This window comes from Pyricularia pennisetigena, chromosome 6 (genome assembly GCF_004337985.1).
Source record: "Pyricularia pennisetigena strain Br36 chromosome 6, whole genome shotgun sequence".
Taxonomy (NCBI): domain Eukaryota; kingdom Fungi; phylum Ascomycota; class Sordariomycetes; order Magnaporthales; family Pyriculariaceae; genus Pyricularia; species Pyricularia pennisetigena.
In genome coordinates, this window is record NC_043744.1 from 2,752,092 (window position 1) to 3,014,149 (window position 262,058).

A 262,058-nucleotide genomic window follows, 5' to 3' on the forward strand; every position below is an offset into this window, starting at 1 on the left:
ATAAAAAATATTCCGCCAAAAACGCAAACGATACAAATTGGTTTAAACAAATATTCGATACGTTTACCTAAAAAGTCCCGTCCAAAACGCCAATATTATATAAATTTATATTTTTACTATTATTGCATTTCCGGGGTTACCGCCCGTTTTATTTATTGTTACAAATTTCGAACGTGGTATACCTGGAATAATATTTTTTTAAAAACTTTAAACCCCCCAACGTTAAAAAATTAACGCGTTATATTAATATTAATAATTTTAACCCACGGATATTCCCCCCAAAAAAAAAATTATTTATTACGCGTATTTGCATTATATTTTATAAATAATGGAGTTCCACGACATATTATAAATATATTATCCGGGTTTGGAATATATTTATTTGATAAAACTATTAAACGGTAAACCCAATAATTTATCGCCGTTACCCAAATATATTATCAATAATATTAATATTTACATTCAATTTTTACCGCGAACAGTAATAATAATTTTTTACATTTATATATATATATATATATATATATATATATATATTAAGGCACAAATAAATTTTAAAAGGATCGTTCGTAATATAATATTATTTTTCGTATATAATAATTTTAATTTTTCGGATAAAATATAGGATTTTGGATATGGAAAACGTAACCGAATGCAAAATTTAATATTATATTTCCTTATATTAACGCCAGGATTTAAACGATATACGTAATCCCAATAGTACGCCACCGTACCCTTCCGCCAAAAATGGTTGCAAACGCCCGCCTTTTTACAATATCCGGACATTTATTACGAAAACGCCAAATATTATATAATGCACCAAATTTGTGGCATTTTATTCCTTAACCGCCTATATACGCCTGGAATAATCCCATAATATTTTACTTTCGCACGAATTACATTAACTTTTTATTTTATTTAAATCCCCGCCATTACCGAAAACGAAGGGGAATACGCAGAAATTATCCAAATCCACGAAATTCTTTTTAAAGGTTTTTTAAACCTGTTATCCGACCATTTCGATTATTTTTCCGTCCTATTCCTCGTTTATAAAAATTAAAAAATAACGTTATATATTCGTGTTATTTAGGAAATTTACGTTAAATTATCCCAATTGCTTAACAAAAAATAATAAATATTACCCGTGGCAGCGTTTGTTTATATCCAATTTAATTTTATTAACCAATCATAGCAATATTACGCTTTTATAATATCCATAAATATAATAGGGTTGGAAAAATACAACCAATTTTAAAAAAATAAAGAAAGGTTTTACCACGTTTTACGGTTTTTACAAAATATATTCCGGTCCCGCATTTTATATATTATAATTGCTATTTAAATCCAAAACGGATTATTGGATAGGGATTAAATTTTGAAAAACGTTTTGGAAAAGGTTTTTACCGATATGTTATATAATATATATATTTCCGTGGTAAACCGTATTTACGATAATACATTCGCTGGTTATATTAACGGTTTAATAAATATTGGATTATGGGATATAAAACCCAAAATTAATATTGTTTTCCGCACGTAACGCCGCTATTTGCAAATAATTAATTTTTTACAAATAATAATAAACGCTTTCCACCAAAAGATTTACAGCGTATTGGAAATTATAATACCGCAATTGGTCCTATTTTTTTACGGTCGCAAAATAAAAAATTATAATTTTAAAATATTATATTTAACCTGTTTATTACAACCAAAAACTATAAGTTAACCGCTGCGCACCGGGATTTTAAAATCAGGGTTAATAAAATATACCACGGCCGGGAATGAATTTAAACCGGTAAACCTAATAATTATGTATATTAATAAAAACTTCGTTTTAAATAATAAAAATAACCGCAATTCCACGCACGATTTGCGAAAAACATTCCTAAATTGTAAAGCGATGGGGCCAATCGTAATTACGGTGCGCAAAACATTGGAAAATATCGCACGTACACGTATTAATAACAAATATTATAAAATATTAATTAACCAAAACATAATCCATTATACGTATTTATTATTCCAAAATAATTGGGGAAACGAAAAAACCGAAATATTACCCAATTTCGATTTCGACGGCCCTAATTTATTATACCTAGTTCTGCAAAAACTATTAAACGATAATTTGGAAATATTTAATTAAAAAGTCGTACGCCCAATAACGTATTATTTTAAACGGATATTGAAAAAATGGGGGAAAATCCAAAAAAGGATATCACCGGATAAACGGTTTAAATATTAGTGGTATAATTAATACCGAAGGAAATTTGCTGGACGGAATATACGAAAAATCCGACGAAAAAGGCGTATAATATTTAAAATAATAAAAAAGAAATCAAGCAAACCAAAACGGGTAAAAACGAAAATTGTTCCATTATAAAAAGGAGTTAATGGACAAATAACGATAGTTTTACCCGCAAATAACGGAGGTAAAACAGCGTCCGCAAAACCAGTAAATATAAATAAATAAATACCAATCGTAAATTTGGCCTAAAATAAAACATAAAATATAATTTCCTCCAAATTCCTCCGTATAAGTAACCCGTTTTTTAATTGATTTTTTTACCCAAATAAAAATACATTTTCCATCCACCGCCAATTATAAATCCAGTAAAACAAATCCTGGTAATAACCGTTATTATAATACCTTATTAATTACGAATAACAAATTCATTAAACCAGATCCTAATAATAACAATTATTCCAAAATTATTTATACAAAACCCCCAATTTCCTAATATTAATCCCCAAAAAAAAGCAAAACAAAAAAACCCAAACCGATTAAAAAAAACGAAAACGTTTGGTAACGTTAAATATTTTTTTAAAAATGGGTTTATTAACGCCACGCTTTTTTTTCCGCACTGGGGTCGCCGTAAACGATCCAAGGATTAAATCGTCCTCCTTTGTATTTTTTTCCGAAATAAGTATATAGGGTTTTTTTAACGAATCGAATGTAAATTTATTATAATTAAACCTAAAATCGATAAATAAAAAAAAACGGAATAACGACCGCTAAAAGGTCGGCGTTATTATTACCAAAAATACCTTTTTTAAACGCTTTATTGGTTTCCCGGCGTTTAATAACCCAGGAACAAAAATCCTTTATTGGGGCCCCGATAACCCGCGCGGTCGCGGTTTCGTCGTAAAATCCATCGCTATTTTTAATTTATTTTATTAATTCAACCACAAGCCCCTAATTTATAATGGTAAAATCGAAATAAAAAAATATATATAATTAATATAATTAGGAAACGTATTACGGCCATTATTTTGCTTTTAATATTAATAATTAATATAAACTGGACCTAACGTTAAAATAAAAATTGACGTTTTTTCGACCAAATCCTGTTCGTTAAACTGTTTAAAAATATTTAATACGAACATTAAAACCAGGCGAAAATAAAATTCGCTTATACGGCGCGTCCTTTTAAAACAGAAAGCATTAAAATGCTGGGGGGTTTTATTATCCAAACGAAATAATTAAAAAGCTAGGAAAATATAATTGTTATTATTTTATACGCCAAAAATTGTTTAACAATTGGAGATTGGATAATTTTGGGGAAACGTATACGCGTAATATATTTAAATAATATTTAATATATATTAGCAACGGCCGGAATAGTAGAAAAAAGGGCATTAACCTTCCGGAATATATGATTCTTTACCCAATCGAAAAAAATATTCCGCATTTCGAAAATACGCCAAGTAATAGGTTTATTTTAACCTAACCGAATTAAACGATTACAAATTTGCAACTATATATTGGCGTTCCATATTAGAGGGATAATAAAACCAATATAACAATTGGGGTGCAAATTAAAACCAGCGTTGGAAATATTAATATTTAGGATATAAATGTTAAAATTAGAACTGGAATCGGTGAAATCGGAAACGGTTCTATCGCGTTCGGTTTAAAACAGGCCTAATCGGATAATTACCATACCGAAACTGGTTTTTTCCAAAATAAAAATAATAAAATTAAAAAAAGTTAGCAAATATATCAAAATTTGTAACAATTGTTATAAAAATGGAAAAATAATAATTATTGTAATATTTATTACAAATTAAAAATATAAAGAATTGTAATAATTGTAACAATAATTGTGGGGAAAAAGGGGATTACAATAATTATCATAATATAACCAATTTACGTTTCAATCCAAATATTGGGGGTCATAACCAGGACGCGTTAACCTTTTTTTTTCCTCCATGCAAATTTCGACCACGCGGGCAATAAACGGCGATTCGTTTAATATGAAATAGACCATTTTAACCCTGCCCGACGGAAATAGCGATTTAGGATTAATGCAAATTTTTGAATAAACCTAATTAAAGGGACCGTCGCCGTTATACTGAATTAAATCGTCCACAATCACCGATTTGAAACGGGTTTTTGTTTATAAATTCTTTTTTAAAATTTTGTCGGACGTTGCGGTATTTGGTTTTAAAATCCATTCCTTTTAACGCCAGCATTTTACCCAGTTCCGCCGAATTAATATCCCGGTTATCATCTTCGGCGTAAATTATTAACCAAAAAAGGTAATTAATTATTAAAAACTGCAATAGGCGGATAAAACCCATATTAAAAAAAACCGAGGTTTGGCGGTTACCAGTTGCGGTATCCGGATTAATAGGAATTCCTAATAAAACGGAACCAATGTCGCCGGTATTTTCGCCCACGAATGCGGTAATAATGTTTTTAAAAATTGTTTCGGTATTCGTTATAACGTATTCGAAACGGTGACCAAATTGGAGTTTTTTAATAATAATATTACAAAGCGGAATATGTTTACGGTAATAATAAATTGTACCGTTGGGCAAAATAAACCCGGTATTTATACCCTTACGTACCGTAAATACGCCCGTATATTTAAAAATTACTAACGATTTTTCGTTTGGTGTGGTAGTAGGAATTATAAAATTTAAAGTTCGAGGGTAAAACAGCCACTATTTCCAACCCATTAATTCGAATTTTTGCAGGGAAATTTTGGTATTTTTATTAATATTAAAAACGACGAAATAACCATTATTTTCCCAAATATAATCGACCGTAAATATATTTTCCTAGGATAAACCTTTAAATCGGGCGAAAAAGATCGCAATTTTATTTTAAACCAGGGTATTAAAACCAATTATATCCCTAATTTTGTTAATAATCGGCGTGGTAATGGCCATACCCCAATTAATGCAAGAAATAAAGCGAAATACGCGGTATATTATCGATTCGCGGTAACGGAAATATTAAATTTCGTTTCCAATTATACGTTAAAAAAGGGTATTAAATGGTAAATATATAATTAAACGCCGGATATTTTTAGTGTTTTTGCCCGTGGAAAAATCGGCCTTCCGACCGTTTTTACGTTAACGGTTTCTAACAAAATTATAATAATTATTATAAAAAACATTTATTAAATATTATTTTTAATATCGGAACTATCGTCGAAATTGTCGACGTCGGGGGGGCGCTGCTAAAAATTGGAATCGATAATTTTATTTATATATTATAGGTTAAACACCTTTTCCGCGTTATAAATTTCGTCCAATCGCTTAATTTTTCGGATTAAAAATGTCGAATAAAATATAATGATAACCGTACCCGCAGATTTGGGATTAGATTTGCGGGCGGCGAATTTAATTAAAATATTGTAAAATTGCGTTTGGGTAAAAGTAATAACCGTTTACGGAGTATCGGTAGCGTATATTTCGGTTAAACCATAATAGTATTTAACGTCGAAAACTGGGAAATTGGTTATTATTATTTTGAATTTTTGCGAAATAAAGCTAGCCGGGACGAAAATCAAAATGGGAAAACATCCGTCGGTATTTGGGATAAATCGGTCGTATTGGCAACGGATATACCATATATAAATCGCCGTGAAATAAATAATAGCTTTTCCTATATTGATTTTACTAGCTAATAACCAATTTTTAAAAGTTAACTGCTCCAATTTTATTAAAATGTGGGCATTTAAACTGAAAACAAATTAATTTAGCAAAAACAAGAATTGTAATAATAATTACAATAATAGGGGTGGGATTAAAATAGTAATTACAAAAATAGGGGCAGGATTGTAATGATAATTATAAAAATAAAGGCAAACTTGTAATAATAATTACAAAAATAGGGGCAAAATTGTAACGACAATCACAATTATTAGGGATAATATATATATAATTTACTAACCAATTAATAGGGTAATTAATGGCGATTAAAAGGAGTATTAAACATATCCCAGTTAAATTAAAAATATTCGCTTTTAATTTTTTTGTACTTAAAACCGATTTTATTATCGGCATTTAGACCGTCGACAGGCAAAATATTTTAAAAAAGCGCAAATTTTTTATAGCAGCCTAAATCGCGTCCGAATTAAAAAAACAACCAATCCAGGGATAATTTTTGGTTAAAATGGAAAATTGCGTATGGTATACCAAGACAACCGTTAGGATTCTTTCGCGGGCGTTTTCGAAAATTTCCTTTTTTGCGCGGTTTATATTAATAAATCGATCGGCGATAATGGATTGGGTTTAAATAAAATTAAGGAAATCGTTTTAATGGTCGTCGCTAAAAAGTTTGGGATAAAATTCGGTAATATTTGTTTTGGCTTTAATAAGGATGGGACGATAAAACCGCCTTTCGTCGTACAAATTGTTAAAAATATTTTTAAATATTAACAAATCCAATAAATGCATTTAAATTTAATTTGCACGTTTTTTTTTAACCGTCCGACCTTAATAGGTTTAAAACGGGACCAGGTATCGATAGCGAATATTACTCTTATGCTATTATAACAGGCGCGGTTAAAATTAAACAAATTGGCGACGTCGATGGTTTGGTCGGTTCGCGAACGGGTAACCAAATAATATTAAAATTGCATTAAATGCAAATTGTTTAAAACGATAATGCTATCGGCGATAACTGTATAATTGGTAATAATAAATAGGGTAAAGGATTATTCGATATTAAATTTAAAAAAATTGCGGCAATTTCCACCAAAATCGTTAAGATTTTTTTTAATTTTAACAACGATTTTTCCCTACCGGCGAAAAACAAAATAAAAAAATAGTAACAAATTTTAAATTAATCGTCGATATAATAACCGCTATATATATATAGACCCGGGTGAGCGGTTTTAAATTTTAAATCGCCGTATTTAAAATTAGGTCCGGTGGTTATTATCCGCAAATAAATTAATATCGTAGCGAAGATTGAAGGAATTATAACCGGTTTAAATTTGTTTGCAAATACTTTTAACCCGGGGAAATTAATATTTTTTTGGCGGATAAAAGGGGGGATAAGGGGTAGGCGACGCCGATTTGCCAAATTATTAAAAATGGGTTTAATACCCCTATCGTTAAATATATCCGGTACGGAGGCCAAAGTTTTTTACCAAACGGGCATTTTATTGCTTTTAATTTGTTTATGGGGGTTATTTGCTTTAAAATAAACTAAAAACCCGAATACGTCGGCGATTAATAATAAATTAACTAATAATTAAAATTATACCCGTTATTATAAAATATATAAAAATAAACGCCAAATTGTAACAATTATTATATTATAACAGTCATTATTTGGTATTACCGCAAAAAATTGTAACAATTATTACAATATAATAAATAGCAGGAAACATTAATATAAAGATTATAATAATTATCGCAATCCAATGAAAAGAAATATTAACCTATTATATTAATATATTATATTAAAACATTTATCGTTTCGTAACCAAATACGATTATTACCTCGTTTATATTCGACGAATTACTATTAAAATGGTATAACAAAATCTGGCCATTAACGCGTGTTTTTACTGCGGCGACGCTAATAACGGATTAAAAACGTTTAAGGGTTTGGGCGATTAGGGTTTTGGTCGTGTTACGGAAAATATTATTTCCGCGACCGAACCAGGCGGGCGAATTGGTATTGTTACTAATTTTAAAATAATTAATATAACCCAAATAGGGTATAATGCGAACCAATTTAGCAATATTCGTATTTTCCACTTTACGTTAAGTTATAATAATTATCACCGATACGGATTGGTTTTTATTTAATTAAAAATCCTTCCATAACGGGACGGGTAAACGATTTAAAAAATCCGTATTTTTGTGCGATAGGAAATAGTATTCGGGTTATACGAAATTTATTAATCCATTATTTGGCGTCGAATTAAATTTGGGCTGCGTTTGTAATACCGAAATGAAATTGGTTTTAACTGGCCGAACGGTGGTGGTTTTATATATATGGGGTGCGGGCGGCCTATTTAATAGCGCGGGGACCGGGTTAATAATAACTTCCGGTTATGGTGCAGGGGGCCGGTTTTTGGGGTTTTTTGGTAACGGGGACAATACGTTAGCAAATAATTTTAAAGATATTAAAGGAATTTGCAATTGGCGGTTATCCAAATCCGGGGCAGGTTCGTTATAATTATCGTTTATATTAATATTATTATCGCCTTTATTGGCGGACGCGGGGGTAAATTAATTATCGTTTTCGCTTATATAAATATCGTCGTTATTTTAGTCGATAAGGGCGGGGGTAAACCCGTTATCGCCGGCGTCCATATCGGCATTATTTCCATTCTTATAGACGGGGGCGGGGGTAAATTTATTATCGCCGGAATTTATGTCGGTATTATTTTAATTATTATTATTATTAAAAATGGGGGGAAAATTTAAAAGGATTCCGGTTGCATCCGAATAATTTTATAATATAAAACGGTTTAACCGTGCAAAATTTAGTTCCAAAATAATTGCAATATCCGCGTCGTAATTTTCCAAATCCTTAAAATATTAGTTTATTTTTTTAATTCGGGTTCCTTTTTATAGTATAATTATCAAGTTAATAGGTAATTTAATATTATTGGGTATATGTCCCAACGTAAATTTAATGGTGGTTTAGGCGGAGGTTTTGCTTTTTTGGCGTTTTTTGGGAGCTATAGTGATAAAAGACCGTAATTGTGACAATTATTACGGTTTTTGGCGAATTAAAGCAATTATTGTAATTATTATTATAATAAAGTTAATTAATCTGGCCCGGGCCTAACCGGGTAGGGGGTATTTTTGCGATACAGGGGCGTTAATTATAATCTACCTTTATTATAATTGGGTTAATGTTTGTTTGGGTGGGTAAAATATAAATAATTGTATTTAATTAAAAATATTTTAATTAAATTCCCTAACGAATATATTTACAATATTTGCTAAAACAATTTTGCGATTATAACAATTATTACGTTTTTTGGCTAAAAATTAAACGCTGGTTTAATCGTTACAATTTTTTATCAATTATTACAAAAAAAATCTGGCGGTCGGGAAAAAGGTTTTTATTATGAAAAAAAAGAAACAACTAATAAAAAAAAATAAAATATTTATAATTGGGTTTACGTATAAAGTGTTTTGCTGATAAAATAAAATTAAAACGGAAACGCTAAAAATCCCGGAATTTAACCGTAATAATTGTTACAATTCGCAATATCGAACCCTTTTATTTTTAATCGAAGCGCCGTTACGCCGTACCAACTTATATATAATCCAAATTTTTAATTTACGTAACAATTGTTATTATCCAGCATTTGGTCGTTTTATTTAGGCCGTTAATTGGGGATCTTAATATTTGACAATTATATATTTTACGTTGTTTAATAATCCTCCGCCCCTGGTTAATCCAATTCGGCCTCGCCTTTTTCGTCGTTCGACCTTTTTACAATCCAGGGTACGTTATTTAATTTAATTAGGATTCATTTTAATCGCTTTTTAGCTTTTGGGTTATAAATTTATAAACGTTCCTATATTAGATATTTTGCAACCGTCAACATTAACCAGCATTTTAACCTATAATTATATTACCGTTTAATTCGTTCGTCGGCGTTTAGTAGGTTATTTTCCCGAATAATTGTTAATTATATTTATCGTTTCCTTAAATACTACCGTGTTTTCATTTAACCGCCTTTTGTTTATTATTTATGCAAATAAAAGGCGTAATTTCGTATCCCATTTTCGTATATTATTGGGAATTAAACAGCGAAATAATCGTTATATTATTCAAATTATGTAATTAACTGTAAATTTGGAATATTTTTCAGCAAATTATTTTCCGTCCATTCCCGGTTATAGGAATAAACGAGTTTTTTGGCGATATTAAAAATCATTGGTTTGGGTAATATTAATTGGGATAATAGGTCGTATAACCGCCGCGGGTTTGGGAAAAAGATAATTATTACAAAATAAGTACCCCATTTATCCAATTATTTAAATATATAACCTCTATGGGAATTTTTCTTAAATATTTTAACTGGCGGTTTTTAGGGGGTAATGCGGGTAAAACTCCAATTTGGTGCACGCAGGCGTTATAACAGTTTTCAAGTTAATTTATCATAGAAAATAAGTTCGTTTCCTATATAAAATCTAATATAATTTGTCGAAAATATTTAACGTTAGCGAAAATTTGCAAATTTGGCATTTCCTTTTTTTATTTTTTCCTATTTATTATTTCCTATTACGTCCAATAAGGCGGAACGCGTAATTCGCATATACCCAAAAAACCGGTTTGTGGTAATTCCGACGCTTTTGCCCGTTTATTATCGTTTAAATTAAATTTAGCGATACGTGAAAAATTAATAAAAAATAACCGCGTTTGTAAATACGTTGAAAAGTTTAAATGGGTAATTTACAAATTTTTAACGTTTTTTCGTAATACCACGGGTTATTTGGTTAATTTGGTTAATAAATTGAATTTATTTTAATTATATTTAACGATAAATTTATGCGTATCGAAATACCAGTAAGGCGCAAAACAATATACGGTTATTTTACGGTTGGGCCCGCGTGCGGTTCGTCCGAATTTTTGCTATAAATTTACGGGGTCGTTTAATATTAACGCGCCGTTTTGCATTACAAATTTTACATTAAATATATCCATATTTATACCTAAAAATAAAATGGAAAATATAATGCAAACTTTAAAATCCGGTTTGGAAAATTTTACGTAAATTTTAATTTTGTCGATTTTAAATCTAAATACATTATACCGGATAATTATATCGGTTGCGTTTTGTTTAATAAATTGCCTAAATACGAGGTTTTTTATTAAAAATTGGCGTATTTGGATAATACGGTTCCTGGCGTCCATATATATAATAATTTTAGGAATACGGGTGGCGGATAATGGTATAATATTCCCTATTAGGAATAGAAAGCGCCGGTAATCGTTAATTAATGTTTTGCGTTCCAAATATTATATTATAATCGTAATTTCGGGTCGGTCGAAAGGCGTTTTAACGAAACGTTTTATCCTTTTATAATATAATTGGTCGAAAACGTAAATTTTAATTCTTACTGTAAAAATTACGGTGCACCCGAGTATAAATACGGTTATTGTTATAATTACCCGGACCAAACGTAATATGGAAAACGATTCCCTAAAATCTTTCCACTGTAAAATTATATAATATTTATGAATGGTAAGGTAAATAAAACGATATATTGGTGGAATATGGGGTTTCGAAAAAGTTTAAAAAATCGGTAATTAATGGTTTATTCCGGGTTTAAAAAAATGTGCGTGTATTTACAAACGGTTTACGGGTTCCAAAAAAGGTTATATTAAATAAAATTAGTTTTGGTAATAAAAACCATATATTTATATTTACGTTTAAAATGGATTAATCGATTAATTTGGGGTTCGCGGCGGGATAACGTTATATATTGCGGAATTCTTTTTCTTTTAATTTGTTGAATGGGATTATTTGGATAATAATAATTCATTGCGAATAACCGAAATAGTTTGTAATACTATATTTTTCCCGTACCCGGTTTTTGCCAGCAAAATAATATTTTTTTATATTATATAAAACCCGGTATATATATTATATTTGGTTATAATATAGGATTCGTATAGGAGTATTGGGGGGTTTGTGGAGGTTTAAAAACCATATAATAGCTAAAAAAACGAAGTTATATTATCAATTTAAATTACCAACAACTTTGGTTTTGGCGTATAATTCCGGGAAAATGTATACGTTAAAAAAGGTATTTGCCCCCGCGTATACGGGATTGGGACCGCGAAAGATTGCGTCGATTTGGTGGGAAAACGAAATATATATAAGCGTGTTTCCGGACATTATATATATGTAATTTAATACGAATATATAAAAATTTGCGGAAATAATGGTTTTTTTAATGGGTGGATATATAGCGTATTATATAATATATACCTTGTACGGATTATAAAATTAATGGTCTTGCGTTATTTATATTAAAATTTATATGTAAAAATTCCTTTCGCTTTTGCGATTTTCGTTATATAAATTTTAACGGATTATAATCGTTATTGGTAAAATGCGAAATGGGTATCGATGGTATTTATTAGTGCACGTATAATATATTAAATGAAATTTATTTTATACGGATTGTCAAATAAATAATTTTGCGATATTTGGATTAGAATTTATATGTAAAAATTCCTTTTGTTTTTGCGATTTTTTATATATAAATTTTAACCGATTATAATCGTAATTGTTAAAATGCGAAATGGGTATCGATGCTATTTTCGGGTTAATAATGGGGATACCGTTATCAACGGATAAAAAACGGGTTATATCCAACTTTTAATTGGCGTACCGGGTGCAAAAAATTTTGGATTTATAAAAAAGGTTTACCAATTCCTATTTTTAACGATGTTTTTTTTCGATATTTTGCGTGGTTGTGGAATAATAAGGGAATATCGGTCGCAAAAAGGCCAAAAATACCGCCATAAACGGCGAAAATCGACAAATTGTCTTTAAACCTAAGCCAAAACGTTTTTTGGATGGGCCCACAGGTACATTGCAAAACCGTAATTGAGCCACGAAATGGAGCGAGGCGAACGGAGTGGATTAATTGTGGAGCTTTGGGCTTTAGGGATGAGCCCTGAGACTAGGTTTGAGGACAATTTGTCGATTTTCGCCGCTTATAACGGTATTTTCGTCAATTCGGCGACCAATAATCCGTTATAAAAAAATAAATACAAATCGTAAAAATAAACGGTTTGTACGTTAAAAATAGCATTTAATACCGTTATTAATAATGATGTAATTATATTTTTATATATAAAATTGGGCGAATTTGTTAGGCCCTGCTTTTAATCCGCTTATAGCGGTATCATTTTTTCGATTTTATTTCGATTTTCGTATTTTTTTGATATTATTTTTATTTATCAATACAATTTCAAATTTTAAATGGGTGGGGGATAATATATATATAAATAATTATATACCAGATTTTGGTATATATACCTGATTATATAAACCGTTAAATACACGGATAGGGAAAATATATATAATTTTATATAAAATTTACAATCGAAACGCTTTTATATTTTTGCCAATGATGGCGATAATAGAACCAAAACTTCAGGGCTTGGACTACGTAGATATGTAAGCGTTTACGTGAGATTCGCTTCGTAAAGTCGGCTTTAATTCTTTTTTATTAAAAGAAATGGTAAAATTATATTGTTTTTATATTTTTTATATTATGTAATAAAATATAAATGGTAAAAAAACGTTAAATAATATCTATATATAATGATATACTATTAATGCTATATTAATGTTTTTTAAAATTCAAAAATAATTGGGCGAATTATCAAGTTTTTTAATAAACTTTTTATTAAATACAAAATATTAATATAATATTTATTTTAGGCGGTAATCCCATCCACCTTCCACCGCCACGCTAATTTGAAAATCGCTTTAAAAATAATATGTTCTATTCGTATTAAACATTTTTGCTTAAAATAATAAATTAAATATAAAAATATATACTAAAAATTAAAAAATACATTAAATATTTAAATATTTATATAATTGGAAGAGATATACCCACGGCCCTGGTTTGTGAACATGGCTAGCGCGGGGCTAGTTAAATTAGCTACCCTGCATTATCTTATAACGGCTAGCACGGGCTAATTTTATTAGTCACCCTGCATCGAATAAATAAACAAATAACAAATAAAACGTATACGCGTTTATACACACAAAGCTTTATATATCACGTCTTTGTTCATAGTTTCAACAACAAAACAAATACCTCATATTTAATCTAGCTTAGTGGTATAATGCACGTACCATAATCTATATCATATATACGTTGAAATGCGTGGGTTCGAATCCCGTTGTGGTCGCAGATTTTCTGTGCATGCATAAGCACAATAGGCCGTTAGGCTTAATGGGCCGTTAGGCTCAATAGGTCGGCAGGTAAGTCACATGAATAAGGCCAAATTATGTGACGTAACCCCGCATTCCGGACATCCGGATCGAAAATCTGCACCTACGGATTCGAACACGTAATTTACAATTTAGCTTTAAATTAATCACTTTTATACCTTTATCGATTTAACGATTTAACGAATCGATTGTGCAACAATATATTATCTCTATTACCCGCTAGCAGACGGTTATCTGCCATTTTAAGGTTCCATTAACCTTATACGTAATCCACCTTTCCCCGCGTTCAAAAATAAGCTTAATCTTAAACGCGGGGAAAGGTGGATCACGTATAAGGCTAATGGAACCTTAAAATGGCAGATAACCGTCTGCTAGCGGGTAATAGAGATAATATATTGTTGCACAATCGATTCGTTGAATTGTTGAATCGATGAAGGTATAAAGGTGATAAATCTAAGGTTAAATTATGAATTACGTGTTCGAATCCGTAGGTGCAGATCTTCGATCCGGATGTCCGGAATGCGGGGTCACGTTACATGATTTGGCCTTATTCATGTGACTGACCTGCCGACCTATTGAGCCTAACGGCCCATTAAGCCTAACGGCCTATTGTGCTTATGCATGCACAGAAAATCTGCGACCACAACGGGATTCGAACCCACGCATTTCAACAACGTATATATAATATAGATTATGGTACGTGCATTATACCATTGAGCTAGATTATTTATAACGTATTTGTTTTGTTGTTAAATCTATGAACAAAGACGTAATATATAAAGCTTTGTGTGTATGAACGCGTATACGTTTTATTTGTTATTTATTTATTTATTCGATGCAGGGTGACTAAAAAATTAGCCCGTGCTAGCCGTTATAAAATAATGCTGGGTAGCTAATATAATTAGCCCTGCGCTAGCCATGTTCACAAATAGGCCAAAATTCGGAAAAATTAAATTTGCAATATTTTATAGCGGATTTTATATCCGAAATTTCGATTTCAGGTTTTACAACGGCTAAAGCTGTTAATCATTGATTTAAAAATAAAAAAATCGGGTAGGAAAACGCTAAAAGAAAGCGCTAAAAAGGAAAATAATGGGCAAAAAAACAGCTTTAAATTACAAAAAAAGGTAATAAAAACTTTAATTCGCATTTTGTTTTGCAAAAAATACTAAATCCTCCTCCAATAAATTAACCGCTGGAACGTTTATAACTTTCATAAGTTTCGAATTATTTACGGGCCGGTTTTTAGGTAATATTAACGAATACGCAGCGTATAACGCCCTGGAATAGGAGGTTAATTCCGCTATTAACGGAATTATAAAATTATGTTCGGATTCGGATTCGGAAACCGATACCGCTAAAACGCTTAAACCACAAATCTTAACAGATAACTTTAAAATTAAAACAAAGCCTGGACGCGGCGAAAAAAAACCCTCAAATTTTAGAAACTAGGTTATTTTATCCTATACGATATAGATAATACGCACCATATTTTTGCATATAACCAATTTTTTACCGATTATAACCCCGGTTTTACAGTCGAAACTAATACCGGAGGTTGCCCTGATAGGCCTATAAATACCGGAATTGTGAAGATACATATCCGTTACGGCCAAAAAATTGACGAATTTAAAAAAAGGACGTTGAATAACGTTTTATATATCCCTTCGTTTAAAATAAATATCGTTAATAGTTTTATACACTACAATATAGGGGGCGTACTATTAAAAATAGTTTATACAATAAAAATCGCAAAACGTAAAAACGTTTAAATACCGTTAAACAATCGTTTTATTTAAAAGTTAAAAAGTGCGATATATTTGTTCGAAATATACTGAAAATTTCAAATTACGCTTATATAATAGGTAAATATAATACCGTATCTACTATGGTTTCACAAAAGGTTACAAAAAGCTACGTAACCCCGTCGGAAATAAAATTAAATAATGTAAACTTTAAAAGGGATTATAAAATTTACACCAATTTGGAACCGGAAAAAAATACGGTAACGGAAAAGCTAAATCACGAACAAAGTAAGGAAATACCCCTAAATTCATTTATAATATAGAAATTTAGCGGTAAAAACCCTGAAAATCCACGTAAAATTGGGCCCCGTAAGCCCGGTACACCGTGAAATAACCCTTTTATATAACCTAATATAAAAGGGATTATTTCCGAAAAAAGGGGTTTCCCACATAAAAGTTTCGTTGTTAAAACCTTTTTAATTAGCGGATTTAAAGCAGGCCCCTATAAATTACCTCCTTTTAAAATTAAAACGAATTACGGACGGCTGGTTAGCTTTTAAAGGAAACGGAATTATAAATAATTATAACGAAATCCAAAGCCAAAAAACCCTATTATAATATAAACGTTTGGGGTATATAAAATTATTATTGCTAAAAAAAACCGCTCAAATTACAAAAGATTTACCTAATTTCGACAAAATTAGGGTAATTACCTGTATTGTTTACGTTAAAACCATTTCTGTTAAGCGTACAAATAAGGTCGCACTTTTTATACCCCCTAATATTTTCGATTTTATAAAAGGTAATACAGTAATTTTAAAACCTAATCTTTATAAACAGGTTACGAAATAAAATAAACTTAATTTTAAACGCGGGGAAAGGTGGATCACGTATAAGATTAATAGAACGTAAAAATGGCAAATAAGCGTTTGCTAACGGGTAATAGAAATAACATATTGTTTTTACACAATCGATCCGTTAAATCGTTAAATCGATAATGGTTTAAAAGTAATAAATTTAAGGCTAAGTTGTAAATTACGTGTTCGAATCCGTAGGTGCAGATCTTCGATCCGGATGTCCGGAATGCGGGGTCACGTCACATAATTTGGCCTTATTCATATAACTAACCTACCGACCTATTGAGCTGAACGGCCCATTAAGCCTAACGGCCTATTGTGCTTATGCATGCACAGAAAATCTGCGACCACAACGGGATTCGAACCCACGCACTTTAACAACGTATATATAATATAGATTATGGTACGTGTATTATACCATTAAGCTAGATTATATATGACGTATTTGTTTTGTTGTTAAAACTATGAACAAAGACGTGATATATAAAGCTTTGTATGTATAATAAACGCGATACGTTTTCTTTGTTATTTGTTTATTTACTCGATGCAGGGTGACTAATAAAATTAGCCCGTGCTAGCCGTTATAAGATAATGCAGGGTAGCTAATATATTAGCCCTGCGCTAGCCATGTTCACACCATTAACCTTAAACGTAATCCATTTTTCCCCGCGGTTAAGATTAAGTTGATTTTATTTCGTAACCCTTTTACAGGTTATAAGCCCGGATCAGCTTATACCAACGAAATTGATATTAATATTTTTAAATCCATCGACTAATTTTCAGCCTTATCTCGGATTAACCGGAGCTTTGAACCATTCGATACTTTTATCTACGTTTTTTCGAACCGTATTATTACCTTAACCGGAATCGCACGCGCCGTCGAGAAACCCCGACCGTTATACTGCACCCTCCCATACCTACTTATATACCTTAACAAACACTCGCCTATATTTTCACCGTTATTCGACCTATCGATACGAAACCTATATTATCCGAAAGCTCCTTTCAGATCCTATCCGATCGAATAATCTTTTTAACCCCAATCCCGACCGTTACCGAAATATAATACCAAAAAGACCTTTTATTTAAAATGGTTACTTTCGACAAAATCCCAATGGTAACCTTAAAGGGCACCGAAAGTTACGTTATCCGGGTTATTCGTACTTAAACGGCCCTAGAAGTGAAGGGATTCGCGTGTACCCTGGAGCAAAAGGAGGCAGTTATTATTAGTTTCGACGTTAATAATAATACGGAGCCCATTAATATCCCCAATAGTATCCAAAATGGTAATAATAATACCCTCAAACGTCTGGATTATAAAAAGAAAAATACGCAGGTTTCAAACATTATAAAATTACTGTGCGATAATGGACCTTTTTTACATGTAAAAAAATGCATTTCTGCGTACGAGACCTGGAATAAATTAAAAGATTTATATTATCCCGAAGGTTTTATTTGGGACTACCTTTTATTAAAGGAGTCTTTTTCGGCCGTACCAGAATTATTCGATGATATCGAGGTTTATTTGAATAAAATAAAAGAACTATATTTAGTTCTGAAATTGAAAGGCTTAATCACCCAAAATAAGGTTATTATAACCTGGGTATTAAATATTTTAAATCCAAATTGGACCTTTTTTGCACACACTGTTATCCAAAACTTACGGTATAATTCAAATAAACATACGGTAGATTTATTATTTGCCAATATTTTAAATAAACTCCGTAGTAAGGATAATACTAATAAACATAATACCGTATCGTGTAATGAATGTTTAACCTTTAACAAGGTTAATAATAAGGTAGACCTTTTACCCATTAATAATTATAATTATGTTTATATTTATAATTACACCCGAAATTATATTTGTAATTATAATTGTAATAATCATTACCCCGTAACGGGAATAAAGCTGATAGATTGAATTTGGGACACTACTGTTTTACAACGGTTACTGTACCTAATTTATTTTATTTTAACTTTAATCTACATATTGTATTGCACTCTACTATAAAGTCCTCCAATTTTATAGTAGACAATGCAACAACCATTTATATATGTTGCAATGTATGATACTTAATAGACGTTAAAAATATAAATACGATTGTTGAATGGGGTAATGTTTCCCACTTAAATATAAATAAAATGGGAACTATAAAGATAAGATTTAACGATATAGGTATAACAGAAACTATGAATAACGTGTACTATGTACCAGAATTTGGGTTCAATATACTCTCTATTGCACAAGTAAGTAACTATATTATAACTTTTATAAACCATGAAGCAATAGTGATACATACAAAACACAGACATAAAATAATAGAAGGTTGTAAAAATAAAGGGTTATATATTCTACCTACCCAAATTGTGGAAAATAATTGTATACTGCATACGGAAAAAAAGTCGAATAATAACGATATTTCTTCCAATGCAATATATAAACTATACGTTAAATATGGGCATATAGGGTTAACACCCCTATTGCAGTTGATAAAGATAAATAAAATAAAAATATCCAAAAACGATATATATAATTATAATAAATATACCTGTGAAATTTGCTTAGCTGTAGAATCAGATCGGAAAATAGACAGGACTTCTGCAAATATTACAAATTATAATATATTAGACAGAATCCATTCCAATCTAGGTGAACCCATAAATCCACCCACGTATAATTATTTTAAATATTATATAACGTTTTTGGATAAGAAATGACGTTATTTACGTGTTGTATTGTTAAAAACAAAGCTGATGCCTTGGAGGCACTCAATATATATAAAAAAACAAATGGATAATAGTACCGTTAATATATATAGTAAAAGAACAATAAAGGAGTTTTTTACCGATAATGGAGGCGAATATATAAGTAACCAATTTAACATTGCGTGACAAAATAACGATATTATACACCATTTTACGCCTGTATATACAAAAGAGCCAAGTGGGTTAATAAAACGTATAAATTTAACCCTATTTAATAAGGATAGGGCTATATTATGTAATAGTAAAGCACCTAATTATTTATGGGGTAAGGCTTTATTGGCCACTGTATACCCATATAATAACACCCCATATACGGCTTTAAATATGCAGACGCCAGCCAATATATTTCACAATATAAGTGAAAATAATATAAATAATAATGCAATTCACGTAAATAACTATATATAGCCTTGGGGATATATTATTTACTATAACGATAACTATGATACGCAAAAGCTCAAACCTCGAAATATAATTGGTATTTAAGTATCTTTTACACCTAATATAAAAATATATTAAATAAGGGACCTATATAAGAGGGAATGTCTCCTGGTCAGAGATATTACCTTTATAACGGATAAATTTCATCCACATATAAATAACGAAAATACGAATATAAATAACATAAACGAGGTCGAATTCTATTTGCCAGATTTCAAGGTAAATTTAGTAAATAATAGAAACTCAAATAAAAATAAAAGTAAGAACTTTGATAAGAATAACATTCATAACATTAATAACGCGAATAACGTTAACAATGTTGATAAAGGCAGCGTCGTTAATAACAATAATCCCAAAACAGCTAACAATTCGTCTATAAAAATAAATATAAATAAACCCCCATAAACTCTGCAGAATATGAAATATATAATGACGTTCTATTTACGATACGTGATATCAATAAGTCGTTGGAATTTAATTTTAACGAAGATAATTACGGAATGATAACGAATTCGTTAATAGAACCAAACACCTATAAACAAACCATGGAAAGCCAAAATTGGGAAAATTGGTTGCAGGCTTGCAAAAACGAGAATAATAGCTTAATAGAATCCAATACATTTACTATAACGAACTTACCTCCAAATAAAATAGCTATAACTGGGCGCTGGATTTTTAAAAAAAAACCGTTCAACAATATAAATAATATTCGTTTTAATACGGATATTAATAACGGTATCGTTATAAAGCCAGATGGGTAATACAGGGATTCCACCAGATTATGGGTGTTAATTACCTGGATACCTTTTCTACAACTTGTAAAACAAAAACCTGGTATATATTTATAATGCTAGCATTATATAAAGGGTGGTACGTCATTCAATATAACGTTAAAAACGCGTTTTTATACGCAAATATCAATACCGGAATATATATAAAGTTATTTACAGGGCTATATATAAATAAAAAGTATATAAATAAAGTGGGTAAATTAAATAAAGCCCTGTATGGTCTAAAACAAGCGCCTAAATTTTGGTATAAATACCTACCAAAACGCTGATAAAACAAGGCTTTACTGTTTTCCCATACGACGAAAGCGTATATATAAACTAAAATAATAATAGCCAATTTTTTGGCATTATTATGGTTTGCCACGTCGACGATATTTTGGCATTTAACGCCGATTTATCGTTATTAGATATTTTTAATAAAGAATAATCCAAGTATATAAAATAAAATGTATGGGACCTGTATCAAATTTTTTGGGTAACAGGATAATTATAAATAAAAACAATAAAACCGCTTTTATTAACCAGGAAGATGATACCAATAAAATATTGAATAAATTCAATATTATAAATAACGAAAAACCTTCTACCATTCCGGGGGTACCAGGTTTAAAATTCGATATAAATAAATATAAAGCAACAAAAGAGGAAATTAAAGATTTCCAATAGAAAGTAGGCTTATTATTATATTTAGCAATAAAAGGCCGCCCAAATATAATATATTGCACGTGCCTAACCGCCAGGTTTATAACTAATCCTGGGGTTAAACATTTCAAAATATTTGAAAATGTTTTTAAATATTTGCTAAAAAATCCCATTTTTGGCCTATAATATAACGTTAATAATATATCCCAATAAAACGTTAGCAATAACGGATCCAATAAAAATAACGTTAACGAAAAGTTAATAAATAATATAAATAATATAAATAATATAAATAATATAAATAATATAAATAATATAAATAATATAAATAATATAAATAATATAAATAATATAAATAATATAAATAATATAAATAATATAAATAATATAAATAATATAAATAATATAAATAATATAAATAATATAAATAATATAAATAATATAAATAATATAAATAATATAAACCTGCAGGATAAAAGCCAAAATAACGATAATATATTATTGATTAAGGGATATACAGATTTTGATCGGGCTGACGACCTAAATTAAAAACCTTCCACTATTGGATATATATTTAACCTGTCCAGCAATTATAACATAAATAACGATAACAATATAATAAGTTGGACTTTTCATCATCAAAAAACGGTAGCTCCATCGTCGATTGAAGCTAAATATATGGTTGTACGGGACGCCGACAAAAAAACCATATACTTAAATAATATACTAAATTATATAAATAATAATTCAAAATTGGGCTTTAACATTAAAACCCCTTTGATTTTAGTGGATAATACGTCTACCATGAAGCTCGCGGAAAACCCGGAATTTCATAAAAGATCTAAACATATCGATATAATATATCATTTTAGCCGCGAAGCTATAAATAATGATTTAGTTGAGTTGAAATATATACCAACTAAATTAAATATAGCTGATTTTTTAACGAAATCAGTACCCGGACCTTTGCATAAGGATTTATTCTCCTATGCACATGTCAATCACGGTGCAGAAGATAATAATAAACATAACTAAAACAAAACGTATCCACTCGCTAATTTGTTTATTATTTTATAACGGCTAGCACGGGCTAATTTTATTAGTCACCCTGCATCGAATAAATAAATAAATAACAAATAAAACGTATACGCGTTTATACACACAAAGCTTTATATATCACGTCTTTGTTCATAGTTTCAACAACAAAACAAATACCTCATATTTAATCTAGCTTAGTGGTATAATGCACGTACCATAATCTATATCATATATACGTTGAAATGCGTGGGTTCGAATCCCGTTGTGGTCGCAGATTTTCTGTGCATGCATAAGCACAATAGGCCGTTGGGTTTAATGGGCCGTGAGGTTCAATAGGTCGGCAGGTCAGTCACATGAATAAGGCCAAATCATGTGACGTGACCCCGCATTCCGGACATCCGGATCGAAGATCTGCACCTACGGATTCGAACACGTAATTCATAACTTAGCCCTAGATTCATCACCTTCATAACCTTCATCGATTTAACGATTCAACGAATCGATTGTGCAACAATATATTATCTCTATTACCCGCTAGCAGACGGTTATCTGCCATTTCAACGTTCCATCAACCTTATACGTGATCCACTTTTCCCCGCGTTCAAGATTAAGCTTATTCTATCTCGTAACCTCCTCACATACCGCACACGATTTTCCGAAAAATTATTTTATATACGTTGTTAAAAAAACACCATTATTTCCATATAAACCCTTTTTGGGTTCGCACTAATTTGCTTATTTGGTGAAATTTTCAACCCGGTACAGGGTAGCTAATTTGTAAGTGCAGGGTGGGTGTTAAACCCCATTAGCTAACATTTGAAATCGCAATTCCTGCAATATATAAAATATAATAAAAAATCCGACAACCCCAACAGCCCCGTTTCAGCACTATTTACATTGGTTTATATACAAATAAAAATGGATTCATTAAATGTTAAATGACGCATATAATTAACAAATTCAGGTATCGATCCTGTAAATTTCGAAAAATTAAAAGCGTGGGATTTTTAATTTATAAATTTTAACTAAATTCGGGTATAACGGAATAATTATTTTCCAAAATGTTAATAATATGGGTTGTTAACAGGGCTTTAAGCATTAACTTAAATACGGCGTGGTGTTAATTGTATTATAAAACCCTGTAATTACAAGGTTTAAATGCATTAAATTCACTAAAATGGTTTATTAATTTTGGGATTAATAAATTTAATTTATTAATGGGGGAAATTTTATTTTATGTCCCTAATTAAGTTTCCGACTTCGAAATGGGGGTCCGTACCCCGCAGAAAGCTCCGGTGCCGCACACGATTTTCCGAAAAATTATTTTGTATGCGTTGTTAAGAAACATTTTTATTTCCATATAAATTATTTTTGGGTTCGCACTAATTTGTTAATTTGGTGAAAGTTCTAACCCGGTATAGGGTAATTGATTCGTAGGTGCAGGGTGGGTGTTAAACCCGGTACAGGTGTGAACATGGCTAGCGCAGGGCTAATTAGATTAGCTACCCTGCATTATTTTATAACGGCTAGCACGGGCTAATTTTATTAGTCACCCTGCATCGAATAAATAAATAAATAACAAATAAAACGTATACGCGTTTATATACACAAAGCTTTATATATTACGTCTTTGTCCATAGTTTCAACAACAAAACAAATACGTTATAAATAATCTAGCTTAGTGGTATAATGCACGTACCATAATCTATATTATATATACGTTGTTGAAGTGCGTAAGTTCGAATCCCGTTATGGTCGCAGATTTTCTGTGCATGCATAAGCACAATAGGCCGTTGGGTTTAATGGGCCGTGAGGTTCAATAGGTCGGCAGGTCAGTCACATGAATAAGGCCAAATCATGTGACGTGACCCCGCATTCCGGACATCCGGATCGAAGATCTGCACCTACGGATTCGAACACGTAATTCATAACTTAGCCCTAGATTCATCACCTTCATAACCTTCATCGATTTAACGATTCAACGAATCGATTGTGCAACAACAATATATTAACTCTATTACCCGCTAGCAGACGGTTATCTGCCATTTCAACGTTCCATCAGCCTTATATGTGATCCACTTTTCCCCGCGTTCAAGATTAAGCTTATTCTATCTCGTAACCTCCTCACAACAGGGTGAAACCCTATTCGTTAATTTTAAATCGCAATTCCTGTAATACGTATAACGGAAAATCCGACAACCCCAATAACCCCATTTCGGCATTATTTATTATAGTTTATATATAATTCAAAGTAAACCTAGTATATGTTAAATAACGCATATAATTAATACCCCCTTTTTTGCTATTATTTACATAAAATCAGAAAAGAAAAATACAGAAAAAAAAATAAAACCCCCAAAAAAAGATCCCCCTTATGTCCCAACCCGATTCGAATTCCGGATATAAACCCCCTGGATGATTAAACCTTTTACACCGATTTTTTAGCCCCGAAATGGACGAACCCCTGAATTGGAAAAAACCCCCAAAATTGTAATAACCCCGGATTCGAACCCCCGATTTCCATAATATTAGCCCACGGAATTAATTATTAAACCAGGTAATTAATTTGGCTATTCGTTGGTAATAATCCAACTTAGGCATATAATATAAAATATTTCGAATGCGTAAATCGCCCAAAATACGAGTTTTTTCAATTTTAATTTAATTTTTAATATAAAGTCGGTATAAGTTGCTTATTAATTAACCTGTACAGGGTAGATTCGGGTAATACGGCCGGTATTGGGTTAATAAATGTCCAATATCTGCAAATAAAGGAAATATAATAGGTAAGTAGCTAACGAACTAATTAAATACTTAAAAATTTAATAGGTAAAAATTAAATTTTTAAGGGTTTAAACCTTATTAATTTTAAAAAAGTTTTGTGAATTGGAAGCGTTAGGGGTTTTACTAGGCTGTTAGCGGGTATGGGTTTGGATTCCAGGTATTTTAAAGTTATTAATCCTTTTATAATTAATTCCCGTACGTAATAAATTTCAATAACGTATATTTAATACGTCAATGGTACGTAAAATTAAATACGTTGATTATAAAGTTTTTATTAATTCCAAATATTGCAGTAAAACCTTTTATAGGTAGTCCAATTTTTATTAATGAGTTTTTAAGCCATTATACTTTACGTAAAGCTTCCGTTAAAGCATCGGTTTCGGTTTTTGGAATATTTAAAACTATAATATTAATTCTTTTGCATTTCCACGTTCTAAAGCCCCCAAATAAGGTATACAAATATCTGTAAATGGATTTTAAGCTCTCCCTAGCCCCGGTAAAATCGCTATTACTAAAACCCAGTATTTTAAAATTAGGTAATGATTCGGATTTAAATATTTTATTTCCGTAATATATAAATAAAAATTTAATACCCGCTAAATAACGTAATAGGTTTTTAATTGCCGTTGAATGGATTATAGTAGTTTTTGTTAAAAAACGTAAAAGCCATTAAGCCGTAAAACCGATATCCGGGCGCGTTAATAGTATTAAATACATAAAAATACCGATAATACGTTGTAATAATTCGATTTTTAACGCATGGGTTAACCCCCGCTATATTTTAATATACCCGGTTATAAGGGAATATATATAAATTTCCAATTAGCTAATCCGAACGTTGTTAATGCTTTTTTTATATATTAATTTTAATGGAGTTAAAATAAATCTTTAAATTTATCCTTTATAAGTTAAACGTTTAAAAAATAGGTTATAAGGCCCCTGTTTTCCATTGCGTTCATTTTATTAAAACGGGCTTTTAAATCCTAAATATATTGCAATTTAGGACCTATTAGCAGGCAGTCGTTTATAAAAGTAACGATAAAACATTTGGATTTAACGTTACAAAAAACAGCGGGATTAAATATTAACGGTTTAAACCCTTTTTTGAAAAATAGGGGCTTGAATTTGTTTTCCTATTTTTTTAAACCTTATTTCAAACCGTATAACGCTTTTTCCAACTATATAACCTGCAATTTCTTCGGATTATAACCTATTTCCATTGAAGTTTTAGCGGTAGTAAGGTTACAAAATTTGGCTTATTCGTTAAAACCGTTTCGAATTTGCAAATATATATTTACGTTGGTAAAGTTATTATTAAAAACGTATCCATAAAATCAATTTGTTTTATTTCCCAATTTTGTGCATTAATTATAATTAAAAATGTACGCCAGGTATTTGGTATATTAGTGTTGGTAAAAGTATCGATATAATTTAGGTTTTCGACCTGTAAAAAACCTTTAATAGTAAACTTAATTTTATATTTTATAGGTTCATTATTTCTTTTCCTTTTTTAATTTAAATACCGGCCGAGTAAAAACGAATTTTCGCTTTGTAACTAATTTAATTTGAAGGATAAAACGGAAAGTTTTTGCAATAACGATTTAGTCAAATTTAAACGTCAAAACAGCTAAATATTTGGCATTTTCAAGGTTATTTAAAGCCTATTAGTAGTTATTTGGTTTACCGTCTTTAATAGGTTATTGCTTTAATTATTTTTAATTTGGAAATAAAAGTAATGCACGTAATTTATGTTTATTAGATTTGGGTTTTGGAAATACGAATTTAATTTTATATTCTATATTTTAAATGCTAAGAACACCGGAATTTCCGTTGTTTTAAATACTGGATTAGGTACCGCTACCGTTATAGGTTTTGGGGGGCGAACGGTAAATTGTACAAGCTTGGCGGGCACTGTATTTTCAGGCGGTCAATACCCTGTAATAGATGGTAAGTGCCCTATTTTTTCAGGGTTTATTAGGGGATAATTATTAGCTGGAACGCTGTTAATTTCGTTTTCAAATTTAAAACTAAAATCCCCTTTTAAATTTGTATTTTCCCTTTTTAAAATTTATAACGTTTCCCCTAGAATAACCAAATTTTTAACGGGTATACCTTCTAAAACCTTTACGGTAAAGGTTTTAAATACGGCCCGTTTAACGGGTGCGTAAACCAACGTTATAAAATATAAACAATGGGTAAAGAATTTCACCGTTCCGGTGCGGGGAACCAATTTATTAAATTTTTGGGGTTTTTCCAACGGTATAATAGCCTGGTATGTAATATTAATAGCCCGAAAATGCCCTAAACTGGGTTTATACGGTAATCTAGGCTGGCATTCGGAATAGAATTCCTCGTAAAATGTTAAATCCTTATTAGTTACCGCTAAACGGTTAATTAAATTAATTACGGTAAGCAATAAATAATGGTAGAAATATTATAATAAACCCGCTGTTATAATAATAAGCCGAAATTTATTCAAAATAATTTTCAGGGACCGTTCCGTTAATCGGTTTTGGCCGTGGTTATAAGGATTCGAAATGCTAAAATTAACATTTTCGTTTATAAACCAATTTTAAAAATTTATATTTATTTCGTACCTTTTATTAAAATGAAAATTTAGGGGGTAACGCCCGAAAATAGTGTTCAAAATTTTAAAAGAACCTTTAATAACCACTAAAACCGTAAATCCGGTTTTATTTTTTAATAAAATCAACCACCGAAAACGTGATTTTCGGTTCAATAATATCAAAAATACGGGCTTTTTATTGTAAAAATTAAATTTGACAATTATTGTATTACTTTTTATAAAATCGAAAATATTAAAGGGTGTAAGGAGTGCGATTTTATTTATACGTTTAATAAAAATGGTTTTAACGTAAATAATATAGGTAATTACCCTGATTTTGTCAAAATTAGGTTAACCTTCTATAATTTTAGCGGTTTTCTTTAATAATAATAACCTTATATACCCCAAACGCCTGTGTTATAATAGGGTTTTTTAAGCTTAAATTTCGTTACAATTACCTGTAATTCCGTTTTTTTTAAAGGTTAACCAATTATCCGTAATTTGTGTCAATTTTAAAAGGAAATAATTTACAGGGGCCTGTTTTAAATCCGATAATAAAGGAGGTTTTAACAACGGATTTTTTATATGGGAAACCCCTTTTTTTTCGGAAATAATCCCTTTTATATTAGGTTGTATAAAAAGGTCGCCTAACGGTGTACCGGGTTTACGGGGCTTAATATTACGTGGATTCTCAGGGTTTTTACCGCTAAACTTTTGCGTTATTATAAGTGAATTTACGGTTATTTCCGTATTTTGCTCGGGATTTAGTTTTTCCGTTACCCTATTTTTCTCCGGTTCCGAATCGGTGTAAATCTTATAATCCCTTTCGGGGTTTATATTATTTAATTTTATTTCCAACGGGGTTGCGTAGTTTTTTATAAGTCTTTGTAAAACTATGTTTAAAACGGTATTATATCTACCTCTTATATAAGCGTAATTCGGAATAACGTTGTTTCGAACAAAAATATCGCACTTTTTAACCTTTAAATAAAACGAATATTTAACGGTATTTAAACGTTTTTACGTTTTGCGATTCTTATCGTATAAGGTGTTTTTTAATAATACGCCCCCTATATTATAATATATAAAACTATTAACGATATTTATTCCAAACAAAAGGATATATAAAACGTTATTTAACGTAATTTTTTTAAATTCATTTATTTTTTAACCGTAACGGACCTGTATTTTTACAATTCCGGTACTTATAAGTTTAATAGGGCCACCTTTTGTACCGATTTTAAATGTAAAACCAGGGGTATAGTCGGTAAAAAATTGCTTATTTGCAAAAATATAATACGGATTACCTATATCGTACAGGATAAGGTAACCTAATTTCCAAAATTTAAAAATCCCTTTTACGCCGCGTCCAAATTTTGTTTTAATTATAGAATTAGCTGTTAAAATATGGGGTTCTAACGTTTTACCGGTATCGGTTTCCAAATCCGAATCCGAACGTAATTTTATAATTCCACTAATAACGGAATTAACCTCCTATTTTAGGGCGTTATACGCTGCGCATTCGTAAATAATATTTGGAATTAAATCTGTAAATAATTCGAAATTTATAAAAATTATAACCGTTCCAACGGTTAATTTGCTGGAGGAGGATTTAATATTTTTTATAAAAACAGAAACCGAATTAAAGTTTCTACTTTTTTTTCGTAGTTTTAAAGTGTTTTCCTGCTTAATATTTTCCTTTTAAACGCCTTTTTTAGCGTTTTTTTTTACCCGATTCTTTATTTTTAATTTTATAATTAACAATTTTAACCGTTGTAAAATTTAAAATTGAAATTTTGGATATAAAATCCGCTATACAATATTGCAAATTCAATTTTTCAGAATTTTGGTTTATATTTTGCAAAACCCGTTAAATATTGCGTTGGCGTTCGGTCCAAATAGGGAATATCCCTTCCAAAATCCGTAAATACTAATCTCGTACGCTTACGAGGCTAATTTACACGTTCATATTCGTTAATTTAGCTATTCGTAAATTAATACGGTAGTTAAATTTAGGTATTAATTTTTTACATTTCGAAAAATTTAAAACGTGGAATTCCCAATATAATAAATTTCGACTAATTTCGGGTGTAACGGAATAGCTATTTTCCAGGGTTTTATTAACCGTTACGGGGTTGGAATACCATGCAATGGATTTTAAAAAATGTTTGGTTAAATTGTTTTTTATAAATAATAATAGGATTAATTGTTCGTATTGCGGTAGGGTATAACCAGTTTTTAAAATTGGAAATAAATTCCGCTGTTTTTATAGCTTAAAATTGTAAAAAAGTTACGAAATAAAATAAATTTAATTTTAAACACGGGGAAAAATGGATTACGTATAAGGCTAATGGAACGCTGAAATGGCAAATAACCGTCTGCTAACGGGTAATAAAAATAATATACTATTATTGCACAATCGATTCGTTAAATCGTTAAATCGATAAAAATATAAAAGTGATAAATTTAAAGCTAAATTGTAAATTACGTGTTCGAATCCGTAGGTGCAAATCTTCGATCCGGATGTCTGGAATGCGGGGTCACGTCACATGATTTGGCCTTATTCATGTGACTGACCTGCCGACCTATTGAACCTCACGGCCCATTAAACCCAACGGCCTATTGTGCTTATGCATGCACAGAAAATCTGCGACCATAACGGGATTCGAACCCACGCATTTTAACAACGTATATATAATATAGATTATGGTATGTGCATTATACCATTAAGCTAGATTATTTATGACGTATTTGTTTTGTTGTTGAAACTGTGAATAAAGACGTGATATATAAAGCTTTGTGTGTATAAACGCGTATACATTTTATTTGTTATTTATGTATTTATTCGATGCAGGGTGACTAATAGAACTAGCCCGTGCTAGCCGTTATAAGAAGATCCAGGGTGGCTAATATAATTAGCCCTGCGCTAGCCATGTTCACAACAAATACGCGCACCCCTCTTCGCATTCCTCCTCCAACTTGTTTCCCTGACCAGCGAAAATATCCTTAAACTCCGTTTTGCAGTCTTCCACACATTTTTCAAACCTTTCCCTCTTCATCCTTCTTTCGGCAGTCCCTAGATCGGTGACCTTTTTTGCCTTTCGATCGGCGATAAATTGCTTTATCCTTTCTTGAATGCTTAGGCCACGGCGATTAAGATTGCCGGCGTTAATTTCATTGTTCGGTATTTCGTGGATGTCGGCAATAGCGCCGCAAACCAAAAGAAAAGGGAGAACGATTTGCAGATGCATTTTCCTTAATCGAAAATTGGATAACAAAATCTTTTGTGCCAAAAAGCATAAATGAAAAGACAATCGAAATGAAAAGAAAACATCTGTTCATATTAAGTATCAAAGTGCACGAAGTAAAGGAATATATATAATAATGGAAAATTTTAGTATATTTACTTTTAATTTCATAGCAAACAGCTTCTGATTCAGATACCAAATAAAGTTTTCGCATTAAATTATCCGTGCTATCAGCTATTATTATTTTTAAGCATTACGCAATTTATAAATTTCTGGCATCAATTTACGGGTATTAATAATTTATGTGTATGTATTATTGTTTCAAATCGGTGCGATTTTTATAAGTTAAATATAAAATGCATCGAAATTTAGATTCAAAATATAGCTTATCCTAATGCGCACTTTTATGAAACAGGAATGTTATTATCCAAAAGCCGCCGCAACTATGGTTTTTGGCCTGCAACAAATCTCGCTTAATTAATTAGATTGCAAAGGTTAAAAAAAGAATGCCTTTTTTGTAATCCTTTTCCAGGCAGGGATACCTAATACCTGGGGTTTCTACAGCTACCCATTATTCCGAAAATTATTAACACAACAATTACATTTAAATTAGTTATACATGTGCGCAAACGATGTAGTCAAGTGTTTCACCATTGGTGAAGGCCGTTGGGGGGTTTTATGGCTTTAAATGGAGTTGATTCTGGGGGCGAAGGTTAGCAGCAACGGCCAAATAATTATTAGGCAGCACGGTGCACAAAATACAGGTTGCTAAAGCACCTGTCCAAGAATAGCGCAAGGATCCCAAAACCCACCAGAACTTTAGGTTTAAAAGCGTAATTGTGTAATTTTATTTCAAATGTTTGCAAATAAGAAAAGAGTTTGAGATTTTAATTCCAAACGGGGTGAGATATCATGGGGCAATATCATAAGGTTGCAATCGAGATTGAAATCATATATTACGATATAAGTGATTGAAAATAAAAACAAATTATTAAAGGTTATAGGGGATTTATAGGCGAGATGCTCTTTCCAAATTTTAAAACTTTTATTCTAAACATTCTACTTGGCATGCAGTTTATAGTTAATAAAGGAGATAAACCCTAAGTCTATTTATTTAATTAAGTTAACATGTATTTCTAAAACAACGAGGCTGAGATTTTCGATGAAATTTGGGGGCCGTCGCGTTATTATTAGATAAATGTAGAGCCAGGCCTCATCCTAGAACGAACGCTCCGCATATGACCCACTTCGAGGCTCAACTGCGGCGTTAGTTATACCTGTGGGTCAGGTCCACCCAACGATCGCGTAGTATCAGTACTCAGACTAGACACCCCTGCTCTGCAATGGGGACCGGACGCTCCATATACCTTTCAGCCACATGGTTTTTCGACCAATTGCATTGGCCGAAAAAATCGCGCTCGTTTTAGTCGGAGGACAACTTGTCGCATTTCGCCATTCATGGCGGTACCATTAATAATATGTTTAATGCGGCAATATCGCCAATAACCATTTTTTAATTTAAGGACAATTTGTCGCATTTCGCCAATGCTGTAATATTGCCAATAACCAATTTTTTAATTTAAGGATAATTTTTCGTATTTCGGCGTTTCTGGCGGATAAATGCACTGTGTTCGCATTGAGCATATATGGGACACGCAAAAAATAAAAGTTTAACCACTGTGTACAATTAAATATGTAATTAAAAAATAAATAAAACCACAAAAATAAAACATGACCTGTATTATAGAGTTTGAATTTTCGTGGTTTTGTAAGCGCAGAAACCAGTATTCTACCTGCTGTTATTAGTTTAATATTTGAATATTAAATGCAATTCGCAATGATTAATTGTATTTAGCTACTATTTTAAATATGGTAGATATTTATAAAACGCTAGTAAATTATGAAATATTACCAATTGCCGATTAAATCGAGGAGAGTGCGAGAAATAACCGTTTAAAGTGAATATTTTATCAATATTTTTATATTACTCAACAAATTATTCAGAATTTCAATAATTGGCCCAATTCTTGGTCAAAAATATCAGAATTTAAGTATACCTGTCTTTTCATATTATTTTATCAAAATATAATTTACCTGTTTTTCACCAATTTATTCAATCAAATAAACCCAAAAATAGAAAGTGAATACAGATTAAGCTTTTTCTTATATAAAAGGTTAATGAAAACGAGCATCGTTAATCAGGTTTTGCAAATAAGTCTATTTATATAATTTCACCGATCCCTGAAGTTTTGGCTTTAATATCATTTAAATAAGTAAGAATGTTAGAATAGCGGGAATCGCGGTTAAATTAATGTTAATTATATGCGTTATTTAGCATATAATGGGTCCACCTTTATATATATATTAGCCACAATAGATAGTGCCGAAGTGGGGCTGTGGGGGTTGTCGGATTATCCGTTATATTGTGTGCGTTGCAGGAGTTGCGATTTAAAGTGTTAACGAGTGGGGTTTACCGGGTTCAACACCCACCCTGCACTTACGAGTCAGCTACCCTGTACCGGGTTGAAATTTTCACCAAATCAGCAAATTAATGCGAACCCAGAAATGGTTTGTATGGAAATAAGGGTGTTTTTTCAACAACGCATACAAAATAATTTTTCGGAAAATCGTGCGCGGTAATCTCGGTGCTTAGACTAAACCCCCCTGCTTCGCAGTGGGGACCGAGCGCTCCATGTACCTTTCAGCCACATGGCTTTTCGACCAATTACATTAACCAAAAAGATCGCGCTCGTTTTAGTCTGAGGACATCCTGTCGCATTTCGCCGTTCATGGCGGTTCCACCAACGATAATTTGTCGCATTTCGCCGTTTATAACGGTATTATTAATAATATACCTAATGTTGCGATATCGCTAATTGTTATTTTATTAATATAAGAATAATTTGTGGTATTCTGCCATGTATAGCGGGTATATATAAAATACTCGCATTATAATGGCAAAAAGAAATGGTGTACCTATAGGATGCAATTAAATATTCGAATAAAAAAATAAATAAAAATTATAAAAATATATAGTATTTTGCGTTAAGCTTATTGGAGTTTATTGATTATTTGAATGCCGGACGCGTCTTTATAGCCACTGTATTTGGAAAGATATTAAAATATTGAGTAAAATTTGTAATTTTTCATTATATATAATTTTTATTTTAAATAATGGTATGTAATATTAATTTTAGCTCAAACTACAGTATTTATAGCGTAGCAGACCTGATATTGCCAAGTGCATGCAGTTATCGATTAGAACAAAAGTTTTGTTAATATTTTTAAATTAACTAACAATTTGTTAAAAAACTAAATAATTTACGCAAATATTGGGAAAAATTGAAAAGAATTTAATTTATGCATTCTTTTATTAGTTTATTAAAGAATTTAAGTTAACCTTTTTTTTATGAATTTCATTTAACTAAATAAAGCAAAAACTACAAAAATAATACAAATTTAGCATTATTTTATATAAGAAAATAAAGAGGGCCGGTATTATAGATCGAATTTTACGTTAACGTTTATTTATATACGTAATCCGCTTTTTCAAGTTTTGGTTTTATTAATGTCAAAATTGGTAAGAATGTGAAAGCATTTCGATTGTGAAATATATAGAAATGTTATGGATTCGTGCCTAAGGCACGTATCACGTAATAAGGTACAAAAGCGGGTTAGGGACAATATATAAAGGCAAGGACACTACCACGACCCGGACATACACCTTTTCCTCCCTTTTTCCCCAACGTTAATAATAATACCAATAAAAATACTTAACGGTTTTAAAACCCTTAATTTACTTTATAATATTTATTAACGCTCGAATTCAAACACAATAATGGCCAATTTAAAACCAGGCCCGGGAGGGGAAATTTACAATTTTTACCAAAACCTGGTCGCGAATATCGCGATATTGGAAAAACGCATCGTTTAAATACAATTATATTTTTTAAACGTAGGCGCGATCGCGTAAAAACAACGCCTTAAAAGGAATTGTTTACGTAACCCCCCATTATACGACGGCGCACCGGTTGCGTTTACAATTTAAAAATAAACTATTTTGTATAAATTAATACGCGACGCGGAATTTATCGGGAACCAGCGCGATTAATTCGAATACGTATAATTTAATTTTACTACGATAATATAAAATATTATCCGTTTTTTTTACGAAATAAAAGGTACGGGAAAAAGGTATAACCACGAAGATTTTATCGAATATTTGGGACGTACGTACGACGACTCTTATAAAAAAACCGAAATTTTCGCCGAATTAAAGGTATTCCGAATACGATACGGCGAATCGTTCGCATATTTTTTTACCAAATTCGAACGCTTTTTTATTGCGGCCGGGGGTTTCGAATAATTAAACGAAATACGGGTTATTTATTTGCGTTTCCGGGTCGTTAACCGGATAAAGGAGGCGTCGGTAAAAAAAGGTATTATTTCCGATTTTTACCACGGATTTATCGTTATATACCGTTATATCGCCCAGGATTTGGAGGTTATCGATTTGGATAAACGTTTCGGCCAAAAACGGAACGCCCCCCTTTGAAATTCCTTATAAACAGGTTTTAAAAATATAATAATAACGGGCGTATTAGCGATAAAAATTGGTAAAAACCGTTACAACGCTGGTAAAAAACGAAAAAAGCGCCGATTGGATGCAAATAAAAAAAGAAATCGGGTTTTATAAATATCCGTTTAAAAATTCGAACGACGTTGTAAAATAAAAATTTATTTCCGTTGCGGGTCCGCCTCCTATTACGCCAAAAATTACCAATTTGTACCGGTTATACGCCCAACGCCAAACGACCCCGAAAAAGGAAAAAATTAATTTAAATTACAATTTTAATTTAAAGGAAGGCCGACGCGACGGGCCCGGACCATCCCATAATACCTTAATAAATATAAACCGGAAAAAATAGTTAAAAAAATACAAATTATAATAAATGGGCGACCATTTTTTATCCCGGTTTTAATTAATTTAACGAAATTTATTATTGCATAAATGGATGTAAAATACGAATATTACGCGGTTATAAATAAAAATTATACCGAAAAATTAGGAATAATAAAAATCCTTTTACTATAAATCCGCCGGTTGGGCACGGTAACGGGACGAATACGAACCGATATAAGAAAAATGGGTAATTACGACGTGGATATCGACGGTTAATCCGCGCTAAAATCCTTTTATATAATCCCGGGATTAACGCAGGATTTATTTTCGGGATTTTTTTAAATAATTTACCGAAAAATAATATTTAACCCAAATTAGGGAAAGTTAAAAATAAGGTCCGTAAAAAGGTTATTCGTACAGAAATTGTCCTTGCGTCCGAAGAACAGGAAACTTACGGTGGTTATAAATAACGTATTCCTGGCCGCGGCCCGAAAAATAAAATAAAATACGAACGAACAAATGGAATTCGTTTTTATTTCGTTACGAAATATAACCCGGGTTTAAATTTTATCGGCGGTAAATAAAAACGACGCAAAACCCCCGACGACGTTACCCGCAAAATTAAAAAATTTCGAAAACCTATTTAACGACGGTAAAGTTTCGGTTTTACCCCCGTATAAAGGCAAATTGGACCATTATATCCAGATTCAAAAGGATAACGACGGTAAATCCCCGCCGTTATTATAGGGCCGGTTATATTATATACCGCGCGATTAACTGCTGGAATTGCGGCGATAAATAACCGATATAATAAATAAAAAATAAATCCGAATAAACGCGTCGTTAACTGCAACCCCGGTTTTAATAGTCCGGAAAACTTTTAGAAAATAGCGTTTATACGTTAATTATAAAATATTAAACATTATTATAATATAGGACCGGTATTTTTTACCACTAATTAAAAAAACACTCCGTTCTTTATCCGGAACAAAATGGTTTATTAAAATAAACGTGCGCGCAATTTTCCATAAATTACGCGTAACCGAAAAGGATAAACATTTTATAATTTTTCGCACAAAATTCGGATTATTTAAATGGTTAATATATTTATTCGGATTAACGGGCGCCCCGGCGACGTTCCAACGATATATTAACGGCGTTTTCGGGAATATATTGAACAATTATATATTAATATATTTGGACGATATTTTAATTTATACGTCCGGTTCCAAAACGGATTATTAACGGAAAATTACCTATATGTTGGGAAAATTAAAAAAAACGGATTTAAATTTGGATTTTGATAAAAACGCGTTCGCAATTATTTCCGTTAAATATTTGGGGTTTATTATATACGCTAATATAAACGTGGAAACCGATTCGGAAAAATTACGCGCGATCCGGGGATAGGAAACCCCGACGAAATTACGAAAATTGCGCGGTTTCCTAGGATTCGCAAATTTTTACCGGGATTTTGTAAACGGGTATTCGGGTTTAACGGCGCTTTTATTTCGATTTATTAAAAAAAAAATACCGTTTAAATGGACGCCGGAAAAAAACGCTATTTTTAAAATATTTAAACAAATGTTTTTATAAACGTTAATATTAACCCAATGGAGCGACGAAACGGAAACGAAAATAAAAACGGATTATTCCGGCGCAATTATCGGGGGGGTATTAATATAAAAAAGGAAAAACGGGTTATAAAAACCGGTAATATTTTATTCCGTTAAATTAACGACGGCCCAACGCAATTATATTATTTATAATAAAAAATTGCTCGCGGTCGTGCATTATTTGCAAATATAAAAGGCGGAATTACATAATATCCGTTCCCTTTTTACCATTTTTACGGATTATAAAACGTTCGAATATTTTACGAAACCGAAAATGGTATCGGAACGGTAAATACGGTAAACCGAAATCCTATTTAAATTAAATTACGTTTTAAAATACCGATTAAGGAAATACGTAATAATCCCCGACACGTTATTAAAACGAAAACAGGACGAAATTAACGAAAAAAGGAAAACGATAATATTACGCCTAATACCCAATATAATTATAATCGGCATTTTGTAAACATTGTTATAAAATATATTACCGGCGGTCCCGGAAAAAATATTTATTTTCCAGCAATTTTATATAACAGGATTTTGGAACAAAATAGTGGAAAAAAACCCGGTATACGTTTATAAACGTAACGCGGTTTAATAAAATATAAAATAATTCCTACCCGAAACCGAAACGATAATATAAATAACGGATTATTTAATAAACGCTTCCGGCACGTTATTATATAAAAACCGTTTTTAATTACCTAATTAGGAACCCTTAACCACGGTAATTTTACAACGAACCCACGAATCCTTAATAATTGGTTATTGCGGTAAAAACAATATATTTCCAATCCTGGTTCGAAATTATTATTAGGACGGTATAACCGAATATATTTGATAATTCGTACGTAATTGCGATATATACCGCAGGATAAAATCATCGAAACGACGCAAAAAAAAACTGTTATAACCCCTACCAATACCGGACAAATTTTGGAAACAAATTTCCATCGATTTTATAACGGATTTCCTAAATAATAATGCGGACGCGCCGCGTTATATAATAATTATAATTAATAAATTTTCCAAATATATCCAATTAAAAGCGATAAATTCGATAAAAACCGAAATTTGCGCCGCAAAATTCGTTTCCATTTAGTGGCGGTTTAAAAATTTCTTTAACGCGATTATATTGGACCGGGGGTCGGATTGGGTGAAAAGTTTGTAATTGGAATTATACCGATAAATAGGAATTTTATAATTATTATCGACGTTTTACCACCCAAAAGCGGACGGGGGTATAAAACGGATTAATTAAAAAATATAATATTATTTAAAGGTTTTCGTGGTATTTAACCAAATAAATTGGCCCGGACATTTACCCGCCGTTTAATTAACGTTAAATAATAGGAATTTATTAACCATGGGAATTAATCCTAAAAAATTATTATTGGGATATAAAATAAACGCGGTCCCGATAATATAGGTAAACGGACGGCCGGTTTCCACGCCCAAAAATCGCGCGAATTTATTTTTGTAATATTTTAAAAACGGTATAAACGTGGCTTACGCCGTTATAATTTATATATAACAACGCCAAAAAAACGCGAATAAAATACGGAAACCAACGGACCGTTTCAAAATAAGGGATAAAATTTTTTTAATTTACGGAACGTTAAAATTAATCGCCCGAAAAAAAATTTAATTTTATAGCGAATAAATATTCGGTTATAACGATTTTTATATTATTAATAATTACGTTAAACGTCCCAAAAAAAATCCACCCCATTTTCTACGTGGAATTAATCGAAAAAACCGCGGACGACCCATTACCGTCCCAAATTCGTACCGATATTAAACCCGGCCCGTTATTAATTTTATTTGATTTGGATAACGAAACCGCGGAAAAATGTATAGTAAAAAAAATCCTGGCCGCGAAAAACGTAATAGGGAAAAAACGCAAACGCAAAATTTTAATAAAATGGAAAAAGTACGACGAACCCACGTGGGAAAATCTGATAACGGTGGAAAATATACGGGTATTGGACGAATTCGAAATAAAATAAAAACCGGGGCAAACAAATAATAACCCAATATCGAAACGACGTTAATAATTAAATATTTAACCGGACCAAAAACCTATTATAATTAATTAAAAAGTCGACAATTCCCCGAAAAAAAGCGACGCGGTAAATTTAAAATAAATATTAATTTAATTAAACGTACGGTAAAAAAAATACGTAAAATTAAAGCTTTTACCGGGGCGAAATGCAATAAAAATAAACCGACGACCATATAAACCGCGCCTATTTTTAGGGCGGCGTAACCGCATCCCATCCACCCAATTTTTAAATTAAATTAACGTATATAAAATAAAACGATAATTTTGCGCGGCGATAAAATATTAACTAAAAACCAAATTATACGCCTCCGATTTACCATCCAAATTTCCCTCCTCCTTTTTTCCTTCCTTTATTTTAACGTCCTTTTTTGTATTTTATTATTTTCCGTGTCGTTTTTAGAAACCGGGAATTCCCATTATTTAACGAATTGGTTAACCTCCCGTAATAAGGCGGTACGACGTCGGGCAGCATTTTCGATTAAAAGAAATTTACGACGGGATTTTTTAAAAAACGAGTTTTTACCCATACCACGACCAAAAATACGAGAAGACGAAGTAAAAATACGGGGGCGCGAAAAACCAAATATATACCGAATCGGGGCACGAATAAAACGAAATACGACGGGGTAACGCGAAAAAAGAATTTCGAAACGTCGACGGGGCGTGGTAATAATAGGGGCGAAAAACGTAAAAAATACGCGGGGCGAAATTAGCGTATAAAAACAGCGGCGGAAGGGGTTTAAACGGCAGTTAAAACAACGAAAACATTATTATTTCGGCGCGCCTTTTGCAAATTTTCCTTATAACGCGACGTATTACGTTTTTAAAAAATTTAAAAATTAATAACGTTATCGAAATAACTATATATTAAAAAAGTTAAACGCATTTCCAAATAAATAAAACCGCGTACGAAAATTTGTACCAATTAACGGTTACAATTACCGCCGCTACGAAAAAAAATATTAAATATAATAATAAAAATAATAGTTTTAGTAAAGGTCGTCGCGGCCCCGGAATTGGCCATTTTATTTTATACGTCCTGGTAAACGTGGACCCAATTAGCATACGCGGTAAAAAAATTTCGAAATAATACGGTATTTTTACCAAAGATTTTTTTGCCATCCACGACGGTATTTTTAATTAAAGGTTAAACGATATAATAACCATTATAGGTTATAGTTTTTAGTTTTCGCAGGCGGCGGCGAAAAACAGGGTTAAAAACGTAAACGGCCTCGCTGTAATAATAATATAATTTTTTAATATCGTAAAATCGCTGGTAATTAATACCGTCGGGGGTAGGGTTATATTTCCAAACCCTATCAATTTTAAACGGTTTTATACAGGAAACGCAAAAAATAAATACATTTTCCGGAACGGTATATTCATTATTATTTAAATTACCCTGGAGCTCCGCGGTACCAATAACGCGACGAAAGCGCTGCGAATATAAATTAGCGATATTACCTAATCGGTATTTAATCGATACAATTTACAAATGGGCGACCGTTATCGTTATACGACGAAGGTAATTAACCACCACGATGGGGAAGCCGGCCACTTTTACCACCGGTATTAATTTGTCCAAACGCCATTTGTAACGCAACTAAAAAAATAAAAGCCCGGAATATAATAACGGCGAATTGGTAACGATAAATAACGATATAAATAATAAATAGGAACGAATAAAAAACGAGGGTAAACGAAATAAAAATAATATAAATAAAAAATAGGGCGAGGGGAAAACGGGAAAAAATCGATAAAATGGTAAAAAAAGGAGGAAACGGGGATAAAAAAGATTCGAATGGAAAAAAAATTGGAAGGTAAAAAAAACTAAAACGATAACGCGGGAAAAATGCAAAGGGTAAAAACCGCAACCACTACGGGAAATAAATTATACCAATAAATAAATAAATTTATACCGCCCAAAATAAAAGGAAAATAAACCGCGATAATTACCCGTAAACGGTAAATACGAAAAAAAAACCGCGATACCACCGTAACCAAAAGCAGGAGGGTAAAACCCAACCACGGTTTTACACCGCCCAAAATAAAAAAAAAATAAACCGCGATAACCGCCCGCAAACGGCAAATACGATAAAAAAACCGCGATACCGCCGCAACCAAAAACAGGAGGGTAAAACCCGACCACGGCCCTATATCGCCCAAAATAAAAGGAAAATAAACCGCGATAACCACCCGCAAACGGCAAATACGATAAAAAAACTACGATATAATTACAACCAAAAACGGGAGGATAAAATTCGATTACGGATTTATACCACCCAAAATTAGGAAAAGGCGAATTACGATAACCGCCCGTAAACGGAACCGGGGATAAAAAACCCGCGATATAACCGCGGCCGAAAATAAAAGGGCAGAACCCAACCACGGGCTTATACCGCCCTGAATAATGGACGGGTAAATTATAATAGGGTACGCACCCGTTGGATTGCTTTTATACTTCCAAATGGGGATTATACCCGATAAAAGACGGGCGAATGCGGGTTATATTATGGATTCGTGTTTAAAGCACGTATTACGTAATAAAATATAAAAGCGGGTCAGGGATAATATATGAAGGGAAGGATATTACCACGACCCGGATGTGAGGAGGTTACGAGATAGAATAAGCTTAATCTTGAACGCGGGGAAAAGTGGATCACGTATAAGGCTGATGGAACGTTGAAATGGCAGATAACCGTCTGCTAGCGGGTAATAGAGATAATATATTGTTGTTGCACAATCGATTCGTTGAATCGTTGAATCGATGAAGGTTATGAAGGTGATGAATCTAAGGCTAAGTTGTGAATTACGTGTTCGAATCCGTAGGTGCAGATCTTCGATCCGGATGTCCGGAATACGGGGTCACGTCACATGATTTGGCCTTATTCATGTGACTGACCTGCCGACCTATTGAGCCTAACGGCCCATTAAGCCTAACGGCCTATTGTGCTTATGTATGCACAGAAAATCTGCGACCACAACGGGATTCGAACCCACGCACTTCAACGCATATATGATATAGATTATGGTACGTGCATTATACCACTAAGCTAGATTAAATATGACGTATTTGTTTTGTTGTTGAAACTATGAACAAAGACGTAATATATAAAGCTTTGTGTGTATGAACGCGTATACGTTTTATTTGTTATTTATTTATTTATTCGATGCAGGGTGACTAATAAAATTAGTCCGTGCTAGCCGTTATAAGATAATGCAGGGTAGCTAATATAATTAGCCCTGCGCTAGCCATGTTCACATACCCCCGTAATTTATTTATTATATAAAATAATAAACAAATTAGCGAGTGGATACGTTTTATTTTATTTATTTTTATTGTTATCCTCTGCACCGTTATTAACATTTGCATAGGATAATAGATCCTTATGCAAAGGTCCGGGTACTGATTTCGTTAAAAAATCAGCTATATTTAATTTAGTTGGTATATATTTCAACTCAACTAAATTATTATTTATAGCTTCGCGGCTAAAATGATATATTATATCGATATGTTTAGATCTTTTATGAAATTCCGGGTTTTCCGCGAGCTTTATGGTAGACGTATTATCCACTAAAATTAAAGGGGTTTTAATGTTAAAACCCAACTTTAAATTATTATTAATATAATTTAGCATATTATTTAAATATATGGCTTCTTTAACGGCGTCCCGTAAAGCCATATACTCAGCTTCAGTCGACGATAAAGCTACCGTTTTCTGAAGTTGAGAAGTCCAACTTATTATATTGTTATCGTTATTTATGTTATAACTGTTGGACAGGCTAAATATATATCCAGTAGTGGAACGTCTTTGATTTAGGTCGTTAGCCCAATCAGAGTCTGTATATCCCTTAATAAATAATATATTATCGTTATTTTTCTGGCTTTTATCCTGCAGGTTTATATTATTTATATTATTTATATTATTTATTAACTTTTCGTTAACGTTATTTTTATTGGATCCGTTATTGTTAACGTTATGTTGGGATATATTATTAACGTTATATTGTAGGCCAAAAGTGGGATTTTTTAGCAAATATTTAAAAACATTTTCAAGAATCTTGAAATGTTCAGCCCCAGGATTAGCCATAAACCTGGCGGCTAGGCACGTGCAATATGTTATATCTGGGCGGCTTTTTATTGCTAAATATAGTAGTGAGCCTACTTTCTGTTGGAAATCTTTGATTTCCTCTTTTGTAGCTTTATGTTTATTTATATCGAATTTTAAACCTGGTACCCCCGGAATGGTAGAAGGTTTTTCGTTATTTATAATATTGAATTTATTCAATATTTTATTGGTATAATCTTCCTGGCTAATAAAAGCGGTTTTATTGTTTTTATTTATAGTTATCCTGTTACCCAAAAAATTGGATACAGGTCCCATACATTCTATTTTTATATATTTGGATAATTCTTTATAAAGAATATCCAATAACGATAAATCAGCATTAAATGCCAAAATATCGTCGACGTGGCAAACCATAATAATGCCAAAAAATTGGCTATTATTATCTTGGTTTATATATACGCCTTCGTCGTATGGGAAAACAGTAAAACCTAACTTTATCAGCGTTTTGGTAAGGTATTTATACCAAAGTCTAGGCGCTTGTTTTAAACCATACAGGGCTTTATTTAATTTACCCACTTTATTTATATACTTTTTATCTGTATATAGCCCTGTAGGTAACTTTATATATATTTCGGTATCGATATCTGCGTGTAAAAACGCGTTCTTAACGTCATATTGAATGACGTACCACCCTTTATGTAATGCTAGCATTATAAGTATATGCCAGGTTTCTGTTCTACAAGTTGTAGAAAAGGTATCCAGGTAATCAACACCCATAATTTGGTGGAATCCCTGTACTACCCATCTGGCTTTATAACGATACCGTTTATTAATATCCGTAATAAAACGAATATTATTTATATTATTCAAGGGTTTTTTCTTAAAAACCCAGCGCCCAGTTATAGCTATTTTATTTGGAGGTAAATCCGTTATAGTAAAGGTATTGGATTCTGTTAAGCTATTATTTTCGTCTTTGCAAGCCTGCAGCCAATTTTCCCAATCTTGGCTTTCCATAGCTTGTTTATAGGTATTCGGTTCTATTAACGAATTTGTTATTAATACGTAATTATCTTCGTTAAAATTAAATTTTAACGATTTATTGATATCACGTATCGTAAATAGAACGTCATTATATATTTTATATTCTGCAGAATTTATTGGGGGTTTATTTCTTATGTTTATTTTTATAGACGAATTGTTAGCTGCTTGGGGATTATTGTTATTGGTAACAACGTTGTTTTTATCAGCATTATTAACGTTATTCGCGTTATTAACGTTATTAATGTTATTTTTATCAACGTTATTATCTTTATTTATATTTGTATTATTTACTGGATTTACCTCGAAATCTGGTAAAGAGAATTCGACCTCGTTTATGTTATTATTATTTATAATGGTATTTTCGTTATTTATATGTGGATAAAATTTATCCGTTATAAAGGTAATATCTCTGACCAGGAGACATTTCCTTTTGTATGGGTCCCATATCTTATATATTTTTATATTAGGTGTAAAACCTACTAAAATACCAATTTTATTTTGAGGTTCAAGCTTCTCTTTATCATGGTTATCGTTATAGTAAATAATACATCCCCAAGGTTGTATATAGTTATTTACGTGAATTGCATTATTATTTATATTATTTTCACTTATATTGTGAAATATATTGGCTGGCGTCTGCATATTTAAAGCCGTATGTGGGGTGTTATTATATAGGTATACAGCGGCTAATAAAGCCTCACCCCATAAATAGTTAGGTGCTTTGCTATTAAATAGCATAGCCCTGACCTTATTAAATAGGGTTAAATTTATACGTTCTATTAACCCATTTGGCTCTTTTGTATATGCAGGCGTAAAATGGTGTATAATACCGTTATTCTGTAACGCAATCTTAAATTGGTTACTTATATATTCGCCTCCATTATCGGTAAANAACTCTTTTATAATTATAATTATTAATGGGTAAAGAATTTACCTCATTATTAACCTTATTGAAGGTCAAAAGTTCATTCAACGATACGGTATAATGTTTATTAATATTATCCTCACCACGACATTCATCTAAAATATTGGCAAATAGTAAATCTACCGTATATTTATCTGAATTATGCCGTAGCTTTTGAATAATATTCTGTGCAAAAGAGGTCCAATTTTGATTTAAAATATTTAATACCCAGGTTATAATAACCTTATCTTGAGTAATTAAACCTTTAAATTTCAAAACTGAATAGAACTCTTTTATTTTATTCAAATAAACCTCGATGTTATTAAACGATTCTGGTACAGCCGAATAAAACTCCTTTAATAAAAGGAAATCCGAAGTATAGCCTTCAGGATTATATATATTTTTTAATTTATTCCAGGCTTCGTACGCAGAAATGCATTCTTTTATATATAAAAGAGGTTTATTATCGCACAGTGATTTTATAAAGGCTAAAGCCAGCGTATCTTTGTTTGTATAATCCAGAGGTTCAAGGGTATTACTACCACTCTGGATACCACTGGGGATACCAGTGGGTTCCATGTTATTATTAGCATCGAGGCTAATAATAACTCCCTCCTTTTGCTCCAAGGTACATGCGAGTCCCTTCACTTCCAAGGCCGCTTGAGCACGAATAGCCCAAATAACGTAATTCTCGGTGCCCTTTAGGCTTACCATTGTATCGAAGGTAGCCATCTTGAATAAAGGGTCTCTTATTTGTATTGTATCTCGGTAACGGTCGGGATTAGGGTCGAAAGGGTTATTCGGTTAAATAGGTCTTGAAAGGAGCTTTCGGATGGTATAGGTCTCGTATCGATAGGACGAATAGCGGTGAAGATATAGGCGAGTGTTTGTTGAGGTATATAGGTAGGTATAGGAAAAGGTCGGGTTCTCTCGACGGCGCGTGCGATTCCGGTTTCGGCAGTTATACCGTTGGATAGAGCGTGAATAGAGCTATCGAATGGTATAAGGCTCGGGTTGATCCGAGATAGGGCTGAAGAATAATCGATGGATTTGATGGTATTGGTATCGGTATCGATCTCGTTGGTATGAGCTAATCCGGGCTCATAACCTGTGAGGAGGTTACGAGATAGAATAAGCTTAATCTTGAACGCGGGGAAAAGTGGATCACGTATAAGGCTGATGGAACGTTGAAATGGCAGATAACCGTCTGCTAGCGGGTAATAGAGATAATATATTGTTGTTGCACAATCGATTCGTTGAATCGTTGAATCGATGAAGGTTATGAAGGTGATGAATCTAAGGCTAAGTTGTGAATTACGTGTTCGAATCCGTAGGTGCAGATCTTCGATCCGGATGTCCGGAATACGGGGTCACGTCACATGATTTGGCCTTATTCATGTGACTGACCTGCCGACCTATTGAGCCTAACGGCCCATTAAGCCTAACGGCCTATTGTGCTTATGTATGCACAGAAAATCTGCGACCACAACGGGATTCGAACCCACGCACTTCAACGCATATATGATATAGATTATGGTACGTGCATTATACCACTAAGCTAGATTAAATATGACGTATTTGTTTTGTTGTTGAAACTATGAACAAAGACGTAATATATAAAGCTTTGTGTGTATGAACGCGTATACGTTTTATTTGTTATTTATTTATTTATTCGATGCAGGGTGACTAATAAAATTAGTCCGTGCTAGCCGTTATAAGATAATGCAGGGTAGCTAATATAATTAGCCCTGCGCTAGCCATGTTCACACCGGACATATACCTTTTCCTCCCTTTTTCCCTAGCGTTAATAATAATACCAACAAGGATATTTAACGGTCTCAAGGCCGTTGGCTTGCCCTATAACAAGAAAATTAAATATACTTTACCTATCCGCATATTTAACGGCTTATATGATCGGATATACGTACCAAAATGTCTTATTATGTTAAATATATATATATATATATAACCCCCCACGTGTAGAAACTACAAAATCTACCTGTAAAACAAAAATAATATAAAATTAATTAAATAAAGCAAAAAAATCTATAAAATACAAATTTAGCATTCTTTTTTATTAGACAGCTTCTAAAGCCGATATAATAAGTTGGATTGCAGTTGGACGTTTGTTTATATACGTAATCAAATCTTTGAAGCTTTGGTTTTATTATCGTTAAAATTGGTAAAAATATAAACGAGTTTCGATTGTAAATTATAAATAAAAAAGTGTATATTTTGCCTATCCGCTTATTTAACTGCTTATATAATATAATATATGCATTAAAATTTACTTTAGCGATATATATGTATATACGACCCTCCAGGTGCAAAAATTATAAAGTTTGGTTAGAAATTAAAAATAATATTAAAAGAAATCGAAAATCAAAAAAGAAAATCGAAAAAACAGTACCGCCATGAACGGATTAAGGGCAGGTGGTATCCAATTCGGCCATTGAAATAGATAAAAAAATAAATTAAATCGCTACTAATAGCGGTATTAAACGATATTTCAACGATATTTTCTTTTTCAATATTTTGCGTGGTTATGGAATAATAAAGGAGTGTCGGTCGAAAAAAGGCCAAAAATACCGCCATAAACGGCGAAAATCGACAAATTGTCCTCAGACCTGAACCAGAACGTTTTTTGGATGGACCCACAGGTACATTGCAAAGCCGCACTTGAGCCACGAAGTGGAGCGAAGTGGATCAATTGTCGAGCTCTGGGCTTCAGGGATAAGCCCTGAGACTATTGCGCGGCAGCGGAACGTTTTGGGGGGCGCGGACCCTGTGAGGAGGTTACGAGATAGAATAAGCTTAATCTCGAACGCGGGCAAAGGTGGATCACGTATAAGGCTAATGGAACGTTGAAATGGCAAATAACCGTTTGCCAACGGGTAATAGAAATAATATATTATTATTACAAAATCGATTCGTTAAATCGTTGAATCGATGAAGGTATAAAGGTGATAAATCTAAGGTTAAATTGTGAATTACGTGTTCGAATCCATAGGTGCAGATCTTCGATCCGGATGTCTGGAATACGGGGTCACGTCACATAATTTGGCCTTATTTATGTGACTAACCTGCCGACCTATTGAGCCTAACGGCCCATTAAGCCTAACGGCCTATTGTGCTTATGTATGCACAGAAAATCTGCGACCATAACGGGATTCGAACCCACGCATTTTAACAACGTATATATAATATAGATTATGGTACGTGCATTATACCATTAAGTTAAATTATGTATAACGTATTTGTTTTATTGTTAAAACTATGAACAGAGACGTGATATATAAAGCTTTGTGTGTATAATAAACGCGTATACGTTTTATTTGTTATTTGTTTATTTCTTCGATGCAGGGTGACTAATAAAATTAGCCCGTGCTAGCCGTTATAAGATAATGCAGGGTAGCTAATATAATTAGCCCTGCGCTAGCCATGTTCACAGACCCCCACTAGTCTCAGGGCTTATCCCTAAAGCCCAAAGCTCTACAATTACTCCACTCTAATCGTTTCGCTCCATTTCGTAGCTCAATTGCGGCTTTGAAATATATTTGTGGGTCTATCCAAAAAACGTTTTGGTTTAAGTTTGAGGACAATTTGTCGATTTCCGCCGTTTATAGCGGTATTTTTGGCCTTTTTGCGACCGATATTCCTTTATTATTCCACAACCACGTAAAATATCGAAAAAAAATATCGTTGAAAATAGGAATTGGTAAGCCTTTTTCATAAATCCAAAATTGTTTGCACCCGGTACGCCAATTAAAAATTAGATATAGCCCGCCTTTTATCCGTTTATAGCGGTATCCCCATTATTAACCCAAAAATACTATCGATACCCATTCCGCATTTTAACAGTAACGATTATAATCCGTTAAAATTTATATGTAAAAAATCGCAAAAACGAAAGGAATTTTTACATATAAATTTTAATCCAAATATTGTAGAATTATTTATTTTACAATCCGTATAAGGTCAATTTTATTTAGTATACTATATATTTATTTAAAAATACCATCGATACCCATTTCGCATTTTACTAATAACCATTATAATCCGTTAAAGTTTATATAAAGAAAATCGCAAAAGCGAAAGGAATTTTATATATAAACTTTATTATGAATAACGCAAAACCACTAGTTTTACAATCCGTATAAAATATATTTTATATAATACGCTTTATATCCACTTATTAAAAAAAGCCATTATTTCCGCAAATTCTTATATATTCGTATTAAATTATACATATATAATATCCGGAAATACGCTTATATATACCTCGTTTTTCCACCAAATCGACGCTATTTTTCGCGGTCCCAATCCCGCACACGCGGCGGCAAATACCTTCTCCGACGTATACATTTTCCGGGAATTATACGCTAAAATTAAAGCTTTTAATAATTTAAACCCATAATATAAATTCGTTTTTTTTACTGCTATATAGTTTTTAAACCTCTATAAACCCCCCAATACTCCTGCACGAATCCCATATTATAACCAAATATAATATGTATACCGGGTTTTCTGTAATATAAAAATGTTATTTTATTAGTAAAAGCCGGGTACGAGAAAATATAATATTGTAAATGTTTTCGGTTATTCGCAATAATATTATTATTATCCAAATAATTTTACTAAACAAACTAAAGTAAAAACAATTACGCAATATATAACGTTATCCCGCCGCGAACCCCAAATTAATTAATTCATCCATTTTAAACGTAAATATAAATATGCGGTTTTTATTATTAAAACTAATTTTATGTAATATAACCCTTTTTAAAACCCGCAAACCGTCTGTAAATATACGCACATTTTTTCAAACCCGGATAAACCATTAATTACCGATTCCTTAAACTTTTTCGAAATTTTATATTCCACTAACGTATCGTTTTATTTATTATTAATAAATTTTGTATAATTTTACGGTGGAAGGATTTCAGGGAATCGTTTTCCATATTACGTTTAATCCGGGCAATTATACCAGCAACCGTATTTATATTCGGGTGCACCGCAATTTTTATAGCAAAAATTAAAATTCACGTTTTCGATCAATTATATTATAAAAAGAATAATACGTTTCCTTAAAACGCCTCTTAATCGACCCAGAATTACGATTATAATATAATATTTGAAACGCAAAATTTCAATTAACGATTACCGGCGCCTTTTATTCCTAATAAGGAATATTATACTATTATCCGCCACCCGTATTTTTAAAACTATTATATATATATATACCAGGAACGGTATAATTCAAATACGCCAATTTTCAATAAAAAGCCTCGTATTTAGGAAATTGATTGAACGAAACGCGACCGATATAATGATCCGGTATAATATATTTACATTTAAAATCGATAAAATTAAAATTTACGCAAAACCTTTCAAACCGGATTTTAAAATTCGCATTATATTTTCCATTTAATTTTTGGGTATAAATATAAATATATTTGATATGGAATGTATAATATAATACGGTACGTTAATATTAAACGACCCCGCAAATTTGTGGTAAAAGTTCGGACGAACCGCACGCGGGCCTAACCGTAAAAAAACCGTATATTTTTTTGCGCTTTATTAATATTTCGATACGTAAAAATCTATTGTTAAATATAAACCAATTAAACCAAAATTATTAACCAAATTAACCAAATAACCCGTAATATTACGAAAAAAACGTTAAAAATTTACAAATTACCCATTTAAATTTTTTAACGTATTTTTAAACGCGGTTATTCCTTATTAATTTCCCACGTATCGCTAAATTTAATTTAGACGATAATAACCGGGCAAAAGCGTCGGAACTACCATTAACCAGGTTTTTTGGTATATTTAAACCACGCGTTCCGCCCCATTGGACGTAATAAAAAATAATAAATAGGAAAAAATTAAAAAAAAGCGTTAAATATGCAAACCTTTGCCAACGCTAAATATTTTCGACGAATTATATTAAATTTTATATAAAAAACGAATCCATTTTTTACAATAAATTAATTTCAAAATTATTGCAACGTTTACGTGCACCAAATTGGAGTTTTACCCGCATTACCCCCTAAAAGACCGCCAATTAAAATACCCAAAACAAATTCCAAAAAAGGTTATATATATTAATAATTGGATAAATAAGGTACCCATTTTGCAATAATTATTTTTTTTCCCAGACCCGCGGCGGTCATACGACCTATTATCCCAGCTAATATTATTTAAACCAATAATTTTTAATATCGCCAAAAAACTCGTCCATTCCTATAAGCGGAAATGGACGAAAAACGATTTGCTGGAAAATGTTCCAAATTTACAATTAATTAAATAATTTAAACAATATAACGATTATTTCGCTGTTAAATTCCCAATAATATACGAAAATAGGATACGAAATTACGCTCTTTATTTGCACAAATCATAAAAACAAATGCGGCGGAATTAAAATACGGTGGCACCTTGGAAAACGATGGATATAATCAATAATTACTCGGGAAAATAACCTAATAAACGCCGACGAACGAATTAAACGGTATTATAATTGCAAGTTAAAATGCTGGTTAACGTAAGCGGTTAAAAAAATATCCAATATGAAACGCCTATAAATTTATAATTTAAAAATTAAAAAACGATCAAAATTAATCCTAATTAAATTAAATAACGTGCCCTGGATTACAAAAAGGTCGAGCGACGAAAAAAGCGACGCCGAATTGGATTAACCAGGGACGGAGGATTATTAAATAGCGTAAAATATATAATTGTTAAATATTAAAATCCCCAATTAACGGTTTAAATAGAACGACCAAACATTGGATAATAACAATTATTACGTAAATTAGAAACCTGGATTATATATAAGCTAATACGGCGTAACGGCGCCCCGATTAAAAATAAAAAAGTTCGATATTGCGAATTGTAACAATTATTACGGTTAAATTCTGGAAGTTTTGGCGTTTCCACTTTAACTTTATTTTATTAGTAAAATACCCCATACGTAAACCGAATTATAAATTTTTCCTTTTTTTTTATTAGCTTTTTTTCTTTTTATTCACAATGAAAACCTTTTTCCCGGCCGCCAAATTCTTTTTAGAACAATTAATAAAACACTGTGACGATTAAACCAACGTTTAATTTTTAATTAATAAACATAATAATTATTATAATCGCAAAACTGCTTTAGCAAATATTGCAAATACATTCGTTAGGAAATTTAATCAAAACACTTTTAATTAGATAAAACTGTTTATACTTTACCCACCCAAACAGGCATTAACCCAATCGTAACGAGGGTAAATTATAATTAGCGTCCTTATATCGGAAAGCTACCCCTTACGCGGTTAGGTCCGGGGCAGATTAATTAACTTTATTGTAATAATAATTACAGTAATTGTTTTAATTCGCCATAAGCCGTAACAATTGTTATAATTACGGTCCTTTATTACTAGAATTTCCAAAAAACGCCAAAAAGGTAAAACCTCCGCCCAAACCACCACCAAATTTACGTTGGAATATATACCTACTAATATTAGATTATTTGCTAACTTAGTAATTATACCATCAGAAAAAGCCCGGATAAACAAAATAAAGCAATATTTTAAAAATTTGGAAAATTACGACGCCGATATTACAACTATTTTGGAATTAAGTTTGATACGGTTAAACCGTTTTATATTCTGAAATTATTCGGATATAACCGGAATCCTTTTAAATTTCCCTTTGATTCCTAATAATAATAATAATAATAATAATAATAATAATAATAATAATAATAATAATAATAATAATAATAATAATAATAATAATAATAATTAAAATAATACCGATATGGATTCCGGCGATGATAAATTGGCCCCCGCCCCCGCCGATTATAATGGCGACGATACCTATATGGGCGAAAACGATAATTAATTTACCCCCGCGTCCGTTAATAAAAGTAATAATAATATTAATATAGACGATAATCATAACGAACCTGCCCCGGATTTGGATAACCGCCAATTGCAAACTTTTTTGGTATTTTTCAAACTATTTACCAACGCATTATCCCCGCAACCAAAAAACCCCAAAAACCGGCCCTTTATATTGTAACCGGAAATTATTATTAACCCGGTACCCGCGCTATTAAATAGGCCGCCCGTACCCCGTATATATAAAGCCACCACCGTTTGGCCAATTAAAACCAATTTCATTACGGTATCGCGGACGTAACCCAAATTTAATTCGACGTTAAATAATAAACCAATAAATTTCGTATAACCCGAATATTATTTCCTATTGTATAAAAACACGGATTTCTTAAATCGTTTACCCGTCCCGTTATGGAAGGATTTTTAATTGGGTAAAAATTAATCCTATCGGCGATAATTATCATAATTTAGCGCAGGGTAAAAAATACGAATATTACTCAAATAGTTCGTATTATACCCCATTTAAATTATATTAACTATTTTAAGATTAATAATAATATTAACCCGCCCGCCTGGTTCGGTCGCGGAAATACTATTTTCAGTAATACGAACGAAACTTTAATCGTTTAAACCTTTAAACGTTTTGAATCTGTTATTGGCGTCGCCGTAGTAAAAACACGCGTTAATAACCAAATTTTGGTATGCCATTTTAACAGTAATTCGTCGAGTATAAATAGAATAATAGTCGTATTTGGTTACGAAACAATAAATATTTTAATATAACACATTAATATAATAGGTTAGTATTTCCTTTTATTGGATTACGATAATTATTATAATTCTTACATTAATATATCCTATTATTTATTATACTGTAATAATTATTACAATTTTTTACGGTAATACCAAATAATTATTGCTATAATATAATAATTATTATAATTTGGCGTTTACCCTTTTATTTATTCTGTAATAACGAGTTTAATTTTAATTTTGAATTAATTTCTTTTTGATCGCCGACGTATTCGGGTTTTGAGTTTATTTTAATGCAAATAAGCCCGGCAAATAAATTAAAAATAACAAAATACCCGTTTGGTTAAAAACCTTGGCCTCCGTACCGTATATAATTAGCGATAAGGGTATTAAACCCATTTTCGATAATTTGGTAAATCGGTGTCGCCTACCTTTTATTTTCCCTTTTATCCGCCAAAGCGATATTAATTTCCCCGGGTTGAAGATATTCGCAAACAAATTTAAACCGGTTATAATTCCCACAATTTTCGATACAATATTAATTTATTTGCGGATAATAACCACCGAATTTAATTTTAAAAACGGCGATTTGAAATTTAAAAACGCTAATTTTGGACCATATAAGTATAGCGTTTACTATATCGACAATTGATTTAAAATTTATTACCATTTTTTTTACTTTATTTTTCGCCGGCAGGGAAAAATCGTCATTAAAAATAAGGAAAATCCTAACGATTTTGGTGGAAATTACCGCAACCCTTTTAAATTTAATATCGAATAACTTTTCACCCTATTTATTGTCGCCAATTATATAATTATCGCCGATAACGTTATCGTTTCAAATAACTTGCATTTAATGCAATTTTAACATTATTTGGTTACCCGTTCGCGAACCGACCAAATTATCGACGTCGTTGATTTGTTTGGTTTTACCCGCGCCTGCTATAATAGGACGATAATAATATCCGTTATCGATATTTGGTCCCGTTTTAAACCCATTAAAATCGGAAGGTTGAAAAAAAAGCGTGTAAATTAAATTTAAATGCATTTATTGGATTTGTTAATATTTAAAAATATTTTTAACAATTTGTACGACGAGGGGCGGTTTGAACGTCCCATCTTTATTAAACCCAAAACAAATATTACCGAATTTTATCCCAAACCTTTTAGCGATGACCAACAAAACGATTTCCTTAGTTTTATATAAACCCAGTCCATTATCGCCGATTGATTTACTAATATAAACCGCGCAAAAAAGGAAATTTTCGAAAACGCCCGCGAAAAAATCCTAACGGTTTTTTTGGTATATTATGCGCAATTTTCCATTTTAACCAAAGAATATCCCTAAATTGGTTATCTTTTTGATTCGGACGCGATTTAGGTTGCTATACAAAATTCGCGTTTTTTTTAAAACATTTTGCTTATCGACGGTTTAAATACCGACAATCAAATCGGTTTTAAATATAAAAAAATTAAAAGCAAATATTTTTGGTTTAACTGGGATATATTTAGTGCTTTTTCTAATCGCTATTACTTACCCCATTAATTGGCTGGTAAATTGTATATATATTATCCCTAATAATTGTAATTGTCGTTACAACTTTACCCCTATTTTTGTAATTATTGTTACAATCCTGCCTTTATTTTTGTGATTATTATTACAATCCTGCCCCTATTTTTGTAATTACTATTATAATCCCACCCTTATTTTTGTAATTATTTTCATAATTTTTGTTTTTGCTAAATTAACTTTTTTTTCGGTTTAAATCCCACATTTTACTGAAATTGGAACAATGAGCTATTAAAAATTGGTTATTAACCAATACAATGGGCATAGGAAAAGCGATTATTTATTTTACGGCGAGTTATATATAATATATCCGCTACCAATATAACCGATTTATCCAAAATACCGACGGATATTTTCCCATTTTAATTTTCGTCCCGGCCAACCTTATTTCGCAAATATTTAGAAAAATAATAATTAATTTCCCAGTTTTCGACGTTAAATGCTATTATAAACTAACCGAGGTATACGTTACCATCACCCCGCGAACGGTTATTATCTTTATTTAGGCGCAATTTTACGATATTTTAACCAAATTCGCCGCCCGCAAATTTAATCCCAAGTTTGCGGGTACGGTAATTATTATATTTTATTCGATATTCCTAATCCGAAAAACTAAGCAATTGGACGAAATTTATAACGCGGAAAAGGTATTTAATTTATAATATATAACAAAATTATCGATTTTAATTTTTAATAGCGCCCCCCTGACGTCGATAATTTCGACAATAATTCCGATACTAAAAATAATATTTAATAAATATTTTTTGTAATAATTATCATAATTTCGTTATATTAATATATTTGTTTAAATTCAATAATTTTGTTCGGAACCGTTAACGCAAAAACGGTCGGAAGGCCGATTTTTCCACGGGCGAAAACACCAAAAATATCCGGCGCTTGGTTATATATTTATTATTTAGTATTTTTTTTCAACGTATAATTGGAAACGAAATTTAATGTTTCCATTACCGCGAATCGATAATTTACCGCGTATTTTGCTTTATGTTTTACATTAATCGGGGTTTAATCATTATTACGCCGATTATTAGCAATAATAGGAATATTATCAACCTTAATGCCCTGGTTTAGGGCAAAATTGCATTTCTTTTCGCCCGACCTAAAGGCCTGTCCTAGGAGAATATATTTACGGTCGATTATATTTGGGAAAATAATGGTCGTTTCGACGTTTTTAATATCGATAAAAATATCAGAATTTCCCTGTAAAAGTTCGAATCGATGGGTTGGAAATAATAATTATTTTACCTTCGAATTTTAAAGTTTATCATTGTTACTATTATACCAAACGAAAAATCGTTAATAAGCTTTAAATATACGGGCGTGCTTACGATAAGCAGGGGTATAAATACTGGGTTTATTTTGCCCAACGGTATAAATATTTATCCCCGTAAACGCATTTCGTTTTATAATACTATTATTAAAAAGCTCCAATTTGGCCACCGTTTCGAAAACGTTATAACGAATACCGAAATAATTTTTAAAGATATTATTACCGCATTCGTGGGCAAAAATACCGACGATATTAGTCCCGTTCCATTAGGGACTCCCATTAATGCGGATACCGCAATTAATAACCATTCAATTTCGGTTTTTTTTAGTATAAATCTTATCCGCTTACTGCAATTTTTGGCAATTAATTATTTTTTTTGGTTAATAATCCACGCCGAAAACAATACCCCGGATATTAATTCGGCGGAACTGGGTAAAATGCTGGCGTTAAAAAAATAGATTTTAAAATTAAATATCGCAACGTCCGATGAAATTTTAAAAAAAGTTTATAGGAAAGAAAAACCCGTTTTGGATGGGTAATTGTGGACGTTTTAATTGAATATAGCGGCGACGGTTTTTTTAAGTGGGTTTATTCGAAAATTTGCACCAATTTTAAAACGTTACCTCCGTCGGGCAGGGTTAAAATAATCCATTTTATATTAAGCGAATCGCTATTCATTACCCGCGTAATCGAAATTTGTATGTAGGAAAAAAAAAGCGTTAACGCGTCCGGGTTATAACCCCTAATCCTTGGATATAAATTTAAATTAGCTATTCGGTAATAATTATTATAATCCTTTTTTTTCCCACAACTATTGTCATAATCATCACAATTTTTTATGATTTTAAATTGTAATAAATATTATAATAACTGTTATTTTTTCATTTTTGTAATAATTGTTATAATTTTTAATATATTTGCTAACTTTTTTTAATTTTATTGCTTTTACTTTGGAAAAAACCAGCTTCGGTATAGTTATTATCCGATTAAACTTATCCCAAACCGAACGCGATAAAACCGTTTCCGATTTTACCGATTCCAGCTCCAGTTTTTGTTAACATGGCTAGCGCAGGGCTAATTATATTAGCTACCCTGCATTATCTTATAACGGCTAGCACGGGCTAATTTTATTAGTCACCCTGCATCGAATAAATAAATAAATAACAAATAAAACGTATACGCGTTTATACACACAAAGCGTTATATATTACGTCTTTGTTCATAGTTTCAACAACAAAACAAATACGTCATATTTAATCTAGCTTAGTGGTATAATGCACGTACCATAATCTATATCATATATACGTTGAAGTGCGTGGGTTCGAATCCCGTTGTGGTCGCAGATTTTCTGTGCATGCATAAGCACAATAGGCCGTTAGGGTCAATGGGCCGTTAGGCTCAATAGGTCGGCAGGTCAGTCACATGAATAAGGCCAAATCATGTGAGGTGACCCCGCATTCCAGATATCCGGATCGAAGATCTGCACCTACGGATTCGAATACGTAATTCACAACTTAGCCTTGGATTCATCACCTTTATATCTTCATCGATTCAACGGTTTAACGAATCGATTGTGCAACAACAATATATTGACTCTATTACCCGCTAGCAGACGGTTATCTGCCATTTTAACGTCCCATCAGCCTGAAATGTGATCCACCTTTCCCCGCGTTCAAGATTAAGCTTATTCTATCTCGTAACCTCACATTTTTTTATTATTCCGGCCGTTGCTAATATATAATAAATAGTATTCAAATATATTACGCGTATACGCTTCCCTAAAATTATCCAATTTCCAATTGTTAAATAATTTTTAACTTATAAAATAATAGTAATGATATTTTTTTGGCTTTTTAACTATTTCGTTTGGATAATAAAACCCCCCCCCCCAGTATTTTAATATTTTCAATTTTAATAGGACGCGTCGTATAAGCGAATTCTATTTTCGCCTGGTTTTAATATTCGTATTAAATATTTCTAAATAGTGTAACGAACAGGATCTGGTCGAAAAAACGTTAGCTTTTATTTTAACGTTAAATCCAATTTATATTAATTACTAATACCAGGAGCAAAATGGTGGCCGTAATAAGTCTATTAATTATATTGGTCGTATACATTTACCTTATTTTGATTTTATTATTATGGATTAGGGGTCTGTGGTTAAATTAATAAAATAAATTAAAAAAACGATAAATTTTACGCCGAAACCGCGACCGCGCGGGTTATCGGGGCCCTAATAAAGGATTCTAACTTTTGGGTTATTAAACGCCGGGAAACCAATAAACCGTTTGAAAAAGGTATTTTTAATAATAATAACGCCGACCTTTTGGCGGTCGATACTCCGTTTTTTCATTTATCGATTTTGGTTTTAATTACGATAAATTTATATTCGATTCGTTAAAAAATCCCTGCATATTAATTTCCGAAAAAGATAAAAAGGAGGACGATTCGGTGCCTGGATCGTTTACCGCGACTACAGTTCGGAAAAGGAGGCGTGGCGCTAATAAACCCATTTTTAAAAGAATATTTAACGCTGATAAACTTTTTCGTTTTTTTTAATCGGTTTGGGTTTTTTTGTTTTGTTCTTTTTCGGGGTTTAAAACTAGGAAATTGGGGGTTTTATATATATAATTTTGTAACAACTATCACTATTAAAATCCGGTTTAATGGATTTATTATTCGTAATTAATAGGGTATTATAATAACGGTTATTACTAAAATCCTTTTTATTGGGTTTTTAATTGGCGGTGGATAGAAAATATAATTTATTTGGGTAAAAGAAAATGGATAGAAAACGGGTTATTTATATGGAAAACTTTGGAGGTAATTATACCTCGTTTTTTGTTAAGCCAAATTTATAATTGATATTTATTTATCTGTATTTACTAGTTTTGCGGACGTTGTTTTACCTCCGTTATTCGCGGGTAAAACTACCGATATTCGTCCATTAGTTCCTTTTTATAATGGAACGATTTTCTTTTTTACCCGTTTTGGTTTACGTAATTTACCTTTTATTAATTTAAATTTTATACGCCTTTTTCGTCGGATTTTTCGTATATTCCATCCGTTAAATTTTTTTCTGTATCAATTATACCATTAATATTTAAACCGTTTATCCGATTATATCTTTTTTTGGATTTGCCCCTGTTTTTTTAATATCCGCCCAAAATAGCACGTTATTAGGGCGTACGATTTTTTAATTAAATATTTCCAATTTACTTCCTATTAACTCTTTTAAACCCAGGTACAATAAATTAGCGCCGTCGAAATCGAAATTGGGTAATATTTCGGCTTTTCCGTCTCCCCAACCATTTTGGAATAACAAATACGTATAATAAATTGTATTTTAATTAGTTAATATTATATAATATTCGCAGTTAATGCGTGTATGGGCGATATTTTCCAATATTTTGCGCACCGTAAATGCGATTAGCTTTATCGCTGCATAATTTAGAAATGTTTTTCGCAAATCGTGCGTAAAACTGCGGTTATTTATAATATTTATAGCGAAATTTTTATCAATATGTTTAATTGTTAGGTTTGCCGGTTTAAATCCATTCCCGGCCGTGGTATATTTTACGAACGTTAATTTTAGAATCCCGGTCCGTAGCGGTTAATTTGTGATTTCTAATCGTAATAATTAAATCAAATATAATACTTTAGGGTTATGGTTTTTTATTTTATAACCGTAGAAAAATAGGACCAATTGCGGTATTATAATTTCCAATACGCCGTAATTATCTTTGGTGGAACGCGTTTATTATTATTTATAAAAAATTAATTATTTGCAAATAACGGCGTTACGTGCGGAAGGCAGTGTTAATTTTGGGTTTTATATCCTATAATCCAATATTTATTAAACCGTCAATATAATTAGCGAATATATTATTGTAAATAAGGTTTATTACGGAAATATATATATTATATAGTATATTGGTAAAAGCTTTTTCTAAAGCGTTTTTAAAAATCTAATCCCTACTCAATAATCCGTTTTAAATTAAAATAATAATTATAATGCATAAAATGCGGGACCGGAATATATTTTATAAAAGCCGTCAAGCGTGGTAAAATTTCTTTTTATTCTTCAGAACTGGTTATATTTGCTTGATTTTATTATATTTATGAATATAATAAGGGCGTAATATTATTATAATTAATTGATAAAATTAAATTCGATATGGAAAAACGCTGGTACGGGTAATATTTATTGTTTTTTATTAGAAGGGTGGGATAATTTAGTATAAATTCCTTAAATAATACGGATACATAACGTTGTTTTTTAATTTTCATAAACGAGGAACAGGACGGAAAAATAGTCGAAATGGTCGGGTAATAGGTTTTAAAAACGTTTGAAAGGGATTTCGTAGATTTGGATAATTCCTGCGTATTGCCCTTCGTTTTCGGTAAAAACGGGGGTTTGGATAAAATAGAAAATTAATATAATTCGTGCGAAGGTAAAAAATTGTGGGATTATTCCAGGCGTATATAAGCGGTTGGGGAATAAAAACCACAAATTTGGTGCATTATATAATATTTGGCGCTTTTATAATAAATATCCGGATATTGTACAAAAGCGGCGTTTGCAACCATTTTTGGCGGAAAAATACCGTGGCGTACCACTGGGATTGCGTATACTGTGTAAATTTTAACGTTGATATAAGGAAATATAATGTTAAAATTTGCATTCGGTTACGTTTTCCATATCCGAAATCCTATACTTTATCAAAAAAATTAAAATTATTATATACGAAGGATAATATTGGGTTACGAAAGATTTTTTTAAATTTATTAATATATTAATATATATATAAATAAATATAAAAGACCATTATTGCTGTTCGCGGTAGAAACTAAGTATAAATATAAATATTCTTAATAACGTATTCGGGTAACGGCGATAAACTGTTAAATTTACCGTTTAATAGTTTAATAAAATAAATATATTCCAAACCCAGATAATATATTGATAATACGCTATAAATTTCCATTATTTATAAAATATGATGCGAATACGCGTAATAAATCATTGCTTTTTTGGGGGAAATATTCGTGGGTTAAAATCGTTAGTATTAATATAACGCGCTAAGTTTTTAACGTTGGGGGGTTTGTGGTTTTTAAAAAGATATTTAATTCCAAATATACCACGTTCGAAATTTGTACCGATAAATAAAACGGGCGGTGGCCCCGGGAATGCAATAATAGTAAAAATATAAATTTGTATAATATTGCGTTTTGGACGGGATTTTTTAAGTAAACGTATCAAATATTTATTTAAACCAATTTATATCGTTTACGTTTTTGGCGAAATAACTTTTAATTCCCGAAAATTGGAAATTTGTGGGTTTGTGTTATGGATTCGTGCCTAAGGCACGTATCACGTGATAAGATACAAGAGCGGGTCAGGGACAATATATAAAGGGAAGGACATTACCATAACCCGGACATACACCTTTTCCTTCCTTTTTCCCCAGCGTTAATAATAATACCAACAAGGATATTTAACGGTCCCAAGGCCGTTGGTTTACCCTATAATATTTACTAACGTTTAAATTTAAATACGATAATAGTTAACCCAAGGCCAGGCCCGGGAGGGGAAATTTACGATTTTTACCAAAACCTGGTCGCGAATATCGCGATATTGGAGGAACGCATCGTTTAAATATAATTACATTTTTTAAACGCAGGCGCGATCGCGCAAAAATAACGCTTTAAAAAGAAATTTTTACGTAACCCCCTATTATACGACAGCGTACCGGTCTAAATTCACAATTTGGAAATAAATTATTTTGTATAAATTAATACGCGACGCGGAATTTGTCGGGAACCAGCGCGATTAATTCGAATACGTATGGTTTAATTTTACTATTATAATATAAGATATCGTCCGTTTTTTTTACGAGGTAAAGGGTACGGGAAAAGGGTATAATTACGAGGATTTTATCGAATATTTGGGACGCACGTACGACGACCTTTATAAAAAAACTTAAACCTTCGCCGAATTAAAGGTATTACGAATACGATACGGCGAATCGTTCGCACATTTCCTTACCAAATTCGAACGTTTTTTTACTGCGGCCGGGGGTTTCGAATAGTTAAACGAAATACGGGCCAATTATTTGCGTTTCCGGGTCGTTAACCGGATAAAGGAGGCGTCGGTAAAAAAGGGTATCGTTTCCGATTTTTATTACGGATTTATCGTTATATACCGCTATATTGCCCAAAATTTGGAAATTATCGATTTGGATAAACGTTTCGGCCAAAAACGGAACGCCTTTTTTCCAAATTCTTTATAAATAAGTTAAAAAAATATAATAATAACGGGCGTATTAACGATAAGGGTTAACCGAAACCGTTATAACGCTGGTAAAAAACGAGGAAAGCGCCGATTGGATGGAAATAAAAAGAAAAATAAAATTTTATAAATATCCGTTTAAAAATTCCAACGACGCCGTAAAATAGGGGTCTACCTCCGTTGCGGGTCCGCTTTTTATTACGTTTAAAATTGCCAGTTCGCACCGGTTATACGTCCAACGTTAAACGACCCCGAAAAAGGAAAAAATTAATTTTGGGCCATAATTTTAATCCAGGGGAAAACCGACGCGACGGGCCCGGACCATTTTATAATACGTTAATAAATATGGATTGGAAAAAGTAATTAAAAAAAATACAAATTATAATGGATGGGCGACCATTTTTTATCCCGGTTTTAATTAATTTAACGAAATTTATTATTGTATAAATAAATTTAGGGTGCGAATATTACGCGGTTATAAGCAAAAATTGTACCGAAAAATTAGAAATAATAAGGGTTTTTTTACCATAAATCCGCCGGTTGGGCACGGTAACGGGACAAATACGAACTAATATACGGGAAATAGGTAATTGCGACGTAAATATTGACGGTTGGTCCGCGCCGGTATTTTTTTATATAATTCCGGAATTAACGCAGGATTTATTTCTGGGATTTTTTTGCATAATTTACCGGAAAATGGTATTTAGCCGAAATTAGGGAGGGTTGAAAATAAGGTCCGTTAAGGGGTTATTCGTGTAAAAGCTGTTCCTGCGTCCGAAAAACGGGAAATTTACGGTGGTTATAGGTAACGTGTTCCTGGCCGCGGCCCGAAAAACAAAAAAAAATACGAACGAATAAATAAAATTCGTTTTTATTTTATTACGAAATATAACCCGGGTTTTAATTTTAACGGCGGTAAATAAAAACGACGTAAAACCCCCGGCGACGTTACCCGTAAAATTAAAAAATTTCGAAGATTTATTTAACGACGGTAAAATTTCGGTTTTACCCCCGTATAAGGGCGAAATAAATTATTATATCCGGATCCAAAAAAATAACGACGGTAAATCCCCGCCGTTATTATAGGGCCGGTTATATTATATACCGCGCGATTAACTGCTGGAATTGCGGCGATAAATAATCGATATAATAAACAAAAAATAAATCCGAATAAACGCGTCGTTAACTGCAGCCCCGGTTTTAATAATCCGGAAAACTTTTGGAAAATGGCGTTTATATATCAATTATAAAATATTAAACGTTATTATAATATAGGACCGGTATTTTTTACCATTAATTAAAAAAATACTCCGCTCCTTATCCGGAATAAAATAGTTTATCAAAGTAAGCGTACGTGCAATTTTCTATAAATTACGCGTGGCCGAAAAGGATAAACATTTTACAGTTTTTCGTATAAAATTCGGATTATTCGAATAATTAATGTATTTATTCGGATTAGCGGGCGCCCCGGCCACGTTCCAGCGATATATTAACGGCGTTTTCGGGAATATATTGGACGATTATATATTAAAATATTTGGACGATATTTTAATTTATATGTCCGGTTTAAAAACGGATTATTGGCGGAAAATCATCTATATTTTGGGAAAATTAAAAAAGCGGGTTTAAATTTGGATTTCGATAAAAACGCGCTCGCGGTTATTTCCGTTAAATATTTGGGGTTTATTATATATACTAATATAAACGTGGAAACCGATCCGGAAAAATCACGCGCGATCCGGGAATGGGAAACCCCGACGAAGTTACGAAAATTGCGCGGTTTCCTAAAATTCGCAAATTTTTCCGGGATTTTATAAACGGGTATTCGGGTTTAACAGCGCTTTTATTTCGATTTATTAAAAAAGGGGTATCGTTTAAATGGATACCGGAAAAAGACGTTACTTTTAAAATATTTAAATAAATATTTTTGCAAACGTTAATATTAGTTTAATGGAGCGACGAAGCGGAAACGAGAATAAAAACGGATTGCTCCGGCGCAATTATCGGGGGGGTATAGGTATAAAAGGGGAAAAACGGGTTATAAAAACCGGTAATATTCCATTCCGTTAAATTAACGACGGTTTAACGTAATTATATTATCCACAATAAGGAATTGCTCGCGGTTATCCATTATTTGCAAATATAGGAAACGGAATTACGCAATATCCGTTTTCCTTTTATTTTTTTTACGGATTATCAAACGTTCGAATATTTTACGGAACCGAGGGTGGTGTCGGAACGGTAAATGCGGTGGGCCGAAATTTTATCCAAATTTAATTACGTTTTAAAATACCGACCAAAGAAATACGCGATAATCCCCGACGCGTTATCGAAACGGGAATAGGACGAAACCAGCGAGGAAAGGAAAACGATAATTTTACGTCCAATACCTAATATAATTATAATTAATATTTTTTAAATATTATTATAAAATATATTACCGGCGATCCCGGAAAAAATATTTATTTTCCAGTAATTTTATATAACAGGATTTTGGAACGAAATAGTGGAAAAAACCCGGTATACGTTTATAAACGTAACGCGGTTTAATAAAATATAAAATAATTCCCACCCGAAACCGAAACGACAGTATAAATAACGGATTATTTAATAAACGTTTCCGGTACGTTATTGTATAAAAACCGTTTTTGGTTAACCAATTGGGAATCCCTAATTACGGCAGTTTTGCAACAAACCCACGAATCCTTAATAATTGGTTATTGCGGTAAAAATAATATATTTACGATCCTGGTTCGAAATTATTATTAAAACGGGATAACCGAATATATCCGACAATTTGTACGCAATTATAATATATACCGCAGGATAAAACCATCGAAACGACGCAAATAAAAATTATTATAATTTTTACCAATACCGGACAAATTTTGGAAATAAATTTCCATCGATTTTATAACGGATTTCCCAGGAAATAATACGGACGCGCCGCGTTATATAATGGTTATAATTAATAAATTTTCCAAATATATTTAATTAAAAGCGATAAATTCGATAAAAACCGAAATTTGCGCCGCGAAATTCGTTTTTATTTGGTAGCGGTTTAAAGGCTTTTTTAACGCAATTATATCGGACCGGGGGTTGGATTAGGTAAAAGGTTTTTAATCGGAATTGTACCGATAAATAGAAATTTTATAATTATTATCGACGTTTTACCATTTAAAAACGGACGGGGGTACGGAACGGATTAATTAGGAAATATAGCATTATTTAAAAATTTTTATAATATTTGACTAAGCAAATTGGCCCGGATATTTACCCGCTGTTGAATTAACGTTAAATAATAGGAATTTATTAACCACGGGAATTAATCCTAATAAATTATTATTAAAATGCGAAATAAACGCGGTCCCGGTAATATAGTGTGAACATGGCTAGCGCAGGGCTCATTATATTAGCTACCCTGCATTATCTTATAACGGCTAGCACGGGCTAATTTTATTAGTCACCCTGCATCGAATAAATAAATAAATAACAAATAAAACGTATACGCGTTTATACACACAAAACTTTATATATCACGTCTTTGTTCATAGTTTCAACAACAAAACAAATACGTCATATTTAATCTAGCTTAATGGTATAATGCACGTACCATAATCTATATCATATATACGTTGAAGTGCGTGGGTTCGAATCCCGTTGTGGTCGCAGATTTTCTGTGCATGCATAAGCACAATAGGCCGTTAGGCTTAATGGGCCGTTAGGCTCAATAGGTCGGCAGGTCAGTCACATGAATAAGGCCAAATCATGTGACGTGACCCCGCATTCCGGACATCCGGATCGAAGATCTGCACCTACGGATTCGAACACGTAATTCATAACTTAGCCTTAGATTCATCACCTTCATAACTTTCATCGATTTAACGATTCAACGAATCGATTGTGCAACAATATATCATCTCTATTACCCGCTAGCAGACGGTTATCTGCCATTTCAACGTTCCATCAGCCTTATACGTGATCCACTTTTCCCCGCGTTCAAGATTAAGCTTATTCTATCTCGTAACCTCCTCACATATAGGTAAACGGACGACCGGGTTCCACGCCCAAAAATCGCGCGAATTTGTTTTTACAATATTTTAAAAACGGTATAAACGTGGCCTACGCCTCTATAATTTATATATAATAACGTTAAAAAAAAACGCGAATAAAATACGGAAACCGGCGGACCGTTTTAAAATAAGGGATAAAATTTTTTTAATTTACGGAACGTTAGAATTAATCGTCCGAATAAAAAGTTTAATTTCGTAACGAATAAATATACGGTTATAATAATTCCTATATTATTAATAATTACGTTAAACGTCCCGAAAAAAATTTACCCCATTTTTTACGTGGAATTAATCGAAAAGGCCGCGGACGACCCATTAGCGTCCCAAATTCGTATTAATATTAAACCCGGCCCGTTATTAATTTTATCCGATTTAAATAACAAAACCGCGGAGGAATGGGTAATGGAAAAAATCCTGGCCGCGAAAAACGCAATGGGGAAAAGACGTAAACGTAAAACTTTAATAAAATGGAAAAAATACGATAAATTTACGTGGGAAAATTTGGTAACGGTGGAAAATATACGGGTATTGGACAAATTCGAAATAAAATAGGGGCCGGCCCAAATAAATAATGGCCCAATATTAAAACGACGTTAATAATTAAATATTTAACCGGATTAAAAACCTGTTATAATTAATTAAAAAATCGACGATTTCCCGGGAAAAAGGCGACGCGGTAAATTTAAAATAAATATTAATTTAACCAAACGTACGGTTAAAAAAATACGTAAAATTAAACCTTTTACCGGGGCGAAATATAATAAAAATAAACCGACGACCATATAACCCGCGTTTATTTTTAAAACGACGTGGCTGTATCCCACCCACCCAATTTTTAAATTAAATTAATATATATAAAACGAGGCGATAATTTTACGCGGCGATAAAATATTAATTAAAAACCGAATTATACGTTTCCGATTTATTATCCAGGTTTCCCTTTTTTTTATTTTTTTCCTTTATTTTAACGTCGTTTTTTTTATTTTATTATTTTCCGCGTCGTCCTTAAAAACCGGGAATTCCCACTATTTAACGAATTAATTAATTTCCCGTAATAATACGGTACGACGTCGGGCAATATTTTCAATTAAAAAAAATTTACGACGGGATTTTCCAGAAAACGGGTTTTTGCCCATACTACGATTAAAAATACGAGGGTACGACGAAATAGGGGTACGGGGACGCGAAAAACCAAATATATACCGAATCGGGGCACGAATAAAACGAAATACGACGGGGTAACGCGAAGGGGGAGTTTCGAAACGTCGACGGGGCGTGGTAATAATAAAAGCGAAAAAACGTGGGGAATACGCGGGGCGAAATTGGCGTATAAGAACGGCGGGGGAAAGGGTTAGGACGGTAATTAAAACAGCGAAAATATTATTATTTCGGCGCGCCTTTTGCAAATTTTTTTATAACGCGACGTATTACGTTTTTAAAAAATTTAAAAATTAATAACGTTATCGAAACAATTGTATATTAAAGGAGTTAAACGCATTTCCAGGTAAATAAAACCGCGTGCGAAAATTTGTACCAATTAACGGTTACGATTACCGCCGTTACGAAAAAAGGTATTAAATATAATAGTAAAAATAATAATTTTGGTAAAGGTTATCGCGGCCCCGGAATTAGTTATTTTATCCTATACGTCCTGGTAAACGCGGACCCAATTGGTATACGCGGTAAAAAAATTTCGAAATAATACGGCATTTTTACCAAAAATGTTTTTATTATCCACGACGGTGTTTTTAATTAAGGGTTGGACGATATAATAATTATTATAAATCGTGGTTTTTAATTTTCGCAAACGGCGGCGGAGGATAAAGTTAAAAGCGTAAACGGTTTCGTTATAATAATAATACGATTTTTTGGTGTCGTAATATCCTTAATAACCAATACCGTCGGGGGTAGGGTTATATTCCCAAATTTTATTGGTTTTGGACGTTTTTACATAAAAAAGGCAAAAAATAAATACATTTTCCGGAACGGTATATTTATCGTTATTTAAATTACCCTGGAATTCCGCGGTACCGACAGCGCGACGAAAACGTTGCGAATATAAATTAACGATATTACCTAATCGGTATTTAATCGATACAATTTACAAATGGGCGACCGTTATTATTATACGACGAAAGTAATTAACTACCACGGTGGGGAAATCGGCCATTTTTATTACCGGTATTAATTTGTCCAAACGTTATTTATAACGCGATTAAAAAAGTAAAAGCCCGGGATATAATAACGACGCGGTAGCGATAAATAACGATATAAATAATAAATAAAAACGAATAAGAAACGAGGACGGACGAAATAAAGGTAATATAAATAAAAAACAAAACGATAAAAAAACGGGAAAAATCGATAAAATGGTAAGGAAAGGAGGGAATAGGGACGAAAAAAATTCGAATGGAGGAAAAATTGGAAGGTAAAAAGGATTAAAACGATAACGCGGGAAAATGCGAAAGGTAAAAACCGCAACTATTACGGGAAAAGAATTATACCAATAAATAAACGAATTTATACCGCCTAAAGTGAAAAAAAGGTAAACCGCGACAAATACCCGCAAACGGTAGGTACGATAAAAAAACCGCGATATTACCGCAACCAAAGGCAGAAGGGTAAACCCCGATTACGGCCCTATACCGCCCAAAGTAAAAGGAAGGTAAACTGCGATAAATACCCGTAAACGGTAAGTACGATAAAAAAACCGCGACATTACCGCAATTAAAAACAGGAGGGTAAAACCCGACCACGGCCTTATACCGCCCAAAATAAAAGGAAAATAATCCGCGATAAATACCCGTAAACGGTAAATACGATAAAAAAACCGCGATATTACCGCAATTAAAAATAAAAGGGTAAAACCCGACCACGGCCTTATACCGTCCAAAATTAGGAAAAAACGAACCACGATAACCGCCCGTAAACGGAACCGGGGATAAAAAGCCCGCGACATAACCGCGGCCGAAAATAAAAAGGTAAAACCCGACCACGGGTTTATACCGCCCGGAATAATAAACGGGTAAATTATATTAGGATACGCGCCCGTTGGATTGCCTTTATACCTCCAAATAAAAATTATACCCGATAAAGGACGGGCGAATGCGGGTTATATTATGGATTCGTACCTAAGGTACGTATTACGTAATAAGATATAAAAGCGGGTCAGGGATAATATATAAAGGGAAGGATATTACCACGACCCGGATATATACCTTTTCCTTCCTTTTTCCCCAGCGTTAGTAATAATACCAATAAGGATATTTAACGGTCCCAAGGCCGTTGGCTTACCCTATAATAGTTTGAACCGGTTAAAAAAGCGTAGATATTATATTAATTATTGCAATTCCTTAAGCAAAAAATCGGTTTCAATAAACGTAGGAGATTTATTATTAAAATGGTATTCGACCCCATTAACGCGTAAACGTTTTCGGATTTAAAGGGTTCGTAATGTTTTTTTAAAAAAAATATTCGCGATGGGGTAAATCGGGTAATTCGTCAGAATTTGACGTTATTAGCCAAACGTGGATAAATTGCGTAAAATTGGTGCGTCGGTAACGATTACGCCAAAATTTGGTAATATCGCGAATAAATTTGGTTTCGGGGTTCATTTCCGTTTTGGATTAGGATTTTTTCGGTAATTGCTTTTAATCGATTAAAAAAGGTTTAAATTCCCATTTATTTTCGAATATAAAATTGGGCGATGGTAATTGGGATAGCGATAAAAACGAAAATAATTACGATATCGATGGAAATAGTAGGGTTAGGTCGGACGTAAAATATTGGGTTGCTGGTTGCGCGGATAGGAATATTTTTTGGGGTGTATTTATTAATATTATTGGAAATATGTATTTTATTATTAGATTCGGGTTTTATTTGGTTTAATAATATATCGAATAAAGGTTAATATGCGTAAATATATAATATAATAGTAAAATCTTTTTATTTTTTTATGTGTCGGGGGGAATAATGGTTAACGATATCCCAATATTGGGTATTTTGTTGATGGTACCGCTATAAACGGCGAAGTGCGATAAAATATCCTTAAACTAGAACGAGCACGATTTTTTCGGCCAATGTAATTGGTCGAAAAACCATGTGGCTAAAAGGTATATGGAGCGTTCGGTCCCCACTGCGAAACAGGGGGGTTTAGTCTGAGCACTGAGACTAGACCCCCACTTCGATATCGGAAAGTATATAAGGGAGACAAAGCAAAATCTCCCCCACAAATAAATCGAATTTATTAATCCCAAAATTAATATCCCATTTTAATGAACAATTTAGTGCATTTAAGCCCTGTAATTATAGGCTTTATAGCGCAACGAGCACCACGCCGCACCTAGGCTAGTGCCTAAACACCTGTTAGTAACCCATGTTATTAATAATTAATAATAGAGCGATACATTACGTGCAATGCCGCATAGGCTAATTGCACGTGACTCACCCGCCCAATTGCGAATATAAGACGGAAGGACGTTTAGAAGCTCTATTAATTATATGCGTTATTTAGCATGTAATGGGTCCACTTTTATTTGTATATAACCCACAATAGGTAGTGCCGAAATGGGGCTATTGGGGCTGTCGGATTTTCTGTTATATTTTGTATGTGTTGCAGAAGTTGCGATTCAAAATTAGCGAGTGGGGTTTCACCCTGTACCGGGTTTAACACCCACCCTGCATTTACGAATCAGCTACCCTATACCGGGTTCAAATTTTCACCAAATTAGCAAATTAATGCGAACCCAAAAATGGTTTATATGGAAATAAGGGTGTTTTTTTAACAACGTATATAAAATAATTTTTCGGAAAATCGTATGCGGTACCGGAACCTTTTGCGGGGTGCGGACCCCCATTTCGATGTCGGAAAATATAAAAGGGAAATAAAGCAAAATTTCCCCCACCAATAAATTAAATCTATTAATCCCAAAATTAGTGAACCATTTTAATAAATTTAATACATTTAAACCCTGTAATTACAGGTTTTTATAACGCAATTAGCACCACGCCGCATTTAGGCTAATACCTAAACCCCTGTTAGCAACTTATATTATTAACAAGTTATGAGCCCGGAAAGGTTTTAATTTGTGCATTCAAATGCATTTTATATCGCTGGAAAACCTGAAATTTAAACTTTATTTTGGTTATTATTGTATTTTTACAACACGTATATTGTCGAAAATATTGCTGTTTTTGTGCGAAATGATTGGTTTTAAGCGCTAATTCAGCACCTAACCCCTTGTATTTACAATGGGGATCGCTAAAACTTAGCGTTCGATTTAGGCCCTTTTAAACACTGCAGCGATCGCTTGCATTGCAAATCCAAAATTTTTGGTGTGGTTTTTGTGGATCGTGCACGCCATTGTAATTGGCTCAAATTTTAATAGGGTTCACGCTAGCGAGTCAGGGCCAAAAACCCCTGTATTCGTTCGCTAATAACCCATTAAATTTTTTCAGTGCGTTTAGTAGGGTTTACAATAGCCCACAAACCCATTAGCGGAATTACGTTAGTGGTTAGTTTACCCGACACGATACCCCGCAGTTTACCCTGCACGATACCCTGCAGTTTACCCTGCACCCATTTAACGAACTGAATTCGTTACGTGCACTTGGATTGGTACAAATACCAGGGCACCCATTAATTGCGGATTTCAGGGATTCCAACCCTGTATTTTAATAGACCTTAACCATTAAAAATAACAATAAACCCTTTCATTGGCAATTACAGGGCTTTACCCGTTAAAAGTGAAAGGGTATAGCAAATCCTGAATTAAATAGGGTATTTACCCTTAAACAATTAAATTAATTAATTATAGCTATAAATTAACGAATTGCAATTATAATTTAGGTTACCCTATAACGGAAAACGACCCTATATCGGGCCTTCCAGGCCCGATTCCAACAAATAGGGGGCCTAAACCCAGCCTAAAAGAAATTTTAACCGCTAAATTACAGGCCCAAAACCTGTAATTAAAACCGTTAATTACGTAAATAAATTAACTTTAAAGGATAATTAAACAATTAATTACCGTATTAACCCTAAAAAGCGGTGATTCCACTAATCTTAATAATAATTCGGAAAATAAACCCGTTACCGCACCCCTTAATCCACCCGGTAACCTAATTTTAGGTGGCGGGATAGGTAAAAAACTATCGAAACGGGTATTTTCCTTCCCCCAAAATTGTAAATTAATAGGGGTTAGCAATTACGATTTGTGGAAACAAGCGTTAATAGTACAATTCAAGGCTTTGAAAGCAGCGGAATTTATTTTTAACCCTGAAATTGGTAATACCCTACCGGAATACGAGTAATTAATCCTATTATTGTGAACATGGCTAGCGCAGGGCTCATGATACTAACTACCCTGCATTATCACATAACGGCTAGCATGGGCTAATTTTATTAGTCAGCCTGCATCGAATAAATAAATAAATAACAAATAAAACGTATACGCGTTTATACACACAAAGCTTTATATATCACGTCTTTGTTCATAGTTTCAACAACAAAACAAATACCTCATATTTAATCTAGCTTAGTGGTATAATGCACGTACCATAATCTATATCATATATACGTTGAAGTGCGTGGGTTCGAATCCCGTTGTGGTCGCAGATTTTCTGTGCATGCATAAGCACAATAGGCCGTTAGACTTAATGGGCCGTTAGGCTCAATAGGTCGGCAGGTTAGTCACATGAATAAGGCCAAATCATATGACGTGACCCCGCATTCCGGACATCCGGATCGAAGATCTGCACCTACGGATTCGAACACGTAATTCACAACTCAAACTTAGATACATCACCTTCATACCTTCATCGATTCAACGATTTAACGAATCGATTGTGCAACAACAATATATTATCTCTATTACCCGCTAGCAGACGGTTATCTGCCATTTCAACGTTCCATCAGCCTTATACGTGATCCACTTTTCCCCGCGTTCAAGATTAAGCTTATTCTATCTCGTAACCTCCTCACATTTATAGGCTGTTGTAAACTTATTCAAACGCATTAAACATTTAATGGGTTATTAACGAACGAATATAGGGGTTTTTGGCCCTCACTCGCTAGCGTGAACCCTATTAAAAATTTAAACCAATTACAGTGGCGTGCACGATCCACACAAACCATACCAAAAAGAATTTTGGATTTGCAATGTAAGCGAGCGTTGCAGTACCTGAAAAAACATTAGTCGAACGCTAATTTTTAGCGATCCCTATTGTAAATACAGGGGGTTAGGTGCGCAATTAGCGCCTAAAACCAGCAATTTCGCACAAAAGCAGCAATATTTTCGTTAATATACCTCCTGTAAAAATGCGATAATAACCAAAACAAAGCCTAAACTTCAGGCTTTCCAGCGATGCAAAATGCATTTTGGTGCACAAACTAAAACCTTTCCGGGCTTATAATTTGTTAATAATATGGGTTATTAACAGGGGTTTAAATATTAACCTAAATGCGGCGTGGTGCTAATTGCGCTATAAAAACCTGTAATTACAGGGTTTAAACATATTAAATTATTTATTACAATGGTTCACTAATTTTGGGATTAATGGTTTAAATTTATTGGTGAGGGAAATGTTATTTTATTTCCCTTATATATTTTCTGATATTGAAATGGGGGTCCGCACCCCTGAAAGCGTTCCGGTACCGCACACGATTTCCCGAAAAATTATTTTATATCCGTTGTTGAAAAAACACCTTCATTTTTATATAAACCATTTTTGGGTTCGCACTGGTTTGTTGATTTGGTGAAAATTTTAACCCAATATAGGGTAGCTAACTCGTAGGTGCAGGGTGGCTGTGAACCCGGTATAGGGTGAACCCCATTCGCTAACCTTTTAAATCGCAATTCTTACAATATAAAATATAACGGAAAATCCGACAACCCCGACAGCCCACTTCGGCATTATCTATTGTGGCTTATATACAAATAAAAGTGGACCCATTATATGCCAAAAAACGCATATAATTAACAATTAGAATAATGTAGGTAAAAAAGAAGTTTGATAGTATTTATATATACTAATATAATGTAATTGCTGTATTAAAATCTTTTTTAATTATACAAATAATTGGGCGAATAATTAATTGCTTTAATAAGTTCTCAATTAAAATAGAAATATTAATAAAATATTTATTCCAAACGGTAATAACATGCACTTTCCACCGACACGTCAATTTAAAAGCCGTATTGATATAGATGTATTTTATCCCTACCAAATACCATTATTCGAAAAAATAAATTAAATATAACAATATATATAAAAAATTAAAAAACCTCTTTAATTTTCTAATATTTATATAAGCGGAAAGGCTTTGCCAACAATTCCTGCCTGAAAAGAATGTAAAAAAATCACATATTGCAACGCAGGTCACTATATATTCTTACGATTTTTATTCATTTTTCTATTCGAATATTAAATTATATATCGTGGTTACACTGCCTTTTTTGCTGTTTTAGTGCGAATATAGTACAAATACCCGCCATAAACGGCGAAAATCGACAAAATGTCTTTAGATTAGGACGAGCGCGATCTTTTCGGCCAATGCAATTGGTCGAATAGCCATACGGCTAAAAGGTACATGGAACGCTCGGTCCCCACTGCGAAGCAGGGGGGTCTAGTCTAAGCACTGAGACTAGCTGCGCGCATGAAAAATGCAGCCGACTGCACTTAACGTGCGGTCGCAGGGCCTTTATAAGGCCTGTTCTTAACAGATACTTTATAGGGGTAAATTATATGATTATAAAAACGGCTTTTGCAAAAACGTAACGGTGTAGAATGCACGCGATTATCGCTTAAAATAAATATTTTATTAATCTTTATTTTAATTAATAATTTATTTAAGAAATTAATAATTCGCCCAACTATATGTCAAAATAAAAAACCTTTAATATAGCAATTATATTAGATTATTACATATGAATATTATTTTTTATTCTTTTTTCAACTTTATCCTGTTAAATAAAATAAAAAATGAAAAAATAATATAATTTTACTAATTTTTTAAATAAAAACATTATAATAACTGAGATTATAAGGCGGAATTTTCGTGGACGTTTGTTTATATACGTTATCCAATCCCTGGAATATTCGTTTTATTATCGTTAAAATTGGTAAAAATATAAAAGCATTTCGATTGTAAATTATATATAAAATTATATATACCTTAGTTATCCGTTAATTCAACGGTATATATAATAAAATATATTATACCAAAATTCGACATACCGTTATTTATACGTATATCACCCCCCACGTGCAAAAATTTTGAAATTTGGTAAAAAAATAAAAATGATATAAAAAAAATCGAAAATTAAAACAAAATCGAAAAAATAATACCGCCATAAGCGGATTAAAAGCAGGGCCTAACAAATTCTCCCAATTGTATATTTAAAAATATAAATTAAATTTTTGTTAATAGCGGTATTAAATGCTATTTTCAACGTATAAACCGTTTATTTTTACGATTATTATTTATTTTTTTATAACGGAGTATTGGTCGCCGAATTGACGAAAATACCGCTATAAACGGCGAAAATCGACAAATTGTCCTCAGACCTGAACCAGAGCGTTTTTTGGATGGACCCACAAATACATTGCAAAGCCGCAATTGAGCTACGAAGTGGAGCGAAGCGAACGAAATGGATCAATTGCGGAGCTCTGGGCTTTAGGGAAGAGCCCTGAGACTACAGCCTCTTTGCCTTCGGCCTTACCTGGAGCTTAGAGGTCGTCGTCTCTTTCTGAACAAGCAAAGGAAAAAGAAGAAGAACTTCTGTCCACAAGAGTGTAGTCAGCTACTATCTAGATAGGTTGTCTCTCAGCTAGTGTTAATGCCGTCGATTGACGAAATAATAAGCAATCGGTTGTCTAACACCAGCCACTGCCGGCATCCTGTTTCGAGACAGCAACACAACACTGCAACATACATACAGACTTAACCTGTACTTTGGATGGTATTACGTGACTTAAGTTACCTACGTCGGTTAAATGATTTTTCCTTTTGCTTACAAAAAGGCACTGTACTTTTACATTGGCTTGACATTTACGGTTTTTTTTTTCCTTCACGGTAAATCTGCATTTGAATATGATGCAGAGATGATATTAGTATCGTCCGCTGGCCGTGAGAGTATGAATTCGTTCGTACTGTCCGATAGGTGTCTGACCAGAACATCTCTAACAAGGGTTTCGGGCACAATGACACGAGAGCTTACGTGTAGAGTGGACCTTGATTCTGGACCTTGTACTCTCAAACGTGTCCGATAGCACTTGAGATCATCAATGTTCCTATTATCCTCCTCCCAAGCACATGTGGAAGTTAATGGAAAGCGCTATTCATGATAAAGCTGCCTGGTGCTACTTGTGAACGGGCGGCCACTTCCCGTTTGATCGGCAGCTTGCCGAAGTTCCATGCCCAGGTGTGTATTTGACGTCTTAATATTTTAGGTAGGTGTCTTCAATATCTTGTAACCTATAGTACAACTGAAGGCAGGAACTCCTTAGCCGATAGCCAGCCTCCTTGCTTCCGCTGATTCGAGAGCGAGGCTGATCGTTCCGTGTTGGGTGGCTGGACTGGGACGCCATTGCTTCCACCCTTCAAGGTGAGAAGCTCTGGTAATTCGAAAGAACAGGCTTCCAATCACAGTCAAAAGTTTTGTGAGAAACTATTATACAGAAACGGCTGTTTAAATATCTGATTTTGCTTGCTGTTTTGAGCATCTCGTACCGATTTTTTATTGTCGCACTAAGCGAGTTACACTTCCAGATATGGAAATTGGATTCGGGGCCGAGTCAGGGCCTAAATGGCCATGCTCGGGCCTTTATCTACGGAGAAAAGGAGACCGGCAAGGCCGGGGGCTTGATCTATGGCGCACGAGGTGCGCATAACCGTTTATAGAAGACGACGAGTTCTTGAAGCATTTTGGTGTACAGCTTATGTTTAGAAAATTAATTCCTTTCAATAGCCGATAGTAAGTAGATTTTGACTGGCTATTTATCCCTTAAGCTTATGGACTGCCACGAATACGCGCAGTTTCTTTTTGCACCTGCCACGTACAACTCGACCCCAAACCTAGCACAGGCGCAGAACATATAATTTGAGAAGGTGCCAGGTCCTCTGCCCTTCATATTATTTTGCTTCCCACTCGAATTCCATAGAGAAACCGCTTTCATCTTCACAGACAGAAAGCGGCAGCTTACTATTGAATCTTAATATTCCTCACTTCAACCAAACCTGCAGTCAATCAACTCACAAATAAAAATGGTGTTTTATATAAGCCGCAAGTCTAAAATCATTATAGTACTCAGTATATCGGCGCTGTACTTCATAGCGGAGCTGCATGGTAAGTGGAGACATATATTAAATGATCCCAACCAAGGTCTAATAATTTGTTTTCTCCACCAAGTTGCGTTCAGAACTCGCTCCCTGGCCCTCATGGCAGATGCATTTCACTATGTAGGAGACAATTACACTATCTCCCTCCAGCGGGCCAGACACTGAAAGATTAGCACAGATCAATGATGTTATCAGTTTTACAATAGGCCTCGTGGCCGTAGTGGTCAGTTTACTTTGCATCCTTGACTTGATCAACACACTTTCTGCCGACTGCGTCTCTGCAGCTCTCAGAACAGAAGGAGACGCCACCAGAGATGCTCTCTTTTGGTTGGCAGAGAGCAACTATACTGGGCTCTTTCTTCAATGGCGTTTTCCTTCTTGCTCTTGGTCTGAGCATCTTTCTTCACTCCATTGAGCGCTTTGTATCCCCTGAACGTAAGTGTACCATATTTGACCACTTATGATATAAACATGGCAATTATTGACGGTAGCCCAGACATGGAGGATCCTTTCCTCGTCCTCATCATGGGATGTGTTGGCCTTGGTCTCAACATAATCAGCATCGTATTCTTGCATGGTAGGATCTCTATATCACACGCACTCCTCTTGTTTCAAGAGACAGTTGTTTGCTGATGACCTATATGTGCAGAGCATCATGAGCATGGCGGCGGGCATACTCACAGTCACTTACACGGCGAGCAACATGAACATGTAGGTACTTCCGAGGGACCTGGCGCATCGGCTTGCAGGCTAGGTCAAGGTTGCATCATCTGACGCAAGATCAAAGCTTGAAAGGTTTCTGTATGCTGACCCTTATCACCGTTAGGCGGATGAGCTGGTTAAGGACAATCCACGGCACCCTCTGCATGCACACGATTCTCATGCCGGACACCGGCATCACCTTCAAGCTCCCCTGGCCAAAGGACACTCTCATGATCTTGGGATGGCCGGAGTGCTGCTTCACGTGGTCGGTGACGCGATTAACAACTTGGGTGTTATTCTCGCTGCTGTAATCATCTGAAAGACAGGGTCAGAAGCCAGGTTTTACGCGGACCCTGCAGTTAGCACATTCATCGCCATCATGATATTCATCACGGCAATCCCCCTCGTGCGGAAGAGTGGTGAGATCCTATTGCAGAGTGTCCCAGCCGGTCTCAGTCCGTCTGACGTAGCACACGATCTTGAGAAGGTCAGTTTTGAGACGATCTATTCACCACCTCCACATCTGGCGCCTTGACCAGACTAAGACGGTCGCATCTGTACATGTGGTGGTCAAGGATGAAACCGTTTCCGACTTTATGACAAAGGCCCGAACGGTAACGGAGTGTCTTCACGCTTACGGAATTCACACTGCTATAATTCAGCCCGAGGTCGCGTTGCATCAGGGACCAGCCCTGCCAGCACCAGTCTACGATGACGACCAGTCTTCAATAGGAGTCTCAACGCTAGTGCCGACGTTGTCTTCTTTTCCTTCTTCTTCTTCTTCTTCTTCTTCTTCTTCTTCTTCTTCTTCTTCTTCTTGTTCTTCCAGTGCTGGCCAAAATGGTACAAGTTGCCAGATGCGATGCAGCAGTCTTTGTGAAGACCTCAGGTGCTGCACTTAGGAGGGCCAAAGTCAAAGGGAAAGTTATTTTAGTGGTATGAGCAAAGTTTCTGACGATTCATTGCTGTAATGAGGTATCATTTGGTGTACAGGAGTTTTGGAGGACTGTATTGGTGCACAAAGGAGTGTATGTTGACTTATAGGGTAGGTATATAAAGCATGGTGATACCCAACATGGAGTGCCACTCTGTAGCCAGCACAGACGAGAGACAGTAACCTAAACGAAGATTTTTACGTCGATTGGTGCTTGAGGTTTTGGTAGTTTCTCTGGCCCAATGAGGGGGCAGAGACTATTCTGGACACCGCCTGCTCTCCAGGTCAGCAGTTTATGGTTTGTCCAACCACCCCAATCTTCCTCAACCCTGGTTTTTCATCTAAGACTTTCCAGAGTTGATCGAAATATTGGATTCGCACGAGGCCGCGAGTAAGTAACTCACAGTCGTTACACATCGTTTTCAAGAAATACTATGAAGACACTTGTTTCTGCAAGTCGGGGTACAATCAGGTGATGTGTATGTGAGTGAGTGCTTGTGAGAGTGTGAACTTTGTGTGGCAAAAAACTGCAGTAGGCTTCAGCTCCTCTTGGCGCAAATAGAGACGTGGTATACACTACCTTTTTTTCAGTATGAGTACCTAGCCTAGGATAAAACGTGGCTTGCGAATCGTGAACACTGTCGCCAATGACGAATCTGATGGTTTTGCCCCTCCCCAGTGAACGATGCCATCGATGCATATGCCGGGCTGGGCAGACGTGCCTTGTGGAAGTCTACCATAACTACTGCTAGTCTAATTCTTTAATATGCTTCTTTTTATCATGGAAAAAAAAGTTTTTTTTTCTTCACAAGAAAATGGCTGCATGGTGAATATTCTTCAAGGTTCTGCACATGTCAACTAGTTATTCACCAGTACAACCTCTAGCCTGTTCATCCGAAGTTTACAATGTCACACCAGAACTCGGCTACTCGCGTCGTAAGAGTCCATTGTGCAGGCGTTACCGACTTTCCGTTGTGCGACACAGAAAAGGCGATTCGGGACCCAGACCTATCAGATCGAGGCTCCTATATCGAATCTAGATGGTTATGTTACAACCTGTGACAGCTTTGCCTGCCAAATCAGGCAAGGCTACGTTAGGAAGCCTGTGGCTGGCTCTCTTGGGCTCCACAAAACGGTTTTTCTTTTTCTTTTTTTCTCTTTCTTTGTTTTGATGCTACTCATCAGCCAAGCAGCCCATCGCGGCCATGGATGACGACAACTTTCCCGGGTAGCGTATTGGAGAAGCGAGAGACAAGAGAAAAAAAAGGGTCCCTTGCTGATCAAATGTCCTTTGACGCGGAGCTTTTTGTCCCACGCTTCTCGACCGAGTGGTTGCGGGATCCATTGTTGCATTAGCGTGGGAAATATGCGGCAGTGTCACAAAGCAGAGTTCGGCGGCGGCCATTTCGCTCCCACGCTTTCACGCCACGTTTTTTTCTGGGGTATGGCTTCGTAGCGTGTGTTGGGGAGATTTGGGGTCTTTTTGTCAGTATCAAACCGAATCTGGTGTTGCTGCCATCTTATTGGAGTTTAAGGTGTCTTGGACGCTGGATTCACATACAAATACAAATACAAATACAAAAAAAAAAAAAAAAAAAAAAAAAAAACTCGGATACTTCTTATCGTCGGGAAGCAACGCTGCCCAATTTTTTCTCGCGTTGCCGCATTATCGAAGATCAAAAAGGGGAACTGGTAACTGAACTGGAGTTTACCTAACGGAGCTGGTGATGTTGCGTTATTATTCTAAATCCGTATCTCACAGGGCTACGATTAAATGGCGTCCCAGTTTAGTCCAGATTCCATTGCATAGATGTCTATATCTGTGAGCCATCCAGGCCATCGATGGATAAACTTCAACGTTTCTACACGTGAATGGTCGTGCCAGCTCATGTGTATTCATTTTTCGCAATCGAATCATCGTGTTCAGCTCTTGGTATATGGAAAATTCGATAACCTTGCCGCCCCCTTGAAATACTGTCGTGCTGGAATAGAGATGTGGATTCATACTTGAGATTGATCGGCAGCTAACAGCTGAACCATGTTTGCAGCTCGATGAATCAGCCAAGTCAGTAAGGTGGATATCCTTATAGGCTGTGATGTAGCACCGACTACAGCTATCTCAAAGCGGTATTGGTATCATTGGGTATTTTTGAGAGGAGCTGAAAATTATCAGTATTGCTCAATTCAACTAGATAGACCTAGTTCAAGATTCCATGCATAAGATCGTAATGGTTTCACAGCTGTTGAACTGCTATCAAATCAGCTGTTGTTTATCTTGGTCATTGCAATTACCCATGGGATATTCAACATAGTCACTCAATATGTGGGCAGTAGATGAAGACCGCAGCTGACAAAAGAGCTCGATCGCCTGCAGTAGCAAAAGCCTCGAGTCGCCTCCCATGATATCTTTCACTGTAAGGCAAGATGGTCAACTCACATAGGTACATGGCTACGTACATACCTGCCTCCCTACAGGAAAGAGGTACCTGATCATTTAGGTAGCCCTACAAGCAGATAGGAAGTAGCAATGGCTGACCAAATGACGTGACGTAGAGTGCTCGCTCGAGCGGGATATATTACCCTGGTAGAGTAGTCTTCACTTACCACCATACCACCATTCGAAAACGCAGGGTTCATCTTGAACGACTAGCAACCGCTGGACTGAGCCACGCCATATTGGATTGTGTATCACGACCACCCGACTCACATCTCTACTCCCATTTTACTTACTTTTTTTCCCCTCGTACGGAGGCAGGTCTCGACCGCCCATCCAGTGTCTGGGTCGTGAGGCAACACCGTCCTTGAGTTGTTCCTTTTTCTGCTACCTTCCTCGTCAACCTCACCTCACCCAAGTCACCTCAGGCAAGGTACCTGGGTAAGGTAGTTTCGCAATCGCCGAACTTGTCCTATGTGCCTGCCTCCACCACGGTGAACATCATACAAAAAAAAAAAAAAAAAAAAAAAAAAAAAAAAAGAAAGAAGCCACCATGGCCAGCAACGAGCAGACCTCAACTACCCCAATCACGGTGGTTCTACCCACTGTCACTCCGTCTACAAACATCTCCAATGCCGCAGACACTGCTCCATCTTCCCGACCATCCTCTCGCCCTTCAACAATTCAACGACTTTATTCCCTAGATAACATCACAACATACGTTAGCCCCACGCATTCTTTGAACATAGCCTGTCCTGTCAGCGAAGCCTCGCACAAAAAGCAAACCTATCCACCATTTCAAGACCACTTCTCAGCCTCGTCACCCAGATCCTCAAAACCAGAAGACCAGAGCAGCCTTGGCTGGCCAGGTTCCAAAATGGCACTGTCTCCTACCCTCCGAAACCACTGTACGGCCGCACTCGCCGAGCTTGTGGGTACCTTTTTGTTCCTATTCTTTGCCTTCTCGGCAGCCGGGGTCGCCAATGCTGTGCCGCCGCAGTTGAGCGATAACATTGTGGTCCCCAATATTCCTGGGCTCCTGTACATCTCGTTTGCCTTTGGAATCTCCCTGATGGTCAACGTCTTTGCCTTTTACCGCATCTCGGGTGGTCAATTCAACCCTGCCGTAAGTCACCAAAACCACCAGATCCCCGCGCTCAGGTGTGTTTTCAGCACTGACGGGATGCTTATCAAGGTCTCGATGGCACTTTGCTTGGTCGGCGCAATCCCGCCGTTGCGTGCCGGGTTCTGCATCTTGGGGCAGATTATTGGCGGTATCATTGCCGCCGCCGCGGTCGACGGTCTCTACCCTACGCTCTTGAACGTCGAGACAACTCTGGGACCTGGCGTCTCGCAAGCCCAAGGTGTATTCATCGAGATGTTCCTCACAACCCAGTTGATCTTGGTCATTCTCCTGTTGGCAGTTGAGAAGCACAGGTTGACATATATAGCTCCACTTGGCATCGGTTTTGCCCTCTTCGTCACGCATCTTGCTGGTGAGTGTTGTTCGGATGAGGATTCATGCCAGTAGTATACTGGTGACGATTGCGACTGGGCCGGGGAGCTGATCGTTTTGACTAGGCGTATACTTCACTGGAGCTTCTCTGAACCCGGCTCGCTCCCTGGGTCCAGCCGTCATCAACCGCAGCTTCCCCTCCTACCACTGGATATACTGGATCGGCCCCATGCTCGGCGCCCTGCTTGCATCGGGATTCTACAGCCTTCTCAATTTCTGCAAGTGGAAGCAGGTCAACCCAGGCCAAGACTGGGATGGCATTGGCGAGAAAGAGGCTCAGAGAGACGATTTCAACGAAGCCAATGATCCCTTGACGAGGGTCGCTTGAGCAACTAGCCGCACTTGGATGGCCTTCCAAAAAACGATGTTGATTTGGATCTGAATTTTGTTGGGGTCCTAGCCCACAAGGACATCTTACTGGATATTGTTTTCTTTTGTCAGACACGACAACCAAGATTGATGACTGATGTCGACAATAATTGCTGCAATGTTTTTGGTACTCGGGCGATGGTTTGCAAAGTCCGCACTAACTTGAGGCAAACAAATGAGACTGGGCCAACTGAAGGTTGTTAATACCGTCACAACACACCGCTGGCGGTTGGGGGTATTGGATGATTCTCAAAGCGGAAAGTTGCATTGCTTTTGGTATCGAGGGACTGGCGCATATTCCTGGTCGGGTTCCTCATGCATTTTACGTCAGCATAGTAAAAGTAGTTACCTTAGTTCTATTATCCTTGCCAGTAAAGATAAGGCTTTGTCTACTGCCGTACTGGGGACGAAGTTGCCTTCGGGATCCAACCTAAAAGGCGTTACGCTGCCGCTTGAGATTGCCCTCTGCCGGTATAGATAGGTAGCACCAGATGCAATATAATATTCTCATGTAATGTTGCAGTTTTTGATCTGCTACACACGCCCAATCGAATATTCTTCAGTTGACCCCGTGAGCCTGCAAGAACTCCTGCCCTTTTTGAGTGGGTTTGCTGACAGGCTTTTTCCAAGGCGGCGCAAAACGGAACGGCCCAGGGATCCCGCAAGCCCGTAAGTTCTGAGCCAAGATCTGCATATGACAGAGGTGACGCTTGATGAATGTTGACAAGTCCCGGGACAAACCACGTCGGCATCCCGGATGAAACCGTACATTGTATAATGACGGACAACACTTGGCAAGAACAGAACCAGCTAATGAGAGCGAGGCGATTTCGAGAAATGGGTGGCGACAGCGAGCAAGTCGTGGCAGACGGGTAGGACATGTCCAATGAACTGTAGTTCTTCTCACAGGGTACCCAGCGTGATTTATTGCTTTGCTGCTACGTAGTCTTTTTTTTTTTTTTTCTTCCTTTGCCTCGTTACACAGGAATTATTGTGATAGGATCTATTGTTTTTCAGGTCATTATTTGCCTCACCGACCGGTATACAGAACGACCCTCGTGATCTGACCGTCCTTGAACCGGTGTGCAAGGCCGCATGAACCGGATGAGTGTATGGTCTGCCTGCAAGTCTTTTGTACACGCTTAGGATCTTGTACATCGACCTGTGCATTCATTGCTCAAGGAGTACAGAGGCGGTTAAGTGAGCGGCTTGACGGTGTGAGCGAGTGAGCGAGTATGGTATGGTGCTGGCTGTTGTAGTAAAGTAATTACTTGGTTGCAGCAAGTACATGTGCCTAGGCCGCCTTCACAATGGGGAGAAAAGAACCTCAAAAAGTCTTGGGCTGATCAGCGTTTGCATTTCGCGGGACTGGGAGTTGAGAGTTGCGTCGCAAGTGGATCTCAGCAGGGGGTTCATGTACATACAGCACATCCCTGCGCACCCACGTTGTCGCTTGCACACCGCATTTTCGTTGTGCGGGTCATTTAGTTGGGTCTTGGGATTTTTTTGGGGGGGTTTTTCCTGCCTGCTGGCTTTGCTAGGTGAAATGCTGGAGGGTCATGTCACCCATCTCCCCCCCGCCCCTCCATCGCCCCGGGCGCATGTCAGGGGGGCCAGAAAATCGGGTTTTCGGCGGTTCCATTATTTTCCCCTCTGGCGCCTCAGTGACGCCCAGTGAGATTGGCGCCAAAGAAGAATCTCCCACCTCTACCCCAGTCAAAATCCAAATCACTGGAGATCTATTGCCCACTTCCCATGCGATTTGATTTCCCCTCGTGCAAATCGGCCCCCATTTCCTCCCTTAGCTGTCAAATCACAAGCAAGGAATAAGAGATCAAATGGGAAAGAAAACATAAACAAAATTCCCGAAGGGCCCCTCACCTCTCCTCTCCTGTTCGTCTTTACCTGAGAGCGTTTCAAAGCCCGGTCCACAATTCACTTTGCTTTGCTTTGGGTACGGGCTTCATTTCTTCCTGTGGAATCGGACCACCGGCAAGAAGACGTTTGAAGATAAGAAGGAAAAAGAAACAGAAGAAAAAGAAAAGAAAAGAAAGACGTTAGCAAGTTGACTTGCAGCAAACAAGTACCAAACCGGTCAGGGCGAGGTGCGGTAACCAACGACAGTACGCAGCACGGCTTCTTTTGAGTTGCGTCGCATGCTCGTGGGTGCAGACTGCTCCGCAGCAGCCAGGTCAGTGTCCCGCTGCGGGCTTTATCATGGATTTTTTTTTCTTTGCTTTTCTTTTTGCTTTTATCTTTTTGATTATTATTATTATTATTAAATTCCGGTGGATTCTCCACGGGCGCGCCGTCTAGTTTGTCTAGCTTTGCCGTGTTTTTCTTTTTCCCCTCGATGTCTGGACCTTGTGCGAAAAGGTTCAATTCCTCGTGTTTCTCGGCCATTTTTGCGGGGCAGGTTAGTGGGTTGAGCACTGTCTGCCCGCCTCATCAGTACTTCAACCTGTCCCAAGTTTTCCCCCGGGATCAGGGACTGATTGAATTGAATTGATCTTAGTTCCGAAAAGCAACATCCTGTTCACCGTCCATCTAGGGAGGACCCTTTCTAAGCAACAGGGACGCGGCTTGTAGCTTCGCCTCATCTGCAGCAACTGACTGCTGCATCGTTCAGACCCTGACAGCAGCAAAACAAGCAAGCGGCTGCGTGGGCCGGCCGTCCTCCACATACCCGGGGCTCACTTACTCACTCGCTCATTCACTCAAAACCGAAATTGACTTCCTGGCTAGCTTTGCAGCTGCGGGCAAAGAACCAACCATAGATACATGCATACAACATACATACATACATACATGTGCTACGCGCCACTGCAGTCTCTCTTGTGGCCATCGTTCCGCGGTTGTACGCACACGACCATGATCCCTCGATTTGACGGAAAATTGAGGAGCAACTTGCTGCGATCATGACGGCTCTCCCTTGAACCGAAGAAGGGGGGCCGCAAAACACCTCGAAAGCATCTTCCTTTCTTGGCCCGAGTTACCTGTCTGTCCGTGTTTTAGGTGCATGCGAAAGCCAGCCATCGAAACAAGAGACAGTCCGTCACTCACAAGGTGACCTTTCACCACAACCACATTCGCCTCTCCGACATAAACTCAAACAATGCTCGGGAAGCTTTTCAACCTGACGGCCGGCAATAATGGCGACGACGCCACAGGTGCACAGGATCAAAACTCAACGTCTCCCTCACAGCTGATTTCATCCCTCGAGTCCGTCCAGGAGGACATACATACCCGCAACTTGCTATTCCCCGACGCCGAGTCTCTGTTCCAGCACCGCAACGATCAGGTCTTCCCGCTCTCGGCTGGCCCGGCTCTTCCGCCGACCTCGGCAGCCGTCAACTCCTTTGACTATGACTGTGACGTCTTTCTTGATGCCCAAGATGTCCGCGTCCTCATCATGCAGGATGCTCTCAGTGCTAAGCCTGCCGCGCTGATCTACGACAGCCGCCCGCGCCCACCAGCCACAAGTCCAGTGTCTGATCGCCCAGAGATGCCTCCTTCTGTGGCTGGGTTCGCCACCGGCCCACCACCAGATGTACGACGCGGCCCCGTTTCCCCGAGGAAGTCCAGCATGAGTCAGGGCTCCCGGCCTGCAAACATGACCCAGGATGGCTCGCAACCGCAGCAACGACAGAGCGCCTTTGATAGGAGGGCGTCGATGCATGGCCGCACTCAGCCGCGTATCGAATCCGATACGCAACGCGCGAATCGCGAGTATGCCGATGAGATCAACGTCTTCTCCAGTTGCATCTTTGGAAACTCGGAGCTGATGGCCTACAAAGGCACATCCACCAAGGTCCACGTGGTTCCGACTGATGGTCGCAGTGAGTCTTCCGGCTCCTTCTTCGGCGATGGGAGGGGATCCCTGGGTAGGGCCAGCATGCGATCTTCCAAGTTGTCGCAATCTTTTTCATCTGAAGCGGTGGGGGATTTCATGCCACAAATGTCCTCGAGTGCGCTGCCTCGCACCCCACAACGGAAGAAGGTTCTCATTACGCGGCTGTTCCCAGTGACCGTACCGAGCGACGAAGCCAGCGACCTTCCAATAACAACGCCGAGCAGTCGATTCTCGGAGGACAGCGCCGGAGGATTCCCTTTTCCACAAGACGGCGAGGACGGCAAGGGGAAAATGAAGAGACTGCAGCCGAAGCAGAAGCGTACGCCCATGTATGCCGTGGCTTTGGTTATAAATCTTCCCCAACCCACTGGTGGGAATGGAAACGGCGTCTCGGTTTCGGCCTCCAGGCAGGGAGTTTTTCGAGGGTCGAGCTCATACAACGAAAACGAATCGTTTCCATCTTCTTTCGGCTCCGCACGTCGCTCTGGCTGGACAATGGTCGGGCCGGCTGCGGGGGTCGACTCTTTCGAATCCGCATACGTCGGCGACATCGAGGACCGCATCGACCCCATAACGCAGCATTGGGATATCATCATGCGGACCCTCACGCACCTCCAATCCGTGGTAGCTACCAAGCTCTCCGGCATGTTAAGACAGCATGATATCGGATCCCCTGATCAAATTCCGTCATCCCTGAACTCGCAACTGTCACGACGACCGTCGGTCTCCCGGCGGAGGAGCGACGATGGGGCGTCCACGAAAGCCCCGAAAATGAACGCAAGGTATCTGACTCTTCATCCAAACTGCTTAATGGATAACCACGAAGTCAGGCGTGAGATCGAGATTGCGCAGGCCCGCATCGTTGCTGGTCTGCGGGCCACGCGAGTCGTCACGGGGCAGAATCGCTGGGGAATCTGGCGCGAGGAGGCAAGATGGGTGGCAAGGTGGGCTGGGGTCAAAGATCAGGGACTCTTTTTCCACAGCCTCCTCACGGGGTATCTTGCCACACATACAGACTGGCTGCAGGCGCTTGGACCGTCTTTCCACCGAAAGCGGCACCAAGAACAGGCGAGGGCTCGCGGCGACGAAGACATGTCCCTTCCGGCTCGCACCGTGATTGTTGCCCGAGACAAGATGGCCGCAAGGAGGCTGGTCTTCCTACTTGCTGCGTTCCTACCTGCCAATCAGCAACTGCCCATCAGCATGCGTGCACATCGACCGAGTACATCGGCCTCTTTTGGTGGCCCCTTTTCGCATTCTCCTCCATCATATGCCGTTCCTATCCTGAAGGAAGAGTCCCTCAGACGCAAGATCAATCGCCGTACAGCACCGAGGCGGTTGTCACATTCGCGAACCGTCAGCCTACAAGCACAACCCGCAAACCGTGGCTCTGGCCTACCTGCTCAACTCGCCCATCTGAGCATGGAACGCGGACATGAAAGGAGATCTTCCGATGCCATCTCAATCCGAACCACTCATCTTCCAATTTCAACCAGTGACAGCCAGAACCGGAAGAGCAGCGCTGCCACAGCCGCGACCATCACACCGGAGGCTACGATCCCTCACTTTGCTACTCTACAGAGACAGGAATCCTTGTCTGGCCGACGACCAGGGAGTGCGAGCAGCACTGCCGCTGATGACCTGAAGCGGACCTTGCAGAGGGGAGATAGCAACCTTAGCACAAATAGCGGAAGCAACAGCCCCGCAGCCAGCGAACCGCGAACTTCCTCGAGCACTTGGGGCGTCCTCACTGGCCTATGGAATGCCAGGCGTCGAGGATCTCGCGGTTCTACTGACACAAGCCCACCCAAGAGGGACTCGATCAACAGCATCCTAAGCGGGCCACCAATGTCGCCCACCAAGCCCACCCTTCGCAGCCATCAGGAGCAGTTACGGAGCCCTGCGCGACTGACGGCGGAACCAAAGATGTCGAGAGCTGCAGGCATCACATCGGCCCCAGACCTGGGACCCCGAGAGCAACGCGCAGAAGAGTCACCGGGACGCCGAAGGACAGAGTCTCCTTCGGCAAGAGAAAGCGGATCCCGCTCGCCACGCCTCTCTCGTCTTACCACGCTGTCAGATGATGGATCGGAGTCTCTACTCCCGCCCAGGAGAAGCGACACTTTCCAGAGAATCCCGGACCCATCGGGTGCCTTCGAGTCGCCGGTAAAAACCTCTATAAACATTAACGACGGGGTGATAGATGTTGATGTCCAATTCCCCGAGTACATCACATCTTTCGAAACTGCTATTAGTTCACCCTCAAGCAGCGGCTATCTCTCAACGCCCGGGGGCAGCGGGTTAGAGCTTTTTGAACAAACGAGCCGCATCGCCGCCGACGGTGATCAGCCATTCAACGTTGCGGGTTGGCTTCAACAATACCACCCGGACTTTATACTGCAGGCCATACCGCCACAAGAGGACTTGATTGAGCAAGTCAAAGCGTCTCTCAGGGCGGAACCTTCGCCGCCAGTCCTGTATGCACCATATCATCTCATGTCAACAGAAGCACAACAGGAACGGTGGCTTGATGTTAGCAGCGTCATTGTTGCAGACACTACAACCTTCTCCATCCAAAGAATTCGATACCGACGTCTTGTCAAACTGAAGCCGTTTCAGGACCTCTCTGGTGGCGCCCTGCTTACCGCATCATCGGTCAACACCCAAAGCCCACCTGTTGCTCTGCTCACCCCGGCCGTCACCCCGTACGAGACCAAGTTGGAGGAAGAGTTCATCGTAGAGCCCATTGTCACTTTGAATGACGTCTTGGTTGAGGCCGTCGAGCGGGTAGTCGGCCATGTCGGCTTGGACTCGACAAGCTCCTCCCGCTCCACAAGCAAACGCCGTGAGCGGAGCAACAGCGACGCAGCAGGCTCGGGCGAGGCCACCTCTGCGGCCCGCCATGTAGCCGTGCCGGTTGGCCGCACCCCCAAGACCTTGCAGGAGGTACCTCGTGCCGAATGCAAGATGGTTATACTCTCAGCACTCGAGGAGGTGATCAAGGAGGTAGTGGAGCGGCGTGACAGGGAACATCGTGAGATGGAAAGCGACGAGCATCGTGAAAAGGAGAGCGAACTCACTGCCGCCGTCAGAGGCTGGTTGGAGAGTGTCGAGATGGGAGAATGACGACCCTACATTCCTACATCGACAATGACCACCATACACCTTAATCACCTGACCCATGCTATTTGGGAGTTTTCAGTTTTTTGTTCGTCTACGTCTCTTTTTTTTCAGCTTACTTTATGATCATTTTACCTGTATTAATAGCATTGCGCTGGCATTTTGTTTTCTTTTCTTTCTTTTTTATTCTTTCCTCTGGACATTGCCCGACTTGTGGTTGGGGCCCTCGAGCATGGGGCCAGCATTCATTCGTTGAAGTACCTTGATACCCCCCGGTTTCTCACAGCTAGCACATCAAAGCTTAAAGACCCTACAGCTAAGAATCTCTTGGCATATTGTACAAATGAACAAGACAGGAGCCAGAACGCCCTGTACAAGATGAACAGATTATCATCAAAACACCTTCATGCGCAAATAGCAATGATGTGACTCACGAAAAAAGTAATGAATAGTTCTACGGAGATCAGCAGTCAGTCCTTGTCGGCACCCAGCCCAATCCATCCCTTTCCATCAGGTCACAAGAAACCGGATGTGATTAGGCAGTCGTCTTGCTGACATTGACCTTGGTCTTGTCTATCTATCTCGTCAGCTTGGCAACTCTCACTTCTGCTGTTGACCAGGTACCGCAAGACCAACAGCACCATGCAAACAGAGACTTACAGAACGCGACATAATCCTTGATATTCTGCGCTTCGGCCTTTGGATTGGGATAATACCAAGCGGCGTTGTCGAGCTTCTTGCCTATGGTATGTCGTCAGTTACATTTCTCCCAAATATCAAAAGGAACCCGCCCCCTCCTCCCTCCTCCCCGATCCCTCATTATACGCTTCATCAGACGGGGTTGGGTTTGCCCGGGAGAAAGGAAACCAACAAAACAAAAAGTCACAAGCGTCCCTTTACATACACCCCATTCCCTCAACCCCCCTCCAAAACTCTAAAACATTGAGAGATAACCTACCTCCGACAGTGATTGAATAATAGCTCGCATCACCCTTCCACGGACAGTGGGTGTGCAGGTCCGTGTCGGTAAAGAACTCGTCCTTCCGGACGGCTTGGGGTGGGAAGTACACGTTGCCCTCGACCTCTTCCCACTCGGTCGTCTCGGCGATCGTTTGCCCGTCCACGGAGGCGGTGGCTTTGCCGGTAGGCATCGTGGGGAAGTCTGGGCTTTGCTCTTCTTCTTTTTTTTTTTTTTTTTCCGAGGATAATGACGAGGGCGATGTATTCTCTTGGATCAATGATGTCACTGTATATTTCTATGTAGGCATGTGACACGAGGCAAATAGATAAACCAAGATGTTGAGTCCGTTTCACTACTCTTCTACTCACCGGAGTCTCCAGCGCCCAGAGACGGTTGGGCACAATATATAATCAACAATACATGACGTGTTGGATTTGTCAGCCAGGTAGGTTTCGTCCCATGCACCAGACCGGTCTTTTTATGTAGACCGATCGATGTTGATTGACTGCGGGGTTGGCTCTAGCATCTGCCGCGGCATGTGGCTTTTGTATGCCCTAAGCAAACGAAACGAGCTTCATATTCGCAAGTCTAGATTTGTCTTAGACCTGCATTGAAATCCATACGTCCCATCGACAGCTCCAGATGCATGCAAACGAATGTAAACTTTCTTATGGGAGGTTGTCAAAGGGATGAGTAATTCTTTTTTAATCTTTGGATTTAAACTTGTTATCATAGAACCCATTGCTCAACTGAACCTCCAGACGCCGGAAACTCGGGTATATAAAACAAGGCGTTTTTCATTTTGACTCCCGAGATGCTTGACATATGAGAAAAGGAAAACCAACGCATCGATGCTAACGCCAACGCTAATGTAGGATATCGTGTGAAGAGTGATGTACAGGAATAGGAGAAAACAAGTGTATGGGATTGGCAAAGTGAAATGTAGAGTGAGGACATGAATGAGAGGCAAAAAAGAAGAAAAAAAAAAAAAAGAAAAAAAGATAGAAGAATCTATTTTTTATCTCTTTCACTTCATACATGTAGCAGTGATGAAATCAAAGACTGATGAGATCCATCTCAGAGAAGTCGGGCGGCGCCCGGCCATAGATGACGCGGACTTTGCTATCAAGCGCTGTGCCCTCGTTACTGATCCAGATGTATTCGCTGAAGGACTGCGTGCGGTAGATCTCGTCGTCAGACACTCCGATCTCGTCCTGCGGGATCCAGACCGCCCGACGGCGCGAACGCAATGCCTCGTGCTTGAACGCCTCGCGGACGAGCACATCACGCTCATCCGGCGTCAGGTCCTCGATTTCGTCATGGAAGCCTCCGTACAGCGCATCTCCTATAGCACGCTGCGCCTCGAGGTCCTTCATGCGACGTTCTTTGCGGTACTGAGCCGCAGTCTTGAGGTTCTTTTCCGCCTTGCCTAATGTGGCATGTTCAATATGTTTGCCGGCCCGGACGGCCCAAGTCCCTGCATGACGTATGCCCGCGACAGGGTTAAGCATGCCCACTTTGGAGCCATGAGCGCTGCCCGTGGCTGAGCGGCGCTTTGCAGACAGCCTTCTCATCTCAATCTCCTCTCTAGTTGCCATGGAAGAGTCTCCACGAAGCATACCGGCCTCGTCAACATCACCGTCTGCCGGATCGTCATTAACAAGACCGAGACGACGATCCTGAGCCCGCTGAAAGGCTTCGTCCCTCAATACCGCCTCATCCTCGAAGGTAATTGGCAGGTACCTAAACAGAGGTGAAAATGACTTGGTGAGTAGGATCTGATAGCCCACGGTGATGACCATTGCCACAATCATAACAATTGCCTGCCTGAAACCAACAAGGTTTCCGAGTTCATCCGTTGACAAGAAAAACAGGCCAATCAGACAGAGCTCCATGACGTAGAGACCGGTGAAGAGCTGGTTGACAGCCCTTGGAAACAGAACGCCGCCGGTATCTGTCTGGAAGCGCGTAACGTAGAACATATTGTAGCGATGAGCAAGCCAAAGCAGGCTGAAGGTGATGATGGCGAAAATCGAGATTAGAGGGGCCACAATGGAGTAAATCAATGCAATGCATGCGAAGTTCGTGTATACGGGGAAGAAAGAGCCCCAGTTGACGTTGGGCAGCTCAGTCTGCCGCTTCCATTTGGCCCTGGCAGTGTTGTCGAGGAGTCTGCCGAGGACATACCAGACTATGAGGGTGCCGATTTGCATGAGTGTTCCCGAGCTCACAGATAGAGCTTGCAGTATCATGTAGGTGAAGAAGTAGTTGGCTGACCTGGGCAAGTTCTTGGCCAAAAGCTCTGGAATGCCCGCAACACTATTAACGGTATCTTTGGCACTGAAAATATCGCTGATTGTAGCCAGGGCACCTGTTGACAAGCTGACGACGAGGAAGAGGAGGAAGAAGAGGAACGCGAAGTAGTAAATCTGCACAGACTCAGACCTCTGAGCACCTGTCTTGGCACCTTGGAGCTTTGCCAGGAAGTTGAAGATGAGGGGCACGACCGCGAGAATGATGGCCAAGATGATGGCCGGCAGCACTCCAGAAACAAGCTGGAGAAAGTTGTAAATCTGTTCGTTGCGCGAAAGAAAGCTCAAGAAAGGGAGATCCTGGACCAACTTGTCGATTTGGGAAACTCCAGAAGAGAAAATAACGGGGAAAGCAAAAAGGATGACCATGCCGACGACGATTGTAAGGACAATGGCAAATCGAAGCCACTCGTACCACCAAGTGATGGCCATGTTTTCCCAGATTACGTCATGCGGCGCGACCTCGACGACACGGGGCGTCATCTGCCTAGGAACATGGTGCGTCACACTCTGGCAGGCCATGTGGGCAGCCACCTGATTGTTGAACTGAATAAAGGCCGAGGTCATAACTGGGTATCTCTCAGGATGCTTCTGGTCGATCTCGATCTCCATGTTGAGACGTGCGAGCTCGCCGCGAGCCCAGTAGATCGTGTCGACCTCCTTGTTGATCAGAGGCAGCCCGGGAAGCCACGAAGGCGTCCATTCAAAGTTGGCAAGACGGTGGGTAGGGCGCTTGGATTCTTGGAGCCACTTTTTCCATTCTGCTCCATCATCACGATCTTTGGAATAGGCGAATTCGGATGCTGATACGGGATACTCGACTGGAGCGATATCCTCCCCACCAACAAGGGGCAATGAGACGAGCAACCTTTGCCAGAAAGTCTTCTTCTGCTTCTGTGAAGATGACGAACCAGTCAGGGGGAACTCATCTTCCTCACGTCCCTGGGGAACGGGAGAGGCATAACCACCTGACGGGGCCTTCCAAAACTTCCACCAAGAGTTGTTCTCATTGACTATCATGCCATCCAAGTTCATCGCTCTCCTTGTCGTGTTACCTCGCGTCTGAGCCGAGTCGGGTCGCGTGCCCCCCGCCATCATGGCATCTTCGTCTTTGGAGCCAGAAGGGGAATGCCCGTGATAGCCTGAATCAGTGTCGAATGAAGTCTTCTTGGTCTCCTCTCTAATATCGCTTGCCATGCGAGGTGTTCTTTGTGGCCGGTCGGATCCTCGCGTTACAGGTCGGGGCTGCACCGGGCTTCCTGGTCCTCTGGGTTCTCCTGATAGGAAGCCAAATCCGCCAGTGTGCTCCAGTTGCCCATCGACGCCCTTCTGAATGGTCTTGGCACCTCCGACAAGAGTGTGGCCAGCTTTGCCGACAACGTTAACGCCGCCCTTGAGACCTTTTCCGATGAGTCCAAGGCCTAGACCCTTTGCTTCCTTAGAGCTTCCATCGGCAAGGTCCTGTTCTGGAGGCACATAACTATTCCGTCGCTGATCTTGTTCGAGCGCGGTATCGATGTGAGGAACATCCTCATGGGTTCCCGCGCTAATACCGCCCTGCTGAGCACGCAACCGAGCTTCGGCATCTTCTTCCTCCTGTCGTTTCTGAATCTCATCTTTCGTAGGACGATGACGACCCTTATCACCCTTTCCTTTCTTTTCGTCGGCAAGCCTCTTCTTCAGATATGTACGCTTAGCCTCGCGAATGAGTTCAGTCTGCGCGGCTTCGAGTTGATCGTGTATTTCGTCGCGCTTTCGAACTTTTTCCAGGAGCTTTGTGAAATCACGCGTGATCCAGATATTCCTAATGCCACCTGGGAACACGTCGAACAAGCCTCTCAATCCCTCCTCTGTAAGCCACTTCTCTGGAATGGAGCTGACCAAGACCGTGTTTGCCGAGGCCCTCAGCCTGTGTTCTGCGCTGGTGAGGTAGTCCTGGCGTACTTTGATGTAGATCCGCAGCTCCAGAAACATTACGTAGCAGACCCAACCAATGACGGCCAGAGCCAAAACGAGATGCGCCCATCGCCTCTGATGATTCTTAGGCTTCAAATTCGGCCATGCCAACGTGTCCAGGCCGCGGGGTACGTCGGGGGCTGTGTCATTTACTTCGCGAATCACCTCATGCCCGAGCCCGTCGACATAGTTGATTGGGACAAGGATCGGGATGACGACAAACGCAATGGGTATGAATATGACCAGGAGCATTCGCAGGTATCGTAGGAAAAAGTAGGCGTCGAGACCACATTTCTTAATGAGCTCACGGTCGCTGATCTTCATGAGCGAAATCGCCAAGGACCAAGGACTCGCTGGCGGCGGGTCAGTCCGCTCTCGCTCGGGGACAAGAAATGTTTTGGGTTTGCTTGTTACAGGTCATCTGTCAGCTATGTTGCGTTTCTTTGCAAAGATTCTGCGGCGCGTAACTTACTATATGCGGGCGAGCTTATTCCTGAAGAGTAGGAATACGGTGATTTGGATTGCGAACACAACTATACCAGTGACCAAGGCAGCGGCGAAGGCCTCAAGGCCAATGCCCTCATCCTTCGAGCCATCTTTGAAGACAGTCGGCTCTCCAGCGGTACCGTTGTTTTCGCTCATTGGGTCGCCAAGTCGAAGTGCAGGTTGGTACGAGTCAACGAATAGCTCCCAGAGTCTTGTACTGTCATAATAATATCGCCATGCAGCTAAGAGAGGTGTAGGCCCGGGCAGGACTTGGAGAAATCAGGCGTAAAGGACGTGAGTGTATTCGTATGGACTGCTAAGGCAGAATTTGTTTGTTAGCATTTCCTGCGTACTTCAGATGGCTAGGTCATCCCAGTGTGTAAGAATCCTATATCAGACCGATATGCACACACCGAGGTTGCAGTTTTTAACAGCCGTTTGTCCGAGATCCCCGATGTCGATCAGGGCTATTCACTGCAGGATAACACCTTTAGATACGGCCGGCTGCTAAGCTGGATGCTAGGTATAAGGTTCTTGAGAGGTCGAAAATAAAATTAAGCCTTCGGCCGGCGTAGCGCGTTAGGATGGTGTAAGAAGAAGGGTCAAAGAGAGGCCAAACAAGTTGGAGGGGGCAAAGAAGCCTTTCTACGATGTTCCCTCCTCCAGGAAGATCTGCATATTAGAGAGTACAAAAAGGCGCCGGCTGCGGACAGGGACAGACAAGGAGGAAATAGTAACATCCACAAGGGGCTCAGACGGGGTCTAGATGAGTGGGCATGGTGCTGGATCTTGAAACAAGAAAAAATGCATTGAGGGCCCTCTCTGGGGGAAGATAAAAGACGCGGCAAATTCTCAAGTCGGATTGGGTTACTCACAACCAATTGGGTGGCCATTATCGTGACGTCGGCGGTTGGCTCCCCTGTCCTACGCGCGTGGCAGCTGTCAATGTGAACCAATCAGTGGCCAAACGGGCCCGAATTTCAGGTGGGGTTCGGACCGGGTAGTGCCGGTATCCCTGCTATCAAAGACTACACAGATTCACCCAAACCCGGGAAAAAGAAAGCATTGAATCACTAGCAGCCAAGCAAGCAGCACATGGGGAATGCAAAATAGGGATTGAATGAGTGACCGACTTTGCCGACATCAGTTGTTGTTGTTGGGGTGGGGGTTCAGGAGGCGAATTTCCCAAGACCATACTGTAATTACTACTCCTAGTATATTGTAGACCATTGAGTCGTGGTTGACGGATCTTCGGCACGTTGATTGTTTTTGCTTGCGTGTGATGATCTACATTGAAACTCTTTTCCCACTGTCGACTCACTATAATCACTGCCTACCAATCGCTGGCGCCTCCAGCACCGCCTAGGTTAGCTACCAACAAAGTGCCCAGATGGGGTACTTTTAGGGTAGTGCCAATAGCAATTGGGCAACCTGGCAAGCTGGTGCACCTACTGTACTGTTTGTTTATGTTGCACGTATCACGCAATCGGTTTAGCACGTCGGAGATTGACGGCCAAGGCGTTTAACCTAAACACAACCCCCGGATTAGTGCCACAAGCTACATCAACAATGGTTTCTGGTATTGTAGTACTGTATCTTGCAATTTGTCTTCTCCATAATCTATTTCAAACTCCTGCTGCAATAAGAGCCATCTGTATTTATGTAAGCAAGTACTTTTTTTTTTTCATTTTTAATACCTCCTTTTCTCATCCCGGTGCTCTGGTTCGATCGATCCACGAACCGTTGTAAGCAAGCTGAACTGCTTGCTCAATGGGTGTGTACCGTCTTGGCATAACGTACTACTTTAGGTCCAGGACTCCCATTCCTTGTTTTGAACCCTCACCAATAGCGTCGAATGTCGCGGGAGATCCTTCCAGAGCCTAGCTTCGGGGTTTCTGCTTAGCGAAGTAGTTTACCCAGGGATTTGACCACAAGTGAAGCCGGGAGCAGCCCAACGATGTCATCGATGGACACGGGTGACCGGTGACTGTTTACCACGCACGTAGACTGTTTTATCTATTTTATTGATTCGTGGAATCCCATGTACGTCCTAGGGTGCCAACGCATTCATTTGTTTGGAACGAATGTGGATAGATTTGAGGATTGCGCTGTCCGGGGCGGGCCTTGTCTAAAGAGACTAGGTTCTCACACGGATTCTCTTACGAAGCTTACCAAGCTTACCTTCCTCACCCACTCCATAATAGCTAGGCGAGCTAACTGTGCATGCATCCGTTCCATCAGCCAAGCAGCATTCCAACATGCAGTGTGTCCCAAATCAAAATACCCCGATAAAGCGGCGGTTTTGTTGGCGGCGAAATGTAATTCCCATCCCAAGGCAAGCCCAACTTTCCCGAGAATTGGTTCGGCCCAGAGAATTGCATTTGCCACACTGCCGCACAAGTCACGCAATATGGCAAATGGAAACAAATAAATGTCCGTACCGTTGCTGGAACAAACTATATGGAGGGAACAAGGATGACCCGCCCCCTCAATCTTGTACCCCACACTTGCAAAAGTCATCAAAGGTTGTTCGCATCAGTACACGTACAGCATCGTCCCCAAACTCAATATCGTATCAAGTGCCGAGATTCCTTGACTTTTTGAGCGTTGCCGTAGACCCCTCCGCGCTGCCGATAATGGAACAACTGGACAAAGTCCAGGCACGTATCGGCCTCCTTGGGGGTGCAAACTGGTTTGACCTAGAAAGCCAAGTAATATTGACCTTACCCATAAAGTTGTCCGGGACGCTGGCAGTGAATACTAAAATTTACTACTATACAACTCCCGAGTTTCTCGCGTCCATTTTTTATTGATTTTCTAATTATATAAGCGTGGCGGATCAGATCCCATCCATGATGGCAGGCCCTTTGGACATGAAAATCATCGTAACCGGGGCGGGCATGGGAGGCCTGGGTTGTGCACTCTCACTGGCAAGGAAGGGATTCAAGCACATCGACGTGTACGAGACTGCCTCGAACCTGGGCTTCGTCGGCGCCGGCATCCAGATGGCCCCAAACATGGTGCGCATCCTGGACAGGCTGGGCTGCTGGAGAGGGAGTGGGATTGAGAAGGAGGCTACCAATGTCAAGGAAACGAGCATCAGACGTAGGTACCTACCAGTGAGGCCTAGACCCCGACATTCGTACCTGTTACGCACGGTACAACACATTGTTGAAAGTCAAGTTGGCTACATGACGGGGCAGTTAAGCTACCACAAAAAAAAAAAAAAAAAAAAAAAAAAAAAAAAAAAAACATCCTACTAACGTGAACCCGCTACAGAGGGCAGCACCAACGAGGAACTTGCCCATGTCAACATGCCAGACATAGCTGAAAAGTACGGCTACCCACACTGCACTGGCCATCGCTCATCGTTGGCAGGCGGCATGTATGAAGCTTGCAAGAAAGAGCCGGCCATCACTTTCCATTTCGGGACGTCCGTCGTAGGCGTGAACAGCTGGGGTCCATCCAAGCCACGTATCACTGTCCGGTCCGCGGGTGCCGATGGCGAAACGAAGGAGGTGGAGGCAGACGTGATCCTCGCGGCGGACGGCATTAAGAGCGTCGTGCGGAGGGAGATGCTCGCTCGGTACGGAGCCGAGCCCGAGGAGGAGGACACCGGTCAGGCCTGCTACCGGATCATGCTGACGCGGGCCGAAATGGAGGCGATCGGCGAGCCGGAGCTCATGGAGCTCATGGATAGCGACCTGGTGGTGCGCTGGATCGGAGAGAAGCGCCACATCATCGCGTACTCAGTCGCGGGCAAATCCATCTACAACCTGTCGACGACGCAGCCGGATGTCAACTTCGCCGCCGGCCCGACCTCGACCTACACGACGCGCGCGTCCAAGGAGGCCATGCTCAAGGTCTTTGAGGACTTTTGCCCGCTCGTCCACAAGATGCTCGACATGGTGCCGAGCGGTGAGGTCTGCGAGTGGAAGCTGCGGCAGCACAAGACGCTGCCGACGTGGTGCGACGGCCCCGTCGCCCTGCTCGGCGATGCCTGCCACCCGACGCTGCCGCACCTGAGCCAGGGCGCTGCCATGGCCATCGAGGACGGCGCGGTGATCGCAGAGGTGCTGAGCCGCCTGCCCCCGGGCGAGGTCAACCCTGTTGAGGTCGGCCGCCGCCTCAAGGTCTACGAGCTGCTGCGGAAGGACCGTACTTCTGAGCTAGTCAATCTCGCGGCCATGTCGGCCCGAGCACTGCACTTGGGCGACGGCAAGGCCAAGGAGGAGCGAGATCGGCAGTTTGCAGAAGCCCGCGCCAAGGGTGGCGCTGCCCCCGTTCCGGACAAGTGGGCTTCGCCCGAGGTGCAAAAGATGATATACTCACATGACTGCGTCCAGCATGCCGCTGAGAACTACGACAGGATACTGGCGACCCTATCTTAATATCTTTTGATTGGTCTGCCGTTAGCATGTGTAGCCCTAGTTTAAGGAGCCACTAGGACTAGCTTTAATTCCTAAGACTACAGTAGTGCAGTAGCAATAAATAGTTTTTAGTCTGGACGTCATCTGGACATTTCAACTTGACACAAATGGCACCATTTCCGGGGGAAGTAATCCGTATGACATACGTTGACACTCCAAATGAACGTAGTTTTGTATATTGTACATAGGATTAAAAACATAAGAGAAGGCCGTGCCTGCCGGTCAAAATCGTTCAGAATCGCCGTAAAAAAAAAACGCCAAGCGCCAAGCTCCAGCTTCCTAGGTAAAGGTAAAAATTCTTCCGCAATGCACAATCTGTATAGGTTTGTGAACGCAACTTGCCATGAGCCCAAGCTGAGAAAATTTGATGCTGTCGAATATCAAAATCTCAGCGGCTAGTATAAACGCTGCACGGCAAGTCTGGTCCAGAGTAAGGAACAGTAGTCATAGATAGATATGTAACGATGGGCGCAGGCCATGTCCAATCGTCCACCTACAGTCGGGAGAAATTGTACCCTATGACATCCGCCCATCTCACTGTTGAGGACGTAACCGGGTCAGTTTGATCCAACCAGTCGTTCACGGCCCCAGGGCTCAAGACAAAAAAGGAGGTAGCCTAGAAGAGCAGACAGTCCAGACAGCAACAGCAGGCCAAACCAGCCAATAGACCCTCCAAGAGGCCGGGCTTCCTTCCCCTATCGTCTTGGTAATGACCATATGGCTGCTGATAGTAGCCACCGGGAGGCGGTGGTCCGTATCCCGGCTGACCGTAAGGCCCTGGTTGGCCGTAGGGTCCTTGTTGAGCATAGTATCCCATCGGCGGCGCTTGTTGGTAGTAGCCGCCCTGCGGAGGCGGGCCTTGCTCGTATGGCTTGAACTGCTGGTAGTTCGGGTCGCCGTAGTGTGCCTGAGGTGGTTGCTGCGGAGGGTAGTTCTGCGGTTGGTTCTGGGGAGGAGGGGCCTGGTATGGTGGAGGCGCCGCATCGCCGGGCTTGCTGACGTCGTTTGTCTTGGGAGGGTCCATTTCGACGGCTTTTTTTTTTTTTTTTTTTTTTGCTTGGAATATCAAGACTGGGGTGGATTTGTCGGGGGCGAGGTGACGACGATGGAGACCGTAACGTAGAGCGAGAAAAATCCGAGGGGAGAAAGGTTGGTATGTACAGCAACGGAAATGTGGAAGTTGGGAGGAAGATAAAACAAAGTCGGCTGTCAGATGGAAGTGTTGCCTCCACAAGCGTACGTGGTAACGGTAACTTCGTTTGGATCAGCTTGCGTGGCTTAGTTCGGGATCGACGGGGCTCGCAGCTGAGTCAAGCAATACGAGCCAATCAAACTCATTATGGCGTTCCACCGGGGGGACGGGTGAACCATGTGAGGATGGCCCGGGGTGGTGGAGCGAGAATTTGGTGGCGAAACGGATTGCTGGAAGCCGACTCTTTGTCGAAGTTGTTTTCCAGATGGTGGAGGCTTGTGTCGACGTCTGATTTCACATGTCAGGCACGTACTTTGTAGAACCAGCTGGAAAAATGAGCTGCGATTGATCCAAAGCTAATATCATCGTATATTTATAGACTAAATGAATTAATATTTCGTAAATGTCAGCATCGTATGATATCACCCAGCCTATCAGTTGGTGTTGGTATCTCCTATGCAAGCTATGGTACCTTACTTTGAGGCGTCACAAGGAAGCTTGCTGCTAGCCTCGAGCCCAAACTCAATTCGTCTCAGATAACGCCAGGCGCTTATTATTTGTTACGAAGTTTTCTCTCTCACTCGGACTCGTTGAAAGCCGCGATTCCAATCAGTACGGTCGACACAGGCAAGCTGCTGACTGTTGTTTCTTCCTTGCTCAGACACTTGTGCTGCATGATTGCAGAAAGGCGACAGGGACTTGTCAGCATAATGTTGCGATACAATTAATTATGCCTCTACCATCTTCTAGCAGCTTTTCTGGTTGCAGTAAATTTAGAACGTTAAGCTGTATCTACAAAGCAGCTAACCTTGCTAACTGTTGCCTAAGGCTTGATCGTTGGTGGGGCTGTCAATAACCGGGTCGTTCCGGGGAATTTATCCCCCCCACTGGTGATCACTCTGCAAGTCAGTGTACAGGAATTCAGGTTGGATGTTGCTACTCATGAAAGAAAGGTAAGGGTAGCATGGAACTGATCCACATCATCGACGCAAAGATCAGCACTCATCCCTCCACGGCACCAACCCAAAGATATACATTAAACCATGGCCGAGTGGCTCACTTTTCGCGCCGAGCAGGCCGCTAGACTTGAGCCGTGGCTCCCTCCAAAGATCCCATCGTCATCTGCAGGAGTAGCAGCGCCAGGGGGGCAGCAACATGACCAACCGCCCCCGGCAAGGGCCCGTCCGTTCGTGACCCTGACGTTTGCGACCTCGCTCGACTCGGCCCTCTCGCTAGCCCCCGGGGTCAGGACCACGCTGTCGGGCCCGCAGTCAAAGGCCATGACGCACTTTCTGCGCAGCCGCCACGACGCCATCCTCGTCGGCGCCGGCACCGCAGTCGCCGACGACCCTGGCCTGAACTGTCGGATCCGGGACGCCGAGTCTCAGCCGCGGCCCATCGTCGTGGACCCTCGCTGCCGCTGGAGCTTCGACGAGCGAAGCAAGGTGCTGCAGCTGGCTAGTCAAGGGAGGGGTCTCGCCCCCTACATCATCACCACCCCGGAGGCTGCTGCTGCCGTCGATGGGAGCAAAAGGGCTGTCCTCGAGGCGCACGGCGGCAAGTATATTTCCTTAAAGTATGGTGGTGCTGGTGGTAATGGGGTCTTGGACTGGAACGATATCCTTGCCGTGCTGCAGGATGAAGGGCTAAACAGTGTCATGATTGAGGGTGGAGGTCATGTCATCAACACTCTTTTGGGCCACAAGGATAAAAAGGACCTTGTGGATTCGGTAGTTGTTACTATTGCTCCAACATGGCTGGGCCAAGGTGGTGTGGTAGTGTCACCGGCCCGGGAGGTTGATGACAGCGGCGGCCCAAAGGCCGCTTTGCGCCTCGCGAATGTAAGTTGGCACCCGCTTGGGGATGATGTGGTGCTCTGCGGTAAGATAGAACCGTAATATGCGACATCAGACTAGTAACAAACCATTACAAAAAGAGGAAAAGAGGAAAAACATATAGAAATCGTAAATGAGTACCTACTGTGAGTTGGGTCCAAGTTGATCAATTATACCTCTGGCCAAAATACCATTCACAATAACCTCCCTGATATCGTAGACAACAAACTTTCCTCGTGAAGATGTGCTATTAAAAATAGGTGACATTGTATTGTTTTTCATAGCTGCTTGGTAAACTAAACCCTGGTGCTAAGCCAGTCGCAAGAGGTGTAGCATAGAGCGTGTATATGTGGATTGAATCCGGATGTATGAAGTTCCTCATTTTAACAGGCATTCAACCGCCTCTTCCAGCCCTAAGCTCCTAGGAGCTGCCGGCGCCACCAGCCGAAGCAGCCGCCTTCTCCGCAGCAATCTTAGCCTCCATCTTCCTCCTGGCTGCCAGGATCATCTCGTCTCTCCTCCTCTGCAACAGCGCCTGCCTCTCATCTCGGCTTGTGCTCCACGCCTTCCCACCCTTGCCGCTCTTGTCCTCCTCCGTCGTCGAGGCGCTTTCAAGCTTGTCATGCAGCTTGTATCTTGTAATCAGGTCAGGTTGGGCGGGCTTATCGGCGGCTCTGGCGGCGGCTGTCGCGGAGGAACCCGTAGTCGATGCGGCCGTGGCGCTTGGCGGCGGCGGCGGCGGTTGGAACGTAACCGGGGGCTAGGTGTCGAGTAATAACGCTTTTGTCAGCTCTCCCTTCTCCCCTGCGGATTGTTCGACCATGCTTTCCTCCTTTTTTACCTCGCCTTATCTCGGACTTACCGTCTCTAGTCTCCCGGCGAGTATCCTGTCCGTGGTAGCGGTCAGGTTCCCTCCCGTCCGCTGCAGGTCCCACAGGATCATCCGCCGGTCGACCTGCGGGAACATCTGCTGTATCCTCTCTACGGCGGCCTCGCGCGTCCTGAGGTCGCCTCCCCGACCAGCGGCTGCCCTCCCGCTTCCGCTGGCGTCCGTTACAGTACCGTCCACGGGTGCCGAAAAGAACAGGTATCGGATGATGAGGCCCGAGACCACTAGCACCAGAACCAGCGACGGCACGTTGATCTCATCGTTCGCCATGGTAGCCGGAACAAAGGAAAGGAAAAGAAAAAAAAGGGAGGTGATCTGCGGAGTCAAAGAGGAAGCCAGGATACTCGGGATGCTGTTTTGTCGCGTGGCTTCTTGACGACTGGGACTACGATTCGTCGTTCGCGGCCCCAAACGGCTGCTATGGAGAAGGGCCGATTTCGACACGTGCTGGCAGAATTAGTCCCGCGGGGACGGCGAGCGAGTGTCAACTCAATTCCACCAAAACAGGCAGCACGATCAACACGGGATTGGGATTTCGAAGTTGATTTCCGCAAATGGACCAACGAATAAATGCAGATGCCACGGTGAGGGTGGTTGGGGTTCAGTGATGATCGTCCTCAGATTGATGAGTGGCGTCGCCCAAACCATAGAGTTGAGATAAGAATGGATGAAATGTGGGGCAACACCTGGAACCTATAGCAGTGAGTCTACTAATTCCTTCCCATCATTTTTTGTTGCAGGCTCATGGGCATCATCACAATATTGTATTCAGGCAGACATTTTATCTGTACCCATCGCACACTTTTTTCCCTGTCTCTCTTGTGAGACGGATATGTACCTCACGTTACAAGGATCTATTTCATCAATGTTCACGATACTTCAAGGCTGCGTCACAACAAAGAGCCAATACGGCCCCGTGCTTCAATTGTGCATTTGTTACTATTAGTCGGCACTTTTTCAACTCCAGCGCATTAGCAAACCGAAGGGGTGCAAGCGACGAAAGCAACCAAAACTAACATGCAGTGATTCTCAAGCAGCGCAGATCGGGAAACAGCTTCCGACCAGTCCGCTAGCAAAAAAACTGCTGAAAGACCTAGCTGGGGCAATGGCTTAGTGGATCATCAGGAAACACGTTCGGTGTCCTGATGCTATCCTCGCAGCCATCGGCATAATCTTTCTTTCTGCTGCCCGAGCGACAAATCTGACCTAGCCGGCGAACCCGACCCTTTATGATCCTAATGTCAGGCCAAGAGGGTTGGTGTCCAAATCGGCGTAATCGAGTGCCAGCTCGCGCTGGTGACCAACATGAAGGGTTAGCTCGATATTCCAACTGCTCACCGAAGTTGCACAAGCCATGGAGATTAAATTTTCATACCCTGTCTTTACGCCATTGTGTCGTATCCCAAACGAGGTAGTAACCGCGTTCGTGGTTTGGGCTGATTACTTGAGGCATCATATGTTCGTCCTTGGTCAACCATACTTGCAACTTCTTGTGCCATCGCCAGTTGCGATTGTTGCTATCATGTAAGGAATCTAGTGTCAGCTGCTTGGTTTTTGGTTACACGATAAGGGGGCCAACTTACAGCTCAAGAGCCGCCAGTTGCTGTTGACGGTCTCCCGGGCACGAGTAGAATATCCACATTAACGTCTCCTCGTTGAAGCCTTGAATCTTATTCTCGATAGGCTGGACATTGTTGACTTTGTAGCACTCTGGCAACCGGAACTTAGGAATCGCGGGCCTCGGCGGCGTGTCATCAAACGCTGAGTAGATTTGTTCTGATATCGGCCTGTTCCGTTGATTAGCAACATTTCATGGATACAAGGATACACAAGCAAACTATGCATATCAGGCAAGAGCAAGACACTTTCATGACTTACTCTGGGCTGCGCAGGGCTTGTTCCAGTCCCATGTTGGTGTAGTCGATACCCGAAACTAAGGCGTTGTAGTCGGGGAATCCATTCATCAAAAACCGAAGACCTTTTATACCCCATTTGTCACTCTCGGGCATTCCTGCCAATGGGTCTTGTACTGGTACAGACGGTACCTGCTCCTCAGCCTTGGCCTTGCCCGAGAGTGCGCTGTTTCCAATCGTCCCTGGATGCCTGCCCTCGCTTTGGTTTGCCAGTCCATCTAACGGCGACTTCTGCGAGGCCAGTCCCTTTTGCCGAGAATCTTCATCTCTTGCATCTAGCAGGTGGGGTTCCAGCCTTGTGTTAGTGAATCTTTGGTTTGTAGACAGCATACATTACGCGAATCTATCGGCGCATTAGTTCACACTGGAGGAGCTTACCAGCTGGGGATCGAGTCTCCGACGCCCTGCTGTTTGCTGAGAGGGCATTCAAGAGACCGTTCGCAGCTCTGCTGGGTTGCTGCGCCGAGGCCGTGCCATTGCCGCTGGGTGGGGCAAATCCCAGGCTGGACATGAGACTTGGGCCGCCACGCTCACGACCAATCTCCCCATTGGGGTTCCTGTTAAGTGGGGGGAAGTCGTCGACCGCATTCTGTTGCGATTGCACCGTCTGACCAATGCTGGCCTGGTTGCCAAAGCGAAATGATCCTTGGTCAGTTGGCAGCCGTGAGGGCGGCGTGTACATGTCTTCTTGTTGATTCTGTTGTTGAGATAGAGGCGTAGGCTGGTTGCGCTGTATAGGAGCCGGGCCGCCCAGATTCCTCGCTCCACCAGTTGACCACATCGATGATTGTGATTGATTCGAAAGTTGCGAGTTACCGGACAGGGAGGGGAATTCACTGTAGTTAAGAAAGTCAATATCAGGTCATACCGAACTGAGCCAGAAGTGATGTTGATCTTTAAGGAGCAGCAACACAAGTTCTTCTAATACCCCTTAGCCACATTCGAGTAAGGCATGTTCGTCAGAGCCTTTGCGCCTGGCTCTAACTGGATCGAAGATGCCATTTCAACAAGCCTCAACTTTGAGGGGATATGCGGCCTCGTATCGTAGCGACGGGCGGGGCGCCTCTCATAAGAGTGAGGCATGATGCCACTGTGCGCAACTGCTGGATATGGGTGCCGATATTGCGAAAGGATGCGCCACCAGTCTTTCCCAGGATATGAGAAAATCGGAAAGAAAATGTAAGGACCAGTACGTACGAAAGGTCAAGTGGTGTCGCCGGTTGCGACCCGCTTAAGCTTTGCGCAAAACTAACGTTGCCGCCCAGTTGCCTGGAAGGGTTTTGCAGGCCACCGCTTGCCATCGGAACGCCTGCAAACGCCCACCCTGATCCGTTGCCAGCTGTGTCAAATGCCACAATCAGTATACTGCTCCCCACCAAAGCGCCCAAAGGATCCAGTGGGGCATTGGCAGCCTTTGAAAGTATCGTTCTCACCCATTGTTCCATTAGGTAACCGATTCGAAGCGGATCGTGCGGATTGTTGCGGTGGCTTTGGTTGGCCACCAAAGCCTGCTGGCATCCCGCGATGATTTGGGGGTACTGCGCCTGGGTGTCATTTTGTTAGCTTCCATGGACATCGCCCAACTTCCAGGAGCGCATATTCTGGGGTGGCACGGAAAGCAAACATCCCGTCGCAAGCAGACTCGAGCAGCAGGCGCCCACTCGCACAAGATATCATGAAGCACACAAGCATTGCAAGCAGGGACAAGCAAGCAAGCAAGCTCGAACCCCAGCAGAGAAGGAGACAAGGCTGTCCCCGACGCTGCAGTTTTGAGCTTGCAAACAGCTTTGCTGACCAGTCCACTGCTGCTCATAAGCTCTATGCGTTTTCATTTGCGGGCCTCTGAAGTTCAGAAGACCCAGGCTTGCACATGTCTTGAGCGAAGGCCAGCGCTATTCGAGATTGCGAATGACGGGTTCGACTACATAAGGCTGCCTCATCGTCGATGTCGATCATTGCCATGAGATGGAAGAAAAATTGGTTGTGACGGCATGCGACTGAAGCCGGGACTGTAGCGACGAGTTGTGCAGATGGTGCTTTGGGAGGGGTTGAGGTCGAGCACCGAAGACTAGGGGGGAGAGCCTCGGGCTCTGCGTACCTGGCCTATTCATCGTGGAGGAGAAAGCTGTCGAGATGGAGATTTTGATGAGACCAATTCGTTCGGTTGGGCGGGGAGGGTGCCGCGTCGGTATTGGTGAAGGTTATACCCGATTGCTCGGTGTGGTCTGCAGTAGTCGAATCTTAGTTGTTAGAGCTGCTGGGGCCTCGGTGGACGCGAAGCGAATTTGGGAACAAGGCGGATTGGCGTTGTTGGTTTCTTCCCTTGATGTCCTGGCCGCAACGCAAGGCTCAGTGCTGTAGTGTGCCGTGGCCTGCCTCGCGCGCCCATGTCGAGTGGTCTGTGCAACAATATATCGAGCTCTCATTGGGCAGACTGTGGGGAGAAATGCAGGGATGATGTCGCAGTGGTCACCTTCCCCCAGTGGCACCCCTTGTTTGCGAGTGAACAACTCCATGACTTCAACAAACCTTGCATACCTCAGCTACTCGGGGGAAAAAAATCCGAGGTGCCTCATTCGTTATGGGGCACATCAAACTTTGAGTCCTGCCAGAACGCTAAAAATTGAAGGTTAGTTGCCAAATATCTCATCTTGTCCCTCTTTGACTGAGGGCCCACGCTGAGCAAATGCAAAATATGCTCCTTCGCTTTAATACCCTTCCAGTACAATGAGCAATATCACAGATGTTGAGCCAAGCAGAAGTCACCATAACGTGACCTTGATGGAAGATTAATCCTGACCACCTGGTCGCTTTGAGGATTTTGGTTGGTTATAGACCTACTCAAGCACGTTGACTTCGTTGACTTTGATATTTATTATTTTTTAAAAAAAACTATTTTTACATGTTTATAACGCCCTCCCAGGTATCGCAGCGTCGGTATCGCCTATATCATCTCGAGATATAGTAATATCCACCGTCTTCTGTACCGATATGGTGCCAGGAGAGCTTCCATCATTTATGTTCTCGGAGCTGCAGTCGCAACGACCGCGGCTACTGTGACTGTGGCTGCGTAAACCAGGACTTGGCATCAACGGTATCACGTCGGAGCTGTTTCTCCGTGGCAGCCGGCCAGGGCCACCTTTGCCTCTTTCTGGATCGTCGAGGCGCAACGCTCTGAATGCCTCCCAGTCTCGGCTGGAAAGCGTCGGGTTGCTGCTCTTGGCTCGGAGGACACTGGCTGTTTTGCCGGTGCTCAAGCTCTCTGCTTTTGAGGCGCCGCGAGTGCTGTTCTGTCTTCGTTTGATGGCTCGGTAGAGCGGACCGAGGGAGGGAATCGATGCGCAGATGATCAGCACGGCACCCTCTGCCATGCCGAGTAGGTTGAGAACCGCGACGGCGTCTGAAGTCGCGATGTTGTGTCAGCATTGGGGTCTACATCTAGTTGTCAGGGAAACGCCAGGGCCACTTACACGTTGGATCTTTCCCCAACATCTCGAACGTCTCGCCAAATTTGGCGAGCTTGTAGACTGAAATGGCGCAAGCAAGCAAGCCGAGCCCCATGGCTATGGAGCAGACTATACGGGCTCTCAGCTGCATGTTCAGCCGCATGATGAAAGGGACTGGGTACACAGCAAAGAAGATGTCAAGAATGGCCGAGTAGGCTGATGTGACATAACCCAGGTCTCCAAGGACGTTGATGCTGGCGCACTCGCCCTCTACATCCGGATCCCAGTTTCTTGCTATTGGGCGGCATTGGACCACCCACCAGATCGAGCTGATCAGCACGCAGATCTGGGAGGAAATGGCAAGGCCCCAGAACAGGATGGACGTCTTTCGACCGTAATCCAAAATTCGCTTCAGGATGGCGATGACGGCAAATTTGGGCAACGAGAAGCACCAGATCAGGATTGGACTGCAGATGATGTTCCACTTGAGCGCTTCCTTGACGTTTTGAGGCGGCCTGATCTCGTGCATTCGGGTGCCGATTCCGTAGTGTATCGAGATACTGAAAAGGACGCAGGTGACAAAGAAAACCACCACACAGGCGATTGTGATCCAGTCATCCAAACCCAGGTCTCCGACGGATCTTTGGGAGCCGTAGTATATTCGGGTGAAAATGCGGAGTGAAACGAGGATAAAGATGGCCGCGAACATGGACCAACAAGCGATGTCAGTAGGAAGGCCCCAGTTCGGAACGTCCCATAAAGTAGGCGCCATCGTGACCGTGATGCCTTACTTGCTGCCGCTAGGGGAGCTTGAGATCGGCACGCGAGCTTATAGTCATATGGGCAGAGCTCGTTGACAACTCAGCTGCAGAACGGCTGAAAAGGTGTAGAGCGGCATGGCAACATGGGTAGGAAGAGGGAGACGCCCGCCGGGGGGTTTTTTTTTTTTTTTTTTACAAGCCTTGCAAGCCCAGCTGGCAAGCCCCATTCGGTACTTTTTTACGGAATCTCGAACGCCGTCCACGTGGTGGTTGTGGAGCGAGGATATCCCTTTTCGAGTAGGTACGGAGTGTGTTGTGATTGCTTCTTGGCCCAAGGGATCTGGCTGACTGGCATGGTGCAGGTAAAAGCAAAAAGTTTTGCTGCCGAATTATGCGGATAGAAGAGGTTAGACTGCAAGGGAGACTAGAGTCTAGGGAATTGCGGTGGGCTCGCCACTGCTACGGAGGACTCCGAACAGGCATCCTTCGTTCGCGTACTCTTCGCTATCCTATCCGTAAGGGGGTTTTTATTTTTGGGCGGATGTGGATGGGATGCCTGTATGCATGCCTCAACCGCCTGCAAGGACAGAGTTGGCTTGGCATTCATGTGGAGAGAAATCGTGGTGCGCATTATAGCTTTGAAGTTAAATGCCGGATGTTTTAAGAGACCAATGGGGCCATGAATGCGGTACCGCACCGTTGGGATCCATCAATCTGATGCCAAAGACCCTCGACTGAGTGGGTGTTCAAGGTCGTCACTTGTCAGTAGTGAGCGAGCTGTCACTACCGTTGTATTGTCATCGGCTAGGGGTGTTCTCTGTTCAGACAGGGTATTGTAACCGATTAGGTAGGTAAAGTCGTTTTGCTAATTAATATCAATCTACTGCTAAAAGGAGAAAGGGGAAAAAAAAATTGTTTGGACTATTCTAGCGGCCATTTTGACGCTTTAGTGAAGCACCCATCTCAGGCAGGCAATCCCAGCGCCAAACGGCGCAATGCTCAAGCTTGACACATGATAAATGGAGTTCAATGGAGCTCAGCCAACTTTGACCTGGTAGTATTGTGATACTACGTACTTTGTAAACGAGAATCTTGAGCAACCGCCCAGACTTATTCGAATCTTACCCTGCCAAGTCTACTCCACCAAACGACGTCTGACGCATGGGGCCAAGGTCACAGTTCTCCACTACGCCCGTTGATCGCAATATGTCAAAGCCTGCCAGTCTTGCCGACGTTGCAGTCAGTACACCAACCGACGGGATGGGATTCACCTTATCGAATCATCGTTAATATCCGGGACCAAATTGTCTGGAACGGAATTTTTATTTTGTGCTAAAGTCTTTTATTCTTTTATCTAAAATTAGTGTCAGTTATCTACCTTGACCTTTGAAGTACTTTATACGTGAAAATCAGAACCGCCAAGTGACGTAGCCAAGTCGAATGTCTCCTTGGCTGACTTGAACGCCAACAAAAACGAAATTTCCCAGTGCCCAAAACAAGAATCCCTGCATCCCTTGCGCCGGAATTCTTCAAACCCCAACCAAGACCGAATAAGTCACACGTCCTCCTATGTGTCGGTCCTTTTCTTAGACATACTCAGCAGTGAGCGCGAACAGTGTGCCGCCACCGCACGTGTTGGAGCCCTTGAAGATGCCCATGTCCTCGCCGCAGTTGCCGAGCTGGTTGTACGGCGCGCCGTCGGGACCCGCCTCCTGGCAGGTGACCGTGTTGGTGGCATCGATGGCACATTGGAGCAGGTCCGATGCGAGGTAGGCGGCGCCGGCTCCCGGGGCCGCGACGGCGAGGCGCGAGTTCATGCCCACCGTCGACACGATGACCTTGCCCCTGGCCGGGGCATCGATGGCGTAAATGCTCAAGCTGCTCGTGTCCGGCATGTCGAGCCCGCCGCCCATGGCCCACAGCGACGGCGCCGCCGTGGACCCGTTGTTGCCGCCCGCGAACGTGATCAGGTACGCTTCGCCACCGTTGGCCGCGCCCAGGTCCTTCCAGGCCTGCAGGACCAGGTAGCTGTCGGCCAGCGGGCCGCTCTGGACCTTGAGGCGGAAGCTCTTGGCGACGCCCGTGGGGGTAGGGGTCGCGCTCGTGCTCTTGGTGGCCGTCGCGAAGGTGGTGTTGGCCGTGAGGATAGACGTCGGGAAGTCTGAGGCGATGGCGCTGGAAAGCGACTGGGTGGCCCTGGTCAGGTCCGACATGGAACCACTGGCGGTGACGGTGGCGACGACTGTCTCGGTATGCTGACTGATGGGAGGCTGCGTAGAGTTGCTGAACGGGGCCGTAGTAGGAATGGGGCCGTCGCTGGAGAACATGGTCGAGCTGGTGAATTCGCTGGACGAGGACCACGTCGAGCTGGCAGCCTCGCTCACGGAGGAGGTGTCCGCGGTGGTCAAGCTGCCCGGGGACCCGGTCGTCGAGGGGTTTCCACCCTCCGGGGCAGTCACCACCACGGTCTGCGTGGCCTGGACGACTGTGCTGACGGTCTGCGTGGCAATGTTGGTAGCCACAACATTCGTCACGGTGTTTTGACCGACTGTGTTGATATTAGTTTGGAACGAGTCCGTCGAGTAGACGGTGAATGTAGTCGTCGACACCGGCCCCGGGAGCGTCATGGTCATGGTGTTGACACCGGCGCAGTTGCAGGCGCTGATGTAACGGGATGTATCCCAGCACGTCGCCGCGTACATGGGATATCCGCCAGGCATCTTGGCATTGTTCATCCACCAGTTCCAGTCCCACTGTCTCTTGCCCCACCGTCTCTTAGCAAGATTGGGCGAGGCATCGGTTGGTGCTGCCTGGACTACCGTAGAAGTCACGGTTGCCACATAGCTCGTCAAGGTGTTGGTCTGCAGCATCCATGGTTAGCAGTGAGCTCCTGGAAGGTGAGCCGTCACTTATATACTCACTACTTCATGAGTTACCTGGGCGGTGACGGGGATAGCCACAGTGCCAATGGCATCGACATCAACAAAGCCCGTAACACCGACGGTGACAAACGCAGTCTCGAGGCTGTTCCTCCGACTGTTAGAATACGTTCCCCATGATGATCTTCGTTATCCAGCTGAGATTGCTACTTACGTGAGATCCCCAGTGACCGTTGTCGTGCCGATGAAGTTCTGGCAGTCTTGCCTGCGGTTTTCAGGGGCAACGGCCCGAAAGCAGCTGTCGTTTCTGCACTGCTGTTGCCTCTTGACGTTTTGGCTTCCCGCAGCCTCGGCGAGGAGGGGAAGCAGCACGAGGGCAGCGAGAGACCTCATTGTTGTGTTATGTCCCCGAGATTCTTGCTAGCGCGTGTTTTGTGGCTATAGTATATCTTCTCCAACAAGTGATTGACAGTCCTCACGAAATGTTATGATCAATTTTCAACGAGAGTGGGTGCAAAGAAAATCTGCAGCAAAAACAAGCGAGTGAATAGAAAGAATGTGAGATCACAACGATAGTGAGGAGTGAGGGATGGACAAGGCCGAGCGCTGGCACAAGAAAAGAAGAGAGGGTGATGGTGACTTTCGGTTGATGAGGATCGACTGGCTACTATATCATAGTCGTCTTATACAGACTCGGCTGTTACCAAAGCCCACCAAGGCAAGGCTTCCGAGGTCACTCTGCCGTCCAAGAGCAATTGTTTCAAAGCCAATCAGCCTAGCCCTCCCTTGTTCCTTCGCCATATCCTTGAAAGCACTATGATTTTATGCACCGCTAAGATCCTAAAAAAGAACGTCTGTTCCATTGCCATTTCCTGGGCAACATGGGACAACCATACGAGAATCGGGGCTAAGAAGTCTAGGCTAACCAGCTGCGTCATACACTCCTTTAAAGACTAGACTTTCGAGATCGGATATGCTGACTTTTTTTTTCGTTTTTCAGGTAGTACCAAAATAATACCCATTGCAGAATCTGTACTGTTTCTTTTCCTCTCAATGGCTCTCATGATTGCTTCTTTGCTGCATTCTTGTTCTTCGGCTGATGTTCAGCGGGAGCCCTGGGCAAGCCTGGATCTGAACTGTGCTCAGACTTCCCAGATGCTCTAGCGGCTCAGCCCGTCTTTCTTCTATGGCAGTACTCGTCCAATCAAGCGCCGTTCCAAGCTGTTCCTGGAGGTTACCACGGAAATTGCTGGGGAACAGGCTAGGGCTCATAGGGCCTCGGGCAGAAAAGCTGGGTCGTCCAATATTTCTGAATCCCTTGCATCACGCCACAGGACTTGGCATCTGGTTTTCTTCCTTGTCATGCACCCAAGAAAAACAAACACCTAAACATCTCTCAGGTGTTGCATGGACATGCGTCGTATCTGATGCCATCCGAACAAAGGACAAGACATCGTAAATGCATGTGCATCAAAACGACAATAGCGAGGCCGAGCTGCTGCATACCCGTTGTTCTGATGCCTTCCCATGCATGAAGCGCAGACGAGAAACACGAAGAATAAGACTCTAAATGCGAATCCAGTCAATGGTTTGGTTTTGGTTTGTACGTGATTCTATGGCCAATTAGAAGCTTGAGCACTTGAATGACTGGAGGGGGGTGCACGAATAGAAGCCCATAGCGTAACCCGAGGTTTGGGGGGTCTTTTTTTCTATATATCATTTCGTCATTGTCAAAGAAACAGAGTAAGGTAGGCACTAAATTACACAAAAATCCTCAATGCTTACATGATAAACAAGATACTGACATACCCCGTGAAAATCTAGACTTTTTTCCTGTCTCGAGGGAGACCAATATTCTCGATCTAATTAAACAATTTACTCCCCGATTTCCAAATTCAGCTTAAATATCGTCGTAAATCGTTGACAGAAATATTAGTTTGAATGGATTTAATCGAAATCTCCCTCATTTGCCAGCACCAGACACAACACCCTTTTCCTTCAGTGTCGACGGCCACCACCACTACGGTGCATGCGATTATGGATGGCGTGTTTTGTCCTGTTCACAGGCTCCTTCTTCTCTACCATGGAGCCGGCAGGATTCATGATCAGGTTGCCCAGTGCAGTGTTTGTGACCTGCCGAAGGACTGCATGTCTCTTGCCGCCCCTGATATTGGGATTCTTGTTGGCGATGACTCCGTCGACGAGCGCGGCGCCTACGGCAGCCGTGGCGATCTGGGCGCCCTTAGTCCCGATCCAGTTACCTGGGGAGTCATAGCTGCGTAGGGCGGCCATGGTGCCCGCCTCTAGAGCGCAGCGGGCTGCCTGTGACCATGGCACATCCGAAAAAGGACTTTCTTTCTTGCTTCTGCTCTTGCTGCGCCCACCGGCTGTGCTCTCATTGTTGCTTCTGCTTCGCCGCCCGCGGTCATCGCCCCCACGATCACTACTGCTTCGATGCCTGCCACGAGGATAGTTTCGCGTTTCGGCGGTGTTGGGTGGGTATTTGGAGCGCTCCCGCCTACCTCCAGAGGATGATGGGTAGGTAGATCGGCTGGCGGGTGGAGGGGCCGAGCTCGACTGCCGGCGGAGCATTGGAGGAGCATCGCGTCGGCTTCCACTTCGGTCTGATTCGTGGCGGTCGTAGTCTCTATGGTAATCAGGCGACCTACGGCGATGCGACATATTAGATGCGGACCTGTCGTGCCGGTGTGACGAGTGATTTCTGCCGCCAGCCGTTGTCGATTGCCGTCGTCTGCTAAAATAGTCGCCTTCGTCGTCCCCACTGCTTCGCCGCCTCGGTGATTCGTCCCATGGTGTCCTCTGCGGTTGTGCAGACTGTGACCTGAAGCCAAGGTCCTCCTCGTCAGAGAGGTAGTACCTATCTCTCGGGTTATAATCGTCGACGTGCTGGCTTCTTCCTCTTTGACTACGTCGGTGCTCCCGTCGATCTGGTGAATGGCGGCGTCCACTGCTCATGGGCTCGCGGCGGCTTGATTCACGTCTCCTCCGATCATAGGGGTTGTGATCGTCATCCTCCTCTCTTGAAGCGTATGCGCTGTCACCATCGTAGTCATAGTAATATCTGCCTCTGTGTGAATAGTGATCACCCGAGGCAGAGTGCCTGCGCCCACTTGACATGGTAGGCTGTCAAGAACCGATGGTCTTGATTCAGGCCAACTGAGACTTGACTACTGCGAGTAATGCTTGTGGGTAACAAAAGGCGCTTGGAAGTGTTCAGCGAGCTATTGTAGCGTGTGCAGGGTATATTATGGGGTAGACTTGGCCAGCAGCTAAGTAAATAAAGTAGACAGGCAAAGTAGCTTGGGTAGCTTGGTAGGTAGCAGGGCTTGGCAAGGCGTAGCTTCTCGGGCAAAAACAAGATCCAAGTCCTGGGCGTTCTATAAATGTAACGGTAGTCACGAAGCTGGTGTGGGTAAGCAAAAAAAAAAAGGAGATGGTGTGTAAGTGACAGGCAAGAAAAGGGAAATGCCGAATATGTATATTAAACTGAAATGCCAAGGACACACAAAGATAGACGATGATGCAAGGCCTCGATGGTCTAGGTGATACAGAATCACAAACAGACTTAGCGCGATTTGTGGGAGACTGTAGTAAAGGCGTCAAGGGTGTGATTATGGCAGTTAGGCGTCGGCCCTCCCTTCTGCCACGCACAGGATCATGTTCCGGTATGTGCATGCCCGTGACCTCCCTCCGATTTCGACCACATACCGGTAACCACCTTAGCCATCAACTCATCGATCGGCGCGTCAAATTCTAGGTGCCTGCCTCAATAAATTTTTGTTGGACGCCCGGGTGGTGAATGAAACGTGGGCTGACGAGGTTGGTCGCCCTCCAGTTCTGCAGTGCCATCTTTGATCCCCTTCTCGGTACCCACCCGAGCCACCCAGCAGAATAGCGTCACTTCATGTCGATCTCTCTTTGTGGGCAGTTGTGCCATTGGTCAGTCTTGCTAAGCATATGGGGCCTTCGCTACACCAAGAAAGAACTGTCCCCACATCACGCAGGGTCCTGGAGCCTTATGATGTCATTCTCTTGGTAAGCTCCTCAACCGGTAATTCTATTGTTCAGGGGAAGCGTCAAACAACATGGATGGTAAAAGGGGGACACGAGATCGGAGGCCAATTCGGACGCGAGGGGAAATATCTGTAGCATCCATGTCCATGATATATTTCATCCCTTCCAAAGGAGGCAAACGGAGGCTAAGTGCTAAAGCGGTGCGACATGCCACCGCTTCTCTTACGTCAACGTCAACATGATCTATCCGCGCGTGCAAACTACGCCAAAATGTCACTCTCTTTGACAAAACTTTGACAAAGGTAGAAATTCTGTAATCAGAGAGGGTTTGGCTCATCGTGGATGCGACTGCTGGACAAGAATCGAAAATAATTTATTACCGTTAGAACTACCGCATACTCCTGTGTCCTTTCCATATGTCTGTCCTATTTACCCCATGTCGTCTTATCATCTTCTTGTCTTTTTCTTGGTACTGACACTGAGAATTAGCGAGTACCCACAGCTCGCCAAGGCATTGAGCTTATCCCTTCAGCAGTTCCTATCGTCCCAAAAGAAAGGATCTCTAGACAAACTGAGACAAACAGCTAGGTACCCGAACCCATAGAGACAAGCCGAACCAAACGCAGACAGGGTCTATTCTAGAATTACAGAAATCGCCACCAGAAAAAGACTCCTCGGCTTTAGCCTAGCGGGGGATAGGAAGCAGGTGAAATCTGAAAAAAAAAAAAAAAAAAAAAAAAAAAGAAAAGAAAAAGTGATCCTATGCATGGTATGGTATTTAGTAATAGGTAATAACAAAGCTATTATCATGGCTTTGTTTTTACATGTTGGGCATAAACTGACGCCAGCTTACTTGTCCGCGATTTCTTACGAATTTCAGGATCCATGCTACCCATGCCGTCACGATGCATACAACAGGGCCTCAGCCTCAGGAGTTTTACTGTCAAGTGACCCCCCTCTAACGCTAGCCAAGAACCCCTCAAACGCCCGTTCCCAAGCCAGCTATTCTAGCCAAAATCCCCCCTCCATCCTCGGTCTAATTACTTCTGTACTAGACTAGACTAGTTTGCTACCACATGCCAATTAAAGTAACCCAAAGGCCCTCGACCCCGTACCATCCGGTTTTGCCCTTCCAATCATTCTTGGCTCTAGTGTGACCAGTTAGATCACAAAACACCAAATAACTCTAATTCCTAATGATGGAAAGATTCCGACGGTTTTCCGGTGATACATTTCATGACTCGGCGCAATACATCAGGCACTACTTATACCGTAAATCAAAAAAGGACGGCAGTCTAATTATTAGCCTATTTCTTCTATCAAAAGTGTTGTATGTACTAGCTTTGAGTTTTTGTCAACAAATCACAATGAGATGAATGATCTGCAACCGCCGACACATCAATCAGCCTGCCCCTTGAAAGCCCAATGATGACCTCCTTATCTGACTGCTCTCTAAAATGAGCCGTAACAGTTCAAGCTTGAAAAAAGATTTTACAAGGGAGGTGCGTTGGGGTCCTCCATGCACTGGTCGACGCGCATGAGGTTCTTGCCGGTGGCCTTTGCCAGCTGGATGAACTGCCTCAGGTAGCTGACGGTGCTGGGGTAGAGGTAGTGCAGCACGACAAGGTTGCCGCCCTTGGCGATGTCGCGCTTGAAGGCGTCGAGCTGCTTCTCGGGCGTCGAAGACTCGGCCCAGAGCCAGTCCTCGACGTCGACGCTCCAGTTGACAATGTAGGCGCTGTCGGACCCGGTGTTGGCCACCAGCCGCTGCCTCATGCGGGCGCCCTCGTTTCCAAAAGGCGGGCGGAAGTACTTTGTGGTGTAGCCGTTGAACTGTTCCTTGACGGCCTGGATGTCCTCGGCGTACTCCCAGTCGATGGCGTCGTTGTTGGGCAGGCCCTCCATCTTGGGGTGCGTGTACGAGTGCAGCGCCAGCTGGTGGCCCTGCGAGACCATGTCGCGGTAGATGTTGGTCAGGTTGGTGCCGGCGTCTTCGAGCGGCGCGCCCACCGTGAAGAAGGTCACCTTGATGCCCTCGTCGCGAATGATGTCCATGACTTGCGGTGCCAGGTTCGGGGCGCCGTCATCGATGGCAAATGCGAACGAGTTGGGTCGCTTGCAGGCAAATACGAGGTTGCCAGTTGCCAGCTTGTTGGGGATCTTGAAGTTGTCGGCGACCTTGTTGACAATTTCAATCTTGGACAGAGTGACGGGCTCGCTCGAGTAGAAGCCCTTGAATGCCACGGCGAGGGCGCGCTTGCGCTCAATGTTGAAGTGCGACATCGGGATGTAGATGTGGCCATTGCTGGCATAACGTGAAGCCTCGATCGAGTCCCAGGTCTCAGGGAAGGGCGCGATAGTCTCGTCGCACTTGGAGTTGTGCTGCTGAAGTGCAATGGTGAACTTGGTGCTGCCGCTGTACTGGATATGGAGGTAGCCGCCGTCGAAACCGCTGAGGTCCTTGCACGTTGTTCCGAGGTTGCTGTAGAAGGCGTAGTCGGCGTCCGTGGATGTGATGGTCAGCTTGTTGGTGCCCCAAACTAGACTCATGGCATCGTCGCCGCCGTGCCAGCCGCCCTGGTTGTTCGTGTTCTTATTAGAAAACGTATCGATCACCATGCTGGCTTGGGTCGGGCCGATAGGGGCAGCGACCGTCGCCGAGGGTACGGTTGGGTAGGTGTGTTTGGGAACGCTGTACTCAACCGCTTGGTTGCCACAGTACAAGGCCATGGGGCCCAAGACGACGGCGCCAGGCAGCTCGGCAAACAGCACCGTGTTGAGCTTGGTGAAGTCGACCTCGGGGAACTTGGCAAAGTCAATGTGGTAAAGCTTCTCGGAGCCGTCAAATGTCCAACCAAGATCGGTGGTGCTCTTGTAGCCCGATGTAGCCTGTTCAGAGCTATCACACGATTTGACAGAGGCAAGCTGGATCGCGAACTTAGATCCAGAAGGCGCCTTGATCCTCAACGAGATGCCGCCATAGATACCCTTGACGTTGACGCAACCCGTTTGGCTGTAGAAGTAAGAGCTTTTGTCCTTGGGATTCAGTGTTACTCTGTTGTTGGTTCCGACCACAATGGAGTTCATGGAGCCCTCGTCACTGGACGGCTTCAGCATGGCGTTGTAGTACAGGAAGGTGAGGCGTGACTGTGACTGCCAGTCGTCAATGACCTGTGTCTTGCATGTGCCAGCTGAAGGCTGGGCCCGCGAGGTTGAGGAGGTCGCCGTTGTGGCTACAGCAGACGTGGGCGCGACAGACTGGGCCGAGGTGACTCGGGTGGGAGCGACTGTGCTGGCCCCAGCGGTGTTTCCACCAGTTGCAGAGGTAGCGGCGCTTGGCGCAGCTGAGGATGATGGTACACTTGAAGGGTTGCACACAAGCTGGATATTGCTCAGCTTCCACCCTGCCTTGGTTTGTGAGAAGACGCTGAAGGCAAAAGTTGAGACAAAGTCGAGCTTCGGCGCTTCAGTACCGACAAAAGAGCTCAGAGGTACGGTGAAGGTCTTCTGCGTGGTACCGATGCCGGTCAAGCCGTAGTAAGCGCTCTTGTAGGTAGCCCCGTCATCGCAAGAAGGTTGCGTCTGGATCTCGATAGTCATGGACGATCCGGCAGCCGGAGCCTGAGCCACGAACGAGATTGCGTTGTATCCATCGGCAGTTGTCTTGCGGCATGAAAACGACTCGTAGAAGTACGAGTCGGCCTTTGGGGTGAAGGACAGGGCCCCGCCGGAAGCCGATATCTTGGCCATGGTGCCATCGTCTGCGGGCAGATAGCGAGTGTAGCTGTTAGTTGTTGGACAACCTCGGATTAAACGAGGTGCTGGTGGTGAACTTGACTTACCGCTGGTGTATGATCCAAGGCTGTTGGTGTTTGTAGAAAACTTGGAGAAGTTATCAATTACTAGATTTGAGCTGCAGACAGCAGCATTGCTGCTACTTGCTCCCAGGCCAATAATGCCCAGGAAATTGGTAAGGCGAGAAGCGTTATTCATGTTGGGCAGTTACGAGCATGTATTAAACAATAATGAGTGTGAGGCCAGTTATGAGAATGGCAAGAGTTGTATATCAAAGAAAGACTTTGAGCAATAACGAGAGACAGTTTCCAAAACGAACAGACGCGGCGAGTGCCGCAAATGAGTGACTTTGGTCGAGGAGATTAGGAGAGAGTGATGGGGGTGCAGTAGCAGCATACCGAAACAACTACAGAGCCTTTCGCTTTATCTTATATGCCCCAGAGGAACCTGCGCTTGAATGATCGCCACTCTACACCATAGCATGCATCTGATCTCGTGTTAGCGCCGAGAATACCAAAATGGCCTAGAAGTATGCCAAGCGAATGTTCTATATCGAGACCTGGATCTCCGTAGGGCAGCCAAGCTGTCGGTGGAGTGATTCCAGCACCTGTCTCCCACGCGATCAGTTTGACCTCTTCACTAGGCTTCTTGGCTTTCTGGGCATCTATAATCTCCCAACAACTCGTACAGGGCGGGGTGTGATGTGGAGGCTTGAACTGGTTCTCAGGGCAAAAACACAACGGATTCTTTAGCGGCTTGGAACAATATCTGTGGTGGGCGGTCAGAACATCCAATCGTTTAGTCAGGGGTGGTTTGTGTGCTAGTTGTGTTTGGTCCTATAATTAGCGGGAAATCCAGCCGCCGTCCTTTGCGCATTCTATTGCGCCAAGCAGGAACTAGTATCCGAGCCCTCATCCGTCAACCGTAACCGTTTTCTACCTCAGCGAGATTAGGAGATACTTTCCAGCCCTTTTGTCAGTGCTGAAATGGGCCAGTGTAGCGCCATTGGAATATTGCGAACTGGCACCCCTTGAATCCTAATCTTGACGTTGTTGCCCTGAGGTGTCTAAGCCCCCTTTTGTTATTCTTTAATTGATACGTGCTGTGTCAAAGAAAGCTCTCTTGTTGCCCGGTAAGGTAGCCCCGAAAGTCTGACACATTCAGAAAGATGCCATCAAAAATCCCCGAGACTGAGCGACAGATACGAGATTCGGCTTCTTCAGGCTTCTTGAACTGTTTGTGCAATGACATCTCGTACCAACTGCGCTATCCGTAGGGAAACCTCGGTAGATCTGGGCACATCATGGCCTCCTTGGTGGTCGTACATTTTCCTGTTATTACAAAAGTAGGCCAGCTGCATACTGGATGGCCATCTCGGGTCCTTGCCGCCATAAATATGGACAGTAGGTATCGTGATGCGCAGATCCTGCGGGAAGGTGGTGAAGTCCAGTCCATAGACATCTGTCGGGCTGGGCATCTTTCTGGGGTCGTGACACAGATCCAATGTGTTGTCCCAGAGACCAACTCCAGGCTTAATCTTATCGGGATTTTTGGCTAGGTTTTGGAGTTCTGCCGCCTTGGCCTTGAGGGCCTTGGCAGTACGATCATTGATATCGTGAGCCCGTTGCGAGACGCGGATACCCAGATCTTCCAGTGAGGCAAAAGGCATGCCACCACAGATGAAGATGACAGACTTGAAAGGAAGGGGGCCGTCAGGAGTCTCGCGGGCGTGGTACAGCAAATAGCTACCAACTAAGGCGCAGCCTTGAGAGAAGCACAAGATGGCATCATATGGACCGTTATCAGCCATGTATTCATCGAGCCAAAGGTGAGCGGCGCGGATGGCTTGTGGGGTAGCCTGAGGCCACCATGTAAAATTTCCCGAGCTGAGCCATAGTGCATCTACTCCTGGTGCAGCACCGCAGAGGAAGGGAGCATCCACAAAGTCGAAGCTGTAAGAGCTGTCAAGCTTACTCCGGAAAGCAACTAAACTTGGTCGATTAGTTGCTGTACTCAAACACAAAATAAAAATTGACAGGTACCCAGGGTCAACGTGTACTGCTTACCTGTTTGACTTTTCAAGATGGCGGCGCTTGTGCCGAAGCCGTGAAGACAGAGGACCCTCATCTTGCACTAAAATGACCGTTGATAGTGATTGATATGAGTTCTGAGCAGCTCGATTTAATCCAGAGCATAGGAATATTCGACTAAACTAGATTTTCGCAACGTGATTTGGGAAAGTATAGGATAGGATAGGATAGGAGCAAAAAGGGTTGAGGAGTTGTGAACACGTTATTTGTAAGAATCAAACAAAGAAGCAAATGACACATATCAAGCCGCCCAAGTCATATAAGTAGGTAATTACTTCTCACCAGATCCAATTCAGTTTTTGATATTTGTCAGGATTGTCGGGAGTCCGACATGGAGAGAGTCCGTACTTGACTTGACATGCATGGCTTGCAGGATGCAACCTACGGATATCACAGCCATGCTAAAAAGTGATGTAATATATTTATTTTCCTATAGAAATCCTAAAGGCAGGAAATCATTGTTAGAGACTTGGTGTCAGATTACATCGGATCAATAGGCGCCTTAGACAGTCGGGATAAGCGCACACGCATCTTGTTCTGATGATGGTAAAATTTTGGTTGGCCGAATCGAACATGGTTGTTGTTTTTGGCTCTTACTGGAATCCAGCCAAGTCAGTTTAGGCAGGTTGACGGGGTCAGGCCCAACGTGACAGGCGACAGCAACGCCCCACCATGATGCAAACCAGGGGTCTCCATACCTGACCACCGCCGCCGCTACCAAAAGCCCCGTCCCGCACCAGGCGCTGGGTTCCAGTGCAACCAGTCAGCACCTTGCTTGAGCCAAAACGAACAAACCACTGAAAGCCCACTCATGCCCGCTTGTTTGTATCCTTACGACGCCAGCATCAATAGCATTGGATGAACGTCATCCCAGGCGCGTGACCAATACCTGTCTCGCTCGCTATTTTGGCCTAGAAAACGTATTACACGATTGGGATTATTTTGAGTACCAGTCACGCCGGATTTCTTTTTGCATTCCATTAGACGCTGCGACGGGACGCTTGCCTCTGTTCACTACATGTTTGCAGCAAACAAGCCAGTGAACATTTAACTCTACCAGCGGACGGAACCCAACCTCCAACTTAGGGGGCACCGATACGGAGATGGGTGACCTTGTTGAGTACCTGTGCCAGAACGAGCCCAGCTTCCGCAAGTGGGTCAAGAACCTAACCTATCTTATACATTCAAACATTTCACAAGATTGCCGTGCAACTAACGTCATCCGGCTTGTCGCAGAGCACGACTTCCCGCTCTTTACTCCGACTTCCTCGGCCAGCGTGCCTCAAACCCCGACGGCTACGCCGCCAACGTTTCGGCATGGCGCCGCGCCCTTGCCACTGTGGCCCGCTCCGGCTTGGTCAACGCTGCCGGCTCTGGCTCCCCGAACATGCTGGTTCTCAGCACCGATGAGAGCCTCGTCCGCGCACTCGAGAGCAGGCAATACGGCCGACCGCTGGCCCTCGGAGTGGTCGTGCAGGAGGCGATGGCTTCAGGCGACCTTGTTCCTCTCAAGGATTTCCTCGGCCGCAAGCAGAGCATATACGATAAGTCATCCTCCTGGGGAGCCTTGCCGCTGAATGTTGTCAGCTGGGGATTCAGGCAGCTAGGGGCCATGGCGGGCCTGGGAGGACCGTCTGATAAGATGCCCAAGGCGCAGCTTGTTGTTGTCGCGAATTTGGAGCTGGCTGCGAAAGCCTTTGGTGAAAAGACGGCAGATGCCAACTCGAGATTCGAACGGACGTGGTCGAAGCCTCACTTTCTCAAAACCTTCGCGGCGTCTTTGCTACCATCCGGACCCTCGGGACCCATGACTCTGTCTGGGACCGATGTCGATGTTCTACTGACTTTCTTGTCAAGGGATAAAGACTTGGTGGTTTATGACGGAAACACGGTTAGGATGAAAGATGCCGCCGGCCAGGAATCACCCACGATCACGCAGGAGGACGCAGCAATTGCACAACTAAAGGAGCTGAGGGAGTATCTGGGCCACCAAACACAAATTCTAGAGCGTCGCATCGAAGACCTCGCCGCCGCCGCCAAAGATGCGGTTGCTAAGAAGAACCGCGTCTCGGCACTAGCAGCCCTCAAGTCCAAAAAGCTTGCCGAGACGTCACTGGCGAGCAGGTTTGCCACGCTATCCCAGCTAGAGGAGGTTGCGTCACGCATCGAACAGGCAGCAGATCAGGTGCAGCTGGTCAAGGTCATGGACACGAGCACCGAGGCACTGCGCGGGCTTAACGAACAGATCGGTGGCGTCGAGCGCGTCGAGGACGTCGTCGACCGCCTGCGGGAGCAAATGGATGCCGTCGACGAAGTCGGCACCATCCTCGCCGAGTCGGGACCGGTGTTGGACGAAGGCGAGCTCGACGACGAGCTGGCCGCCCTCGAGGGAGAAGAGAAGAAGAAGGAAGAGGAGGCAGCCGAGCGCGCGCGCAAGGAAGTCGAGGCTGTCAAAGAGGCCCAGCAAATCAAGGAGACCGAGGAGCTGCGCCGAAAACTCGATGCCATCGGGGAAGTTCCGACAAAGGATCCGGCTATTACGGGCGCCCAGGGAGAAGATCCATCCAGATTGGATTCTGTTGAGAGGGACACGGTCGATGTTCTCCGGAAATTGTCCCTCGAAGAAGATCGCGAGGCTCAGCCTGCTGTCTGATCAACAAATTACACATTCTAACCCTACAGGTAATAAGCATTTACATGGCGTACGGCGGACTTGTTTTTTTTTCTTCTTTTTTGGAGGGGTAGGCATGATTTGTAAAACGTCAATGTTGTGGTTATCAAGTACTTGACCTATTGTTGGTCAGGATCATGTATTGGTACAATTCAGGAGCATGATATATATCCTAATTTTGGGCAAATCCGAGCCGATAAATTTTTTAAACATTAATTCGTGATCATGACTGCGCTTTCTCTGGTGTTCTGGGGATAAAGCTCTCCCCAACATGCTCTTTGTTGCCGCATAAATCAGCATCATTCATGGACGTGCCAGAGCCAGCGATGGTCGCCTCAGTGTTAATGACCTGCGGCTGCTCTTGAGCCGGGCTTGTGAGGTCGACCACCTCATCACTTTTTCTTTGCTCAGGGGTTTCTAGTGATGGCGTTGGCGCACCTTCTCGCAAAATTTGATGTGGTACATTTTGCTCCAAATGTTCCGGTTTAGGCTTGGCTCTTGATTTCCGGGCGTTTGCTATTAAATCCTTGAATGAAGACTGATGTTTCGTGGCCCAAGCCTCGCCGTCGAAATCTTTATCCTTGATTTGAGCGCCGAGAGTAGCTGCTCGAGATGGGGCAGGGGCGCCTACGGTCCGCTCCCATACTCCAAGGTCTTGTTGCAACTCAGAGCGCTTCTTGGGCCTGAGGGAGTCGCAATTGGCGTTCCATATTGTGACCCATTCCTTGTGCCGCCTCTCCAGAAGCTGACGGTTGCCTGTTGTAGAAATCCCCAATGCCGAGAGCTTTTTCCGCAGCTGTTGATCGTTGAGCATTGAGTAATTTAAAGGAGGCAGGCGCTCCAAGGGCTTTGTTGGTGCTTGGGACGTTCCCAAATAAAGTGGCGGTGCGCTCGCCGTCGTTTGTGGCGCTTGTGGTTCGCCCGGACAAATGTCGAGGTGGTTGTAGACACGTTCTGGTTTCATACGGGCTCTGCATATCGGACACCCGGCGAGTCCGTCATCTGTATAAAGTCAGTTCAGCTGCAGGGCGTGGAGTTCAGCGCAAAGGGGGTATTTTGCATACCTGGCTCATCATCCATATACTCCCCAGCGGAACTTGCCACTTCCAGAACAGTCTCCTGTCGCATCATGGCCGCGGTAGCCTGGGCTCCCTTTGCTTTGCTCTGCCGTGTAGACATTCTAGTCCTCTTCCGCCCTGTCTCACCATCCAAGCCTTGTTCGTGATTCTCGGCCTTGCGCTTTGGTGTTTGGGGCGGCTCGGAATCGGGCGGTAGGACCTTGGGAGTACGGGCAACCTCGAGAATGGAAGCGCGGGCTAGCACAAAGGCATCCACAGCCTCCCGCATAGAGTGGTTACCCCTCAGCTTGTTTTCCTGGTCCGTTGCGCGGCATAACGGGCACTTTCCGTCGACGCTCAGAGACCTCCGGATGCAGAGCGAGCAGAAAGTGTGGCTGCACGAGGTGATCATGGGGGTATTGTAGAAATCTTTGCAGACATGGCATCGGAAGGCCTGTTCGACTGACATCAAGGCCGCAAGTGGGGTGTTGAGCCAGTCGGTCGAATCGGGCACGTCATAAGCGTCCATTGCATATCAAGATGGCGACACGGGCGCACCGGCTCTTCAAGTACTAGTAAACGCGAGGGGCAAGGATGCTGCTACCTGCGTGGGATCGAGAGAGGTTGGGAGAAAATACGACCTGAATCGTCCTTGGCTGCAAGAGCCATGTGGATAAAAGCGATTTCTATGCGACGACCGGGTTTTTACCTGGTTATGGTAACTGACGTATAGAATGATGAAGGGAAAAGCGGCGCGTCTCGTTGAATGGAGCACCTGCCGCAAAAGCCAATGGCAATCGCCCCACCGACGCCAAATCACGTGATATGGTTCCCCTCTCAGCCGAGCCCATATCCGATTCCGATAACCTCGTTAATTATTCCAGAACTAACCTCTTGCCACCGGTAGGACTAGTCTAGAATGTCAGGACGATCTGTCGTCTGTTGAAATCTCGTTTATCAAATAACACTAACAGATTCTACAGAGTAGCTGCCCACAATTTTCACAAATTCTCCTCTCAGTACAGCGCGCAGCCACGCCGGCCGCGCCACTTCACTCAGCTTCAACATGCCCATTCTGACGGCTGCACGCGTCAAGTGACGTAACCCCCAAGATATGGTGGTAGCAGGAGGTGCAGTGTCGCCTGCCGCTTGGGCCCAAAGAAAAGGGTTAAACATGCTGTTGCATGCATATCTCCAAGACCCAGGTGACAAGTGCTTGCCGAACACTGGGGAGAGCTGCCTGCCTCTATGGAAATGATTGGGCTAGGCCTACGTAGGTAGTAAACTAGCAGCATAATATAATTTTATTAACTCGTCTTTCGAGTGTGTTCAAAGATGGCCTCCTTCCCCCTCCTCATCGGATTATACCTGTAAGCCGATCTCCACAGAAACTCCTCAATCTCAACACAGCGACAACTTTCATATATTGACAAATCGTCTTCACATACTGCCTGTCGAATTAAAAGTTCATTCCGGCCATTTCCCCGTTTACCTTCGACCCCAAACAGAACACCTCTGCCAAAGTCATACAGTCTTCACATCACACTATGGGACTCTGTGATCAGTGCCAGACGATTCCTTTCTGGGATCTCCCACCTTTTCAATTATCTGACTATACCTCCGGCCTAGAACAGCTTGGAAAACAACACTATCTCAACCTAACCCGCAAGGGTGATGTGCCTGCCGCAGATAAGCCAATAGGATTTCATTGGCACCAGGACCGAGGCGGCTTGTGGCAATCTGCGGCTGGCGGATGCCCTTTGTGCCGTCTTGTGGACAAGCAGGCCCGTCTGGTGCTGTCAGACTTGGATGGCGGCGACCACTATGCGCATGTCACGGAAAACACTCCACGTCAAGCTAGTCTTCTTCGGCAAATGGAGGAAAAAGTGAGGGCTCGTTTGCACGTTAGCGAGAAGGAAACGAACCAAGATGAAGACAACCACAATTTGTCGACGAGCATACCTGCGGTGGCGACCGATGATCGCAATGTAGCTCTGCCACGGCCCAGTTTTGATCTCTGGCTCACAAATCGCGGCTCATCCGGCGCAGGCCTTATGGTCTTCTCGACTTCAATACAGGAACCTGGAGTTGCTCCAGAAAAGTGCCTCATTCCCATTGCTGTCATTGGGTTTTGCTCAAAGCCCAAGGATCCTCTTTCGAAAATTCTGGCGGGTCGCACAATCGAAGCAGTTCCGGGCCCCAGTGCGTTCGAAATTGCAAACAACTGGTTGGAGCAATGCAATAATCGCCACCTGCTTTGTTCTGAGCACCTCGGTCAGCCGCCTGCTCTTTTACTAGATTTGGGCGAGGCCACAACAAATCACAGTCAAGCAACAGTCAGACTTTGCGAGCCTCCTGAGGAGGAGCCTCTGCGATATGTTGCGCTTAGCTATTGCCATGATGAAGGGTCTAGTCATAACGCCTGGGAAAACCTCAAATCTAGCTACGCCAACATGAGAAGCAATCCCAAACGTGCGCCAGGGGAGCGTATTGAGCATGACAACCTTTGTCGGGTGTTTCAAGACGCGATAGTTGCGACTCGGAGGCTCGGGCTGCGCTACCTGTGGATCGACTCGCTGTGCATCCCAACAGTTGATGATGAGAAAACCTGGACCCGAGATTCGGAAAACCTAGCCATGGTGTACAGGTATGCTTACCTGGTAATTTCAGCCACAGGAGCGTCCGGCCCTTCGAAGGGTCTATTCGAGCAGCGGAGCCCCAAAGACTACGAGTATTTCTCAATGAAAGCACAATCAGCAGACGGCAACTATACGGTAGGCAACGTTGCAGCCATATCATTACCTCTACAGGACGAGATATGTGGACGGTGTCCTGAACTGAGGTCCGAGCCTCTCGGTCGAAGTGCCTGGGCCTTCCAGGAACGTGTTCTTGCCCGGCGAGTCTTGCATTTCACGAGAGACCAGCTTCGCTTTGAATGCATTTGTGGAGAATTTGGTATGTTATCAGAGGATGGAACTTGCAGTCCCTTGCCACGGTTTTTTCACTTGCCAAACCGATTGGAAAACGTGACCTTGCCACTAGACCCCGTGTACATCAAAGATACCGTCACCGGCGAGGTTTCCGTGGCAAAAGTTACCTCCGTCATGGAACCGTGGAGTGCGATCTTGTTTTGGTACAGCGGCCTAGATCTCGCAGACCCGTCAGATCGACTCCCTGCCATTGCCCAAACGGCGCGTGCCTTTCGTGATATGGCGCAGCTGCCTGACAAAGATAGCGATTACCTGGCAGGGATCTGGAGAAGCCATCTAATTGACGGTATGATGTGGGGATCTATGAATGATTTGCCTCTCTTTCATTCTACGGAGATTCAGGACGGCACGCCCTCTTGGTCTTGGGCATCTGTTACTGGACCTGTCACCAACATTCTGTGGACGTCGGGGAATTATAGCCTCATTGGGGAGGTCATCGAAGCTCATACTGATGTTGCCGACCCTGCTAAGCAGTTCGGGAGGGTCACTGGCGGCTTCATAAAGATCCGAGCACCAACCTTGGCTGTATCAATGGTTGAGGTCCCTTTAAAAGACGGCACAATAGGCCTGCGACCAACCGAGGCTGGTGATTCTTCTCGCCGAGTGGGGACTATCAGCGCTTTTTTTGAAACAATAGATAACAGTTTTGATCGCTCCGCAGAACAAGTTCGCCAGATGAAGCTGTTCATCGTGGTCTTGGCAAGTTCGTTGCACCCCAGCAGTGGCGAGGAGTTCTATCATGGTCTTCTTGTCACGCCAGCGAACGATAATGAGGGCGTACTGAAGAAAGTCGGAAGGTATATCCAGGCAGCAAAGGGGGCACGCAGATGGGGCATTGACCTGGATAGTCCGGTGCAGACAATCACACTTGTCTGAACTTCATTTCTGTGCACCAGAGTGCAACTGGGACGGCGTACAAATGATATGCAGTATGCTAGTCTAGCTAGATAGCACCTATGGTAATATCCTTCGAGAGCTGGCAGTTGCATAATAACACCGGCTTTACATACATTAACATGAAAACCTGATATTTCTCTGCAATCGAGATAGTTAGTAGTATCAACTAGAATTTTAAGATGTCCATCTTGAGGCTTATACTTCAACGCCATGGCTTGCGTCGTTGAGCTTTCGTGTCGTTGAGGCTTAGCATATGGCCATGTGGGGGCGTGTTCTCCATACTTGATTGTGGAGGAGCTAGAACGCTAACTTACCGTAACGTTGTTCGCTTGGTGGTGTGGAAAAGCCTCGGGCTGCTAGCGCCACAGGATTGGGGGAACCCGAACAGAAGAACATGGATTCGGCGACGAACTACTCGTGCAGTAACGCAGATCGTATCGCAACTTACTCCGTACCCAGTCTACTGAAAGCTGGCGGATGCATTGACTTGCGCGTCTGTTCGCTGCTTATTGCATAGGCAAGTATCTCTAGATATTCTTGCAGAAGATTGTTCTCTTTCTCGTTTTCTCGATCAAATAGGCCTAGGTTTATCTTCAATATACTCTGAAAATTGATAGTTGAACGACTAGTTATGAACCTAATACATACTTTCCGGAAACTACGAAAGCCGCGTGTCAAGGGGCTTTTCTTTTCTCTTCTTATTCTACTCGGGGATTCATTAAGCATTGGACCAAGACTAGATCATCACCTGCCATATGGGCTATGTAGACTTGGCAAGTGGGTTCGGCAAGGGACAAAGTAGGCGATCGATAATTAGGCTTTTGGAGTGCCTTTTGCTTGGTTCCAATGGGCAAGTGAATCCACATACACACATGCAAAAGGGTTGCTTTGCTGCGCTTGAGGGCCGGTTTGTTTGCACAGTGGAGAAGGCGCAACCTCCGCACAGCAGTCAAGGCCCCATCGAGACCTGAGGATAAAAACGCCCCGTCCCTGCATGGGCTTCCTGTCAGCGCGTTTTCGCCCAAGATGCACCCTGGCGCCCCAACCGTTTCACAAGGACCCATCCTCGTTGTCGGTCCGTCCCATCTCTCTTCTTTCCATCGTCCTTTTTTGGGATCATCCAAATTCTTTTATCCTAATTTTCCTTTATTTTTTTATGACGAATTGTAGTCAATTGGACGTTCGATGAGATCAGATTCTTGTTTAGCGGACCACTTTCGCAGCGCTAGAATTGCCCCGCCAAGTCCGAAACTACAATAGTCTGTGGTACGCCACCAGTGGTAGCAGAATCGAAAAGACCGCCTGCCCCGTTTATCGTACTGGCTGGCTGGCTGGCTGGCTGGCTGGCACCTAACCGGCATCCAATATCAAGTTCTTCAGAGTTCGCCACTGCTGAAGAACCACAAAACGGCAACAAAAAATCACACAGCTTCAGGCAACCATCCTGCTCTATCCTCTTCCGGCCTCGAGTAGGACCAGACGACGGGACCGGGGCTGTAATGTGTCATCCTTCCGACGAAAGCGCCGAGTGAACCTATTTGATGTTTTGACGAGACTCTGGCTGGAAGACAGAGGTTGCACTATTCGTTTTGAGCAAAGGAGCCATATTTGAAAAAAAAAAAAAGCACAAAAAAGTTATTAGCATATTTGGGCAGCGGCGAATTTCTTCTTTTTCTTTTTCTTGCTTTTCTTCTTCTTCAGGTGTTTTCCTTCGTCTTGGCTGTCCTTACCTTTCGGCCAAATCATCACTTCCTCTCATATGGCTCCAACTCCATCTTCATAGGGCGAGTCCTCCAGCACGATGAGTGCAACCACTACACCCGAGGAGCGCCAATGGCGGCTCAAAAATCTGGCTCAAGAATGGAATATTCCACTGGGACCAATGGATCCCCCCACGTTGAGTCGGCCGATATCAGAACGTCTGTCGGCGAGTTTTCCCAACGTGAGCCCCAACGATGATTACATGGCCGAGGAGCTTTTGAAACGACGCCGCATAAATGTAGAGCAGTCGCAACCTGCACAGGGCACCCTCAAGCGTGCTTTCACCAGCGCCAAGAAGAAGGGATCGTGGGAGCCCAAGGAGATCTTTGATGCGCTCGACTCACACGTCGCCAACGCGGGCTCTGCTGGCGTGGCTGACGCACTTATCAAAAAGCTCGTGACAGCTGGAGGCACAGTCAACCATCCAAATCCCACCAATGGCAGGAGTGGAGTGGCCACAAAGCTTCTCGTTCGACGCAAAAGCCTCGAGTCTCAAAATTTTGAAAGGAGTCGCCTACTTCAAAAGGCGGTGGAGAACCAACAGCTGGATATGGTTACTGTCTTGGTTCCGCACGCCGACCCACTGGCCCTCGATGGCAGCCTACCGATAGCAATGCGAAGCGGAAACCTGGAAATCACGCAGATGCTGTTAGTGCACGGCGCAAACGCATCACAAACAGCCGATGGCCAAGATGCCTTCCGCCAGCTGTGCATGGCAGGGGGCCAGGCCAGCATGGTCGGGCTTATTTTGGCGTCAGATGGTCGTCCGTCACCGGATTGGATATCGCAAGCAATGGTTGACGCTGCGCGCAAAGGATGCCATGAGACTGTATTACGGCTCAGTCGCTCCACGGCAGATGGCAGCTTTGATGGCGGCTCTGCTTTGAAGTCAGCTGTCGGGCAATGCCGTGGCGACATCACTCTGGCGATCCTCACCGGGGCCAAGCCTCCCAACGTGTCCTGCCTAAACGACGCCTTCAAGCACCTCTTCTCTCATGCGACTATAAGCCCAAGTGAAAAGCTGGCCCTTGCTGAGATGTTACTGTGCGCGGGAGCCGAGGGCGATGCTGTTTCTGAGGCTTTGATACAAGCAACGGTTACAGAATTTTACGACATGATTGATTTATTATTGTCTCATGGAGCTTCTATCGAGTACCAGGAATCCAAGGTTCTACGGACTGCTATATCGCATGGGAGGGCAAGTCTGGTCCGTCTACTACTGAACGAGAAAACGTCATTGAGCGCGATGAACGCCTCTGCATGCGTCTCATGCATACCCAAACGCACCAGCCCCGAGGATCGGCATTCTCTTTTGTCATTACTGCTGCGCAAAGGCGCCGGTGGCCCCCCGCTGAGCGATGCCTTGATCAACGCTGCAGAGGCAGGCGACAATGAATGCGTGAAGCTGCTCCTTTCGCCGCACTTTCCCGGCGGCCATCTTGCTGAGACTAACGACTTGAAAAGGGGACCCCGAACCATGGTCTATGAGAAGCATGAGATGGCGTCGGTTGATCACAGGGAGGGCTTGGCCTTGAAGATTGCGGCCAAGACTGGCAACCTGACCTCGGTGAAGATTATGTTAGGTGCAAAGCCGGCCCCCGCAACCTTGATTGGGGTTTTCCCAGTACTCACAGGCCTACCACCAGTCGACCGTTTCGAAATGATTGAGGCTTTCCTATCGACTGGTACTCAGGGCCTCCCCGTTTCGGATGCCTTACAGCAGGCGGTCGCAGACAAGCCTCCAAGGCGCGATGAGCGCTTGATAACATTACTGTTGAAAAACAATGCAGATGTTGATTTTAATGGCGGCGCCGCGGTCATATCCTCAGTAGCCAACCGAGACATGGCACTGCTAGAGACACTTCTTCAGAAGAGACCCGGGCCGCGGACCACTATGGCCGCAGTATCAAAAGCTATGCTGGGCTCTGACTTGGAGGCTCGTTACAAGATGATGTCAATGCTAGTCAAGTCCGCCAATGGACAGTTCGAAGGAACGGGCATCTCTGAGGCGATGATTCTGGTGCTTCAGGAGCCCAAGGTCGACTTGCGCCTACTGGAGGCGCTGGTGAAGGAAGGGCTAGCCGATGTCAATTTCAACCAGAGCGCTCCCATCATACTAGGTATGTGACAGGACCACGACTCCACTTTCGCCTGATTTACTTTGAACAAGCTTTGCTCGGCGGCAGTTTGCGCGTCAACTCTATGTTTTGGATGAAAGTTAGCTGACTCAGTACGTTGGTCCTACATCAGCCGCAAGACATGACGACCCGGCCATTCTGGATGTTTTACTTCGTTACGGTCAACCGACGCCAGAGAGCTTAGAAAGAGCCCTCCAGAGACTTTCGGAGATGCCATCTACTCCGGAAAAAGGCCACAAGATGCAAGCCGTGTTGTCACGTAGCAATAACAAAAGGGACTCGATGTCAAGTTTGCTGGTGGCTGAAGTCCAGACTGTACTCAACACCCCACCGGAAAACCGGGTCCTTACCGTCGTGAAGACATTACTGAGTGGCGGTGCCGATGTCAACAGCCAAAAAGGACGGAGCCTGTGCATGGCTGTCAAGGCAGGAAATGTGCAGCTGGTGGACCTTTTGTTCACAGGCAAGCCGAACCCCACGAGTTTGGCAGCGGCCATGCCATGCGCTCTCAACAACAGCGATCCTATGGACCGCCTGACATTTACTCAAAGGCTGTTGGATGCTGGTGCACCAGCAATCGAAGCAAACAGGGCGTTGGTACATGCCGTTCAGGCGTATCCCAACGATTTGCCCCTTATCAATGTACTGGCAGCAAAGGCTAACAGCTCGGACGGCGATGCCATCACCAAAGCGGTCAAAATTGGGAGGCCTGATATTCTGGAGTTGATACTTGCCAAAACACCACGCAAGTGCGCGCCTCCAGTGCTGAACGCTGTATTGGCAGAGGCTATGAGCATGCAGGAACATGAGCCAAGAAGTGCAGCCTGCGAGCTACTGTTGAAGGCGGGGGCCTCTGGGACTGCTGTATCCGAGGCTTTGCTTCAGGCAGCGGCCGACGGCGACTTGAGCTTGGTAAAGATCCTAGTGAATGCCGGTGCAAGCATCGAATACCAGGACGGACAGGCCGTAGTAGAGGCGTGTAGAGCCGGGGCAAGCGAAGTACTGAAAATGCTATTCTCTGGGCCGTCGGCTTCGAACTCGTTCAAGAAACAGACGTTGCTGCGAGGATTTCAGGCAGCAACCGACGTTGGGGACTTGCAGAAGCGCTGTGCTGTTTTTCGATTGTTACTCGAACGAGGAGTTGCAGGAGATATCGTTGACGCTCAGCTTGTATCGGCAGCAAGATTTGGCGATGAAGGGCTTGACCTTGTCCGGCTACTTCTGCAGTGGGGAAGCAACCCAGATCATAACAGTGGAGAAGCTATCTGGACTTCGACTCGCAGCGCATTTCTCAGCAGCTTGAGGATGATGTTGGGTATTGAAAACGTGGGAGGCCAACAGAAGAAGCCATCACATGGGACAATGATTCGATCCCTCAAGGCAAGCTGGCGACTAAGCACTGAGCCCAGATATGAGGTGATCAAGATGCTCTTTGAGGCCGGGTTACCGGTCACCGAGGAGGTGCATGTTGGTTTAGGCAAGGCAGTCAACGACGAGAATGTGGACATGCGCCTGATACAGCTGCTGCTGGCCAATGGTGCCTCACCCCTGACAAACGGCTGCCAGGCCTTGAGTGACGCTACGCAGAAGCTGATGCTTCCTGTGCTGGAACTGTTCCTCAAGTCAGAGGTTCCCGAATCGGATGTATCTTGGGCGTTTGGGCAGGCATTCACCGAGGCCAACGCGGAATCATGGCTGTCCGATGCTGGTCTTGAGGTTGCCAAAATGCTACTGGACAAAGGAGCGGGCGGTGAGAATGTCGCCTCTGCCCTTGTGGGTGCAATCGATAACTATGGGACGGAAAAAGACGCCACCGCTCGTCGATTCACTGACATTCTGATGAGCTCCTCGGCGAACGTTGGAGCCGGATCCGGCGCGGCACTGGAAAAGGCTGCCGAATCCGCCGACAAGGAATTAATCAAGAGGCTTCTTGCCTCAAATCCGAGCTCCGAGGCAATATCAACGGCATTCCCGCGCATTTTTGATCAAGACCTGCCAGAAGAAGAGACGCTTGAGCTCATCTCGCTCTTTGCCAGAACCAATGCGCAAGGAGGCGGTCTGGATACTGTGTTTGTCAAGCCCGAGGAGCAACCGGTCATATTCAAGGCGCTCTCCCGCCATCCGAGATCTACAAAGATTCTCCAGGCACTAATTGACGCCGGGTATTACCCCGACCCTATGACGACTGCTAAGGTGCGAGAAGATATCGAGGAAGAGGAGCAGGTCAGCCTCTTCTTCTGGGCACTGCTTCAGCCACAGAAAAAGATCAGCAACCCCGTTCTATTGCTGCTCTTAGAAAATGGCGCCAAAGCGGATTTTGAGACAGCAGTGTCCAAGGTTACGCCCCTCATGTTGGCAGTACAGAGCATGCGACTTGACGTTGTCAGGGCGTTGATCATGGCAAACCCGGATGTTGCGGACGTCGCTGATGCAGTGGGGAATACGGCCTTGACCATGGCTACGGAGATAGGGGGCGATGTGGGCACTGCTATGATGTCGGCAATACTCGCTGCCGAGCCGTCCAAAGACGACGGGTCACTACACAATGCTGCGCGCGAGTTGAACTTGCGGGCGATGCAGGTTTTGGTCGAGTTTGGTCACGATGTCGATTTCCCTAGTCCACTTCACGGAGGACGATCTGCTCTTGGTGAAATCTGCCTTCACGCAGCAGATACGCCGTTGACTGCCGCCAGGGAGAAGGCCATGGAGAAATCCATGAAGTTTCTCATGGAGAATGGCACCGATCTCAAGCTTCAATCCGACGAGAAGTCTGTTCTTCTGCTTGCTCTTGAGTCGCGAGAACCCGTTCCTACTGCTCGGGCCTTGCTCAAGGTTGGCATGTGGAAACTCATCAACCAACCTTTCAACAACTATACGGATGGCGCCTACACATATTCACCTACTGAATACGTATCTCGCGTCATGACATCACACCCAGAAGAGGTAAAGGAGCAGCTCATCAGGCTGCTCAAGGCAAACCGTGCGACAAATGTATACTACGCCAACGACGGCCCGCAGCCAGAAGGGGCCACAGGGCTGCCAGACGAGCTGTTGCGGGCCGAACGGGAGCGAAGGGCGCGGGCGGAGCGCATAAGGCTGGAGCAGGAAGACCACAAGAACGCGTTGGCGCGCACGGACGAGGTGGCGGGGATCCAGAACCGCATCTTGGCCGAGCGGGCTGCCATCGACGAGGCGCGCAAGAAGCGACTGCTGAGCGACGAGATGAACGCGATCAGGGAGCGTGCGGCGGTGGAGGAAGACGTCTTTGCACAGCAAGTGCGGCGGCAAAAGGCGGAGAGGCAGGCGGCGCTGGAACACAGCAGGCAGCTGGCCGAGGCGGAGCTGGAGCGCGCGCGGCTCGTGGCCGAGACGGAGTTTGAGGTGGAGCAGACCAAGCAGACTCGGCAGCTCGAGTGGGAGCGCAAGATTGGCGGCGAGCGTCTCGACAACGCGAATCAGTTGTCGGCTCTGCGGATCAAGGAGCGTGAGGACATTGAACGCATAGACCGCGAGAGCGACAGGCGCGTCCGGTCGAGACTGCAAGAGCATCGTCAGCTGGTAGATTCGCAGAGCGCGCTGGCCGGGCAGCTGACGGCTGCTGGCGTCAATGGTCGGCGACAGATTGGATATATCAGTGGCGAGTTGAACTGAGCGTACCGTTCCTGGTACCCCGGCTATCTACTTACGGATGAGTCTTTTCATTTTTTTTTTTTTTTGTTTTTTGTGTTTTTGTTTTTTTTTTCTTTTTAGCGTCCCATTGTTTTGGAAGCGTCTATTCTTGGTTGTGGTGGACGTTGGTTTTGGTTAACGGTTGATACCATTGGTCTAGCCTACATACTTTTAGCGTTTATTCTTTGGTGTTAGCATAGAATACTACATATAATCGAAACAGCCTTTGGTTGCACAGTGTAACTATGAGGGGGATATACATACAAAGGTATCTAGGAGATTAGTTGCAGTAAGCAGCTGTTGGTACCACATAACTTGCAAGGTCCTTGTTCTCAGGTGCAGAAGGAAACTTGACGGTCACGAATTTTCTATTTGCCCTGTCGTGTTTGGCACGCGGCAAGGATGACAGTGCTTTTGGGAGCTTACAGAAAAGCCATTAGGCAGAGTCCATACAGGATTCGTATCGCCATTTTCGCACAAAGCTTTACCAGCGGAAACAACCATCCGGGGAGAGACGCTTCCATACTACGACCCTGAACAGTATTATCCAGTTCATATCGGAGATGTATTCGAGGCCAACTACCAGGTCTTGGATAAACTTGGATACGGCGCATAGTCTACGAGCTGCCTTTGCCGGAATCTACGGTTTGTAGTCAGATCAAGGAAATGGGCAACATGTGTAAAAGCCATGTAGCTAACATGGTTGACTAGAGCCAAAGATCACACTGTCCTGAAAGCATCTACTTCACTGCGCAAGTAGTTCCCTACAGCAGCACATCCCGAGTTTGGGATTTATGAGCACCTTTCAATGCACCTTCCAAAGACAGATTCAATGCATCCAGGATAGGCTCTGATTGGAGAGCTCTATGATGCATTTGAGCTTGCAGGCACTGCGGGTAAACACTGTTGCCTGGTGCAGCAGCCCATGCAGATGTCTATTCTGGACATGAGGAGACTAACACAAAAGCCGTTTGACCTACCATTGCTGAAAATGACTTTGAGGCGCCTCTTGACAGCCCTGGACCTCCTACACAGTGAAGCTCAAGTTGTTCATACCGGTAACTTGACCACTGCTTCGACTGGCGCGATTTACTTTGGATGATCCCATTGCTGATCCCCAAAAAGACCTGAAGCTGGACAATCTGATGCTCACTCTTCACGGACAACAGAACCAAGTCCGCGGAAGAAAATCGATGAGATGAGAACAAACCTGCTTACTTTGTGAAATAGACCTGGGACCTTTCTGCAGGGCAACATCTGTTTGGAGACATATTTTATTTCAAGGGTGGCCACGATCCGTTCAAGCACCTCGCGCTGATGGTTGCTCTCATCGGACCACCACCAAACGAGTATGTCAAGCACAGCGAGACAACGGAGCTATGCTTCGACCGGAACGGTAAGCTGCTCCGTTCAAAAAGATAAGCCTGTCCCTGGAGGGTCAAGTTACCAAACGGTCCATGCAATTTGAGACGTCGGGCTGCCACAATATTTTTCTTCCCCCCCCCTCTTTTCTGCTGGTCACAACTGACATCAAAGGGGCTTTCATCTAGGGGCTTGGGATCGCACATGCAAATGCAGCGGTTCCATTGGTCTCGCTGAACGGCCTTGAAAAGCGGCTGTATGTACATGAGAAAGAAGACTTTTGTTCGGTTCATCAAGTCCATGCTCAAGTGGTTGCCAGAGGAGCGCAGAACAGCCGAGCAGTTGCTCCAGGACCCTTGGCTCCTTTGATACTTCCAACAAGCATTACTGGAGCAGGAGCTGCTCTTATGCGTATTCTGTCCCTTTTGTGCAATGGAGTAAAACTCAGTGTATACAGTTTTTATCCCGGGCGAAATATCCAGAACTCGGCAAGAGGAGACTTCTAATGTCGGCTCCTCAAACAAACTATCCCGTGCAGCATTACTGTTATCATACATATACATATGTAATATTTGGCAATAAAATTACAATCCCAATTCATCGTTAGGTCAGCCACTCGAGAGAAACATCATCTTCGACTCGCACGGTGGTATCCTCGGTCACCCGCCACAGAGCTGAGGATTTGTGCCACTTCCAAGCAAGCCAAGATATCGAGATCACCATCGCAGCTCCGCCGATGCCCGTTGCGGAACCCCAAAAGGCCTCGACGTCGTAGTGTTCCTTGTAGAAGTCGGCCTTCATAAAGTCCATGTAGCCGCCAAAGGGCTTCCGCCCAAAGACGCTCGTCTTGCACACGCAGCTGTTGAGCCCGCCAAACGACTGCACCAGCATTATGGCGAAGAGGATGGCGGCGGCGAGCAGGTTCGGCACGATCATCAGGTTGCGCACTGTGGGGTTGGGCTCCTGAAACACGCCGAGGATCAGCCACGAGGGGAGGACCAGCAGCCACCAGGAGAGGTACAGCAGCGAGCGGCAGCCCAGGCCCTGCGTCGGCGTGTTGAACGACACCATGAATGCCATGCTGAAACTGGTGCTCACTATGGCCTGGCTGACAAGCCACACCGCTACCCACCCCCACGGCCGCTCCGTCAGCCTGACCCGGAATTTCTCATGTCCCTCGTCAACCGACAGGTCGGGGACATCTAGCGTCGCATCCTTGGGATTCACAATCATGTCGAGGACCGTGTCGGCGATGCCGCAGTAGCGCAGGGTGCGCCCCTGCCCCATGTACTCGCCAATGTCAAACTCCCCCGTCTCGTCGGCGGCCTCCTGATCGCCGCGCTGCGCACGCCACAATGCCAGCGGCAGGCTCGGCAGCACCGTCGTCGGCAGCAGCCTGTCGATGTTGAACAGCCACCTCTGGATCAGTTCGCTGCACCGGGTGGCCGAGGTCGGGTTGCGGTCGATGACGGTCGCGAAGAGCATGACGGGCACCCAAGATAGGAGCAGGCCGAGGGCGAGCGAGTGGGCCGTCGTGTTGTCGCCGATGTCGGCGAAAGAGATTACTATCGAAAAGGCAAACGCCATGCCGAACCAGCCGATGCTGATGAAGATGGGATAAACCCCCTTGCGCCTCTGGAGACGCAGTTGGAATGCGAGGTGCTGGTTCAGGTTGGCGAGTGTGCTGCGTTGTTTTTCCGAGATCAACCCGGGCCTGAAATAGGGGTATAGAATGCCCTTGAGGAGGGCCGAGTCACGCCGCAGGTCGGAGTCGGCTTGTTCAGGTCGCGGGTGCTTGTGCCGTGGGTACTCGTACTGGTTAATGCAGCTGAGGATGTACAGGGCCTCACGTATCTCGTCTCTCCTCCCGGGGAGCTTGAAGAGGCCAGGCTTGACGGCGCACTTGTGGATCAGCACGATGTTCCAAAACGTGGTCGTCATGGCGGCGGCTGGAGCGCCGACCCAGTTCCCAAAAGCAGCCAGGTTCTTTCTCCAGCGGATCGACAACGACTCGTACGGGAGCTGGCTCATCAGAGCGATGGCTGGAAGCACCCACGTCGTCATGATCTGGAAGGCGTCGATCACGGTGTTGTATTGGGGGTCTGGGCCGCAGAACTCCTCACAGCCTGCGCGGGTGAGAACGATTTGTGGCTTGGCTGACTTGTTCTTGAGGCCATACAAGTCATCTTGCCAGAACCATGTGTGCCACATGGGATCTGTTTTGTTCATGGTCATGTATTCTCTGAAGGCCTCACCGTAGCACTTGGTAAAATTTGCGCTAGACGAGGAGACGGCTTTTACCAACAGGCTACTCCAGAGCCACAAAATGAAGTGTGCTCTGCCCATTGCGGCAAGCCCAAGTCACTCTTTTTTTTTCTTTTTTTTTCTTTTTTTGTTGTAAGTCAATATAAGGGCGCATACAGCCGTGTTGCACAAGTTGCCATACCAAACAACAGAAGTGCGACGTGGACAGTCTTTATCATTCAGCAGTGCCTCCTCATGTACACCCTCCCTGCTTCACAATAGCCAGCGAGGGGAACCGAGGGCAACCTTTTCGGGTCTCCTTGAACCTTTGCGTACGTTCGACCCGGCGCCCAAGTAGGCAATCACTTGATACGTCATTGGAAACGAACTGAGTCACCGGACCCCGGATTTCAGGTATCTCTCCATCCTTACGAGATTGCGGCGCCTAGATCAGAGACGCGCAACCTGGAGCACATGCACGCCTGAAAACGCGCGAGTTGAGGCTGAAAAGTTTGGGGTTACACCACTTAAGCAGCGTCGTTTCCCATTGGATATCGGCTCTCGCTTAGCCCTTTGAAGCAGGGCGATTGGCCAGGCGTGCTTGCGGTATTGTTCAGCTTGAGGGAAGAAAGATCAAGAGACGTCTCTGACGCAAGGAACAAAGAGAAAACACTGCAAAACAACAGTCAATAAGAGAAGGCATTGGCGAGCTGTGAATGAAGCGAACCATTTTCAAGGCAACAGACTCTGATAGGCTGAGCGCCCAGAGTCTAGATTTAGTTATAGAAATTCAACTGATAAGGCGTAGAGAACACATTCACCTCAACAAACAAACCACGCCCCCTCCGCAGCTCGCGTCTATCCTTGGCAACTTTGGTCCAGCCAATAAAGCGTAGGAAGCATTGCGAGCTGTTGAGAAAGCTTTACTCTGCTACTGAGAGCCGCAATGGACGAATGATTGAAACGATTATCAGCCTCAATATTTGTGGGTCACTTGGACATGGCCTTCTCCATTTCCTCGACATGTTTCCTAATCTTGTTAAACTGCCATGGCCAGTTAACGACGTAGAGGAACGGGCGCAAACTGATACACACCAACTAGTCAGTAAACTCTCAGGTATCATATTATCATGTGGTATCATAAGCATTCAAAAGACTCACTCGTGTCTGTTGTCGTCGGGGTTATACGCGGACAAGTGGACGCTGGGGGTAATGATGGTAGCCTTGTGTCGGTTGATTGCGTAGAACCTAAAGAAAAGAAACACCTTCTCTGCAATCTCGCGAGGACCGAAGCCAGGACGTTCCTTCCATTGGCTGAGGAGGCGCAGGTACGCCGACCACGGGCCTAGCTTGTCAACCTTGCGGAGAATCCCCTGTTGTGAGCTTTGGGTTAGTGCTGATTACTCAAGCCATCTGGCCTCGAAAACACCTACAAAGTCCGACAGTTCCGAATAGGTCAAACCCATTTCCACCTCATCGGCTTGAACTCCGGCCGAGAGGGGAAGCAACTCAGCCGATGGGATCGCATCGATGAACTCGGTCATGATGCTCAGATCCCACTTGTCGCGTGCCCAGCGCTGGAAGTCCTTGGCATCGTTTTTGGATATCGACCCCAGCGGCGCAAGGTCAGCGGAGCTGGCATCGTACTTGGTATAGTATCCACGAAGGTTCTCGTCGACGTTGCCCGATCCTAGGACAAGCAATGAAGCACCAGCTCGCGGAAGGCCGCGAGCCTGTGTGGACAGCTGCGCAAGCTCATAAGATACCACGAGTCGATTTCTGGCCTGAATGTTCTGCTTGGCCAGGTTTTCACTGTTGGTGCCCCCTTCGATCGCATACTTGGGCTTGAAGCCACCGAGCGCGCTTGCGATGATGGATTCGTGGGCCTGAACAGCGTTATCGATGTTAATGTCGGTGTGGTAAGCGCCAAGGCGTTCCGCCAGTCTCTTTGCCCTCGATCGAGTTTCGTCTGAGCTGTTGACTGTGCCCATAAAGCACGTGTGGAGCAGCTTGCCGACAATCTCCTCTGCTGACTCGGGTACATAGTCTTTGATGCCCGTGACTTTGCGCAAATCGTTAAGTGTGTTCTCTTCGCCGTTCTTGATCGAGAGCAAGACCAGTTTGGCCATGCCATAGACAAACAGAGCAACAGACGAGCTGTCAAGTCCTCCAGATAACGCCAGGAAAAAGCCAGCACCCGAGCTGCGAACTAAATACTGCCACAGATACACCGAGGTGGCCATGTGAATTTCTTCCATAGGATCCAGGATGCGAATAGGAATTTCCGAAGCGATCACCTTGTTCGATCTGAAGATTTCCTCACTTGGCCGGGCCAGCTCAATGTCACAGTCGATTCGAGGATACTCGGGTTGACGGGCGGCTTGCACGTTTCGGCTGGCACTAGTCCTATAGCTCCGGACTCGTTCAAGGTCGACAGTGGCGACAGTGACTTCTACAGGGAGCAGCGAGAACTGTGATGACTGAGCCAAAACCTCGCCGTTCTGGATGATCATGCTGCTTCCATCGCTAAATCATCCATATATGTGAGTAACATGTTGTACTCCAAACAGCTTTAGATCCGGAGGGACTTACAAGAGCATTCTCGCCTCGCCATCGATTCCAGAAGCATTCGCATATACATATAGTCCGCCATTGCTACGTGTTGAGTTCGATATGAGGTTCAGACGCGTACCAAGCTTACGAAGCTCGGCGTGCGAGGCACTGGAGTTCTATGATAAGTTATGAATTTTAGTGATCCTGTGCCAATGCTATTCCGACACATTTTCCAAGTAAAAAAAAAGCTCTCAAAGTGGGATGACTTACAAGAATGATTTCAGCGCCGTTGACTTCGCGCGTGTGAGGTCAGCTTATGTTCGGTCGGTGAGGGCAGACTAGGTGACCAAATAATCAAGGTCTGGGGTGTACATACGGCCACTGAAAATCGATGGATTCCTAGGAACAAATAGCTCCTCGCAAGTCTCGCAGGTCACAGAAGTATCCGGAGTGTCGAGGATGAAGTCACCAATGGGAACAGTGGTTTGCCCGGTGACATCCCGTACAACTTTGTGGAGCTTGTGTGTCTCAACCTGCCGCTCTTTAACCCATGCAGTGAAGTGACGGGGCTCACGGTAGAGGCCATCTCCGGCAAGTGCTGTCAGGTTATTGTTTCAGTAATGAGTTCCTCAAAGAGCTACAAGCCGTCAAAGAACACGAACGAACCTTGCTTTGCCCGAATTGCGTATATCTTCTTGTATGTACAAAGCACTCGACAGTTGTACTGCACGTTGCGGGTCTTGACACCCAGCCCTAGGTCAACAAGCATGTCCTTGCAAACAGGGTCTGAGATAATCTCAGCCAAGACCTCCCAGCTGTGCAGTTCGGTATCGCCCTATATGTGTTCACGTTGTTTGTTTTTTCAGTTGATTGAAGCTCTGCCTGTCTGAGCCAGAAAAGAGTGGAAAAGTTGCGTTATCCATCTCAGAGCTCTTTTCAAGACTCTGATCAGGCGCCTCAGCCAAACGTACTTCAAGATGATGGTCGAGACATCCATATCCTGGAATCTCCAATTCCGGGCCCGTACGCAGAGTTGCACCTTTCTCTTTGGCAAGCTTGATAGACTCTAGAATACGATCTCTATTGCCCACAAAGTCAAGCGGAACACTTGGTAGTGTCGCCGCAGCGACAGTCACGAATCTCATGCTGACGTTGTGAGGGGCTGTTTGATGCCAACTAGAGGTTAGATTCGAATCTTCCAAGGTCAGGATAAGCTTTGCTTCAATCCATTAATGTCGCTGGTAAAGAAGTGGAATTTGGATATATTCACCTCAAAGCTCCTAAAGTAGCCAAGAATAGCAATGTACAAGCACTTGTATTCTTTAATTTCGGGATTTAGATAGTCTTTGTGTTGTGTTGCATCCAGGAGTGAGTCTTGGACAAGGTGGGTGACTCTCCAGATGTAACACACCCCAATGCCGAGTTGCCCCGCTTTGCAGATTTCCTATCATGCCGTGCAGGGGTTCCGGCAACCGTGAAAGTGGATACATCCCCGCACGACGTGGGCAGGGGGATCAAGAGGGAAAAAAAAAAAAAAAAAAATGGGAACGCGATTGGCAACTCCGCTCTTTTGCCGTGAAAACTCAGCGTCCAATAGACCTGGACCCTACATGTCAAAGTCGCTATTCCTTCAACATCCTCCCGAGACCGCAAAGTGCCATGCGGCAATCCTGAACTCCAAAATGCCCCGTCGCGCCGCTTCCCCAGCTGCCTCTGAGCACGAAGTTGATATCCTAGGCTCTATCTTCGCAAATGACAACGATATCGACGTCAAGACCAAAGCGAAGAAGCGCACTGGTGGCCATGATGAGATCGATCTTGATATAGACGCACTGCTCAACGGTGCCGAAGATGGCGGCGATGGCGACGATGAAGCACTCATTGCGCTGCAGCAGGCTGCATCCTTTCGCAAGACGACCAACTTGAAGGGAAAGACAGGCAAGAAGTCGGGTGGATTTCAAGCCATGGGTAAGAAGATACTTTCCCTGCTCTTCGGAACAAGAACATCCGGCAGTCTCTCTTTCTAGAACCTTTTATTGACCAGCATCTCTAGGCCTAAACCCAAGTCTTCTTCAAGCGATTACCAGGAAAGGCTTCTCAGTCCCGACACCTATCCAGCGCAAGTCCATACCCTTGATTCTCGACCGCCGCGATGTGGTAGGAATGGCTCGGACCGGTTCCGGAAAGACGGCTGCCTTTGTTATACCGATGATAGAGCGCCTCAGGGCTCACAGCCCGCGAGTAGGCGCCAGGGCCCTGATCATGTCGCCTTCTCGAGAGCTCGCACTGCAAACGCTCAAGGTCGTCAAGGAGTTCGGCAAGGGTACTGATCTGAAAACTGTGTTGCTTGTTGGTGGTGACAGCTTGGAGGACCAATTTGGTTTCATGACCACCAACCCGGATATTATCATCGCTACACCCGGTCGATTTCTTCATCTCAAGGTCGAGATGTCGCTCGACCTTTCGTCGATCAAGTACGTCGTCTTTGATGAGGCCGATCGACTATTCGAAATGGGTTTCGCAACTCAACTCACTGAGATTCTACATTCTTTGCCTCCCTCTCGCCAGACTCTGCTCTTTTCCGCCACCTTGCCGAGGTCGCTTGTCGAGTTCGCCAGGGCCGGCCTTCAGGACCCTAGTTTGGTGCGCCTTGATGCTGAGACAAAGATCTCGCCGGATCTTGAGAGTGCCTTCTTTTCAGTGAAAGGCGCGGAGAAGGAGGGTGCGCTTCTTCACATATTGCAGGATGTTATCAAGATGCCGACAGGGACACCAGAAGGGTTCAAGGAGGATAAGGATGAGAGCTCCAAGAAGAGGAAGCGAGGACCCGATCGTCCTAACCCAAAGGAGAAGCCGACGGAGCATTCAACTATTATCTTCACAGCAACAAAGTTCCATGTTGAGTATCTCACCTCGATACTCATCCAGGCCGGATACGCCGTCTCCCATGCTTATGGTGCGCTGGACCAAACCGCAAGAAAGATTCAGGTTGAAGATTTCCGGAGGGGCAAGACGAACATCTTAGTGGTTACGGACGTCGCCGCACGAGGTATTGATATTCCTGTTCTGGCAAACGTTATCAACTATGACTTTTGCGACCAGCCCAAGATCTTTGTACATCGCGTTGGAAGAACAGCCCGTGCAGGGCAGAAGGGATGGAGTTACAGCCTGGTGGCTGATATCGACGCTCCATATCTGCTGGATCTGCAGCTTTTCTTGGGAAGGAGACTTGTGGTCGGCCAGGATACCTCGGCGGGCGCAAACTTCGCCTCGGACGTTGTGCTGGGAGCATTACAACGGAATCCAGTCGAAACGAACGTTGAGTGGGTGGAGAAAGTGGTACAGGAATCACACGATATTGCCATGATGCGGAGCGTGGTCGCAAAAGCTCAGAAGCAATACTTGCGAACTCGGGTCTCTGCGTCAAGTCAAAGTGCGAAGAGGGCAAGAGAGCTCACGGCTTCCAGAGCGTGGTCACAACCCCACTTGATTTTCGGTATAAACACAGACGATACCGAGGCACTCCGCGTGGAAATGCTTGCTAAGATTAGCAGCTTCAAGCCTCAAGAGACAGTGTTTGAGATTGGCCATGGAGGGAAAGGCACAATATCCGAGGCCGTCGAGGTTATGAAGCAGTTGAGGAAAAGAGCGCCCGTCAGGAAATCTAAGACGGACAAGGACGCTGATGACGAGGACGAGGATGTGCCGGCCATCAAACGTGCAAAGTCGGATGACAGCAGTGACGATGACGCTTCATTCGACGAGGAAGACGACTTTGGTGCTGTAAACGACGAGTCCGATGAAGAACTTGAGGTCACAGTTTCCAACAACGCCGACTCGGCAAAGAATGCTTCTGCGTGGAGGGACTCTGAGCATTTCATGACCTACACGCCTCGTCAATCCAACGTGGCAGAGGAGCGTGGTTACGGTGTAAATGCCGGATCCAATGGGGCTAACTTCCTCGAAGCCGCGCGTGACGTAGCAATGGACATTGCCAACGACGAAAAGTCAACTTCATTTGGCGCACCCACCCGGACGACGATGCGATGGGACAAAAAGAACGCCAAGTACGTGTCACGCGTACACGACGAGGACGGCAGCCGCGGCAACACCAAGATGATTCGCGGAGAGAGCGGTGTCAAGATTGCCGCCAGCTTCAAAAGCGGTCGTTTCGACAGGTGGCGCAAGGACAACCGGCTGGGCAAGCTGCCTGGTGTCGGCGAAGCTGAGACCGGGCTTCCCAGAGGCATGGGTGGTGGTGGTTTCGGTGGAGGTGGCCGCCGTTTCAACCACAAGCGTGAGGATGCGCCGAAGGAAGCTGACAAATTCCGTGATGACTATTACGTACGAAAGAAGCGTGTTGCTGAGGCCAAGGAGAAGAGAATTGGCAAGTTCAGGGATGGCGAAGGCAGCAAGCGGGAGATCAAGAACAATGATGACATCCGCAAGGCACGCAAGATCAAAGAGCTCAAGATGCGGAAGAATGCACGTCCGTCAAGGAAGAAGAAGAATTAATTTACTGCAGACACATACTGTAAATAAATGCTATGACGCCAAAATAACCAAGCAACCCAAATATGCTATCTGATGTCTGATAATAATCCCACATCCAAAAGTCGTGCCCAATGCTTCCAATTCCCAACAGGCAGTGATGCTGCTTATGTAATCTTCAAGTCGGTAACGTTGAAATGAGGCTTATCTCCGCTTATCGTAGCCTCATCCCGCACTCTTCAAGTCGCGGCTTCCTTGACACCAGACCAAGGTATCTGGGGGTAGTTGCGCGTCAAGTCATCACGGCACCAGCATCGACAAAATCACTGCGCTTTTCTCTACTAAGTCTTTTGAGGAAAACTCTACGGTTGCGGGTCTACAACCCAAAGAAAAGACGCCTTACCAGTTGACGAAATGGCTAGCACAGACAAGCCCGCCGATGATCGCGATGCGCTCGACATTCTAGAGGCAGAAACCAAGGAGGCAACCAAGGATACCGAAATCAACCGGATTCTCAATGCCTTCCGCCTCGATGCGTGAGTTATAATCACCAAACAAGAACCCAAGACTTGTCTTGATGTCTTTGGCATAGTAACGAATTCGTCATTAACATACCCGCTATTGTTCCTTCTGCAGGTATGCCGTCCTCGGCCTGCAGCCAGGCGTGCCTGAATCCGACATCAAGATCACCTACCGCAAAAAGTCTCTCCTGATCCACCCAGATAAAACGCGAAACCCGCTGGCGCCCGAGGCGTTCGACCGCCTCAAGAAGGCACAGACGGAACTGATGGACGAGAAGCACCGGGCGCTGCTGGATGAGGCCATCTCGGACGCGCGGATGCTGGTGCTGCGCGACAAGAAGTGGACGGTCGACAGCCCGGAGCTCAAGACGGACGAGTTTAAGAAGCTGTGGGCGGACAAGACAAAGTATGTGCTGATCGAGAACGAGCAGCGGCGCAGGAGACAGCTCAAGGGCCAGATGCAGGAGGAGGGCAGGCAGCAGCGCAAGGAGGAGGCCGAGATCGAAGAGCGGAAGCGCAAGAGGCAGCACGATCAGGATTGGGAGGCGACAAGGGATCAGCGCATCAGCAGCTGGAGGCAGTTTTCGCAGAAGAAGTCGGGCGAGTCGAGTAAGAAGAAGAAGAAGTTGAAGCCTATTGGTTAAGAACGAGGAAGGCGATGTCGGTGGAGCCAACGTAAAACGGGACTCGGGCAGACTACCCAGAGCCTTCATTTGGCGATGGCAGTCATCAAAGGGGTTAACTCGGTGTTCCAAATCGGGGGATGCCGGCAGATGGACATACGGATCCGATTACCACATTGTTTTTGATCCCCGAGAGCAGACGGAGATGGATGATGGGGGAGCTACGTGAGTTCTAATATCGAATCAATTCCTGACAACCCCCCCTGACCGACATGTCACAGGCATTCCACTATTCTAAGTGGCAATAGTTTTTTGTTTGGCTCCCTGCAACGGTCGTAGTCGGCATCCGAGGCATAACAAAAGAAAAACGCGTGCGAACTCGGCATGCCCTGGCAAGTTCTGTCATAGTAGCTACGTTTCTTGGATGCCACGACAAAGAATCTCGGGTCCAACGGAAGTTGACATGGCAAGATGGTCAGCGCTAGCGCGTCGCCCATGATCACTACAGTGGGTGACCCAGAAGTGGACATGCCCCTGAAGTGGACACCCTCCCGAAGAACTGCCATGAAAACAACGAATATGCAATTGATCGTTTTTCCGCAGTAAATCGCAATAAAACCTATATTTATTAATTCGCAGAAAACTCCTCTACATTATAATCCAAAAATAAAACCGTAAATCCCTGGTCCTAATCCTAATTTCGGTATTGTTGCCGGATTTTAACCTCCATGGCCGCCCTTTTCTAATCCAAACCGTAAACCGCTTCCTATATACCGGTTTGCTTATAAAAGGAATTTTGGGCTTCGCGGCGCACGCGTTTTTTAAGTGCAAGTTTGAAAATTTTAATTTTTTCGTTTAACCGTTTATTTTCGGAGGTAAAATTCGCGATTTAAGCAATTTAATAATCCATGGTTTTAAATATTTTTTGTACAAAATTAGCCAAATTTTTTTTGTATTCGTTTAACCGGCCTGTTATTTGCATAACCTGTTTTTTAATATTTTAGGAGGTTTTTGGGGTCCCGAAAATAACGTTAACCATATTTTAATCCGAATTACGGTTAAAAATCGTTATTTGGGTAATTTTTAGGTTAGGATTTATTATTCGATCCGGAATTAATATTTAAAGGGGTATTACCGGCCAAATCCCGGTTTTGCGGAAACCGGAAATTATATTGCGAACCGATAAACCGGTTACAAAGGCGTTTCAATAAGCGGTAAAAAACCGTTTTCGTTATTTAAACGTAATAATATTTAACGACGTAAAAAATTTTATATATTACCGGTAATAGGTTTTAATAAAGTTAAAAATAAAAACATTTAACGGTTAAATAAAATATAAGCTGTAAATAGGTAAATATTCGAGGAAAACCCTATTTTTAAACGTTTTAAATATAAATTTAGCTAATTAATACGTTAAAATTTAATTTAATACCAATAACCGCCATTTTATATTAATATTTGGTTTCGTTTTAAGCAAAAAAACCTGTTTTAACCATTTAAAAGCGATTTTAAAATTAAACCAGCCCGTGGGAGTCGAATTATACGCCTAATTTTTAATATTAGGTGGAAATTATTGCGTTTATAAAATATTACCCATTTGGATTACGGTTGGGGTAAATTTTTTTTTTTTATAATTACCGCCTCGATAATCGACGCCCAAATAATATTTAACGTATATATAATTTTAATTTAATTCCGGCGTTTTACGAAAAATAAACCGTATATTTTTCCGGCCGTTATATCGCCTTATTGGAAACCGTATTCGTTTATATTTATAATATATTTGGGTTTAATTTCGAATTCGGTAATTATTCGTTAGTATTAATTATAAAACGCCCGGATCGATTCGGTCGTAGTTTTTTTAATTCGCGCACCCTCCAAAAAAATCCCGGATTTGGTTTTAATATTTTTATTACGGCGTAAAAAACCGGCCAACCAACGTTTACCGAAAGCGTTTACGCGTTTTTTCGGCGGTATTAGAAAAAAAGCGAAATTTTTAATTATTTGGTGCGTGGGCGCTTTTCCAGCGAATTTTTCGACTTCGATCCAGCGGTTAACGAATTTTTCCTGTTCGTTAAAAAGTAATTAATACGGTTTATGGGTTTGTTTTCGATCGAAAACGCCGTTAAGGCGACGTATAAGGGTGGTTTTTGGTACGGCCCACTGCGCGGCCGTTTTATTTTTCGAAGTGCCTGATTTTACGGTTTTAACCGCCTGGGTAAGCCTAAACTCCAAATTTCTCGGTATTACGGCTTTTTTCGGCTTCAAAAACGCGTTATTTGCGGTGCGTTGTCGCGTTGAAGTAGGTGGGTTGTGTTGAGGATGCTAGAGATTGCTAACAAAACAGGTGTCCACTTCAGGTGCATGTCCACTTGTGGGTCACCCACTGTAGAACCAAGAACCGTAGTGGCTGGAACAGCAAGCCTATTACGAAGATGTACTCTAATGACGTGGGCGTGTTCCGCCAGGGCGTGGAGTGCTTGGGGCCACGAACAGGACGGGCTATCTTCGCCATCAACGAGTGTGTTATCTCCGTGACGAACCCGGGCGTGAAACGTGACAGCCCATGTCCACAATCGCGAGTCATATGTTTTCGTTTTTGCAATTGTTTTCGAGATCGTGTAAGCAAGTCAAAGGCAATAACACGGAAGCACGACAATCAAAAGATCCCACAGGCCCACAGGAGCGTAAACGACAAATCGCATACCTGCCAAAAGTGGGGGACAAAAAGAAGGAGCTCAACATAGCTTCATGGTTTGTGACCGTCCAAACTACCTGCCAAAAAAAAAAAAAAAATCTATCAAGAAAAGTAAAAGAGTCAGAATGATTGTGTTTTAATATATTTGCAACCTGTTATTCTATTCTTCATTCCCCAACATTATTGGAAGTGATTTGGGAGATCATTCATAAGCTCTTGTGGATGCTTCAGTGATATTAGCCCTATGCAGTCAGTTCTTTTCTGTCCCCCACTTTTGCTGTGAACGTGGTTTGTCAGTCTTGAACGGCGGTGAAGTTGTCCTTGGATGAGTGTGGATTGCTGTAGTGTGGGGTGGTTTTTTTTCGGGGCGACATTTGATATCGGCACTGAAGAATTTGAATTATCAGTACGTAGGTATTTCCACCTGATCCGGTCCATGGTGGGATGGACCCTTCGTATTGAGGAGCAAATGAGGATGGGCAGAAGTTATTCCAATGGTAGTCGAATGCTGTGATGCTGCTATCTTGTTTAAGAGAGTTAGGCAAATCTTGAATTAATTCTCTTCAAAAATTGATAGACTCATATCTTGTTGTAAATCATCTGTTCGTTGGCCAACAATCACCTCGGAAGGCCCCTATCTGTATTTAAAGTCAATGCCCTCGATTTGCATGCAGGAGGGGTTTGGGTCTAGCAAACCCAAGTCTACTTCATTTTTTCACTCTTTCCTGGGAGCCTTCCATCACAGCCGTGACAGTTCGACACATGTTGCGCAGAGAGCAATAACAATAAGATGATGCAAAAGTAAAAAGCTAAAAACAGATAAAGGCTGTAAAATAAACAAAACCAGTTCCGGGTATTTCGAAGATGCAACCCGCTTCCTCGCACAAACGCCAAGCCAGAATAACATCCCTTCTCGTCCCAATGCCTCGCCGGCGCGTGCGCAATGCAAGATCTCGTCGTTCTCATTGTTTTTTTTTTCTTCGTGTCTCTTCTCATCCCGTGTCTGTGCATATCTATAGCGATCAGACCGCCAAGCCTTCAGCTTTAGATTGCTGGCGAGTTGTTGAACACGAGCCGAAACTAGCCTCATGTCGACTTGGTGGAAGAGGCACCGCTGGAGCTCCCCGACGACACAGACGAACCAGAGTTGATGCGCTGGGCCTTGACGCGATCACTAGAAAAATTCAAATGCCATGTCAGTCTCGTCCAAACCATCCCAGGCAGGTTCGGCACAAACAAGGTTTTTGTTGTTGGTGCTTATTGGTCGCTAGGCCGCTCAGAACTTGGCCTTTGATCGGCAAACTTTGGCTTGGCAAACAAATGCCAAGAGAAACGGGATTCTCTGGGCGCATTTTATTTTTTTATTTTTTTATTTTTTATAAAGGTCTTCCAAAGGAGGCCTGGTGCCGTTGCTTATTTGGGTGTCTGCAAGGGGGTGTGGGGGAAGAACAACAGACTCAGACAAATATCACTTACTATGCGGCGCGGTCAGAGTGGACGACAGCCTTCCATGTTGCACCACCAGCCTTGATCTTGAACTCGCAAGGGCGGCTGTCGAGGACGGATTTGAGGTCGTTGGTGGAGGTTTGGTGAGGCATCTTGATGGCGGTAGTAGGTTGTGTATTTGGGTTGAAAGTGTTCGACTATTATTGGAGAGTGTGGTTCAGAGAACGGCTCCTTTGTAACTTGAATCTGCGAGAAATGATTTATATGCCCCTGGTAGTGTCTTTTAAGATTGGTGTGGAGGAACTAGAAAGGAGAAGGAGGGGAGGGCAGGAACTCGGCTTCTTATATTCATTGGAAATCGCTCACAGTGTGATGCTATTCCGCGGGCCCTCAAAACGTGATATGAAGGGCTCGATCGAACCTTGAGACTGGGGTTGGGTAGGGTCCAAAGGGGTACGTACTGGACTGGTTTCTAGGTACTTTTTACCTACGGAGAAGGGAAGAAAGGGGGTGAGCCTAGGCAGATCGCCATTTTTGGGAGGTGCAGCATTCGTTGAGTCGTTACCAAGGCGGTAGAAGCACGACGTATTGTTGTTGCCATCCAAATTGGGTTTGGCCAGCTTTCCCCGGAAATGTTTGCCATGTCACTTTATTATCCAAAGTCGGATGAGTGGTTTTTTTCCTCCTGCATCCTCTCCCTGGAGGTACCCGGGAAAGCCCTACCGTTTCCATTACTTTTGCATTTCAAGTTCCCACAGAATCTATCGATAGACGCCCCACCGGCAGGCCAGTCCTGTCCGCCACACCTTGCTACGCATTATCTAGCATTAATAAACAGGCAGCTCTTTATCACAGTACGTACCGTAGAAGTACTTTTTTTGCTATTGCACACCAAGCTTGCCCCAGGTACATGCGCGGAGTATATACCTGCTAGTTGGCACCGAAGTCCGCATCCGCATCCCTGGTCTCGCGATTCGCCAATCTCGGGGAGGATAGCCCGAATCTAATTACATTTGTCAAAACAAGAAGTGTACGTACGGCCAAGACCTTAATGTCGGGGCAAACATTCACCCTTGGGTGCAACATGATGAGCGGTGATGAAAAAGAAAGTCAAACAAAACACAAAATTGAATAGACTGTACGTACTCACGTACTACTGCAGTTGAGATGCTTGGAGCCAAGACGGCCCAGCTGCAGAATTTCGCAGGGGTCTGCCAACTTGCCTAGAAGGGAAATTCGACCAGGCTCTTCACTGGCTGTGGCTCTGCGTGAGACAACAGCAAGACAAAATGAACGAATCCTCTTGACTTATACCGACATATCCCAGACCCTGCAATAACACCGAAACAACTGTCGGTATCGGACAGTGACATCGATGGGGTGAATAATTTGTCGTCATTTTGTTCTACTTGAGCAATTGGGATGGTTTTTTTTTTTCTTTTTCTTTTTCGCCTCGCTGATAGTCTTCGAGGCGCAGCGAGGTGATATTGCAAAATGCCACATTTATACCAAAGCACAAATTTAACAAGGAGCCGTTGATCTACCTGGTTGTCTGCCTAGCTGGTGTAACTTGCATCCAGCAGAGTGGGTGGCTTTTTCTGGTACAAGTCTAAGCCACTGGTTTGTTTGCTTTACTTTTGCTTCTTTTTAGGCATTTGCCGAATGGCACCTTGCACAACTCGCCACGCCGGCAGCCGCTGAATAAACAGACTTCAAACCCAGATGAAAATGAAAACAAATGACAGTTGGTTGGGTGACCTCTGCTTCTAGAATCGCCAAGCGCATACAGAGCATGAGCTACTCCGAAACTCTATCTAGCATCCCAAGTTCTGGGTGAACACTACATTACCCTGCCCACAGTATCTCACCGGCCAGCCTCACTTCAGTCCGCGCCCCCGCCCTATCCATATCAATCATCAGTAATCGCCCAACTCTTTGGTCAATTATAACCGCCATCCAGTGTTTGAAACGAGCTGAGAAGATAATGCCGGTACACTTTATGGGTTGTCGTCGGTGCGGATCTTGTCCTCAGATCAGACAAGGAACATCGATTGTATCACAACTGTGCGAAAAGATCGATCAAGTCTAGCAGCACCCCCACAAAAGTAGTATCAAGGCGCATCAACTTTGTTATTTTTATCAGCCGAAAAGCACATAAGCATTCGTCATGAACGCCTGACAGCACAGCCTTTGTGCAAGTTTGATTCATCAGGCGTGAAGCGAGCCAAGATTCTTGGCGCGCCTGGTGATGCCCCAACCAACAGCAAATACATGGAGTTACGGCGACAATTGAGGCTACACGAGCAGCCATGTACCATGCTTTTCATGATTGATCTAGGCCCGGAATCAGTGCCGCCACACGGATTTGCAAAACCACACTCAACCTTGGGGTTTCAAATTGCGGTTTTGTGAAATACTATCGCGGCATGCCAAGCAAATCGGGTACCTACCGTGTGTTATATGTAATTACTGCGTGTAAACTTTTCATATCCTTTCGGGCTCCATGGGCAGTCGGCCCTTTACCAGTAGTGCCCTTGATCTCCAGCGCCCAGCCCGATATCGCCCATTGACGTGTCTCCACAACTTACTCGAGGACCCATGAAGTAAGTTAATTGGAGTTGCATCTGCCCCAACGTGGCTTGCTTGTTCGTTGGTATCTTCAACTTCTCCATTAACACGGACCGATAATTCTCCATTGCACAGCATTTTGCCGTATGGTAGATTCCACCCGCCAGACTGGCAGATGGCCCAAGATCTACATACATACTTCGTACTTGATTGACTCTTGGATGGGGGCGAGCCCTCTTGAATCGAGTTGGCACTCGCCTTCGCCGGCAAGAATTCTGATTCTCCAATGTCGGCAAAGGGACCATCGGCAGAAAAGCAGCAAGGAGCAGCTTGACCCGATAACCCGCCACCCGCCCTTTTAGTTTGCTGCACGCATTCATACACCACCAATGGTTGCTCCATAGGTGACCCATGCCCTTTGGGTGACAAGTCATTTGGTGCTGCACTGTTATTCGTCTCTAATGCACGTGAAATGAATTGCTTTTGCTGTTTTCTGAACTACCATCGTGCAGTCGCGCGGTTGGTGTTCTCGGTAAATCTAGTCTGTGCATGATAACCGTTTTTTTGCGCGACAATAACTGTGTTGGCTCGCCTGTGTTTCCTTAGGACTCGTTCTGTTCTGTTGTTCATTTCCACAACCCNNGTTTATGAGCGGGGACACACCGCCATTATTAGCGCATAACCCAAAAAAAAAAGAGAGAGAGAGAGAGGAAAATCCCGCCCCATCGTCCACCAAAATACCGAAAAATCAACGGAAATGTCCACAAGCAGGTCGATCCCGGGGGGCTCCTCCAAAAACCCGGGCAGCTCGAGTCACGACTTTCCGGCCTCATTCGTCGCCTCGTTTCGATCTTCATCACCGATTGCTCAGGAGGTCATCGCGAGGGATCTTGCGGCATGTTCGGACGATGAGGATCTCGGGGCTGCCGAAGCCGATGGTCTTGGCCCTTGTGCTTCGGACTCCGACGTTGAGGGTGAAAACCCATTGATGTACCGACGGCCGAGCGGCATAGCTTTTGGCACTGCGCGCCCCGTGCTGGCGACACAGAACGTTGAGGATAGCATCCTCACACGGGAGGAGTGGAAGCAGTCCCTGGATGCGGAGAGGAGCCTCCTCAGAGATAACTATATCCTCCCGCCAAAACACTCCCAGCCTGAACAGCTCGGCTTGCTAGGACGACTGCGGAAGCGTTTCTTCAGCACCAAGGTGCCGAGGCCCAGCGGGTCCGACGAAGAGGCGGGACCTGATTTGTATGGCATCCCCACTGAGGAATCACCGCTCCTTGGGGGTGGTGGTGGTGGTGATGCACCCCGGCGTCTTTCCTCGTCTGCCACTGCGGCTGAGACTGGTCATCTCAGCGAGACATGGGAAGCAGCTGTTGCAGCTGGTCACATCAAGACGACATGGCAGCGGGAGGCCAAGACATTGGCAGTGTATTCCCGCTCTCTTGTCGTCACATTTCTCCTGCAGTATTCCGTCAACATAACTAGTATCTTGGCTGTTGGGAGGATTGGCAAAGTAGAGCTTGGGGCTGTCAGCTGTGAGTCAATGATCACGATATACACCTGAAGCTCTGCAGCATGTGGTCGAACATGTTCTTACGCAAACTCTTATAAACAGTGGCCACGATGAGTGCAAATATTCTATGCTATGCTCCAATCCAGGGGCTGGCGACCTCACTCGATACATTGTGCGCGCAGGCCTATGGCTCCGGCCATAAGCACCTAGTAGGGCTGCAGCTTCAGCGTATGACTGCGTTTTTGCTTTTGCTCCTGTTCCCAATTGGGATATTGTGGTTGCACGCCGCCGAACTTCTGGTCAAGTTCGGCATAGCCCGACCGAGTGCCGAGCTGGCTGGGCTTTACCTTCGCATCTGCATATTTAGCATGCCCGCGTATGCCGTCTTTGAAGCCTCGAAGCGTTTCGTTCAAGCACAGGGGCTTTTCCATGCGACTACCTATTGTCTAATGATTGCGGCGCCGCTCAACATGTTTATCAATTGGCTCTTGGTTTGGAAGCTGGGATGGGGCTTCGTTGGTGCTCCCGTATCCGTCGTGATCACGCAGAATCTTCAGCCTATCCTGCTGTTTCTGTACGTTCGTTTCGTGGACGGATATCAGTGCTGGGGTGGCTTCTCGAAGCGAGCCTTCACAAATTGGGGTACGATTCTCACGATATGTACCGGCGTGACGTATCTGCGTGAAGGAAGCTAACCACTGCTTTTGGTGCAGGTCCGATGATTCGTCTTGCTATCCCTGGAATGTAAGTTGGAAATACCGATAGATACACAAATGTCAGTGCCTTCATACACATACTAACTGGCATATTTCTGCAGGATCATGGTTCGTGCATTTCACCACACAAGTTTCCGTTGTGTCTCGTGTTGCTCGAGAAGAGCGCCTTTCTAAACAACCAAAACACAATGGCAGTGAAGGAGAGTGAAGAGCTAACGAGACACTCGCGGACAGGTGGAGGCGGAATGGCTTGCCTTTGAGATCCTGACACTTACATCAGGCCGCTTCGGCACATCCCAGCTGGCTGCGCAGAGTGTCATTATGACCCTTGCCGCCACTACGTACCAGATCCCTTTCCCGCTTTCTGTTGCAGTTTCAACGCGCGTTGCCAACTTGATCGGTGCGAAGCTTGCCGACGCGGCAAAGATTACAGCCACAGTTGTAAGTGGATCTAGGAGATCTCTTGACAGTCTGCATGGAGAGAAACAAATCCTAATAGCTAACAATCATCGGTAATTTTCTGCTAGGCAATCGTTGCCGGTATCATTATCGGTCTCTTCAACACGACAATCTTGTCCGTATTCCGATGGCAGCTGCCACTTCTTTTTACGAAAGACCCCGAGGTTATTGAGATAGTTGCACGCACAATGCCCATCATTGTGGTGCTGCAGTTCTTCGACGCCGTATGCGCAATCTCCCAGGGTCTACTTCGAGGTCTGGGCCAACAGGAGTTTGCTGGTTACTCGAACATCATTTCGTACTACGCCATCGCGCTGCCAATCTCTTTTGCGACCGCTCTCGGACTTGGATGGGAGCTCAAGGGCTTGTGGTTTGGTGTCACGATTGGTCTTGCTGTGTGAGTTGAGCCATGAGCCTACACTGACCGTCATTCTTAACAAATGAGTTTTGCTGACATTTTTGGGCTTTGCTTCCTTTGCTAGTGTCATGGTTGTTGAATATTCCTATCTTCGTTGGTACGATTGGAACCGTGCTGTACGTGACGCAGAAAATCGGAATGCTTCAAACTAGAAAAAAAATCACGGTTTGTCTGTTACCAGAATATAAATGCCTGGCTTGGTTGTGCCTGATGACTTGATTTAAAGACCTGGAGTTAGTTTTTTGTCATCTGATAGAAGATATAGCGGTGCTAATTTGCTTGGATCACACGGCAATTGTTTTGTTTTACTGCTTCAATATATATAGCGAGCATTTATAATTATAGAGTTGAGGCTTGATGACTGCTGGAGAGCCGCTAAATCGAACACGAGGAAAATAAAAGTTTCCTTGGCCGCATGTAATCTCGTGCTCTCAAAATATCTTGTGAAAACACCAATGGGTTGGATGCGCGTTGGACGCTTGTTACGGCGCCGCGTAATCCATTGGACAGAGTCCCGCGGTAGATGCCTGAGGGAAGATGCTTAGGCCTACCAGCCGCAAACTCAACCCATTAAGAGCAAGATCCCCCGGTTTAAGAGTTCACCTGACCTCCAACTGCGAACAAACTTGGCATCTCCCACACTCCCTTGCTCAGTGTCACAATCTTACCTCGACACCAACATCTCAACCTCTACTTCTAATGTTGGCATCAACATAGCGCAAGTCCGAGCCGAGAATCGGCGTCGACAATATCCCGACTTTCTTTCAGCAAAAAGCAAATTGAACCACCGTTGCGGGTCACCTGAATAACCCAAACCAGACAGAGATGCCGATGCCACTTGCAGCGAAAGGTACGGCCAGCTAGCTGATTTGCCCTCCCCACACCCAGAATTGGCACCAAATGATCGACCATCTCCACGCCCCGTCCAACCAACCCTTTCTGGCACAAGGCGTCGATGGGTTTTATTTGTCTTGAGCAGTTGATCCAGACCATGTTTGCTCCGTTACCAACCCATCCATTTCACTCAGTGGTGCTACCCCGCTTCGACCCCAAATGAGGCAAGCATGCAAAACCTCCTACATACCGCCACCCTAAGTACCCAGCAAAGAGGACTCCAACTCTAGGTGGCGACAACTGGCTGCTTGAATGATCCGGGGCCTACGCAATCCTTTTTCTTGCCCTACCTCTAAGGCCACCCAATTCAGTAGTTTTTTTTTTTATTTGATTTTGCTGCATCTTGCACTTTTCCTTTTGAAGCTCTTGCAAGCGTTCTTTGTTCCCCAATAATTCCCCTTGGTTACATGCTTTGGCGAGTAATTAGCCCACAAAATCATCAAAACCAAACCCCACTGCCGTTGTTCAGGTTAGGGGCGATTGTATATCAGCATTTCCCCAGATCCACTCGACACTCAATACTCTTAAATCGATTTAAAGAAAGCAGCCGCGATGCCTCCTATTAACCATGCTGCAATATCAGTGGGCGTGGTCGCCGTATCGGTGGCCGTAGCGGCCGCCTATGCCGTGTACGAAAACCCCGAGTTTCGTCGAATGGCCGACGACCTAAGACGCAGAATTGCAATCGCTCTCCATTCACTCGGCGATGGCATACAACCCGACGAACGTGAGCCTCGGTTTAACAGGCCTGAGGATGCCGATGGATTCCTTCAGTCTCGTGCTGATGCCGGCGTTGATGCCGATGAGGAGACCAAGAGGAGGCAGCGAGATGAGCTGATGTACTGGAACGCTGTGCGTCTGGAGAAACAGCAAGAAAAGGCGGTCAATGAGAAGCAGGCCGAAGACGAGGAGTCGTCATTCCAGCGCAACTCAATCTATAGTTCGACCACGTTTGACAGCTTCCTTCAGCGTGACAAGACGGGCGAGCAAGGGACCTACGTTCTCAACACCGGCGCTGACCCTCGGCCGAACGACGAGGGCCTGGTCCGTCGCCGGGGAGGCGGCTCCGAGGGTGTTCGTGGGCTCAACTCGTCATTCTTTAGCGCGAACCCCTTCTCTGATGAACACGGAATCGACACGGATGATGACAACTTCGCCGCCAATGCAAGGTCCATGTCGCCAGAGAAGGATGAGGCCATGAGCGACATTTACAACGCCACTGCCCCCACATCGCCATCCCAAGCTGCCTTTGTGGCTCCTACCTCGGCCGACCACAACATCGCCACAATTCTCTTCGATGCGCAACAGCACGTTGAGCGGCTTGAGCAGGAGGTCAAGGCCCGTTCCGAGTCCAGCCTGACCATGGATTTCGAATCCAGCAAATCCGAGGACACTCATAGCGTCGATAACGAGGGCGCTCGTGATGCGTATGCCAGCATACAGGCATGGGCACAGGGCTCGCAGAACTCGACACAGGGATTCTACTCACCCTTGCCGACAACCCCCGAGGCGCCACTTTCAGAGGCCGAAATGGTGTCGGAAGGTGCCCTTACCCCAACCGACTCCATGTCGGTCATCAGCGCCCCACAGGGCGTTGGGAATGAAACCACATCCGCTCGAGGCGCCGATACCAAATCTCATGCATCTTATGATCTTGTCAGCGATGATGAGGACAACATCCCTACCCCTGTCAGTTGGAGCGAGGTTGGCAGTGTAGTCAGCGAGCATGACGTCGGCCCCGTTCATGCTTAACTCAATATTGGAGATTGTTTGTTCATTTTCAAATGAGATACACTATAGCACACGCTACTCTCACTGTCTGCCGAGTTATGTTTTGTGTTTTGTATTTATTCACATGGAGTTCAAGGTCACAGGAATGGGAGTTTTTCTCGGATTAAAGTTTATTGAAGTTTAGGATAGGGATATGTGTCGAATAAATGCACTTGGACGCAATTACTCAAGTGGTAGACAGGCTTCACATGGGTACTGTGCTATGGATATACATTTCTGGAACCGACGTGATGGCATACTGTTACGCAACGGCCTCGGCTGTTTCTACTATTGCTGAAGCTTCATCACATTTGGACGCCTTCACATAATCTCCCCATAGCTGCTCGACCGGGCGCCCGACCATCTCGGTCCAAAAGCGCTTCTCCTCGTACTTACGAGCCCTCAACCCTTCGTTGATCTTGCGGACTGTCCCGTCACCAAAGCGGCGCTCCAGGTAATCAAGGAAATAGGCCGTGTGCTGATATCCGCGGTCCCAGCTCCCATCCAGGTCCTTTTCCCAGTGGGGAGGTGACAGACCGCACCGCAGCCGCACAAAGTCGGCGATACCCTCGATCAGGCCGCCTGGGCAGGTGCCCCTGGCATCCCACTGGTAGCAGTGCACCAGCTCGTGGGTGATGACGCCGACGATCTCATGCGCGATCCCATCGTCGCCGTCCTCGCTGCACTTGTCCCGCTTGCGGATGCTCTCGATGTAATGTAGCGAAAAGTGAATCTCCTTGTGGTCCGAGTCGAGCTCGCTGCCGGTGGTGTAGGCGACTCCATCCATGTCACGCAAAATAAGCGTCACGGAGCGCGTAGGTGGTAGGTGCGTGGTGTGATCCTTGGGGGTGTTGTACAGTATGCGCTGCACGTTGCCGACGGCCGTTGGGAGGGTGGTGGAGGCGTCGATGCGGGAGAGGAAGCGGTGAGCGCCAGGGTGCAGCACGTCGCGGACCTCGAGGCGGAGCGTAGGAAGTGGGAAGGTTGACGAAAAGGAGGATGAGCAGGAGGGGGTTGGGGAATGAGGTTGGTCATCTTCGCCGGCGATGTTTGTGTTGTCCGAGGGCGCCACGGTCGCAGAGGGCGATGGTGGGGCTGCCGCCGCCGCCGCCGCCGTCCTCTGTTCATCGCCAGCGGCAGACATGGGCAGCTGGAACAGGACGTTTGGGTCGCGAACCGCTGAGGTCTGATCCCTGTTTGTCCTCGGATTGACCATGATGGCGCAAGAGAGAATTGACTGGGTAGCTGTGCAGTATCGAATCCAATGGATCTACAGTAGATAGCTTATGTACCTGGTATGCAACTGCATGGATGGAAGGGAGGTAGGGCCCTGATGCTTGGTTGCGCGGGGACAGATTGACGTGGACCCACACAGCTTACCAAAGAAAGTAAATCATGAAGTGCAAGGCGTCAAACAACAGAGCTAAAAATGGATGACGAAAGAAGAGTACCGCCTCATTGCGCGGTCCGAAATGCGCCGCAGGAAATACCTGGTGGGATGTAACCCAGATGCTTCTACGACTATTCGCCAAAAGTCTAGCCCTCCCAGCATGGAAAGGAGGGTACGCAAGCAAGGTATGTAGCTTTCTGTAGGCAAGCCCTGTCAATGTTGTCAATTCAAAATCATTCGGTCAATAAACTCCGTCATAACCTTCAGGGCTACATACGAACGCTTGGTGGTAGGTTCGAATATAATTACTATAATACAATTACCATGCAGTGATATCTTGGATGGAGTATAAATTACAACTAGTTTCTTTGTTCCTCTAAAGAACAAACCTCGCTTGACTTACCAAAACAAACATTCAAGCTCATTGATCTTGGGCTTGATCTCGACGACATTGTGAGTACCCCGCGCTGCTTTGGAGCACGTGTGGGGGCGATCAAGTTTACGATGTTACTAATGCTGGTCAACAGGGATGTCACTCACCCCTGTCCCAGAGGTGCACGTCCCCTGGCAACCCGACACGGTTTGTGTGTGGATTACTTGGGCGTTTGTGTTTATGATCGGTCGGGCAGACCCCAACCTCAAAGTTGCGATCTTGATGAGAAGAAAAACCCAGGCCACTTTCGGACATTTTCTGTCCCTGCAACAACGAACTGAACCGCCATCAAACCAAATGCTCTACAATCGCCTCCTGCGCCACCTTTACAAGAAACAATCGCCGAAGACTTTTGCTGCCTGGTAAGATTTCCCCTGATCTTTACACCAAGTCCGAGTGCCGTCTCTGCCGCGGCAAATAATCCCTGGCCGCTCTCGGCCTCGCATGAGCAAAACGAGCTGACCCGTACCGTAACCATCATTCTTTCTTCCAGACGCCCATCTTCAGCTAGGATCAGGAAACAGCTCGACCATCTCAGCGCGACCTAGGAGATATGGCCGAAAAGCTTGATGAGGACCAGGTGTCCAGCCTCATCGCCATACTTCGCAAGGACGTCTCGGTCGACGCCAAAGTCCAGCAAGTAAATGCGGTCAAGTCCAGCATCAAGCAGCACAATGTGCCTGATAACTGTGTCGTACCGGTCTTTGAGGCCCTGCGCATTGCATCTACCGCCCAGCATGCCGTCCTGGTCAACGCCGGTTTCACCGGCCTCAACCACCTCATAACACGAATGTCACGACAAGAGCCCAAGTATCTCACCAAAGAAGCTGTCCGACTATTGCCGCTGCTCGTAGAAAAGCTTGGGGATCAGAAGGAAAAGTTCAGGACAGTTGCTACGCAGTCGCTCATAACTATGTACAAAGCCACACCTGCAGAAGTCGAGCGGGTGATTCGTAACGTAGCCATGGTGGGTAAGAACCCCAGAGCTAAGGAAGCAAGTCTACATTGGCTTCTTCAGGTGAGTGCCGTTTCCCCTCTCTATCTTTGTTGTGATCGAGAGTCTTCTTTCTCTAACTAGCTGTTCAGATGCACCAAGAACATGGGCTCCAGTTCCGCGCCTATGTTCCTACCCTTATGGATTTACTCGAAGATGCCGATGCAGCAGTTCGAGACGCGGCAAAAACCACCGTGATAGAGTTGTTTCGAAATGCGCCAAATGCCGCCAAGTCAGATTTGAAGAAGCAGCTTAAGAATTTCAAAGTGCGCCCTGCGATCGAGCAGGCCATTGTTAAAGAACTCGTCCCCGCGTCGCTCTCGGCGGCACCCTCGGATGTCGATGCTCGACCAGCCTCCCGTGCCGAATCTACGCGATCAACACGCGCGAATCTTTCCGCAAGCACGACGTCGGCTGGCATTGAACGTCCCGTTACCCCCGGTCTTCTCGACAGCAAACCAGAAACCGTCGATCCCACCTATGTTAACACCCAAAGAGAATTAGATGATATCATCAAGGAGATGCACCTTTATTTTGAGGGCAAGGAGACGGAGCAGAACTGGTTGCAGCGTGAAGAAAGCATTAAGAAGCTCAGGCGACTGTTGGCGGGTAACGCTGTCTCAGACTTCCATGACGCGTTCCTCGGCGGCGTGCGTGGGCTTTTGGACGGTATTATCAAAGCTGTTACTTCATTGAGAACAAGTCTTTCCAAGGAGGGTTGCAGTCTTATCCAAGAGCTGGCTCTTGCCTACGGTCCTGGTATAGACCCTATGGTGGAGATTCTTATGCAGACTTTCATTAAGCTTTGCGCTGCGACCAAAAAGATCAGCTCTCAGCTGGCCAATGTCACGGTGGACACCATCATTTCAAAGGTCACTTACAACACCAGGATTGCGCAGCACATATGGTTCGCTTGCCAGGACAAGAACGTGCAACCGCGAACTTATGCCACTGGATGGTTGAAGACACTGCTCAGCAAGGAGGCCCAGCACAAGTCACATATCGAACACCACGGAGGGCTTGAGTTAGTCGAGAAGTGCATCAAGAAGGGACTTGCTGATTCCAATCCATTGGTGAGAGAGAAGATGAGAGTCACGTACTGGACTTTTAACGAAATATGGCCCGCGAGAGCGGAGGCGTAAGTTTTGAATTTTTCCCCTTCCAGAGGTTTGTTTGCTTGGTTCGATTTCGCTGACTGTTACCCTCAGGATTATGGAAGATCTGGATGCCACGGCCAAAAAGCTGTTGCAAAAGAGCTCCGGAAACACCAGCTCGCCCAAGCCGGCCGCGGGTGGTGCCCGGCCTGGCATGGGTCTTTCTAGGAGTACCATGACTGCCTCCAAACCATCTCTGAGAGAGGCCATGTTGGCACAAAAAAGGGCTCTGGCTTCAAAAAATCTACCGGCAAGGCCTGGATCCGCTATGGCACATTTCTCGCCTGTCAGGACTGCATCTTCAGCCTCCTCTGCTACTACTACGTCAACTACTGCTGCCAAACCCCCTGTCCGCCAAAAGCAGCAGCCGGAGGCACACAATTCCAACGGATCAAATAGCCTTTCGGTGGCCCCAGTGCGGCCTGGCAGAAAGAGACCAGAGCTGGCAGCAAGACCTGCTACGGCTGGCCCCTACTCTGTGAGGACACATGATACGGCATCATTGGAGCAGAACAGCCCACCAGAGAAAACAAGGTCGAATGCAGTGACACCCAAGACTTTCGCAGCGTCTCCTAAGAGGACCGCCCCGAGAACTCGACCGGGTCATATGTCGTCAGCCAGTGAGCCAAATGTGCCCTCGCCATCGAGGCCAAAGTCTGCTGCCAGTAAGGCGGTTGCTCCTTCGCCTCGAGCGAGTCCAGCAAAACCAAAGCCCACCTCAGTTGCTCGCACTCTTCGTGAAAGTAGCCCGTCTAAGCCAGTTGAAGCACCAAGCCCGGCTAGAACCTTGGCTTCGCCAATGCCTGCGTCTCCCGCGCCGGCAGTCCATCCCGTTCCGGCAGGACCCATTCAGGAACCAGAAACGGAACAGCAAGAGACTAGACCAGAATCAAGGACGAGTACACCTCCTGATACACCGCAACGGCCGGTCAAGGTGTATGAAGATCCCTTTACAGTGGACGAACCTTCGCCTAAGCCGATGCTAACACGGCCTGTTCTCGAGGATATCCCGATTAACGAGGACGCCGCAAACCTCGTTCGTCCTGTTGAACCTGACTCCGGTGTCACCAGCACGGACGGTGGCCCGCTAGACAAAACCAAACAGTATGCACGCCTCCTGGACAGCGGAATCTCCAAAATAAGGGCCCACAATCTCGACGTACATGGCTTCCGCAAGCTTCAGACGGTTGTGCGAGACAACAAGTTTTCTTTCACCGACGACAAGTTTGAAGCACTACTCCTGGGACTGTTTGATTTTCTGCAGTCTCCACTCAGCGAGATCCCCACTGAGAAGGTACCGGATGTCAAGGCACAGATTCTTGCTACTATCAAGCTCCTTCTGAAGAGGGCCCGCGACAACTTTCAGCCTCATGTATCTCACGCCCTCGAGTCCCTACTTGAGGCAAGAGGAGTATACGAAGCTCGTACACATATAGTCTCAGGCATGGAGCTACTGGCAGACGAGCTTGTGACTGTAGGCGACCCTTCGGAAATGGTCGTAGTTCTGACACAGGCGCTGCAGGGCGTCGAGATGGACGCGAGGGGTTGCCGATCGCTCACCATGGGTTTGCACGTTCTCAGGGAAGTTGTTGATGCGCGTCCGGATTTTCATCCGACTGAATCTGAACTTGCCGCCCTGAGCGGGTTGGCCGCGCGCTGCCTTGACAGCCATGAGTCTGGCGTGCGGATGGATGCGGTCCAGTTATGTGTTGCCCTCCATGCCCGTGTGGGTGATACACGCTTCTGGGACACCATTAAGGGGGTCAAGGAAGACCCCAAGAGCCTCATCACCTACTACATCGTAAAAAGGCAGCGCGAGCATGATGCCGCAGCCAGTAACGGACTGTCAGCAGCTGTCACCGCGACTGTCATTTGATTTGCACGGCGCAACACACATACCCAAAACTCGCCTTCTCTCTTCACTCTCTATGGCGGCGCCATTATACTATTGTAATGTTTCGTCTTTCCTATCTCTTTTCTTGTTTTGCACCCGGTGAAGCGTTGGCTGGTAAGATATACAAGGCGATACCGGGCAGGTGGTAAAAGTAGGACTGCAAAGTGTTTGTTTGGCGTTTGGAATTTTATGCTGGGTGGTGGACTGGCTGTATCGGCATCAAGGCGACTTCTCGTCAACCTGAATTTCTTCGACTAAAAATCTCGTTCCATTCTCAGGTACATGTCAGAGTAGGCTTGCTGGTTATTCATTGTAACTACTAAACAGGGCCAATGCAAGCTTGGGTAGTTAAAATATAGGAACACTTGACTGAGATTTGCATAGGCTGTGCGATTTCGTGACCGACATTACTTCCAAGGTGGTCGCCACGTAGACCGACTCTTGACCTGATGTAATTATTGAGACATATCTCTAGCCAAGGGCTCAAGAGACATGTTTAGTCTATGACGATCCCCAATAATACAGCCCCGTGCTCTATTCTGTATTAGATCTACGCTGGGTATGACTCCGTGTTGCAGAGAAAACGAAACGGTTTGCCACGGTTGGACGATCACAGATACACTAACGGCATGATGTAGCTGCTTGATGACCTTTTAGTTTAGTAACTACATGTCTCGACATGACAGTGCAGATCGATGCACAGGCAAACCGGACGAACAGTGACTTTTGATAGGAAGTAACCCAAAGCTTTATTCGTACAGGTGAATGAGTCAAAACACTTTTACTAATTGGAAGTATAAAGGAATTTAGAAGGAATGCTATTTCCAACAGAGGTACTAGTCAATTCTAGATCTGGACTTCTGCTGAACCACAAATCCATGCGGCTAGACAAGAGCATTGACGGGTTCCTGCAGAACTTGACATATTCTTGTCGTCATTCGGCCCAGGACCAGGGCCATGGAGCGCACGATTGTCCCTTCAAAACAGCGGTTGTCCCCGTTATCTTTTTTTATGTTTTCTGATGTCCTTGTCATCACGATAGCAGGTATTCTAGGGAGGTGGAACAAAATAAAGGATCAATGAAAGGATGAGCCCAGAACTTGTTGGCTTTGAATTCAGGTGACCACGGCTGTTTCCGCACAAGGTTTTCGGGCACGGGGTTCTACACCTTCCCCAAGAACCCAGGTACCTGATGGCAAGTTTGGAACTTGGATTGCCCGGCTCATCCCATGCAGTCAAATTTTTGTATTGTGTTATTACTGAACTTCCGTAACGTGTACCACATATATCATGTAGCCACTCGGTCGCGATGCCGGGCTTTTGTCAGACAATCCCGATTTGAAATGTGAACACATACCTACCTATTTTGAACGCCTTGCATCTCTGCGGGCAGTTCTGAAACGGCCCTAGGCTTGATGCGTAACTAGCCCGCCAACCCGAAAAAGAAAAAAAAAGTTCTTTGCCTTCTTCCTTACAAGGGGTCGGCGGGTCGTACATGACGCAGATTTGTAGAGTGAGAGAGAGAGCGATATGGGTTCAGTGATCCATCACCCCGGCAGGCGACACAGCCCACCTTACTCCGTAACTAATCAGAGAAGTCATTCCAAGTCGCACACCAGAGGCGCTTGATGGCGCACACCCGGTTGAGCTTGTTTGCACGTCTGATTCCCCCCCCCCCTCTCCAATGATGGTTCCTCATCCTATACCTAGAAACGGAAGGCGGAAAAGGATTGGACCATCATTCATGCAAACAACCAGTCTGGGAATCGCTTCGGCAAGGCGGACAAGGGGGTGCGGTTGAGTTGATCATTGTTTTGAAACGCCCAGGGATACGTCCCAGGAGCTTCCCTGATGGGTTTTTTTTGGGGTAGTACGTTGGCGAAATTTGATGTTTGTGCCTTTGCCCTCCCGCCCATTTTTCTAACGTTATTGTTCAACACTTTTTTTTTTCTGTTAAAAAAAAAAAGAGTTACATAACTTTAGCCATCGAAATATCAACCTTTATGTAAGGAATTTCAACGGTTTGTGGAAAGCGTTACTTCGGAACGAAGTAGGCTTCCCTTGGTTCCACTCCTTCGAGATTGCTGCGACAGAGAAGAAAGCGGTGATTCCGTGGCGTCACCCATGGATCGTTTCAAGTTGATTAGCGCATCCCATCCCTGGTGTTTATTCTAAAGTGTCCTTTTTCTTCTTGTTGTGATTATTGTTATTATTATCATTTTTGAACCTGTTCCGCTCTCCCAATTTAGCTCTAGACACAACTGTAAATCGTGTAGTATAATGTGTACTGTAAGCCCAAAGGGCATGCGGAATGCGGAGGGGCATTGGGCATCCATTAAACAAGGAAAAAGAATAATAATGGGAATTCGCCCCGCCTTATTTCAGATCCTTGTTTGGCCCAGATCGGTACTTTCGGAGGGTGTATGGTTGACAGGGACCCTTTGATGTCCATCGCTACGGTTGCTTTGGGAGGGAAGCACGCGGCAAGGCGCTGACGGATGGCGCGGCTGCTGACAGGCATGTCAACGCTGTTTTGGAAATTGTTGGATGATTATGAGCAAACATCCGTTCGCAGAGCTGCATATCAAAGCTAAGATACAATGACAAGCTGCCGGAAGTGGAGATTAAAAGGCTCGCTTGAGGCAATCGGAGAGAAATAAACAACCACTTGGGGAAAAAGTATCTCTTTCCACCGGCCACTGCATAGTAACCACGGCCGGACTCAAAATGTTGGGAAGCAAGGGAGTTTATGTAGTAGGTATGTATGTGCTTCGTCTTGAGGGATGACTGCCCATTTACATACCTGGTTGATGTATTATTGTATGCTGTAGGGGCCGGTAGTCGAGATGGTCATTTTGGTTTCAAGACTTGGGGTCCAAACAGGTCACCATCAGGCGCCCTAACATGGGTACAAAAATAAACATCCTGCAAGTTCGCTGATCTCAAAGTTCTAGACTCTCGACCAACTAATGGCATACCTGTAAGTTCTGTAAGTTGAGCCGCCGTTCAGTCTATTGATACATGTTACATGTTGTACAAATGTGCACAACCTCTATCATTAGGTACAGTAGCTTCAGTAGTAGGTACTTTGTTGGTGGTGGTTAAGTCTAGACTACCGTAGCTTGACTAGCAAGGTAGTGGGCCATTTGGCCATATTCTGTGGGGTTATTTGTTTTGGACAAGGGGCCCAATAGGAGAAAAGACGAGGGGGAAAAAAACGACGGAACCTGGGAGAAACCAGCGCACAATACGGTAGGTACATCTTCTCACAGAGAGTCCTTGCATACCTTTGGTAGGTAATTGCCCCTTGCCTCCCTCCTCGAGCTAACCTTACCTCTTGCCTAAGTCATAGTGGTACTGCAGATGCAATTCTTTGGGCTAATTTCTACTTGTGCCTGGATGTGAAGGACGTCGCCATGTTTAATCTGATCCTGTGCAATCACAGTACAAATACAGTAGTATATTGCGCCATAAATCCTGGTCACATTGACGTTTGGACTCTGCAGATGAGCGACAAGTTTGCTACAGGGTGTGATAATTAGATACAGTACAAGGTTTGTTTGTCGCTTCATATTATGGCCTCACCAAATCCCATGCCATGCATTTCTCTCTGCCTTCACCGCGAATCTGCACAAGTTCAGGAGTGGAATACATACACCCTGTAACTCTGCCACCTTTGACCGTGCTCTAATGTCTGCCGGTTTGATGAATCGAGGAAGGTGCCTGCTCGTTGCATCCACTCCACTGCCCTGCCCTGCCCTGCCCTGCCCTGCCAAGTGGTTTACCCCTGGTCCATCCAATTCGGGGTTCATGAGCGCGCAATCCCAAGTCAAAGTGGGGCCCGCGGCTTGTAATGTTTGCGGTGTGGTGCTAAGTTACAGGCACAAAACAACCTCATGTTGTGAGCATGGCAGTTGGTTGGGCAATTTCTAATTAAAATATCCTCCGGCAAGGAGGGTTTTCATTGCTCGACTCTTGCAAAACCGCCCGCCCTACCTATTCTAAGAAAGGGCACAGGCGCACTGGCGTGCAACAGAAATCGACCAAGCTCTTGAAATTTCTATTCTATTTTATTATTGCATTGCATCGCATGGCATCGCATTGGTCGTGCTGATCTTATCCTCTCCACAAAGTCATTCCCTGTTCTTTCATGACGGCCGCACTTGAACCCTCGAAGCTTGGTCGCATGCATGCCTTTGTACCATAAGGTAATTAGGTAGCCACCCACATACCACTACTACTCACCTGCCTACCCACCCACCCACCAGGACTGAGCTGCACCACACCATCCATCCTGCAAGACCATACTTGCATACCTACCACACGGTAGAGTGCATCGCTACCTCGTCAGCCCTCGCTGGGTTGCCACGCTGACTTCGATCCGACGACTTGCGGTACGAATTACAGCAAACGCAGCAGCAAAGCCTCGACAGACCTAACGGACGGGTCATCGTTTCATAGCCGTCCAGCCCCGGTGGTTGCATTTGCCAATCGTTTTGCCATCCTCTCAACTCGCTTTGTGCCTGCACAAAAGTAGAAGCAAGCGGGCATCCATTCATTCCTTCAATCATTCATGCAACACGGTTGGCTTCTGCTTTGGTAAAAAAAAAAAAAAAAAAAAAGGACAAAAAACCACAACCCGAACAGTGGGTAGGAAACGGTGCAGACGGCTGGCATTCACAGTAATACGTGCAATAATTGCCTATTTTTGTCTGCCAGCTGGACTTCTCGCCATCGAGCTTACAAGGCGCCACCTCTCCATATTTCCCTCCCCCAAACTGCTGGTGTTGGTAAATGGCTGTGTTGGCCATATCTACCAATAATTGACGAGCATCGGTTCACTGGAGAGAACCCCAAGCACGGCATCTGCAGAATCGCCGCTCCGTTATCTCTCTCGCTACCAACGCGCATTCTTAAGTGCACAACTACTGCACTTCCTGAAACCCGTACTACCCGACGCTTCTCACCCTGGGCCGCATCGACGAACCCAACAATCGCGGCCAAGGCCCCCAAGCGACCCTCGTCCGCTCGACGCCATCGTTTCTTAGCGCAAACCCCGTCTTTGACGCCGTTCGGTACCCTTTGCCTCGACACCTTTCGATGTGATCTCCTGAAGGCCACCTTCCTGCCGCGATTCGATTTTCGATAACCACCTCCTGGATCACTCATTTGAAAAGATCACCCTACCGCCCGCCCGACGGTCTCGATTTTGACCCGGTCAACTTTGTCTTGCAACTTGTCGACCGTATCGAGGCAGCCTACTTCCCGAGGCTTGACGCCTCCTGCGGCCCGCCGCCCAGCGCAACATAATCACCATGGACGACTATCTGGACAGTCCTATGGACGCTGATGATATTTTCCCCTGCAAGGGCTGCGGAGAGATTCTCGAAGAAGGCAAAGCGTTTGAGCTGGGTATGTCTACGTCAACACCTTGATTCCTATACTCTTCCACAGTCCCATCTTTACCCATACCTACCCAGTTGCCTATTTGTCTGTCTACATGCCACTCTCTGTTTCGCTCTTCGTTTCTGCTTACCCCTCGACTTGATCGTCCCGTTTGCCTTGGTCATTGTCATCATGGATATTGAGAACATTAAACATAACCTCTCACAATTTTGCCCAACTGACCCTTCTTCTCCAGCCGGCAATCGATGGCATCTCAACTGCTTCCGCTGCAACACCTGCGGCACCCTCCTCGACTCCGACGCGAACCTCCTTCTTCTCGGCGATGGCTCGCTTATCTGCAACAACTGCACGTACAGTTGCAGTGCTTGCGGTAACAAGATCGAAGATCTGGCCATCTTGACAGGTGACCAGGCATTTTGCGCAACTTGCTTTCGTTGTAGGAACTGCAAAAGGAAGATTGAGAACCTGCGCTATGCTAGGACCTCTCAGGGCATATTCTGTATGAGTTGCCACGAATCCCTAATGGCAAGACGGAGGAAAAAATCAAAAGCCGCAGCGCAAGCGAAAGCCAGGGAGAAAGATACATCGCCGATGATAACAGACAAATCCCTCCCGGCTCTACCCCCGAACGCCATACCTCCAAATGCGTTTGGCATGGAGAAGGAGGTACCGGAGTCCGAAACGCCGACCGAGCTGTCGCCGCGGCCTAGACCGGCTTATTCACGCAATGAATCCGACCCCCGGGCTAGCTTACGTCCTGAAAGATCACCGGAACGAGGAGCCGATCAGCAAGGCAAGGAAGGCAGCCTTGACCCTCCGAAGAATTATAGGAATAACAGGAATTCTTCGATTATGATTCCGTCTGGCGACATGAACTTTGGCGAGGCTGATGGCTCTTTTATCCATGTCGCTCTGGGGTTGGATACGGGGCCAGCGCCGTCGTCAACCCCTCGATCTTCTGATAACATGTCAGACAAACGCAGCAGGGATTACTTCAACAACCAAAGAGATTCTGTTGACAAGCGGAGCGACTCGCAAATGTCTACACCTCACATCGCTCTTCAAGAGGCTCGGCGAAACACATCTGATTTGGAAAATGCACCTCCGGCCAAGGAGCCGAGTCGGAAGCTGTCCAAGTCGTCAAGAGCAGGCAGGGACAGTCTTAAAACTTCAACCATCCAAACCGATGATCACTCAAGGAAGCTTGCCAGTGGTCGCGGCGATGAATTCAAACTTCAGGAGGCCCCTAAAAGCAAGAAGCTCGTCAATTCTCGGAATAACACACAGCCCGGCAAGCCCTCTGAGAGCGGGGCCGGGTCAAGGGCCAGTAACGGACTTCTTTTGCAGCAGAAAAACAGGGAGAGCCCACAACCGATAGAATCGCCTCAATCGCTTAGTGCCAACGACAAGTCTAGCACGTCGCGAAGCTCGCCGGAATCACGAATTAGGGATGAAGACGATGTCAGACAATCTATGGATTCCGCAGCATCCGGCCGGACAGAGACCAGCGGCTCGCGTCCAGGCCGAGATGTTCCACCACCAAGACCGCCCCGAAACTGTGAGATATATCCTCTTATTGCCCATCGCACGGGAAACCTATGGGTTGACTGCTGACATTTTGACAGTGAATGGCAAGCTGGACCTCGTTCCACCGCCACGTCCCTCGATGCCGGAACCCAGACTCACGGACACATATATGCAACCTCGAGCACCCCCTCAACCTCCAACACAGGCCAACAAAGATGCAGCTGTTGCGACGGCGGCCGGTGGGGCTGCTCAAGGCGAGAATTCTCCAAAACTACCAAGATGGAGCGCTGGTGGAGACTTTAGTATGGATGAAGACATGGCCAGAATCCTAGGCACTGATGAAGGCTCGTCGTCAATACTGAGGCGTGTTTCAAACGCCGTCAGGCATGGCCGGACAAACAGCGTCGAATCCAGTGGTCATACAGTAGGGCGTGGTGGTCACGGTAGGAGCATGAGCGAGACAACTCGAGGCACCTCCTCTCCATTGGTTCCCAAGACACCTATAGCAGAAACCCCTCTTGACAGCCAGGCCCAGGATATCAGCAGTCCAATCTCAGTAGGAGGCGGCCCGCAGGATGACCCGGCTTTCCTCAAGCGGCAACTCCGCAACTCAGAGCAGAGGGTTGCCGAGTTAGAGCGGCAGTTCAACAATGAGGCTGATTTGCAGACCCTCAATAAGAAGCTCATTGAGAAGAGGAAGACAGTCACTGTTCTTGACACGCAAGCCGAAATTATGGTTCGGGAGCTTGAGGTACTGGCAACAGTGGTCGAGAAAAGCAAGCAAAACAACCAGCCAGTTGATGTGAGGGACCTTCAAGAGACAGTTGTCAAGGAACTGAGGCAAAAGATTGAGAAGTACACGCAGTCGATGACATCCACTATCGAGCAGCTGATAGCGGAGCGCGATCAATTAGTAGAGGAGAAAAACAGGGCGATGGCCGATAGAGATCGAGCACTGCTTGAATTCGAGCAGTTGTCCTCGAAGAATGCGCAACTGGCAGATATGAACAACGACCTTACCCACCAGATTCAGGAGCGTTTTAGGTCTCAAGCCAATAACGAGATCAAGTCACCAAACGGCCTCGGCATCTACCAGGCCCAAAAGCTTACTGCGCCAGGCGGAGGATCAAACTTTGACTCAGCAAGCATCCAGACAGGTGCTACCTTGGTCACCACCGACGTAGACGAGCCTATTCTTGAGGGTCCGACGGTGGTCAACATCCGCAAAGGGCAGGTCAAGAAGTTCAACTGGAAGAAGGGCAAGACAGTTGCTCAGAATTTCACCAAAGGCATGAACCGTGCAGTCGGTGCATTCCAGCAAGAAAAGGAACGTGGAGGAGGACAGTATGGTGGTCTTGCGGGTGACAATATTGGACTGCCGTACAACATGACTGTGGCTCAGGTCGAATCACCGGCCTCTCTAGGCCCCAACGGATCTCTGAACCGGATGCCGAGCGACAACAATAATTCTCGCCAAGGCTTTGGCTTTTTCGGCAAGAAGCAACAGCAACAGCAGCAGCAGCATTCTTTGCCCAAGTCGATGTCTGCGGCGAACATGTCAACTGCAAGCATTGCACCAGAGCCACCCAGCGTACTGTTTGGCTCTGAACTAGTTGAGCGAACAGACTATGAGCGCCGTCTGATCCCCAGTGTCGTCACGCGCTGCATAGAGGAGGTGGAGCTACGCGGTATGGACATGGAGGGCATCTACCGGAAGACAGGCGGAAACTCGCAGGTCCGTGCATTGCAGGAGGGTTTCGACAAGAACGACGAGTTCGATATCTCCGACCCCGGACTAGACATCACGGCCGTTACAAGCGTGCTGAAGCAATATTTTCGCAAATTGCCCACACCTCTACTCACCTACGATGTCTATGACAGAGTTCTCGAGTCAAATTGTGAGTGTCAGGAGATTGAACTATTCCTTTCCCCAACCGCGTTATTTCTGTGGTACTAACAACACACCCAGCTATCACAAACAACAAGGAACGATGTGAACACCTACGCATGACGTTCAACATGCTCCCCACCCAGCATCGTCAATGTCTTGAGTTTTTGATGTTCCACCTTGCCCGGGTTGCGGCAAGAGAAAGTGAAAATTTGGTAAGCTTGGTTGGATTCGCGAAGCTGACGAGTTGTGCAAGACGTTACTGACCGATTTTGGCCGTTCCAGATGCCTCCAAAGAATTTGGCCGTGGTCTTCGCACCTACCTTGATGAGAGACCATAGCCTCGAGAAGGACATGATAGATATGCACGCGAAGAACATTGCTGTGCAGTTCGTTATCGAGAACAGCCACATCATCTTCGAGGAGGCTTAGATAACCTCTGATTCAGATGGTGAATTCCTTGTTCCTACCAGCCCCAGGAAACAAGTATCAGCCACTCAACATTGTATATAAGCTCGTAATGCCAGGTTTAGTAAAGGGAAAGAGGAAGGAGGTGAAAAGGACTCAGCGCGGTCACCTTCTCTCCCACGGACTATGCAAGATGGTTTTTTTTTTATGGTTGCGGCTCTTGCACTATCAAAAGTGCACCTGTTGGAGATCCGGGGGTGTTTCTTAAAGAAGGATTGTGGGAGTCTTTGACTTGCCAGCAGTGCCAAGCCGTGTTTGCTGTTGTCTCGTCATCTGTGATGTGGCTTGTTTCGTTTTTGTCTTTGGAGTACTTGTCGGTTGGTAGGAGGTCTTATGATATCCCCGGTCTACCAACACATTTCTCGCTTTTGTTTCTTCCTCTACTTCGTTTGCTTCTGCATTGCAGGTGCTCCGGGGTCGCAGATACCCGGGTGTCATTGTTAGGTCGTTCAGGCTAGCAGTTTGTATACACAAACCAACCCCAGTCGGCGTTTTTGGCGAGCACTGGTCTTCTCTCATGACCTACATGGACATAGGTTCAAATGTATGCATTAATCATGATTATCAAGGCAAGTAAAGCAGCTGATATCAAGGTTCATGTTGAGGCGATCCAAGTGTTCCTACCCTGCTGAAAAGCTGCGTTGAGAATATCTTGAACATCATTGAAAGGGCATTTCCCACTATCGTTGACTTTGGAGAAGACGTCGCGGGTAGTACAAAGCCTTTGGGCAGCACTCATCCTGTCAAGTGAGTCGAATGCATTGGCACCAAGAGCCTGTGGTTAAAACAGGGTATCAAAGCTATTACATGGCCCTTTTCCTTAGCAAGCTCTACTATAAACATGCACATCTTATGTATCACAGGATGCTCGCCTGCTATTTCTTTTTCTTTTTCTTTTTCTTTTTCGCTCTCCCATTTCTTTTCTTTTTTTTTTTCTTCACCTGTTCTGGCCCACCATTTTCTTGACCTTGTCGAGGAGAATCCCACTCTCGCGGCCCAGCTTCACCCTGCCGCCATGACGGCCAGGCATCGCCGATGGCTTCCTAGCTTTGGCCATGGCCTTGCGCAGCCGGTCACGCTCCGCTGTCTTGCGGGCGCGCTCTTCCTCACGAGCCTTGGCCTGCGCCTCGCGCTCGGCAGCGGCCCTCTTGTGCTCCTCGGCCTCGGCCAGCTCCTTTTGGAAGTAGGCCGGCTTCCCGCGCTGACGGCCGCCGTTAGATGTCGCCGGAGGCTTGCCCTTCTGGATGACGGGGTCCTCTCCCGTAGCGTCGGGTGGTGATGGCAATTTTGCTGCAGCCGCAGGAGACTCTTCAGTGGCCTGGACTGTGTCGTCCTCGCTCGATGTACCCTGCTCATCTACAGTGGCTGTTGCCTGGCCATCCGGGTGGACATGGACTTCGCCGCCTGCAGCGACCTTTTTCTGTTCTTCCTTTTGTCTCTGGTACCGGGCTTTGACCTTGGCATAATGCTTTTCAACCTTTTTTTGATGAAAGAGTTCCTTTTTCACCTTGGTCACTGTGTGGATGGATTAGTGTCAGTCAGTTCAGGGCTGGTCGTTGTCCGAGGGATTTTATATGGTGCCAAAGACTCACATTTCCTTTTCCACGGCCCATCAGGGAGATTTGCAGGGTCTACGGGTAGACCGAGACGGGGTCTTTTTGCCGCCGACTGTTGAGCAGCGGTCGAATTGCTCTTGGCTCCATCGCGACTCCTTTTGTTTGATGCTGGCATGTTCCAGGGGCGTCACGTGAGATACTCTGATTAGAAGGCACTGAAGGGAGGCTCCTGTTGGTTGGTGTTCCCCTCTTTCAGGGCTGGGACAGGTGTCGCAGAATACGAGATAAGATTGTATGTTAGTTAACGCTTCGTGAGTCGGGACGACTCTAGATCCAGCGGTAAGGCAGCAGACTTTGCTAAAGCTTGAGACTACTTTTTTTTTTTTTTTTTTTTAATCGCCTCGTCGTAGCATGAGCGGTCCAGACTGAAGTTAGGGAATTTTTGCATGATTCGGATTTCTTCATCAATGCCACCGCACACCTTTTAGGCGGGGCGGGGATGCCTAAAGGGGCTAGAGCTTCAGGCCTGTTGGTGGCACCTGATCCAATGGCATATACTGAATGACAGGGGTCTTCCAGGGCCGATGCCACAGTGCCAGCTCACCGTGCACCGCTCGGGCCCCGCTTCTTTTGGCTGCTGTACCTCCGACCAAAGAAACGAAGAATTAATGAATGAATGAATGATTGATTGCGTCGATGAGATCAACCCCAGGTCCAAATCAAAGCATTCATTCCTACGTTTCGGCGGTTCTTTCCTCTTCCTCCTGGTGAGAGGAAGTACAACAGGCCCATATCTGCAGCATGACACGATAACCGGCCCCCCATCCTTGTGATCTACTCTTTAGTCTTGGATTTGTTTGCACAGATTTCATCTGTCGTTCCGTTCCGTTCCGTTTTCTAGCCACCTTCTACGGGGAATAAAAAAAAAAAAAAAAACGGATCTTTAGCTCGATTGTGACCGATGAGATCTATTCAAAGGATCCAACCCCAACGCTTGACTTGTGCACTCATAACCAATACCAAACAACACTGTGCTTTCTTCTCCACGCTCCCACATCGTTCCAAGCTGCACAGCACGCACTTCCCTACCGGTACTTGGTACTTGCCGGGATCTGGGGCGGAGGCGGACATTTGATCATAGATGACTCCATTTCCAGTCTCGGGTTACAAGCAGACAGCTGACTGTTGGCGCCTCCCATCTCCTCGTTCTTCTTCCTCTTTTTTACCTTGTGTTTTCGGCGACCAAATCGCTAAGCCCGGGGCTGCTGTGCCTGGTTCGTTTATTTACCTTTCGCAGCAGAAACCAACTGTGATCTTGTTTGGTTGTCTACCACGGTTGCTCACCTCTTTGTTCTTCACTAAAAATATAGCTCTGGCTAGACTCGCAGTTGTTGCTCCTGATATTGCTTCTCTCTCCGACTCACAAAAGGGCAGCCAGCCAGCTTGTACACGCGCACGCCATGGTTGAAAGGTGATATCTTCACGCCAAGCAAGTTGCTGAGTGGTTTGCCAAACCGCCCGAGCAAGATGCCCATGTTCCAGTACCACGCCGGTGCTGAAGAAGGCCGCCCGCCTTCTCCAGATGAACAGGAAATGGCACTACCTCAACCAATCAGGATCAGCGTTGCGCAGCAGCTGGCGAGGAAGCTCTCCGAAGAGAGCATACGCACTGAGCTGTGCGAGGGTCCAGTCGACAGCCCACCTGCGGCACACTCACCACAGCCTCCTGACCAAGCCGCGACCACCTCCGATCGCGCTGAGCTCATTGAACGCTTGAAGCGCGGGGAGAGCCCTACCTGGGTCCCCAATCGACGTGTAAGCGCGACGCCCCCCCTATGCGGAGGAATGGTAGCGCCATCCATGGAGGGACAACATATTGACGGCACTACGTGTTTAGCTCGATTCCCTCTTTCAGCAAGATGGCCCGCTTTCACCCAGCGACGGCCGCCCTGGCCCTCGTTCGCAGCCGGACTCCCACGCGACCCTGCTACCATCAGCCCCGATCACGAGCGAGCAATATAGCCCGCCGAACTCAGCGACAGATGCTGCAAAGGAGTGGCAACGGGATGGGTTGAATATGGAGCGACCGAGATCCGCCCTACACAGCGGTGACTTCACTCAGGATAATGGCAGATTGGCAGGGAGCCCTCTGCCAACGAAAGGTCTGTTTCGGGAACGCCAGCAAACTATTTGGGAAGGGCGGTGGATTGGGGAGTCGATATCACAGCCTCTTAGGCTGGCAACATCGCCGCCGCGTCGTTCGGGCGCCATCGATATTGGAACCCGTACTCCACTGTCCAAGCCCTCAGATACGTACAGCCCGACACGGGAACCGTCTGCGAGTCGCGGATCCGGTATCAGCTCTCTGTCCTCTTCATTTTCCTCTAGCTTTGCCTATAGGCACCCAACAAGCCCTCTGGTCCAGTCCGAGAGCAATGAAGACTTGGATCTTGGGTTGCCCCTAAGTAACATCGATCTGGGTCCTAGTAGAACCCCTCGCCGTCATACCCTGTCAGCCCGTGATCATTCGTCACCCTCTGTACCGCCATATCATTCAAATTCTCGCCGTGAGACAATCCCCCCGTATCAGGCGCATCAGCCACGACGATCTTTGGTGTCAACTCCGAGCTGGCATGCGATCACGTCTGCGGAAGCATCGCCTGGGTCTCCCACCAGTATTCTTAGGTCTCGACAGCAGTCCTTTGGCTCCGACACCTCGCCTTTGCACCATGCATCGATGGTGGGGTCCTATGAGGAGAGTATTCTGCGCGGACGCATGTCGACAACTCCTTCTAAGCCTCTTGACTTTGTGGCTCAGATAGGTGTTTTGGGTATTGGCGAGTGCAAGTCGAGCCTACGGTGTCCTCCACATGTAACCTTGCCTTTCTCTGCCGTGTTCTATAGTTACTCCAGTACTTCTCATGGCCGGTCCGCCACTGAGGATGGACCAAGCCCATACGTGGGCATGATTGATCTTGAGAACGGCCTCAAAGATCAGAGTGGAGATGATCGCGCCAAACGCAAGGCACAATCTCGTAATCTCGCGCGACGTGCTCGGCAAGAAGCCGCCGAAGATGTCAGTATGGTCGGTAACTCGCCTGAGGAGATGACACAAGATAGTCCGTCTAATCGGCCTGGTACGGACTCGCGCAAAAGTGCCAAGTCGAAACGTCAGCCAAGCTCACCAAGGGCACCTCCAGGGGGCTCATACCGCATTCCCCCAAAGGGTCAATTGCAAATTGTGATCAAAAATCAGAACAAGACGGCCGTGAAGCTGTTCCTTGTCCCGTATGACCTGAGCGGAATGGAACCAGGCACAAAGACTTTCATTCGGCAGCGCGTGTTCTCAAAGGCCACAACCTCCGAGGTGAGCAATGGCGGCAGCAGCACAGCGCAGGGTGTGCAACAACCGTTGGCGGAAACACGACCGATACTTCGCTATCTGATCCATTTACACATCTGTTGTCCGTCCAAAGGCCGTTACTATCTTTACAAGAGTGTGCGGGTTGTCTTTGCCAACCGCGTTCCGGACGGCAAGGAGAAGCTCCAGAACGAGATTACACTGCCTGAGCCACGTTTCAGCGCATACAAGTCTGTCCGCGTCATGCAGCCTACGCTACAGAACAACCCAGCGTCGATGAACACAAGTGGCCCAGGGGCCCTCTTGGCAGCCGAGAAGGCCTTCCGGCGGCGCAGCGCCGGATATATGTTTGGTGGCGGCGGAGGGCATGTGCAGCCTGGCGGCTCAAGGTTTGACAGCTTCTTAGACGGCATATCACCGGCTTTTGGTGCTGTTGGTCCAGCGGCTCTTCCAGGTGGCATGGTTGCAACCCAGAACAAGCCAGTCGAGCCCAGTGCCTCACCAGCTCCAAGGACGAGACTGGAGAGCGTCAACAGTGTGTGTGCAGATCCGACCTCGGATGGGTGCACGGCGTCTTCGTCATCCCAGGCGAGCACATTGTCACCACCTGGGACCCTTCGGAATGCAAGCCTGGGGCGGCAGGACCGAATGGTTCCAGAGATCGTCTCCCTTACCCCGACGCGGTACAACAAGCTGAACAAAGGAGACGTGGGTTATGGTGGTAATGCCTTCTTAATGCAAGCTTCTGATGGCCAGTCGACTGCTAGGGGCGCTGCCGAAGGCCTGTTGTCCCAACGGCTCCGGTCATTGGGCGTCCAGGAAGATGAGAACGCAACAGCAGGTGGGCAACTTGGACATCTTTAGGTCGCCGTCTCAACCACATGGTCCCTTTTTTTTTTTTTTTTGTTTCTCCCAGCTTTGTAAATATTTTGGAGTACCGGCGTTGGGATATACTGCTGGATTTAGCTTGATAGACTGATTAGCGAGAATAGAACACTACTATTGTTTTCCACTACCAACTCCGTGTTGAAACGCTCACCAAGCCATGGCCGCAACAGTGAATCTTGACCTAATCTAGTGGGATACTACAGCTTCTGGTTCGTAAAAAGCAACCTGGCCGAGAAATCTAAAACGTCTTTATATGGTGTTTATGAGTAGATGCTGAGAATTACATGCTCTAAGCAAAAGTATTTGTACAGTTTGTCACAAGTCTAGAAACACATTTATAGAGTACATGGTATAGTTTCAACAAAAGCGTGATCCTGGGTCGGGCAACCAGATTCAGCCAGCCCAACAGTATCCTCTCAAAATGTATTCACATGGTCTCCGGGTTGGGCAGGGCTAGCGTTTCGGGCCCCATATAAGGCTCGGTATTGGCCTCGGTATCGGGATTGCTATCAGGCTGCTCCACAGGGGGTTCGACCTCAGCCATCTCTTTGGGCAAGAAGTTGTCCAGAATGGAGACTGCTTCCTGGTTGGAACCCGAAAGGTTCTGGGAATTGAAATCGGTCTGTCTCTTCCTCCACTTGGCCTGGTTCGAAACAAAAGCTTTCCCCTCAAGGATCGCTTTCTGATCAGGGTTAGTGGAGCCTCTGAAGCTGCTGATTGCGCGGATCAGCGTGGGACACTCCGCTCTGATGGAAGTGAGCAGCTCGTCGGCCTCGCGGGACCATGGCCCGAGGTTGATCAGTTCGCCGTAGTGTCGGCCCAGCTCGATAATGGTATACGAGATGGGTCGGCGGTAGTCCAGCCTGCTTCCCATACGGCGCACCTCAAGGGGCAGCTTGTTCTTGACGCCATGCCTCCGGCCCTCGGTCATAGCCCAGCCGGTCCACTGGGGCATGAGCACGCGCTCGCAGAGGGTAAAGGCCTCGCGCCACTCGCCCATGCGCGCTAGACCCTGGATGTAGTGGTTCCAATTGGGGCCCGTCAGCTCGAATCCTGCGGCGCGGACGCGCTGGAACAACGCCTTGAGTTCCGAGACGTCGCCTCGCGCCTCGAGCAGGCGTTGCATCGTCTTGAGCGAGTCGGCCAGCACAAATCTCCACGCCGGCACAATCAGGTCCGACGAGCGTCGCAGGCTTGATGCATCGTCGGTTGCGGCGACGTCTGCAGCAGCCGAACGGCCGGCCTCGCGGGCCATCTCAAAGATTGTTTCCCAGATTAACATGACGTCATCAAAATCGCGTTGGAAAGCCTCGTAGTTGAGGATGGACACCAGCATTCGGATGTCACTAAATTGGCTGGTCCCCCCCCTGTCTCCTTCTTGCATCCGGAAGATCTCCAAGAGCTTGTCGGCCACGCGCTTGTCTTGCCGGGTGACTACGGCAGAGAAGATCAAGGACGCAAACAGGTCAGTTGGAAGCTTGCCCACATCTTTCGGGTAGATATTGGCCGTCCCTTCTCGGGCCGAAGACTGGCGCTCCCTTAAGAAATTGGTGAAGATGCTTAAAGCTTCACGGAGGTTGTCGCTAGACAGCGCCTTCCCGTTAGGCGCTTTGAACCCTGTCTTTTCTGCCTCCATCAATGCCATGATACTCCTGAGCGTGGTGCTGGAAGATCTCGGTATGCCGGCATTTGTCAAAAGCTCGTCGACTTTAGCAACCATGTGCAGCTCGCCGTTTCTCAGAAAGCCTGCCATCAGAAGTAGAAAGTGTTTACCCGTTGGCTTGAAGAAGCCATCTACCTGTGCTGCCCGAATGAGATGGAGTCCGTGGTGAACTTGACGAGTGTATGCCAATGCCATCAACAGGAAGTAGTAGGTATTGGGATCATAGCCAACATTCATGTCCCCCATCTCATTGAGGATACGGTGGCAGGACACCAGATCCCGCCTGACCGCGAAGTGTCTGATGAGCCTGTTCCAAACAGGTCGAACATTGGATCGTGACTCCTTGTTCTTTGCTTGGAGGGTCTCCTCTTTGCAAACCTGTTCGGCTACATCAAGCTGGTCGTTGAGGCAGAGCGCATCTACCAAGCCCACCTTGCTCCGCGGTGTCATTTTGATACCACTGTCAAGGGCTATTTGGTAGAGTTCTCGCACAAACTGTAGCTCACCTCTCTGGCCCAAGATCTTGATAATAATGGAGAAACTTGTGTCATTCGGCTCGACGGCGTCGCAAAGCTCCGCGAAAACTTGTAGGGCACGGTTGTGGTCATGCTTGTAGGCGCTCAAAAGCACGTTCCAATGTCTGGTTCTAGGTTTCCTCTTGTAACGCACCTCCATCTCGTCGAACAACTGCTGAACCATTGCCGTTTCACCTCGGCGTCTGTAGAGCAGGAGCATGTCATAGACACCATCCCATGCCGAGTCGGGATATTCTTTGACAAACATATTGTATGTACGCTTGAAAGAAACAACATCGCCAACCGCCGCGTACAGCGAGAGAAAGGCCCTATAGGCCGTGATATCGAGCCGTGAGTACCGTCGGAGCCAGTCCTGCATGACGAGTTCCATCTTTTGCACGTCTTTTTGTGGCAAAAAGATATCATTCATCAACAGCCTGAGCACTGGAGCGGGTAACCCCCGACCAGGTAGCAAGCGAAGCTCAATGTAGGCTTGGGTGGCCAGGGCCAGCTGTCCCCTCTGGACACACAATTCTATGAGTTCCTGACCTAGGCGGAGGTCTTCAAGCCTCATTACCATACGAAAAGCATCCCGAGGTCTGTATTGCGGAAGGACCCATCGGATGGCGAGGGTCAAGAACGACTCCAAGGGCTTTTTCTGCCGGTCAGGAGTGTCTTTGTCAAAGACATAGTCGAACAACTGTAGCAATTTGTCCTTGAAACCGGGAATGGAGTATATGTGTTGCGCTTCCGTCTGTTCGACTTCCACGCTTCGGTAAATACGCTGTTGTGGGTACAAAGCAAGAGCCAGGGATGGCTCTGAATCCTTCTGATGAATTTCAGGCGTCCAATGGTTATAGTTGTGATAGAAATACTCTTGCCACAGTTCTGCAAGCCGCGCCCAGTCTGCGGCTTTAATGATTTCGGCAGCCGGGTATCCAAACCCTACAGGCCGTCTTTTCACACTGATCCAGGACCTATAGATTTCCATGCCCGCTTCACTGTCTCCAAGGGCGTAATATGCCCTGATGGCGGCCCTCACGTAGGCTGCTGTCTGGCGGACGTCCACTTTGGACTCCTCGAAAACGTTTTCGCGGATCAGAGGGAAGACCTGAGTAATTCTCCAATAGTCGGCGAGTCTCTGAGACTGCGATAGATCAAGAACTAGTTTATGTGCGCGTTCATACTGTTCTTCCGCTGGGAGGTTTTGGAATACCTCCCAAAGAAGATCCAGCTCGTCGAAGCTGACCTTCATGTCTGCCTCGGTCCAAGATTTGGCATGTCTTGATATTGTGCCATAATTGGTTGATCCGAGGTCTTCTTCCAAAGCGTTTGGCAACACGCCAGTTTTCTTCTTAGTGGCCAATGCTCGTTCGACAAGACGTTTGTCAACGCCATATGGAGTTCTACCCAGAGTGGCCTGTTCATGTGCTATTATCGGGTAGTATTCGCCTGCTTCCTTGCCTGTGTTGGATTTTCTTTGCGATGGCGTTGCAGAATTCTTGACTTTCGGTTGGCGGTCCTTATCATCTCTCGGGGCTTCTGGCGCGCGTGCCTCTGCCTCCTCATACACTTCAACCCAGTCCGACTCGGTTGTGTTGGGATCGGCGCTATCTTCTGCATGCTGAGCATCCATGGGGACATCTGGGCGCGAGTCAAAGTTCTCGGGAGACTCGTCATCGTTATGGATAGAATTTTGCGATTGGTCTTCATGAATTGCCCCTGACTTTTGCTCAGACTCGTCCAGCCCCTCTGTGGCGTCCTCTTGATGGGGTATTATAGAATCATCCGCTGGTTTCTCGGCTGCATGGTCGGTGTAGGCTCGGGCATCAATTCGGGCTGACGCATAAGGGCGCCTCAAACGCTCTGATTGTTCCCATACCCCTGTGATAGGACTGGAGTAGAGCCGCTGGCGAAGGCCCGCGGAATTCTGAGGATAGAGGAAGTCAAAGGGTAGAATGGAGGCCATCGAGGGCCCGTCGGGCCTGCCTGGACCTGCATCGGAAGGGGTCGAAAGGAGATCGCCGGGGAGCATCTGTCCAGCGCTCAGAAGTTCGAGCTCGGCAGCTCCATGGCGCCAGAAGGCTGCATGCAGCTGGCGAGCCGTGCGGACCGTCGAAAGGGTTTTATGGAGGCTGCAGGGCTCCAGGATAGCTGCAGACCGCTCTATGACGGGCATGAGGAAAAAAGACTCGACGTGACGACAGCGTGCGTGGTTTCATAATATCATTGTGCTGGATCTCCGCGCGATTCTATGGTTGCAAGCTACAGCCAAGAAGAAAAAAGTACATGGAAGACTCTGCACAAAAGGCATGAGATGTCGCCCAGATTAGTTCTGAATCAAGGACGTGGGTCGCTGTGGCAATTTGTCGTCAATTGCTGGTTGGTTTAACTCGGTGTTGTGGTGCGGTGCAGTGCTGATTTCTCGCAGTAGCCTGCTTGAGGCAAAAAAAAGTTTCTATTGTACAATGTAATAGCACGATTCCAACAGCTTCAAACAGCCCCTGCACAAGTTTGCTAAAGCCGATGTAGGTACCTAGGTACTCCAATGCACAAGATCCCTGCACATGACCTTTGCCTTGTCGCGTCAGGTCACCGCGTCAGAGCAGAGGCGACCAAAAAAAAAAAAAAAAAAAAAAAAAAAAAAGAGGGCAAATCGAGAGACGTGTGGCGGATCGATCGAGCCTGGGGTTACGGGAACATGGAAAAACTGAGAAGCCGAAGAACGATTCTTGATTGGTTGTTTGGGGCAAATGACGCGCGCCTGCGGTGAGGACGGGCCAAAGTTGCATAATTCGGTTGCGCCCGGCCTAGGATAAGGTAGCTTGGTTTCTTATCGGCGAGATTAGGTCGCGATAACACCCAAAGAGGGGCAATTCAGGAGTTTACCCCACACAATTTGGGCGCATATCGGCCTGTGGTCAGATATCAGACCTACCATCATCATCAAGGAAGCACTGTCCACGAGCTTCTTCCAGTTCAGTAATCAGCCGAATCCAGGACGTCCTGCGGCCGACAGGCGAACCGATCCATCTCGGCGCTTCATTGACTCGGCCCCTTGCAAGTACCGGACGACCCGGCGAGGCCCCGGGCGACACGAATCCCTGCCTGCCCCGAGCTCGGCCTTCGAGGTGAGGCTGAGGTATCCGACATATACTCGTGCTGGGCAGTCATCATGGATATCACTACTTTTATCGTCGCCTCCAGAGACCAGGCCATGCTGGAGGGTGGCTATTCCGCGTATCGGACTCAGCTGGCCGGCCGACTGCGCAACTGCCGGAAGAGGCTCAACATTGCGACCAAGAGTCGCGCCAAGTATCATGCCCGGCCCCAGCTTACCCCTGAGGTTCTGGCTGAGAACAAAGAGTACGCACGATGGGTAGCCTCAGTGGCTAGGTAGATTTCGATTCTCGTCCCAGGCGAAGCTAATTTAAACCCTGGGATAGGTACCTTCACCTTCATATAATGACCGCCGAGCGCGCCTGGGCCCACGCAATGGCCATGAAGTCAGCACACGCTGCCGACAACAAGGGCATCACGGGGGGTACCCGCTCACACATAGTTTCCCGTCTACATAAGGCTACCAGGACGGCCGAGCAACTGGCCGAGGTGCTGGGAGGAGAGGGCAGTGGCGCGAACCAAACCGATGTCTTAGAGGCACGTGCGTATGCTGCGCTACTCAGGGGTGCTGAGCATCTCGAGAAACACAGTTGGGAGGAATGTCTGAGGAGCTACTCGATCGCGCGCATCATCTACAGCGCCCTGACATCGGAAAGTAAGAAGGATACCTTCAAGGACCTGTTATCTGAAACCATCGACCCATCCATTCGCTACGCCGCGTATCAGCTCAAGTCGCCAAGATCCCTCACGATTCCGACCATCGCCCGCAAGGCATTCCCCAAAGATGACGAGAACTTGGTTTCAAGCATCCAGGCAATTAATCCTGAAGCTCTTGACGATACAGAGGGAGACGCCAAGATGGGAGGCACTACTCCCACCACTATTACCTTCAGGTCTCGCGAGGTTCGCATTGAGGATGCTGCCATAGCTACTGCTTGGCTTGCAGTTCAAGATGCAAAGACCACGCTGGCAGAGAAGCTGTCAGCTGGGAGCTTGTCGCCCAAGGAAATGGCCGCCGCTTACGATGACGTTCTCGCCGCAAGCCAGGACTCTGTCGATGCCACTAAGCAAGCCATTGACGAGTTGAAAGCGGACGGTGTCCCCCAGGGAGATTCGCGCATGCAGAGCCTTGCTGTCACCAGGACAGCAGTAAATTATGAGATGATCAGCTGGAGGATCGGCCGGAACCGTGTTCTTTCGGGCGACAGGGACGGCGCAGTCGTGCAAAAGCACATTCACTTGAATAAAAGGAGAAAGTACAAAGAAGAAGAGGGTGGTGAGCCTGACCGGCCAAAGCCCGAACCTGTTGGTCGCCAGCTTGCCAGATTAAAAGAGAAAACGGTACTTTATGACGGCATAATGCAGAGTCTCGAGTCTATCAAGGAGCTTCCTGGTGTGGCCGCTGAAGATGAGCTATCTGCACGGTTGAACGCTACCTCGAGCTACTTCGACGCCCTCAAGTAAGCACCCTTTGGAACGGTACCGCAAAACTTTAGGGAAGCCTTGCTAATGTTTGTCCGTTAGGTGTTTGGCCATTGGGCGGTCCCACGCCATTGTCGGGAACCTAGTAAACTCATTGGCTCTGATAAAACACGCCTTGGAACAAGCAAAAATGGCCGTTTCGATCCTTGGAAAGCCCTCAGCTTCAACAAACGCGCCGTCTCTACGTAATATTGACGTGTCCTCCCAAGACGCACAATTTCTCGGCGAGCTCCTTGATGGCGAAGTGCAGCGATACCGAGCACTAGTTGACATTGACAACATGCGCAAGGAGGGCAAGATTCCAGCAACGGACGACTCTTTGCAGCCATTAGCGGACAAGCTGGCACGCTATCCTGCTCGGGATGTCGATCTGCAGAATATCGTGACATATCCTCCTACATTAGGAGTGATTCCTGTGAAGCCCATCTTCCTGGATCTTGCGTTTAATTATATCCAATATCCAGACGACGGGAAGAAGCCAGCAGCAGGCGCAGCTGAGAAATCTTCAGAGAAAGCTTCGCAGCCTGAACAAAAACAGCAGAAAAGGGGATGGTTTGGTTTTGGACGATGACCAGGGCTTCAGTCACGAGTCTAGATGCAGTGGAGGGTGTGCGGCGATGGCGGAGCCAGCGAGTATTTGGCGAGACCTTCAAGGGGCGACTTGACGACTTTTAATCCTTTCTTTGGAAGGTCAAGTCGAGTAGGCTCCATAATGAGAAATCAATAATTCTTTGCTGACTGCAAAGCCGTTTCATGAAAACTCGCAGGCTAGTAAGGCCCAGGTGAAAGTGACGGCATATTTGGTAGTTTTTTTTTTTTTTTTTTTCTTTTTTTTTTTTTTTCTTCCTCTTCTTGCGTCTCAGTCCTGGCCTTCTGGTCCTAATATTTGTGTCCCTGGCTTTGCCAATCGATGTGGTCATCATTTTTGCACGCCTGACGACGTCTGTAGTCATACTCGCGTTACAAGCATACGGCTTTCCTGATAGGGGCTACGGATTCTGGCCCAGGTTATGTTAACGGTGATCTTCGGCTGTTTTTGAACCATCACTGAAAGGGTAACGTGGCAGGGCCTCGGGTCCTTAACCTTGAGGACGAATCTCATAAACCTCCAGATACCAAGCATAAAAGCACGAGCTTGTGGCTAGCTGGTCTGAGATTTCGAACAGAAAACCGCTCCTGTTAAGAAATGGATACGCCAGGCTTTTACTGGCTATTTCCCACTACAAAGCCCATGTATGGTTTCACGCATAGCCTCTGTAAAGTAGGACCGATATCACCGGCCTGTACGGTGTCACAATTGTCAAGATATACGAGTTTACCTTTGGCGCGCGATAGACATCTATGCAAGTATAAATTTCATGTGTCATCTCTCTCGGTCCTTGTCCAAACACAAAATCCCGTGAAAGAGCCTTTTGCTCTTCCAGCATGCTCTTAGTGTCTGCAACGCCTTCATTCTGTTGTTCCTCCTTCCACCAGAGAGACATTTATTTATGCTCGAAGCGCCACCGTATATTTGACATCACTTCACCTATAATGTGAACAGACGAACAGTTCGCCGATCCCTCCCAGCGGCCATCGGTGCTTCTCATGGCTTAACAGGTCCGTCGAGAGGTCCCAGGTGTCAGGGCTAGTCTCTGGAGACGGACGCCGTGCTAACATTCTCCCCTACATAACTGATGTCTTGAGTGAGTTGTGAGGTGGCAAGCCGGAGCAAACAGCTGACTGGGATAGTCATGAACTATAGTCGGTAATCCTTTTTGGTGCTTACAATCCAGTAGAAATCACCAAGGGGTGGGTTCCAAGGCTGCTTACTCTTTGCTGTCTTGCCAGCTGTAGAAGAATTCCGGACAAAAAAAAAAAAAAAAAAAAAAAAAAAAGGCAGAAACGGAACATCCTTTGATGCGAGTTTTGAAGGGGCTTGATGCGTGCGCCCTTGGTGTTTAAAGCCATTCAGGAGCATAGCAGGGCTTAACATCGTCTCGGGTGTGAAGCCGATCATCTAGCTTCGTAACATTTTGTCACGCAGTCGATAAATTTATTTGGTTGATCATGTCGGCTGATGGTTGGCCGTGATCAGATCATGTACACAGCTCACGCTACTGATAACTTACATCTCATACCGTGTACTCAAACGAACAAGACTACATGCCAAGGTGCGTCCTCCATCAAGGCCTGATAGCAACTCATATAGAACAAGTGTTGAGTGGGGAATGTTCTTTTGATCTCCTCATCCCCAGATGAAGTTGCTCAGTGGATATATACATACAAGCAGCTAGCGTGTAAACCCTGCCCCTCCCTCCAGGGCGCCACAACCAAAAGGCAATCCATTTTTGTGCGAGAAAATCCCAGCGATTTCAAGTTTATATCAAGATTTTTGGTTTCTCGAGAACGCCGCCACCCGCGCCTGATTAATTAGACGTAAATTTTGCAACAGATACACCAGCAATGACTGGTTGAACCGCCCGCCAGCCCGCTAGACATGAAACAAGTATGAGTACAAGAATAAGTACAGACAAAAAGAAATGAGATCTAAGTAAATGTGTATAAACGCTCCTTCCTTACTCAAACACGACAATGGAAACCAAAAGAGGTGGTTATCAGGGTGATCTCATGATGAAGGGGGGTTGTGTGAACTTTTTTTTTGTTGTTTTGCAAATCATGACCAGGACATGGCTGTTTAGGGCTTGGTCTCGTCCTTCTTCTCACCCTCAGCAGGCTCCTCGGTCTTGTTGGCATCGGCCTCACGGGCCTTGTGCATCTTGTCGAAGAGGTTCAAGCTGGCGTTCTGGAGCTCGTCGGTCTTCTCCTTGAGCTCAGCAGCGGTGGCGGTGCCCTCGCCAGACTGGTTCTGGGAGACGAACTCGCGAAGGGAGGCGATCTTCTCACGGAGAGTGTCAACCTCGGCCTTGTCGAGCTTGTCGGAGTGGTCGTTGAGGGCCTTCTCAGTGTCATTCAGGACACTGTCAGCCTTGTTGGCAGCCTCGATAGTGGCCTTGCGCTCCTTGTCCTGCTCGGCGTACTTCTCCGAGTCCTCAACCATCTGCTGGATCTCGCTGTCAGACAGACCTGATCCCGAGGCAATAGTGATGGACTGGTCCTTGTTTGTCGACTTGTCCTTGGCGTGGACGTGGACGATAGAGTCGGCGTCAATGTCGAAGGTAACCTCGATTTGAGGAACGCCACGGTGGGCAGGAGGGATGCCGACCAGCTGGAAGTTGCCGAGTAGCTTGTTGTCCTTCACAAGCTCACGCTCACCCTGGTAGACCTTGATCTCGACAGCAGTCTGGAAGTCAGCGGCAGTAGAAAAGACCTGCGACTTCTTGGTGGGAATGGTGGTGTTGCGGTTGATCAGGCGAGTGAAGACACCACCCAGAGTCTCGATACCGAGCGATAGGGGGGTGACGTCAAGGAGAAGAAGGTCCTTGACCTCGCCAGAGAGAACGGCACCTTGGACGGCAGCGCCCATGGCGACAGCCTCATCAGGGTTGACCGACTTGGCGGGCTCGCGACCGAAGATGCCCTTGACGGACTCGGCGACCTTGGGCATGCGGGTCATACCACCAACCAGGATGACCTCCTGGATGTCCTTGGCCTGCAGACCAGCATCCTTGAGGGCCTTGCGGACGGGCTCAATGGTGCGGGTGATAAGAGGGTCCATCATCTTCTCGAGCTGAGCACGGGTCATCTTCATGTTGATGTGCTTGGGTCCAGAAGCATCGGCAGTGATGAAGGGCAAGTTGATGTCAGTAGACAGCGAAGAGGACAGCTCAATCTTGGCCTTCTCAGCAGCCTCACGGATACGCTGGACAGCCATGCGGTCGCCAGACAGGTCAAGACCCGACTCCTTCTTGAACTCGGAGGTGATGTGGCGGACAAGGTGGATGTCAAAGTCCTCACCACCCAGGTGGGTGTCACCGTTGGTGGACTTGACCTCGAAAACGCCGTTCTGAATCTCGAGAACCGAGATATCGAAGGTACCACCACCAAGATCGTAGACGGCCACGACACGGTCAGCTTCCTTCTCCAGACCATAAGCAAGGGCAGCAGCAGTAGGCTCGTTCACGACACGGAGAACGTTAAGACCAGCAATCTGACCGGCATCCTTGGTGGCTTGACGCTGGGAGTCGTTGAAGTATGCGGGAACGGTGACGACGGCGTTCTTGACCGTCTTGCTGAGGTAGGCCTCGGCAGTCTCCTTCATCTTGCCCAGGACGAAACCACCAATCTGGGATGGCGAGTATTTCTGGCCGCGAGCCTCAACCCAGGCATCGCCGTTGGTGTGTTGGATGATCTTGTATGGAACCTCCTTGATGTCACGCTGGACCTCGGCGTCCTTGAACTTGCGACCAATGAGACGCTTGGTGGCAAAAAGAGTGTTTTCGGGGTTGACGACGGCCTGACGCTTGGCGGCAACACCGACTAACCTCTCGCCGTCGGCCGTGAAGGCGACGACTGAAGGGGTTGTGCGAGCACCTGGATGGAGGAAAACTTGTCAAAATAATGTTCTAAAGGTTGAGGCAGTATTCCAGTTTCTGGTTCCACGACGCCAAATCCTTACCTTCTGAGTTCTCGATAATCTTAGGGGTCTTGCCCTCCATGATGGCGACAGCAGAGTTTGTGGTTCCGAGATCGATACCGATCACGGCTCCCTTGACCTTCTCATCAGTAGACTCATACCTGGCAAAGGCGGGTGTGAACGGCTTCGCCCTGAGGAAGCCCGTTGCCCTCGGGGTTGCCCTGGGAAGCTATTGAGGATTTCAGTCAGCTCTGCGAGCAAAAATTTTGAGCAGTCGAAATTGCGCAAACTTACAGCCCTCGAAAGTCTTGACGCGAGCATTGTGATGTGTGTGTGGTGTATTAAGTTAATACAGAAAAGAAAACGATAGAACAGAAATGAAGGGTATGTTTTGTTACAAAGCGCAAGAAAGAAGTAGGTTCGTTTTTGGTGTCGTGATGAAAAGACGGGATGGATGATGTGTTGAAGAACAGAAGGGAGCGCCAGAAAATCTTTCGCGAAAAAATATAGCTGCACGGTCTGCGCCGTCAATGGAAGCTCAGGGAATTGCGAGTGGGGCGCTGGAGCTGCCGGAATGAATCGGGTGGGTCCCGATAAAATTCTTTGCACAATACACGTGACTGATGCTGATAGCAAGACATGTTCATGCTGGCTTGGCTGGACAAAAGGGAGGCGGGCTACGGCAAAAAGCAGCTGCTGGGTTTGCAGGTATGAAAGGGCATGAATCTCATTAGTAATCTAATGTCAAAAGAATTTTACTGCATCAACTTCGTTGAGGCGAAACTCTTATCAATCAACAACAACTTGCTGCTAAATCTTGACACGTTCTCCATGTTACATATTTATCACCACTTGGGTGTATCAACCAACTCTGGTGTAGCGATTCTCATATCGGTTGTCTCAAGGAGAAATACTACTGTTATGTAGGCATACTGAAGTTTCCGGAAATTCCTTCCATAATATGCATGGCGCCGCTTGGGTTGAGCAAAGTTGCAGCTTTCTTAGTCTTGCGTAACGAAATAAGCAACCAACCTCTTCCTTGCCCCTCAAGTTACCCCGTCCGTTGTTTGCCCATAGGTAAGGTGGTCTAGGTAGTGTGCTCATACCCTTCCTTCGTTCAGCCTGAACCTTACGCCCAGGGCAGGCAAGACGCTTTGCCTCGCCTCACGTTGGCAACATGTGCTATGGCCCTATGGACGAATAAGAGCCAACATTGGCCTTAGTTGCTTTATGTTGTTCCCTGCATTTTTGTCACAACGCATTGTCTGTTCTACAACCAGCGTCTGTGATCACAAAAGCCAAGCACTGCTAGACACTGCTGCTCCGAAGGGTATTTTATCGTCGTTTTCCCTGTCGTCCGTCGCCTGTGTCCACCCTAGCTCTTTACCTACGTCGAAAGTAGTAATTACCTCCCTAGCCTGTGGGCACTAGCATTGTGGATTTCAAGTCAAGTTAATTTCGGCCCACCGTATGCAATAAAGTCGATTCTCCCGGTTGCCGTACTGTGATTACGTCGTATTGTACCGCTGACTGAATCCCGCGTTCCCCACGTTCAGCCAAACGACCAAACAGCTGGAATCGACATCACCACAACCTCAATACTGTAGTGACATACATAAGACACCGATCGGCTGCTGTACCTGCCAAACCGGGTGACTCTGCGCAACTACGCAGGTATCTTTTTTTCCCTTAGCTGAAAGAACTTGAGTTTCCCGCGCCTTGATCAAACATCGAACTACGTCGATCGAAATCAGAACCCGTCTTGCAACCAACCATCGTCGGCGGCGCCAATGAGCATGGCCGTGACGGAGAGCACCCCGTATGTTTTTTTTTATTCTCCCAAACGTCGCTTGCAACCGTTACAAGACCTGAAGCTTCGTATATTTGTAACCTTGATGTTGTACCTTTTCTATTAGCGTTCATTGATGCTAACACACCCGCTTATGTACCACAGCCTATGTGCGACGGAGACCCTCATTTCGAAACGAAAGCGACGCCATTACCGCACTTCAGTCGTCCCGATGTGCGTTCCGTCCCCTCACAACCTCCATCGCCGGCACACTGCTCACTGATAATATGAAATGGTAGACACTGGCAGCTTCGGTCATTAATCGGTAGTGGTCGCGATGGGATCATCTATTTCGCCACTGGTAATGGCAACCTCCACCTGCAAAGGCTAGACACCAAGTCTCTCGAGACCGAAACCATACAACTTTTATCCTTCTCCCCCCGCTGTCTCGTGGCTCAAAATGGATGGGTTTGCTGCGGTGGGGAGACGGGTGAGTTCGTTGCCGTACAGGTCGAACATCAAAATACTAATCGCAGAGGCTCCTTGCCTGATCGAAATTCTTCCCCTATACCTTTTGCCACCGGCAGGTCCGATGCATCGATGATACAATTCCCACGTTCCCACCTCATTGCGCCCATGCCGCGGAATAAGGTTTACGGCAAGGAGCGCGTCAATTGTATAACGCTATGGTTCCCGCAAGACTACGTACAATCGCACGAACGTGCTTACAAGTCGCCGGTTGCTGTGCTAGCAAACAACGATAAGCACGTTACCATTGTTGATCTCCAGACCATGGACAGTATCGACACTCTACAGTACCCAGACTGTGTGAATCGAGCACTCATCTCTCCCGATGGACAGCTCCTCGTTGCGGTCGGTGACGACCCGTATCTCTACGTTCATGAGCGCATGGATACGCCCGAAACTAGCCCGGGGGATGATGTATCAATGGAGCGGTCCATATGCTCTTGGAACCTAGTGCAAAAGGTCCATTTGAAAAGCCAGAAGAAGCATGACAAATCAGATCATCGCGGTAGTTTTGCCGCTTGCTTCTCTAACACAGGCTCATATCTCGCAGTAGGGACACAGTATGGCATGATCTCTATATTTGAAACATCTGCCCTATTAGAACATGGGGAGGACGCGCTTCGCGCCTACTTCCCCTCTTCAAGGCCAGCAGCCGAGAATGCCTCTCCTCATGACCCTCTTTCGGCCCTGGGTGCAGTGCGGGAGATGGCATTTTCCCCCGGCCCACATGACATTCTGGCGTGGTCGGAAGACCGTGGCCGAGCGGGGGTTGCGGACTTGCGCTCCGGATTCGCCACACGTCAAATACTCTATCTCGATGGACAAGACAAGGCCATGGAGCATTTGGATATAGCTGACAAGAGCGTTATTGACCCAAGAAGATTGGACCCACATACGTCCCGATCTGGCACAGTGGCTGGGGATCTACTAAGAACGCCGGATACTTCGGATTCTGGAGGCCAGCGTACTCGTCAAGAGGACAGTTACCAAAGCCCGCTGACCGGAGAAGAAACCCAGGTTCTGGAGGCGCTGCAGGAGCATAGGAGACGGCGAGAACAGCGAGCGGCGGCGGCTCGAGAATTGATGAGACACCGATACAGTTCGACAACTACAACCCCATATTTAGCGAGGGTTGGCGCAACGGCTGGGGCGGAGTCGAGGTCGGCAGTACCACCGCCGCCTGCCCAGTTGACCGACAGCGAGAGAGAACGGGAAGCGGAACGTCGCATGACCAGGGCGCGAACAGCGCGTGGGATAGAGCCGAGGCCAGCACTACCTCCGGCGCCTGCTCAGTTGACCGACAGTGAGAGAGCACGCTGGGAATCGGAACGTCGCGATGCGTTGGCCGACTTTTTAATCAGTGAGGCGACTAATCGTACCGAGGAACCATCACGCCTTGGTGGGCAAATATTGAACCCCGTCACTAGAGTATATCTGCAGCAAGTACAGCAGAGGAATGCACGCGAGGAGCGCCTTTCGCGACAACGGAGAGGACCGGAAAGGCGGCCGGCACGCAGCGAGGAGGAAGCCTCGCAAGGGCAGGAACAAGAGGCGAGAGGGAATGATGACTTTGCAGGCCAAAGGCGAGAGCAGAACGTTGACGCACACAGGGAGCTTGTCCAGCGGTTTCTCCGTGACAGTGAGGAGGAAACGCCATCATCAAGCACCACTACGGAGCGCTATTGGACGGAGCGGTATCGAGCCAGTGTTGGGATGGCTCCAGACTCGAACGCAGCCTCTAGAGTAGACCCCGGGACGGTGCAAAGCAGGGGTTCGACCACACAATCCGATTCGGCGCGAGATCCCGACTGGATGGCGGGACTCCCGATAACCATTCAGCTTCCAGGGCGCCGATCAAACAATGCTGCGCGTACGACTACGGGTACAACGGGTACTGACAACGCGGCTGGCAACACGCGAATAAGCAGCTGGGGTGAATTGGGAGCTCTTTACGGGGCAATGTCCAACATTGCCGTTTCCAATCACCAACTCGGTGGAAGCGAACTTCCCATTTACATGAACGAAACGACCGCCGAGCCTCGGCAGGCTTCGAGCAATGCGGCGACCATTGCATCGCTGAGGGATCACGCGCTGAGAGATCACGAGACGGCTTGGTTTTCATTATTGAGGCAGGTTGGGATGCACACGAACAGAACCACAACCAGGACGGCGGGCGATGAAACTGCCGGATTGACCTGGAGTAACGACGGATCAACTTTGTGAGTGAACAAAACAGTTGGAAGATCGGCAGGGCCCGTCTTCTAGGCTGGATGCTAACACGAAACTTTTACAGGTACGTCGGTGCCGTGGACGGCATATATGAGTTCCACGTAGACATACAGTCGCGCAAGTTTAATCCAAGCATTCAACTGCGCTGAAAGAGCCCACGCCGCGCTTTCCGCAGCACCAAGAAACGAGGAAACGAATATGTTTTTGACGAAGCGATGCGGATTTTCAGTAATATCTTGGTGTTTGCAGCAGTTCACGTTTTCTTTGTATTTACGACTGTGATATTATACCCAAAAGTACAGCCATCATATTGTAGCGTTATATTGTTTTCCTTACTTGTTGCATGTACTGTAGTTATCTTGTAATGAAATGTATCTTTAAAATTGCAAGTTAGTTGAATATTATTCCAAGCAATCCGCATGACGAGATAGGCATGTTCTGAATTGGAAAAAAAAAAAAAAAAAAAAAAAAGATAATTGTAGACTTATTATCGAAAGCCCCGTTCTCTGGGCTGTCGTTTTAAAGCTGGTTACGCTTTTTCATTCATGTATACAACAATCTTTCAACTTCTTCTGCAATCGCGAGGCTGCTTGTTAGTCCAGGGCTCTCGATACCGAGAAGGTTGATCCAGCCCTCGAATCCATCCTCCTTCCGAATAACAAAATCGAGAAAGCCACTCCCCGAAAGAACAGCGCTTCGCTCTCCCAGCTTGGGCCTGATGCCAGCATAATCTGGGGTCAGAGCCTGCTCATCGACGCCAGGAAGGTATTGCTTGATCTCGGCAATTGCCTCAGGGAGTCTGGCAGAGTTCACAGCAAGATCGTCAGGCGAATCGACCCATTCCACGTCGGGACCGAACCTGATGCGGCCCGCCATGTCCAGGGTGAGATGGGTGCCGAGCCCAGCACCACCAGGTCGCGGAGCCGGATAGACCAGTGTCCCCACGCGGGGCCGCGACGCCCCGTACGAAAAGTAGTTCCCCTTGGCGTAGAACATCCTCAGGTGCCGTTCTGGGGGCACAACCATGTTGTGCAGTTCAACGGCGCCCAGCCCGGCGGCGTTGACGACCGTCTCGGCGGTGATGGTGGTCGTTTCCTCGCCACTCCTTACGGCCAGCGACCAACCCCGACCGCCGCCGAGGGGCTCGACGCTGACCACGCGCGAGAGCAGCGCCACATCCCCACCGTTCTCCTCAAACTCGCCCTGTAGCGCCAGCATCAGGGCGTGGCTGTCCACGATGCCCGTCTCGGGGCTCTCGAGCACACCCGCCTCGGCGCGGACGTCGGGCTCGCGCCTCTGCGCCTCGTCGCGCCCGACCCAGCGCAGCGGCACGGCAATTCCAGGCCTGCCGGCGTGCTCGTAGATGCGCTCGAGGGCCTGGCGCTGCGTCTCGTCCTGGGCAACGATCCACTTGCCGGTCCGCCGGTGGGGCACGGAGCGGGCGCGGCAAAAGTCATACATCAGGCCGCGGCCCCGGACGCAGAGCTCCGTCTTGAGCGTACCCTCGCCGTAGTAGATGCCCGCGTGGATCACCTCGCTGTTGCGAGACGAGGTCTCGGTGCCGACGGCCGAGTGGCGCTCCAGCAACAGCGTGCTGGTGCCGGGGCGAGCCGAGAGGGCCCGGCACACGGCGAGACCGACCACGCCGCCGCCGACCACGGCATGCGTGTAGTCGATCTGCCGCGGCGGTGACGAGGAGAAGTATCGCATGATTCTGTGGCTTTGCCGCGTTGCCGAGCGGCACCTCGCGACCTTGGAGAGCATGATCGCAAGGTGCCGGTTTTTGATGGAGGGTCTAGAGTAGGTAGGATTTGCTGGAAGGCCGGATTACAGAAAACAATAAGCGACAGGTAAATTGTTCCTGAAACTAATTTTTTACTTGGACATGACTTTGCCGGAGACCAAGAAATAGTGTGATTTCAGGTGAGATTAGATTTCAGTGCAACGGTTTGGAAAGGGTCGGGTTCGTTGGTTGTTGCGTGATTGATGATGACATTTGACGTCCCCAGCAGGGCGTGTTACTAACGCGCTAGATTGGGAGTGCCTAGGTACAGGAGGTACGTAACTTGCGCCTAATTTTCAACATCATTTCTGGCTGTGCAAACATGAAAAAAAAAAAAAAAAAAAAGGAGGGAAAAAACTGCTCTGGAACCTTTGATTGCGTAAGATAGAACGAAGAGGATTATGATGTCTATTGGCTTTTACGCTCGTCTGTCTACATCGTCGGAATTGCTCCCTTTTCCGTTGCCTGAAAATACCCCACATGTACCTCAACCCCGGACCTGAGCCAGAATGTCCTTGAGTGAAGCGAGAAACCTTGTGACCTCATCCTCAGTGCCAACCGTTATTCTCAGGCAACCAAGACATCCGTGCTCCTTACCCCGGAAGCGCACCACCACACCTCTCGACTCGGCCAATTTCTCGTAGACAGCAAGAGCAGTAGCGTTGTCCGGCTGCCCTTGAGCATTGAGTATCTCGTAGAGCAAGAAATTGCTAGCCGTACCTCCCATCAACCTGCCAATACCTTCAGTTTTGGCCAGCTCGGCAATGAGTCGATCCCGCTGCTGTATGATCTTTTCCCGGCTCGCCCGCATCGCGGCCAGACCTTTGGGCGATGCTGCATACGAAGCCAGTGCGCTGGTCGGGCTGGAGATGTTGTAGGGCGCCTTGAGAGAGTTGAGCAGGCTGGCGATCTCGGCCGAGGCAAAGGCGGCGCCGAGGCGGATGCCGGCCAGGCCAAAGGCCTTGGAGAAGGTCTGCATGACAACCAGGTTGGGCCACTCAAGTACCCACTCAGCGAGGGAGGTGCCGTCGGGCGCAAAGTCGACGTAAGCCTCGTCCAGCACAACGACGCCGTTCCACGTCGGGTGCTCCATCACGCGCTTGACGTCCTCCTTGGCCAGAAGCGACGCGGTGGGGTTACCGGGCGAGCAGAGATAGACCAGCTTGATGGTGTCGGCGTCCGGGGCCGACAGCGCCGCGAGGACGGCGTCGGTGTCGAGCGCAAAGTCCGGTGCGGGGAGCAGCGGCACCTTGACGAGGCCGACGTCGTTGACCTGCGCCGAGACTGAGTACATGCCGTATGTGGGCGGGCAGACCAGGATGCGGTCCCGTGCTGGGACGCAGAAGCACCGCAGCAGGCCGTCGATGGCCTCGTCGCTGCCCACGCCGACGAAGAGATTCTCGGGCAGCAGCGTCCCCGAAGTGTGCACCTTTGTGTTGCGCAGGTTGCACAGCAGTTGCTTTAGGTCGGTTTGGTGAGGGTCGGGATACCTGTGCAGGCCCAGGAGGTCCAGGTCCGGACCACCCGTGGTGGTGCCTTGCCCCAGGATAGCCTGCGCATCGTCCGGTGCGATGGATGGGCCAAAAGCATTTTCATTCGCGTCGAGCAGGACCTTGGTTCCGTCATCTTTGTAGTCACTGTGGAGGAACAAAGAAGTGAAAAAAAAATAAACGATAAGTGATACAGTCAGAGAAGTGAATCACTTTTGACGATGATCTGGAACCCGTTGTGTAAGTAAGCACTTACTCTCTGGCGCACCGATACGGTTGCAGGGCCAATATATTGGGGCGGGCGCATTTTTGTAAATTGAAAGGGGACATTGTGGTAGACCAGAAATGAATTATGACGAAATCAACAAAGTGCCAAAAGAAAAATCAAACATGAGGTTTTGACGTGGTTGAGTACAAAAAGACGTAATTTATTAATTGTTCAAGTGCTACTTCTGTCTAGCGTGTGTGACTCAGTGCTGAGAATACGCTTTACTACAAAGCGCATATCAATGATTCTGCTGTCGGGTAGGGAGGGCCTTTTGGATGAATTGCAGACCCAGTGTTATTATTGGGTTGCCGATTTCGGCTGGACTTGCTGCTGGTTGGGTACTTCACTCAAAGTCAGAATGAATCAACGAGTAGAAGAGCAATCTATGAAAGATGCAGCAAAATTTGATATTGAACACTGGGTACTGTACGTATACAAGAGTTCTACGGGGAGGATTGATTGCTGGTCTAGGATTTGCGACGCTCTTCTTGTTTTTTACTGTAAGAAATTATTTGTTTGCATAATTAACATTCTTAATCTAAGTGTCATTCAAGATCCAGTAAAACGTGATCTGGAAACACCAGAAATATCTGACGTCTTACTGGACCATATCAGGGGAAATCCGATTGTTCAGATTGGATATAACCCAAAACTAGCAGCTACTTTTCGTGGCAAGAGATTTCATTAACTAGCAGTAGTTTAGTAATTCACGATAAGTTGGCTTGATAGCTACCGGTAGATGGTCGTAATGCGCTCCTGGTTTGGACAGTGTGTACTTCAATTGACACGGGCCCGCATTCATTGTATGACGCCCATTGACTTTTTATCAGGCATCCACCCAGTCAAATCAACGTCTCTCTGCTAGCATACGTGCTACACCATTGTAGTATACTTATGAGAGCCCAGACTGATTGCTCTTCCCAACCCCACGCTATACTTGAACCGGTGTTTGACGCCAGTTGAGGTTGCACCAAGTTCTGAACTGCAAAGGAATCATGTCTCCGGCTCGAAAAGTCCACAATGTCACTTCGGAGGAGAAACCAAATCCGAGAGTGGATACCGCGTCCAACTGCTTCGTTTCCCCAGCCAAGTACAGTCCATCGGGACGCCTGCATGTCGATAATAACCATTGGAAGGTAACAATGAGGGCAACATTGAATGCGTCAGACTTAACCCGGTCCGGTCCGGCCAGGTTAGCCTGCATGCACAATGACGGATTGCACGGCAGGGCTTGTCATTTCCCCTCATTGTCACATATTATATCATGTTTCTAGGCCCGAGAGAATTGCAAATACGCGTATGTTGCCAGTCAGCAGCGACCTGATGGCTCCATCTCGATATATATCGGCTGCTACTCCCCTCAGTAGCGGCGTCATCATGGGCTTCCTTCACACAGTACCTGCTTGCCCGGCTACGTCAACTGATAGATGCTATTTGGTGTCTCCCCCTGTGTTCAGATAGTGTCTTTCTCTATTCGGCCCGCTTTTTGAACTATGCTTCCCTTTATTTTTCTGTGCTTGGGCGCCATCTCGGCCGCTTCGCCTTGCCAACCAAGTGATAAGCCGTTTGATAACTTGATCACATTTGGCGATAGCTTCACAGACAACGGGCGTCTCCAATACTATCTTCTTAACGAAGCCAACCCTCCCCCGCCGGGAATTCTCCACCCTGAGGTCAATAAGACGGCCAGCGGTGGCCTCGCATGGGGCCAGTTTGCTTCGCGGGCCGTGGGCTCTAGATACTTTGACTACGCGGTCAGCGGTGCCGTCTGCTCAAACAAGATCACTCCTCGTTATTTCACTGGCCTCAATAGAACCTTCCCCGCGGTGCTGGAAGATGAGTTGCCGTCGTTTGTGGCAGACGCCACAGTTTCTGGCGATGTGCTTTATGCAGGAGACCGCACAGCGGAGAACACTGTTTATGCTTTGTGGATAGGAACCAATGATATTGGCCAGAACGCGTTCCTGACCGATTCACAGGTCGCCGGGACGAACCTCAGCACATTTGTCGACTGCGTCTGGTAGGTTCCCGTAATCTGACACTCCAAATTTCATAATTGAGAATGTCTATCTCTGACTTCCATCGGATGGTGCACCAGGAAGGTTTTTGACGGCATATACGCTGCTGGCGGTCGCCGTTTTGTGCTGCTGAACGAGGCCCCCCTACAGATGTCTCCTCTGTACGCTCCTAGTGGGAGCGGTGGCTCCGGGGACTCTGTGTTCTGGCTGAACAAGACAAGCTACAACGAAACCGAATACAGCCAAAAGATGATGCAGTACACAAGCACGGTCAACACGGTCTTTGACTACGGTGTGCCGTTCAATTTGCTGGTCCGGAGCCGGTGGCCCAAGGCTCTGTTCTCCATCTTTGACGTTCACAGCCTTATGACCGACATTCTGAACACCCCAGAGGCTTACCTCGACGCGCCGGCAGATTCCACGGGCTTCTACCACTACTGCCGCCCGCAGAACAGCTCTGCCTGCACTGATGATGCTGACTCCAGTTCAAGTTTTATGTGGTAAGTGTGATATCGACTGGCTTTGAAGTTGTTCTTATGGATGTGTCGGCCATGGTCTAATGTCTGGTTTTGTTTAGGTATGATGAGCTGCACCCATCTGAGCGGACTTGTGAGTATTTGTAGATCCCGTACTCTCCTGCGGAGCTCTATCCTGTCTTGCGTGCGTGAGAGATTGCTGATGTGGTATCTTGATTTTTGTCTTCAGCATCGCATATTGCGGACGAGTTCCTCCGAGTGCTGGAGGACAAATCGGCATATGGAAAGACCTGGGTGTCTTAGTAGAACGGGAACCAAGCACGCTAGTACACAATAACGACATGTAGCAGGGACACATCTGGTCGGTAATGTAGTAAGAAATGAACCCCTTGGCATAAAGTGGCCGACCGTCAACCTATGGTTATATCGATTGTTTGGAACACAGGCTTCCTAGCTCCAAGAGTGCGTTGTGAGATACCGGACTCATGGTCCACCAAGCCATCAAGCCAGCAAGCACACCGATATGCAAATATATAGTGAAAATGACAAAACCAAACTAAGTTAAGTTCAGGTACCGACACAAAAGGCATCTCGGTATTCCACGGTCTAGGGAGTAAAAAGCTTGTCGGCCTCACGCTTCTGACTTGACTGGCCCAAAGACAAGAAATAGCCTCAACTGTTCTGAGAGAACTGAACGATTTTTGACTTCTCCCACCGAGGTAAGGATACCAGGACTTCTGCACAGATGCGCGGCGTATAATTATTCTTTTTTTTTTATCCTGGGAAACCTTCTCGTCCTGAGCTACACGAAGCTAGGAATTTATTCCGAGTCAAAATTTACACATTAATGCATTTGGCAAGCAAGCAAGGCAAGGTACCTTGCCAGGGGTGTGTCTGCATCAAGGTACTCGAGTCTTGTCGTATCATAATTGGCTGGCTCAACAGGGAGACCCCCTGATACGACCCACTTACGCGCACGACCTGCGCAGAACAGGCACAGAGAAAGTTAGGTTCCTTGCTTCGCGCTGTTGTTTGGGCCACCACACAAACGTTCGCAGGCAGCGCAGACCATCGATCAATCCAAGTCGTCCATTGAGTCCCCTCTGGTTCAACTCATCACACCCCTCCCGGCAAGCAACCGACATCCGCTGCTGGTGATTCCCGGAGCCTCTTGATCCACCCCCCTGTCTTGCCTTTGCTTGTTACATCTGAGGTCGTGTCGCCGGTCGCTGGCTTGCCGCCGCTGCTGCCCAGCCCGCTGCCACTTAAGCCATGTCGTATCAGCAGCCGCCGCCCTATGGCTTCCCCAACAACGCCGCCGGTCCAACCTTCAATGGTGCCGCCCCACCACCGCAGAACCTTCACATCCAGACCGGACAAGACTTAGGCCAGCCGCCGCAGTCTATGATGTACGCTCCGCAGCAACAGCAGCAGCAGCAGCAATACGCAATGGCTTCCTCCCACGGCCATTTCCCACCAGGTCCTGGCATGATGCCGACACCTGGGCCCGGAGCCGCCGGCATGATGCAGCAGAATCCTCCCGGCATGATGCCGTCTCACATGCCACCGAATGGCCAGAGTAAGCTCTTCTTCTTCTTCCTCCCATCCCGGCCGGACGCGCCCTTCTTCGCGTGCCCCAGGCCTCCGGTGTGCAGGAGGTGCGACGGACGGCCGCTGACGCGTTTTCCCCATTTGCAGTGTCGTACCAGACGCCCTACACAACGTCTCAATACGGCGTCGGCGTGCCCTCACCCGCCCAACCTCAGATGCCGGGCAACTTCAATCCCATGGCCGGCCCGATGCCAGGCTACCCGATGAATGCGCAGGCAATACAGCAGCAGCAACAGCAGCAGCACATGATGCAGCAACAGCAACGAATGCACCAGTCACAACAGCACCACCCGTCCATGGGGCAAGGTCACCAGCAAAGGGCGTTCAATCCAATGGCCGCTCAGGCGCAGGCGCAAGCCAGTCCCAACACGATCTCGTCTCATCCAGGACAGTTTCCTCCTCCACAGCAGCCTCACCAGGCTGCAAAGCAAGCGCAAGCGCAAGCGCAGCCGCAGCCGCAGCAACAACCTCAGCAGCAACCGCAACAGCAACAGCAGCAACAACCCCAGCAGCATCAACAACAACAGCAACAGCAACAGCATCACCAGCAACAACAACAACCACAGCCACATCAGCAACAACAACCACAGCCACCACAACAACATTCTCAGCAGCAACCAAGCAGTGCGACTGTGACCACGCCCCAGACGCCGACTTTCCCACAGATGGGACCTAGCGGCAATCCGCTCGATGCACCCATTGCGCAAACACCACTCAGTCCAGGAGCGCATGCACGAGAGCAAGAGCGTATCGCCACTATTCTCGAGATCAACAACGAGCTCATGTACGAAGCATTGGTACTCCAAAATACTCACTTTGCGCACAAAGCCGAAAACGACACGAAAGACCAAGCGGGCAATCCTATTCCCAGAGAGCCTACAGCGGTGGAGCAGCCGATAAATAACGATCTCTTACAGTAAGTCATCGTGGAATTCTCACTTTCCAACGTAGTTCCACACATGCTTGCAATGTTCGACTAAGAAATTCTCATTACAGTGTTATGAGGCGGTTGCAATCAAACATAGCATACTTGATGACTCTGACGGACCGCAAGACGGTGTTGCCATGTCCAGCTTATTTAACACCACCGCCAGCAAACCTGACGATTAAGCTCAGGAATATACCGCCGAAATCCGATGGCTCAGAGGAGGCTGCAGATCCTCACGTTGATCGTGAAGAGAGGGTCAACCTGGTTAGGGCACTGTACGAACGCCTGCAAACGCTTTATCCTGGTGTGGACTACTCAAAAGAGCCAATATACGGACAGAAGATGCAGGAAACGATGCAGGGGCAGACACCCCAGGGTCAACCGCCGCCGGCGCAGATGCAAGGACAGGTAGGCCAAGGGCAGGTACCGATGCAGATGCAAATGCATATGCAAGGTATGGCCCCAGGACATGGCCAGCCTCAGATGCACATGCAAAATCAGCATAACCTACAAGCTATGGGTCAAGGCCAGGCTGCCCAAATGCACATGTACCAGAACCATCAGGCTCACAGAAATCCAAACCAAGCGGGCCCGGGGATGGCTCCTCAGCCAGGCTCTCGTGGCACGCCTCAAATGTCCCATATGGGCATGCCCGGTCAGCAGATGGCACCACTTCAGTCCAATTAGGGATATGGACTTTACGGTGAAGAAAGCGAGCAGGCTGAACATTTTGAACTGGGTGGCAGTCCGAGCCTGCAAGGGCTATACGGTCACGTCCTTGCACATCTTCAATTTGACAGCCCGTTTGCTTATGGGATTAGCTACTGGGATGGCCAAACCTATGGCATCGATCCTGCGGAAACCTACGGGTCTGGCTCTGTTCAAGCAGGCAGCCAGTACTCTACCACTGATCCAGACGAGCTTTTTGGCGAGGCAATACGTTTCGAGTGGTAGTTGAGGTCTCTCTCGCCTTATTATGTCAGTTCTGCCTTCGCTTGTTCCCTGGCCCTTGCCCGCAAAACATATTTGAAAGATGCTTTCATCAGATTTAGGGGAGCCTAAGCGGTTGCTGGAATGTTCTGCGCATGGTGATTTGCTTCGTCTTGGATCATGTGGCGCATACGGCATTCTGGAATAGCGAAGCGTGATTCTGAGGGCGGGTGGCTTCGTTGGGCGCAGAGGCAAGGCGGCATTGATACGGGTTGCTTAATGTCTTCAACTCTTCTTGTTTTGTAGCGAGTTTGTCGCCAACTTTACTGTAGTACTACTAGTAGTAGTAGTAGTAGTAGTAGTAGTAGTAGTAGTAGTAGTAAGCTAATGAATGTAAGGGGGTGGCGTGCAGACCAGATTTTGAGCATAGTAGCTGGGTAAGGTTCCATCAATATGGCTTTGATGCTCAGTCTACAACCCGGCCACTGTTGTTTTTAGTGATCTTGCCAATCTTGCCTACCCTGGTATCAAGGAGGCAAATATCTGAAAGCATGGGGAAAAGAAAATATCATTGCTGGCGGCAAGCTGTTGTACTATCTTGCTCAGTATGGGCCTACCAGTGTTCGTTCGGCCATCGCAATTCATTCTTAGAAGTTTATCTTTGCCTGCCTTGAGATCCAATGTTTTCATGGCTTGAATGGCCATCCATATATGTGGAGATTGGCTCACTTATCACAAAGAACTTACCAAAAAAAAAAAAAAAAAAAAAAAAAAAAAAAAATAGTTTCACGCGACCAACTTACAGGAACCGCATGATAGAGTATTCAACAGAAGGGGCGCGTCCCATCCTCGGGCTGATCCCGGCCTTTTTTTCCCTTTACTTTTTTCTTTCTTTCTTTTCTTTTCTTCTTTTTTTTTTTTCCCTGACACTTCCAAAATCGAGCCGTTGCGGCAGAGCGATTAGGTTGGTGCAGACTAAGGAAGTCATCTCTCATCCGATTGGTGCGCGGCTCTTGGTCGTCGAGGGTGACAGTCGGCTACGGTTGCTTCTCGCCCCGGTGCTTGCTTACTGTGTCTGCCGGCAAGGTACAGTAGGTTGCTTTGTAGGCCAAAGGCCTAATGGTGGGGATGGTGACACCTGCCCGCCCTAGGCCTGTGTTTAACTGCACCCAAGGTACCGAGGTACCTGGCAGTCAAGGTACACAGGTAGATGCAGTAACGAATTTTCCCTCGACGTCATCAGGCAGGTTTTACACCGAGATGCTGGCGCCTTCGTCTAATGGGTCCATTGGCCTATTCCCCTTGACTTCGATCCGCTGAACCGCATGGGGAGTTTAAGGCCCGGTATTGAATCTATGGAAGGTTTGTAGGCCTTGCATTTGATGCAAAACCGGCCGTCAACGTTGTTTGTTTACTGCGGTATCTTCCCCGTCGGAACTCGTCCTTTTGATCCAACATTATCAGGCCTGGAAGTCCACCCTTGAGATTACTGTGTATGCTTAGTCACGGACTCTCGTCCGGATTTGAAGGACAAAAAAAAAAAAAAAAAAAAAAAAAGACTACGTCCGACGTTGAGATGAACGGTTTGAGCCGCCCGGCCTGAAGTTTTGTCTCGTTGGGAATTTGTTCCGACGTTCGCTAGGCATGCTTCTGATGAAATTACTGGCCTACCTTTGGACACATACCGTATCTATGATCAGGGTTGGAATGGCTTGACTCACAAGACACAGAAATGGCTGGTGTTCATGCTAGTAGTCTAGGTCTAGACTACAGTAGACTAGTTTAGTTCTAGGCAAGGTAGGCAAGGGTGGCTACGCCGTAGGTAGGCAAGGCAGGTATGGGTAAGGTGGCGAGGGCAGCGGTTCTTAAATTAGAGGCGCCCGCCCGGAGTGGGCGGGCCTCTTGGCAGATCCTATGCAGGTACTGCTAAGATTTACGACGCGTAAGGAGGATGGTGGAACCCAAATTGCATGGTATGGGGACGACCATGAATGAGTATTGTGGAACTGAATTACTTTTTGTATAAAATCTTCACTTGCTTGAATGGAGGAAATCATGCCTCTTGGCAGTAAACAAAGCATGGATGCTGGCATGCAGGTTGCCGAGTGAAGGGAGAAAAGGCCGAGGAAACAAGCAACCTGAAAGGCTATCATATTCCTTTCAGTGGAGGGTAATAATCCATACCCAGTGTGATTTCGCTAGCTGCCGCTTGGGCGTCGGAGCATACGTGGGATGGTTCGGCTCCATCCTATTTCCTGCCCTCCACTGTTTTTGTTGGTCCCTTGCTCCTTCCTTACCATGTCAAAAGAGAGTTGCCGCGTATTGTTTGGTATTGTCAACAAAACAACATGAAGATAGAGGTTGCCGTGGTGTCGCGTCAAAGAAGACATATCCAAGGCACCTTTTATCACAAGACCAGCGTCAACCAGCCATTCGATCAATGAAACGAAGAACTGGGGCAATTTCCTTTTTTTTCAGGTGACCCCTCCAGCTTCCACTTGCTTGGACGGTGACTCCTGTGACACTGTGACACTTGCACCAAAACCAAAATTCCAACGATCTCCATCCCTGACCATATTGGCTTTTGCAGCGAATAAGACCCCCTGTTTGGGCATTTTTGACGCTTCTGTCAGGCACTACCCCCCTGGCCTGCATGCGATCCTCGCACTGCATTAGGTCTGTCCAAAGTTAGTCTAACTCCATTTGGGGGGGTGGCTTTCGGCATTGGTGAATTTCAGTTGCTGCTTGATCTCCGCGACAACCAGTCAGCACCTTTCGATCTGGCTTCAATCTCCAGCTCCCAGCTACTCCTGCCACTGCATGTTGCTGCTGCATTTGCACAGCTTCAAGGTGCGGGAGGTTCTTTGAGCAGCAGGTTTTGCCACTCCCTGACCGAGGAATCGCCAAGTACAACAAAGAACCAGCCTTGTCGCCGAGTCTGAAGAATTCAACAGTCGAAATACCACCAGTGCCAGGCGGTGGCATTTTAAACCTTGGTGGACTCGAGCCACATTCCAGTCACTACCGCCGCTTGAGAAGACGTCCAATACTCTGTCGTGCCTAGTCCCAAACATCCTGCCTGGGCTTCATAATGGAGCCTAGGCAAAGCACCGTTTTGGAGAATGAAATGGCTACCGCGCCTCATCCCGTGCAGCCTACCTCGGAGCCAATAACGCCACGACCCTCAACGACCATGGAGCCTGTTGCCGCGGTCAGCAACGGAAGTGATAGTACACTTTCAGATCCTGCCTCTACGGTACTCCCGGGCTCGACGGTCGGCATACAAGGGGAGAATTCGCCAAACCCGGATTCGACTGCGAGCCATCCGATCGTTGCTACGAAAGCCGGAAGTGCTCACGATTCCATGGTTACGGTCCGACTTTCTGGACCTGAGTCACCTTTGACTGTCGATACAAGCGTCGGGTCTTCTCATCCGGTAATCGCCAGAAAGAGCATTGCCACCCACGAACCCGGGTCCATAAACAGTATGGCCGAGACTGCGGACTACGGAAAGGTGACTGTGGAGGGTATTGAGTTGGTAACAGAAAATTCGACAGCTGGCCCAAATCTAGCGGATGAACTTGCTGCGGCTGCAGAGGATAATAAGAGTAACACGGCCGTGGCAGAAAGCGAGAGTTCAAGCATCGAGAGCGATGATGCAGTGACTCCGACACCCGAATCCAATCGCGAATCGACCAAAAATCGCTCTGCTTCGCCACCGCCCGACCCCGAAGATGTTGTGAACTGGGAATCTCTTCAAAAACGCGAGGATGAACAATTGAATGAAGAAACTGCGGACAATGTAGGTCTTTTTTTTTGGTGGTTGACTGATTGGCTTACTATTCTGGGTGTGGTACCTATCTACGCATTGTGGGGACCATCACAGCCATCACAGCCTCAATACACTATATCCTAGCAGTAGTGATTACTGCAAGGCTGACGATGGAGCGGGAGGGCAAGACAGTGATGATGCTAACAAAACCCTACCGTTTCGCAGACCGCACTCCTACTCGCGAGGTTGGAGCAAGAAAATGCCAAACTTGCGACGAATCCTAAGAGCGCCAAGGCTAGGCTCATTGACAACAAACGCAAGTCACGACCGCCCTCGATGGCGCAACTGAGGAATATGGTTACCGGTCCCACGCCGTCGGCTCTACGGTACTCGATGCTACCGCCGCCGCCGATGACGGATCTCGAATTTTACGCTGCCTTGGTGAAAGATTATGAACAGACAGCCGCCAGACTACCGACGTTATTGTCCCACAAGATTCGCAAAGGAATCCCACCGCCGCTTCGCGGTGTTGTCTGGACGAGCATGTCAGGCGCCCGCGATGTCGCGCTCGAGGAACAGTTCGAGTACCTCTCTGGCGAGTCGAGCCCGTTTGAGTGCATCATCAGCAAGGACCTCGGCCGCAGTTTCCCTGGTGTGGACATGTTTCGCGAGGCCGACGGGGAGGGCCAGCGGATGCTTGGCAGGGTGCTCAAGTGTTATTCGATTTACGACCCCGAGATTGGATACTGCCAAGGGCTTGCCTTTTTGGTCGGTCCACTGTTAATGCACATGCCTGACAAGCAGGCATTCTGTGTTTTGGTGAGGTACGTACGCAATGGAGACCCTTGAATTGAACGCAGATGGAATCGAGCGAGTATCATGGATCATGGCGGGCGTCAAGGAGACGCACTGCAATGCAATGCAATGCAAGACAACGTGGATTCAATTTCCATATCAGCAAAACGCTACCAAAGGAGGAGCCCGACCATGGAAACCCGGATATCGTGGATCAATGGCTAACCCGTATTCCTGCGACAGGTTGATGGAGAATTATGATCTTCGCAGCTGTTTCTTACCAGACTTGTCTGGCTTGCATGTCCGCATATGGCAATTCAACCAGCTGATTCATGAGCATCTGCCGGTTTTGTCGAACCATTTGGACGATTTACAGGTCGACCCTGTATACGTTTCACAATGGTTCCTCTCTTTCTTCGGGACAGCGGCTCCCCTACCATTCCTGTTTCGTATCTACGACGTGCTATTTGCGGAGGGATCGACGGAGACCCTACTGAGGGTTGCATTATCGCTAATGCGAAAAAACGAAAGGCGATTGTTGGCGTGCACGGAGTTGGATGGGGTTTTGGCGCTGTGCCTGTCGCGCGGATTGTGGGATTGCTACAATTACAACGCCGACGAATTCATTCAGGACGTCGTCTCACTCAGCGATATTGTCAACCGAGAGCGATTGGTCGCGCTCGAGCAAGCTTACTATCGTGAGTCAACCCAGCTAAGGCTTGGCAGTCCCAATGCCGCACGGCAAACCTCGGATGTCAGCACCGCAGCCTCCCGATTTTTGGGTCGGTTCACTTCTTCAATCTCCAGCGGCCCCACTTCATCCAAATCACAATCGCAGCCACCCGCAGTTCCAACCCCTAGCTCCATCTCATCTTCATCAACCATCACTCCAACAACGAACTCCTTAACGACGCCGCCTTCCCACGTTGCGTCTTTCGCAGCTTCGACCGCTGCATCTTCAGTCACCAATAGTCCCGGGTTGGCCGCTCCCTCGCGACCGACCAGCATGCTTCGGAGGAGCACCTCCAAGCAGAGCCTGGCCTCAACCTTGAATTCCATGGAGGCGAACTCGACTTCGACATCATCATCGTCCGCTGTTAGCGTCCTAAGCTCGGCATCTACCGAAGCGACATCCATATCGAGAGATTCACACGTTCCCCAACAGAGCCAGCAGTCCGCTGCCAAGGGCGGCACCGCTGACGACCGATACATCGAGGAGCTTCTCCTATCGCTTAGTGATCTCCAACGCCAACAAGTGCTTCTAGCGGAACAGTTACAAAGGGAGCGCGAAGATCGGGAAGAAGACAGACAGGCTATTAAAAAATTGTTACATGGCTTGCAAGAAAACGGCACCGTCCAAGATAGTGCTAGTCCAGATGCTGATAGCTCCGAGTCGGAGACGGGTCAATTGGCTGCTCTAGTCAGTTCCGTGGAAAGCCGTTTCAGCGATGATACCGAAACCAGCGCCTCGCTGATCGTTGAGACGAAAACAGAATTACGCGACCAGCTGGCTAGGACAAAGGAGCAACTAAACAACGAACTTGCGAAAAGTCAAGACCAGTCTCGCAGGGAAGCAGATCTTCAACAAGAGATATCCTCACTAAAGGACCAACTCCGCGCAAGCCAGTCTCATGTCCGCACCGCCTTCCAAGACAAGCAGAGGCTCGAGAAGCAAATACACTCGATGAGGGCCAGGGCCTCGGCCGCTGAAAATACATCGTCGTCCGATCAGACGACCATAGGAGGCGCCATAGGAGGCGCCACCGAATGGTTTGGAAGGGCGACGGGCACTGGCGCAGGCGCTGCGGGTGGGCTTCGGGAACTCAAACTTGGGCGGAGTCTGTCGACACCCTCCCAGGCCTCGCAGGCCGGATCAGGCTCGCCTCCTTCGCTGAAGCGGGCATCTTCCATTTTCACAACCGCCTCTGTTCGTGGCGCTGGTTCTCGCGAATCGCTGGTTCCCCTGCCAACCTCAGCGCCATCTAGCGAACACGAGGCCCTCTTGCTAGAGCTAGTGCAAGCCAAGACTGCCGAGGCTATAGCCCGACAGGAAGCGGACGAGGCCAAGCAAAAACTCAAGACTCTGCGAGAATCTCTCGGTCTAGGCCCTGCGGACTCGTTACCTGGGGCTCAACTCAATTCTGGAGCAGCAGGCGGTGCCTCAGCGGCTGCCTCAGCTGCTATGGGCATGTTTGGGCGCTTGACCACTACCATTGCGGAGACTGCTTCAGCCAAAACGGGGGCGACGCCGGCCCCCGCTGCACCCGCTGCTCCTACGCCTGTCTCGACCCCTCCGGCCGGCGGTTTCTGGGGTTGGAGGCGAGGTTAATGATATGACGAATACAAACGATTACTATCGCTGCTTTTGCCCGATATTTTTGCATGGGCGGTGTTTTTCTTGCTTCAGTCTTTGGCAGGACTTTTTAGTTCTGCTGGAGTCTGTTTTTTTTTTTCTATTCTATATAAAAAGGTTCTTAGTAAAGTTGGCAAAGCATCCACAGACTGTGAAGGCACAATGTTTTGGAACGTTGGGAATACCATCGGCCAGTTTGCTCTTCTCATGCTTTTGTTCTTGTTTTGCTTGACATATTTGAAGAGAGCAGAAGTAGAGATATACTTGATACCGTCGACCCGCAAAGATGGCGGCCAGATACATAGACAGTGATGAAAAGGCCACCGCTGATAGAGCATTACATTAAATGGGGAGGACATGCTCTTCCCCCAAAGACAGAAATAGTTTATTATTTGAAGATACAATGGAATTTTGCATCACATTCAATCAAGGATCACTTACTTTCATTCACTGATTCGCTCATGGTCATAATGGGTTCATGTTGAGCATTCACCTCATGATTTTGGGTGAGATGGCAGTAACTGGACATCTTTCGATGAAGATGCGAGGAAAAAAAAAATAATGCATGGAAACAAATTGTCCAAGCAATCTAATAAAAATAGCAGCTATGGATTTCTCCGCTCGGGTTCTTCTTGTTGAAATTTCTTCTTTCCCACTTGATCTATTTTGTGGACAAACAGGTTTGTCTATGATGACAAGATCTACGTCAACATCTGTAACCTTCAAGAAGCAACCTATGGATGGGGATTACTCCGAAGGGAACGGTGTGCTAGGCTAGTGTAGGGCCATGCAACCGTTGAGGCTGGTCGCGAACCATTCCGCTACTTTGTGCACCTGAGACTTTTTTAGGCTGTGCAAATCACCAGCCGAAGAAGTCACCATTATTTTTTTTTCCTCTCTAATTGTTTCCCCTCTCTTGTTCTAGGCCTTATAATCAAGGAGATCGTCTAAACACGACCGATCTAGAGTGTCCGTCAAACCTTCGAAATGCATGACTTGCTTTCCAACTTGAGGGGCTTTTTATTTCAAGTGGTAACGGAATCCACAACTCTCCGGCGCAGTAGGCCACCGGCAGGCAGCCCGTTAGCTTGTCGGAAAACAAGGAAAGAGAACCCTACTATCTTTATTTCTATCTTCCAGAGCTTTATTGGTTGCAAAAATGGGTAGCATTTGGCGAATGCCGCTGTGATATTCAAAAAGGACAAGTATTGGTTTCAATACCTAGGTACAGCCATTACTTGTCCTCTATTCCTAACGACAGTATGCATAGCAGAGTTACTTTACAGTTCTTTTTGTTGGTGGGTATATGTAGGCTGGTGGTTTGGGTGAGCGAAAGCAAAAACCCTTTGGCGACCGTGGCATCATGTGGGCAAATGCCGGATTTGGATGGGCAGCCCAGGAGCAACGGCGCAGTCTAAGTGGAGGAGGGTTAGGTCCTGTGCAGCTATGTAGGAAGGGGGCAGCGTCGACTGCAATCACATGCAAGAGATTCCCTTTGGTGGGGCCACGGCCAGGATGACGCCAATGTAGCATCCTTTTTGCATGTTCCCACCTAATATTTTTTCGCTATGGATACTTTCTGGCATGTTCCGAAGAAGGCAGACAGATACGAAGTAAGTACCGTAAGGTTTGTATTGCTCATCTTATCCAGCATCTTTGTGAGCAAACCGCAAAGATAAGGAGAAAACACAAGCCGAGGACTTGTAATGGAATGGGTTAGATCATTTTCTGGCTTGATACGATCACGCAAACTGTAACGGGAGTCATTCATTAGCTGTCGTTCGGACTTTTGTCAATGTCACGATAAGGAGAGATGGCTCCCGTGGACGTGGTGCATGAGGTCTACTGTAGTAGCGAACCAGGTGTGCGCATAAAATCCTGAGTCCTTCATGCAGGTGTTTCGAACCAGCGCTGCTGCCGGATGGGCATGATATCGTCATAGGCGGAAACAGCACACGACACACAAAAGATTCAAGCCACACTCACCCTATCGCCTTTTGGGCAAGAAGGGTAGGGAGGCGGTTGGCCGGTGAGACGTTTTCAGTAGACTGGGATCCAATGCTTGCAAGCAAAATCGCAGCCCGATCATTAAGCTAGCCTAGGGATTGCTACGTGGTAATTAATGAGTACGGTATTACTGTACCTCCTTACCAGTCAGTAACGGCAGCTATCTGTCAGTCACCCAAAGGGCCTGCTTGGATCCACCCGAAATTTTTGCTTGTTTGTCTTGATGTAAAGGGGGCCCACCCCGGCCAGGCGTCGTCACAGACATTGTTGATCAGTCTGCACCCACGCCAAATCTTGTCTACCTACATACCGACCTTACCTACCTACTACCTGTTACCTACAAACAAAACTGCATCTCATCTCTCACCTTGAAAACAACATTCACGGATTCCCGAAAGTAAACAGGCAGCATTAAGCAAAGCTACAAAACAGCGCTGCTATCAGGTAAATGAAGCTTCCTAAATACTGTACCTCGTTGCCAACGAGGATATGGACGAGCAACGAGACGTGCATCCATGCGAAAAGAACGAAGCGATGCTGACGTAGTTGACGCCACCAGTCACACCCGTCACTGCTCAGCTACCTGCCACCTACCTACGTACCTACCTTTACCTGACCTACCACAGCTTTTAGCACTCACCACTTTCTAAAATCCGACCGCCCAAACAAACTCAAACCAACATAGGATCCTCACCTACTCGCAACGCGAAACCTGACCCAAATCGCAACAAAATTTCCTCGTAAAAACCCGCTGCGATGGCCGACACAGCTCCCGCTGCCAATGGTGGCTCCAACATTGATGCCCTGAAGAACAGTGAGGTGTGTAAAAATGGAAGGGTCCTCTTGAAGCTCATCGGATTCACCGGCTAACCTTCGCGAAGTTTAGTGTTTTGGAACCCCGCGCCCACATCACCCTGTCTACACCTGAGAGCCAAATGCCATCATAGAACCAAGTAACTAACGAGAATGCCTCAAGACGCCGCTGCTGCATATGATTCCGTCACCAACGGTACGTAAATCCTTGCCCAGATTTCCATCACAAGATGTCCCTCCAGCTCGCAATGGTGGGGAGTACTGGTGTAGCTGCACTCCAAAATTACCGGCCAGGTCCAGTCGATCAGCTGCTGACTGACCCTACCATTGCTTCTGCAATAGGCCCCGTCGCTCAAAATGTCAAGGATCAGTCCGCCAAGACGTCTGCAGAGCTCAACAACCTCGCTGCATCTCGCCAGACACCTACTCAACCCGCTGCCACTGGCCAGCCGTTGACGCACTATCACTCATTTTTCTCCGAGCTACTTTCCTGGAACAACCCCCGTAAGCTACCTTTACGACAGTTGTCCTTGTAAGATTGCGAATTCCTGACGGTCGACTGACGAGCTCCTTTCATGCTATAGGTGCTTCTGGAATCGCTTACGCCTCTATCGTTACTTTCATCTTTGCGGTTAGATACCTGGATGTCATTCGGTGGAGTCTGAAGCTTTCTGGTTATGTTCTCGCTACCACAGTCGCTGCCGAGGTCGTTGGTAAGGCCATCCTCGGCACCGGCTTCGCCAGCCAGCTTCGTCCTCGCCGTTACTACACGGTCTCGCGTGAGACTATCGAGGGCATGACAGGTGACGTTCACGAGCTTCTCAACTTCTTTTGCATCGAGTCTCAGCGCATCTTGTTTGCCGAGAATGTCACCGTCTCTGCAGTTGTAAGTCATGCTCAACATGCCCGGATTCTGCCTGTCGCACGAGCATGTTGAGCTAACAAAATTGTTACAATCAGGCCTGTGTTGGAGCCTTGATCTCGTACTGGCTGGTCAAGATTGTCCCATACTGGGGTCTCGCTCTCATGACCACCACCCTTGCCTTTGTAGCCCCTCTTATCTACAAGACCAACAAGGAGATGATCGACGAGCACCTGAAGCAGGTTTCCAGCATCGTTGAGTCTCAGACAAACCAGCTCAAGGAGGTCGCTGGCAAGCATACCGCGCAAGCTACCGAGCTCACCAAGCAGTACATGGGAGACTACACCGCCAAGGCCCAGTCGCTGCTCCGTGGCCGCTCCCCCGAGACCGTCTCTAAGACGCCTGCTGCCCCGGTCCCTGCTGCACCGGCTCCTACGAACGATCTGGCTCAGGACCTTCCTTCGGCCCCTACAACCGACATTAAGACCGCCGAACCGACCAAGGACGAGAAGGAGCCTCTTCTGGCCTTGTAAAGCACCTTGGTTCAATGGAAATGACTGAGGAACTTACTCTTCGACCAACATGAGGCATGGCATCACGATAATCTCTGAGAGAAATGGACCCAGAGAAAACTTGGTTGTCGCTTTCCACTGTCGTGTGGAGGACCTGGGTCAACACACCAATCATTACCACAATTTGATACACCGATCCTCCTGATGACTTGACGGGCTGTTTTTCTAGGCGTAAGACCGAAATGATTGAAAGCATGCGGAAAATTAACGACGATCGGACGGGTATCAGGACACACTGGGGGAGGGTTTTATGATAAATTTGTCATTGTCTTTTTTCTTCTTCTTTACTTTTGCAGGTGTTGCGCTGGTTCTTCTCTTTTCTTTAATGCCTCGGCTCTCTTTAGGTGCGTCGTTTGGGATAGGGGAGACCGCACTAATTTGTTTTGCGTGGGAGGCTGTTCATGGAAGATAACGAAAGGGGGTTGAAATATGACGAGGGTACCGTTGATACAATTGAGGGTGCCGATATGTGCTTAACCTGCCAAGCCTCCCTGGGCGCGCTTGAACTGTTTTGATAGTTATATGCTTTGAAGCTGCACCTTTTTGTGTTTTTGATTGTGAATGATGATTATGTACATTGTACGCGCTCGCTACTGAGAGGGATGGGTATCATCCCAATCACTTATATGCCTTGGGGGAAGCTGGTGTGGCATGTCAGCTTTTCTTTTTTCTTCAACAGCCCCTGGATTGTATCTGAAAGGCTCAGTCTATGTACGCCCCAATGAGAAAGCAATCAAGAATTAGGGATAATTCTGACATGCACGCAATGCTACCCATTGACAATACGCAGCCATGAATTTTAACGGCACTTGGCATTTCAACGCGGGTCTCTCCGAATAGCATGCCAAGAAGAGGTGATTTGGGTAGAAGTCACGAGCTCCAAGGAGACAACTCCATGCTCTCGAATTACCATCCGGTGGATTGCTGTCAAATGAGGCAGCTGATATATTTCGGTGGCCCTGCATGTATAGAACGTAATGTGAGGGGAAGCGAGTGCGGAGCCCGCATGACATTAACGTACCCTGCCGAATCCTCTTCGTCCCGGTCTATGAAGCTTTGTCGACTAGTTTGATGGTTTACATGGATGAAGAACTCATTGTCATTACTTGAAAGAACTGCATGGTTCTGATTGAGAGAATCGTAATGTGCTACTCTTCCCCAAGTAATCAGGGGATGATTCGATGAGCCGTCTTCCGCGAATCCTGAACCAGTCACCAACTTGATTACCATTAGTACATTCGTATCGCCAAAGATTACATGTCTGATTTCACTGCGTGAATGTTCTCTCCTTCCCCCTTAATATGGCTCCAACCAAGTCGTACTGCATTCCCCGAGTAAGGGTATGGGTGTTGATGAATTGTTTGTGCTGGTTGTTTGATGAAAGAGTCTTCGCATGTTACTATAAGTGCTGAACATCATAGCAGCGACCCAGGTGTGAGCGCCCTGATGCAGAGATACAGAGCCGATCGTAGCTGGAACTAAGGCAAGGTAAAAGTATACCTAGGGACGACGTGTGTCCCTAAATATTCGGTGACCGGATCTGGAGCCATATGTACCGGGGTCCACTGGATACACAACGTTTGGTTGAAGTTTTTGGGGCTTTCTGTTCTTTCTCGACCACAGAGAGCGTGTGCCGTGTCCTCCTTGTCTGGCCACTGCTCTCAGGAGAGTTACTGAAATGTCACCGGTCCCAGTGCGTTTCCTGAATCGGCCGGGCAGCGACCTAGACTCAGCCGAACTTCCTGGAGCCGCCGGTCTTGTTGGATCCGGCGGCGTCCTTGTTCTTCGTCCTGCCCTTGCCAATCAACTCCAGGTGGCCAGCACGCTCCCCGAGCAACTTCTCGGTCTGGCCGACCAAGCCAGACGTGTACTTTTTGACAAGCTTATCAGCCTTGGTGGATGGCTTCGACTTTTTGGGCTTGAAGACCCTTGCGCCCTTTTTCATCGTGCCCTTGTTTTTTGTCGGCTGTGAAGACTTGGCCGACATTTTGACAGTCCCTTGAGCCATTTTGAAGTAGTAGCCAGCGGCGGCAAACCCAGGCAAGATGTTGACAAAGCAGGGAGTCGGACGTAACCTTTGAAATGGGAAGGATTGAAGAAGCGGGCTTGTTCCAGATGTTGCGAGCAAAGCCGCAGCGGAAGAAAAAAAAATCGGGGCTGGCGAAAATGGCGACATGGTCCAGCCGATAAGGTCACCTGATAAGGACCTCGGTACCCCACATATGCGACCCTGCAGACCTGCCAGGGACAAAAGCAAGCTTCCTGGAGCTCGGACCAGTTAAGATGGAAATTCAACGACACTCAGCAAGCTATTCGAGGAATTGGATTGACGAGCTTCGGCTGGCTCTAAATATTTCCAATCATTCCAAGAAAAGAGCCTCGATAGTTACCTGTCAAAAACTGCAACGAACAGCTATCACAACCCGAAAGCCTCGATTATATTCAGCGCACGTCTAGAGCCGACAATGTCGTGCCAAGTATAGACTATCTACTAGGACTCTTCTTCGACTACGCTGCAGCAAATACCCAATGGCGCCGAGAATAAATTCAAGATAATACTCGGGTTCATATTTTGAAAGCTCGCACGATGCGATCCCATCTGGCTCGCAATGCCTGCCGCGCGAGCCAGAGATCCCCAGCCTCCAGGCAGCTGCTCGCGTCAATAACCACGCCGCCGTCTTCTTCCCTCCTTTGCTCGCGAGAGCCCCGTCACCCCCGACGACAACCACACCTCTGCGATCTCCTGGCCCAGAACCTAGCCTTGAGCTATGGCAAGAGGACATTTTTTGGTCCCTTCAAGAAGCCGCCGCGGGAGATCCAGCCCCCGCAGATGGTTCCCGGCTATGGTAAGCTCCTTGAGTTCACAGCCAAGGAGCAGGATAACCTTCGCTTGCCAGCAGTGAAGGTGATTCGGAAGGCGGTCACGGATCTATTTAGCAATCATTTCATTCGACAAGCCGGCTTGAACTCGACACAAGCGCGATGTGCACTGCGAGCGATTCTGTATCTGAGAGACAGATATGTCCCGGTAGATGGCTCGGACAAACTTGGGCTTACGGCTTCCTGCCTCAAAAAGATACTGCGAGCGATCCAGAAGAAGCGACATCGGGACGATGGGCAAGATTATATGGAGCTCGCAAAGCTTGCCTTCGATGGGCTTCAGCCATTGTTACAAGGCGAAGAAGCATTGTCTTGGTGGACGGAATATCTCGTGGCCATATTTAACACTGGTGGCAGCACCCACGCTCTTGAGGAACTCAAGAAATGGCTAGATAGCCAACCGCAAGACCTGAGTGAAGCTGCCAAGGAGCTGTTGTTTTTGATGTTTCGCAAGTTTTCACAGCAAGGGGAAGAACAGCAAGCCCTGACCGAATTGCTAGAGATTCTGCGGGCTCGTGGACTGAGCACGCACAAGTCTTTCACTGATTCAATGGTGATATACCATGCATCATTAGGTCAAGCAGACGATGCCTTCCTCTGGCTTCGCAAGGTCCCTGGCACGCCGTCCAGTAATAGCTTGCTCGCACTTATAAAGCTGGCCGATCAACAGCCAGACCAACTCAACAGAGTGAGAATGTTTTTCTTCGAGCAGTGCGATCGGCCTACGCCTTTACCAGTATCTTGTTGGTCTGCGGTATTGCAATGGGCCCTCTTCCAGAACAACATGGATTGTGCCCATTTGGAGTCATTTATTCGAACCAAGCTTGCCAAGAATAAAAACCTGCCGCCCGAGGAATTCCTGCCCGGTAATACACTCGATCACTTGTTGATAGCAGCGATGGACAGGAAGCAATATGTTTTAGCCGAGCGAATCACAGATTGGGCTATGAATCGCGTAAGAACCCAACGAGGGCTTTCATTCCGGGCCAAGGCGATGCGGCTCGAGTGGCGACTGGCCGGCAACGATCTCCCGGGAGCCCATGAGGCGTATAACAGCATCATGAATGAAGATCTGAATGGTCTCGAGCTTGGGCCCACCCAGGCCCTAGCTCTGAATAGATACCTTCAGGTGCTATGCTCACAAGAGGTGGCACACAGCGTGAGGGTACTGCCGACGCTTTCAACCCTTGAGGAATATCGCGTCAATGTCGAACCTGAAACGATCGCATGCGTTGCTACATACTTACTTGAGAACGATCTTGAATATGAGTTGATTGACACCCTCTCGATTCACGCCACCAATTTTGGTCTCTCTGAAAGGACGATCCTCATCAACAGAATGCTTCAATTCTGCCTGGACCCTGCCAGAAGCACGGCTCGTGCTTGGAACACTTATACTCTACTCCGCCAGTACTTTCCAGACATGAAGAGAGAACCTCGTGTGAAGATGATGCATTCATTCTTCGCACGCAAGAGGCCAGACATGGCGGTTCTCATATTTGGCCACATGCGAGCACATGACAACCCCGAGATGAAGCCGGACTTGGATGTGTACGTGGCCGTGCTGGAGTACTTGGGGCGGTATCCAGATCTCGACAGTTTGAAGCTGGTCCACAACATGTTCAAGATGGATACGACCATAGAGCCTACAACGAGGCTATACAATGCTATGATGATGGCTTATACCGGCTGCGGCGAGCCTTTCAAAAGTCTCGAGTTCTGGCGGGAGATAAGTAACTCTCCTGAGGGTCCCACCTACGAGACCCTGACAATCTTTTTCTGGACGTGCCAAAAGATCGGGCCCGGCGTCGAGAAGGCGAATGAGGTCTGGGAGAAGCTCATGCGGATGAATGTCGAGATTCCCCCGGAGGTTTTTGCTGCCTACTGCGGCGCCATGAGTAGCAAAGGCAAACTTGACACAGTGAAGCAGCTGTTACTAGGGATGGATGGAATCGTGGGGTACTATCCCGACACTGCGACGTGAGTTTTCCGATTCCTCATTATATTTGGTCCCTCTCGTTTTTCTTTATTGATATTTAGTTTGGCGGCTACGTCAAAGCTAGGCGAGTCAGAACAAATTGCGTTGATTGCTAACATGGCTATGCCGTTCTAGACTGCGTATAATTTACGATGGTTTACCGAACCAGACGCTGCAGGACGAGTTCGAGAAGTTTGCAGAGCAACGATTCCCGGATACATGGACAGAGCTGGTAACAGTGATTCCGCGGAAGAAGAGCCACGAGTTCGTGCGCAGCAAATTCAAGTACTCTAGGGTGCACGATATGAAGGCCTAGAGGTTTCTAACCATTGATTGTGGCGATACAGCATATATAGATGTGGGCGCGTCTGTTTGGATCTTGTATATAATGTTTTTATAACGTGTTGAAAACAAGAAATGTTGTACAAATATGTAAAAACAACAAAAAAAGAGATGGAAGATATCAGAGCTTGCTTCAAACAGAGTTGACACGATCGTACATCTCTCCCTTAAAGCCTTCTGTAAAGCAACGCAACAGCCGAACGAGCAGCGGGTTACACGGACCGCCTACCGGAAGCGGAAACGCTGGCATAACGGGTCCTGAGAAGCTCTGGGTGGTGATGCACACTAGGGTGTAATCCCAGTCCGACGGCCCTCCTGATAGCCTTGGCAATCTTCCTCTGGTTTACGGGACGTAGGCAAGTCTCTTTGGAGTGCTTTATCCGGCCCATGGGTGTCATGAACTCCGAAATCATGGAGAAGTTCTGTCGCGACGCCAGAGACGAACCAATGTCAGCTTTGTTCATACCAACCGCGTTTCCAACCTTGGCAAATCTTGGGATCCCTTCCCCGTCCCCCATACTCCCGTTGGCTTACCTGGTACTCATCCAGCGGGTTTATGCCCAGGACGTCAATCACATCGAATTTGGGCCGCGTAGGCTTGCGGAAGCGGGAGAGCTCCTCGGGCGACAGGTCGTGGGGCGAGTAGAGCTCGCCCTGGTTCCAGCGCCGGGGTGACTGGCGGAGGTAGTTGCTTGCGACCTGGTTCTTGCGCAACTGGATCTGAGTTCTTTCGTGTTTGGCGGTGTAGTCGTTCTTGTTCCTCTCGCGGGCCTCTGCAGACCACATGTACTTCTTTATGGCGTTCGCCGGGGTTTCGCTGCGGCCCGCGTCCATCTGATTAAGCAGCTTGGATCCGGAGCTGGTGCTTTGTTCCACGACTGAAAAAAGGGGAGAGGCCAGTAGCTCGTCATGTTAGTCTTGGTCTGGTTTTTTTTTCTTTTGGGCCTTCTTTTGATTTATCTGTGTAGGCTCTCAAGAGGTCCAGCTCGTGCGTGTGAGGGTGTGGTGTGGTGCTGGAGGAGGGAAAAGCTCACGTCTCGCGGCGGGAAGGGTCGATGAGAATTTTGCCGTTTGCTCGCACATGAAGGAGCGGCATTGGCGAGCCAGCGACTGGAAAGGTGCTAATCTTGGCGACATGTTGACGGCTGAGCTCGATGGAGACTAGGTTTCGTGGTTGTAATGGTTTCCAACGAGGTCGATAGTACCTTGTAAGGATCCGGTGCAGCTGCGATTGTCGGCTCCTCGTCTGTTGGCTTGGAATTGAACTTTTTGTCGCGGTTATGTAAGCTACAAGGGTGCTTCGAACCAGGGGTTGAGTGGACCATGATGCTGCCTGCTTGCCCCGCCGACGCGCTTCCCCGGCAGGCAATTTTTCTTGCCCAACTCCGAAAGTGCGGGATGTAGCTTGGAGCTGATTGCCAAAAATTTCCTTATCGCGGTCTGGTCTGGCTTGCTGCATTGTCCATAGGTCTACCAAGCCTAGGTGCCTCTACCTTGCCGAGTATATCAACAACAAGTCTACATACTTCCCATCAGTACCTGTTGAGCTCATTTTGACACAGCCAAAATGGTCCGAAAGTTAAAACATCACGAGCAAAAGTTCGTCCTCCTCCCTTCAACCAAATCCTAGTAAAGCCCGCCCCGATGACATCCGGCATGCGCCGCCGTGTCACATCCCCCGCAAGCATTAAACATGACAGGACCCTGAGCCAAAACTAAAACAAAACATTTCCCGCCCTCTCTTGCGCTTAGGCTGCTCAAAAAGGTCGACTTCGTCACGTACAAGGGCGACAACGACCACCGTGCAGCCGCCGTCTGCCGGCGGTACATGATTCAGAAGCCGTCCGACTACCACACGTACAACCAGATCTGCGGGTCTCTGCGCAAGCTCGCGCACCGGCTCAGCCTGCTGCCGCCAGACAGCGAAGTGCGGCGGAAGCACGAGTCACTGCTGCTCGAGAAGCTGTACGACGTCGGCGTCCTGTCGACGCAGTCCAAGCTCTCAGCCGTCGAGCACGGCGCCACCGTCAGCGCCTTTGCGAGGAGGAGACTGCCCGTCGTCATGACGAGGCTGCACATGGCCGAGAACATATCGACCGCCACGAAGCTCATCGAGCAGGGCCACGTGCGCGTCGGTGTCGACGTGGTCACGGACCCGGCCATGCTCATCACCAGGTCCATGGAAGACTTTGTCACGTGGGCCGTGGGCAGCAAGATCAAGAAGAATATCATGAAGTACAAAGACAAGCTGGACGACTTTGAGCTTCTCTAAGGCTGTTCTGGAACGAGGGTGGGGGAGGCAAGATGTCGTCTTCTTTTTCTTGTTTTCCCCCCTCTTTCACAAAGATGACCGGTGACTTAAATCACTGTTTGTTTTCTCTTCATAAAGAGCAATACGGCAGAGGTGTTGACTTGCCAGCTTAAGCGGCAGGTAGCGAGTCGATTAAGCGAGGAAGGGGTAGCTGAGTCCCCATCAGTTGGTACAAAAAGTATCACCTGCTTGCAAGAAATTCCCCCGCGACTGCGAGATTGATTGCCTTTGAGAAAATGATTGCGCATCAAGGCCTGATAATCATGTGCGTTGAACGGGGAAGTTGAATCAGGGGCTTGCAACGACGGGCGTTGACAGGCCAAGATTTGGGCTTCCACCGAAGCTTCTGTCGTCCATATCTAAGATTGTTATTACTCTTGGCGCGGCGTTCAAGGTGTTTTGGGCTTCGGGTATTGGGATTAGAAGCGTCTAATCTTCTGCAGAGTTGGTACCTAGCTGAATAGGATCCTTGTTTTGTCGACCAAACTACCCTCTCTAAATTATAGATGGGGGATGAAACGTTTACAGAACACTGGGCTGGCTTGGAAGAACAGACCAAAACCCATCTACGGATACTTTGGACAGGAAAATTAAATTAAAACAAACAAAAGCCGTTGCGATTGCCTTGCCTGGTCCGGGGAAAATATTGTCGACACCGTATTCCCTAAAACGGAACTGTTGGAGGTTCAGCTATGCCCATAGCCTCTCATAGACATGCACCTAAGCGAAAGAAAAACATTCTTTGAGCCAAAGGGAGTGTATTCGATGGTGGCTGCTGAAGTTTTTAAGGAAGGTGGGCATCATCAAATTGATCTAGTCCTAGGCTAGATGGATATATATGTACAAAAAGCGACCTCTACCAAAAGGGTCCCCGCCCCCATCTCGTAGTCGTTAGATCGTGAGAAGTGAAGTAAATCTGCCTCCAGTGCCAACTCAGAGGGCCGAGGGTGAAAAGATGAAAGAGAAGAAAAAAGCAAGAGTGGTCGTGTACAAACACAAGAAGCATGCATCGCTCGCTGCTGTGTGGGTATAAAACACAATGCTCTTTCCTGAAATCCTTGCCTCGGGCGGTAGTGTGTGGTTAGGTATTGAAGTGAAGGGAGGAAGATTTGGTCGCCTTTGCCCTCGAAAGAAAAACAAGACCTCTTGGCAAAGCAAGTGACTTCTCTTCTTCTCGGGCTAAGCCGGCGTAAAATTCCCCCTTGTTCACCGTGCACACTCCTCCTCCTCAGCCTCTGAGATGCCGCCGTAACAGTGTATCCCTGTGTAAATGCTCAACACATGACAGGTATATGGAAAAGAAAAAAAATGCAAAGGGATTGTGGCCTAGGATAACAACAATGAGTGGACTGGAACCAAGATACTGTAGTATTCTTTTATGCCAAAAACCCCCTCAAAGAAAAGAAAACAGGCCATGGATGAGCAACAGACAAAAGGACTTGGAAGAGAATTTCTTGAAAGAAACACTCTACTCGTCATCCTCCTCGTCAGCGGCGAGGGAGCGGGCGAACCGGCGCTTGGCCAGGTTGTACTCGATGGCACGCTTGCGGGCGGCAGGAGACTGCGTGAAGGCAACGGAGCCGCCAAAGGGGCCGGTGACGGCGGCGTTGCGGAGACGAGCAATGCAGACGTTGGTGGCGCCTCCAACCGATCCCGAGCAGGTAGCTCCAGCGGGCATCTGAACGGCCACAGGGAAGTCCATGGTCTGGGCAGCCGAGAGACCAGCAATGCCGAGGCCTGGGACGTTGGTGGTGATCTTGGCCTTCTCGAATGCCGAGGGTTCCTGACCACCCGAGGTGGAGTCAATGTCGGCGGTCAGGGGGCCAGCACCGTCCTGGTTGACCTGGTGGAAAACGATATTGATGGTGCCATCGTCATTGGTGGTCGGGAGGCCCTTGGTGGCAGCAATGCCGGTGGCAGCCAAGACACCAGTCTCCTCAGTGCCCTTGGGGGTGCTGGTGCCACCACCAGCGCGGGGAAGGAGAGTGGCGCGGCGAGCCAGGTTGGCGGCGTGGCGCTCGCGGGCAGCAACGACCTCAGACTTGTTGGTCGAGGCACCGTCCATGAACAAAGCAACCATCTTGGCAGCGTCGACGGGGCCACCGCCCTGGGTGCGGCCCAGAGCCGAGGCGCGGCTGGTGCCGAGCTCACGGTCGCGGATGATGGCGGTGTCAGCCTCGGAGCCGCAGACAGGGCTGGGGCAGTCGCGGGGAGTGCCATCGATGAGGGTCAGACCGGGGAGGGTGACGCCATTGGCACCCTGGACCTCGGTGACAACACCGTGGGCGAAGACGTTGGTGGCCGCGAAGGCAGAGATGAGGATGGCGCTAGTGTACTTCATTTTGGCGGTTTGAATTTGTCTTCTTTAGAAGAGGAGGTGGTGTTTGAAACCTGGTATCAAAGGGAAAGAAAGAATTGAATGGGTATTGAAGAAAAATCACTAAACTGGGAGCTCCAGGCTCGTTGCTGAGAAGGAAAGTTGAAGAAGAAGAAGAAGGTATTGAAGAAGATGATGATGGTGAACAAAAAAACAAAAAGGACAGTAGACGAGAGTCTCAGTCTGCCTTTATACAACTTTCGTCTGGGGCATATGCCTTGTCGTCCCTTTGATTAGCTTTGGCATGCCGGGGAACCACATCGCAGCACAGTTCCTCCCATGCTAGCCATGCAATGCAGCCAACCTGCCATACTGGACAAGTTCCGTTTGGTGACTGTCAAGGAGCCGGATCCGGCTTGATCCTTTTCTCAAGGGGATCAGACGAGGCACGACATGGGCAGCGAAGGCAGCATGCCTATGCTGGAGTCTCTTGGACATTGGTTCTGCTCCATCCAGTTCCGAAGGTTGGCCTTGGTACCTGGGATGCCCAAACACATACATGCTGCCGCCTAGTTAGTCATGCTGGTACATCCATTAGGGGACCGTGAGGACTGTGCGCTTGGGCTTTGTTTTCGGGACGGACGACTCCGCTAGCATCGCGATCGGTTCGCTCGGTTATTCTAGACTAGAGACGGCGACGTTGGTCCAAGATGAAGAAGCCCCCCGCTTGTCTCATCAAGGGGGTTGTTGAACAGATGCATGCTTGACGTGCGCAAGTGTGAATGGGCCTAGCTAGCCCAAGCGTGAGATTCATATGAGCACTTGAAGTTAATGCCTACCTAGGTTCCCACATCAACGACGGCACAGGCTGCAGGAAAAATCGGTCTTCTGATCCCCATAAACCACTTTTTGGCTTTCCTATTGCCGCCGATTATCTCTATAGTCGACCGGACAATCTTTTCAACTGAACATTAGTTAGTCTAGAGAGAGTCGAGATGACCCAGAGCAGGCGGCGAATGCAAACATTCCATCTCCAAAAAAGCAAAGACGAGAGACCGTTGTTAGTCTTCAAGCTAACCTAATATCTCCTTAGCTTCCTGCAGCTCAACGGAGATGGCGCCAGCAACTGGTACGCATGGTTATTTCGGTGCTTAAACAAGCTCACAGCACCTTATGGTTGCTTTAATTCAAGCCTGAATTTGTCTGCAGGTTTGAAGAATGCAATATCCAGGAGGCTCGCCGAGATATTTTGAGTATGGTCAAGGTATGAGCGTTTGAAAAAAAAGCCGCAGGATGCCGAACCAGACATTGCCGAGCAAGCTTTCGAGTATATGCTTTGGTCGTCGGGCGGCGGCTCAGAGCTTTTCATGCGCCGGGAAATGAGCAGCACGGCTCTCCAACCAGCCATTCATTCTAGGCCTCGAGGCTTCATTTCGATATAAGAACGAGCACCTAGTTATCGGGTACCTGTCTCCGTAAGACAGCTAAGGCACAGTACCTTACCTAGCCCAGCAGAACACTAAGATCCGCGGTGCATGAGGGCTCCCAAGTGCTTAGCGCCAAGAATATAGGGCTGACTGAAGTCGTGAGCTGTTGAGCCCCAACGGTGCAGCTACAGGTTGCAACCAAAACGCAAATAGCATTAGCAACAACTCCGAATTGGGTGTTGCATGTGTCGTGTACTTGCCAAGGTGAACGACTGCAGAGGTTGCCTAGCCTTGAGTTGACTCATGTTCTGAAAACATCAGCCTCGGAATGGCGGCGAATCTGCGCATATCACTAACTGCATAACCCAACCCAATACGGCCTTTTCATGCCGGCGAGGTTATAAACATAGTGTCCATCATAGGTTGTCGCCCTTTGGAAGATGCCCAGACATGGGGCTCACAAAAACGGCTGAATAAGATCTGAAGAACTGTAAACTTAGTGTACGTGACCTGTACATGCTTCAGCTCAGCTGAGCAAAAGCTCCATCGCCATCTCAAGGTGCTACAATCCCTGGCAGGTTGCTGCATAGCTCAGATATAGGCCTTGGAGATATAAAAAGCTCAAAACATGACCTATATTGGGGGGCTGGCATGGGGAGGACCCAGCGCAGTCACCAAATAGCATTCTGCAGCTGGTGGCAAGATGATTCTGAGTGATGATTCATAGGGACAACTTGTTGGGTAACAGACAGACTGAGCTGTCGTCTTTTTGGGTGTTTGTCAAAGGTTTGTTGTGTCCGAATTCGCCTTTTCTATAGTGCAAATCGCCCACGTGAGTAGTAAGAGACAAGTCTATTGTGTTCTAGTTGTCGGCTGCCCAATAGTTACCGTTTTCAGGACGCGATACCGATACCTACTGTTGTAAAAGGCCAGAGAGGGCACATCATCTGGAAACCGTCGATGCAGATTATGACGGACTTTTGCGCGTGTGCAAGGACATAGTGCAGCATTCATGACAAGGTGCAACTCGCATGCAGACCAACGATCAGCAAAGACGGTTATGATGCAGTATTCGTGTCATAGGTATGAGGGTGGGTGGATGAGGCTGACCTCGTGCTCCATCAACCCAGGAGAAGAGTTCAACCGAACGATTTTACTTTTATCAATGGCCTTAGAGCTGCTGCGCACAGAGTCGATATCTCGAACACCACATCTTGCTCGACGCCAAAAGAATCGCTGCAGGTAGAGGGTGCTGATGCCAGTTTGATGCGCGGGCGCTAAGTTGGCCCAGAAGACCAGATGAAAGGAAGCAAAGGTGAACGATCGCTGTAGGCGTGAAGTGAGCTGCCTTGGCTAGCAGATTCAACCGAGTAATTTCCCGTGGTTCGTTGACTGGCCACCCAATCCCAGAGATCGGTGGGCAGCTGTGGTCAGACAGTACGGAGAAATTATCATGCTGCGCGTCGTACGGTTAATGTTATGCTTCTGTTCCCCAAACATTTGTGATTGCGTTAGGTATCGGTTGTTTCTGTGCTGGCTGATTACTGAGCGAGACCACATAATGTGCTTTGACGCGTGGGCAGCGCAAACGATGTTGCTTTCGCCATCCGCCGAGGTGCAATTGGTGGCAGAGCCAAGTGGATCGGCAACCATGAAAAGAGGAAGATGCGCCTACCTAGCTAGGTATCTACCTACCTATTTACCTTATCTACCTCACACAAGGCAGGAGCATGCAACAATGGGTCCACTTGGGTGTCTTACTTGTTCCCTTGTTCCACCGCGATCTTTTTCTTTCTTTTTTTTTCTTTTTCTCTTTCTCATGGCATCCCTTTCGTTCGAAATGGTCACCTCGATATTATGAACTGACCTAAAACACTAATGCTGCCCACCTACCAATCATCAAGTTCGTGAGGCCATCGATCTTGGCCCAGCTTCAGCGCATATTCCTAGTGTGAGTGATACGCTGTCGGCAAAGGCGCTATCGACTTCAAGACCTGAGGCTTCACAGCTGCTGAAGCAATAGCATGACTGCCTCAAAAGGAAACAATACTGACTATATTACCCCCAGAAAAAAATACCTGTCGAGCCCAGCCGTGCCAATCCGCGTTTCACCCTCTTCCCACCGTCTTGTTCCAATGGAGGAAAACCGCTAAACTAACATGATGCTCGCTTCCAACAATCGGCTAGGCACTAGATAGCACTTTCAAAAGACACATAAAACTATTATCGGCTTCATGGGCTTCTCCATGGAACACGCATGAGGTATGAGACCCCTGAAGAGTCGTATAATAACATGCGAATTATTAGAAGGGTGTGGACCTTGGGTAGGTTGCTCTTTTTCTCCAGGAAAACCACAGAGGAGACCTCCACTGGAACCGAATCCGATGATCCCGCCGCGACGGCGCTTACTACTCGATTATTCGATGTGCGTCTTACAGAGTTTGATATGTCTTTTTTATCTTTTCATATGAGATTTGGATTTAGGGCCACACAGTCATCCGTCGTTCTTTGCAAACTTGAAAAGAGCCGCATGCATCTGAGACGAGATGGATCCCAGCCCCTGATCCAATCTGTGGATGCCCATAGACCTTGAGTGTCTTGGCGATATTGAAGAATTGTTTTAGTACAAACACTCAGCGCAGAAATTGACACAATGATGTCGAGTTCTTTGGCCAGGTAGGATTATGCTAACCAAACATTACTGTCTCCAGCAATTCGTAACCATGTTACTTGTAGAGAAGACATATCAAGCCTCGCCTCGGTCCTCGGCACCCCGCAAATTCCCCGCGCGGCACATCGCACTTTACCCTTTACAGCCAGCCCCTTCGGGGACGTTTGCGGGGAACATAGAAACTTGCTCGTCTTCGGTGAAGGAGAAACAAAAGTCGGAGAAAGTATCCAATCGTATTATTCATTTTAGGTAGTCAGCCATGTCGCAGAACATGTTGATGGGAATTGAGTGGATTGCGAATACTGTCCCGCCTCTTACGATTCGTAGCAATACTCTACTGTAGATAGATGACATCCATGGCCCGCTTTACTTAACGCAAAGCTAGGTTACTGTGGGCAATTCTCTGAAGGAGTAAAGCTTCTCGAGCGGAGTCGGGATCCCATTGTTGCCCCGGACCAAATCCCATTAACCCCTGACTCAGTTATTTGTGAGCCTCCAACGGTGCCGCCACCACAAACCGTCCCATTGTCTTTACAGCTATCTTTTCTCGCCCTTTTTGTTCGCGGTTACCAGAATGGAACCGCATCAAAGTTACTCTATATAGCCTTTTTCACAGTCTCATTCTCTTCCCACTTCGTACAGATCCTTCAAAGCCTCCGTCTCAAGACCCAGCACACACACCAGCCCAACTGGTTGCCTTCCTGGGATTAGCGTCCAGGGTTGCATGGGAAAGGAACACCCTTGGCTCTCAAATGCCCAGCTGAGGGGAAGCTCAGCTCCGTCTCCGTACCACAAAATATCTAGACGAAGCTCGCTCCAAGCCCCAGCCTCGAGACCGGAACGGACTATATTGCTGATTCCTCCCCGCTGCTTATCCTACTGCAACCACCTCTGATCATACAAACAAGCACGACATCTGGCACAGCTTGCGTGGCAAACTAGCAAACTCTTTGCCGTACGCAGCCACAAAGTCACAATTGTAATTCGCCCAAAATGACAATTAAATCACGGTGGGAGAAGGAGGTCCCCCAGTGCTCTCTGCAACAATGGATCTTTGGATCGTCTCGTGGGCCCCTCGAGGGCGGTAAAGTCTTCATCGATGCCGATCGCCCGGACACTCACTACCTCACCATCACCGAGTTCAGATTGCTTGCCAAGCGTGTTGCTATAGGTCTTCAAGCAGCGGGTTTGAAGCCAGGGGATCGCGTGTTGGTCTATTCAGGAAACAGCATCTGGTTCCCGGCTGTCATGATAGGCATCCTCATGGCCGGTGGCGTCTTCACAGGTGCCAACCCCGGGTTCGTTGCCCGAGAGCTTGCGTACCAACTACGCGACAGCGGCGCTTCTTTCGTCTTTGCTGCCCCTGTGGTCCTGGACGTTGCACTCGAAGCTGCCGAGGAGGCAAAGATGAAGCCTTCGCAAATCTTCGTCTTCGACCCGGAAATAAATGCCAAAGACGGGGAGCCTCAGTACGAACCTGACAGTGAGGGCACCGGCGCCCGTCACTGGGCCGAGCTGCTCAAGGGCACACTCGCCAAGGCCGACACGTGGGACTGGATCGAGCCGGCCAACCCTGCCGAAACGACCTGCTGCCTAAACTACAGCTCAGGAACGACGGGTGTGCCCAAAGGCGTCGAGATATCACACGGTGCCTACGTCGCAAATGGCGAGGGCGTCACCTTTGTCATGAATCTCGATCCCGACCTGGCGGAGAACAAGAAGAGCCTGACCCATCTCTGCTTCCTGCCAATGTACCACGCCATGGCCCAGACCTACTTTGTTGCAAACTACCCACGCCGGCGTGATCCTTCCTACATAATGCCGTACTTTGACTTCGAAAAAATGCTCCAGCACGTGCAGAACTACCGCATCAACGCCCTTTTTGTCGTCCCGCCCATCGTGGTGGCGTTGGCCAAGCACCCGCTTGCCCGCCAGTACGATCTAAGCTCCGTCGAGAATGTCGGCTGCGGCGCGGCCCCGCTCGGCCCCGAAGCCATCAAGGAGTGCGAAGAGCTTTGGCCTAGTGGTAACGTCAAGATCAGGCAGGGCTGGGGCATGACCGAGGTGACGTGCACGGCGCTCGGCTGGGACCCCAGAATCGAGGCATCCGAGACGACGGCTGTGGGCGAGCTGATGCCAAACTTTTATGCCAAGCTGGTTGAGACTGATGGCTCCGACAGACCTATCACTGAGGCCAACAAGAGGGGCGAACTGTGGGTATCGGGCCCAACAATGCTCAAGGGTTATTGGAAGAACCCCCAGGCAACCAATGCGACCATTGTATACGACAAGGAGGAGAACAGGCGGTACCTCCGAACGGGAGACATCGCATACGTCGAGCGGTACGAGGCTGGCACGCCCTTCCATGTCGTCGACCGGCTCAAGGAGCTCATAAAGGTCAAAGGGAACCAGGTGGCGCCGGCCGAGCTTGAGTCCGTTCTTCTCCAGCGCTCCGACATCATTGATGTCGGCGTTGTCGGCGTCACAATCAAGGGCGAGGAGTACCCGCGTGCATACGTTGTCCTAGCCCCTGGGGCCAAGACCACTAGCGAGGACATCATCAAGTGGATCGAGCCCAAAGTTGCCAAGTACAAACAATTGAAGGGCGGCGTGGCCATCATCGATGCCATTCCCAAAAATCCTGTAAGAGCCCAGCGCTCCCACTCCCCCACCATTCCTCACATTGGTTGTTCGTCTATCGTAAACATTCTGAAAGCGCACGCACTAAAATATGTTTCTATTGCAACTTCAGTCTGGCAAAATCCTCCGCAAGATCCTCCGCGAGCAGGCCAAAGCCGAGGTTGGAGACAAAGCCTCCAAGTTGTAGTACTAAAAAAGCGCCTGGTGCCCCGATGCTCAGTCAGTCGTACTAGCAAAGTTATGGCTACCGCAGAGGGCCGTGGTCTGGCTGGCGAGCGCCATACCTGCGGATGAAGGCACTATAATTGAGGGTTTCGGTGTAAGACTATCTAGATTTATGATGGAACATAACAGAAACCAAATATGCGATTGCGCGTCCGCGCACATGTGGTGTGTACTTGTGATTTTGGGATATGCCTCGTCCTGAGTTGTCAAGACAAGCGCATGCGAATTTGACGTGAAAGAGTCTCTAGACGAAATGGCTCTGGTACTCGAATGATTCCGCTTACCCGAGGGAAAGAACAACTCAAGGCAAGCAGTCCAACTTAACCGGCCATCAGTAGCTTGTACGATATTCCTTGCAGGAAAGCCCTACGGTAAGAAAAATGCATCCAAAAGCTGTAACCAACCAGGCTGCCATAGGATGCGCAGAGCTATCCCGTCTGTGCCGAGGTAGCAGCTGCCAGCGACGCGAGCGGGTGTGGTGGGTTCGTCGCGGCTCGACTCAGGCAACCAAGCAAGAGCAGAGACTGGCACTAAGTGGATCAGACTGATTGACAGGTCTCCAGTGGCTCATCAAGGTTTGTCGATTTACAGCGAGATTTGATGGAGACAGCTATCGCTAATGAGTTTGGGTCTTATCGTGTGCTCCTACTACTTTCTATAACAGGCTAACTATCGCAGCGCGAACAGACGAGCTGGGCTGTTCAAGGCTGAATGCCAAGATATCACGACAACCTCCACACTCAATATACATAGCAGGTCTATTAAGAACTAGTAGACCGAGCACTAGCCTAGTCTAGAATCAAACTCAGTGGTTCTTTCTACTTCGTAACCAATCCAAGCAAATTTAAACAAAGTAGATACGGATATTAACACTTCCTATCGCTAAACTCAAGTCCTCGTCCATAGAGACCCTCCCAGTCCCTTTCACTGCTCGTTCAGATCGCTTTTTATTTATTTATTTATTTTTTTTCATCTTCGGCAAGATCAGAAAGATAGATAGACGTGTCGATCAGTTTACCACCCTGGTCCCCACCGGTCCGTTGTCCGGGGTTTCCCGCAACGAAAGCACGAACCTTATAGCACTGCCCTCGACGGTCTCAATGACGATTTGACAGCGATTGAACCAGATGTTCGTTCGCGTTGGTTGGCAAGCCCCCTCGAATTCGCAAGGCCTCAATTTTACATTGCAACAAAGCGGCGATTTGACCAGAGACGGCACATCCCTTAAACCCGAGCAGCCCCTGTGGTGCGAAGTTCGAAGTCAGCATCCCCTGTCATTACTGAAATGAATGCCCCCTCGATGTCGACCCGCTCTGGCAGCCCAAATCAAAACCCGATGAAACCACCCAAGTTCACGGGCTTGTGTGGGTGGTGGCGCGATACAGTTAGAAGCAAAGTAAAGTTCCTGGTAGCCTTGCCACGCATCGTACCGTTACTGAAGTACCTACCGACAACAGCGCGTTGAAGGTCGTCTACAGAAGACATCCCTGTGGTTGAATGTCCAAGCTCTTCAACGGCGTTCCTATACTTTTCTTTGAGCTTTTGAGGTACTTGCTTGAGTAGTAGATTGATGTCAACCACGTGTCATCCATCAGATGAGTCAGGTTAAGAGAGATAATTCTAGGCATTGGACAAGAACCAATGACTTATTCTGCATGTTCAACAATTTCCCCTCCCTTCGCTGCAAATTTTTCGCTTTTTCCCCCCCCCCCTCTTTACAGTGGATGCCGGCATTGAGAGGGCAACAAAGTAGGTATTGTATTGTAGGATGCTAAATGGAAAAAGGAAGGCCAACATCCATGCCCCTCCATAATAAACTTTGCAACGTGGTATGGCCTAGAAACCCCCCGGCCTCTCCACGGGCCTTGATGGAACCGAGCAACTTGAGTCCGCTTTTCTCTGGAGCTAAGCTAGACAAGGACAAGCTCCTGACGCGCACTCGAACATCCCAGGCAAGTCGCGAGCCTGCACGCTAAAAGTTTCTTTCAAAAGGAATCTCTCCGCTGCAAGGGACCAAGGGTGCTGGACAGATGAAGCAAAATCGCCGGGTGGCGCGTTTTGTGTGCTTGAAAAATTTCGCACCTGGATTCTATACCGTGGTATTCCCAAGTTCTTCCGAGGCTGTGTTTCCCTTTGCGCCGTTTTTTTTTTTTTTTTTTTTTATGCAGGGCTGGCAGTCAACGCTTAGAATTAGAGTTCCATGATTCGTTCCCCCCATCCAGCCCACCGTCTTCTGGTTTGTTGATATCGAGCTAAGAAGTACCACTTGAACTGGAGTACGTACTGAGGCCCTCCCTTGCCTATGGTAAACCTAAGGTGTGCTGGCTTAGCTTAGGTGCCCGAGGAGGTGGAGGTACCTTGCTCACCTGCCGGGGCTACGTTACCGTGCCAGGCTACTGAGCCGCCTCGGTACCTAAAAAAAGGCGAATGGCTAGTCGATCTGCCTTTTTGACAGGTCGAAACTGTTTCGCCTCAACCTCTCTCATTACCAGACGCGAAGAAACACCAAAAGTTGGGAGAAAATATTCAACCCACGTACCTTCCCGGGTCGGTGTTCCATTAAACGCCATCTGCCAGCCATCGCGACTTGAGCACAGGTTCGGTTGCCGATCCGTCCTGCAGGGCAGTTGGACAACTCGAGGGACAAATGTCAGCGCACACCACACATAATTTACAGTACAGTTCTGTGCTTGGTACAGCACACCGGAATCGAGGTCCGTAGTAACAAGCCGAAGCCAAGCCAATCTCCCACGGCCCGCACACACCTACCGCCCTGGCCCTCCCAGACCCTTGGCAATCCAACCCAGTCTAAATTCTGGTGCTAGTCTAGTTCTGGGTATCTTTTTGTAGGTAAACTTGCACACCACCCTCGGAGCCTGTCCTTACCCACTTATCCACCTGCTCCGTACCTTGCCGTGCTTACACCCATTCCCACAAAACCCGTACGGTTTAGCTTCCTTTGGTATTTCGCTTCCCGCGCCTGGTATCCGCTGCATCACTTCATCGACGTGCATTGGAGATCCCTCGTTCTCTTATCCGCGTGTCGGTTCGCCTAGAAAGCATAGAAAATAATAGGGGGAGTCGCCTCCTGCAGCTACCCGAATTGCGACTAACGCCATCACGACCCCCACCCGTCAATTTGATTCATTCCATCACAAATCGGCTCTCTTCCCATAGCAGACAGAGACAAGACCGTCCCGGGCCTATCAGAAGACGTGCGAGACACGCACGCACACACACACACACACATACACACACACACACATACAGAATATCGACCAATTACCTAGCCACGAAGCAACAGACAAGTCGCACCGAGAAATCGCTCTGATTAGGTCTTTTCGCTCGTTGGTTGATATAAGCACTCGGTTGCTTCAACTGCATCGAATCACTTGTCGGGAGCAATCCGCCAATTGCCCTCTGGCAAGATGTGCTTCGGCAGCCGCAACGTCCACGATGAGGCGGGGGCTGCCCGCAGCAGGGAGCTCGACAAGGCCATCCGTGCCGACGAGAAGCGCTTGCAAAAGGAGGTCAAACTGCTGCTGTTGGGTATGTCGCCGAGCCATATTTGCATCTGGGGCCGTTGGCGAGGGCCGGCCTAGTTCAAATTGGAGATAGTCTGCTAACCAAGTTGTGTGATTTTGGGATACTGCAGGCGCCGGCGAATCAGGAAAATCGACTGTCCTCAAGCAAATGAAGCTGATATATGCTCAAGGGTTCAGCAAGAATGAAAAGATCGAGTGGAAGCCTGTTGTGTTTCAAAATATTGTGCAGTCTTTCAGGCTTATCCATGATGCCATGCAAGAGTTGGACATTGAGTTCGAGAACAAGGAGAACGAGGCATGTGAAAACTCTGCAACTTTTTATTTTCACGACAGCCCGTCTCACGCACTCGACGTCTCGCCCGCACTCGCCCGCCCCCATCCCCCGGCCCTTGATCCGTCCGCCGTCACGAAACGCAGCACGGAGAACAAAGAGCTTGCAAGATTTGAAATATCCAACTAACATCCTTTCTGGCTATAGAGGAATATAAGCCTGATTATGGAAGAGCAAGAACTCGGCGCCCACGACGCGTTACCGATCGAGTTTCTAGACCCTATCAAAGCACTATGGGTAGATGCCGGTGTGAAGAAGGCGATTGCAAAGGGCAACGAGTTTGCGCTACATGACAACCTGGACTAGTGAGTGCATTGTTCCCAACCTTTACCTTCGGCTGACCCAGCCTCGATTTCTCTTGCTCACCCCGACCGCCTACACAGTTTCTGTGACGACCTCGACCGTATCTGGGACAAGAGTTACGTTCCGACAGACCAAGATCTGCTCCGCTCAAGACTGAGGACAACTGGTATCACCGAGACCGTATTTGACTTGGGCCAGCTCACATACCGTATGTTTGACGTCGGTGGCCAAAGGTCGGAAAGGAAGAAGTGGATACATTGTTTCGAGAATGTCAACTGCCTTCTTTTCCTTGTCGCTATTTCAGGCTACGACCAGTGCCTAGTTGAGGACAAGGACGGAGTAAGTCTCAATAACGCGGGCGCAGTCCTTCCACAAAGCCCACCCTGGCAACACACCTGATTTGCTCTGTGGAGCTCATGTCTAATGTCTACCCTTCCTGGCGCGATAGAACCAAATGAATGAAGCCTTGATGCTCTGGGAATCGATTGCAAACTCGCATTGGTTCACAAAATCGGCACTGATCTTGTTCCTCAACAAGATGGACCTGTTCAAGGAGAAAATCACAAAGAGTCCCATTACCGAATATGGGTTTACCGACTATCACGGACCATCCGACGACTGGAAGCAGACGAGCAAGTACTTTATGGACAAGTTCAGGGCACTTAACCGTAACCCGGAGAAAGAGATATACGGGCACTTCACAAACGCTACCGACACGAACCTGCTCAAGATCACTATGACGTCTGTACAGGACATGATCATACAACGCAACCTTAAGCAACTCATCTTGTGAGTGCTACTCCGGCGGTCCCGTTTGATAACCTGGCCCGATCGGCTTCAATCAAGCTTGCCACTTTGCGGCCAGGCGGTCGCTTTCTCACTATCACCACGACGCTCACACTCCTGGACACCATTCTAGCGTTTGATTAATCCTAGACCAGCACCTTCTGCCACGTCGGCGGTCTTGTTACTTTGACAAACCAACTGCATCATCTACCGCGCTGTCCATCATCGCGTTTCTTGAATATCTCCAGATACCCAAGGTTCTTTTTTTCCCAGCCACCTGTTTTTTTGTTTTTTTTTGTCCATAATCACACTGGACTTTTTCGGGGAAGCTACCCTGAGTGCATTTGTCTGGTTAAACTGTATTGATGTATTTCTCTTTCAGGGTGTACATACATGGCCTGTGCCACTATGCATCTGTTTTCTTTTCCTTCTTTTTCCTTTAATTTTTTTCCTTGGTGGGTTATATTTTCCATATATCCATGCTAGCATGCAAAGCCAGATACATGAGGGGTGGAACTGTACGACGAGATGTTTATTTATACTCTTGGGGGCGTTATTCACATTTCCTGGCTATAACTATTTTCTTACTTGATTTCTTTGTTCTTGTTTTGCACCTTCATTCCCTTCCTTAACGTTTCATTGTTCGTTCTATCTATATTGGCGGCCTCGGAAGCGGCATGGATTGGACTAGGGATCTGAACTAAAAAAGGGGAGGGGGGGAACGGAAAGTAAAAATCTTGTCCAGGAGAAACAATAATAAAGACAGCCTTTCACAGCTGACAGTATGAAGGGACATGGCTCTGCAATTGCTTTTTTATCTACCACTGAACATCATGAGCCTGTTTGGGAGCTAGGCGCATGGTTACCGGTTCAAAGAGACTAGATGCAGCCAACCAGCCTCTAGCGGTAGGCAACATAGATAGGTATGTACGAGCGGATTCATGCATGCCGCAAAACCGAATGATCCGATAAGCAACCCAAGCTCTGCCGGTAACCGGCGCCTGCCAGGCTCTTTGCGGGGCGTGTTCGTCTTTCAGAACTATTCCTCGGGCAGTTAGGTGGTTTTTAGTTTGTTCACTTTGGGCATTTGCCCACGCTAGCTTTAGGTGCCCGGGGAGCCGGGTTATAGTGGGCACTTTCGATCAATCGGCTTGAAAAGTGCACTAAGCTAGAATCGTGCACGGTCAACGGCCGCCACCACGTGGGATTCGTTTGATGTTTGGAGCTTACTTGCCTTGCTTAACCAAACAGTCACAACCCTAATGTCCCTCCATGGCCCCCCCCGTCAAGGGCCCTCCCTTGTTCATAACAATCGAGCTACTACGCTAGTCCTGGAGCTAGCTCCAGTGGAGTCTAGCCTTGGTGTACTGTGGTACTGTAGATCGGTCCACCATCGGCCAAGGTGGGGAAAAGGAAACCCTTTGGAGAACAATGGAGGTTGTCAGCAACAAACAACGAACCAAATTTGCCCCTCTGCAAATGTCTCGTCTCAGAAGTTGGTGGGCGGGGAAAATTGGGGGGAATCGAAGAAATTAGACACATGATTTTGAATACAGTAAGTATATAATGTTTCAGACTGAAAAGTGCGAGGGGAGAACAATGTGCCGTTTTTGTTATTTAGTATAATGTTACATCTCGTGATGATGAGTGGATATGATACAACCCATTAGCTTTCATGGGCGGGCCGCGTGGGACTGGGGTAGGTAGCCTGCTGAACCAGGGTTGCAACCCGGGCAACCGTGTGCCAACTTTTCCCCTCGTAGAATTATCTCAATCGGACTGGACGTTATTACGAACAAAAAAGGTATCATTTGAATTTCGAATCAGATTTTTTCTTCAAAATCCTCTGATGTCATTAATATCTAACAAGCAATTATAAAGAGTAGTCGACAGGAACCTGGTCTTTTTGACGGGGGTATAACATAACGGGGTTCCAGCACCTTTTATCGCTCGTTTGATGTTTGTTTACTTGGCTTTGTTTACACCTTTCAATTAACCGAGATCAATCCACCAGGCACCACCACCAACCGACTCTCAAAACCAACAGCTTTTTCATCGTCCCACTCAATTCTCAATTAAGGACCGAGACTAACTTGTCACCGTCCGATATCTCCACAAATTCCACCAGACAGGCATACCAGACATGATGTCGTCCGGTCACCATTACGAGTCCGTATCGGGCAGTTACGCCAAGGAGTCGCCGGCGTCAATGGTTTCGTCGGTGGACAAGTCACACACGGGTGTTCCTTCCAGTTGACAATCAAGGATCGTGCAGCGCTTTCCATTCTTGGGGACAAGGAAGGGCGCTGCCACCCTCGCCGCCGTGGTATTTTTGGTCATCGGCGGCGGACTTGCGGGGCTGGCCGCCTTGCCCAAGAGCTCGGGAAACTCACCCAAGGGAAAGCTGCGGTCGCCGGACGCCATCACAGAAGATAGCTACTTCTATGGCCAGTCCCCGCCGGTGTATCCATCCCGTAGGTTCTCCTACTTTCCACTATATATATATATATATATATATATATATATATATATATATTGATACTATATGGTCAATTTCTCTGTCAATGGCAGTCCAACTAATTTATGCTGATGGCGAATAGCGGAGATGACCGGCGGAGGGGGCTGGGAAGAGGCATACAGAAAGGCAAAGGACATGGTTGGCAATATGACAAACGATGAAAAAGTGAGTGCTGGCTGAATGACACCACCCCTTTGTATAATACGTCCTGTGGCCGCATTGGCTAAATTCGCCTCCTGCAAACAGCTTGTCCTGATCGCCGGCAAACCTGAGCCTGTCCGTCGTTGTGATGGCAACATCGCACCCATCACCAACGTTGGTTTTCCTGGAATGTGCCTGGCTGATGCAGGCAATGGCTTACGCGGCACAGATTTTGTTACTGCGTGGCCCAGTGGTGTCCATGTGGGTGCCAGGTGAGTGTGTTACTGTCTTGGCAGAGGTAAACAGGAGACATAAGATAACTGTACTGACGCAGCTATCATACCAGTTTCAACCGGCAGCTTAGCGCAAAACGTGCCTATGGCATGGGCTCTGAATTTCGGAAGAAAGGTGTCAATGTGCTCCTGGGCCCGGTTGTAGGTCCTATTGGAAGGACCGTAAGGGGTGGACGCAACTGGGAAGGTGAGCATGGAGGTGCCGGGGTCACAGACTAATGACTTGGCGAGAGCTAACTGTAAAGATAGGATTTGCCGTTGACCCCTATCTCTCCGGAATCTTGGTTGATCAGACGGTCCGTGGCATACAAAATGCTGGCGTGATTGCGAGCACCAAGGTGAGGAGATATATGTCTCCTTATTCTACACTGGAAGTTCACTGACTCGGCATACTATCAGCACTACGTCGCCAACGAGCAAGAAACTAACCGCCAGCCTGATGGCGAAGTTCAATCTGTGTCTTCAAACATTGATGACCGGACAATGCACGAACTGTATCTTTGGTAAGAAAACCCCCGGATGCCGATTTGTATGAACTCACAGCGATTGCATACGATTAACGCTAGCGTCAAGGCCCTTCATGGATGCCGTACGCGCCGGGACAGGCAGCATCATGTGCTCTTACAACAGATTGAACAATTCCTACGGCTGTGCGAACAGCAAGGCCCTCAACGGTCTCTTGAAGACGGAACTGGGCTTTCAGGTATCGAGGTCTCCTCTTGATCCTCACACAACCCTTTCTGCGATGGAAACTGACGGCAAGATCTCTCAACTAGGGCCACGTTGTGAGTGACTGGTGGGCGCAGCACAGTGGAGTAGCGTCGGCCCTTGCTGGACTCGATATGGCCATGCCGCATGCAGACCAGTTTTGGGGCGCGGAACTGCTCAAAGCAATCAACAATGGCACCGTTCCTCAGTCACGTCTCGACGATATGGCAATACGGTCAGTTTGGTCAGTCCCTGCGACAAGTTTTCTATGCTAACAGGCTTGCCGTGTGTCTCTATGTAGCGTTCTTGCACCCTGGTTCCAGCTGGGTCATGACAAGGGCTTCCCGACGCCAGGAAGCGGAATCCCCGCCGATATCAACCAGCCGCACGCGATAGTTGATGCCAGGAACTCGTCCGACAAGGCCACAATCTTCGACGGGGCGGTTGAGGGCCATGTTCTCGTGAAAAACATCCGAAACGCCCTCCCACTCAAGAGGCCCAAGATGTTGACCATCTATGGTTACTCGGCCAAAAAGGCTGATAAGACCAACTTTGAGCCAGGAATCTTCCCACAGTGGGTTTGGGGTCCCGAATCCATGAACTACGATGATATCAAGACTGGCATGCTCCACGCAGGAGAGATGCTACCCGGCACCGCACGGGCGGAACAAACAAGGCCAATCGCCATCAATGGCACGATATTCTCTGGCGGCGGATCCGGAGCGGTGTCTGTTTCGCTGGTCAGCGCACCCTTCGACGCCATATCGCAGCAGTGCTGGGAGGACGATACAGTCATGTTCTGGGATTTTGCATCGCCCAAGCCTTCCGTAAACTCCAACTCGGAAGCCTGTCTCGTGTTTGGAAACGTTGCAGCCGCTGAAGGTTGGGATAGAGTTGGACTCCGAGACGACTACACTGACGGGTTAATCAAGCACGTGGCCAACTCATGCAATAACACAATCGTCGTCCTGCACAACGCCGGCCCGCGGCTTGTTGATCAATTTATTGACCATCCCAATGTCACGGCCCTCATTTATGCGCACCTCCCCGGGCAAGCATCTGGAGTTGCCCTGGCATCCATACTGTACGGCAAAGTCAACCCGTCAGGCAAGATGCCGTACACAGTGGCACGCAACGAGACGGATTACGGCGGCGTCCAAGATCCGAATTTGCCAAAGGGCAAATACGAGCTGTTCCCACAGGCCGACTTTACCGAAGGCTTGTTCCTGGACTACCGACATTTCGACAAGCAAAAGATCGAGCCCCGCTACGAATTCGGTTTTGGTCTGTCGTACACGACATTTAGCTACTCCAACCTGAAGATTGAAAAGTCGACGGGCGTCAGCTTTGGCCCACACCCTGAAGGCCAGGTGTTGTCGGGAGGGCCGGCTTCGCTTTGGGAGACGCTCGTGAGCGTCACGGCCGAGGTCGAAAACACGGGTGGCGTCGATGGTGCCGAGGTTGCCCAGCTGTACCTCTCCGTGCCCGGGGCCGAGGATGGGCACACGCCGCTGCGGGTGCTCAGGGGCTTCGAGAAGCCGTTCATCAAGGCCAAGGAGAAGGCCACGGTGCGGTTTGAGCTGAGCAGGCGAGACATGAGCATCTGGGATGTTATTACTCAGAAGTGGCTGCTGAGGAACGGCACCTACACCGTCAGTGTCGGCTCGAGCAGCCGAATCCTACCCATCAATGGAACTTTTAGTCTGTAATTAAGGATGGGCCTGCTTTGTTTGGGAGGGCTCGATGGCTGGACTGGGTTGTACTTTGTAGGCGCACGGGACACAGGACGGCTGTTTTGATTTTGTTTTTCGCTAGGAAGAGATCATGGGCATGAGGTATGAAAAATATGTGTAGCATATGACGCTCGTGCAATGAATAGCGTTATGCTGCTTATCATCACGTACACATATTCGCACTTGTTTATCCTGCAATTTCATGTCTATGTCAAGCAAACTCGATGTCTATCAAATGTACAATTATCTGATAAATGAACAGAAGTGAGTATGAATCAAACGAGATTATCGAGTCATTATCATTTCTCATGCCCTACACCGAGCATGTCATCGTAGAAACCACTCGACCGCATCTCGGCAAGGGACTAGAGCTTGTTTACAAAATCTGGAGTATTTATGAACGCTAAGACGTTCAGTGACTGCATTAAAATATACCAACACGCTAAACCCATTGATTCCTTCCCGTTGTGGGCGCCGGATACCTCCCGAAGCCGGGGTGCTGGAGCACCGGGGCCTGCTGTGCAGCGGCGGCAAGGACACCCCGCATGGTCCCGTTGCTGTCCACCTCCTTCAACTCGTACTCCTCGGTGCTGCTATGGTAGGCGGGATGCTTGCCCTTGACGTCTGCAGAGGACCAGGGGTTGCTCGCGAGCGGGTTCGGCTGCGGAGGTGGCGCTTGTTGCCCAGCTGGGTCCGACTCCTTGGAGACGAAGCTCAGATCCGACTTTTTCGACCGCAGGCTTGGATCGTCACCACCCAGCGCGACTCCTATGTCTTGCGGGCTGAGATGTTGCTGGGATTGGTATAGTCGTTGCTGTTGAATTTGGTACTGCTGTTGCTGCATAAAGTAATGCCGCTGCTGCTGCTGCACCTCCTGTTCGCGCTCGCGCTCCATCTGTGCTAGCGCTTCTTGAGTCATCGCCGGCCACTGCTGCTGCTGTTGGTGATGCTGCATGCCGTTGGCGTCGGCAGTGCTGATGGGGCTGCTATAAGGTGAATAGTATCGCGTCGGGAACGTGGAGGGCCCGGCGCTGTCGTTCTTCTCCATGGCCGGCGAAAATCCAGTTGAAAGGCCGGTCCGATCCGTGTGCGCCGAGGTGGGAGATTGCTCCCAGCCGCCAACGAGCGGCCTCTGGCTGACTGGGGTCTCAAACATGTCGCCGCCCGCCCCGTGGGTACCAGGCCAGCGGCTACTACCGCCAAAGCCCTGAGACTGGGCCATCGCCTGGCGCTTTTCCATGTCGCGCAAGTAGCGGCGGCGCCTGCGCTTGCCGTTACAGACGATGCCGCAGCCGGCGGCGATGAGTATGATGGCCACCCCGGCGAAGGCAATGCCGACCTTTGCGCTAAGGTTGAGTGGGCCGTTATCAGGCACAAAGGTGTAGCCGGTTGGGGCCGGGGTCGTGGCCTGAATGGCCTTGGTCGTGAAAGGTGGACCGGAGACCGATATGGTGCGTCCTTCGGCGGGCTGTTGCGTGCAGGCCGCATCGAGCATGGTCATGTAGTTGGTCAACACATAGTGGCGACCGGACTGAAGGCACGGTTGGCATTTCGAAAAGTCGTGGGCCCTCCAAGAGTTGCAAAAGTCGTAGCGTCCAGCTGCCTTGGTAAGGTTCTGCCATTGGATCGCCTCTCTGAAAGGGCCGCAAGCAGTGCTGCACACGTGTTTGAGAGCTAGTCAGCATCATTCCCCGAGCAGGTTTGCTGAAATATTTCTTGGTCATAGATGTTTCTGTTTACCTTGTGGTGCATGGATTTGAGCCAAGTTTCTTATCACTGTCGGGGAAGCCAAACAGGCAGAATGATAGTGTGTATCTCAGGTTATCTGGCCATTTTTTTTTTTTTCGAGATGTCAGTCTCGTCTATTGCTCTGGGCATGTAGTGTGCGGGATTTCACCTACATATGAGCCACTCGAGATCAGACTGCCCGGCGGAGGTATATGAGCTGCTCGCCTGGCATGTCAAGCAGTTCTGAAGCACATTGCCAGCGGCTGTGGTCGAGTAGTCAGAGGGATTGTCAAAGCACTCCATGTCGTCGGCGGTAGTGGCTGAGAGCACATTTCCGCAGTGCCTCGAGCATGGCGAGTTTGGGGCCAACAGCAGGCTCGTTGCGAACGATGCGAGCGTGCCGAGAAGCACCGGAAATGCCTGCGATAGTTTCATTGTGTGCGATGGGCAGCTGCCGTCATCTATCCACGGTACAAAGGTGTGTTCTTCCGACCGAATTGTAATCCTAGCGCACAAGATGCAGCTCCTTCCTGCGTACCTACTGCTACTTCAGTAGAGGCGTGGGTAGACTAAAAGGCAGGGAGCCGAGTGGTAGGCATCCAAAGAAGATACCGGTTGGTTGCATAGACGGGATTCGGCTATGTAGTACACAAGGTGCACCACAGGAAGCAAGCAAGGAAACTGTCCCCGGATTTTGTACCCCTGGAAAGACTGCTCTGAACTTCCGCGTTGCGGTGTCACACAAGACGAGTCCCGGTGAGCCTGTATGCTGACATGGCCTGAGGAAGAGGTAAGGCTCAAGGTAAGTATGTCCCAAGGTGGATATATACACCCAAAAGATCGACTAGAGGATTTTGCAGGGCAGCTCGACAAGGTAGCAACCAACCCGGCAGTCTGGTCGTGATGTAGGTAGCGTTGCTATTGTACCTCAAGCGCTTGCCCAAAGACGCCACACCTTTGCAAATACGGTACCCTGGTGGGTTTATCAGAAGTAAAATGATCTTTATCGGAGTTAGAAACGTGATTGTGACAGGATTTAATCATGCGTTTCCCCCACAATGGTTGGAAAAATAATAGTAAAAAGGATGCGGAGTGCGGTGATGGAAAAAAGGGCGATCAACCATTGGGGTCCAAAAGAGCGAGCCAAGCAAGACAGGGGTTGATTGGGCGCCATTGAAGGTGATGGAGGGTGACGGCCCTGAGTGAGATTTAGCGACCAAGACCGACTATTGGGTGGTTGGGGAAGCGTACCACGTAAAGAGGGCTGGCTGGCCTGACCATGAGATTTCACAGGACTTGCTGGGTGGATGTGACACACAAGTTGTGCGTATGTGTGCTGATTGTTAGATGGGCCCGACTATTGTCAAGATACCAAGCAGGAGAAAAGCCTCGACACTGGCCGGACAGGACCAGGCGGGTCGGGCAGAGGCCGCTGGAGTGGAGGTTACAAGGTCTTGGCACCAGGCGGGTGTCAACTTGCCCCAGTGATGACTGGTTCTCTCATGCAGCCTGCACGCCAGATTGACCACTGAGAGAGCTCGACACATGACAGTTTCCACTCGCGGGTCCTCCTGACGGACCGCAAGATCCCTCGGAAAGGGACAAAACCCCAATGTGTTGCGCTTCACACCATTCGAGCTTTCCCCCGAACGTGCTGTCGCCGGCAGCTGGGTTGGCTTGATTGGCTGCATGTAAGAGCGAGCAAATTTGCCCTTGCTATCCAAGCAAGGGTGTTAAAGATGGAAGAGGAAGGTGGGGTTTTAGAGTGACCGTTCGATGGACTTTTTGGCCGGCATTCCATTCCTGAGGTCGATCGGCTTTTATTTTTTGCTTAATCATGTCCGCACATGGGAAAATCTGCTTGCTTGGCTGGTCACTATTGGAGTTATAGTATTTACTTAGTTCTTGCCACGATAATATTTCCTATTCTGATTGCTAGCAAATCCGTCTTTATCATCACCCAGGAAAGGCAGGTTCTTGCCTTGATCGGGAGGAAGGTCTACACCAAACTCGTACCTGCAAAAGAAAGACCAACGTAAGCCGTTCCTGCATCATCGCCTTCAATTGTGGGGATTCGCACTTACTAGTCTAGCTTGGGCGGGTTGCGTTACCAGGTAGTTTGCCGAGATCAGCTGGTTGACGAGCCTTTGATTAAACGATTGTCACTTGGTCAGCTCAGTTATAAACGGACGGCCAGCATTCCTGTTTTTCAAAACACTTTCTGTAATGTTGGTGGCATCCATCTGCTCCTTTTCGGCCAGATTGCTCCGATGGATTGAATGAAAACCAACTCTTGTGATGGCTAGCCGCCGACGTTCCCAATCGGTCAGGAGAGTAACTCCGCACATATGCAAAACATGCATATGGCATATTGCCAATAAGCATAGTGCCATCAAGCCCGAGGATTTGCGGAAATTCAGAGAGCGCGATACAAGCCCAGCTGGCAATTGTCATTTCCCATCTCCTAGGTCAGGTCAACAGTTGTAAAAGTATCAACAGGCATTTACTGAGCATAGCATAATGAGGAACAAGTCTGCTTTGGACCGGATGCATCCTATGATGAACACGGAAACACCATCGACGTAGGTTGCCTGGTACTGCTGTCGTGAATCGTGCGTTGACTCTGTGGCGGTGACATCGGTGACAGTTAGCGGAGTAAACCTCGCCGTAAACAGGGGCAACTCCTGATCCTTTGAACATGCAGCACCAACTTTTGTGCGAAATAGTTGGAAGTTCGGCGGCAAACGCCAGCAAGTGATTCGTTCGGCTAGTGTTCGGTAACTCACCATCAGCCAATGGGTGATGGTGAAAATCTGCAAACAGCTCCATTAACCCTAACCCTCATTGGCAATACACTACACACCATCAGAGAGGGTGAGCAACAGTTGAAACACGATACAATTCTAAGGATGAGTACAATGAACGTCTCATCCTTGGGCGGCTATCTGAAACTTTCTGTAGGATTCTGTGGTTGCACTCAGGATGTTTCAGGACACTCGAAACATTGAACCAAAATCCATCAGTGTATCAAGAAAGCCACCTACTAGACAGAATGGGGGCACAAGACGACGATTCTCTATGAGTCCCAGAATATAACTATCGCAAAGTGCCTTTTTTCCCGTTGCTTCTGTTTTGGAAGCTCTCGGCATCTACAGCTGGCTTTTGCTACTTGTGTTGTCTCAAGTCTTCATTCAGTATTATATTACCATGCTGTTATTGGCATGAACAATTAAGTCACCTTTCCCCCAACATGAAAAAGCCAACTTTCTCGTTGGCATACATTTTATATCCCTCTTTCTTAATCACATATAGCACGCCTACTTAGCTCCAGGTGAAGCCAAGATGCAAAATCATTTGTGCTTGATTGATGGACGGACTCCTCGAACATACCCACATTGTAGCTAGAGGTAGCTACGATCAAGATCGTCCAGTCTTCACCCCATCCTTGGGGCATCTTAAAGAAATCTCGCCATTATGGGCAGACAAATGGATTGCAAGCATACGACTTGCATCCGGCCTCAAAGCCTCGCGGCATATACAGATGACGGTCTAGATCAAAAAGTCAACTATATCCGCTAAACGAGATGGTTGTCAACCCGCACTGTCCAGCATCTCTTTCAGCATTCGGCTCTCATATCGAAAAAAAAAAAACGCTCATTTCAATCATGGCGGCGTTGCTGCTTCCATCAACCCTGCAGCCACACTCGAGCAGCCCCTCCTGGATCCTTCAAGAACAACCATGCGAACCCAAAGTCTCTGATTGATATCCGATCATGCTCACGCACGTCGATTTTGCGATATGTTGCTGAATTTGGCGCCCGTGTCGCAAAAAACGGCGCTGAACTGGCGCACTGCGACGTTCCACGGACTGCTGCGCGTTTTAGTAAATCGCAGATCGGGGCTTATGGATGGATTTGACCCTGTTTCGACGACATGATCTCAACTGGCTCGATAAGGAGCCCAACATTTGCAACCCCCGGCAAAATCCGTGAGAGAATATTGTCTATCACCACGCCAAATCGGTCTTAAGATACAGGGCTCAACGGGCCTGACAACCTATCACCCGCCATACTCCCCATGCAAGGGGGTTGACTGCGGTAAAACCACAAGGCTGCAGCGGTGGCCACCTTGCCTGTTTCTCAAGACTATTGTTTGTTATACTGGCTCAGCCCCAGGCCGCGTCATAGGAAAAGCCCATTTGTTGGTCGAAAAGTCTATCCAGCTGCGAGGACAACGCAACCCCGGCGTCATACCCCTCTGCTGGCCCTTGGATTTCAGCACCAGCATGTCAGGCGCCTTGCACGCGACGCCAATATGCAAGATACCCGGATCGGAACAGCAGTCCTGAGGCGCCGGAGAGGGGGATTAGCGTGCTGAACAGAACCATAATTCGAGCAAGGAATCGCTTTTTCCGAACAACTCCAATCGGCGTGTTCCCCATTGACGACAAAGCTCTCCTTCAACTGAGCTTCGACTTTGTCCGATTCACCAACATAAGATCAAGCAAATCCCCTTTGAAGCCTACGTACCTACACAGAAGGAACAAAACGTTACACCCATAATGCTGGCTTTTTTTATTTTTATTTTATTTATCAGTGCCAATGCACGCTCGTTCCTTTGTTGAATGAGGGTAAAGTTATGCCGGTAGTTACCAGCATATAAAACTCCATGAGCAAAAGCGCGGGTCAGATCCAACTTTGGATCGTACAGCATCTTGCCAAAGACCATCTTTGCGCTCTCATTGTCAACTTTTGCCCATAGCACCATGTCACTGGTGCCGAGCATACCCGAAACCAACGACCTTGGGTGTCGTCACACGGCTCTGTGACAGCCTCAGGCGGCCGTAAGAAGGCGCCACATACCTTGGAGCACTTATCCTGACCGCCAAATCCGAGACCATGTGGTTGCGGGGCGATTTTGTGTGGTTTAGATCATCAAACCTTACCGACGGCCAACGGAAGCATGATTGCACACGTTGTGCTGAGTCCTGCGGTGACTTGGAAAATCTCAGCCGCCGCTGTCGATTGATGCCAATCAGCCAATGCCATTTATCTCGGTACTTGATAGCTTTTATTCAACGGTCTCCTTTCGATGTTAGCAGGAACATACACGTTTGACTTGAAGCGTTGTTATCAAGTCTGCCAAAGTCGCAGAAATGATGTTTCTTTTCCTTCAAGCTGGATTCTGCTGTTTCTGATCGTCATATTGCAGTTTCCTACAGCGCACCACAGGAACACCCTCAAAGTTCATGGAGCGACAACTGTCTTTGGACCAAAATGGCTTGAGCAAGAATGGAGAATGGAGCCGGTCCTAATGCCCGCCTTTTTGAGTGGCATTGTCAAACAGGTGATAACATGTGGTTCTGGGGTTGAATCGCATCGGCCAGGAAGCTCCCGGAATGGACTTTGTTTTGTGTTTTCGGATCGCCCAGAAACAAAGACCGAAACCGGCCCGCCCTCTGCGACGTGTTTGTCTTGCCCATAGGCACAGAGAAGGGTGATTTGGGTGCAATAAGCCTGGCTTGCCCTCATACTTCCTGATGGCTACATTTTGAAGCCAGCTCTTGTCGAATGCCAAGACGTCCTCCTTGCCAGCACGGCTTGACCTCTTGTCATCTTGTACGTCAGCTGATGGACCGATCCGTTCAAGTTGAGGTTGTTTACGGGGCTATCCGACTTGAGGCCTGCTGCAAAAGGTCTTCATCGGCCTCTGGACCGATCTCTTGCGCGCATGAGAGCCTTGTCCTCAGCCTAGGGAAGAACGTCCAGGATGTGTCCACAATTGACGAATCAGGGAGATCGGCCACAAACCACAGCAGTTCCATTGTGGTTCCTGCTCTCAAGCTACCGCAATCACGAAGGTGAGCCAAGAAGACTCGAGATATATGAACAGTGGGATACAACTCCCGGTAAAACTGATCGTCGGTTCCCCTTCTCATTTGTCTAATACACTAGCCATCCCATTCGTTAACAATATCATACAAGCTCTACACATAAGAAGCAACAGTTAAGCGAGAAAGAACGAAGGAAAAGAAAGAAGACTTTTTGAAATTAGAGATATTACATATGAAACAAGGGAAAGTAATGAGTGATCTGGCATGGCCAAGGATGCACAGAAAAAGATCATAAGCAAAAGATGGAGCGCAAGCGGTCCTGCAAGTATCATCCAGGAACGCGCCCAAGCGTCCCTGGCAAAATGAGTTCCAGGAAATGGGACTAAGAAAGGAAAGAAGGAAATGAAGAGAAAAAGAAAGAAAGAAAGAAAAGGAATAAAGAGGAGGCTTGCTCGAAAAGTTCATCTAATGAAAAGAAAAAGAAGGGAATCATACGCCATTATGCTCAGGAACAACTTTCTCGCCAGGTTACAACGCGGTTCCAATACTAAAGGTTATGGTGACGGAGCGTGGAGGCGAATGCGAAGGCTGCTGGTCTCGAAGATGCACCACGACCGTGTCCTTGTCGCGACTCTCGACTTCGATCGATATCAACGGCTCCGACAGTCCGCTATCCCTACGCTGATATTCTGGTTTGATGTGCCGCGCCAGCACGAGCGGCATCTCGCTCACAATGGCCGATATCGACTCTGGAGCCAGTATGGCCGTCAGGGGCGACTGTGCCTCTATCTGCGCCACACCTTGGGCATCTCGCGAGTGCTCCTCCGGCAGACGGACATCCTCGGGCGCAGAAGCAGGCGAAATCGGCAACGGTATCGTGAACTCGTTCTTCACCGGCGACGACATGAACGTGTTCTTTACCGGGGACAGTCTTTCCTGGGGTCGCAGCGGCAATGGCTTGTCGCCTTCGAGAGGAGGGGGCAGCGGCAGTGGCTTGAGGTCCAGAGGCGATTGAGAGCGCAGCGGTGATTGGGAGCGCAACGGTGATTGGGAGCGCAACGGTGATTGGGATCGCGACCGCGACACCGCAGAGGCATCTGGAAGCGGCCACTCGGGCTCTTCTGGCGTGTGCAGAGCCGTCGTGCTGAATAATAGCCGGTCCACCTGAGCTGCCGCCGCGAGGTACTCTTGATCGGGAAACTCGCCAGTGGGTGGCGGTGTGTCGAGGTCGTGTGGCGGCGCTGCTGGTAAATCGCCAAAGTCTGATGAACGCGGGTTCTTCACCGGAGTTGCTGGTGATGTCGCCGTCGATATCGTCAGTCGCGGTCGTGCTGGAAACAATATGGGACTGTCAGCGCGCGGCAAGTCGATGAGCGACTCGGCTGGCTCGCTTGGAGCCGGCTCCTTTCCATCGATTTCCATCGCCCAGTCGGCTATTTCGTCATTAGTCGGCTTCTCAAGTGGCTCGGCCGATTTTTCCGACCCCGGCCCTTCCTGCTTAGCGGCTCCTTCGGCTTCTTCAACCTCCTCGGGAACCTCGGGCACACAAGCATACAGGGCGCATTCGACTGGGGCCACCTGCACTGGTGCCGAGGGTCGATAGCTGACGGGATCGATGATCTTGTTCAGGTCCAAGAAGTTGTCCAGGTCGTTGTCGGCGGGGGAGCGCGAGTCGCCGGCCTGTACCTCGGCGTCGGTCGTGTTACCGTCCCACTCACCCTCGGCCGTTTCTCTACCCGGCCGGCTGACCAACTTCGCGAATGGGCCGTTGTCGGTGTCGACTACGAGGAGGTGCTTAGTACCCCGGCCGAGGACGCCGTAGACGTTCACTTCGCCGTTTTGAATGCCCATTACGGTGCTCGTGCCGGCATACAGAGCGTCCCGCTCGATACCGCAACGGTTGGCGAATATGAGAATAATCTCTTCCTCTGTCTCGGCGCGGATCAGGGGCTCCATGCGCTTGGCCCAGTACTCAAGCGTCTCCATGTCGGGCTCGTATGGCTTGCTGCAAAAGGCAGCACGGCCCTCGAGAGTGCTCCAAGCCATGGAAATGATGACGACATTGGCATGCGACTCGAGGATGTGGAATGCGAACTCGAACTGATGCCATGGCGCTTCGAATTTATAGGGGCTTTTGCGATTTATGTCAGCAAAGCTTCTCAAGTTTTTTTTTCTGTGTGTGGCAGATCTGATTCGGGCAAGGTAGGTAAGTGCCCAACGCAGTTCTTACTTGATGTCCATGCCTGCAGAAAAATGGATGTTAGTGAGGCCTGCGCCTTGCGGCTTCAGTTTTTCGAGGTGAGTTCCAGATGGACTGCTTGCTTACAGATCCCCATGGCCGTCTGCCCGAGGCCATCTACTTCACCCTGAAAGAAGCCTCCGGTTCCCTCTGAGCACCACGTTTCATCGGTGTAATAGAGATGCTGCTTCCTGTAGTTGGCCAGGGTCTCGCCCTCCTCATTAACCAAAAGCAGCGAGTTAAAGTACTGCGACGTGGGCGTCCAGTCGGTGGTGCTGTTGACTATCTCAGGGTAGCCCACAGCGACCTTGCAATCGTACTTGAGCGCCGTGGTCCTAGCCCATAGTGCTGATATACCTGAGCCTTTTGGTTCAAGGAAAGGTTTGATCTCCTGAAGCGACTTGAAATTGTAGCCTGTAATAATTAGCTGTTAGCTGCTAGTCCAGGGGTGAAGTGCCGCGCAGGGAGTGGACGGAATTTTTCGCACCACTAAAGGCCATTTCGGGAAGCACCAGTAGGTCAAGGTCTTCGAGGTCACGGGGATCCGCGCGGTTGAGAACCGAGTCGGCACGGTTGAGGTTGTTGTCGACATCGCCAACCTGTGGCGCAAATTGAAGACAGCCGATCCTCATTGTAGTTGATTTTCTGGTTGTTGCTCGGTGAGAGCCTAGACCCGTGGGCGACGATAAACTGACTTGCAGCAGCAGCGCAGTGGATGAATGAATGATCCACAAGGTGTCCCCTCCAAAATGCCAAAAGGTTGCTTTTGCGCAAAAGAGGAATGGAGGGGATCGAGTCTCAAAGGGCTTCCCTGGCTGGCCGGGTCAACACTTCAAGCCAAGTTGCCGAAAAGAGTTGGGCGTGTCCTCGATTCAAATACGAGAGGCAGCGAACGATGGTGTTTGATGTTTCAAATCCCAAAGTTTGTTATTTTGATTTAACCCCCGATGATACCCCGGAAAAGACTCTAGCAACAAAACGAAACGAACGAACGGAACCCGCTCACAGGGTCCCACCCAGAGCGAAACAATCTCCAAAAAAAAATTGGTGAGTGCTGCGGTTTAGAGATCTGATGCTAAAATTATCGCGTGCGACGCATCTTGGATGGCATAGGCTTCTGCGTAGTGCCTACTATCATGGGGGGAAAATATCTCGATATAGAAACAAAGAGTACTTTGGGGTTTGAAGGATTCGGTTGCACCGATCAAAACTAGATCTAGAAAGTCGAAAATAGAAAACAGCCTCCCGGTTTTCGATGCAGAAGATGTGAGGTGGGTGGTGCGTGTGGTACCGACTTGATGGATGATGGATTCCTCGAGGATGCGCCGCTAACCGGATTTTTTGCACACCCAACCTTACCTAAACATAGCAAGCGCGCTTCAAAATCCCACCGACTCCGCAATTGGATGTTCATTCCCCAAGCCCAAAAGACTCCTCCCCCCACTCGTCCGAGCACGGACCCTGAGCGCTAGCTATGAGCACGGGCACCGCTAAGGTAACGACGTCGTAGCAAGTAAACCCTTTCTCCAACCCGGATGCTCCCGTCAGTCGTTTTTGCCATGGATTTCCTTGGTTTCAGGGTCGCAAAGACGGTGAGCCATGGATGCCAAAAGTCCACTTATCTCGAGCTATTAAGCTACTACTACTGCGAATTAATGGTGAAATTCGGCATTTATTCTGCACAAAAGTTTGATTCCGATGCTACTTCGTGAATAAATCGTGCAAACTCTCCATCAGCGCGCTCTTGCAGTCAGCGCAATCCATAAAGGTTTTTTTTTTTTTTTTCTTTCGCGTCGCGCGTCGCTTTCAAGTGGGGTGTTGCATCCTGCTCTGTATTTCAATGTCTTGATTGAGCCATACATACATATACAAATAAGGCAAGGGGGGATAAAAATGCCGAAGAGCCAAGAGGACGGACTTACTTGCTGACCGGCTTACTGGCTGGCCTTTTTCGCTTTGCTTCTTGTGCAGGAAGTGATCAGAGATCTCGGGCAGCACGTTTTTTCGCCTGCCCCTTGGGTCAATCAGGGCTGGGCGGACCACTTACGTTCCTTGGTTAGCCGCTTCTGGGCAGAGGCCGAGGCGGGGTGACGTGACTACGACAGGTGACAAGGTGGCTGGATGGACAGGCAGGGATGCCACGTTCCTACGGCGTATGTACAGTACAGTACCTACTTTGATGGCCGGGCCGCGATGGCAGCTAATACCTAGACATCCTTCCTGGGCAATTTTAGGGGCTCTTTAGCAGATAGCTTGGGCTACGGCGGTAGGGCTCTTTTATCGGCTGACATCAATGCGCATTAATGAGGCGAGTTACCTTGTCCGTCTCTTGGGATGGCATCGTCCGTAGGAGCGTGATTCATTGAGCCTTTCAGTCTTGCGAATATCTATTCCATGAGTCAGTCATACCTGGTTTGGCGCCATGGTCAACGCGATTGATCTCAACCAGTCAATCCATGATAAACTAACTGAACCTCATAGATGCTGGCAAAGACGCTTTTGTTCCCAGAATAGCGCGCAAGCAACACACAACCACACACGGCGGCTATCTCGAAATAGGCAGTCCGTTGATCAACTTGACAAGCGCCGACCTGCCACGAGATGTTTGACAACTCTCACTGACCAAGCTAGTATACAGACGATTATGCAACCCAGGCAGCAAACAATTAGACCAGATCTAGACCAAATCCCAAAGACTCTGTAACCCCACACTTCGGGTAAGATATGACTATCTTTCACTTAGGCAAAGAGCAGGCCAAGACCGGTCTAAAGTCAATATTGCCTTGACCAGACCGCATGTGGCAAATTGCCGCTGAGTTGCAGTGACGGGCCGAGGGGCAAGAACTGGTTGGAAATAGAGCGCCCGCAGTCTATGGCACAATGGTGTGATTTGTGCATGAAAGATCTGAAGGGAAGGATGAAGGATCAATGAGATGGTGTGCTGCATTCCTTCTCCGCTGCCTATGCCAATCGAATGCTCCAAGAATGGGGCGGATGTTTTGCCGTGGTGGTCGCACGGGATGTGACAGCCTTGAGAGTTTTCTGGCGGCGGCTAGTGTAAACACTCTGTTGGTCGGGGTTTTGTTTCTGTCGTATTTTCTTGCTTTTTGGTTACAGCAAGAGGTCAGCACAAAATACCAATCTAACCACTGATTTTCCAGCTCAGAGAAAAGAGTGTACTCGCACTTTGGCAGCACCATCACATGTCGACAGCCATAGGGAGCAACAGGATCATGACAGACCTGGTCCTCTACTACCTCGCACCAAGCCTCAACACATACCAAAAGTGCCTGTGCGCCAGCAATGCTTCTGACGTATAAGCGAAAGATAACAAAAAAAAAAAAAAAAAAAAAAAAAAAAAAC

General features: G+C 45.9%; 50 protein-coding genes across 50 annotated transcripts; 25 read left to right on the forward strand and 25 right to left on the reverse strand.

The window, feature by feature from the left end:
• Window positions 1–78,818: 78,818 nt before the first annotated feature.
• Window positions 78,819–80,130, forward strand: PpBr36_04646 (uncharacterized protein; the record flags this gene model as incomplete). Its single annotated transcript, XM_029891805.1, has 6 exons — window positions 78,819–78,900; window positions 79,052–79,116; window positions 79,178–79,328; window positions 79,475–79,604; window positions 79,720–79,860; window positions 79,935–80,130. 6 exons carry the CDS (start codon window positions 78,819–78,821, stop codon window positions 80,128–80,130), a joined length of 765 nt encoding a protein of 254 aa, XP_029750501.1.
• Window positions 80,131–80,246: 116 nt separating this feature from the next.
• On the reverse strand, window positions 80,247–80,558 carry PpBr36_04647 (uncharacterized protein; the record flags this gene model as incomplete). The annotated part of the gene is made up of 2 exons (XM_029891806.1): window positions 80,247–80,467; window positions 80,552–80,558. The coding sequence occupies 2 exons, from the start codon at window positions 80,556–80,558 to the stop codon at window positions 80,247–80,249; spliced, it is 228 nt and encodes a 75-aa protein (XP_029749374.1).
• Window positions 80,559–83,516: 2,958 nt separating this feature from the next.
• PpBr36_04648 (uncharacterized protein) lies at window positions 83,517–84,807 on the forward strand (the record flags this gene model as incomplete). The annotated part of the gene is made up of 2 exons (XM_029891807.1): window positions 83,517–84,459; window positions 84,545–84,807. 2 exons carry the CDS (start codon window positions 83,517–83,519, stop codon window positions 84,805–84,807), a joined length of 1,206 nt encoding a protein of 401 aa, XP_029750530.1.
• A 3,156-nt stretch (window positions 84,808–87,963) lies between these two features.
• On the forward strand, window positions 87,964–91,827 carry PpBr36_04649 (uncharacterized protein; the record flags this gene model as incomplete). The annotated part of the gene is made up of 1 exon (XM_029891808.1): window positions 87,964–91,827. One exon carries the CDS (start codon window positions 87,964–87,966, stop codon window positions 91,825–91,827), a length of 3,864 nt encoding a protein of 1,287 aa, XP_029750531.1.
• A 529-nt stretch (window positions 91,828–92,356) lies between these two features.
• Window positions 92,357–92,972, reverse strand: PpBr36_04650 (uncharacterized protein; the record flags this gene model as incomplete). Its single annotated transcript, XM_029891809.1, has 3 exons — window positions 92,357–92,394; window positions 92,482–92,562; window positions 92,780–92,972. The coding sequence occupies 3 exons, from the start codon at window positions 92,970–92,972 to the stop codon at window positions 92,357–92,359; spliced, it is 312 nt and encodes a 103-aa protein (XP_029749755.1).
• An 865-nt stretch (window positions 92,973–93,837) lies between these two features.
• PpBr36_04651 (uncharacterized protein) lies at window positions 93,838–97,692 on the reverse strand (the record flags this gene model as incomplete). Its single annotated transcript, XM_029891810.1, has 2 exons — window positions 93,838–97,456; window positions 97,523–97,692. 2 exons carry the CDS (start codon window positions 97,690–97,692, stop codon window positions 93,838–93,840), a joined length of 3,789 nt encoding a protein of 1,262 aa, XP_029749754.1.
• A 2,696-nt stretch (window positions 97,693–100,388) lies between these two features.
• PpBr36_04652 (uncharacterized protein) lies at window positions 100,389–101,927 on the forward strand (the record flags this gene model as incomplete). The annotated part of the gene is made up of 2 exons (XM_029891811.1): window positions 100,389–100,641; window positions 100,816–101,927. 2 exons carry the CDS (start codon window positions 100,389–100,391, stop codon window positions 101,925–101,927), a joined length of 1,365 nt encoding a protein of 454 aa, XP_029749753.1.
• Window positions 101,928–102,582: 655 nt separating this feature from the next.
• PpBr36_04653 (uncharacterized protein) lies at window positions 102,583–102,990 on the reverse strand (the record flags this gene model as incomplete). The annotated part of the gene is made up of 1 exon (XM_029891812.1): window positions 102,583–102,990. One exon carries the CDS (start codon window positions 102,988–102,990, stop codon window positions 102,583–102,585), a length of 408 nt encoding a protein of 135 aa, XP_029749752.1.
• Window positions 102,991–104,201: 1,211 nt separating this feature from the next.
• On the forward strand, window positions 104,202–105,056 carry PpBr36_04654 (uncharacterized protein; the record flags this gene model as incomplete). The annotated part of the gene is made up of 1 exon (XM_029891813.1): window positions 104,202–105,056. The coding sequence occupies one exon, from the start codon at window positions 104,202–104,204 to the stop codon at window positions 105,054–105,056; it is 855 nt and encodes a 284-aa protein (XP_029749064.1).
• A 358-nt stretch (window positions 105,057–105,414) lies between these two features.
• On the reverse strand, window positions 105,415–109,339 carry PpBr36_04655 (uncharacterized protein; the record flags this gene model as incomplete). The annotated part of the gene is made up of 7 exons (XM_029891814.1): window positions 108,993–109,339; window positions 108,174–108,631; window positions 107,761–108,070; window positions 107,466–107,669; window positions 107,258–107,399; window positions 105,856–106,329; window positions 105,415–105,753 (listed from the first exon to the last, which is right to left on the reverse strand). The coding sequence occupies exons 1-7, from the start codon at window positions 109,238–109,240 to the stop codon at window positions 105,415–105,417; spliced, it is 2,175 nt and encodes a 724-aa protein (XP_029749758.1). The 5' UTR covers window positions 109,241–109,339.
• A 1,362-nt stretch (window positions 109,340–110,701) lies between these two features.
• On the reverse strand, window positions 110,702–112,013 carry PpBr36_04656 (uncharacterized protein; the record flags this gene model as incomplete). The annotated part of the gene is made up of 2 exons (XM_029891815.1): window positions 110,702–111,195; window positions 111,266–112,013. The coding sequence occupies 2 exons, from the start codon at window positions 112,011–112,013 to the stop codon at window positions 110,702–110,704; spliced, it is 1,242 nt and encodes a 413-aa protein (XP_029749757.1).
• Window positions 112,014–113,588: 1,575 nt separating this feature from the next.
• PpBr36_04657 (uncharacterized protein) lies at window positions 113,589–115,274 on the reverse strand (the record flags this gene model as incomplete). Its single annotated transcript, XM_029891816.1, has 3 exons — window positions 113,589–114,863; window positions 114,924–115,026; window positions 115,096–115,274. 3 exons carry the CDS (start codon window positions 115,272–115,274, stop codon window positions 113,589–113,591), a joined length of 1,557 nt encoding a protein of 518 aa, XP_029749756.1.
• A 1,605-nt stretch (window positions 115,275–116,879) lies between these two features.
• PpBr36_04658 (uncharacterized protein) lies at window positions 116,880–118,019 on the reverse strand (the record flags this gene model as incomplete). The annotated part of the gene is made up of 1 exon (XM_029891817.1): window positions 116,880–118,019. One exon carries the CDS (start codon window positions 118,017–118,019, stop codon window positions 116,880–116,882), a length of 1,140 nt encoding a protein of 379 aa, XP_029749751.1.
• A 2,388-nt stretch (window positions 118,020–120,407) lies between these two features.
• On the reverse strand, window positions 120,408–122,909 carry PpBr36_04659 (uncharacterized protein; the record flags this gene model as incomplete). Its single annotated transcript, XM_029891818.1, has 2 exons — window positions 120,408–122,677; window positions 122,759–122,909. The coding sequence occupies 2 exons, from the start codon at window positions 122,907–122,909 to the stop codon at window positions 120,408–120,410; spliced, it is 2,421 nt and encodes an 806-aa protein (XP_029749750.1).
• Window positions 122,910–123,930: 1,021 nt separating this feature from the next.
• On the reverse strand, window positions 123,931–124,838 carry PpBr36_04660 (uncharacterized protein; the record flags this gene model as incomplete). Its single annotated transcript, XM_029891819.1, has 2 exons — window positions 123,931–124,697; window positions 124,778–124,838. The coding sequence occupies 2 exons, from the start codon at window positions 124,836–124,838 to the stop codon at window positions 123,931–123,933; spliced, it is 828 nt and encodes a 275-aa protein (XP_029749008.1).
• Window positions 124,839–125,889: 1,051 nt separating this feature from the next.
• PpBr36_04661 (uncharacterized protein) lies at window positions 125,890–127,454 on the forward strand (the record flags this gene model as incomplete). The annotated part of the gene is made up of 2 exons (XM_029891820.1): window positions 125,890–125,954; window positions 126,038–127,454. Coding segments are annotated over 2 exons (1,482 nt in total), but the record flags the coding sequence as incomplete, so codon positions are not given.
• A 241-nt stretch (window positions 127,455–127,695) lies between these two features.
• On the reverse strand, window positions 127,696–129,059 carry PpBr36_04662 (uncharacterized protein; the record flags this gene model as incomplete). Its single annotated transcript, XM_029891821.1, has 2 exons — window positions 127,696–128,474; window positions 128,537–129,059. The coding sequence occupies 2 exons, from the start codon at window positions 129,057–129,059 to the stop codon at window positions 127,696–127,698; spliced, it is 1,302 nt and encodes a 433-aa protein (XP_029749006.1).
• Window positions 129,060–130,077: 1,018 nt separating this feature from the next.
• PpBr36_04663 (uncharacterized protein) lies at window positions 130,078–132,396 on the forward strand (the record flags this gene model as incomplete). The annotated part of the gene is made up of 2 exons (XM_029891822.1): window positions 130,078–131,485; window positions 131,573–132,396. The coding sequence occupies 2 exons, from the start codon at window positions 130,078–130,080 to the stop codon at window positions 132,394–132,396; spliced, it is 2,232 nt and encodes a 743-aa protein (XP_029749007.1).
• A 1,822-nt stretch (window positions 132,397–134,218) lies between these two features.
• PpBr36_04664 (uncharacterized protein) lies at window positions 134,219–139,967 on the forward strand (the record flags this gene model as incomplete). The annotated part of the gene is made up of 2 exons (XM_029891823.1): window positions 134,219–136,298; window positions 136,429–139,967. 2 exons carry the CDS (start codon window positions 134,219–134,221, stop codon window positions 139,965–139,967), a joined length of 5,619 nt encoding a protein of 1,872 aa, XP_029749004.1.
• Window positions 139,968–141,950: 1,983 nt separating this feature from the next.
• Window positions 141,951–147,289, reverse strand: PpBr36_04665 (uncharacterized protein; the record flags this gene model as incomplete). The annotated part of the gene is made up of 9 exons (XM_029891824.1): window positions 141,951–143,685; window positions 144,586–144,675; window positions 144,753–144,964; window positions 145,025–146,117; window positions 146,184–146,320; window positions 146,415–146,437; window positions 146,521–146,742; window positions 146,811–146,979; window positions 147,116–147,289. 9 exons carry the CDS (start codon window positions 147,287–147,289, stop codon window positions 141,951–141,953), a joined length of 3,855 nt encoding a protein of 1,284 aa, XP_029749005.1.
• Window positions 147,290–147,826: 537 nt separating this feature from the next.
• Window positions 147,827–151,800, forward strand: PpBr36_04666 (uncharacterized protein; the record flags this gene model as incomplete). Its single annotated transcript, XM_029891825.1, has 3 exons — window positions 147,827–148,112; window positions 148,198–150,637; window positions 151,272–151,800. The coding sequence occupies 3 exons, from the start codon at window positions 147,827–147,829 to the stop codon at window positions 151,798–151,800; spliced, it is 3,255 nt and encodes a 1,084-aa protein (XP_029749002.1).
• Window positions 151,801–155,563: 3,763 nt separating this feature from the next.
• PpBr36_04667 (uncharacterized protein) lies at window positions 155,564–156,075 on the reverse strand (the record flags this gene model as incomplete). The annotated part of the gene is made up of 2 exons (XM_029891826.1): window positions 155,564–155,651; window positions 155,954–156,075. 2 exons carry the CDS (start codon window positions 156,073–156,075, stop codon window positions 155,564–155,566), a joined length of 210 nt encoding a protein of 69 aa, XP_029749003.1.
• A 3,173-nt stretch (window positions 156,076–159,248) lies between these two features.
• On the forward strand, window positions 159,249–161,755 carry PpBr36_04668 (uncharacterized protein; the record flags this gene model as incomplete). The annotated part of the gene is made up of 7 exons (XM_029891827.1): window positions 159,249–160,032; window positions 160,113–160,652; window positions 160,724–160,754; window positions 160,828–160,834; window positions 160,961–161,167; window positions 161,254–161,582; window positions 161,668–161,755. The coding sequence occupies 7 exons, from the start codon at window positions 159,249–159,251 to the stop codon at window positions 161,753–161,755; spliced, it is 1,986 nt and encodes a 661-aa protein (XP_029749010.1).
• A 1,294-nt stretch (window positions 161,756–163,049) lies between these two features.
• Window positions 163,050–164,249, forward strand: PpBr36_04669 (uncharacterized protein; the record flags this gene model as incomplete). The annotated part of the gene is made up of 1 exon (XM_029891828.1): window positions 163,050–164,249. One exon carries the CDS (start codon window positions 163,050–163,052, stop codon window positions 164,247–164,249), a length of 1,200 nt encoding a protein of 399 aa, XP_029749011.1.
• A 280-nt stretch (window positions 164,250–164,529) lies between these two features.
• PpBr36_04670 (uncharacterized protein) lies at window positions 164,530–165,483 on the reverse strand (the record flags this gene model as incomplete). Its single annotated transcript, XM_029891829.1, has 1 exon — window positions 164,530–165,483. One exon carries the CDS (start codon window positions 165,481–165,483, stop codon window positions 164,530–164,532), a length of 954 nt encoding a protein of 317 aa, XP_029749803.1.
• Window positions 165,484–166,643: 1,160 nt separating this feature from the next.
• PpBr36_04671 (uncharacterized protein) lies at window positions 166,644–170,114 on the forward strand (the record flags this gene model as incomplete). The annotated part of the gene is made up of 3 exons (XM_029891830.1): window positions 166,644–167,108; window positions 167,177–168,222; window positions 168,293–170,114. The coding sequence occupies 3 exons, from the start codon at window positions 166,644–166,646 to the stop codon at window positions 170,112–170,114; spliced, it is 3,333 nt and encodes a 1,110-aa protein (XP_029749802.1).
• A 5,333-nt stretch (window positions 170,115–175,447) lies between these two features.
• On the forward strand, window positions 175,448–179,385 carry PpBr36_04672 (uncharacterized protein; the record flags this gene model as incomplete). The annotated part of the gene is made up of 5 exons (XM_029891831.1): window positions 175,448–175,544; window positions 175,774–177,096; window positions 177,164–178,963; window positions 179,035–179,168; window positions 179,239–179,385. 5 exons carry the CDS (start codon window positions 175,448–175,450, stop codon window positions 179,383–179,385), a joined length of 3,501 nt encoding a protein of 1,166 aa, XP_029749805.1.
• Window positions 179,386–180,358: 973 nt separating this feature from the next.
• PpBr36_04673 (uncharacterized protein) lies at window positions 180,359–181,152 on the reverse strand (the record flags this gene model as incomplete). Its single annotated transcript, XM_029891832.1, has 2 exons — window positions 180,359–180,936; window positions 181,014–181,152. 2 exons carry the CDS (start codon window positions 181,150–181,152, stop codon window positions 180,359–180,361), a joined length of 717 nt encoding a protein of 238 aa, XP_029749804.1.
• A 1,352-nt stretch (window positions 181,153–182,504) lies between these two features.
• Window positions 182,505–185,202, forward strand: PpBr36_04674 (uncharacterized protein; the record flags this gene model as incomplete). Its single annotated transcript, XM_029891833.1, has 2 exons — window positions 182,505–182,792; window positions 182,875–185,202. 2 exons carry the CDS (start codon window positions 182,505–182,507, stop codon window positions 185,200–185,202), a joined length of 2,616 nt encoding a protein of 871 aa, XP_029749807.1.
• A 451-nt stretch (window positions 185,203–185,653) lies between these two features.
• PpBr36_04675 (uncharacterized protein) lies at window positions 185,654–189,583 on the reverse strand (the record flags this gene model as incomplete). The annotated part of the gene is made up of 1 exon (XM_029891834.1): window positions 185,654–189,583. The coding sequence occupies one exon, from the start codon at window positions 189,581–189,583 to the stop codon at window positions 185,654–185,656; it is 3,930 nt and encodes a 1,309-aa protein (XP_029749806.1).
• Window positions 189,584–190,579: 996 nt separating this feature from the next.
• On the forward strand, window positions 190,580–192,577 carry PpBr36_04676 (uncharacterized protein; the record flags this gene model as incomplete). The annotated part of the gene is made up of 3 exons (XM_029891835.1): window positions 190,580–190,770; window positions 190,851–191,984; window positions 192,049–192,577. 3 exons carry the CDS (start codon window positions 190,580–190,582, stop codon window positions 192,575–192,577), a joined length of 1,854 nt encoding a protein of 617 aa, XP_029749809.1.
• Window positions 192,578–194,683: 2,106 nt separating this feature from the next.
• Window positions 194,684–196,843, reverse strand: PpBr36_04677 (uncharacterized protein; the record flags this gene model as incomplete). Its single annotated transcript, XM_029891836.1, has 3 exons — window positions 194,684–196,479; window positions 196,565–196,751; window positions 196,817–196,843. 3 exons carry the CDS (start codon window positions 196,841–196,843, stop codon window positions 194,684–194,686), a joined length of 2,010 nt encoding a protein of 669 aa, XP_029749808.1.
• A 1,433-nt stretch (window positions 196,844–198,276) lies between these two features.
• Window positions 198,277–201,217, forward strand: PpBr36_04678 (uncharacterized protein; the record flags this gene model as incomplete). Its single annotated transcript, XM_029891837.1, has 4 exons — window positions 198,277–198,341; window positions 198,477–198,545; window positions 198,611–201,058; window positions 201,133–201,217. Coding segments are annotated over 4 exons (2,667 nt in total), but the record flags the coding sequence as incomplete, so codon positions are not given.
• A 394-nt stretch (window positions 201,218–201,611) lies between these two features.
• PpBr36_04679 (uncharacterized protein) lies at window positions 201,612–202,832 on the reverse strand (the record flags this gene model as incomplete). Its single annotated transcript, XM_029891838.1, has 1 exon — window positions 201,612–202,832. One exon carries the CDS (start codon window positions 202,830–202,832, stop codon window positions 201,612–201,614), a length of 1,221 nt encoding a protein of 406 aa, XP_029749810.1.
• A 506-nt stretch (window positions 202,833–203,338) lies between these two features.
• Window positions 203,339–204,671, reverse strand: PpBr36_04680 (uncharacterized protein; the record flags this gene model as incomplete). Its single annotated transcript, XM_029891839.1, has 2 exons — window positions 203,339–204,488; window positions 204,598–204,671. The coding sequence occupies 2 exons, from the start codon at window positions 204,669–204,671 to the stop codon at window positions 203,339–203,341; spliced, it is 1,224 nt and encodes a 407-aa protein (XP_029750184.1).
• A 1,431-nt stretch (window positions 204,672–206,102) lies between these two features.
• On the forward strand, window positions 206,103–207,406 carry PpBr36_04681 (uncharacterized protein; the record flags this gene model as incomplete). The annotated part of the gene is made up of 4 exons (XM_029891840.1): window positions 206,103–206,629; window positions 206,708–207,127; window positions 207,205–207,236; window positions 207,333–207,406. 4 exons carry the CDS (start codon window positions 206,103–206,105, stop codon window positions 207,404–207,406), a joined length of 1,053 nt encoding a protein of 350 aa, XP_029750185.1.
• A 969-nt stretch (window positions 207,407–208,375) lies between these two features.
• PpBr36_04682 (uncharacterized protein) lies at window positions 208,376–210,600 on the forward strand (the record flags this gene model as incomplete). The annotated part of the gene is made up of 4 exons (XM_029891841.1): window positions 208,376–208,682; window positions 208,802–209,630; window positions 209,711–210,050; window positions 210,109–210,600. The coding sequence occupies 4 exons, from the start codon at window positions 208,376–208,378 to the stop codon at window positions 210,598–210,600; spliced, it is 1,968 nt and encodes a 655-aa protein (XP_029750186.1).
• A 3,063-nt stretch (window positions 210,601–213,663) lies between these two features.
• On the forward strand, window positions 213,664–217,468 carry PpBr36_04683 (uncharacterized protein; the record flags this gene model as incomplete). The annotated part of the gene is made up of 3 exons (XM_029891842.1): window positions 213,664–214,374; window positions 214,570–215,168; window positions 215,383–217,468. 3 exons carry the CDS (start codon window positions 213,664–213,666, stop codon window positions 217,466–217,468), a joined length of 3,396 nt encoding a protein of 1,131 aa, XP_029750187.1.
• Window positions 217,469–220,255: 2,787 nt separating this feature from the next.
• On the forward strand, window positions 220,256–221,707 carry PpBr36_04684 (uncharacterized protein; the record flags this gene model as incomplete). Its single annotated transcript, XM_029891843.1, has 5 exons — window positions 220,256–220,313; window positions 220,476–220,508; window positions 220,655–220,816; window positions 220,897–221,198; window positions 221,273–221,707. The coding sequence occupies 5 exons, from the start codon at window positions 220,256–220,258 to the stop codon at window positions 221,705–221,707; spliced, it is 990 nt and encodes a 329-aa protein (XP_029750180.1).
• A 1,768-nt stretch (window positions 221,708–223,475) lies between these two features.
• Window positions 223,476–223,968, reverse strand: PpBr36_04685 (uncharacterized protein; the record flags this gene model as incomplete). Its single annotated transcript, XM_029891844.1, has 2 exons — window positions 223,476–223,821; window positions 223,943–223,968. 2 exons carry the CDS (start codon window positions 223,966–223,968, stop codon window positions 223,476–223,478), a joined length of 372 nt encoding a protein of 123 aa, XP_029750181.1.
• Window positions 223,969–224,333: 365 nt separating this feature from the next.
• On the forward strand, window positions 224,334–226,920 carry PpBr36_04686 (uncharacterized protein; the record flags this gene model as incomplete). Its single annotated transcript, XM_029891845.1, has 2 exons — window positions 224,334–226,606; window positions 226,740–226,920. The coding sequence occupies 2 exons, from the start codon at window positions 224,334–224,336 to the stop codon at window positions 226,918–226,920; spliced, it is 2,454 nt and encodes an 817-aa protein (XP_029750182.1).
• Window positions 226,921–227,158: 238 nt separating this feature from the next.
• Window positions 227,159–228,083, reverse strand: PpBr36_04687 (uncharacterized protein; the record flags this gene model as incomplete). The annotated part of the gene is made up of 3 exons (XM_029891846.1): window positions 227,159–227,368; window positions 227,481–227,824; window positions 227,981–228,083. The coding sequence occupies 3 exons, from the start codon at window positions 228,081–228,083 to the stop codon at window positions 227,159–227,161; spliced, it is 657 nt and encodes a 218-aa protein (XP_029750183.1).
• A 430-nt stretch (window positions 228,084–228,513) lies between these two features.
• PpBr36_04688 (uncharacterized protein) lies at window positions 228,514–229,218 on the forward strand (the record flags this gene model as incomplete). The annotated part of the gene is made up of 2 exons (XM_029891847.1): window positions 228,514–228,545; window positions 228,699–229,218. The coding sequence occupies 2 exons, from the start codon at window positions 228,514–228,516 to the stop codon at window positions 229,216–229,218; spliced, it is 552 nt and encodes a 183-aa protein (XP_029750178.1).
• A 1,507-nt stretch (window positions 229,219–230,725) lies between these two features.
• PpBr36_04689 (uncharacterized protein) lies at window positions 230,726–231,598 on the reverse strand (the record flags this gene model as incomplete). Its single annotated transcript, XM_029891848.1, has 1 exon — window positions 230,726–231,598. One exon carries the CDS (start codon window positions 231,596–231,598, stop codon window positions 230,726–230,728), a length of 873 nt encoding a protein of 290 aa, XP_029750179.1.
• A 5,067-nt stretch (window positions 231,599–236,665) lies between these two features.
• On the forward strand, window positions 236,666–238,499 carry PpBr36_04690 (uncharacterized protein; the record flags this gene model as incomplete). The annotated part of the gene is made up of 2 exons (XM_029891849.1): window positions 236,666–238,315; window positions 238,425–238,499. 2 exons carry the CDS (start codon window positions 236,666–236,668, stop codon window positions 238,497–238,499), a joined length of 1,725 nt encoding a protein of 574 aa, XP_029749420.1.
• Window positions 238,500–241,965: 3,466 nt separating this feature from the next.
• PpBr36_04691 (uncharacterized protein) lies at window positions 241,966–243,509 on the forward strand (the record flags this gene model as incomplete). Its single annotated transcript, XM_029891850.1, has 5 exons — window positions 241,966–242,086; window positions 242,193–242,478; window positions 242,563–242,718; window positions 242,797–243,055; window positions 243,165–243,509. The coding sequence occupies 5 exons, from the start codon at window positions 241,966–241,968 to the stop codon at window positions 243,507–243,509; spliced, it is 1,167 nt and encodes a 388-aa protein (XP_029749419.1).
• A 2,139-nt stretch (window positions 243,510–245,648) lies between these two features.
• On the forward strand, window positions 245,649–248,871 carry PpBr36_04692 (uncharacterized protein; the record flags this gene model as incomplete). Its single annotated transcript, XM_029891851.1, has 10 exons — window positions 245,649–245,744; window positions 245,778–245,976; window positions 246,103–246,185; window positions 246,267–246,433; window positions 246,508–246,641; window positions 246,704–246,792; window positions 246,854–246,957; window positions 247,028–247,157; window positions 247,231–247,397; window positions 247,464–248,871. The coding sequence occupies 10 exons, from the start codon at window positions 245,649–245,651 to the stop codon at window positions 248,869–248,871; spliced, it is 2,577 nt and encodes an 858-aa protein (XP_029749418.1).
• A 466-nt stretch (window positions 248,872–249,337) lies between these two features.
• PpBr36_04693 (uncharacterized protein) lies at window positions 249,338–251,058 on the reverse strand (the record flags this gene model as incomplete). Its single annotated transcript, XM_029891852.1, has 3 exons — window positions 249,338–250,550; window positions 250,636–250,720; window positions 250,797–251,058. The coding sequence occupies 3 exons, from the start codon at window positions 251,056–251,058 to the stop codon at window positions 249,338–249,340; spliced, it is 1,560 nt and encodes a 519-aa protein (XP_029749417.1).
• A 1,649-nt stretch (window positions 251,059–252,707) lies between these two features.
• PpBr36_04694 (uncharacterized protein) lies at window positions 252,708–252,971 on the reverse strand (the record flags this gene model as incomplete). Its single annotated transcript, XM_029891853.1, has 2 exons — window positions 252,708–252,768; window positions 252,790–252,971. Coding segments are annotated over 2 exons (243 nt in total), but the record flags the coding sequence as incomplete, so codon positions are not given.
• Window positions 252,972–256,984: 4,013 nt separating this feature from the next.
• Window positions 256,985–259,327, reverse strand: PpBr36_04695 (uncharacterized protein; the record flags this gene model as incomplete). Its single annotated transcript, XM_029891854.1, has 4 exons — window positions 256,985–258,587; window positions 258,687–258,699; window positions 258,783–259,109; window positions 259,183–259,327. 4 exons carry the CDS (start codon window positions 259,325–259,327, stop codon window positions 256,985–256,987), a joined length of 2,088 nt encoding a protein of 695 aa, XP_029749415.1.
• Between the last annotated feature and the right edge of the window lie 2,731 nt (window positions 259,328–262,058).